At 49.7% G+C, this 243,793-nt stretch overlaps 1 protein-coding gene across 8 annotated transcripts; it reads right to left on the reverse strand.

Moving 5' to 3' along the window:
* Positions 1 to 94,859: 94,859 nt before the first annotated feature.
* Positions 94,860 to 239,674, reverse strand: SEPTIN9 (septin 9). Of its 8 annotated transcripts, XM_074846940.1 has the most exons (12): positions 239,573 to 239,674; positions 213,577 to 213,633; positions 154,410 to 155,069; positions 114,999 to 115,190; positions 111,144 to 111,272; positions 110,645 to 110,726; positions 109,657 to 109,794; positions 103,000 to 103,117; positions 100,457 to 100,552; positions 99,484 to 99,580; positions 97,905 to 97,956; positions 94,860 to 97,083 (listed from the first exon to the last, which is right to left on the reverse strand). In XM_074846940.1, the coding sequence occupies exons 1-12, from the start codon at positions 239,592 to 239,594 to the stop codon at positions 96,948 to 96,950; spliced, it is 1,779 nt and encodes a 592-aa protein (XP_074703041.1). In that variant the 5' UTR covers positions 239,595 to 239,674; the 3' UTR covers positions 94,860 to 96,947. The 8 variants fall into 8 exon arrangements, with proteins under 8 accessions (XP_074703041.1, XP_074703043.1, XP_074703040.1 ...); XM_074846942.1 differs by lacking the exons at positions 213,577 to 213,633; positions 239,573 to 239,674 and adding an exon at positions 199,525 to 200,136; XM_074846939.1 differs by lacking the exons at positions 213,577 to 213,633; positions 239,573 to 239,674 and adding an exon at positions 199,077 to 199,383.
* Positions 239,675 to 243,793: the final 4,119 nt, after the last annotated feature.

Below are 243,793 nucleotides of genomic sequence, written 5' to 3' on the forward strand. Positions count from 1 at the left end.
CCACTTCCGAAAAACTGCCATGCAAATACAGACCACAGCCTTCATCACAGGCTTCAAATCCGGTCTAATTTCACACCCCTTTGTTCCTTCAGCTAAAAAAACAACATCACCAGCTAAACACCAGTGTCCTCCTAGAGAAAGCTTTCAGAGATCCAAATGGTGCAGACTAATTGCCTGGCATCAGGATGCATTAGAGGTAAGAAGCCACAAGTGCGCTGGCTTCCTGAAGATTTATGCTCTATGACATGCTATTCTGCGCAAGACAATGTGTTTGCATAAAATGCTGAAAACACAACAGGTTTCCAATGCCATTTCTCTAAAGATAGCAATAGCTCACTCCAAAGCACATACACACAAACCTAAATGCACACACATACACGTGTGTCAGCTCAGCTGTGTGTCTGTATTAAACACGTGCCAAAAAGCATTTTTTAATATGGAATTTAAACAAAGCTTAAGTGGAGAAAAAAACCCAAACACGCACAACACTTCTTAGAGGAGTTATTACTGTTTCTTAGTGTCATGGTGAGTTTTCTTTTTCATGCAACCAATATCCTGGTATTGCTGTAAGCTCGACCCAAGACACTTACGTTAAGCCTCTGTGCTGAGAATTTGTTGATACCAACAGGAAAAAAGGCATTTTGTTTGCATTTCTTCAAATCTTTGACCTCCCAGCAAATGAAAACACCAAATATTTTTCAAGAATATATTACATGGCTTTGTGAAGTCATTCATTCCTTCCCTCAGCTCAGCTTGGAGCCTCTCTGGTATCACAGTCTTCTCCATACGCAGGGCAGGCTTAATCCCAAAGCTGTTGTGCAGAGGCCCAAGTGCCTTCCACTTGCTTATGCCAAGGCACGCTGGGGAAGGAAATGAGCCTCAAAACCAGCCCCGATGTCTTGCAATCAGGGGAATGCAGAAGGAGCTGGAGTCACCCAGTGTCTCTACTGCCAAAGCGTGGGAGAGAGCAGCTGAGCTGGTGGACGCCCATGCGATGAGTGCTGCCCGGCAGTTCCCTCAGCCGTGGTGCTGCCATCCCATTCCATCCATGTGGGCTACCCCCCGTCCCCAGGCGGTACGATTAGCTGGGACTGTTTAGTTTGAGGAGGAGAAGGCTGAGGGGAGACCTCATCACTCTCTACAACTACCTGAAAGGACATTGTAGAGAGGTTGGTGCTGGTCTCTCCTCACAGGGAATTAGCGATAGAACAAGAGGGAACGGCTTTAAACTGCAACAGGGGAGGTTCAGACTGGACATTAGGAAAAACTTTTTCACAGAAAGAGTGGTCAGAGAGTGGAATAGGCTGCCCAGGGAGGGGGTGGAGTCACCATCCCTGGATGTGTTTAAGGGTTGTTTAGATGAGATGCTGGGGGATGTGGTGTAGGGGAGAACTCTGTAGAGTCGAGCTGATGGTTGGACTCGATGATCCCAAGGGTCTTTTCCAACCTGAATGATTCTGTGATTCAGGCTACCAGGGCAAGGACTGGGCCACAAGGCAAACTGCAAGAGCAAATGCTGATGAGGATGAGGGCGCTGACAGAACTCGTACAAGGATGCAGCTTCCCTAGCACACACCCAGTGGAAATGTCTACTTGTTGCCAAGGGCAAAACTGCCATTTTCATGCAGAGCTAGTACAATTTGACCAAGTCCGAGACATTACAGAAGAGTTTCCTGACCTGTGGTGCATGGACCAATGGTTGACCACAAAATCATGGCAAACAGCCCATACTACCTCCATTTGATAAGAAGGCTGGATGGGGTGTTGCAAGGAATGCCGAGCCCCCAGGCCACGGCGCATTTTAGATTTGTTTGGTCAAGGCACAGGCAGTGAGCGCAGCTGACACGGCTGCCCACGCATCTGCCCGGTTGAGCTGAGGTCAGGAACTGATCTGGGGAGATGCCAAAACTAAAGCCCACACAGCTGGGTTTGTAACAGCTTTGGGTTCAGAGCGTGACCCACAGTGTAACCTCATCTGTGGGATTGCAGCATCCTTTCTGCTAAAAATAAACAGTTCTGGTATGTCAACAAAACTCCATAACCCAACACTAACAAACAACTCTGCAACAACCACCAGCCTCTGAGACACAGGCACTGGAGATCAGCTCTGCTGTACCCCACAAGCTCACTTGCATTGCAGACTACCTCCAGGCTTACAGGATAAGCAAAATTAGGGAGTTTTTGTGAGGAAAACAACCACTGAAAAATATTACTGACAAATTTCCCATGAAAAGATGGCATTTTGTGAAACCTTCTCTTCAAGAACAGCCCAAAACGTCGATGTGACGTGTATTTCATTCTCTTATTTTTTATAATCGTGCATTAGTTTGTCTATTGTGGCTAAGATTAACCTACCAAAATAGTAGGTGAAATGCTAATTTCTATGTACTATTTTTAAAGTAATAGTACCTACTAAATACTGATCAAAACATCTTATTGTCTTCTGTAAAGAATAACGCCGTCTATAACAGACATCTGCCAGTTTGACATGTCATGAAACAAAGTAGAGACACATGCGAGATACATACTAAAAGCATAAGGCAATCAAAATTAATAATCAGAATTCCAAAATTTAAATTTTGAAACAAATTTCTCAGAATTGAAGAATTCCGAGGAATTTTGGAAAAAAAATACTTCAGTGAATAAATAAATGAACGGAGCTACATCTTGGAAATAGCTCCATTTCCAGTGAGATAGAAATTCACAGCTTCAGCAAGAGTAAAGTCAAGTCTTAGAAGTTAGCTGAGTTTTACTTTGTCACCATGAAAGAGAAACTTTTTTCACAGTAGTTCTGAAAGAGCCGACTGTCACTTCTCCTGGCAAAGACCAAGGCTAGCATCACCTAGTTAAAAGTACTTGATTATCACCTGCCAACAAGCGAATTGAAGGCCTGGCAAGGCCCAACTCCTGCCAGGATGGATGCAGTGTTGCTAATTAAGTCCAGAAGCACAGCCGGGATGTGCAAAGAGGCTTGTGCAGAGGAAGTGTCTTTCACACCTAGTCACTGTGCATTATAAATTTGTTCCAACAAAATTATCCCTTAATCATCTGTTTTGTTGAACAAGGTTTCACGTTAGTCATCCCCGAAATAGAAGTCAGTGAATGGTCTTTATCCACTTAACGAGGGCGGTAATCACTTTATTCCAACGGGCACAGTCTGTAGCCCACTTACACGCTTTATAGTACTAAAAGGATCCTTCTCACAGTTCTAACTTCCAGTGTTGGTTTAATGAGCTCCAGGAAAGGCAAATCACTTTTTAGAAAGACTGGACTGTTTCAACCACCTCTGCTTTTCTTATTGCTTATTGCAACTCTCTACAAGTTTAAAATCAAAATCACTTGTACAAACACACTTCCCATCCTTGGTACCTGCTGTTGGTTTACTGGGAAGTATTTCACATGACCTGAGAAGATGCTCTTCAGTGGTCCCAAACTGCAACACCAAAGAGCAGGCAGACCTCAGAAGAAGGCTGAGCTCACCTTCATGTTCCTCTATCACCAATTTCTTCATTAGTAAATCAAATATATTCTGAAAGGTTTTTATTTGACTGTGACACAGCAGTGGGACCTGTTTTAGGACAGGTTTTTTATTTTGCTCACAAGACTACTGATCTTTTAGGGGGTATGAAGGGATGAGAGTATACACAGATTAACTACATGGAATTTGCAAGGAGCTATAACAGAGGAGGGGTATATAGGTCACATTTTTAGGCTTACTAACATTAAAGGTGCCCCTTTAAGGAGTTAGTGCTAATGAGCCAGCAAATTATTGCAATGAAGTCAAAACTAGCCTTCTGGTTCTGCAGATCCGGAGAACCAATCTGGAGGTGCCCAAGTGGAAAATGATGTGGTTTGTGGAGGTCAGTATTTCAGGTCAGTGTTTGTGAGGGCTGCCTGCAACTGCCGGGACTGCCCACAAATATATCACAGCTGAATTCACTCATAGCAAGTGGGTGCGACCTTTGCAAAGATTATGGAGCAGCTGCAATTGCAAGGAAAGAGGCTGAGAAGGGCAGTGAAGTTTGTACAGGGCTCTGTTGGCACAGCAGGGTCCTTCCAGCAAACATTAACCTGCCCAGGTTCAAGGTGAGGTGGACGTTGTCCACCTGGAATGGTTGTTACCCCCGCAGGTAGGCCAGCAAATATACAGGGAAAGAGCAAAAATGAGATCGCATGGGAAGGGGCTTTTTCTCAAGGAGCATCTCTAAGGGGAGAGCTGAGAACTGAGCCTCCTGCTAAAATAAAGGCACTGGAGGCAGTGTTGCTTTGCAAGCTCCAATCTGATTTGCTTCTCATCAGAGCACATACATCTCAGTGTTTTTACTCATTAGTGTTTTACACACCTCTGAAAATCCATATTTGCGCTGGCTGTCTCAGTATTTAGTCTCTTACATTTTCCAGCCTGAGTTTTCTGCTTGTTTCCCGTCTCGTTAATTCTCTTCTCTATTTTCTCATCTGCCCTGGTTTATGAAGCACCTCTGAATCTAGCAAAACCTGCCAGGAGGGTGGCTGGCAGAAGCAAGACAGCCATTAACAGCAAGGCAACTCAGTGAACGGCGTAGGGAAGAAAACAACTTACTTCATCTCAGCTGCAAGATCAATGCCTGCAAATTGAGACCTTCTGCGATGGGGACAGGAGCATTTCTCCAGGGTCTACCACGAGCTCCCCAGCACATACTTCAGAGGTCCCTTAGAAAAAGAGGAGCAAGGAGAAACTCCTTTCCCAAGCACAGGAGGCCACCAAACATTTGCATTATTTCCCATAACAAGACGGGGTGGGGGGAAGTTACAATGGAAACTGAGATACAATTAATTACCTGTTAACTGAAAATGAAAGACCTTCTGCTCCCAATATCTAACCTAGTTTAATTATAGGTGTCTGGAGCCAGGGAGGCTGCGTGTTCACATGTGTGGTAGGAGGTGGTAATAGGCAGCTCGCTCCCCCCACTGTAATCCTGCCTCCAACCTCTCACTGTACCTGTTTCTGATATGTGCAATAAGCATGAAGAAGGGCTTTGGATTACAAAGACAGACCTCCCCCCCACCTTGTAATTACCAAATTAACACATTCTAATGGGTGAAGTACTCCAGCAGCAGACTATGATTAATGCACAAGTCCAATTAGCTGCAGATTCTTTCCCTCTAATTTTAGCCCACTTAAATAGCATGAGACAATCTGTAATGTCTCTGGGGTGAACCTCCCCTCTATGCAAGCTCCCTCCTCTGCCATTTAATGAAATCTCTGGTGCTTAATGTGAGAGGCAGCTCAACTCTGCCACTCTGCTGGAAACCTGGTTCTGGCACAGCAATGGCATCGCTGAGGCACAGGCAGGGGAAAGCTATCTCTGTTAAAGACAAAAAGAATACCTCACTTCAAAAACATCAGCTGATAGCAGTTTATCTGCTGTCACACCAGGTGGAGAGGCGTGGAGAGTTATAGAAAGACCACATTTAAGCTCCCTAAGAATGCTGCTGATGTCCCAAACCTTACACCCACGAGGAGCCTTGCTGGCAGCAACCTGAATATTTCTGAAGATGACTACTCAGTCACAAGGGTTCCCAATCTGGCCCCTATTTAAACACAAGTCCATTACTCTAACAGCACCATAGGTATACCAATTGTTAAAGTACTTATTTCTTTAACAAAAATACTTGGCTTCTTTTCCCTTGAAAGGAAAGCAGGACAAATTCCTTGGAAACACCCTTTGTTGAGCCCCACTTTCAGTGTAAGAGGGGTTTCCGATTGACCTCACAGCAATTTCACTGGTTTAATAGTGAATGAACCCAGGGACTGAGGAAGAGAAGGCAAATCAACAAGATGCTCAAAATACTGAGACTGGCCTGACTCAGCCTAGGAAGGAAAAGGAAAAATGGTCCTTTGTGCAGAAGCTGGAGGAAAGCTCAACCCAACGCTGGATGACAAAACAACCTTTTAATAAGACCCTTTGCCTCACAGGGAAGCCTTAGGAAGGTGGGGCAGTGGTGTACCCCCACAGCTGGCATCTGAATACAGCCCTCCACAAGCGTGCAGCCCTCCGAGGAGCATCCACAGAACCCTGTGCAGAAGGCAGTGCATGTTCCCGGGGGGAACAGTCCAAGTGGCTGCTAGGAAAGGATCCCATGTCTCCCTTGTCCAGCCAGGGAAATGCAAATGTCAGCTGCTGCTAAGAACCTAGAGAACTTCTAAAGGTTCATTCATCTCCAAACTAGATCCCTCACACTGCAGGAAAAAGAAGAGGAAGAAAAGGTCACAAGAAGCCAAGTGGCGCAACTTCCTCTCTAGCAGAGTACCAAGGACCAAGACAGCAAAAGGACAGACTCAGAAAAATCTCTTTCTGGGTACAGACACTCCAGCCAGCACTATTTGCTATTATAGTAATGCCCAGGCACGACACGTCTCCTAAGGTGTACACCTGCCATCTCCTCCTTCCCTTTGGTCTCCCTTTGGATCACCCAGCTTTGGAGTGACACCTCATCCTGCATCAGCAATAAGGCTCTCGGTCCTGGTGCTAGGACAAGAGTCAGGTTTTACAGGTCCCACCTGGGCCAGTTCAGCTGTACTGACCAGCAAAGCTGATGCAGCAACGCCTCACAAAGACTGAGCTGAGTACAACTCCCACAAGCACCTCGACTTCTTGCCTTCCTATCATTACTCATGCTAACTAACGAGACGGAAACCATCACTGTTCAGGCCTTCATAGCTGGCTCACAGCTGTGAAACCACCTTCTCTTGATGTTCAAGCTACCTTGGATCCCGCTGTGAGGACAAAACAGAAGGTGCCTCTCACCACTGGACTTCCCAGCACAACCCAGCCTCTCCCAGCAGAAAGTACCCTACGAGGAGCTGCAGGCACACTGCCAATCCACACGGGCACTCAACACCAGAGTGTCAGCTCACGCAGACAGTACCGTACCCTACAGGGTTTAGGGACAACTGGCTGCTTCTCCTAAGCCATTATCTGACAAAGCAGGTTTCCAATGCCTGGGGAAGACCAGTACCTGTGTAATAAGCAATGGCACAAAGTTTCAGAGCTATTTGTAACATCCTCCCAGCTTCTCATACTCAAGGAATTTCACTCTCCCAACATATATACCTCTCCAGGTTGTGAATGGCAAAACGAACGGGTTTCTAAAAGGGGAATAGCCCTACGAACACAGTCAGGCTGCACGTCGCTTATGCTCCCTGGTTGGTTGGTTTTTTTGCACAAAGTTCTCCAATGGCAAAACCTGAGTGGGAAAAGACAAAAAAAAAATTCCCACTAACTCTGGTGGGCACTCAGACATGTGCAGTGCCTCTGACCTGGGGGATCCGTAACATTTGTAGCTGGTTTATGAACTTCACCCCCACTGTTAGGGAAAGGAGAAGAGCATTTCTGCAGGAGGAAAACACGAGCGCAGGCTGGTGACATGTGACAAGGTCACACAACAAGTCTGTGGCAGAGAGAATAGTTCCCTCAGTTGCACTGCTGATGCCCTCTCCACCCAGCCTAGGACAAAACTGTCTTGCCATCATGAACAGACACATCAGTGTCTCCTGCATCAACCTTTTTTTTTTATTTTTAAACATAACCTCATATTTTTATTAATAAAATTTGCTAAAGTAGCAGCAGCAGGTTCTTTACAGAGCCACTCCCAGCACTGCCCTTTTTTGCCAACACTTGCTTTTTATAAGACATAAAGAAATCTAGTAAAGCTTTCTAAGCAGATGATGTTGTGTACAAAATATTAATGCTGCTTATCCCTAAATTGATATTTCTTTGAAGACTTCTAATAAAGCCCAGTTCCTCCAGAGCCTTAACCATGACAAACGTCAATAAATGTTATGAGTCCCTGAGGCTGAATTTTAAAGGAGCATTAAAGATTAAAGAATGCACAGGTCAATTACTGAAACAAGCAAATGACTTTAGGAGTAATTACATATAATTTTGCCTTGTTTATTTTGCATTAGTTATAAGTGTCCATAATCCTGTGTCCCCCCCCAGGGTCTCTTATGGTTTGGGTTGAAAAATTCCTTCATCTCTCATTTGATTTTAAGTGCAGTTGCTAGGACCAAAAAGTGGCTTTAAAAGCAGTCTTCTGGTTCCATATATATACACACACATATATACACACACACCCCCTCTGATATCTCATCTATCCAGCATGTGTGTGCCTGCCCGTCCAAAGCCCTCTGGAGCTGTGTCCTATGTCCCTGTTGGCACAGTCCATTTAGCTACAGCAAGGCAAACAGTTCTCCATTTCAACATCTGCATAAATGGCTAAAGCTACTACAGGGTGTTTTAAAATCTATGTTATTCATACATGACACACTGGTACCTCCAGGTAAAACCGGGGTGATGAGATGGAGCTAAGAGCCTGAGCTCTCTTCCATCGCTGGGCAGCTCAGCTCCTCCATCACCTCCTGGCTCTGTGCACACACGTCACACCACACTGTTTTATCATTAGCCTAAGTGTGAATGTACCGAGACCCTATGGCTCATGAGGAGAACCTTCTCCTGTCCATGCTAGAGGTTGCCATCATGTCCATTAATACTTGCTCAGGTACTAACCATTGGCCAAACCCAACACCTAGAGCTGGCGGCACGGCAGGACTGGCCCCTCGGAGGCACAGCGGTGCTGGAAGGGGAAGGTGCTGCTGGAAGGGGACCAGCAGGAGAAAAGAAGTGCTTGCACAGGGCTTTCACCCACTTTTCATTTCTTTTGTGTTCTCAGATAGCACTAGATTAGCAGACTATTTACATAGCCCTTATGAAGTACATTTGGTGTTCAGGGCAGACTCAGCATCTCTCGTGGAGGTTCTGCCTCTAATGTCATTTTATAGTATGCTTGCTTATAACACGGTAATAAAATCTATTTGGGGGGGAAAGGTTGAGAAACACATTATGCAGGAACCTGGACCTCTCTGCAGCCAGCAGGAAGAGGAAGCTCAGTAATGGACATGTCATAATCTTTCTGTGCCAGTTAATATACGTCCAGCGTTACCCTGATGTTTTATTGCACTCCACACATTCAGCAGAAGCCCATTTCTTTTAAGTGATTTTGATAAGCTGATTGATGCAGTCCCTGTTTTTCTCATATGTGTGTGTTTGTAAGAACCCGTCTGCCTGATGCCATGGGCTTCTATCTAATAAAGGACCTATAATGTACTTATTTTCCTCGACCATGACTTTCCTCCACTTTCCCCTGCAATTTACTACTTTAGAGAAATTTAATCTGCTGCTGAAATTCACTGTATTATTAATGGAGAGTCAGTGCACAGACTCACTGTAATTAAACTACGCACCAAGAAAAAAAAATCTCAACCCACCCAGTGTTCAAATAGCATCAAGGGTTTCACTGAAACTATTTGGAGCCAAGAAATGTAAAGCCAGGCAGAATAGCTTTCTCAGTTACTGAGCTGCTGACTGGTTATTGCATAGGCGAGATGGCATGCAGATTTCCAACCTTCCTTCACAGCTTCCAGAGGATTAAATAAAACTCCCTCATTGCAGGTGCCACACATGCAAATTCTGGGCTGAAAGAGGGACAGGCTCCCTTCTTTTGATTAACAAAACACTTCAGCCCTTGGCACATAATAAATTTTGGAAAACACTGCCACAGGAGGCTGCAGAGGCCAGAAGAATAATATAAATGGGCAAATTCACACTAGAAATTTGCTGTTGGCTTGGATGATCCTGATGCAACCCCTGCTGTAGGCATCTCTTAAGTGCTGGCAGAGCAGACAAGGACAGGAGCGTGGTGCTTTGCTGGGATCAGCACCCCCAGACACAGGGCACGTACAGATGGCTGCAGTGACCTCCAGAATCACTTTTCCAGGCTTGCTCTTAGCTCAAGGCCAGCAATAACACCCATTGCCTCTGTCCAGAGATGCTGAGGCGCAGGGGTTCAACCCACCATAACACTGAGCACAAAACACCCCTTCAGCAGGCAGACTGTTCCTTAGACTCCAGCCTAACACAGGGAAGGACTTCACCCGCATCTCAGGTTCCCGTGCAGCACACGGCAATACTGAGATAAAGTGATGCCAAACCGCACGAGACCAAGGAACCTCAGAGCAGCTCATCTGAGCTCGTTCAGATCTCAGCACATTAAACACCTGCAGTAAAGATCTCTGGCCGGCTGATCAGATGCCTCGGGGGTGTAACACACGGAGACAGCTAATCTGCGTGACGGTGGGTTTGCTGTGGGTGCACAGTGCCAGGTCACGAATCACAGCCACAGCAGAAGAGGTTCGCTCTTGATCTTGACACGTTAGCTGCTGCTGGGATAAAAAAGGCAGGATATGACATATTTTCACTGGGACTCAAATGCCACAGAAGATCACCAGGCCACTATTTGAAGCCCTCTCACTTTAAAGCAGTCAGAGAAAACTGTGCTCTTTTATTTTTTTTTTTTTTGGGTGTGTGTGTGTGTGTCTCTTTTCATTTGTCAAACCTCCATAGCAGGATTAAGCTATAAAGAGAATATTTGGCACAAGACAGGCAGCAGCAAGAGAGGTAGGGACAGCATTTCTTGGGAAGAATGGGAACAGCGTGGAATGCAAAAGGAAAACAGTGCAATGTTGTCTCTGCTCTTTTCATTGGGACTCTGCTGGTTTTTTTCTTGACTGCACTCCTGTGTAACACACCTGTGAAAACACCAGCTGGGCAGCCAAGAGCACGTATTTGCAATGAATACCCTGGTGAGAAGGGCTGACCAAGAGGGAACAAAAGAAAGGAGAGAAAGAAAAGCCAGTAATTGCTTTTATGCAAGAGATCCAAAGTGCTGACAAATGTGCCAGTGTTGCAAACCTGTAAAACATTTGAAATTCCCAGAAAAAAAAGTTCCTCTCCTGCCTCATTTTATACAACTTGCTAAGCAATTTACATGCAATGTAAATCAAGAGTTGGAAGGGTAAAAATACAGGGTTTTGAATAAAACTAGACTCAATTCACCAGCAATAGAGCCACTGACACATTACTGTCAGGAGCATGTACACACCCATGAACACTCCGAGCACCCCAAAACTAAATTAAAAATATGACACAAAGCTCAAGCATGCTTGGCAAAGACAAAATCTCCACCGATTTCAGTTGTTCAGTGCTAGTATTTCTCTGTTAAGTTTGCAAAATACATTATTTTTAAGCTATAAAAAGTGGCAATTACAAGCGGGTTTCTTAAGGGAGAATGGGTCACCCCTCCCTTGGGCAAGGTTTGGGGCTCTGCTGTATGATGTGGACAGAAGAGTTTTTCAGTGACACTAGACATCACAGTATTCTGCCTTTTTTTTTTTTTTTTTTTGATGGATAGAGCAAAGATTCCCCATTCCCCCCAGGTCTCCTGAAAGGTAGTTGAACCATTTTGCAAACAAACCTGTACATCTGATAAGAGCTGAAGTAGAGCCTGTATGACTGTAGCCCAAGATTTTATACTGAAAATAGGGAGGTATTAGACAACCTTAATAATAGCTTGTTCTTACCAGACCTGCCCACAACACACTGGTGCATGCAGAGTGCAGATACTAAGGACAAGATCTTTTGCAGGTAATTTTTTTAGCAGAAAGCTCACCGATGTGATGTCATTGAACACATGGATCTAGGCAATGGCAGTAGACACGTGGAGAGAAGTAACACAAGAAATAACTCAAAACCTGAAAGAGTCTCTGCATCCCTTCCAGAAAGATTTTCAATTCCCCATCTGGAACTAGGTAAAAGCTGAAAGGGGAAATATTTTCATATATATAAATTTTAAAAATCCTCATTTGTCTCAGCTAGGGTTGAAAAGAGAAGGAGATTTCATGACTGAAAGCAGCCACTCGACTTTGCAGTGCAGCTTCTTATTGGTATTTATTTGCCAGGCTCTAGCCCCTACACTTCCTTCACTCATTGGGAAGATTTTGTACAGTGTATTTGTGAAGAATGATTGACTATAGGGAGTCTTTGTTGTACTACCTGCTGTAATTATTTTAATTCAAACACATTCCCTTATAGGACTGACATCATAAACGCTGTTTTCTATAACAAATAGCTGTCAAGGCTGTCAAGCAGATCTGCTTACTGTTTTATATCATTACGATATTTAATTTCAACTCTGCGTTCTTTGTCAAATGTTCTCAAGATTTCCTTTCCCTGGTAGCAGATCAGACAGACGCCTTCGGTTTCAAACAGATCATTCTTTAGGGTGAGGTCAGAAAAAAAAAACAACAGAGGGAATTTGCAGTAAGATGCTTGCGTCCCAATGGGAACTCATGGCCAGTCTTAACTTTCCTACAGCGCATTACTGTACATATGGGTGTTATTAACTGCCAAGCTGGTTGGGTTTTATGACATGCTCAGACTCAAACCTTCTTAGTAATAAGATCACAGAGAAGCTTTTCTATTATCAGGCTTTAAAGAGGACCAGGAGCTGATAGAAACAGGCAACACTTAATTCCCAGCTTCTTCCTGTATTTCTCATTTATCTGACTTCCAGCCTTCCTTGTTAAATGAAAAGCTGTCGTTCAAAAATAAACACTTCATAGCCCTCAAAGGAGAAAGGCTGTGGCACGGTCCGGAGCCACCACCATGCAACAGAATTACTGGAGCATTTGGAGGCTTTGTGTTAGAACACAGCGTGTTTTGCTTAGAAAAAGGCAAGTTTCCACATCTGTTGCTCTCGTTAGCTGCTCTGCCCTGACCTACAAACTCTCCTGGCCAACACCTGCTCTATTTGAGCCACCTCTGAGATTGTTCCTTCAATTCAAGGAATTCTCCTCTGCTTGCTGCTGACCTCTCAAACAACGCGATGAGAAGTACCACCAAGAGCTCCAAATACCGTGTTTTTATCATGGTTCATTGAAATGCAAATAATTTTGCAACAACAAAGCAGGGAGCTGCTCTGTTTCAGGAGAGTTTTGGAACTGTGTGCCCTCTCCCACATGTAGCTTTTGACAACGACAAGCATTGCTGATCCCTCTCTGTTTATTTGAAAGGGAAAGCACAGGGAGCACTTTACCCTGCCCACCTACGGGTGGACAGGAGAGGCCAAATGGAAATGCAGTGAGTGCAAAGCTAATCCCACCTCTCCACCACTGCAGACAGACATGCTAAATCCATTTTCTGTGAGCTGGCATGTGACATCTGAAACTGGTGTTAGATCTTGTATGTTCTGCCAAGTCGTTTTCATGGGCTCCTGGAAAACACACCCAATAGTAGGTTTCCAAAGCTCATTGGTATCTCATTGCCCTTTACGTGTGCAGGTCCATACAGAGGGAGTCACAAATGTCCATCCATCTGCTCCTATCTTTTCAGAGCAAGAGAAGAATAAAGCAGCAGAGAGTTCCTGGTGTGCAGGACCAGCCCAGAGGGAAGCAAAATGCCTAAAAGAGAGGGTGTTTCAGAGGGGGCTAAGCACAGCCCACCCCGTCCATAGCAGCCTGCAGAGACACCAGAGACCTCAAGACTCTCCCAGCTGCTCTCAGTCCTTCTGGAAAAAGTCCCTACGTGTGCAGAGGGCCACCAGTTCTCCAAGGGAGAAGCCTCCTTCATGCTAAATATTCTTACCACGCCTGGTACAATGCAATCTTAATTCTAGACTATTGACAGAAATCACAATTAATGAGAAGCGAGAGGCAGGCACGGCGCGACCGCTCTTTCCATGGCAGAATATGACTTCCCTCCACAAGCACCAGTGCACACGCAGTCATAAACACAAAACAAACCCCCAGCTGCCTCTGAAGGAATAAGCGTTAGCACAGCAAACATTTCATTTGCTCAACTACTGAGACGTGGGGCTGCAGCCTGTTAGGAGCCCTGCTCATGCTCTGCTATTTGAAGCTTGTCATTTAATTAAAAATAACACACAGGTTTGGGGGACCAAGCCCGCGATATACACTGAGCTGCTCTCCTTTCCTTCTCCTCTCTCTCTCTCCAGTCCTCCCTGCCTGCCATGTGTAGGTATATAGTACTGTAACCTTGCTTTCCGGCACAGAAACGCTATAAACCATCAATAAATTTTACTGACTTTCCAGTGACCTTCATGAGGACTGGAAGAGTCACATCTCGCACCAAAGATGGAGCTGTAAATATTTTATCTGTGCAGTAAACACAGTGCCGACAGCGGCAACTCACTCTTGTCCCGGGGACTGCTCCGTGAGCATTGCCGCTGTGCTGAGATGGAGATTTATCTGCTGCTTCAAGAAGAACCCAGGCACAAAGGCAGAGCAGCTCACAGAAAGCTATCTTATTCCCAGCAATTTCATGTCACCGGCAGCGGCTGCCGCCTCATTACAGAGCAATTCCCTGGCTCTGTGAGAAAGGCAGGGAACAGGACCCAGGTTGGCAGCAAAGCAGAAGTGCTAACTGCTCCTTCAGCAAGGCCCTGAGCCAGCAAAGCACTAAAACATGTTGGAGTTTGACAACATGAGCTGTCCTCTGGCTGCTACGGAGTTTATGGCACCTGGGGTTTGTTCTTTTGCAGACTCCGGGGTTAAGGTTTGGGGGGAGGGTTCTGAGATGATCATTAATTCACGTTTCCCCAGCCATATAGATCTCTCTCAGGAGTATTCATACCCAAGTAGACTTCTCACTGTTGTGGGTAAGCACAAGCTGACCCGTTACCAACAGAAAATAGACTGTCCTTACCCTGCTTTGGAGGGTAACTGCATCTTGGATGTACAATACCTGCAGCCTACGCTACTGCCATCCACCACTCAGACCGGCTGCTCCCAGGCTCGTACAGGTGTGGGTCAGCCACTATCTCAGTACCGTGTCTCCCCAGACACTGTACAGCCACTGTGCCTGGGGTCTGGGTTTCTGGGGATGCTGCTTGATGTAGACCCCCTCTTCAGCACCTGCAATGGAGAAATGTGATCCGATGGCGCTGGTGCACCCTGAGCTCTTACTGCTCGTGGTTGCCTGCCAAGAGAAGGTGACCAAGTTTCATGTAGCTCTGAGGCTCAGAGCAGCTATCGACACTCACCTGCAATGAGCAGCCATTCAAAAGAGACCATCTTGTCCTACCAGGGATTTCCATTAAGGAAACAAAGAAACCTCTTTTCTACTAAGCCCAAGGGCTGTGGAAAGTGAGGAGGAGGAGGGCAGTGAGCCTGTTACCAACCGACTTCCCCTGCAAGGGTGAGGAGCGGCTCACATGGAACACAACCAAGCTCTTGTACCTTACTCAGGGTTTAGATCTGTCCCATGAAATGGTCTGTTCCGTCCAATTTTAAATACTTTATGCACCCAAGCACACGATCCTTTAAGGCACTACCACCTCTCTGGATACCCAAAGGGCAAGTAATTCAGCACCGTGATGCCTGGACCACAGGGCACCATGAAAGGGGGGTCAAAAAGCCCAAAGTCCCTCAATATCTTTGTTTTTCCTCATCACCATGTGCCCTTCTAGCCTCTGCCACACATATCAACCCTCTTGCATGCAATCCAGACTCAGCACGCTTACATCAACTTGGACGTGTTGTTATTCTGTAATATTTCTTAAGGCAAAACCACATCTACAAGACAATCCCCAAGGATATATCCCTTTGTTTTCCAGCACGCACTGCCAGGAGACATGCACGTGAAATGCCTGCTGTTATAATTGCGCCAAGAACAAGCAAGCCTCCGAGGGTTTAGCCGACAGCCTCCACACCGGCTTCCCTGGCTCCATCACTCCTGCTGCTGGCAAGAGCTGGGACTACTGGGAAACCTGCCTGAGGGATATGAAGGTAAGACAGGGTACTGGCCCGGTGCCCATCTCGTATCTGTCCTCAGATGTCTTTCCTTATCCTGCTGGCTGCATCTAGTCCTAAATCTTTAGCTTTCTCCCCAAGTAAAGTAGCCCAGCTTGCCCTGGCATGGCCTGCTGCTTCGGATCATCTTCATATCTTCCCTGTGGAAAGATCCCAAATCTCCCTCCTGCTAAGTACCGTCTCAGTCCAGCTCCTCTGGTAGATTCAGAGGACATGGACAGCCCAAACGTCATGACACCATTTCGTGTCATTTGCCCACACAGAGATCCCCATGAACGCATGCACAAAGCCACGGCATTCACACAAACACAGGCGGTTCAGTTTGTAAAGGGTTAGCTCGTGAGAGTAAAGGGTTAGTTTTGTCTGGCAAAGGCTCCCAACCGCCACCCCCCTCCCGATTTATTTCTGCAATTGTAATTAAGGCCCTGACAAAGTGGTTTAGCTGCCTGAGTCTTTTGTTCAATTTATTGATTAGCTATTTCTCAGAAGTTCATTACCATCCAGAGGCTGGGAATTGGGAATTGGGTCTATGTGGTTTTTCAAGGCTTCATCTCTGCTTCAGATGATTAAATGCAGCCACAACACATCCATCCTGCATTGAACAGCTCTGCCCAAGGTCAAACATTCATGCAAAACAGGAGTGCATATCTGCATGTCTAAATATCATCTGCATGAATTTCCAAGAGGATGTTTTTAAAGCCTTCCCAGCAAGTAGGAAAAAGAATGTATTTATGGAGGTAAGGCAGGTCATACCTTAATGCTCTCAATACAATATCATTTAATTATAAACTAATATATTAAAAAAATAATCACAAGACCAACTCTCTCAAAGTAGGAATAGGGAGGTGTGAAATTGCAATTGGCACAAATTGGCAGCTTCTGCTCAGGAGTGGAGGGCTGAACGACAGGGTGGACAATTCTGCAAGACAGAAACATGGAGGAAATACTGGATATCACCATCCATCTTATACTGGGGGAAACAAAGGACTCCAGTATACAATGCTGTCCATCAGCAATCTTCATTAAGTTCAATATTTATCACAAGGGCAACATGCCATGCCCTGCCCCCATCTCTTTTTAAGAAGCACAACCTGCTGTCTTTCCTTGAAAGATTTTCTAGGCAAATGAGATGCAGCAGGTTTCATCCAGATTTCCATAGAGCATTTGTCATTAGCTAAGCTTGAGAAGACAGGATTTAGTAGAAGCTGTGACGTGGGTGAAAGTCTCAACAGAAACTGAAGGGCATAGCACTGGGAGGAAGGAAATTCTTGATGAAGACACCAAATAACTCATCTTATTCAATGTTTTTGAGGGCACTGACATAAGAAAAACAAACACATACCAAGGAAACATGCAGAGGTGCACCAGGGAAGGTACCAGGGCAGCAGAGAGCTGGAAGCAGCACAGGTCAAGCAAGGAGAGCTCAGGACCAGGGTGAGAACGGGCCGTGTGCCCAGGTGGCCAAGAAAGCCAATGGCATCCTGGCTTGTATCAGAAATGGTGTGGCCATCAGGACTAGGGAAGGGATTATGCCCCTGTACTCATCACTAGTGAGGCCACACCTTGAATACTGTGTTCAGTTTTGGGCCTCTCACTATATAAAAAAAACCCACCAAAACATTGAGGTACTGAAGCACGTCCAGAGAAGACAAATGAGCTGGTGAAGGGTCTAGAGAACAAGTCTTATGAGGAGTGGTCGAGGGAACTGGGGTTGCTTAGTCTGGATAAAAGGAGGCTCAAGGGAGACCTTATCACTCTCTACAACCTGAAAGAGCATTGTAGCAGGGTGGGTTTCAGCCTTTTCTCCCAAGTAACAAAGGATAGCACAAGAGGAAAGCCTCGAGTTGCACCGGGGGAGGTTTAGATCGGATATTAAGACAAATTTCTTCACCAAAAGTCTTGTCAAGGCTGCCCAGGGAAGTGGCTGAGTCACCATCCCTGGGGATATTTAGAAGACACGTAGACACGGTGCTTAGGGACACGGTCTAGTGGTGGACTTGACAGTGTTAGGTTAATGGTTGGACTCAATGATCTTAAAGGTCATTTCCAACCTAAATGAATCTATGGCTTCTCAGCAGAAGAGACAAGCTCCAGTCCTACTACCCAGATTCTGGGCAAGATTTGATGGGCTATAGTTGCGAGCAATGTTCTCCTTGATCTCATTTCACACCCCACGGAAGGTCCCTTCCTTTCACTCCCTGCACCCTTCCCAGCTGAAGACTGCGCTACCCTTTCCTGAGCCTCCTATCTCCAATCTCCCTCTCCTCCTTCCGCTTGTCCTCCCTTCTCCCAGGGCCAAGACCAGACACAGAAATGATGCACTGCACAAGAATTCCTGCTGCCAACTGGGAATTTCACCACTTGGAAGACCAATATGATGCCTGGAGACATCAGGCATGGCATGTCCAGTAGAGGTGGGGATGTCTGGCAACTCTCATCACTTGTGTCTAAGAAAGTCACATCAATCTTCAAGTAGAAGAGACACAGACTACAAAGGTGCCTGAGGGGAGCAGAAGGACCATCCTGCAAGGGGAGGTTAAACTGGTTTATAGCTATGGAGCCAATTAAAGTGAAGGCTGAGGACAGAAGAAACTGCTAATAAATGTACTGAGGGTGTAAAACTTTGGGTGAGGAAGAAGAGCTATTAAAGCTAAGGTACAATGCTGCGTGCCATTAGACGAGCATGAAAATAAACACAGCTCCAGTGCAGAAGGGACCTGAAATAATTATGCTGATGGACTCTACGCAGCTCTCCTGTGCAATTAGAGGAAGCCCGGCAGCCTCCGCCATTTGGAAATATTAACAAGATTTTTTCTGAAACATTAAGAAGTTAGAGTTTGGCACACATCTGGGACAAAGTTTTAAACCATTTTGGATGTGCAGCACCATCCAGCTCTTCAACACCTGGCACAGGCTCCTTTTACTTCATATTAACAAAGACAGGCTCCTGCTTTAGTGTTCCCTTAATATCTGATCTGCCTTTCACAGTCCAGCTCTGCAGCGTGGTGAACGGCACTGAAAAAACCCAATCCCATGGTAAGCAATGCATTCTCAGCAGCCATGTCCATACAAACTAAGAGCGCTCGGCCTCCTGCAGACAATGATATTCAATCATTTGCACTAAAAGAGAAGAAGGAATAGTAAACCCCTTAAAAAAGTCATAGGAATTGCCAAAGAAACAACTTCTCATCTCAGCATGCTGCTCGTTGATGCAACGCTTTCCCTTTTTCAAGTTTGTCCTCATGCAAAAAGCCTTTTAAAGAAATAATAATTTTCAGCTCAAGGACAGGAGATGAGTAGTTTACTCTTTTCAGTTTCTTTTCAAAAAAGATGCATTGTTTTCTTTTCCAATAATTGAATTTTTTTCAAAATAGATACTATTTATATTCAGATAAGACCATTTCCTGCTCCCCTTTTGAGTCAGCACCTGTGTGTGTAGTAGCACAATTATTTCTGAAGTGGCACACTTATGATGTTAGTTGGACTGTGTGTTGGGTTGGATGCCAGCTGGATCACCAAGAAACTAAGCAGACTTATGTAGGGATAAGGTGCTGGTTATTGGTAACAAGTAAGAAGAAAAAAGGGGAGGGGTTACTTTTCCCCTCCACCTCCTGCATCCTTCCTCCTGAAGATTTCGTCTCCAATTTTCTCCCTTTGCCTTGGGGTCCCTTTCAAGGGATGTAATTGATATAGTCACTGAAAATAATGGAATTTATAGCCCAGACTCAACACTATAAATTTAGCTATTATGTTCCTGATGGGAAAATGAAGAACAAAATGAATTGAGACAGAATATTTGTCTTAATAATTGTCTCTTTTCTATGCTGTATGTGTTTAATGCATCTGTGTGTCTATATGCATGAATATATACGTACACATACATGGAACTATATTTAGCAAAGGGAGATTTTTGTTTAATTTTTGGTTTGGGGTTTTTTTTTTGCTTCTTAAATGACCGCATCAGCACAAACCCATGGCCAGGCAAGCACATGTTAAGAAGCCATCTGTAACAGAGCAACAAGGTGAATTTCCCGTACTGGAGCTGTATGATGGGGGAAGAGCCAAACTTTGTATAATCCAGACATGGTAACAACCAATTGCTCCGCATTGCAAAAAGTATGTGGCTTCTTCTTTGGGCTTGTAGCTGTTTTTCAGATTTATTTCATTTTTAGCCAGGGAAGTAAGAGCTGAGCCAGCACATCTCTGCTCAAAGCCATTGCCCTGAGACTCTGATAAGGTTTCCCACTGAAACCTTCCCTCTTCTCCACTCCTCTTTTCCCAACCCTGCTCTGACTTCTGCTGTTTCGGGTCGGGCTAGCCCAAGATCACCTCCATCCCGCTGTGAAAGTACCACCAAAAAAAAAGTGCATGTCCAGGCTGTGATCATTTGTCATTTAGATAGAGTCTATGATATGAACCATGGCAAACACTGTAATGACTAATTTCAAACATTTATTACAACACTTGAGAGACTTGAAAGCTCTCCCTGCTCTTGATTTTAATAAATGCAGTCTTGAAGCAGCCGCTTATCAAAGTGACACAAATTGTGTGGTAAATAGATTATGGCACAGCTGAAATACTGGAAAATGAGATCAGAAATGCTACTATCTTCCATTTAAGGCTTTGTAAGATGCTCCGATCAAGCGGATTCCAGAAAAGTGGCACGGGCAGAACTGGTGGAAGTGGGAAGAAGCCAAAATGCCAGGGGATCAACACAGGGCCAGCCGGCTGCTTATCATCCGCCTATTTGCATATGTACAATTTCTTGCACATTAACGAGTTTGTACACCAAAGGGCTGCAGAAGAGATACCAACAGTCCTTGAAGTCATCGTTTTAGCGCCAAACTGAGATATAAGACCGGCTTCATCTGGAAAGGAGTTATCACACCAGCAGCAAGATTTCCTCATGCTGTCCTCTGCTCCTCAATCTCATTGTCTTCATGGAACAAATATAACTTATAAACTTACCAGCAGTACTTAAAAGGGAAATATTTTGTCTTTTGGTCAAATTGCATATAGATTTCAATATGAGATAAATTAAAACTGAACTAGTATATGTTTTCATTCTAAAAACTGAGACAAGACGTTCATTTTTGGAATATACTTTGACCAAGAAAATTGTTAAAAGATCTGGAAAACAGTTGTATTGTTTTTAAAAAGCATTCCCAAAGGACACATAGAAGAGAAGTATAACAAGCTACATTTTTCAGCCAGCCACACAGGGACTCTGTAGGCCAGCTGGTAAAGAAACTTAAACACAAGAGACAGGAAAATTAGCTTGGAACTGTAAGAACCTTTTCCCCAAAACATGATTAATTTTCAGAATCAGCTGCTGACAATTTTTTTCTCTTTGTACCTTTGAAACAAAGTATCAGGTACTTGGTATTATGGGATTTCTCATTCAATATAGCAAACACCTTGGGTCAGATTATATTTATAGCTCTCTCTTCCTACTGAAGTGACAATCAAATTTGCATGGGAAGGAAACACACCCAGTTTCAGTGAAATGGGAAGTACTAGAATTTGGGGGTTCAGTTCTGCTCAAGAGTAATGGCATGGTTACCTTCGAGGTCACCCACAACAGCCTAGCATTGCACAGACACTCCTGTGGCAGGATATTCACCCCAACTCAAAGCTCCTTTAGGCTAAATTTTTAAGTTCCTTAGGGTCACTGCGCACTGAACTGGGAGCAAGAGATGTCTGTTGAGACACTGCTGGCCACAGCAGGTTCCTGAGCTCCAAATTTAGGTATCTAACTTTGATGATTTAAATTTGAGGGAGAGAATACCCCCAACTGTGCTAATTTTGGAGAATCTTTGCCTAAATCCCCTGGGCAATCCTTCTTTGCCTCTTTATGGTCCATTCCTTTGAAAAGATGCTGCCTAAGAATAAGGCTGCAAGTTTTGAATATGCAAAGCAGGAATATTCTCCATCAGATATTCTTTTGCTTTATTCATATGATTGAAACTCTTGCTATGGTTCTTGCAAATCCAAGGAAATGTGTTTACAGTCTCATCAACTGAAAAGAATTGGATTCCCATGTTGCGGCTCAGGGGATTTTCTGGGGTTTCTATCAAACAGAGCAACTCTGGCAGTAGAAGGCTACTTTAATAAGCACCCATATTGAAGTTTCATATTAGAATACACAATTAAAACCAGAAGAGTTAAAAAATACACATGCTTTCAATCTCCCTTCAGAAGAAACTCCAGAAATCTGTGGAGTGGGGGAAAACAGATTCCTCCCAACTACCCTAAGATCTCTCCTGTATTTCTTTTGCCATTGATGCTGAGGAGCTTTCATCCCCAGCCCTGCAAGACCTCTCTGGCTACACACACCAAAGTATGGGAGAGGCTGGTGGAGGAGATGGGAGCTCTGCAGCAGCACTGCATCTTCACTGCAGCCTCAATCATCACTCATACCGAGAGTGAAGCAGAAAGGGGAGAGGAGCAACCTCTTGCTCTCCAGACCCTGTAGATCAGTGCTACAGACACCTTCCTGAGGGATAAAATTGATGCACAAAGCAGCTGCCTGGAGCGCACAGATTCCTCATCCAGAGCATTTCCCCTCCTGCTGCAGTACTGGCACAAGCAGGAAACACGTTAGAGGTTTGGCAGGTACCAGCCTGTGCAGGGCACAAGCTTTCCCCAGGACCGCGAGCAGTTGTATTACAAACTGTAGGCAGTCGGTGGCATGCAGCACAGATGAGGTACGTGTGGCACAGGACCTGGCAGCTGAGCCCATTTAGCACATTTCACCTTCTGGCAATGCCTCCCCTTCTCCATTGACTGGGAACAATGAGCTCTGGACTCACTGCACTGAAGAGATGCCAGAAGGATCCAGGCATCGTTAAGCTGGATATGCACTAGTGATTGCACACGCCTTACCTACATGAGACAGTTCAAAATGTGGCTTAGTAGGGTTTGACCTGGGACAACCTGATTTTTCCTCTGTGCACAATTCCTTTGGCCAACAAACCTGTTTGTCTCATTCCCAATCAATGACCCCAAGCAAGGTAACACATGTTCAGTGGGCATGGCTGGGAAAAACACAAGCCCTGAAACTAAATAGGGACCAACTTGGCACTATAAATATTCTTCAAGGATGCCGAGTTTTTCTTCCAGTTGCCTTACAGCAGAGAAGAGGGAGCCCCACACCCTCCAGGCCAGCACTGGGGGCTCTTGTTATTCCCTGCCAAGAACTACCTTGGGCTCCTCAGCCCTGACATACATGGTATAGGTTCCATGGCCTTATATAGGATGTTCATGTTCAGTCAGGGAATTTAGGCAGCCCAGTAGTAACATCCTCCTAGACACACACCACTCTTTGGGAGCTTTCCACTCTTTCTGCTTTATACCCTGTAAACAGATCTGCTTTATAGCCTGTAAACAAAAAAAAAAAAAGGCTTTTTTTTGTGATGCAAAACCACAACTATTGTTGTGTGATAGAGGAGCTGCTCTTAGAACAAGCCTAAAACGTAGTTTCAGTGACTTTCATCTATAAATCACAAGCTACCTTTAGGTGGCAGGTAACAGTCACCCCTTCCATGCAGGGGACTGCAGCACGCGAGGATGCTCGAATCACTGTTGTCAGAAAGGGCAGAGCTGGAGCTCAGGTTTCCCAGCCCTCAGTGCAACCAGCTCCCATTTGCTTTTCACTTTCTCCAATCCCAAGTCATAAACAGAGGCAACGTTTCTGACAGGTATATCAAGCTCTTGCTGGGTTCGCTTTTTCCCTTTAAGGAGTCATTGGCGACAATTCACCCATCTCTAATTCAAACAAGCAGCTTGTTTGCTACCCGCTACCCACTGTCTCTGTGCTTGTACGGAGCCCCAGCTCAACACTGCCCGCGACAGGGTGGGCTTCTGAGCACAGGCAGCGACCCTGGCATAAGAAACAGCGTTGGGATAAGGAGAGAGATACTCACACTGAGATGTAGCCATGGCAACATGGTTTTGCAGAGCAGGAGGCATATCTGCCAAGGCTCAGAGATTTGCCATTTGATCGCATGGATTTCCATGCTCTGGATGCGATCACATCACACAAAATCCAGGTCAGGCTTGATGCCTTGAATAATTCTTTACCCTCAGGGGCACAGAACTGATGTAGGGAGCTGCATCTCATGGAGAATATGGTAGGATTAAACAGATTATCTTTTTGGCCAAAAATAAAGGTGAGCTGTGCAAATGAAGAGACACTCAGTTCTGCTTTTATTGCACAGGAGGCAGTGGGGAAGAGGCAGAACCTCAGAGCTGTGTGCGGAAATCTGCATTTACCAAGGAGGAGATAAAGCAAAAGTCTCTAGAGCCAGGGCACAATCCTTCTAACTAAAAATCCCATACCATCTTCCTCTTCTCTGTTATCCAAAGATAGGAGTAACCACATTTTCAAACTCAGAACAGTCACAGCATCAGTTTCTATCTTTTTGCCCAAGGCTGCCTCTGAACAACCCATCTGGGTGGGCAGGCTCCTGGCTGCCGTTTGTCAAACCACCAGTGCAGACTTTACCCTGGCCCCCAGCAATGGCCATCAGCCATGGAGGTGACAGCCCTGGCAGCACAGTGCCCCCCCAGCAGCAATCCTCCTGCTCTGGGGACCCAGCATCCTCACCCTGCATGCAGAGTCCCTCCTGCAGCTCTCTGCAAAACCAGGAACCAGCTAAAGAGCAGAACTCTGAGGTGCCAGAGGAACAGCCTGCACCAGCATGTGTTGGGATGGCAAGGAGAACATGAAGCCCGAAGAGGAAAAGGCAAGGTGAAAGAGAGAGAAAAACCACAAACTCTTGAAGGCTTCAGATTTGCAGCAGAGCCTGGGATGAAAATATTCTCTCTTGGGTTCTGCCACTGAACCAGATCTGCAAACTGGTAAGGACTATATTTACTCTGATATGTGCCTGTGCAAATCATGAAAGCCAGGTCTGAAGCCCAGAAAGAACAGGCATCTTGAGAGCAAACAGCACAGAGCAAGCTAAGAATGTGCCAAGGGTTTTGATTCAAGTAAGTCTGCAAGAGCTGCTGCGAACTCCACGTGCCTCTTTGGGTCAGTGGAGAGAGAAGAGGGGGAAGGAAGAGCCAGAGCTCTGCGTGGCATTGCTCAACCTTCTTTGCTCTACTGTTGTCTCCATCCCCTGATCCCAGGACAGGACAGCGATAGAAGAAACCACAGCTCCGCAGAGTGGCTTTACACTGGCTATGACTGTGTGTGCGCTCAGCTCTCTATAGTGGGGAGGGAGGGTCTAAAGAAAAATATCAAACTCAGGTGGAAATAGGAGTCTCATCTGAGTCAGAACTCAGCTGTGTTGGGAAAAAAAAGAGATCCAAAGGCTTATTTCACATTTTGAAGATATTTTTCTCCCTTTTATGCTAGCAAACCTGAACCCCTTAGAAATCTAGATGTTCTTCACCTGGCACCTTTTAAAGAGTGTACCCTTCCCACAGTAGCTCCAGGGCTTTAACCTTTTGAAAACAACAGGTCCCAAGACATTGAAGGGAAAAGCCAGCAAGTCAGAGATCATCCTCCATTAGAGCAGGAACAGGGAGGGAGCAGGGATTTATCCCAGTGATATGAGTCTTTTGTAGAGCTTTAATTCAGTCCCATGTCAGGTCCTTTCCTTCCTGCCCTCCCCACCCCTAGATCCCTCTGAACCAGTCTTCCCGTCCCTTGCTTTTCACCTCTGTAGGTTTGAGCACAAGATAAACATGGCCTAATTATTTTCCTCTTGCACAGCTGAGCCCTGCAGCCCTTCATTTCCTTACCTGAATGCTTTCACTTCAAGTGGGTTATATACAACAAAGCCTTTCAAGTATATTTGTTGTGCAGCAGAACTCAGGTGTCACACAAGCATCTCAAAACCTTCTTTTCCCCGGCACAGACTGATAAGGGACATGAATTACTCGGACTTCTTACAATCCAGAGGGCCAAAAGACTAAGGGAGGGAAGAAATAGGGTCACAGATCCTCCTGCCTTCAGACAAATAGTACAGATACCTCTCTGGTTGATAGAGATTAAAACTTGCCTTTAGTTTTTTGCTCAGTTTTGCAGAGGGAGATGAAGAGCTTGATTGCATTGCAATTGACTTAACATAACCATAATACCCTCCATCTGAGCAGGCACTTTGTTGGCAGATTCTGCAAAGGGCAGGAAGCAGTGGCAACAGCCACTGCCCATCTGTCCCCTGCAGTGACACTAGGAGAGGGCAGCTTCTGCTCCAAGCCAAGGCAAATCAACTGGGCTGGGCAGTGCAAGGGAAGCTGGTGCTTTTGCTGCACTTGCTACACCATCCTCAGCACATTTTTACAAGTCATGAGATCCGATGTCTTCCATCATGACTGTTGCCTTATCGTACCAAGCGCAGACCACCAGCACAAAGCTCCACCAGGCAGGTGCCATCCCCACTTTCACATACAAATACCAAGTGCAGCATGTAGATAGGAAGAGGCACTGAAGGTCATCAGACGTATAAACCTTGCTTTATGCAGGTACAGTATAGTAGGAAAATCATAACCTAGAATATCCACTTGAATACAGGTCTTTGAACAACTTCTATATCAGTACCAAGCACAGAGCACAAAAAGACAGAACATACTGGTCAACACAGAGTAACCCTCTTTCAAAATTTTCAGACCCTCAGGAGGCCTCAAAAGCAGGTAACTGTCTTGCCTGCTTACACCCCATAAGAACATGCAAACCTTTCACAGTGATTCCCCAAGTCCTCCCTTTCCTTGAAGAGTCCTGTTTCAAGATGACTTCTTCATGAGGTCAAGACAGACAACCTCAAAAAGCATGGAGGCTGCAAGAGTCCTGCATTGATGATGCTAATAATAGTGTTATCAGACCAGAGATGTTACTAACAGATTAATTCTGTGACACAGATCAAGTGATAGAGGCCACCAGGTAGCTCAGCTGTAGCCCCTGGTTTGGGACCATATCAGTACAGAGAGCTGTGCTGGCATGAGGGCTGCGGGGCAGTGCAACTCCACTCCGTGGGAGGGAGCCAGCCAGCAGAGATGGTAGAATTCTACTGGCAGCTGGCCCTACAACCCAGCCAGACATTCCACTGCTCCCCACCCTGTAACACAGCAGCATGGAAACCTGTCACCCCCAATTCTGCTTCCAGAGCTTCCTTCCCATGTCCTGTTTCTCCCAACTCTGTGCTGATTTTGCAAGATTGAAGGGGTTGCAAGATCGAGAAGGTTGGCTGGGCTTTGACCCAGCCCCCGTCTCTGCTTTGAACTTCTAATTATTTTGCTAATTCTGAGCCTAGCAGTAAGATGCTCTGAGCACACCTAAAACCTTCCCCACAAAAATCAAGCTGCAAAATGTCTCCCAGGATCTAATCCCCAGTGAGAAATACTCTAACCTTTCCCAGTAACCAAGAGCAGAGCTTGTCTAGTCATTTGCAATTAAGTTCCTGAGCTAATGAAGCTGCTTTTTTAAAAAAAAGAGAAAGAGAAAAAGAAAAAAACCAACAACCTCAGGTCAGTCTAATTAAGAAATGTTGTACCTTGCAGTCCCAGTGTATCTTGTGGCACACAGCTGTGCATGCTTTCAGCTTTGACAGCAGAAAAGGTGTGATTATTTATTTATTACATGAATGCAGAGAAGCTTCAGGAGCACGAGATGCCTGTGCTGTAAGGGAGCTGGAAGTATAAAGAAAAGAAGTGACATTCATCTGGAACCTGCAATTATAAGAGGGGACATTGACCATATAAAATGTAATTCTGTAATGAACACTTATGCATTAGTTTTTCTTTGAGATTAAAAGTACACAATAGAATCAAGGCCAAAGTGGAGCTTCCCTCAAGGAAAGACAGTTTGGAAGATAAATGCAATTACACCACTGCCATTTGCAACGCTACAGAAAGCGGCCGAGGAAACCTCATGAAAAAAGTCTTAGAGAAAAAACTGTTTGGAAACAATTTTGATCCTGATCTGAGTCTCTCCCTTCCCTTAACAAGGGAAGGGATCTTTGCTGCTAGCTACGGGCTCACGTAAAGAGGAGCTTGGCAGCTAACATCTGCTCCCAATGCGCATTACCTATCTTAGATCAACAAACAACCATCTTCCCTCTGCTTTTCTTATGATTGAATAATGTTTATGCTGCAAGAACTAGATCTGATCTGCAAGAGCAAAATTTTAATTAAGTGCCTCACCAGAAAAAAAACCAAACTAATTTTAAGAACTGGTCCACCGCGTTCTCCTATTTCCTTACATTTTCCCATCCCTCTGCCAGTGTCTCTGCGCTGCATTAACCCACAGCTCTTCAGGACTCTGCCTGCTTGCACAGAGCGCTGCACAATGGGATCCCAAACTTCCCAAGCATCCATCAAGCCACTGGTATGTGTCACCAGTGCCTGAAATGCCAATTCCCTGAGCTTGGTGTGCTCTACTCAGCAAGCAAGGAATGACAAGGTGTTAAGCAACAGAACTTGTATTTGAGCCTATCTTTCTTTTTTAGACAATTAGATCAATTCTACAATCTGCAGAAGACAACAAGGTTAGAGGGTAACTGCCAGCACTGCTCGGACACAGCTCATCTTGGTCGGTTAATAAAATTCTGCTTGTTAGCTGGTGAGAAGAGACGCATCCAAAATGACCTCACGCTGCCTAGAAACCCATCAAATCATCTCCATGGCTGAATGAAGATTTGCACAGAGTCTCACCACCAAAAGAAACAAACCCCAAAACCCCCCAAAATCATAACATCCCAGAAAAAAATCCAAATCTTTTCTGGATTATACTACAGATTATCCATAGCCATAGTTAATGGAGGGGCACTGTTGGGTTCACAGCTACAGCTTTCCAAGAGCAAACACCAGATCCTCTGCAGGAGGCTCAGTTTACAGCGAGCCATCACTGCCTGGCTGAGCAAGGGCTTCACTGCAGCATGCACAGTGCCCTGCTCAAATAATCCTCCCCAAAGCAGCCAGCACACACAACCACCCTGTAACAACAAAACCACGAGTGCAGACTACGCACATCGGATTCATGTACTCAACTGACGCTAATGACAAACCACTGAGCTCAGTTGAACGGTGGGAAAAAGCCCCATACCACATTTCTGACCATCATAACCTTCAGCCCTGAGCTATCCTACAGCCCGAGAGCTCAGCAAAAACCCTAAAGTTACCAGTCAGCGAGGATGCACAAAGGGACTTGAGAAGGAGGGAGGGGAAGAATTGCAGGGAGAAGACAGAGTCCCCAAATCAGCACATAGGGGTTGAGGGATGGAGGAAAAAATAGAATTTAGTTAGAAGAGAAGCAGCCAAATGTAGGAAAAAGGAGGGAAGAGTGGGGGAAAAAAGATCTCAAGAGCATCCACTTAAGCTTTGAATTGCCTGGCTTTGTCTCTGCTTCACACAATGGAAACGTACAGTAGCAACAGACAGATGCTGAGAGCTGGTTTGCTTCTCATCTGCAATTCCAAACACCCTGTCAGGAACAAATATTTGAAAAGACATCTATCCAACCATTAACGTATCTAGTGGGGCAATTTTTTTTCTTTTTTTTAAGAAAGAAAAATAATTCTGCATTCATCACAAAGATGATCACGCAGAGAGATGCCAACAGAACCACCAGAGGGATAAGCAAAGTTTCAGGTCTTTCTTTAGGGCTGAAGACAGCTCACTACCGAGCTGAGAAGGTGCAGCTGGTTAAGTAGTTGCAGTACAGGGAAAGGGGGAAAAAAAAAAAATCAGACAGCTGTATTTTTAACTGATCATGTGCTTGCTTCTGTTTCGTAAGATTTATTCCCTCATTAATCACTGCCCTCCCTTCATTCATGTTAAATATAAAAATGATTAGGAAAGATCCTCATCATGGTTAAAAAAATAATTAGCTGCTACATCATGTTGCACACATTCAGACAGAAAGGAGTGATTAAATTAGGAATATTAAAACCCCATTAATCTGTGCTCAACTTAAGCTCTGCTTGTTCATCTCACTGTGGCACTTATTATTTCTGACACTGAAAGATATTTGAATTACTAGCTGAAACAAGGTCACTATCAGAAAGATGTCAGGTCAGCAATTAGTCAAAGGTGGGAGAAGCTACCAGAACTGAGCTGTGCTTGACATGCCACAAATGTGTCAAGAAGTGTCCCCTTCCCAGCGTCACTCGGATGAGCAGGTCAGTGGTAGGACCCCGACGGGTGCGGATCAGCCCTGCTGTTGCCTACCTGCTTGTACCAGGGATGTGAAATCCCCCAGGCAACATCTTAACTCCTAAGGTTTCCCCAAATCCCTGTGCCCCAGCCTTTGGGAGGAAGCCTAGGGCAAAGAGTACAATTCGAAACCCACATCTGGAGCTGCGCATCTGCCCAGGCTGGCCAGGGCTCAAGGTGGGCGAACGCTGAGCTCCACCGTGGCGGTGGCTTGTGGGGCAGCCCAGCGGCAGCTGCCTTCGGTGTGAGGTCTGGCAGAGCACAGGCTGCAACGGGAAGGACAGAGTCAATGCAAGGAGAACGGAGCTTTAAATCTATGCCAATAGCATTGATTTCAATATAATTAACTAGCTTGTTCACCACTTGCACTAATGCCTGTGGGCAGGAGCACTTATTGTTCACATAACAAAGCACTCTGAGATGTTTTCCCCTTTCAAGAAGCTAATAACCTCACTTCTATTTTGGCTCATGAAGCAAAAGCAGCAAGCCCAGCATGAGAGAAATGGTGACAGATGCAACAGAAAGGCCTAGAAAAAATATTTCCTCTGGGGGAATGCGTGCAAGCACATGAGCATTTGATGGGCAACAAGAGAAGATAGCCACAGATTTCTGTGTTTCATGGACTTCTATTTAAAGAGTGGTTTGGAGGGAAGGCCGCTGCACAGGGTTGGCATTCGCGGTGTTGTGTTCACCATTCGCCTGTCGTCGTTGCTGAGGCAGGAGCATTACATGAGCCAGATCCCACATGGGCAGTTGGCACAGGAACCCAAGGGGAAGGTCTCCAGTGCTTGCAGTTCCCCATTCAAAGAGCGAAGAACTGTGTTTGCTCAGTCCACATCTATCACAGAGCTGCGATAGCAATAATCGCAAATTTTGTCTTCAAATTCAAGAACAAAAAAAGTAGTGATTTTTTAATGGAACTACTGGCTAAACTTTTGGGAGAGCCCCAGCAATGTTGTGTGGGAACCTTTAGACTACAGCAGGAGGTCTCTGTCATTGCTGCAGGCCCTGTTCACCATTTCCACCATGCTGAGCAAAACCCTTTAAGATTTGTTGTTACTAGGAGCCAGATGTTACCTGCCGCCACATACAGATAAGGGAAGATGCAAGCACAGGAGGACAAAAGGAAAGCTGACAAGTCAGTCACATCTCACAGATGAGTTACTAGGCTGCTTTTCCAGCCACAGGTGGACTCAGGTGCTTGGTGGTTGATACCTTTGATATATTTGCTACGCTTGCCCTCATTAAGAGAAAAAAAAAAGCAGCACGCAAACAAAAATTTTCACCCACGGATCTCCCAAAGTCTTTCCTAAGCGCAATGTTCCAGTATACAAACTATTTACTGTACACTTCATTCAGCGCTGACAAAACCACCTCTGAGCCTCTTTAAAAAGGAAACAGATAATAAACCAGCTAACAAGCCTGCGCTCTAATTGACAGCACAGAAAGGAGGGAAAGATGCTGCATCTACTTGCAACTGCAGGAAGAACTTTAGAGAAGCAATATATAATTAATCGAGTTGGGATTTCACTAAGATCCCCTGGTCTTGTGAAAAATGCCATAAGACATTTAATGACCGGAGGTGAGGAGAATCTTGGGTTTACATCTCATTTGAAACTGAGCATGCAGAATATAAAGTGGTCTAACATCACCCCCAAACCCCATACGAATTATTCTTTCCACTTTTCTATTTGCCTTTGGACAACCCCGCAGCGCTCCCTCCATGAGCTCTGGGACCTTTTTTTGAATGGGATGAACAAAACTGCACCTTGTGACCACTCCTGTAACTACTCAGGGGAAAAATTAGCTGAATATGAATCTCTCTGCCATTTTGCTGCTACTTCCTTTTAGAAGAATGCATCTGGGATGGGGAAAAAAAAAAAAACAAACAAAGCAACAAAAATGTCTTTGCTAAAAGATTTATTTACTACCAATACTGCTGGATGTGTTTTGTTTAGGCAACAGCCACAACATACCAGCAAGACATCCTGGCTTTACCTACAACAGGTGGGATTTTCAGCTAGACACAATAGCAGCTTATTGTTACCCTTGAAGGCAAGCAGAGGTTTGCCATTGACTTTACCAAGAAAAGAATTGAGCCAGCAAAGCGCTTTCAAATATCCTCCCTACTAATAATAGCGTAGACACCACGGGGTGGCGAAGTATTTAACAGGCAAGATCTGCTATATCTTTTACTTCATTTGAAATGAATTTGAGGCTCACCTATATGAAAAAGAAATCATACGTGGCTATTACAGACCCATAGCAGTCCTTAATCATTGACATCAGGGAGCTTTATTTAAGAAGGAAAACCAGGAGCAAACCCTGTAAACTCCCACAGAAATACAGTGGCTGGTAAACTGGGTGGCCAGCAGAAGCAGAGACTTGCTTGGTGACTGAACTTATTGTGCCAGCATGGCCCTACCCTTCATCAAGTGCAGTCTTGATGACAGAGGTACAGCTACATTTAAAAGCATATTTTTATTTTAAATGCTGGTTGGAGGTGGGGGAGCTGCACAGAGTGAATCCGTGGCTTTAAGTGTTCATTCACCTGGGACTTCTGTATTTGGTAATTGGGGAACTATGCTGCATGCTCATCATTGCTCCTGTTGCATTATTATTATTTTTTTTAATACAAATATAATACCAATAACTGGGAAGACTAAGAACACGTCCAAATCATGCGAGTTGTTTCAGCCACCAAGAGGCAAAGCAAGCACTCCTCTGCCCCAAGTACTGTGAAATTAAGACACTCATAAATCCTTGCCCAGCAAGCCCTGGAGAAATAAAAGAGGCTTTAAATATAATCTAGCCTACCACTTCATATAGCAAGGGGAGCAGCAGAACTGAGGGTAAGCAGAGATCAGCAGAGGAAAGGACAAACATAATTGCTGGAGTCAAACAGAGAAAATTGCAGGTAAATACCAGCTAGATGTGATTCCAAAAACTTCCCCAAAGCCCAAGGTGCCTCCGTGGTTAACACTCAGCTCGCTGCGGCTGTAGCCGCGTGCGGTGAGGGAAGGGGACTGCTGACACGTGGGTCAAGCAGAGCTGTAAAAGGCATCGCTAAATGCACGATAGCTTGTTAATCGGAGCCGTGCCATTGAGACTCCATTGCTGGATAAGCTTTTATACAGCTTTGACACTTAAAAATGGTGTTAGGAAATGCAGAGCTTGCCAGCTCTTTAGGACTTCAGCCAGCACAATGAATGGCATTTGTAGTACCTCTTCCAACTTGCTGGCACAACATTTTGCCACACGTTCACACATGTGTCCCGTGGCAGAGACGCACAGGCAGAGACCCGGAGGAGAGGAGGCTCAAAATGACAGATCTGGCAGGGAGGAAATTCGGCAGAAATGGACTCATAAAAGGAAAAATAATAAAAAAAAAATCAATCTTCCAACAGCTGCATCAGTGTAACTCGTCCTTTTGCTTCCCAGTCCAGGTCTGTACCAACAGTGGTGGCTCCCGTTGCCTCTGGGCAGCATTTACTGTCTCAGCAGCTCAGAGGAGGTATTTCAGGGCAGGGAAGGGCAATCCAAGAGCAGTCGCATTGCAAGAACTTCGTGTTGCCAGGGAAACAGCTTACTTGGTAATGGAAGCATCATTCTGGGGTTATTTTTCTCTCCTCATTGGTTTTGTATCCCCATAGTATCAGCTAACTTAATCAAGCCCCAGACACAGGATATAAAGCAACATGCAGAAAACCAGCAGAGCCCAGCACAGAGCAAGCAAGAAGGGAAGGGTGCACAGCAGTGCTAGAGGCACCAGGCAGAGATGAGCAAGGTTTGTCTTTGATACATGGAGAACTAGCTAACGTCACTATTAAATGAATCCTCAGTAAGCAATAAATAAAACCAGGCTGTGTCTCCAATGACCAAGACACCAACTCCCAAATCCAGCTCCTACAACCAAGTAAAACCCCATGCCCTCTTCTCTTGCCAATCCATCATCCCTGAAGGGAAAGGCCCTTCAGGACCCTTCCCAGCACCTCCCCACTCCTTTTACCCCATGCTAACAACAACACTGGCACATTCACACTGCTCTGAACACCCTTCTCATGTTTAATCATGATGCTATTAGCTGTTGTGGTTGCAAAGACCACATTGAAAGTGGAGAGCAAGTCTTGCAGTGCTCGAGTGAGGGAGCAAATGGCACCTACCACCTCAGGCAGGATTTAATCAGATGCCTGGGGTGCTGTGCAGTGCAGACAGGAGCCTGCACACTTCTCAGCAACCCAGCGCAAGCTCCCGCAGCTGTGGCCTGGGGCAACATCCGAGAAAGACAGACAGCATTTATTTTCAGCTCAATGAAGATAGCACAAAATCTAAGGAACTCAGCACTAAGCTTCAATAAAGGACAACCCAGTGCAAGAAGTCCTCTGCTGGGAGTTACCTGGGCTGGGAACTGCTCAGTGCTGCATGAGCGTGGGAAGACAAGCAGCATCTTTGTCTCAGTGAGTGGGGCTTGCTTAATTTACTCTGCTAGCAGGGCCTAAAAAAAGTATAATTTCTGCATTTCTCCCTGCTCCCAGTCAAGTTTCCCATCCACTGGGTTGTATGGAGCTCCTTGTAGGGATGATATCCCACAGGGCAGAAAACAGCCAAACCCTTGTGATCCGAGTGCTTCAAACCTTCTTGGGCATGCATGTGATCAAGCAGTGACCTTCAAATAAAAAATTAAATCTGAGAAGACGAGAGAACAGGTAAGATTCACCAATGCTTTCTAATGTCTTCCTTGGTGGATAACATCTCCCAGATAATATGGTGCACACCAAGAGGAAAGCTAATCCCATAGGGGATCCCCCTTCAAAAGCAAACTCCAGACATTATATGTGCTGCTGACTCCCATTCCCAGCCCAGAGACTAACTGGGGAGACTGCTGCAGTCAGAAACTTTCAGTTTTAATGATTCTGAAATTGTCAGTCTGGGGGTTGTTTAAACTGGAGTTATTTTTCATGTAGGTCAAGATCTGGGGGATTTCCAGAGAATTTCAGTTGAGGCTTCTCTAAGCAAACAAGAGACAGAAAATATTACAAGCTCAGCTTGTCACTTGTACATGTAGGCAAACGAGCCATGGCTATAGTGGTACTTGGCCCAATTCGGTCCCAAACTGCCCCAGCCAGCTCCTGTCTGCCCCTCTGCGCCTCCTCAGAGCACCCTGCAGGGAGCTGGTTGCGACCTGACGCAGCAGAGGCGTTGCTGCTCCCCGAAGGTTTGCAGAGCATGGTACAGGGCTGCATTATCCACCAGCCCCCAGCTCTTTTCAGGTCACAAAATGGCTCCAGTTTCCTTGAAGGAAGAAGGACAAGACAGTCAGGGACAGAGGAGAAAGTTTTGAGCTTTCTTGCTACCTTTAAGTTACGTAAAATAATTTCTCATGGCTAACTTCAATGCAGTCATCTCCTCTGATGAAGCGGCTCAAACCACGAGGAGCCACACCAGAGGGGTTATTAGAGCCGTTCATCCAATTTGGGGGCAGCTCAGGAGCTTGCGATTGTCAAAGTAACAAAGCTTTGGTGTTTCCACCCACCAGGGCACACCACAAATATCTCGCTGCAAGGCCCCCCAGGAAGGAGCCGCTTTGCGGGGGTGACCACATCCTGGCGGTGCAGAGCCCGGGCGCCAGCAGCATCACTCAGAGCTGTAACAACAGGAAGGGAACGGGGGCACGGGGCCAAGTCACCCCCAGCACCATGGGAAGGGGCAAGGAGAGGATGGGGAGCAAGAGTTACAAAGCCTCTCCAAGGAAAAGCCATCCTCCTGGGTCCTTTCAACCCCAGCATGGGGCAAATAGCACAAACAGGCTCAGACCACTCCTCACCAACCCCATTCCTCTGTGCAATCAAACATGCAAAATTTACACTCCTGACGTGGCTCAAATCCTCTACCCAGGCTCCTGCAGGCATCCCAGCAAAGCCCAAACAGTGCAAATCTGCCCTAGACATCACAGCAAAGTAATTTCTCCTCCCTGATGTGTTTTATTACCCAACAGAAGGAGACCCATATTTTTGGAAATTGAATTACACTTTCTTGAATATTAAGAGAAAAAGTTATTCCCTTCACTGAGCCGCATTAATAATATCCCTGTTTTACAGCTCGCAGGGAGGGAACAAACTAAATTTTCTCGTTGTGACTTTCAGTTCTCAAGTTGAGACCCAGAGTGTTGATCTGCTACTCACAGTGACAGCAAGCTGCTCAAGGAGGCTACATCAAACACCCAGAGAGGAGACACCCAGGGCACTTGGAAAACGTCAGATTTCTAGAGGCAAGACAGAAACTGGAGAATATTGTTTGAACCCGTGGCATCAGGACACTTGTATGCACAGACCCTGGTCACAGATTCAACTTTTAAAGAAACGAGTAAACAAACAGAAAAAAAACCCACCTTATCTTCCCAATGTAATTTTGATTTTTTTTCAAGGGAAAAGGGTTTTTGTCTTTACTTGTTGCAAGAACTTTTACCAGGCAAATGGGTAGCATAAAAAGGACGCTTCTTGCAACAGGAACAAAAAAAACCCCAGACATACATATATTTGAATAAAGTATCTTAACCCAAATCATCTTCCAGAATTTCAGCTTGATTTCAAAGATCTCATACATCTGCCTTCTGGCAGAGGAGGTGATTCACCACGTCTTATCAAGGAAATTGGGCATTCAGACAGAGGTCTTTATCTTTCTTTTTTTTTTTTCCCCCCTCCTATGGCCTGAATTTCTTACATCACAACTTTTATTAAACCCCAGCATGGTGCGGATCACAGCCATAATTCTTTTTCCCCCACCTTCCCACCACAAATCCATTCAAAGTGAGTGACATTTGCAAAGTGTATTTTCACAGCCCTCCGTAATCCCTTCAGAATATTAAGACTGCATTACTTTGTCTTTGGTTACATTAACTTCAATTTTCCTTATGAGTAAGTATTTGGCTAAAAATTAATATAGTGAAGTTGAAAAGAATCTTATGATAGGAAAAAGACTAATTTCATCTCTGGCTGCTCAGATACCAGAGTACACTGGGGTTAATGTAATTAACTTACAATTTTAGCCTAGGTTGTGTACATACACTGAATCTCCCTGCTGGAAACAAGATTAGATTTTATTACACTATATATCCTGGTTATCTTCACCATGCCTCCAATATTACTTCCCTCAATGACTTCAAGGCTCTCTGCTGCAATGAAAATGCAGAACCATCTGGTATTGAGCCCATGCAGTTTATTTAAGGATTTAATTAAATGCTCTAAATGGAGAGCTTCTTTGAATTAACATTTTAAATGTGACTTATTGCAGGTTTAATATTGTCTTAATGCCAACCTGGGAAACTCCATAGCCAAGTTGTTGACGTTTAAATTGAATTCATTTGGGTGGCTCCAGGGGGACTCATTAATTAATCTAAACAACTAATGGGGATTGGTTCTGACTTTTGATGAAGATTATTTACAGAGACAATTTGCAGTGAATAAAGAGTCACAGTAGGCAAATGTTTAATTGAATTTAAAAAAAAAGGACATCTCATTGTTCCATATCAAGGATGCATCTTGCAAGTAAGCTTTGAAATACCAAGAAAGGGACGATTGCTTGAAGCTTCCTAGCTGCAACACTAATAACAAAGAGAATGAGTAATTACATTTGCCTGTGTAATTTACAGCTTGCAAGAGGACAACAGGTCTGTCTGGCTTACAGTACACGTACAGGAAATATTCGGTATTATGAAGACAAAGTGGCCCCACTCACTTTTAGTCACATACCAGAAAAGGGCATTTTCCAACCAATCGTCAGCTGTAAAAACAGAGCTAACTCCTCTCACTTGCAGTTGTTCCGGGTTTTTGCAAGTGTAACGAGCTCAGCAGAGCTGTTTTAATTTACAACAACTTAACCTATAACATTCAATCTTCTTTTATTCTTTGATTATATCAGCTTTGGAATCAGTTATTTGCACCTCCAAGTGCACCACGAGCCCTGCAAGCACTAACATCTAGTTGTGTGGTTAGTTTTCAGTAAGACGCAGCAGCAAAACAGTACCTGCTTCTCTGTGTATCTGCACTCATTAAAGCAAATCACCCTTTAGCGTTTTCTCACTGTTATTATCATTATCCCATCTCATCTTGAGGTTTCCACTAACACCAGAGGTTGCCACCAAAGCAAGAAAACACAGTGTACTAAACGCTGAGCACACTTGCATTCCCAGGGAAACACAGCTCCCACCCTGCACCCCTGGATCCTGAGGGCACAAACACCTCTAAATATCTGTCATTTCAAGCATGAATTCTTGAAGAGCAGTTGTGTGTTTAACACAAAGCATGCACGTTACTGGCAAGCATCCCAAGAAAGCACAGCGGACCAAGGAGTGAGAAGAGAGGTAGATCATGGGGTAAAGATGTCAGCAGCAGGTTGGGACTCTCTTGCTTGATACACCCTTTCCTATGTGATTTCTGTTCTTGCTTGTTATGCATTGTCCTTAACCTTAAGCCAAGCTGATTTTAGATTTAAAAGCACAGCATTGAAGGGCAAGAGATGTGAAGGACAGAAGAAAAAAGGACACCAAAAAGAAAAAAAACAACATCAAATGCCACAAGTGCTATACTTCTATCATGTGGCCATTAACCATGAAGAGAAGTTTGATGGAGAAATCATCCAGCATCTTAAACAGCCACATAATTGGGAAACACATCAACTACCCAAGATGCCCAGTGGAGACTGGAGCAGCTCACACTGATTCTTCTGTTCATGGCAATGTGGCCGCCTTTCCCTCAACGGGGTTACTCTGGAGACTCACATCTCTAAGTCTGCTTTAATTCAGACACAAAGGACCTCAACCATGGTCAGGTCTCTCGGGGAGCCTCCTTCACAGAGAGCAGGCCATAGCTCACAGCAGGCACTTAAAAGCCGTTAGCAGGCAGTGGCCATCGAATGCTACTGATTTTATCACCCACACAAGTCAATCCAAAAGTTTGACGTTTTGAACTCCACCGTGGCTGTGTCCAGCTCTAACAACCAACTGCTCATCAGTAAGCGCAATCCCTTTCTCCACCACTGGAGTATGACAGGAGTCATGCTCCTTGCTAGCATTGCCCAGCTGGTTAAACCACCTCTGAGGACTGCTATCAGTGGGTGCAAACAGGACAAAACCACCGTGAACATGCTTCACCTCAGGCCAAAGGCAAGGCTGAACCCAGGCTGGGCTCGTGGTGCTGAGTGGGGTTGTACGAGGCAAAGCCATCGCCATCACCTTCCCCACGTGCCGCGGTCTGCATTACACAAGCCCGACCAGAGCCCAAGGCTGAGCCCACACTCTCTTCTGATCTTGCATTTTATTTTCAATAATATCACAACCTATCTTGTCTGAATCGAAGAGGTCCCAAACTTCTTTTCTTTCCAAGGCTGGACACATCCTGCATGCTAATTTAGGAGGCAATTGAGGGGGAGGGTACATTAAGAAAATGCACATAGCCATTAAGCCAGGGAGACTAAAGCATCCTGCCTCAATCAGCACTGCTGGATACTGTCTAGAGCATCGCCAGCTGCTCTCAGATACCTATAGTGGAGCTCTTTTATGCAAACACCTCCAGTAACAGCTTTTGTGGATCTGACAGAGTGGTTAAAAATTAGGCATTCAGTGGGTATCCAGTGGAGAGACATTGTACAGCACATCTGAGAGGGGAGTCACACTTGGAAATTCTGAATTGTCTGAGGGAGAAAGGCTGCTCAGGCAGACAGGACAGATCCTGACAGCAGATCAAGCCGTGCTGTGAGTATTGCCCATATTGTCCCTCCCCATCTTCCCAGGGATCCCAGCTCCAAGAATGCAGACTCACAGACAGAAGACAGTCATATCCCAAAAGAAGCAACCAATGTAGTCACCTCAAATGGGAGCATGGAGGGATTATGGTGTTTTCCCTGTCAACTCTCAAGATTTCCTACAGAACTTCTGCCTTTTTTTTTTTTAATCAACAACTTGCTTAGGACTCTCTCAAGGTAGGGTAGCTGTTTAATGTATTTTATTTTCCCCAGGATTGCTCGCTCTCAGTGTGAAAAGTGTCAGTTATTTTGGGAAACATGAAATCAAGTGGGCAAGCGAAGGAATTATTCATGAGGACACCATCAGGAGGAAGGTTACCTCCTTCACCCTGACAGGAGGCCGATAGCACAGCCATTGTTTCAGGCTCAAAATGAAGAGGCAAAAGTTTTGCCCCTTTGAACCTGGATGAAGCATTAGAAGCTGAAATTATAGGGAAAGACACAGCTGACCCATCACCAGAGCAGCGAGGGGAGCTATGGCAACACTTGAGGCTCCTTCCAGCCCTGTGCATCTAAGTCTTGGTAAAAAAATCAAGCACACATTGCAATATCCATTAGGTTTGAGTACCCACAAAGGCATAAAGATGGTGCTTGCTTAGTCTGAAGGTCTGTGTCCTGCTTTAAATGCCTGCACTCCCTTCCCAGGGCAGGCACCCTCCCATTTCACCCCTGACTGATGAGATGGAGAAGCGTGGCTTAAAGCAATTCTTGTCTTCTAAATCTTTTCTTAGATCTAATGTTATTTTTCTACTTGGAGCAACCAACTTGTCTGCACCTCCCTATGAAAATGGTATGCATTACAGATAATCTTCTCAATAACAGATGCTAAGTTTGACACGTACAGGACAGACGCAAGAGCTTTATTAAACAACTTCTTTTACCAAGGCCTTTAAGAAAACAGTCCTTTAGCAGCACTGACTCGCCTCAGCTCTCTCCATACACAAAAGCTACACTAAGAGCCATTAAACCATCATTTCTGGCTTGCAGCACTGACAAACTAGAGGGTTTGGCTCAATCCGTGATAGCAAGACCAATGAATGGTAGAGAAGTCACCTATCCAGTGGAGACAGCTGGCTGTAGAGGGGTCCCTCAAGTGAACAAAACATTACCTGAGCAAAAATGGTTTGTTTTTTTGTTTTGGTTTGGTTTTTTTAACCAAAATCCTGGAGCTGTTGAGGAAGTCCTTACTTTAGTAATGATTTTTGATGTTCACTGCATTTTCTTTTGAAACCCGTTGTTGCTGTAGGGAATACCAGATGCTCTGGCTATGCTGCTATTGCCTAGGGACAGCCTTTGGATATTTTGTTTGATTTTTCTACTTCATCTATCATCAAATCAAAATATCTTATCCAAACTTCCATGGACTCTTGTGGGCTTTGGTACCAACCACTAAAAGTGACTGCTAAGGGGTAACCACACTGTTTCTACCCAGGGCAGGAGCCAAACAGCTGGGATGGAGAACTGACAGATTTGGGACTGCCATTTAGGTTACTGCACAATATTTATCTAAATAATATACATATATATTTCATATTTTATATGTATAAATATATCGAGAATGTATACACAAACTTCTTAAAAAATAAAATCTCCCCCAGTGATGCTATGAAAAACCCCAGTACGCAGCCTATTTTAATCGAAGGCTGGTCAAACACAAATGCATGTGTAGAAACAAACTTTGACAGCACAGCTAAAAGGCCTTCTAGGGAAGCAGAGCTGATTAAAACCAGCAAACTAAACTTGGAAGCGAGGTGATAGAAACTGGCACATGAAGATGCATTTTCTTTCTTATTCTCATTTACACTCCTCTGTTATAAATAAGGCTGTTCTGAGAAAAAAAAAAAAGTTGTAACGTTGAAATGTTGGATGGCAAAGCCATCACCTTTGTCACTGTTTGGATTAAAATGCATCTTTCCCCATCCCACATGCAAATGGAATATAAACAGTAAAAACTGAACATTTAAACAAATATTTGCAAGGGAGTTTTGTTTGTTTTTAAAATACTTGGCCTGCTCCAGACAGAATCCACAGACTACAAAGAGTGTCATAAAACAGCACTTCTTTGCTCCCTTGCAGAAAAGGCACACGAACACACGTATTACCAAAGGAAATCTGGGTAAGTGCAGAAGAACTTCAGGTGTACAGGCAAGATTTACACTCTCAGATGCAAGCATTGAACCAAGATGCCTCTATCCATTTTCATGTCTTGCATCAAACAGGTACACGAATGCCTGTAACAGCATGATCCTGAACCAGAGTTTCAAGTAAAGGTGAGCCTGGGTTTCACATCTAGGACCAATGTCAAAAACATCACCCCAGTCTGGCTACCTCTGTCATAGTTCATCTCAGCAATGATAAAGACGATTTTTTGCCAACCAGGGTGCACATTTTTCTTTCGCTAAGTAGAAGACATCAACAAAAACAGTGTTAAGAAGCATGATTTTATTTTGGATTAAACAAAGCTAAAAGACTGACCTTCTGTCTGTCACCAAGATCTTGATTGTCTTTGGTATTAAATTCACAGGCAGAATCTTCCATGTCCTGGGGAAAGAAAAAAAAAAAAAAGAATTTGTGTTATTCTCAAATTTTGTACTCGCATTTGTTCCAATGGTATTTATACTACATAGTACAGAGAAAGATAGCTTCAGCTCAAGTGCAGGAAGGACCAGAAATGAAGAAATAAAAGTTTCTAGTTTCTCAGCATTGATATGGATATATGGCAAAGGACAGCCAACCCATTCTTGAGGGACAAAGTGGTTGGAAACACCCAGAAAAAGCCTTAAAAAAATAAAAGAAAAACATTTCTTTCCTGTCTAAAGTTTCTCTTTTAAAAAGGCTGAAAAATTTGAGCTATCTACCACCTCTGTATCAGGTGGGACGATTTTTCTAAAAACTTTTAAAATCTGACATTTCATCAAAACTTGAGCAGCCGACAACAGCTAAGGATACTCTGCAGTTCTGCAGCCTCTATTCCCCCAAAAGTTTCCCTCCCACCCTACCCATTCCCCTGTTGGTGCCAATATCTCTATTTTAGAGAGATGTAGACACATTCAGAAAGAGCCGTTTTGTCCAAAGATCCTGGCAGGAAAAGAGCAGAGCCCAGAGCTGCAGAAAAGCTGCCCCATCTCTGCTAGAAAATCCTTGAAGCTTTGAGGAAAAACCAAAAGTGACAGCAGGAAGGCTCCAGAAAAGGCATGGGGAATTGAGTCCGCTATAGCAACAATATCTCTGTAAATTGTCCTCCCAGTGAAAAGCCAGTATGGTGCTAAAAACCACAGAGTTTTACATTGTTACCTAGAGCATGAAATAACGTCCCCGTTGAGGGCTGCAGGCTCGTAAAGCATAACGGAGAGTCATGAATGGGATTTCCAAAGGTACCCAAATGCTTTTCAATAAGGCTGAACTTCTAAATTATTGAGGCACTTTAGAGAAATCCCACTTCATAGAAGTAAATCCACAAGATATCAGTATCGCTGTCAGTCCTCATGGACTTTGTGGTTACAGAATAAATGCCCTAACAAAACATCAGCTGGTAAATTATTGTGTGATTGCTGATGCCTGAGGATAATGTCAGGAGGGTGGCCAGACTCTCCTCACTTAATTCTTCATTTTGCCTTTGAAAATATCAACAAGCTGATCCATAGTCAGCTTAGCTTCCGCAAAATTTGTGTAATTCTCGTATTTGTTGGACATATTCCTCAGGCAGAGCAAAGAAAGCTAGTAAAGAGAACACGAGGTAGGCTTTCAAAAATAACATATCCGTCAAAAATACTGTTTCTACAGTGTGCACGTTTTCCTTCACTGTGCGTGTGGACGGACGTCTATTTTGTAGGCAGTCGGTACAGAGCGCAGCAGGAGGCACCTGCACACATTCAAGGTTTGTGCAGAGGATTTTCTCTTGATCTCCTGGCAAATAAAATTTAATATGATAGAAGATATCCGTTGGCTGTTTATATTCAGAATATCTAACAGTGACAGAATTACTACATGCCAAGTGAGACACCTTAAGTACCCGATTAACACGCAAGCAACAAAAACTCTGAATTAGATGCCAAGGTGTAAGAGACAGGGCTAGCTCAGCTCTGCCTTGGCCAAAAGCTACGAAATCCAGACCTGAAAGTCCTGTTTCATGCACACGAGAACTGGTAAAATCAGGTCTGTGCTTACGTTGCCTGAAAGCAATTCCCATTTTTTATTAATCTCAGCATTTTAATGGGAATCAAGGACAGGTCCTTGCAAGAGTCAAGAGCAGTCTTTGATAACTTGGGGTTTTTTAACCTGTGACAAAAGGGGTTGTGAATTAATTGGCTCAGTTGCCAGCATGATAGAGATGGAGACAGCCTTTGGGGGACAGAGCTGTTAGTTGTCTGTGGTGGGATGGACCAGGTGCAAGCAGAGGTAACTGCTGACACCAGCATGACTCATGCAGCACTTTCTGAGAGTACCAGCTAGATTTAGACTGTGCCAAGTGATGTAGCAAAGCCTCCCAAATTACTAGCATGCCATTTACTATTTAGTTATTTAAAACATCTCTCCTTTCCCTTAACTAGGAGGTACTGGCTCCTTTGGTTTTAATACATTTTCAGTACAGCTGAAACTATATATGTATTTATATATGAAAAAATTAAATGACTGCCTTCTTGAATATTATCTTCCTGGTTTATTGTGTGCCCTCTCTCCCCTTCTCTTTCCAGAGAGACCAACCATCACATGAAAATGCTTTTCATCATCTGCAAAATTTGATGCCCAAAATAGCCCCACGGTTGCCCTAGCAACTAGCATTTATTCCCCCTCCCCCCAGCATCCCCCCCCTTTGCATATTGCTGCATATTTCTATCATCTCTTTCCAGGCACAGTTCATAAACACGGCTGCATAATAAAGAATGTTATCACCAATGACTTACAGCCCAGCTGCTGCAAATAAGATATGAAGTGGCAGGGAAATACAATTTCATGCAGCTAGGACAACAGATTGATTGGGTGCCCTTCAAATTTGATGCCACTTCTTTAAGTCTGTCCAAATTCAAAAAAAAAAAAGTTAGTTTCCCCACCTCCCCATCTTTCCATGGTAGCAACAGACAATAAAAGTGGGAGATAATTCACTAGGACACTCATTATGTCTGCAGCAACCTTGCCCTGAGAGATTGACAATTTTAAGAGATGTGCTGCTTCTCTCTGCCACCTCCTCCTCTACTTTTTCCCCAGCTGCCCTTCTTCATCAAAAGTCTTATTCCTCCAGTTTGGTTGCCTGTTTAATTTAATTATATTCTCTTTCAAATTATTATTTCTGTTTAGATTACTAGCCAGAAGGTTGTTATAGACAGAGACAAGCAAACCCCTTAATTTCATTACCACCATCTCAAAAATTTTATCCTTATTTTTATTTAGTTTTGGTAGAACAATATGAAAAGCATCCCTCCCCTAGCATGTTTATCAAAGACCACCCCAGCAAGGACAAAAAGAGGTGTGCTTTTAAATTCTTCTTTCCCTCTGTCACTTCTGATGGGTTGATTTTCAAGGATATGGAGGTCTACTTTGGAGGCTGACCTGAACATGCAGAGATCCCCTTGTGATCTCGTGGTACCAAAGGGCAATACAGTACCACAAGGACCAGCTGCTACCAGATGGACTGTGCTGATGCACACAGGGTATTCCTGCTTACAGGAGAGAAAACACCTCTGGGTGCAGGCAGAGACAACCCCAGCACATCGCTGCACCTCTCCTTTCTGTCCCCTTCCTCCCCTCTCCATTGCTAACAGTGGTTTACTGAATTCTTCTTCTATCCCTTGTGTGTTGCCTAGAGCAAGCTTGCTGTGCCTGTCTCTTTGAGGGGCTGTTCCTTCCTTCCTCCCTCCCTCTCGGGTGCAAACTGCCTTCCCCATGGCATCCTACACGGGCTATTCCTTTGCATGGAAAGGATGCACGGAGCACAGAGATGTTTGGGGTCATTCTGTAATGGGGATCTCAGCAATGACCCCAGACACTGCAACTGTCGGGGGAAGAGCAAGACACAAGATATTTAATGGGTGCACAGAGACCTCACTGCTTGGAAATTTGCAGTGAAGGCATATTCCCATTTAACAAAGAGAAGAGAGACCCATCACAAGTGTTGTGCAGCCTCTGGCTCCAAATCATCTCTAGGATTACTTAACACTAATCAATCACAATCAACCAAATCAATCACAGAGGGAGGGAATAACTCCTTGCAGAAGCTGCTGTCTTAGTGCTCAACAGCAGCAACAACCCCAAAATTTCCCAGAGTCCTGAACTAACTCATATGCATCTGGAGACAACACAAAGGTTGTCATCTCTTCAGCATCTCCACTGAGCATTTCTCATAGCCAGAGATTGCAACTGCCAGGCTGACCTGCAGCCAGCAATTCCTGCCCAAGAGCCTGAAGATATGGATGGGTCACTCCTTGATCTGTTTATAGTCAACATGTGACCTGCAAGATCCTCGAGCCTCTCCGTTCCCCCTTGCCCATCGTTACATTGCAATAATGAATCTAAAACAAGGCGTCAAATACAAACAGCTTTGGTTTGTGCAACGAACTGGATCTGAATTCTGGCACTTTGCACTCATTGGTCCTAGGATGTTGTGATGCTTAAACGTGTAGGACATTTGTGAGCTCTTCAGATGGAAAACATGAAAGCAGTTCAGAGTAAAATTATTATTATTATTAAAATGAGAGATGAAGTTTTAAACCTAAAACTGCAGATTGGGAAAAGTTAAAACAATTTTCCATCTTGAAATACGTTCAATGACAGAAAACTGAAGCCAGCATTAAAGCGACATTCATGGGTCACACAGAAGAGTGTGTTTAGTAGTAGAAGTTGGGGGATTTTTCTTTTTTTTTTTGGTGTCACTTCTAGTAGGAAAAAGGTAGAGATGAGGAGAAGCAGACAATGTGTAATATGAGAAGGAAAGAGTTTTACAAACTAATTTTTACCATCTCCTTTGAGGCACGAGCAGTTCTTTAATCTAAGAAGGGTCATTTGTGTGTCATTTTTCTGCCCTAAGTGGAGGCCAAGTTCAAGAGGACTGTGTTTCTTTTAATTTCCTTTGGATACAAGTACTTGGATACAGAATCCTATTTATCTTTCTTGACTCAAGTAAATAAATTAAAAAAACCCCAACTTAGTGTGTCCTATAAATACTCCATATTATACAGGATCCAACATCACTTTTTTTTTTTTGCACCTAAAACCTTAAACCCTACTGACACCATAAAACATCGGCGTTCCCCATCCCATGATTGTTTCCCATAATCTAGGAGAACATTAAAGAGAGAAAAATTGTGCTGAAAAATGACATCTTATCTATTTCCTTCCTTCCTACCACCACTCCACGTTTTTGTCATTGCAGGTCAGACACCTGCTCCCCACGTTATAATCTGTGGAAGTGATAAATGCTCGTAGGCAGTGATTACGAGTGGCCGTATTCACTTGGTGTCAATCTGGAAAGCGGCACATTCACTCAGTTGTCATTCTTTGTCCTGCCAACAAGGCCAAAAAGCAGGAGGGGGGGAGGCAAAAAAAAGGAACTGACAATTTTTCTCTCCCTCCTCCTTGTCCCTGGAGGAGACAGCTACTGCCAGGCCCAGATGCTATGTAAACCCCCGTGTCGGAGAGAGGATGCTGCAGCTTTGAGCACTCTTACAAGCCTTTATGAGGCTGGGGGATAAGGAGGATAATTTACATGAGCTGGGATCTCCTGGATTTGACCATGACCTCCACATGGCTGTGGATATATTTAACATGGCAAGACAGATGGGCAGCGAGCCAAATTGCAACATAACCTGGCAAAGTCCGATTTAATCATCGTTGCACCAGCAACGGGCAGCCCCCTGATTGATCGACCTTTCCTGCTGCCGGGCTGTATCACATCCTCATTTATGCAGACCTTGGGCCACCCTGTCAGAGTTGAACAGGTCAAGTATCTTTTGGCTTTTCCCTGCCCCATCATAGCAGCCTATGGCCATATTCTGCTTCCAAACGAGTGGCTGCAGCAAATGCATTGAGCATTGCCCCTGGAACAGGCACGAGACTGATATTCTGTGCTTTCTGGTCTTACCATAGACCTTCGTCCTTCCTTCTGGGACTCCTTTTGGTGACTGAATCTGTCAGTGGCCACTGAAACCTGTGCTATGCCATGCAGCCTCTGCCCTGGCACATCCTCTGTACTGTTTATGTCTTGCCTTAAAACACAAGGTATTTTACAGGGACCTCTGGAGGTATCTGGTGAGCCTCTCCTCAAGTAGGGGAGCCCTGCAGTCACTGTCTATAAAGCAGATGCCATTTTTTTACCACTCTCCAACATCTTCCCCTACACCCCAGGTACTGCTCTCAAGCAACTATTAAAGCAGTCACACCTGCTCTATTAAATTACATCAGGACAATGATGGGGTCACAGAAAGGCTCAGACCTGGGACAGGAACCAGACTCCCACGTCCAGCTGTAACCCCTGTGTGATGCTGTCCTGGGAATGCATCAACCCCAGCTCAGCAGGCAAAGCCTGTGCAACACCACACTTCCAGAAAACATGGTGCTGGGGCAGATGACAATGCAGGGACAGACAAAGTCAGTACTTTGGGGAGTGGTTACCAACAGGGAATGCTCTCATGCTCTTTGCATTATTTCCAGCCACAATATTCTAAGTGAGAAAGCTGTTATACAGGTGCAGCTGTAGGATCTGCAATCTTGCAGGCCATGGAGGAAACCAAAACAAAAAGCCATGCTCCTGCCCAAGCTAGTGTGATCACAGGCAAGGTGTGTTAGACCCTCCATTTGTAAAGGCACACATAGGAACAGAGAAGAAATAAGAGAAGATTTAGCAATCCTATTCTATGGGATGGGTCCCCAGTTCAGATGAGCTGCAAGCACTAGCTAAAAGGACCACCATTTACCATGAAAAAGTCACAGTGTGCCAGTATACAACCAAAAATTACTCTTTAAGGAGAAGCAACGAGCACACTTAGATTTGTTTAAGGTAGTGCAAATACAAAAAAACAACACATGGGAAAGAAAGCGTAGAGGATGCTTAATAATGTGCAGATAAAATCCTTTGCCTCTCAGAGGTAACATTCCCTCTTCTGTAACACAACAATGGTCCAAAATATTCTGCATTCACATAATGAATGGCTAAATCTGCCCATTTTCCAAGGGTTCAGTTGTACTGCAATTGGATGGACAATAACACAAGAATGTGCATCACAGACCTTGTCCAAAGCACATGGCTTCCTAGACTTTGCCATCTGGTTGCAGGAGATATTGTCGTTCATTGGGCGAGTAGTATTTATCTCGCTACCACACATACTTTTGTTGCAACAGCCTGCCCACACAACAGTTTTAGGTAGGTGGGGAAAACTTACAGACTTTCACTGATGTCAATAAATGGCACCTTTAGGCTGAGGCACAGTTTCTGGAACAAGCCCGGGGTTAATGATAAAGCACAATGGAACAGAAAAATAAAAGCTGTTTATTACATTAGAAATTGTTTTAATTAATTCTCAGTGGAAATAGCTGGAAACAAAAACCATGCCCAGATGGGAGATATGAGGAGGGTAGAAATCCACTATGGAGATGAGGCTTCAACACTACAAGATACAGTAAGCCAGCAGCACTGATGGCCACCCCTATTCATGACCACCCCTCTGCCCTCCAAGCTGGAGATGGGCACTGGTATCTCCACATGGTTTTGCTTTGGAAAGTAGGCAAGTAGGAAACAGCATTGCATCCCTGAGCACAGGGCGAATGGAACCTCCCTGGGGCCAAAAGACCTTTAACATATCCTTTTTACATTTGAACCAGTGAAGTGGGAGTGAAGCCCTTAACACACCATCTGCTGGTTCCCCAAGTCACTCCATCACTTCACAGGTGGTGAGGACACATCCCAGGAACTGGCTTTTGAGTCGTCAATTATGCTGTGGCTCCACAGTGCAATTATTCATAAATATTTATACACACACCCCCCCTTTATTCTGCTTTTGTGTTTTGGCTCTGTTCACTCTCCCTCACCTGGATTTGCTCTGCCCTTTCTGCTGGATACAAGGGATTTGATTGAATTAACTTAATTGGCAAATGTATTGTTCAGACAGCTGTGACAGAAATGACTTCGTGCATTAGTCAGAAGGTTAAGTAGCTCATGGCAGCTCCCACCACCTTTTTTGCTGTCAGACACCTCTGTACCAATTCTGAATCGTTTTGTTCTGAAGCAGGTTTAGAGGTCAGATCTGCTGTGTTGTACATCATGTTTGGGTGTGGAGAGACAGCATGGTCAGAAATGCCTATGTGACTGGCTACTTGCCATGCTCCCAGCCATTTGCCATGTCAGGTGCATTGGAAATTTTATCTACACGGCATTTTTCTTGAATAGACTGTGTGTCTGGAAAACATTTCTGCCTCGCCTTTACCTCACATGCTATGGTTGAACTTGGCCTGTCTTGCAGACCTCAAAGCCTTGCAGAAAGGCTGTGCGTGACCATGCCCTGCTCTGGTGATGTTCTGCAGTGCTGACACCCTTGCCCCATCACCTCACCCTTGCAGCCCGAGTTCCTCCCACTTAACTTGGTATTAGCAGGACCACAGTCACCCAGGGATCCCTCCACAGAAAACAAAGCAAGAAACATGTCTAGGCAGACATCCAGGTCTCCAGAGAGGATGATTTGTCTTTGAGCAGACCTTCCTCTCTCCCTTCTGACTCTCCAGTAGTTAAGCTGATGAGGCTCATAACCTCAGTGCCTCAGCTAAGTGCCTAAAATGGACTAGTTGTCAGCTGTCCTTCCTCCTCTCCCTTGAACTGTTGCCTGTTACTCATTGCATTTTGCACAAACCACATGATTTTACAGTTTGGAAACCCGTTATATGCATGTGACCTTCCATGACAGTGTCAACACTTTGGCCTTCTTTGGATTCCTGCAACTAGAAGAAAAGCCAAGAAGAGATACGTCAGCAGCACAGGGAAGCAGAAGGGGAACTTAATGGCCAGAGATGCTGTGGGACAGGGCAGGACATAAAACGGGAGACACATTTTTCACTCTTCTCATGGAATGCACCACTCAAGGTGAAGCCAGGCCCTGCAGTACGACATCACTGTACATGCACAAAAGCCATTGCTATCCCAGTGGGAAACAGGCTGTCACCTTATGTCACTGAGAGCAGCGATGGCTGCACTACAGAGGCTGATGGACACTTTTAGCAGATGGGTAAGGCAAACAACCCTTTGCGATGTGACTGCTGCCTGTACCACAGCCTGGGGATAAAGTGTCTCCTCTGCTCACAGCCTCCATGGCTCACAGCCTTCGCTGTTCTCCAATATACCCTCCAGCTGCTGGCCACAGACATGGCCAACAGCAGATGATGTAAAACTGGGTGTCTCCAGCTGTGACCTGGGCAGGCTCACATCCCCGCATGACAAATTCAATGACTAAAGCCCCATAGATCTACAGTGACTTTGTGGGTGCAAAGACAGACAGTGTCATTAATCCTGACATCGCCTGAGGAGTGGCTCTGTCCCAGCCATCACCTTCACTGGACACTGCCAGCACTCAGACGAGACCGAATTGCCACCTCATGCATGGAGGGGATCACCTCTAGATGGCCAGCAAGGCAAGGTGTGGGAGAAGCTCACATTTACCACTGCTTTGCACCCTGAGCAACTTCTGGACAGGCAGCGGTCCATCACCCAGGGCTGGCAGGACAATCCTTCCCCAGCACTGCCAGGCACTTGAAAAACACATTTAAAGCTTATTCTCTGCATATACAGTCATAGAGAGAATGGGAAATTTTCATAACCATTTTGATTTCTGCTAACTGAAGCCCATGTAAATCTCTGTTTTTTATGAATCTCACTTACATTTCGTGCCTGACTTGTGCATAAAACTTGCCCGGATTTACACAAGCTAACTCCATAAGTCATCCCCTTCCCAATCTGGCCCTATATCTTGATGACCTTTTAGAAACCAATGACTGCTTTCCTGTTGTTATCCATAATTGGAAAAGCACTGGAGATAAGAAAATTTATAGCAACGAGTGATCTACCTGCAAGAGACAATAAAGAACGCCGGGCGGTGAAAGAATGGGGAAGAAAAATCCCACACACGGAGATGCGCAGGCGCACAGGCAGACACACACGCAGCTCAAGCTGAACTTTCCCTCTCTACTAAATCTCTCTCAACTCTCCCCCCTCCTTGAGCCCTTGACTCCCCTGACCATGCAGCCTCCACTCTGCAGGACAGATGCACCACTGTCAAACATCTGCTCTGACTTCAGTCTTCTTGGAATTCACTTGCGAATCTTTTGGTTTAGTGTGAATGAAGCATCGTATAGGAACCCGCTTTCACTCCCAAAGTGAACAATCCCATCACACAACACAGCTCTCTAGGAAAGCAAACCAGGACTGCACCATATATACTGCTATAGGCATAATGCACATGGAGAAGGGCAGGGTGGACCTCGGTGCTCGTCACATAACACATGCACATCACTTTGGGGTTCATCGCAAAGGCACATTAATCACCTCACCATTGTCCACAGTGATGTCTGCCAGCATGACAGGATCACTGAACTGCTTCCAGACATCAAAAAAAAAGCCATACCCAGAATTAATCTTATTTTGTTTTGAAACAAAGGCAGAAGGTCACATGCTGCCACATCCCTTCTCTGGGACTGAACCAACAGATTGGGATGCAGCACTTCTATTTGCAAGAAATGGGAGTTGCCTGTAAGGCAGCGGTCCTGATCTTGTTGCACCCAAGAAATTCAGGACATGTCAAGACTCAAGATGGGAAACAGTTCCAGTCACATCTACTTTCAAGTCAGAGTAACCCGGATGACATTCTTGTCTATAGGAAGCAAGGAGCTGAAAGGAAAAGGAGCAATTTCCTAGTCCAAGGGTAAGAAAATATACACCAGCAGTATTAATAAGACTGAGCATGGAGAAGATGTCTAAGTTTTGCAAAGCAGAGGGATGAAAATCTGCATGCAAATAATGTGTCCAACCTTACAGTAGGGGTTTCTTTCAACCTTCCTGCAAGAGCAGGAGACTCCTACAAGAAGCAGCCAGGACTCAGGGGCACTGCAGGGGATAAAAGTGAGGACTCCATAATCAGAAATAACACACATGCAAGTAGTCTTCAGGAAATTACCTAGCCCTTTCAGGTCTTTAAGTCTTCTACTGAAAAGTGGCAATAAAGGGGCAACGCTCAGTTCCCATTGTGAGAGCATTTTCAGATAATTGGACAAGGGTAGAAAGGAGATTATCCAAGAGCTTGAGGGTAGAAAGTCTCTACAGAGAGATCTGGACAGGCTGGATTGATGGGATGAGGCCAATTATATGAGGTTCAACAAGGCTCAGTGCCAGTTCCTGCACTCAGGTCACAACAACCCCATGCAACACTACAGGCTTGGGGAAGAGTAGTTGGAAAGCTGCCTGGCAGAAAAGAACCTGGGGTTGTTGGTCACAGCCAGCTGTCTATGAGCCAGCAGTGTGTCCAGGTGGCCAAGAAGGCCAACAGCATTCTGTCTTGTATCAGAAATAGTGTGGCCAGCAGGACTAGGGAAGGACTAGGGATCGTGCCCCTATACTCAGCACTGGTGAGGCCACACCTCGAATACTGTGTTCAGTTTTGGACCCCTCACTACAAAGAAGGACATTGAGGTGCTGAAGCATGTCCAGAAAAGGTTAATGAAGCTGGTGATGGGTCTGGAGAACAAGTTTTATGAGGAGCAGCTGAGGGAACTGGGGGTGTTTAGTCTGGAGAAAAGGAGCCTCAGGGGAGACCTTATAACTCTCTACAACTACCTGAAAGGACATTGTAGCAGAGTGGGTCTCAGTCTCTTCTCCCAAGTAAGAAGAGATAGGACTAGAAGAAATGGCCTCAAGTTGTGCCAGGGGAGATCTAGATTGGATATTAGCAAAAATTTCTTCACTGAAAGTGTTGCCAAGCCCTGGAACAGGCTGCCCAGGGAAATGGCTGAGTCACCATCCCTGGAGGTATTTAAAAGACATGTAGACATGGTGCTTAGGGACACGGTCTAGTGGTGGACTCGACAGTGTTAGGTTAATGGTTGGACTTAATGATCTTAAAGGTCTTTTCCAACCTAAACGATGCTATGATTCTAGAAGTGACTTTCAAAACCGCTGCTCTTGCTCAGGACACACAGATATAAGCAATCTGCACCCGCTCTGGTCACTGGACAAGCGTTTTTACACACTCCTGAAGCCTGCCCTGGCTTAAAATGGATCCCAGCCACGGGTCCATACCTTGGCTCAGCTTTCTTATTTGCAGTCAGAAAGATTACGCAGAACTATCTGTAATAATTAACTCCCAAGGGAGAAGTTAAAGTAAAACCAGTAAGAGCAAGCTGCTCAGAACCAGAAAAAAAAAACAGACGACAAATTCCTGGCAGGATCTGGGAAAAGGAAAGCAAACAGAAAGGAGCAGCTGTCATTGAGGAAACCCTGGCAGCTCTCCGCTACCAGCACTCAGCCCTCACAAATAAAAATCTCTGCAGCTTCAGCAAAGGTCGCCGGGTTTTATGTGCAGTGGAAGGCTGCTCCAGATGTACCCAATTTGCAGCTTTTGAACTGGCTCTTGGTAAGCTCTGCCCAAGACTTTAGGCAAACAAGGTGGTGGCATCTCAGCTCAGGGCTGAGCGCCCCCACCTTGCTGGGATCTCCTCCGGCTGTTCTCCAGTTCTGCTGAATTCAGTCTGTGCTGAAGACATCTCCCTCAGACATCTGTATTTTCAGATTATTAATTATGAATTGATTAGTTCATCCCACAGTCACCCTGATCATATTCTTCCTATGTACTAACATCTCAATGAATGAGCAGTCAAGTAGAAAATGAATGCATTAGCGCCTGATTGTATTACTAAGCTCTTGTATATGCTAACGAATGCAGCAGTGTTTAATTCAGCCAAATAACAAACAGGTAGCTACAGAGTTAAACAGCACAAGTATCCAAAGAAGAGTGAAACATCAAAAAAACCTCTTAATACCTTCTGGATTTAGCATTCAAATTAACTTTGGACATGAGTGTTTGTTTGAGGAGAATTCTTTTGTCTGGGTATAGAGACATTTTCCTGCTAGTATTTTTACAATTATGACACTGAACTAGCCACTTTCATCCCTGCCAGGGTAGAATTGATTACAAACCACCTAGTTAATTAAAACAACAACTTGCATTCAGACCTGCTTTTTAGCAGAAACTAAGCTCAGAAAATTATTTTTTGTAACTCCATTGGAATTGCTATTTGCAATTCAATATGCAAGATAAATTTCTCTGCTGGGAACAGAGAAATGCAACTCTCTTTTTTCTTCCTTTTTTTTTAAAAGAAGTCATACACTATATGAGATAATTTCCTATTTCCATCCACAAGCAACTACAATTGTATATATGAAAAAGAAGAGATCAGAGAAAGCACACTAATCTCAAAAGAAATGGGTACATTTTCTAAGCAGGTTGGCCAGTCAGGAACTTTGTTCTTGTTACATTGACTTACTGCGTGATACAGAGAATAGCAACTCTCTGGATCACAATGTATATTCATCAAAACTTTATGAGCAATAGATGAAAAAGCCTGAAAAATTTCCACATAGCCCAAGCCTCAAGTTTGACTCCCTTGTTTACAACAGACCAGTACTTCTGCAGACATGTAAAGCCATGTAGTCTGAGCACACCCACTGCTATTGCACTCAGTGGGCACCGAGCACACAGACCTACCCGTGCTCCTCAAATTTACAAGGATATTTACTGAAGTGAGTTTTTCATAAGGATTGTCAGACAGGCTCAGGTTGTGCAGGCAGCCAGCATCCAAACAGGTCCATGTTATATCTCGTATCAGCTGCTTACCATTAAAATGTAACAAGGGCAGTACTAAAAAGAAAAAAATGTTCTTCCTTCTTAGCAAGAGAAGGATCAGCTACAACGTGAAAGAGACTGAAATAGCTGTTAGTACAAGGCCTGGGCCGTGTTCCCCTCCACAAAACTGTAGGCACTGACCCCTCTAGAGCCCATTGGGGTGACAATTCAGAAGAGCAGTGGCTGTGTCCAACATGACCTGAATACAGCAACATGACTCAGCTGTGAGGTTGCATTTCTTAGGCAGCCTTGCTGGCTTATTGACTTGCACAAAAATCCGTAAGAAATCCCTCCTGGATTTTACTCTTGACATTTTCCACTAAAGGGAAAAGCAATATGCAGCCACATTGCAGAGAGGCCCTGGGCAGGGCCAGCTACCCCATTAGAATGGTTTTGGCTCACTGCACTGCAGAGGCCCCAGATGCCTGCAAAAACCAAACCCACCTGTGATATTACATGGCTGAGCCATGGTACCACAAGCCATAGCTGGGCCAGAAAACAGCCCTGCAGAACTGACCTCGTGCAGCCTCATCCCCCATGCTCCTTGCACAAAGAGCCAAGCGTGACACAAGCCACACGTGCATGACGTTCCTCTGTAACTGACCCAATGCCAAATGCCTTTTGAGAGCAAAGGCCTCTAACAGGGAATTTGGCTGCTCCTTCGACTCAAAGATAGGCAGTTCTAGCAGAGGTCGCCTGAGGGAGATTTTAGCTTCCCATCTCTGCTAAGCCTCTAATGGACTGGACTTGCCTTGACTGTGTGAAGGTGGCCAGTCCCCTATGGCCAAAGACCCATCCTTTCATGAGCAGTTGGACACTGGGGAACTGAGAGCTCAAATCCGCTAAGCAGAGTCTAAATTGGAGCCTGGAAGAGGTGCCTGTAACAACCTGAGTGAAGAAGACTGACTCATCCCCTTGTTTTCCCCAAGCACAGACTGTATCTGTTTGGCAATAGACCAGAGAAAATGACAGTATAAACTGCCAGATCCCAGCAAATCTCTTCTTTTGCTGCCTCTGATTTTCATTTCCAAGAGACAGAGTTGGCTTTGTTGCTATCCCATAGAGCAAGACTCATTCTCAGGTCTAAATTTGGCTCCCCCATCTTCTTAATAGGCAAAGTGACAGAGGAATTGGTCTTGTACAACATTATAAAAACTCTCACCAAGAGTGAGTTGGTCCTCTACACCCATTTGGAGTCTCCTCAAACACTAGAAGGGGAAATAGGCTTTGCATCATGCTGCTGTCGTCTCCCCCACCCCATGGGAGTCCAGCTGGCTGCACCCAGTTTGCAGGGAAGGTTTAGCACTTGAAGTACTCTGCAGGTGCGAGAGTCCTAACAGAGGCACAGGAGACAAAAGACTGTCAGAAATGCTGTATTCGTCAGCCTTTCTGTATTCATGAAAGAGATGGGCAGGTTTGAGAAAATATATAGTAATAGTCTGACTTAAGTGCAGATGAAAGCTGCTGGGCGCTGACTCCCAGGAGAGCTCTGTGGGAGCAGCAAGAGCAGCCACACTGCAGACTCCCCTGAGGATCTTCAGAACTAAAATTGGAAGAATTGCCCCAGGAAAGGACTCCAGAGCTGCTGCCTCCTTGCTGCCTGGGACAGAACCAGTCCTGAAAACTGAGTGTTAGCACGGGCCAGCAGAAGTCAGAAACTCACCCTTGTTCCTGCAACATCTGTTAGTCCTGATGTAAGGCCAGCAGAAATCTTGGTTTTGCAATTTGGGCATGTTTCCACTAAGAACCGCAGTGAGACCATTCACTCTTTTTATACAGCCCACCAAAGAGCCATTTAGTGATAATGACCAAACTTGGTTTCATCTTGAAAACCTTTAATAGGCTGCTGTATATTATTGAGGTTTTAATAGAGCTAGTAGAAAAACAGAAAAACACATACAATATGAAGCTGGTTTTTGTTTTCAGAATAAACCACTATTTTGAATTTTTCTTAGATATTTTCTATACTTCACATACTTTCCCACTCAGAAAAGTTTATATTTATTATTTCTGATTTTCCATAATATCTCTTCTCTTTTCCTTATTTTATTCCCTTCTTTCTACAGCCACAGAAGAAAAAATACAAGAAAAAGGAAAAACAAGTGGTGATCTCGTTAGCCATTGTCCCAGAACTGACTGCTCCCCCCCGAGTCTGCCCTCTTGCTCTTTCACTTACAAGGGCAAAGAGCTTGAAGATGCAGCATGCAGGAGCCCCAGGCAGATCACAGGACACAGTTCATGAGCTGTGAGACAATTAAGTGATGGCATTTGATATGACATGATTGGGAGAATCGTCTGGTGTTTCCAAAGTAAGAATTAGAAGCTAGACTTGTATAACTAGAAATGGGTGAGCAAACCATTTCATTTGGTTTCCTTTCAGAGGTGCCATTCTCCCTTTCTAGCTGAGGAGGGCAACAATACAGAGGGATCTCTAGGCCTCTATGAACACTAATGGACCCAAGGAAAGGAGAGGATGGGGCACTCCAAGTGCCCCTCAGCATAAGCAGATGAGGACAGCAGCAATGGTTTAGCCATCTTAGAAATATTTTGCTTGCATGGAGACAAACAGTACCTACCTGGTAACCCTATAGTCCCAAGACCTGTTCTGTACAAACAGGGTAAGCCTCTCCATAGGAATTATCTTCTTGATGTTAGATAGCTGTTCCCGAGCCAGAGGAAGAAACTCCCTTGAGAACAGTGATAAGGCCTCTCCAATAGCTGGGAATGGCTAGGTTATCAAATGTTTATGGTAATCAAAAGAGAAGGTGATTATATTCAACCCCAATGGGTTAGCATGGGTATCAGGCAACATGGGCACAAGTACTTGTGATTATGAGCTCCTGGATTAATAAAGCCAATTGGATGTAAACACAGGCATCAGTACCAAGTGAAACTAGGACTTCTGTTCCCAAACACAAATCTACCAGTTGAGTGAATTTGATCTAAACACTGGAAGAAGCAAGTATCAAAGCAAAACTGCTTTAGATAGAGAAACAAATTTGACAAACACATTTGACAAACACATGGTTTGCTCAACACATGCAACTGAGTAGATCTCTAGTTTCACCCCATTCCTCCTACAGAAAGGAGAAGCTATGAGGTTTTATCTCTTGCACGTATGGCGCTAAGTTTTGGAGGCAAAATGCCTTGGAGGAAACCCTTATAGCAATTAGAAGTTAGGTTTTATATGACGAAGTAATAGTGAGATGGACTGTTTATAGCATAAGGAAAGCCTTGTCTTGCTTCGCTAGGAAACTAGGTACATGAGCAAAATACCTTGTAAAATTTACAAGAATTGTCCAAGCAGTTCAGAAAAGGAACACCTGGTTGGTCAAAGTCATCAGCCTAACAGGCCTGCAGACAAATGCTTTGTATTAACAGACTAAGAAAAAAAAAAGAAACAGTATGACCTGAGAAACAAAAGATTCCCCAACACTATTTGGTTTAACCTGTAAAAAACATCTCTGCTAGTGTCCACGCACATGTGCATCCAGCTCTGAAGGGATTAATAGGAGTAACGGATCCCATTATAGAGCTCTCCACCCTACTTTCTAAGATTCCTAGTCCCTACATGTTCAGTTGTATCTGGAAGAAGTCATCCTAGTGACCCATCCTATGGATCCAAAAAATACTCCTGCCTTGTACTTGCATTGCTCAAAGTAAGGCGGCCACAAGCATTACTCAAAGTAGCTGTATATTGTTCAAAACAGGTAAATGGCTTTAATTGATTTAATTTTTCTGTTATCAGTCATGTTTAGTCTCCAGAGTTACTTTTTGCAACCTGTAGGAGCTCCTATCACAAAACTGGAGAGATAGTAGGAACTATCACAAAGCTGGAAAGAAATACAGGGTGGACAATGCCTTCTCTGAATTTTGTACCAGCACTCTTGGAGTAAAATAACTTGCAGCAAGAGCTGGAAAGAAGTAGAGAGACAAAGTGGGAAGATAATCTGCTATTTTGTCCAACAAAATCAACTCATTGTCTCCAAAAGAAAGAGTTGAGACCTACTGTTGTGTGCAGCAAGCAGGGTTAATTTCACAAAAACCACAGGTGGACCACTAACACATATACCCATCTCATACAAGAGAGGTGCTTCTAATCATGCCACCACAAAACAAGATCATATAATTCCATGAAACACACAGTCAGCATGCTCTCCATCAGTGAAGCAGCCTTCAGCTGAAGCCCTTTCATGAGAAGGTCTCAGGACCATTGAAGGCAGCACAAAGGCCCCATAAGGATGGCCATGATGACAGGAGAGTGGGAAGCCCTTAAATGTGATGGACACTTATGCTGTATTTATGGCAGTGGGAGAACATTGGTGCTGTGTTATCAGTGCCAAAAATCAGGATCTGAGGCAGTTCAGGTGGCTTCAATATCTTTGTTCCATGGTGCTTCCAACACGCACCAGTTGGCCAGGGTGGAAACATGGAGGAACCTGCCCCAATACAGCCAGGGCCATGCTCCCAGCTCACACAGAAGCCATTTTCCAGCTTTCCAGCCCTCCAGCATCTGCCTGAACTGACTGGCAGTCTTCAAAGTACAGTGCTTTTTGCTCTTCCCTGTGTAAGGGCATGCCCAGACAGCCTGCAAAAACGCAGGGTGTGAGCTGGGAGAAGGGGCCAATAATTTTGGGTGGGGGAAAGGAAAAGGCAGGTTGTCAGAGGGCTTTTTGGGGGTTTGGTTTGTTTGGGGTTTTTTTGAGACGCTGCAGTGTCATCTTGTTTTATTTTCTGACATTGCAGGCTGCTGGCAGGATGACTTGGTTGCCAGGGAAACTGCTGGGAAGGTGCACAGGGCTGCTGCCCGCATCCAGGCACCAGAGACGCCTGCCATCAGCAAGGCTCTGCTCCCCATGGCAAGGTTGCCCACCATTGCTGGCCTTGCCATGCCCACACCAGCACCATGCCAGGCCATGGTGGCAGGGGCAGAACCAGCAGCAAGCCAAGCATCTGCTCCCACACTGCCCAGATTAGGGGCTAATCCGAGCTCCGAGCCACAGAGCGCCCGTGCAAGGGCCATGACGTACAGTCAGCCCTCGCCTGCCAGCAAGGACAGGTTAGCACGGTGCCTAATGGAGGCTCTATTTTTGTTATTTTTTATTTTTAAATCACTGCCATTAGGAGAATTGTTATGGTTGGCAATTTGCAATAATCAATTTGAAATCACAGTCTGATTAGTTAATGCACTTTCTGCTGCTCTCTCCTCCTAATTTGATTGGGAAGAGCGAGGGGGGATTTTCTGTTCTGTGACGGTGTCACAGCTCTCTCAGTACATGTGTGCAGCAAACACATCCCTGCCCCTCACCGATCCCCGCAGGGCTGTGCCAGGCCACAGCAGCACCGTGTGCCCTGCGGCACGTCCCAGCCAGGTACAGGCTGGGTGTCCCCTGCCCTCTCTGGGCAACCAAAGGGCCACGGTCCTCCCCTGCACACCCCGAGCGATCGGCCAGCGCTTTCCGCCTCTTCAGCTTTACACAAAAGGTTGTGGGCAGGTGAGTGGTCAGGTGAGCTCTGGAGCACAAAGAGAAGCTGAGCATCAGCTTCAGAAATATCTGTAATACACAGTAACATCTGAAATAAACTCTGGGCAGGCACTGATCTTCACTCTCGCGTGTAATATATGACCATCCTGCAGGTTCTCACTTCAGTGCCTACATGTTATTCCCAGCAGCCACCAACAGCAGATAGAGCAATGAAGCTGGAGAAACACTTACAGGAAGAAAAAGAGGAAATGCATCTTTTTCTCTCTCTTTTATGATATATTCAGGCTTCAAATCTCTTTATAATCCATATGTTTTCATGAAAACATGCCCAACCTGCTAAAGCAATGAAGGAATCACCGATCAGCTCTGTTAGAAGAGCGATTGCTCAGCCCAGGCAGACCGTTAATGCAGACACTGATGTGCCCGTGCTAACCTACATCTATCCCATGGCCTTGCTGGGATTCCACATCAAGTTGTGGCTTAGGTTGACTCCACAGCTCAGGTCCCTCCACAAGCCCCAGGTCCCAGCAGGATGATACTAACACTGAATATCTAACAGCCAACAGTCAGCCTCAGGAAAGGTCAAATCTGGAGCTGCAAAGCACCCAACAGCTGTGACTCCAAGGCAGAAAGCAGATCCCAGAGCCAAGAGGAAATCTGGAAGAGCTATGGGTGACAAGGACCTGGGCAGTTGCAATCCTCCCAGCTTCAGAAAGAGCTGCAAGGACCTCTTTGAAAACACCTTTCCACCTTAAAAATGACACCGTCCTGACACAACGTATCTTTCCCACCCCCTCCAAAACAAATCACCTCTGAAAAGAAGAGTAATTCCTGTTTTAGAAGAAAGAAACAAAGTGCAAACCAACCTCCTTCAGATTTACATGCCCCAAATTGGAGAAGGGGGACCCCAGAACATGCAGGGAAACTGCTGGTGCTATTAACATGTAAGAGATGCTGAGCTGCTTCTGTGGTTGGCAGGGTTATAAGCACCAAATCAGACTGACGGAGTGGTTAGCAGAGAACCAGGGTGGGAATATTTCTATCCATTACCCTTTACTATACCACCACCAAGATGAGTTGGGCATTGCCAGAGCCTGGAGGATCCCAAATCTCTAGGAATCCACAGGAAACACTTTAACTTCTTAGAAGTCAGCTGGGGCCACCCTGCTTGATGCTATTTTCTCTCCCCATCACTCACACTGTCTCTTGTAGCTCTTAATTTCTGCTCCTTCCTTTCCCTTCCTGATCACGCTATTCCCGTACTAGGCAGCTTCCTCCACCCACCTCTCCCCATCCCCAAATCTCTGCATTTAATGCTCTGTTCCCATCTCCTTGGTTATTCTCAGCACCATGTACCAAAGATACACCAGGCAGAAAGACTGTGACACTCTCCTCTGCTGCCCTAAGTGAGCAAGCTTATATATGTTGCATTAAAGGGGGAGGAATAAAACCAACAAATCGATCTTTTAAAAGACTTTATACATCCCACCTGCTTGCAGAGCATCTTTGGGAGAAATCTGGATTGTTGCAGTTGACATTACCTGGCGCAGTAATTAGAAGCTGTATTTACAGCCTTGCTACCATTTTAATGGTGTTTTGCATCTGTTGTACTTTCACTTAGAGAGTAAATGTAGTGGGGAACATCTGTTTTCTACTGCTAGCTCATGCGATGTTCCCCGGCCAGCAATTTCCCCTCTGTTACAGTGGGCTGTAATTATTTCAATTACCCTTGCAGGGACATCTCCCTGCAGCAACAGGTACCAGTCCTGGCCCAGTTTTTGAGCAGATTGGAGGCTTGAGGTGACCTCACTGACAGGCTGGCTTAAAACACCCTCACCATTCCTCTCACACCAGGATTCTGTGCTTGCTTTCTCTCCAAACCCCATCCATTGGTACATTGCTTGGGGGGCTTCATCACCTCACAAATAGGGAAGAAGACAAAGCAGAGACATTTAACTCCTTCTTCACCTCTACCTTTAACACCAAGATGCACCCTAGAATGCCTGGAGCCCCAGGTTGGAGAACCATGACTGGGAGAATGGTAAGTTCCCAGCTGACTTTGAACTTGTACAGGATTTGCTGCTGCGACTGAAGGCACAAAGATGATGGGGCCTGATGAGATTAATCCCAGAGTACTGAAAGAGTTGGCTGATGTTATTGTGAGACCTCTCAGTTTTCTATCAATAGTCCTGAGAACCTGGGGAGGTCACAGTCAACAGGAAGGTAGCAAATGTTACTCCAATTTTCAAGAAGGGTAAGAAAGAAGACTCTGGTAATTACAGGCCTGTCAGTCTCACTTCAGTGCCTGGTGAAGTTACGGAGAAGATTATTCCAGGAGTTATTGAAAAACATTTGAAAGACAATGCAGTTATTGGACAAAGCCAACATCTGTTCATGAAGGGACAGTCATGCCTTGCACTGCCTTAATATCCTTTTATAACAAAATTGCCCACCTAGTGGACAAAGGGAAGGCTGTGGGTGTGGGCTTTTTGGATTTTACCAAAGCTTTTGGTACTGTCTCTCACAGTAACCTTCTGGACAAAATGTCCAGCATACAGCTGTAGACATGTACACAATACAGCTGGCTGAAGGGCCAGGCTCAAAGAGCTGTAGTAAAGGGGGTAACATCTGGCTAGTGGCCAGTCAATTGTGTTCTTCTCCAAAGCTCAATTTTAAAGCCCATGCTCTTCAGTGTTTTTATCAATAACCTGGACACAGAAGTTGAACACACACTAAGTAAGCTTGCCAACTATACTAAATTAGGAGAAGCAGTTGATTGTCTCGAGAATAGAGAGGCCTTACAGAGAGATCTTGATACATTAGAGCTCTGAGCAATCACCGACTATATGAAATTTAATGAGTGCCAGATTCTGCACCTGGGACCATGTAAACCTGGATGTACATACAGATTGAGGGACAAGAGGCTGGAGTGCAGCCCTGTAGAAAGGGGCCTGGGGGTTTCAGTTGATGGGAAGCTCAATGAGTCAACAATGTGCCCTGGCAGCCAAAAGGGCCAACTATATCCTGGGGTGCATTAAGCACAGTATAGTTAACCAGCCAAAAGAAGTGATTGTCCCACTACACTCAGCATTGGTGAGGCCTCACCTACTGTGTACAGTTTTGGGCTCCACAACATAAGAAGGATATAAAAATATTAGAATGTGTCCAAAGGAGAACAACAGAGATGGTGAAAGGACCAGAGGGCATGACTTATGAGGAGCAGCTGAGGATACTTGGCTTGCTCAGCTTAAAGAGTAAACTGTGCGGTGACCTCATTGCTGTCTACAACTTCTTCATGGGAGAGAGTGGAGAGGAAGATGCTGATCTTTAGCTCTGGTGTCTGCATAGAATGCAAGGCAATGGCTTAAAGCTGCATCAGAAGTTCATAATGGCTATGATGAAAAAGCTCTTCAACTGAGAGGGTGGTCAAGCACTGGAACAAGTTCCCCAGGGAAGTGACCATGGCCCCAAGCCTGTCAGCATTCAAGAACAACTTGTACAACACTCTTAGATATATGTTTAACTTTTAGGTTGCCCCTGTGAGCCAGGAATTGGACTCGGTGATCCTCGTGGGTCCCTTCAAACGCTGGATACTCTATGATTCTCTTCTCCCACCTAGCTTAGAAGTACATTGGCAATTCTTCAACAGTGTGTGACTCCCTGTCCCCCCCAAAAAGCAATCTCACTTGCTGTTATTGCATCACACTGAAGGAGGGCTTTTGAAGCAGGAAACCACTGTTCAATTGGTTATTCCTGGACACACATCTATCTCTATAGATTTTTTTAAATCAGTTTATCCGACTCTACACCCAGGCCAACGTTACCAACATCTGCGGCATATTCAGCATTTGCCACGAGAGGGCTCCCACGGTCAGAGCCACAGGCAACAGCCTGGGAGCTGCCCCCTCCCACCCCGTGTTCTTGCAAATTATCTAAAGATTAGAGGTTTTGCTGAAAACAAACACGTTTCTGAAACGTCATACCCAAACACGTCTGTATTTTGGATCTAAATCCGTGATTTCATTTTACTGTCTGATTCTGAGTCCCCCCGCCTGCCGCCCCTCGAGTATATCACCTGAAGAATGTGTAAAATAGGGAAATTTCATTCACAAAGCTGCAATAGCTTTCACAAAGGAAACAGGCTATCATCAAAACTATTTTACAAGAGGAAAACTGCAGCACCGAGAAGGGAAGTGTCTGACCAAGTTCATATGATGTTTTCCAGCAGACTCAGAGGTGAAACCAAGGTCTCCCATCCCTGTCTGGTGCCCCGAGCCCAGCTCCACAGCTGATGCTTTTTGAGGAGCTGAGCTGGAGGCTAATGCTGTGCCCTTTATCTTCGCATCCTCTTCTCTACAGATCCCAGAAGAGCATCCTTCAGCCTAGCCCAGCGACTTGTCCAGATTAGAAAAATGGCATGAATGCAGCCAAAAAGCATTTTAAATCACTGTACTGGTACAGGTATGGACAGTCATCCTCATTCTGGTTTCAAGCTATTTCAAGTAGTACTGAATCAAACTAAACTAGCACAAGAGCATCTGCTTGCCCAGGGTAGAGTTGTGTAGTCATACCAGGATTGATTTTCTCCAAGCAGAGCTCAGACAGCATGCTGGTGAGACAGAGTGGGAGAGCTGGGTGGTAGTTGTGGCTGGGGAGAGCAGAGGAGGTGGCAGTCTGAGGTTGCACTCCCAGCAGGGAGATGCTATCACAGATCAGAAAGGTTTTCACAGATCTTAAAGGTCAGGCTTAGGCTTCATTTGCAAAACTAGATGCTTTTCCAACACCTGGCCCAGCTAGCAATGGGTCTCCTCCACATGAGGCATCCCTCACTTCTGTGACAGCCTGGATTGAAACTGCCTTTGTCCATCCTGCAACCCCACACTTGAGTGAGGAAATCTGACTGCAAAGGGCTCTGTAGCCAACCTGAGCATCAAAGCAGATGTGAAGAGGCCTTCCTGCAGCTCTAGGGTTTGCTTTCTTTACAGCCCAGGGAGCCTGCAGCCAGACCCTTTCCCAATTTTGATTCACCACCCCAGTCCATCTTTCCTAGTCAAACTGAGCTGCTCCAGGTTGGGGCTGCCTCCCCATCTCTGCACATCAGCACAGACCACAACAGCTTTCTGACTGTGGGGCTCTCTAGACAATACTATGCCACAAATAACTGTTAGTAAACAGCAGCAGCTTGAAAATGCACCAGGAAAACTATTTTGCTCTGTAGTATATTTAAGGAGGAGAGATAGGGTTATGCAGTTTTTACCATAAAGCCAACAGAAGGCTCTTAGTTTATTTAGGTCAATTAACTTCAGCTTTCAAATTAAGTTCTCATCTCATTTTACAGACAAGCTGTAAGCAAAGCATAAAAAGGGTCAGCTGAGGAGAGCATGGCCCAGGATTTCTAGACTGCTAAGTAATTTAAACCCAAAGGTAGAAACAAAATTGAGACCAGAGAAGAGCACACAGACCACCTAACAACACCTGCTGCTTCGCACACTTGTTTTTCCTTTGCTCTGTGCACCAAACTTCCAGACCAGAAAAAGGTAGAAAAAAGAGCCAATATAAAGAGCTGCACAGAGGAAGCCATTTGTGGTACACAACAACACATTTTATTGGTCTCACACACCCGGGAATGATGCTCCATATTCTTGAGTGCCATCTACTGGCATTTTTATCTCTTTGCTATATATTAAAGCCAACCCCAGTGTTAAAAGAGCAGTCAGGTTGCAGTCAAGCACTTGAAAAATGCCAGAATCCAGACTGCGCAGATAACCCAGGCCCAGTCCCCTTGCATAGACACATCGCAGCACATGTTTTAATAATATGATCATGGACCCCTTTTTCTGCAGGAAAAAGCCCCCTTTCGTACACCAGATGGATAGTGCTCTCTTAATGAGCAGCTTTTCAATATTTTTCTTTATCCTCATCATTCAATATGTAGCCCTGTGTATGGCATGTTATTGAAGTCCTGGTCTAAATAATGAGCTATTAATTTTCTCCTGGGCTTTCACAGCATTTATTATCATAGTATCTGAGTGGTTTGCAAACATTAATTTGCCTTACAGCAGCCCTGCGCGGAAGGGCGGAATTATTCTTGTACAGATGGGGAACTGAGGCACAGCTGAATTAAAGTTAGAAGGGTACCATGCGGTTGGGTGCTTGATTTGAGAGGCAAAAAGCACCTACTTCTCAGAGCTTTGCAAGTCAAAGCTTTCAGTGTTTAGGGCACTGCTCCGACAGCCTCCACATTCAGCTACAAGCCCACAAGCTGCCATAGCAGCTGGGAACCCAGCAGCACTGGGGTTCATTTGAGATGAAGTTTCTCCGCATCTTATCTAGTGAATCTGCTGCAGTCATCCAGGCTGCCTTACTAGGTACAAAGAGACACAGCTCCCTGGGGCAGTGCTTCCCTCCGATACAGTCATCTCTCACCACAGAGATAGCCTGAATAACTGCTTCAATTTGGGGCACAGTTACATACTTATTATGGATCATCCCAAAGACCATCTCTTCCTCGTAACACAACTCATCACAAAACACTTCCCCATACACCTCCAGCAAGCTGAGGACTTGCATCAGAAGACCAGAAATCATGGCAAAAACATGCCAAAGGAGGAGAGAGCAAGACCATCAGAGTGTTGTGCTGCCACCAGTGAATGGTAGTCCCTGGTGATTCAGAAGAGCCCATAAATAAAGCACTATGGAAGACAGCAAAAGCCTCATCCATATTCCCTACCCAGCTGGTGCAGAGAAAAAGCGCTCTCCCACCTCCAAATCCAGTGGGCAGCCCATGTAAGCAGTTACACCAACCCCAGCCCAAGGGAGCAGTGCCAGGACACGCACCAGTGCAGTCCATCTGTCACAGCAGCTCTCCCTGAAGCTTCAGAAGAAGTGAAAGAGACCCAAAACACAATGAGCAAGTCATGCACGAGGACAGCGGAAAAGATAAATCCTTTCTTGAAACCCATTTTCCCCATGACATCAGGCTGTAGTCTCCACAGCCACCCAGGAAAGGAAGAGCTCACAGTCAGCGACCGCCCCTGAGTGTGGAGTTCAGAGCGAGCTGCTTCACATCACCACAGCCTTTTCTGTAGAAGCAGGGCTTCAGTTCCCCTGCTCTGGGGCTGGTGCATCATGTCAGCCCGGTGCTCTGCAAAACCAGCCATTCATTCTGCTCTGACAGGGGGTTTCCCAGCCCCCAGTCACTATTTTTGCTCTGCTCTGCACACTTGACAGAACTGCAAGACCATTTTGGAGAGCAGAAATCATTATTTTGTGTTGTATTCAGAGAAGGAAGCACTACTCGTTTGCATCAGGACAATATTATATTTCCTTATTACTTTCCATCCTTTCCATTCCCTTATTCCTCTTAAGACCTTATTTGCATTTTTGATCAGACCCATACACCAAGGAAATGCCTTCAGGGAGCTGGCTGTAACAGTGCCGAGGTCTTTTTCCTGGGCTGAATCAATTAATTTACACCTCTGGGAATAAAATGAATTTTTTCCTGCAATGTGTACAGTTACTCCCAGTTTTCATTGGTAAGAGAGAGGCAGAATGAGGCTTTGAAATGCAAAGTCATATGTGCAAATCATCATCTCCAGCAACTAAAGCTTCAACCACACTCTGCAATCCCAGGTGAAGGACTGCTGCCCCTTCTGCACCAACCTGCCCACACCGAGCCATCCAGGCTCATCCTCACCCCAGGTCCCTGGCGATCAGTGATGGCCCTGCCAGAGGAGATGCACAGGATGGTTCAATAAGAGACCAGATTACCCCGTGCCTTCCCAAAGCACGGCAGCATCCCATAACCCCAGTCGCGTGACTCGTGTTCCCCCCCCACAAGGCACTCTCCGATTAGCCCGTTAGCCCCACTGCCCAAGCCCATTTCTATTTTTAAACTTCCATCTCACAGCTCGAGTCTGCAGGGCTCTTAACCACATCCCCAACATGAAGCACAGCAGCAGTAAAACCTAGCATGGGTACTGTCTGTGGGTTTTCAGTCTAATTTGCTGATTTGAGGTTCTTCAGCCCAAGTTCCTCTGGGATCATTACATTTAGGCTTGTTTTTTTTTTCTTGAGTGTTTAAACATGGACAAAAATCTTTCCCTCGCTGGCAGCTCTGAATATGTCTTCTTTCTCACATAACACTGGAAATACTGTCTCTCAATAGGAGAGAGGAGGAAAAGTCTGCTGTGGTCTAGTACCTTCTTCTAGATGACCACCAGTGCTGGATCTAACAAGCTCCTTGTAGGCGCTTTAGATAAAATGCTTTTCCAGGCCTGGCCAGCAATCAAGTCATGCCTTGCATGAGAGTTGAACCACCACCTCTCCCTACAGCCCATGCACAGGGAAGGCAACAGTGCTTTTAGAAATGGCCAAACTAGGAGTATTACACAACAGACTTGATAATCTTCAAAAGTGAATGCTGCCAATTAACCACACATACTGTCCCTTCCTGCCACCCCCTTGCCATTTCAGTTCCTCTCATTCCCTCATCCCTGTGCTCTCTATCATTTCTGTCTCACACCACTTTCCCCATTTTCCTGACTTTTTCCCCAGCAGAGTCACAGAGGGTTTTGAAGGCTCCTTCCTAACTTCTGCCTGTGCTTCCCATCCTTCCCACCGGAACAGCTCATCTCCCAACACTGTCCCTTCTCAGACACACTGACACCTTTCTCCCACGCTTTCCTGGGCACAGGAAGCTTTCACCACCACGCACAGCCAGCTGAAGCGTGTCTACCAAGCAGTAGGGAAGAGCTGCTAAAGGCAAGGGCAAGTTGGTTAGCTTTATTTATTATAATTACTAACATGCTCACACTCACTAGGTTTGGCCAGTGGCAAAGAGACCTCAAGAAATCCTGTCCTGCAAAAGCATTGACTAGGGAGCGCAGATAACTCTGGCTGATAAACTTTAGGGTTTTCCAATGCAGCCAAAGCTGAGCAAATATCCAAGAACTTCCCTCCTATCCTGCTTCAAGGAGTTTTTCAGAAGTTTTCAGGATTCCTGCGATTCACTGCAGAGGTGGAGGAACTTTTCTGCACCACTGGCACTGTCCTCCAAAGGCAGCACTCACTGACTTGTGCCTCAGTTTCCCTCTCAAGACGTACAAACAGTCACAGCCACCCCTTCAAGGGTCTGTGATGCCTCCACATGAGGCTCCAACCTCAAGTGGAACAACTTAAAAATCAAGTTCTCCCAACAAACTTCCTGCATAACTTCTAGGTTGAACTCTGTAGAAAATAGTTAATTAATCTCTCTTGCTATGGCCTAATTCTCTTTTCAACATGTGGCTGTCACTTCCCTGTCATCACAGCTGATTTACAATGGGGTTTAATTAAATCCTCTGTACATTATTCAGCATTCTCTGAAGACAACACCAAAGCAGCCAAGGGTATTTAAAATGTCACCTGCTGAGATGTATCATCTCCTCCTAAATAAATATGACAGTGATCAAACTTTGGCTAATTACAGTGACTTCGTTATTTGTTTGTATGTTTTAATATTTAATTGCTTTCGTGTTCATCCAATTACAAAGCAACAGCAAATAGAAATTAACTTTTTATCAGCGTGTTCCCAGCCCAGCTAATCAGCACTTCAAAGGCCAGACACAATAGGAGGCCATCCAACCTGAGAGAGCTTTACAATATATTCTCTGCTGAATGGACCATTCTATTAAATTAAGGGAGAATTGTGTTTGTCAGTGTATTCCCAGCTCCCACCCAGATTCCCTTTATGTGGCCGTTTATGGGCCTTGTTGTAGCATTCCTGCAGCAGGATAGTAAATTGTTTGCGTTGCTCCTGCCCTCATTCCGATGGTGCTGCTATCTGCTCTGCAACTGCCGAGGTCACAGGGGGTTGCTCTGTGTCAGCACAAAATACTGGGAAATGGCTCCCCTTGGTAGCTCAGGTCTTGCTGTTGAGCAGAGGGGAGGTCTCGCTCCCTTGCACGCGGGGGGCAAAGGCAGCATCGTGCTGAGCGTCCTGTCCAAAGTTGCCTGTTTAGGCTAGCGGGCACAAAAGTTAAACCTGACTTTTCCCCCCAAATCTGAAATTCCCAGTGCTGTTAGCACCAGTGCAGTTGCAGCAGATGCTGGAGTGCTCACAAGCCATGGATCTGCAGTAACATTATTTTCATCCTCACACACATGTGCCTGTTGCAATGAGGCTCAGCTTTGCAATGGGAGCAGTTGCACCAACTCCTGTCCTTGTTAATTCTGGGACATCTGCACCCATTTTAGTAACTACCAGGTGAAAACAGCAAGAAAAGCCTGGGGATACACGATTGATATGAACAGAATTATTTCTGCCAATGCAACAATCTTGCCAGTGAACAGCAAACTACTTATGTTGTCAGATGTCCGATGTAGAAAACAAAAGGTTAAGTGTAGCTGCTTTCCCTCCACAAATCTCCTAGCAGAAGCAGAAGCCTGCTGCAGACAAAGTGATTTAGGGTCAAAGAAAACAGATAAATAGCACATATGCCAAACATCAGAGGAGAAATACCACCAGCCAAGCACATGCATAAACGACCCACATTAAAGAGAACTGATTCACATGGTGTCTGTCCTGCATTTCATTGCATTGCCCCATTATTATCACGCCAAAAAGCCAAGCCTTTTAGTTGCCACAGTGAAAGTCTAGACAAGAGATCCGGAATTGTGCCACAAATGAACGTGGTTTTAGGAAGCAGTCTACATAATAATGGTAATAAAGCACAGCCTCCTTGTTGTAAATATTCATGAAAATAAAGCTATGCATATATAAACCCAGGCCAGGCAGTAGAGCTTTCCCTTGGAAGCACACACAAATTGTAATGTTATGGCCCAACCTTGCCTTGTTGTGTTTTGGAGTTCATAAGAAGTCTCTCTTTCTATGTACACACAAAGAGAATAAAGAAAAATACTTGCTCAATTGAAGGTCAGACAAATTGGGAGGTTTCCTGCCACACATGCCACTGTTCAAGTGAGTTGTACTCAACTCTCCAAGCAGTAAGTGAAAGGCTCAAAGAGCCAAGTACAACCACAGGTCCTTCACACAGATGCTAGGATATGCCCCAGTAACTATCATACCTCAGTTTTACCTATCTACCCAGCTCTATTACAGCAAGAACATACAAAAAAAAGATAATATAAGACAACCTATTTCTCCAAACTACATGGCAGCAGCAAGAGCTCATCTTTGTCCCTGGAGCATCAGGAGATCCAGTACCCAGAGAGGCATCATCTTTCTGAAAAGGCTGCTGTGGCACAACATTAGACAGAAATGCTTACAGAGTGAGGAAAAATTCATTGGGGGGGGGGGGGTGTGTGTGTGAAGAAAAGTACTTTTATTAGATGGATTTAATTTTTCTTAAAAAAACACAAAAACAACCTCTGTTTTTTCCCTACTGAGAAACAACTTCATGTTTAATTTTAGACTTACCTCATAAAATATTAAATGAACAAAGAAATGTTTGAAATACTTTGATTTTATTGAAATTAAATATTTAATTTGACCCAAAACATTTTTGAGATTTTTTTTAAATCTTTGAGACTGGTTTAATTTGAGAAATCAAGAGCTGCAGAGTTTTTCATGCAAACAGGAGATACGATTTCCACCTAGCTTCAGTAAGGACTCATTCACCATACTGACTTGCTACAGGTGTTGTTTTCTTAATTTTTCTCCTTCAGAGTTATGTGGTTCATTAAAAAGATACAGAAATAGCAGGCTCACACCAAGAATTAAGCCGAAATAACTTTGATGGGGTTTGAAGCAGAGTGATCAGTGCAGCAGGGCTGAGGGAGAGGTTTGGGGTTGGGAAGAAGAGAACTGAGAAGAAATGCAGAAATATGCATATGAAGAAAAACAGATACTTTCCACTTTGATGAAAAATCTGAGCATTTTGAAGTCTATGCACAAAGACTTCAGCAAACTTGGCTGCCAGTGACATGAGAAGGGCAGCAAATAAAAAAACCCCAAACTTCAAGTTAGAAAGATATGTTTGGCATGACAGTCACTTGTCAAAACCAAGGGGAGAGGAAAAATTGGTCAGAGGGCTTAAAAATATTTAATTCCAGAAATTCCTGAGATATAGACTTTTCAATAAGGCAACTAAAAAGAAGAAAATATCCTGGTTTTCCTGGCCAGTACCAACAATGCCCAAAGCACTGTTCTCATCCTGCAAGAGCGATGGGTCCAGAGGCTTCAAAGTACTACAGTGGCCCTACCTGGTATCAGTGTGGGGTTTTCCATTGGGAGAAGATACATCAGTTCATTCCTAGTGAAATCCTGTTTTGAATCACTGCAATATCCTTTAACTTAAGAAAAAAAGTTGGATAAACTCCTGAAGTCATGATTATATCACCTTCCAACATGCAGTTTATTTCCCTCCCCCAGCTTGGAGTGAATTAGTATCCTCAAGCTTAAGCTAATTGCATTTGTCCAACTCCAACCGAAACACAAAACCCCAGGCTCAGCTACCAAAACCAGCTTGGACCAAATCAAAGGTTTCAGCTGGCACAGCCTGTTCGCTCTGTAACTCACTGGAATTTGGAATTATGATTTACCATCCTCATCTGGGCCAAGAACAGTACTGATATTATTATTACTGTATCTAAATCTTGAATGTTTTCCAGGGTGCCAAAGATATCTCCCACTCAGTTTTACTGCTTAGTTTCTGCATTTTTCAGCTCTGTGATATATTGGGTGACTGAGCCCAGGGCACAGATCCAGACTTCTGAAGCTGTCATGTCATCAAAACTCAAGAAATAACTCCATGCTGGGGACAGCATGAAAAATCAGGCCTCCTCCCAGCTTCCCATTTCTCTGGTCCTGGGCTCTTATTACTGAGTTGTTAAGTTTTAAATTGGGTATTTCATATAAAAGTCCCAGATCCCAGAGTTGGAAAAGTTACAGAAGGCTCTAAACTCTCATTCACAAAGAATCAAGTTTCTAACCTTCATGGCTGCAGAGGAGTATTTCAAAAGGCAACACAGAAGGCTGTATATTCAGGGGGAAAATAAAGGACTTATGGTGGTGAAAAAAATGGGAAACTCTACAAATAAAGTGCCAGTAGTTGTTCTAACCAGCATCACTGGAATGTTTAGTATGGATGTTCCTGAGTGATTATTCCAGGATGAGCACCATGGTTGGGTAACTCCTGGCCACACAGCAGGAGGGAGCCAGATGGCACGGGACAAGCTGAGAACGGGGCTGCGGAGCCAAGCTGCCCGACGGTGTCCTTCCATCTCCCACACAGTGGTGGAAACATATCAGCTAAACTCTTCCTTGCTACTCCTGCATTTCCATCCCCTTTTTTAATCCTGTTCTTGGTTCGACCAAGAAAGCTGAAAGTGAGGAAACTTGCTTTGCCCAGTTGCAAAAGCCTAGGAAAGTTTTTCAGGTCCTTTCAGCCTTACAAGTGTGTACATATTTCTGCTATATACACCTTTGACTGCCCAGAAATTGCTGCCCTAGCCTAGTCCTTGATTTATCTTCCTCAGAAGAGGGGACCTCTGCTTCACTCCACCTCTTGACAGACTCAAAGCTGCCCAAGTGCCTCCATGGGCAGATCCATCATGTCTTCTAGAACAAGCCGAGCTTCTGGATGAAGACAAGGGTATGGTGGATCACTGCAAAAACCTATCAAGATGCACATTGTCTGCAAGATGTGGCACAAAGGCCAGATCCTGGGAGATGGTAAGCAACCTCAGCAGCAGCTGCACACACGCTAAAGCTCAAAGGACACCCGAGAGCATTAGGGAACCTCCAGGTAGCCGCCACCACCACCCTCCAGCACCAGGCTCTAAGGGTGCCCTGTGCCACACCAAAGCTTTTCCAGAAGCAAATGCTCACAGAAAACTACAGACCAAAACACAGAAAGGAACAGATCAACTTCCAACACACACAAAGTGTAAGAATAAAAATAATCAGAGCAAGCAGTTTGCACACATGCACTGCATTTGCAATTCTGATTCTCTAATAGGAAATGGCTCCCAGCTGGGGGAGGGGTAGACAGGAAATATTACAGCAATGTTATTTTGTTACACTAATTACCAATAATGGTACATACTAGGCTACCAACCACAGTCAATTCATTTTGAAAGCTATATAATAATGTTTAGGATAAGGAATTAATTTTTATAGCCACTGAAGCAGATTTACTTGTACTGTAATGCAGATTTATTACAAATTAAATTTTCTGACTCCAGAGGTTGACTTGGAGAGGCTCAGCAAGACTCGAGGGGAGACACACCCTGTTGCAAAGAGGGAATTTCAGCAGCATCAAGGCTCATGTCTTCAGGTCAGAGAGCGCCCAGACCATTATTAGATCTTTAGCCTGCACACGTTTGGGTACACCTACCTTCTAGGGCAAATTCAGCCCCACAGTGTGAACATGAGCAGGACCCAGAGGGTGACTTTCATTGAGTCCACTGATTGTGAAAGGTTGGTTTTCTTGTCTTTTATTGTATGGTTTTTAAAAGGTAAAATTTCAGTACTACAGTTTTTTTCCAGTGTAAAGAGAACTCCATAAAAGATTCATAATGTGAAAACTTTGAAGTATAGTCAAGAAGATGCACTCACTAATTTACAGAAACGTCTCTGGTATCAGTCATTGAATATGAAGCAATTCAGATTGTCTCTTGCACTTCCACGCAGGAGCAGTGTTGCTGGGCTGGGACTGATGTACAGAGCTGAAGTTAATACTGGGCCTGAACCAAAGACCTGAACAGGGTGAGTCCATCCTTAGCAGGACTTCAGATGCAGGGACTGAACTTCACCATTTCTAATTAAGGACAGGAAATCTCTGAGAACTTTTCCTGCAAGTACCTAAGCTGGGCTGAGCTTGAAAGGGTTTCACCCAGAACCTCAGGCCCTGGAGGTCTGGCTGGCTGCAGGTAGGCAGATGAGGACAGGAACCAAAGGGACAGCTGGGCTGAGGTCTGCATCCTCCAGAGGGACAGGATGCATCCGTTCTTCTCTGCACCCAGGGAACAAACAGCCACTCTGTACCTGAGCACTTGGGGACCCTCAGAGCAAACATGGGGTGTGTACAGCAGATGGTGGGAGCAGAGACTTGGCTTTTGGGATCCATGCCTTTCTGCTGCACAGGGAATTTTTTTGGTTTCTCAGGTTTCAGCAGAAGGTCTCGGAGCCAGCACAGGGAGCCCAGGCTGGGGCAGACTGAGCACACATAGCCAGATAAGAAGCTACACACATCTATATGCACCACACCAAGGGACTTCTGATGGGACCTTCATCCCTAATGAAACCCAATGGGAAGCATTTGCAATACCTAGCCAGCCCTGAGGTACGTACAAATACCCACAGATAGGCACCAGGATGCCTTTCAGGGCACAGGACAAGGACTAGACTGTGTGCAGTTTCTCCTAATCTGCATCTTGGAAGAGGGGCCCCAGCCTGCCAATCCAGCACTTGACATTGCTACCCTCTTAAAAAACCAACACACTTATTCAGCTTAAGTTTTCCAATAGCTTCAGTAACAACTGGCAGTCCAGTATAGCAGCCAAGGCAGGCAGGAGGGGCTTGCAGTGGTTTTTAAACATCGTCTCTGCACCATCTGATTTGTGTAGGCACCAAACAAAAACCTACTCAAATTCCTTAGGAGAAAGAACAACTGAGCTGGAGTTGCTCCAAATCCTCTCCTGGCTCAAAGCAGCTCCTGGCCATGTCCCCACAGGCCTTGCGCACATACGCGCTCCGGCAAAGAGAATTTGACTAATACTGTTTTCACGTTGCTTTTTAATGACACTTCTAGAGATCCCACTGCATTAAGTTTCATCCTGGGAGGGAGATGCAGAGGGAGGAGAGTCATTAGCTTATCCCTAATGCCTGGCGAGGAGGAGGAGAGAGGAGGAGGGGTTTCCTATGCTAATTCTGCACAGGCTGATCTCCCACCGATGCTTTCCTGTGCTCCAGGATAAATGAGACTTCCCTAATTCTTTCCCCACTGCAAATAAACAGACAGGGAGCCTGCACCATGCAGCTTGCACTGCCCTATTCATCACAGCATCCCAACTACAGGTAGTAGTGATTACAGCTAATTATTGGCAATTACCACCACTGAGTTGGTAGGTGTGTTTCCCCAATAACTTTCAGCAGCTCTAAAGCTTTGGGGGGTTGTCCATAAAGAAAGGCTGAAGCAAATCATTTCTCCTCTGCCCAGCAGTCAGATCCTCCTCCCAAAAGCTGTAGCCATCAGGCATCACCATGCAATCACTAAAAGTAACCAGGAAAATTATCCCAAGCCCTGTGAGCCCATAGCATCAGCAACACACCACGTCCGCCCTCATAGTATGGCTGGTTGACAGGGAATATCTCTGCTTGAAGTGACTCTTTCTCCCTTTTGCTCCTCAAAAAGCTTATCTTGCGATCAAGCCTGCATTCCCCCGCCCCTCCTCCAAACACATAATTCAATTCATACAAAACCCCCCCCACACAACAGAAAAGCGCATGTACAGTCGGTGCTTTTCCCGCATATAAAGTAACACGGCAGCGGGCTGAAGGATGGACCCTTTGAGAAATTCGTATGCCAGCCTTCCCACTATAGTAATTTCATTCTGTCTTTGTAATTGTCTGATATTACATTGTTCTCTGCCAGAAGATTAATTAGCTAGTCTTACCCTCCAACATACCATCCCTCTGCAACCCTCAAGGAAGCTGGAGTGGTGCCAAGTCGCACGGATTTGCTATTCTGGCTGGCAGCTGCTACTGTCGCTGCAAAAAAAAAAATCCTCCTTTTGTCCCCGAACAGCAGTTGCTGTGCCAACTGACCCCCACGTCCCTCGCCCTCCCGAAGCCACCGCCAAGGAGGTGGCCAAGTTTCAATGCCGTGGGCTGGGCAGGGGGGGAAAGGGGTGGGGGAAGTGAAGAGAAATGGAAATTAAAGAAAAAAAAATCAAGGAAAAACAACTCACACGCCCAACCCCGACCGCCCCCCACACCCCAACCCTCCGGCTGGCATAATTACTCACACTCGTTAAGCATGGCTGCATTGCGTATGCGAGTCACACGGGACAGGCGCGCGTCGGGCTGCCGGAGTGCCAACGACACGGTCCTGTCTAGCGGTGGGAAGGGCGCAGGCGAGGCGACATCCCGCATCCCAGCCGAGAGCCGCCTTCACGCCCTGGCCTGCCGGCAGCCTGCGCCGGGGAGGAGAGAGAAGGAGCGGGAGGGAGCATCGCCGGCCATATCGGCTGTGGGGGGAAACCGTCACCCCGACCAGGGCTGCGTGCCGCAGCCACTCTTGGCAAGGAGCCCGGCCCGGCACCGCGGCGGATCTGCTGCTTTTGTTCCCCCTCCATCTTCCCTTCCCTCCTCACACGCACGCTCTGGGTGTCTCCATCTTACCTTAAACATGGTGCCCAGGCAGATGGGAGCACACGTACCCATGGTCACCACCCCACCGAGAAATGAGCTGTGGGGGCACATGGGATTTCCTTGGGGGTTTTGTAGAGAGGAGAAGAGTTCAAAAATAAAAACCTTAAAGAATAAAGGCATCCATCTAAACACCAATGCACACCACAAAACGGATGCTGACAAGTGCATCAGCTTTCTTTCCAGACAGTCATCAAGAAGTTGTATTCTCCTCCTAAAGCACCACAGCACTTAACGTTTGCTGGTTTATTTGCTGTTTTGCCCCAGCAGTGCTGCAGGGCCATCCCGGTTGGCTCCCCAGCCACGGTCCCAATCAGGGCTGAGGCACAGGGTAGCACAGAGGTTTACAGCAGAGGCAGCACACAAGTGCCAAGAGGTTGTGTTTAATTTAAAAAACTGAAAGAAAAGGAGACCAGGATCCCTGCAACACTTCTAATGACAGCTACAAGCAGAGGGGTGTACTGGACCCTTTACAGCCCAATTCAGTTTAGTCCCAGTCTCCAGCCTGCCCATCCCCAGCACTGAGACCCCAGGACAGACCAAACCCAACTGCTTTGCCACCTGTCCCTCAACAAACTCAAGAAAAGGTCAATTTGTGATTATTTTCTTTTTTAAATTTGGGCAGCTGTTGCAGCAGATCACCTTTCCCCACAAGCACACACAACTCAGTTGCACAGGGACCAGCACGGGGACACAGGGCTGCGTTTGCCGGGCATGAGAAGCCAGTTTGAAACCACCATTACAGGGCTGCAGGAAACAATCCCATATTGTCACGGGGACTAATTAAGCTCCTCCACTAAGACAGCAAATCTAGACCATCTCAGCACCCGCCTTTGCCAGTAGCCCCCCTCCTCGGGTGCTACGGAAACGGGAATTAAGCAGTGATGAATGCAGTATTAATTAATTAAGACAGTATGCACACGAAGGGGGTGGGAGGCAGGGGGTCTTTGCACTGTGGAAATTACCCGAGGAGGGGCCGCTGTAAATTTGTTTCTTATTGTTTTTGCTCACCAGAAGGCACCGGGAGGGACCTGCACACCCAGGCGGTGAGACCGACCCGCTGGCACCCCCGGCAGTACAGCCACCCATCCTCCATCACTGAGACGCACAGGGGGAGAGGATATCTCAAAAAAATTATGATGGAGCAGAAGAGGCACCCACAGCTCCACGCCGCCATCTTCTTCCACTGCGGAGGCCGAATACAAAATCAATTTTGCACACTCCGAAATGGCTGTTCAAGAAGGTTTTTTTGCTCTGGAGAGGTTAATGGGGAAGCTCAAGGCAGCTGACATCAGGGGGGATGCTACTTTTCGGTTTGCATATTGAGATTGTTTACACAGATGATTAGCTAATATTAAGCTTCTTAAGAAAAGATGGGAAAGCACATTGTTTAGCTTTGATTTGCATTCCTCACCCACTGTCTCCTTCACTATATGCCACCTGGAGAAGAGGAAGGACTTGGCCATCATTACAGACAGCTGGGTTTTGGAGAAGGGAAACAAATGGTTAAAAACCCATGAATGACTGTGGTCCCCAGTGGTGTTTGGCATATCCAGCCTCCCCACAGGGCTGGCACATCAGCTAAAAGCTAGTCCCCATCATGCAAACCCCTGGGGCAGCTCAGCCTGCTCTGAGATGAATTTTGCATGGGTACTCAGCAGTCCAGGTTGGCCAGACCCTGACCCAGGACAAGACCTCCATGGGAAATCCATTTTGCCAAGCCTGGCTCAGCCAGGGGCAGCAGGGCTGAGGGGAGGGGGTGAGCTGTGGGCTGCAGAGCCCACATGACATGGCAAGCCCTCATCACTGCAGCTTTTTCCCACTGCATGACCCCCTTTCCTGTGGGCTGGCCATGATTTCCAGAGTCTGTTTTCTGTCTTGAGTCTGGAGACAGTCGCCCCTGAGGTAACCATGGCTTTGTTTCACCAACAGCAAGGTCAGAGAAGTTAAACTGCAGACCACATTGGGACTTCCCTTGGTTAACAGGACAGGTACTGTAATTCCCTGCTCCAGAGGTGTTCTGGATATCTCCAGGGCACCCTTGACAGACACCTCAGATCCAGGATCTGACTATTTTCTACCTCCTCCCATCACACACATACCCCTGAGATCATGACCCAAAGGTATGGCTGTGCTTCCAGACCCTCCATAGATTCATCCCTGGGTTTGGCCCTTGGGCTCCAAGCATCCCTGCCTCCCAGGTTATACTGTGCCAGGGTTTAAAGTAGCCACCAAACAGGCTTCACTCAGAGCTTCTCCTCCACACAAACTTCCTCCTGGATGAACTCAGCAGGACCATGGGCTGGGAGGTGTTTTACAGGATCCCCGTTAAACACTGGCTGTTCACTCAGGACCTTGCACTACTTCTCCAACCCAAAGTCTACATTGCAGACTCAAGTCCTACATGACTGCCTTTTGGACCAGCTTTTTGGGATTCTCTGAAGGCACAACTTCCCTGTGCATTTCCAAATATGCTGACAAAGCTCTCCCAACTTGCTGGCCTTCTCCTCTGCCATGATTTTAAAACCACACTTCTCCTTTACTCATTTTTTCCCTGCTACAGGGATAATCCATCCCTAGCTGAGCATCACACCAGCCACTGCACCAGCAATCTGGCTGTTATTCTCTCCCTCAACTTCCTCTCTAACTCTCACCACCCAGGGTGTGTTATTTATATAACATCTCTTAACACTGACTTTCTCAACACAACTTTTTCTTTAATTACTTGCATTTAAAATAAAAATGCCAACCTATGTGAGTGACTGCCCTCATTACAGTTCCAGTCCTCTAATTAATATCTGTTAGCTTTGGCTTATACACCAGGATGCCTAAATCCAAATTACATGAGACTGTCAAGTTACTTTGCAAACAGAAATGCTTGCCTTGAAGAAAGAACCAAGTTATTCAGCTTGCTTCTATGCTACCTAACCCTTACGTTCATGGTCTTGGACTTCAGAGAAGGAAAGCTCATTCAGCTCAAAAGAGATCGCTAAAAAATCAAAGAGGAAACCCAGAAAAAAAGCAAAGAGAAAGAGAAGAGAAATAGAGATCTCCAAAAAGAGAAACACCATCAAGTGCAAGGCTCACTTTGTACCCACTTTCTTACACTCACACAGGCCACATGGCAAAGATTGAGTCTGTTTAAGAAAAATTCTTCCAGCAGCTCCCAAGCAAGGCTCTTCCAGAGCACACACACACACACTTCTCCATCCCAGAGAGAAGGAAAGTGAGCTGACCACAACATATCTCAATCACACCAGTAATCACCTTCCTTTATGGTGTTATGTTACTGTAGTGCATGTCAGAGAAGCCTGTGCAGGTGAGAATAAAGCCAGAAGTAACAGGAGTGCTTATTTAGCATGGTGACAAATAAAGGAGCTATACCACAGCGTACAAAAGAACTGGCAAGGTAGAAAGGTGGGTACAGTACTCCTGTAAGTCCCCTGATAGAGCCTGAGTGCCAGTGCATTCACATCTGAAGGCAGCAGGTTTAGAACTGATTAAAAAAGGAAAAGCCTTATGCAAACTTAATGCATAATTAACCTGAGAAATGCACTTACAGAAGACATTGAGGTCATGGGAGCATTAGAGCCACAAAAACAACTCCATCGGTATATGAAGGATAAGAGCATCCACAGTTAAATTATTTGAATACTCATCTACTGCAAAGGATAAAACCTTCTGTATCCTAACCAGGACAAGCTTCCCTTCCAGGCAGATTATAGCAGGTTTCTTACATCTTACTCCAAAGCATTTGATGCCAATGGCCAGAAAGAAGGACCTGGGCTGGACAAGTCCCTCTCTGAGGCTTTGTGTCCACATCAGGTCTCTAGCAGAGTTTATAAGAGGGACATTCCTGCCCTACTGTGTGCATCTATGAGTGGGACACAGAGGTTTGCATGAGTTACCCTTGGCTGTCTTTGCACTCAGTCAAGAAAACCAGCCCTTACAGGAATGATTAATCTCACCCCAAGTGCAATCAGGTGAGTTGTCCTCGTGAGGTGCCAGTCCCAGGGTGACCCTGACCCAGCTCCACAAGTTGCCCTGGGCAGCACACACAGATGGGAGATGTCTTAGGGCACTCACCAAGCTGTGCTTGTGACAGACCCCCCAAAACCAGTGGGCTGTAGGGGCTTCAGGTATTTTTAAGCCTTTACAAGTCTGCGCAAGGACACATAGAAGTCTCACCCTCTCCATTTTCACCAACCCCTCCTACATACCTCTCAAAGCCCTGCACTTCCCTTTGCCCCTTCCCTAACATCACTGTCAAGGTTTCACAGTGCAGAGGCACCTTTCAGACCCACCCAGCTCTCCTGACTGGTGTTTGGGATTCCAAGGTCCCAAAGATCTTCCTGATGCCAATTAAAATAAAAAAAAGGAAAGCCTCCTGTTTGCCAACACCCACAGGCCTTGCCCTTCTCTCCATTCCTGGCTTGCTTACAACCATAGCAGCTGTTTCACATTTCCCACTTTTAAGAAACTCATGTTAAATCAGGGCCTCTCTTGCCAAAATCCAGCAAGACAGACTTCATGAAACACTTCAGAGAGACTGAGAGCTGCCTTTCCCCAGGCTGCCCCTCTCTCAGCAGATCATGATCTAAATTCTTGAGGCTCCCTTTGGAGAAAGCTAATGACAGTACCAGCAGCACGTGTCCAGCCGGCTGAGCGTGGCTCTCACATCCAGTTTTGCTGTCATTGCTCTGCACCCAAACATCCCACATGCACAGCGCCTGCTTGGGATCACTACAGCATCCCGGAGCGATCTGTTGCCATGGACTCACCCGGAACAAGCTCTCACATCCCCACATGCCCTCAGGCAACAACTTTGATGCTTCCAGCACCCACAAACTAGGGGCACTGCCAGCAGCACTGAAGGGTCTCTGCAGGGCAATGCCAGGCTCTGTCTTCCTGTTCCAAGCAAGCCAAAATAAAAAACCCTGGATATTCAAATAGTTATTTTTACAGCTAATTTCATGATATTTTGATAAAATAAGCTTGAGTTCCTTGTATTTGCAGAAAGCAAGTATTTTAGGGCCCCGGGCTTCACTTGAAGTGCCTCTCCACCTCTTCAAGGGCTAGAAAGGCTCCTTGGGAAGGAGGGATGCTATCAGACCACCAGCCTCTAGGAGAAATGAAAACACCAGGTGTCATAAGGCTCCTGATAGATAGAGCAGCAGCAATGACAATGCAGAGTATGTTCAGGGCCAGGTGAAATCAAGCCTGACCCAAGCTCAGCTTTATGTTGCATTTATCCCACTGCACAGCACAGACCCATCTGCTGCAACAGGACAAGGCAGGGACTCCCCTACTTTCCCCAAAGGCCTCAAGGACTGGATTATGCCAGCTATTCAGTACGTTTAAACCCTCAGCTCCATGAGTAAGGCAGGGTACAGACAAGGTGCTGGACCTCAGTGTGGTAAGGCGGCAGCCTTGCAGCTGCAGAACCCAGCATGAACGGAGGACTTGGGCAGTGAAAGCCCAGGGAGCCCCTGGCTTACGGTCCTGCAGTGATTATGGCAGTTGGAGCATATCCTTAAAAGCCTCCAGGAAAGCCAGGTTTCCATCTGTTGCCATTAACACTTAGAATCTGTACTTTCCCTGCAGAAAGTGAAAGCCTGGAGCAACCTGGTCCTTCAAACTGGCAAATGTGCAGAACCTGCACAAGTAGGCACTCATCACTCATTTCAGCCTTGTTTCCTTCACCCTCTTACACAGGGCCTCCTGTTACATTTAAGGAGGGTTTATGGAATAACTGTCATCCCCATGTCCATTGCAAGTACCATGGAAGAGCACTGACAAGCACAACATCCGATGTCTCTCCATTTTACTGAAAGGGAAAAGCTGTCTGCTGGTAGTAGCCCAGAGCCCAAGATGCAGGTCCCCCACCTATCAAATAACAAGAAAACACAACCCTTCCTCAGCTCACAGAGGTGCTATAACTTATACCTGACACTTGGAACATTCCTTGGCAACCCCTGGTAAAACCATTAGCACTGGAGGGGATGCAAGGTCACACTCTGCCACCTCACTCTGCCCATATGCAGCAAGTTACTGCCACCAGCTCACTCAACATGCAAGACAAAATAAAATTTAACTTTCATCTGCTTTGTGTTACTTTTGAAATGAAATCTTACATGCTCACTAGACAGGGAGGCTACACTCATCAGGTCACCATGAAGACCTGATTCCTTAGAGGGACATTTACTCCTTTTTTTTTTAAAAAGTAACATTGCAGAGACACTTGGAGACATCTTTCCTTGTTCACACGGAGAAAAACTTGCAATGTCAGGTTTATTGAATGACACTCTGACACCCTCCTCTCACAGACCTTTTGATCTACCTGCACAACATTCCTGGCACAACTACTGATGGCCCCAAGCACCTCACTAGGAAAAGGCCAGTCCCCTCCAGGGCTCCAGCCCTGCAAGCACCCAGGTTGTCCAGCTCATCTCCACAGGGATGTGCAATTGCCAAAGCAGACTGACATCCTAACTTTGGAGAGCTTCCAGTAATCAACTGCTCCTGGCTTGAACAAACAAACACCCATTTTCCTGTCTCAGTATCAGCACTCCAGGCTGCTCCCCAGGTTTAGACCAGCTTCCTCTAAACATCTCTGCCCTTCTCCTCTTTCTTTTTAAGCGCATGGAGCTTACCCTTCTTTTGCAGATAATTTCCCTTGGACCTGTTAATTCCTCGTCCATCAAACTTATATTTATCTTGTCCAGGTTGCAGCCAAGACTTGATGCCAGTGATTGTCCATGCTGATGACAGATCATTTGTTTCAGTAACCCCATGTACCAGCCCTGCAGTGAATTTCCATCCAGTGAGAGTTCAGTACAGAAGAAAAAACTCAATGTCCCACGTTCAAAACAGGGTTTGGTTGGTGACCCATGCACGTGAGAAGTCCTGCAGGGTGTCAAAGAACTGATAGCACTGGCTGGATACTGGGCTTGGCATGAGTGGCACTGCCCAGGAGGTGAAGATGTTTTATGTTCACCCATGCCTGGAGATGACCATTCTCATTTACGTCTCAAAACACAGCATTTTTTCTCCCTAGTATCCTACGGCCTTTGCAAATCAAGGATCAGGTTGTTCCAGCTTGGGGCCATGCTGCTGCTATTCTTTCAGAGGCATTTTACACCCAGAGCTTTGGCAAAACCCTCTGCTCAGTGCATCATCTCCGGGCTGTACCTGTCAGCCAGTCACACAGCAGAGCTCCCAGCAGGGAACAGGAGGGAGGGCTTGGGCCAGGGTCTCCCCTCCGTGTCAAATCGGAGCACTGCTGAAGCAGCCTCCCATCAAATGGGAACCTGCCAATCCACTGGGTCCTCATTCCTTCATCAGAGAGTCTTAAGCTTGCCGAGATCAAGGGCCCTTTCATTGCTCGTTCCTGAAAGCCAGGAGGAAGCTGCAGATATACTATGAGCACTTAGGAGGAAAAACATTACAGCATCTAAAGGCACTTTAAATGATTTAGATACAAACTTGCCTGTAATAAGACATCTATTTTGGTTAATCTCTTAGTTGCAAATCTTGAAACTCTTGAACCTGCCTCGGGCTACTGTCAGCAGCACTTCATTTAACACTGCTTATTGGGAATAACTGCTATTTCCCACTGTAACCTCCAAACCTCTTAAAGTCTCTCTTATTGCTTTGCCCAAATATACTTGCCTTGAGGATACAGAGGGTTTTTTCTTGCTAAGAACTGTTAAAATGATTTGAACAAGCTGAATCAGAAGAGACCGTTTCCCAGGCAAAGCGGCCAAGACTCAAAATATCATCCCCGCGATATTTAGGGAGTGATTTTTTTTTTTTTTGAGCGTTTACTTGGGTTATGAAATTGAATGGCTGCGCTTTGATCACTCCTCATGAGCAAAGGAGTCCAAAGGATGGGGGTGTCATCCTACAGGAAAGCCACTTGGGGCCAACCACCCCTGCCTGCACCTGGGGGAAGAGACCACCTCCTCTACCTGCACCAGGGACACAGAGACCATCAGCACTCCACCATGCCCGTGTTCAAAGCTCTCTGCAGAGACTGGTGGGGGGTTTAGTACCACTTGTGTTAAGCTCAAACATATTCTTATTTCAAGAGGATGCAGAGCCCTAGCACTGACCCCATCCCAGCTTGGCTCTGCTCAGCACTGCAGGCAGCTGGCCCTTAGACATACTCTACTGATGAGCTCCAACCCCTATAACTGATGGGAAATGCACTAACTCTCACATAGGCAGCAGCATTAAGCAACAACCCATTTTGTTCCCAAGCAGCAACCACATGTGTCCCGGGTAAGAGCAACAAACAGAGGTATTTTTAACTATAGTACAGGATTTTCCAGCCCAGTCCTGTGTCTGAAACAACAAGTCACCTCTGCAGGTTTGCAGACGCCATCAATAGTGCAACTCCAGTTACCATCTCTGCTCTGTGGGAAAAGGTCTGGCCACTAAGTACCATAGAACACCAGATCCTCAAGGATCATCTGATCCAACCTTTCTCAGCAAAAGCACAGTCTAGACAAGAGAGCCCAACACCCTGTCCAGCTGAACCTTAAAAGTGTCTGATGTTGGGGAAAAGTAGTTTTGACCCAAATGGTGCAAGACACAGAGACATGGGGGACCACAACCCTAAAGGAAAGGGCTTACACCATGCTGGCTCAGAGCATGCACAGACCTGACTTGGGATCAGCTTCTGGTCCCACCAACAGCACTAAGGGATCACAGCTCACAAGGGCTTAGAGACACACTCTCCAATTCATCTGCACCAGGTTGCACCAGAAATTTTGATGGAAAAAAAAAAAAGTATGAAATATGTATATATAAGCTGTGCTTAAATAAAAACATAGCTGTGTAGGCTCTGGCTGCTAAAGGACCCGGTCTACCATATACATACACCCTGGTTTCAATCCAGGAGGAATGAAAACCACCAGTTAATCCAGTCTCTGCCAAACTATAACCAGCACAGCAAGAATCGGCATGCTGACTGCAAAGCTAAACTGGTATCAGGGGGTATGGAAGCACTCAGCTTTGGCACACCACAGTCCCTGGAAAGCTGCAAACATTCAAACTGTGTGTTTCCAGCCAGTGCTCAAAGCCTCTTCTTCCCTGTGTCTCCCTCTTCCCTACTGGTCTGGAGCTAACCCTTAGTCTGAACTCAGGTTGCAGATAAGAAACATTCCACTAGGTTTAAAACAAACACTTATTTCCCCTTCCCCTAAATATTCTACTTTGCATAATCAAAACCAAACACTCTAAAACCGCTTCTTCCCTACTTGAGGCAAAACACATGCAGCAAAGTACCTGCACAGCCCTGGGCTTTTAGAGATAGCTGGCCTACAGTACAAAAAGTTACAATTTGAAGTTATAATATTAAAGTTATTACATTTAAAGTTATATTTAAAGCAGAATAAAAACTCATTGAACTTACTTCTTTGCACATAGCAGCACCCAATTGCAGCTCCAGCTCTCACAGAAGTTACCAGCAGACCAGAGCCATCTCAGGAGCTCTGGATCAGTCCAGACCTGTGTCCTGGCTCAAAGCAACGCTTCCCACTCAACGTGCTCCCAGCCTCATCATTTCCAATAGCAAACAGCTGCTGCTTTTAAGCCCTCCAGAGAGTTGAGGAGTGGAGCACCTGCACCAGCAGCTGATAGCACTTATTGCTCTTCAATTAAGCTAATTTTGCACCAGGAGAGGAGACAACTGTGCAACCTCTCCTCAGACTACCTTCAGTTCTTGGGTCCTTGTGCTATGACAATAAGATGAGGGCAGGTCCTGGTGCTTGCTGCAGCACCTGGAGGTGCCTCAGTGCCCAGCCAAGCCTGCCTGAGGTGGCAGCAGGAGCAGGGAAGCATCACGGTGGCCCTGCAAGCACAGGAGGTTTGCAGGAAGAGTCCCTGGGCTCCTTACCATAGCACAACTGCTATTTCTGTGCTCTGTCCCTCCAGCAAACCTTGCACAGCCCAGCGTGCTTTATGGCAATGCAGCAGCACTCACTTTGTTGTACTACAAAAGCCCACGTTGCACGTACTCCAAAGTTGACATTTATGATTTAGCACACTGGCCTGACTGACAATAGCAAAAAGACCTGTTCAAATCAGTTTTCTTCTTTAGCAAGAAGCACTAAGAATGTGGTGTACTTTACTAAAACAAAGATGCCAGATTGAGATAGGGTAGGTGGCAAGACCAGAGCCTCCAAACCAGTGGGAAGTGTCCCAGCTATGGCTGCCTGCATGACCTCAAATCTGCCCATTCCTCCTCCACGCCAGACTGCAGAAGTGCTCAGAAAAGGAATCATCAAGCATCTGCTGCACCTCTTTTCCTCCATAGGGCTGAAAATGGGTTTGGTGCTTCCTTCTGCACATGCCGGTGGGAACAAGCCATTGCAGCCAGCCCTGGGGAAAGGAGAGAGGGACACAGGGGGTGCCAGCAGGACAGAGGTTTCTTTTTGGGCGTAGAAGGCACCTCCAAGGTGCAACCCCTGGTCTCACCTTCAACCAGAGATGGGTCCCTCAGAGGCAGCTATGCTCAACATCCATAAATCTTTATAGCAAGACAGATGGCCATTAGAGATGCTCCTTCAACTTCCTTCCAAATGCTTTGTATCTTCATCCATCAGTCAGCTTTCTTCATTGCTAGATAAGTTCCCTTCCATTTTGGAGAGTTTCAGAAGTAATTTGCAGACATCCTAGCTTGCTCAATAATTTTGTTCCTTATTAAATATCATTAATGATAGGGTTTTAGACTCTCAGCCATACATTCACTTTCTGCTCTAGTATAAATTTTAATCTATTTTCCCTCTTCCATCTATTCAAGTCTTTTAAAAAAAATTACTGGAATAAAAAGGAAAGCACCAAATAATTGAAAGGAGCAGCTAAAAACAGGCAAGGAAAGCTGAAGAAAGTTATGATGATTGAAAAGTTCAATAAAATTGGAGGAAAGAAGGAAAAATTCCAATTTTTAATGAAACAGATGATGAAAAAGGCCTTTTTCAGCTAAGTATTTTTAATATGAAAAATGTCAACAGGCTGTAATTATGATGCAGGCCTATTGCACTACCCTGTGCCGTTCCTCATTTGTGCAGATGTATTGGGCCCGCAGTTCCGCCTAGCTAAGTACTTAGCAAGAATAAACCCATTCAAAATTCCCCCAGTGTGCCCGGGCTGTGCTATCACACCACGCTGAATGTCTGCGGAAGTCATCACTGGTACATGGCAGCAGATCCCTTTGGCATGAGTTGCTTTCCAACCCCAGATCCAGCTCCCACCTCCGCGGGCCATCCCAGAAATATCATCCCACTTCACTTTCCTTGTTTTAACTGGCTAGAGGTGCATTTTCTCCTGTCCATTTATCCTCATGCTAAATCTTTTCAGCTGATGCTTTCAAAGCCTAACCAATAAAATATCAAAACCAATAAAATTTTTTGTGGGAAAAAGTTTCTCAAAGAGAGAAAGCGTAAAGGATGATGGTTTACAGAAAGCTATGAGCAGAAAATGGAAGGTTGGAGTTGAAATGCTCATGCAGATGAAGCTTGAACGGTCTATTCTCACCATAATAATGAGCACATACATGATTAATGAAAATATTTATCCTCGTAACCCACTGCAGCAAGTTAATATTTAATCCAAAGTCCACGTGAAAACCCAACCTCTCCTGGTTCCTCACCTACCTCCTTGTTTCCTTGGAAATCTCTGAACTCTGCAAACTGACCCAAGATTTGGCTCTTTGGGGCTGATCTAAGAACCACGCTGTCTTTTTCTGGCTTTCTGCATAAGTACCACACCTTTTGATCCCGTAACGGCCGTCACTTGGGACCTACAAGGTTTCTTAGATAATCCCAGAGAGTCGGTGCTTTGTAACTCGTCTCACTTTGATATTCAAGGCAAAGCTGGACAGCCCACACATGAAAAGACAGCCTTCCCTTTCTTCCCAGGCTTAATTTCATCTGCAAATTAAACATATTGAGACAGATATTTATAGAGGAATGCCCTGATCCTCCCGGGAGGGCCATGGAGCCTCCAATGTGTAATTTTGCTTTAGGAATACGATTTTAATCTTGACTTTCTTCTGAGGCTGGTGGCAGAAGAGAAGAAGGGCAGGGAAGGGGGATCACTGGCGACAGTGCTCTCCAAGAGCTCCTTTGCTCCCCCACAATTTAAGCCTAGGACTCATGCAGTATAAAATGGTGTGGATGTATGCAAGGGGACTTTCTGCTTCCCTGCCGTTGTCCCCTGCAAAGCTATTTTAGGACATCGTTCTTAAAAGTCTACAATTTTTACTTTCAGAAAAATGAGGTCTGTACATTTTGCTAGCAAGTGCTCTCAGCTATGACTTAAAAAAAAAAGCCAACAAGCCACCTTTAAAAATGGTGTACAGATTAAAATAACTGCTAAGCCCTGGGTCTTGATTCTTTGTGACAAGGAGCTTACACACAGCCATCCATCTCCCTGTATCCCAGCCCCTCCATCCCACACTCTCACTGTGGGTAGTCCCCAGCACTAAAAAAACTACAAAAAAAGAAACATTTTGGCTTATGTGGTTTTCATAGAAGCCCCAGAGGGGAGGATAAAGCACAAAAGGTATCAGTGTTCCTATGGCCTGTCTGCTTCTCCTGAAATCATGTCTTACTGCTATCACTCAGAGCTACAGCAGAGCAGTGATTCCTGCCTGCTATTGACACTGCAAAAGCTCCCCAAAAGGTTGGTCTGCCATTCCACATTGCCATTCTGCTGTTGCTCCATTGTCTTTCTGCTGTTTTCCAGCTAAATATTTTCTTCTTTTCACCTTCTTGATAAAGAATGACTTAATGCTACTCTTCTCTTGCCCAGTATCACTGGTTTAAACCTCCATTGCATTGCATGCATATGTCTACAAAAATTTTTGGTGCTGGGAACCCCACTAAAAGGTTCTGGCCTGGAGTATCAGTTCATTATTGCAGGGTTGGTTCTAACAACCAAGATGTTGTGTCATTCGGATGTGTGTAAGGGCTTGGCTGGGATGCCCAGGCCCATCACCACCAGCCCCCAGGCAGGGCTGGGCATGTGGTGCCATCCTCGCAGGGTTATTCATGATGAGAACAGTTCAGGGGAGGGAAACTTGGTGAAAATATGGTTTCAGTAGTAATAAGAAGAGGGACTTTGGTATATTACTACATGCTATGAGGTATGTCTTTAAGCTTCGGTAAACTTTTGGAGTCCCTGGGAAGCTAGTAATGCACTTTTGAAGGAAGCATGACTTAAGAAATTGCAGTTTTTAGCTTAGCTGGGTAATGTTAACGAGAAAATATTGTGAGCTGCGGGTGAAAGTCTCCTGAATCCCGTAAGCTAGGAATAAATTATTCTGTTTTCTTAATTGAAGCAACGCAGTCCAATACTGCTGCTAAATCAGGCTGCTGATGAGAATTATTTATTAATTTGTATAGAACCAGACACAAGCTCAGCCAAATAAATGCAAACTAAACTGTAGCAAAGAGTTACAAAGTTTGACTTGCTGTGGGCATGGAAGAAAAGTTTTTGAGAAGGAGCAGGCAGGCTGGGGCCAGCAACCTGTGCGATGGAGGTGGCATAAGGAGGTGGCACAGGGGTGGAGATGGAGGGACAAATCCTCCTTTCTGCTGGAGCCGTGGCGAAGATGATCAAAAAACCCCAGGCTTTCAACTGCAGTGCAGCAGCTTCGCAGTAATTAAAGCTTGAGATTGCCAGCTCTGCCTATGCCTGCTGCAGCCCGGCTTGCACATCAAAAGGAGATGTTTCCCATGAGGACACGTCCCACGTCACCATATTCAGGTTTTGATGCACACTATGGGCCAGCGTGTAAGAGTGATGATCCAGAAAAGTCTCTTAGCAGCAGCTCATATTGAGCAGGTGATGACGCATCCCCCTCGGGTACCCCAGGCTCACAGTGACACGGTGGTACCCTGGTTTTTGGGTAGCACAGGCTCATCCAAAGGGCCTGTCCCCGGAGCAGGACAGTGGCCCTCCGGGGCAGAGCGGGCTCCCAGCTCCAAGGGCTAAGCCTCTGCACGTACCACGCAGCCGCAGCTTCCTCTCCTGCTGGCACCTGGCCTCCTACCCAGAGAGGATTTATTCCTCCCTGAACAGGTCTCCAATGACGTTATTAATCAGGGAGATGGACGAGTACAACACAGTTTATTGTGCGCTGCGGATGAGTGATAAGTCTGGGCGCCGATGCCTGGGATAGCAATCAGGAGAGGGTGAGCGAAAGGAAGAGGAGGGAAGAGCAGCATTGTGGGTAAATATATGCGCTTCTGGTGGTGATTACCTTCCAAGTAATTAGTTTTTAAATCAGGCAGACGTTTCAGGAACTACTGACTATGAGCTGCTTTAATTATTTATACTCCCTTTTATTCTTATTATTTATAGTCATCCTCTTTGGATGGTGATGTTCTCTAGGTCGGGCTGGTCAGGTGGAACTGGGACCCACCTCCAGCCCAGCCCGGCCGAGCAGCCATCTCCTCCAAGGCTGCCAGGCACCCCGAGAGCCTGGCTGTGCTGGGGGGCCCTCCTCTCCCTCCCGCAGCCAGTCAAAGGGGAGTGAGCGCCCATCATCGCTGCGGAAAGCCCTGCTCCGATCGGTAATTAAACTCTCACTCATCTTCATTTCCCTCATTTGTTAAAGTGAGGCCACTCAATAAGCCATTAGTGCAAGGCCCTTTCTGTCAGCTACAGCATCGTTAAGCAAATTTCCCTCCGAGACAGCTCAGGAGGGTGCAGGCAGGGGAAGCAGCCCCTTGCCTGCCTCCTGCTCTGCCCAAACCCTCCCCATCCGCCCCCTCCCAGGTCACTCCTGCCCTACAGAACAAAGCTTGGGGCAGGGTGGGGGGGAGGATTTTGCAATGGCAAACCCTTCCCCCAGCTGGGATTTTTTCCTACAGCACCGCGCAACCCCCTGCTCCATCAGAGCATCTGGTGGTGCTGCTCTCCCATCACTAACCCCACCTCTCCAGAGCTTGGCAACATCTGGAAGCCATTCCCTGCGCCATTCCCATGAACGGACCTCCGACCCGCCAAGCTCCTCCTCTGGGCGAAACAAAAGCTGCCCTTATTGCTGAGCTGGGGAATTTTGCCTGCCTTCCCCTTGCCCCAACCACAAACCATTTCTCAATCTGTCACCAGGAGAGCATCTGCCTGGAGAGTCCCGGAGCATCCTCTGCCCCATCTCCCTCTGTGGGCATGGTCAGATGCCGGCACTGAGGAAAGCTGCAAAAAACCCAAACACCAGTGCAAGAAGCCACCATATGGGGAAAAGCTGCTGCAGATTTGTCCAAAAGCAAAGCCCATAGGCCATATTTGTAATTACTACAGCTACATGTTGATATTTTCCCCCTGCTAAGAGCTTTTGCTCTGGGTCTTGCTCTGGTTACAACAGCGAGAACATCTTGATCTCACTGCTTCTCCCCAGTAGACTCATTTGGTAGAGAAGAGCTGTGGGGGTGAGGAGTGTCTGATCTAAAGCAACCATGAAACTGCAGTATAGCACAAAAAAAAAGGGTATTTCTGGGGATGAGTTTAGCATTGGGGCAAAGGGGGGGCCCATCAACAAACTTTACTGCACACCTCACTGGACGCTACACATGATGAGCTGATTCACCACTCTGAAACCCAGGTGTCAGCAGAAAAGCAGAAGAAAAATATACATAAGCTTGTCCTGCACTCTACACACCCATAGGAACCCTACCGAACCCAACTTCTGTCCTGTTGGGTTTGTTTTCATACAGTTCCAGAACCACAGAATCCCAGAGAGGTTGAGGTTGGAAAGGAAGGACCACTGGAGATCATCTGGTCCCAACCCCCTGCTCGAGCAGGATCACCTAGAGCTGCTCGCCCACGACCATGTCCAGATGGCTTTTAAATTCAGCTGATTTTGGGGGGGAAAAAGTATGATAGACAGGTAAGATACAGATTAAAACACCAGACTGGATGGTGTCTTGTCTGCAACACCAGCGAGAAATGTGGTTTTCAGGAAGGCAAGTCCTCACAGTGAAGTCACCTTCCAAGGGCATCCCATGGGCAACACTGCAGTCATGAAAGGTTTTGAAGACCATCTGCCTGCGGAGCTAAAGCCACATTTGTGTGAAAGGCAAGCTGCTGCTTGCCCTTGAACTAGGTGCAACCCACTTCTTAATAAAAATGCCAGCAACTGCAGGGGAAACAGCTTCACCATGAAAGCAGATGAAGGGGACCCACCTCCCTCCCTTGGGATTTGCAAGGACACAGAGGCCACGCTGGCTCGGTCCCCAGGACACTCAGCACCAGCAGCTCCAGCATTTTGTAGAGCACCTGGGGCAGATATCCAAGGCAGGAAGAGTTAAGGGGATTAGGAATAAATAAAACATTCACTCCAAAGTGAACAGAGCACAGTAGCTCAGGAGCTGGACTCTCCCACCACCATAGCCCCGCAGGGTCCATGCAGCAACGATCACACCTGGCTGGGAACAGACATTTCCAAACAAGCCTCCTTCTATTTGCATTTGAAACATTTATTTTGGGAAATACATATTAAACACTATTATTTATACAAAAATGGACTAAATTTGTCATAATGCTTATAACCCCCAAAAGGCCATTTTAATAGATCTGGATGAAGGTTTTTTTTTATTGTATTATTTTTTTTTTTCTTCCAAAAAAATAATCAGGTTACAAAGGAGAAAGCGGCGTGTCTTGCTTGGCCCAGCTTGAGATATCGACTAGAGGAAAAAAAGATTTTAAGATGACATTTGCAGAAGCGCCTCACACAAGAGATTTTCTCCCCTTTCATAGGTTTTTAACACTTGAAATATATATATATATTTTCAGTTAACACACATTTTTTGGTTTTGTTTTTGCTAAAATATAGCAAGTCAGCAAGTAGATAGCTGTTCTTCCCCAACAGCTCCGTTGTGCTGTTGCGGGGGGAACATGAATTAAAGGGGAGAGTGGATTCTCCTTGTGATGCACCCCCGCACACACCCCTTTGGCTATCGGGGCGGGGCACACGTGTGGGGAGCCCCTGCAAACCCTCCACTGAGCAACGTCATCTGGGCATCCCCACCAAGATGACAGCAACCTCCTCCTTCCTCCTGGTCACCTGTGTTGAAGAAGGTGGCTCTGTCCCCCGTGGAGACCATTGGGTGGGCTCTGCAGGCACCTTCCAGTGCTAGAGGATGGGACACGCTGCCATTTTAGTATGTTCCCCCCCTCCCCAAGAGTGATTTGCAGAAAGTTTTATCCCTTAGAGAGGATACGGAGACTGACAGAGCAGACAAGAGAAAGGCAAGCAGAGTCAGGGTGGGGGGGCAGGACTACAGAGCTCTGCTCCAGGACCACCTGCTCCTGTGCCATGGCATGATTTAACCAACCCCCTTGCAGGGTTTTATTTACTGGCGACTCATTGAAAGAGGGGGCACGGAGGGGCAGAGCAGGGAGGGCTGTGGGGTGCAGCACCTACAAATGCTGCCCCAGCCCTCCCCACGGCTGCAGGGCTTGGTCCGCACATGCACAGTCCCCTTGCACAAGAACTAGCAAAACAGAGGAGCGTGTTACATGTACACATGTCACACAGGGGATCCAAAAAATAAAAAATATGATTAAAAAAATACCCAACAGCCTCCTCTGACATAGGGAAAAGCCCCAGAATCACAAGGGTCAGACAGGACAACCCTTCACCTTCCACCATCGCTTTGCAGAGACGTTCCACTCTCAGCCCCCTTTGGACATACTCCGAGCAGAAAAAAACCACCCAACTGAATGAAAAATAAATACACAAGCATTCCCAGGACATCAGCCACATCTACGGTCCAAGGGAGAGGGAAAAGGAGTCTCTACAAAGTGTCGCAGGCCTTCTGCAGGCTGCAAAGACAGACAAGGCAAGCCCTCCCTCCCCTCTCCCACACTATTGCAAGGTAACAGTCTGAAAAGGCACTTCTCCCAAAGCAGGTCGCTCTGCCTGGCCGGGGGTCGGTGACAGGCGAGGTGACACCTAAACACTCCCAGTTTATTGCATGTAGGCAGGGTAGAGGGGTTGGGGGCTGGCAGGTCCCAGAGGGCTGCAGAGGGCTCGGAGGAGGCAGCAGGAGATAAGGATGGCACCGTCTTGCTCTCTTCATACCACCGTACCTTGCTTCCAAAGGCTACATTCACCTGGAGGAACCCTTGCCTTCAATGGACGGAGAAGAGCCTCTGCACCGAGAGGCAGGCAGGGCTCCCAGAGGCACCCTAACCCCGCTGGCCCCACAGCTCTGCTCCCCCAAGCCAGGCTGTCGGGCCAGTGCTGGGGGCCAGAGAGAGCCCAACCTCCTCAGGGGGACGGTCCCCAGCCCAGGGATGCTGGACTGGGGGCTGAGAAGAAAACTCATGCCACAAAGCGGGGGGGAGGGGGGTTGATGAGCGGTCGCCCCGCTCCGCACGACAGAGATGGCATCTGGTTATTTGGTCAGTTAACATTGGCAGGGGGCTTGGGGGGGCGTGGGAAAAGGGACAGTGGCAGAGGATTTATATAAAAATAAAGGGGGAAGAGGGGAGAAATAGCGAGCGTGAGCGAGCAAGGTCCTGGCTACGGAGCGAGACGGTTACATTTCGTTAGCCACCAGCTCTTTGTCGGCCACGCCGTTGGAGAGCGAGCTCTGGCCCTCGTTCAGCCTCTTGACCCTGTAGGCTTCGAAGTGGATGTTGCTGGTAATATCCTTTATGTTCTGCATGTGTGTCCTGCGGGAAAGGGAGACAGGGGCAATCACAGCCTGCTGGGAGCAGGTTCAGCCAGCCCAGCCTCTGCCACCCCAACCCCTCTGCTTTCAAACACCTCCTCCAGCCCACACTTCCCCTCCTGCTTTACTCGTTAACAGTATCTTTAGGGCACAGGAGGACAGCAAAGGCAATTATGGGCAGCCAAGACCAGAAGCCTTCACTGTACCAACACCCTGTGCCTGGGTACACGGAGCCCTGGCTGCATATCACTCATCTGGGCAGACCCCGGTCCTGCAAGTCCCTGGGATCAGGTTTTGTAGCCTCACACAACCATCTGCCAGCAACAGCTCACGTGTGCAGAGTTTATCTTGCAGCCAAATTTAGAAAGAGCCAACGCTCCCTCCAGCATGCCAAGGGGGCTCAGCCTCCCACTCCCCTGCAGCAGGGACACCTCTTTCCAGAGGGACCAGTGATCACCCAGACGCCCCAGTGGAACAACCCTGGGACACAGAAGGGTGATGTCTTGGGACTGTGGGCAGGACCTGGGGCTGATGAGGGGTCACTAAGGCCAAAAGGCTTCCCAGCTGCTTGCAGGTGAGCTGGAGCCACACTGCACACACACTGCCAGCAATCTTGGGAGTCTGTCCTGACCCATCCACTGCTCTTCTCCTCCCTTAACTCAGCAGCGTAGGTGAGAGGGGATGGAGGGATGGATGGGTGGGTGGGTGGGTGGATGGAGCAGAGTGAAGCAGCAGCTGCTTCAAGCTGGGCTGGGCTCTTCCCTTTCTTTGGATGCCACCTGGTGACTGAAGGCTACAGGGACAAGGCACAGCGCTACCGACCTGATGAGGAGGTCCCGCAGGTAGGCGAACTCACAGTGTGTCGTGTTCTCCACTGGTAGGAAGAGAGAGAAACCCATCAGCGCGCACCCATGGCATGAGTGTGGCAACCACTCTGGGTAAGGAGGACCCTTTGGGGCTTCACTAGTGTGTGGAGGGCTGAGATGGGGACCTACCCGCAGGGCCTATAGGGTGCAGGACTCATGAGTCCTCTTTGCTGCTGTAAGGCCAGTGATTTTCCCAGGTACCTGCCTCAGCTCAGCATGACCAAGTGGCTGGTGAGGTGTGACTGAGCATTCCCAGTCGCTTCCCACCATGTTCCACCAAGGGAGGGAGCTCCCAGCAGCATCTCCCACTGTGACCCCTGCTTTGGACCAACGCAAGCTTAAGTGGGCCCCAAACAAGGCAGGGAAAGGGACAGGGTGAGCTTTTCACAGCTCCACAGAAGTGTTTCATCTATAGCTTCACCACGAGCATCCTGCAACATCCCAGGCATACCTGTGCCTGGGCTGCCCAAGCTGCTGCTGTGGAAGGACTCGACCTCTTGCTGACAAAGGCTACTGCTGCCTGACAGGGCTTGGAGCAAGCAAGAGTGTTTGCAAGAGGGGAAAATCAAGGGATGTTGGTCTACCACAGTTAGTCTGATGGCTCGCAGTTTACCCAGCATTTTAATTTAAAGGATTAACTCCGGGGTTTTTTTGATTTTTTCCACTCAAACAGGCTTGAACATAATGCAGAAATGGCAAAACAACAAATAACACTGTTCTACAAAGGCTGCCCGTGGCCACGGCTGGGTCCTGGTGCCTCCCCATGCTGAAGGCAGATGCCACATGAGTGGTTTAACGAGTCCCATTAAACTCAGCGCTTCCAAGGACAGAGCACGAGAGGGCAGCAGAGCTTTAAAATACACTGATTTTCCTGGCATCTTCGTTAAGCCATCCCTCAACACGGGATTCTTATTAAAAAGACTCATAAATGAGAGAAACCTATGAAATGAAGGGGAGGAAGATAAGACAGGTGGCACTGGAGATGTGCCAGTTGGCTGTCAGGGACAGGGAAACGTGTAGATGCACTGGAGCCATGCATTTCACTGAGCCTTTAAACCATGATTTAAAATGGGGACAAAAAAGGAAGATGCTGATGGGATGAAGATGGAAGAAGGAAGAGATCCCACAAGGGCACCAGCCAAATGCATGGTGGAAGGTGCAGAGACCAACAGATGCCAGAGGAAAGGCTCTAATCTGGGCTCCAGACACAGAGATGTCAGCACTGCACTTGTGTGTCCTCAACTCCAGCTATCAGGCATTTCACTGTGCAACCAGCAGAAGCCAGGCCACAAGAAACCCAGAAGTGTCCTCTTCAGCACTCAGCAGCCCCCTGAGCCACACGAAGGCCCAGGAACACGGCACAGGAGCATTGGCCAAGGTGTTTTCAGCCCCCAAACACCAGGGAGGTGATTTTCTTTGGAAGGGCAGGGAAGCACTATTATACACCTCAACCTCTACTGCTGGTTTTGGACCTCATCACCTTCTGTCAGGGCAGGGAGCTGGGCTCAAGAGGTATGGAAACAAAGACAAGGTACCTTCAATGGTGCCCCATTTGGTCTTCCTTCCAAGGATTCTTCTTCCATTAACCTGGTACTCCTGGTCACTGCCCACCACTGCAAACGGTATCATTTCCTGAGGAAATAAAAAAAAAAAAGGTTACATTTTCCTCCTGAAAACCAGTCAGGAAACCAAGCTGGTGAACAAAGTCCTACGTCAAAGCTGTTTTCAGGAGAGAGTTTCAGGGGATGAGCTGGTCTGTCCCTGATGCTCCTGAGCAGCATTGCCTGCCGGGGACCGCAGGCAGCAGCACCTCTTGCACATGTGCCCAGTCCAAAACTAGTCTAAAACCAGCCCCAAACCAGTCTAGCCCAGCACCTCATTGGCAGGCACCAGCGTACAGCCAGGGCAAAGGTATCATGATGCTTCCCTGGGAATCTCCCCCAGCATCTGGCAACCTGTGGCTCAGTCATTTCCTAATCCAAAGTGGTGTCTGTACTTCAAGTCCCTAGAAGACTTTTTTCTTCCTTGAATTTGTCCAATCCATTTTATTGAGCCAAAAAAATTGTTAGCTACTTCCTGTAGCAAGGAATTGACAGCCACGAAAACAGGGCAGCCTACAGACAAATTCCCTGCCGGTGCCAGGAAGGCTGCTGCCCTGGTCAGGGATGGGCAGACACCAGCACTCCCTGTGCCTGGGCCAGGGCAAGGGGACATGGGACCTCCCTGCTCGCTGGTTGCTGAGGGCACCTTTGAGGAATGGAGCTGGGGGAAGGAGCAGTGACACGGACAGCAGAGGACACCTTCCCCAGGCGCCTTCCACACCCTCTTTCTGGCCCTGCTCTGAGCTCTGGCAGGATCCTGCATCCTGCGCAGACCCCATAGACAAGGGGCACAGCAGCTTTGGAAAGAAAATAGAAGCCCTTTGCAAGAGACCCCCCAGGTCATCAGCAGCCCCCAGAGCTGCAGGGCCCACCCAAGCACACCCAACCCACAACCCCACGCACTAACCCTGAATTTCTCATTCACTAGCCGATCTTCAGAGTCTTCATCAAACTCCTTCTGAGGATACACATCGATCCCATTGGCGAGAAGATCAGCCATTATCTAGGAGGGAAGAGCAGAGGAATATGTGAAGGAGACACAGGCAGCGGAGCTGCGCCCCCACTACAGCGGCTGCTCCCAGCTGACCCAAGAGGCTCTTGTGAGCAATGTCCACAGGTCACAGCAATGCCAGCAGCAGCATCTTCCCTCTCCATCCTAAACACTGCCCAGCTGGGGGTGAGAGACCTGTGTTTAACTGCTACACACCTACCAAGCGCTTGCCCTGGAATCTCTGCAAGAACCTGGTGCCAAGACATGGTTCAAGCTGAGAGTAAGATGAAGTCACATGAGCTGGGTGTTGCTTTGGGACTGAAAGAGACAGTAAGACAATACAAGCTGCACCAAGCAATAGGGAACGTAGCTGCCAGGCATGTAATTCAAAGTTAAGAAGTTGCCTTCTGGTGTTTGCTTACACTCCTTGGAAAAGGAGTCACGGCAGCACTTGGTCAGAGGGGACAGGGACACAGAGAGCTTGGAAGTGTGGCCTCTAAGGACACTGCCTCTGTGCAAGGCAAAGAGATTCTGAAATCCAATTCCTGGGTGGAGGCTCAGCTCATGGGGAGCACGGACGATCAGCCTTCTCCAACAAAGCTGCAAACCCAAACCCAGCCTGCACACCTGCTCCCATTGCTTCCTATGGCAACAAACTCCTCCACATCAGCCCTACGCTGCAGGCTGGCAAAGGATCCAGGCCAGAGAAACCCCCCAGCCAGCCTCCTACCCTCTAGCCAAATCCACACACTATTTTTAGGAGAACAACCCATCAAAGCCAACTCCACAAGGCATCAGAGCCCATTCCTCTAACTCAGTGCCGCGCTGGCATCAACCTAGGTAGCCTGCAGCCAGGCTGGTGCTTCGCCATCACCTGCCCAGCCCAATCCAAACCCAAAAACCTACTGCCTCTCTGAACTAGTTACATCCCCCAATGCAGATGAGGCTCTGCTTTTTGGAAGTATGCATGCAGGCATGATGGAGCAAAGGGAAAACATCCCAGCCTGTGCTCACCTGGACTGATTACCTACCCTCTCATCTGCACCAGTGGATCTGGAGCTGTGAATGTAAAGAAGACAAGCCCCTTGCAGAAGGAGCACTGCAAACACGCCACGTGGCTACATGTTTCTCCCTCCATCTGGAAGGATTTTGGGGGTCTGGTTACAATCAGGAATGTAATTAGAAATAGGCCGAGCTCATCCTGCGCCAAGAGGGTGCAGAGCAGGCAATCCAGGTGGTCTCCCTATGGTCTTTCGTTACACAAGGATGGTAACAGCAGCCCAGAGTGCCCAGGTGACATTTTAGGCCACAGATTGACTTTGTAGTCCCGGAGCCAGCCAGCCACCTGCAGACGCAGGGACACATGCACTCACAACCTCTGAACGGAGCCAGCAGTCTGCAAAAGCCACTGCAGAGAGCAGATGTGACTCCGTGGACTCCCACCCCCATCCTCCCGCACCAGCTCCTCGCAGATCTCTGTGCAAACAGGCTGACACGCCCATCAAGCCCAGTCAGGATTATCCTTTGGCTCCACTTCCAGCCGTCCTCTAGCTTGCTGCAGAGGGAACTGCTTGCAGAGTTTGGATTCAGCCCCCAAAACCAGACTGCATATTTCAGTGCCTGATCCTCCTCGTCAAGAACTGGGAAGACCCTGGTGTGGCTCATCCTTTTCTGCACGGAGGCATCGAATAACCCCTGGCTAACGTGCCATCCTCTCCATAACCAGTAGAGGTGGCCCCTAAAACTGCCCTTTTGGCAAGACACTCTTTCTCTTTGCTTCATTCAGACTCACAGACCAACGAGCTTGGTGGCTTGCTGAGGGAATTCTGAGGCCATCATGCCTGCAGCCACATCCATCAGCTACATGAACGGGTTTATAGTCCCTTACCTAACCCCAAAGTGGGGCATCTCCACTTCTCAGCAGCACCAGACGTGCATGCATGGAGGAAAGCCCATGCCTTGCTGTGGATTCAGACAGCCCCTCCTGGGATCCCCACCCCCAGCTCCCGACTAAGGGAATTTCATGCCTTGCTTCCCCCCATAAATCTTGCCCAGCTGAGCTCAGGAAACCCACACTTTTTTTTTTTTTGCCTGGTTCCTGTATCAGCGCATGATGCTGCACAGGAAGAGTTTTCCGGCTTCTATGTGCAGCACCATCTACCTCCCAAACTAACAGAAAGCAGCCTGCATATAACAACAACCAATAACAAAGGAGGCAGGAGAAACAGGCCCCGAGACTTAGAGCTCGAAACTTATCCTGCACTGACAAAGATCCAAGAGAAACACAAGGAACTGCTTGGAGCGTAGGCCTTTCCTCCAGCCACGTGGGATCGCTCAGAGCTGCAGCCGGAGGAATGCGCTGGGCTCCGGGCCAGGCGCTGCCTTCCCAGCCCTGCTGGGGGAGGCAGGGGGAGCCAGGGTGGGGGAAAGGGGCAGGAGGGGATGGGGCAGCCCCTTACCCTTTGTTTGAAGTAGTCCCTCTCCTCCAGCGTTAACGTGTCGGCTTTTGCAATCACGGGAACGATGTTGACCACTTTGCTCAGGCGTTTCATGAACTCGATGTCTAGCGGTCGGAGTCTGAAAAATACAGCAGAAAAAAAAGGTGATTCATGCACTCATAGTGAGGTGGGGGCTGCTGCAACTCCCCCCCCAGCAGAGAGGGGGCTTTCAAAGACTAGACACAGAGGAGAAATTGCTTTCTTTCAGACAGGACAAATAAAGACATTTTCTTAAAAGCACGACAGCACGCGCCCGTCTCAGAGGCGTTTTGCAGACAAACACTTAAAACGTTTCCCTTTCAAAGCACCCTGCTATCGCCCGCAGACCCTTGCAAAGCCTCATGAAGTGGGAAAGAGCTTTTATCTCTGCATGGATGCTCGGGCCACAGAGGACTGCAGGAACTTGCCCAAAGCTACGTGCGTCCTTGGCAAAGCCGGGATGAGAGCACGGGCGATGCTGGCTGTGGGGCCAGCCTGCCTGCGATGTACAGATCAAACTGGGGAGAGACCATGGTGCAGAAACTCCTCCAACCCTGCCCAAGCTGTCACCCACTGTCACCCACCATCCAGGGATAGCACAACATGGAAATGGCCATGGGTGACTATTCCTGCTCCCACTCCCTCCTGCGCTGAGCACCCAGCCCACTGTCGTGCATGAGCCAGGATTGCATCTCACATCCACTGGCTGGGATTAAAAAAGGCTCTGCTAATTCTCCAGGGGTTCACACAGCACAGAAGAGATGCTGCTTGTTCCAGAGGGCAAAAATGTCAGAAAATCTCTACAACAAAAGTCTCAGCAGAGAAAAGCTGCAGAGATTGCATAACCCAAATGATCAGCCCCTCGGGAAATCCCTCCCTGCTAAATGCTCCGGCTGACAGCACGGACACGACCTCGGGTGCCACGCTGCTCCACGCCCAAGGGTGCCTGGCCATGACCCTTCCTCACTCCTCAGTCGTCCCTGAGGGTGTTTTTACTGCTGGAGTTTCCCAAGCCAGCAAGAGGAAAGCCCTCCTTGGGACACCTCCACTCGCTGCAGGTCCCCCTCGGTGGCTCTGGAGGTGCTGGGGACACACGCCCATGCAGGACAGTTGAGCAGATGTTGCCTTGAAATAGCAAACCTAGAGGTCCCAGGGGAGACCAGGGTACGGAAACACCTTTGGGGTGCTCGTGCATTAAGCAGCCTGTTTGAAATGAGCCCTTTCTGAAAGCACACAGAGGCAGGAAGGTCAACGCCAGAGCCCCAGAAGCAAAGGGACACCTCTGCTGCTTGTACACCCGCATGGCCTCTGGTGGTGGCATGTGCAAGCAGGACAAGACCCAACCCATCTTTGGTGAAACGGGGGCAGAGAAAGGTGAAACCACCTTTCAGAGGAGCTGTAGGCTTCAGTGGCAGAGCTGGGGCCAAAAATAAGACCTCCCCAAGGGCACACCAGCCCTCTGCCACAAACCAGAGGCCCATGGCAATAGGGTAGAAACCAGAATAAATGGGACAGTGACTTAAAATGCCCAGGTGCAAGCAAGCACCCAGCAGGAGCCCTGCATGGGGGAACACGGAGCAGAGCAGAGCGCTCAGGGAGAACATGGCCAAGAGAGCACCTACTGCCAACATGCTCAAGCCAAACCCCACCATGGTCTTCTTGGGCCCTATGAAGGGCTGAGAGACCCCTGCGGACCCAGCACAGCTCCTGCAAACCCAGCAAGAGTCACACAAGTGCAAAGGGGAAGGCGCTGATCCTGCTCCTGAGCACTCACTAGGCAGCGTCCTCATCCCACAAGGCCACCCCTGCCCGGCTCCAGCACCAAGGGAGGGACCCACTCAGCTCCGGCTCATCTGAAAACGGCAGCTCAAGGCTCCTCTGGCGCAGCCAACACTGGTGACCCAGCTGAGCCCTTCCCCGGCCAAACCCACTCCCAGGCATCAGGCTGGACTGTGCCAGGTGGACCTTCTGCCACCATGCTAATGGCACACACAGCCCAGAGCATGTTGTTAGCAGGCGGACAAACGAGTTCCTAACACAAACTCAGGAGTCACAGATCACTCTGGGCCCCAGGAAAGAAAGAGTTTGGCTATTTAAAAACAAAAAAAAAAAAAAGAAAAAAACACACGGAAACCCCCATGGACACATCTAAGCAGACTTGCTGCTGGCAAGCATTGTTTGGAGCTCTGTATAATGTATTTCCCAGACCTCCAAGGAAGTAATGCAGTTATGCTCCTTTCCCAGCAGACTTCTTTCCCCTCCTCTCTCTTTGCTATTTTTCAAACCATTTTTCCCCTCTAAAAGCCTCTTCCCTACTGAGACTGTGTTACTGCCTCTTTCATCAGCTTTTCTTTCAGAGTGAAGACCAGGATGCATATGTAGCCGATGCAGATGAATTCACAGTCAGCCAGACATATGAGTTTCAGCTCGACTGACACATAAGAGCCCCATTACGGCACCCTCACCGATACCCAGAGGATGCTGGCAGTGAGCCTGAGGGCAGGAGGCAGAGCCAGAGCCAGCCCACACCCCTGCCCATGGCCACCAGCAGCCATGCAGGCGCAGTGACCGTGTCCCACACTGGTCTGCACCCAAAGCCAGAAGAGCTCAAGGCACCTTTGACACAACCTACTGCTCTGATGGGCTTCTGCAAATGCCTCGTCCATGGAGGTCACCTTCCATGGGCACCTTCCTGGAGAACAGGAAGGGTACCAAGGAACAATTCAGAAGAGCAAACTGTGTTTTTAGGGTATTTTGTACATTTCTAGACATTCTACCAATTCCTGCCGGGTAGCCCCAAAAAACCTGATGTAAAAGAAAGTGATTCTTTTCACTAAGAACAAGACCTGTCGCTAGACATCATGTTCACGTGAAGATACCGAAAGAGAATAAATGGCTTAAGGTGATCACAAATGCAAAGAGCTCGATCTGCACTAATAGCCCGGTACAGACCCAGGCAGACATGGCCAAGGTCACAACAGGGCAAGCCCAGACCTAATTCCTCTTAGACTTCTGCTGCAAGGCACAGCCCAGGACAGCAGGGACTTCTGCTGGTATCTGCAAGGACCAGTTCTGGTGTTTAACCACCACCATCCTGTGACAAGCCACAGGCTCAGCACTGCTGGCTTCCACCAGGTATCTGAACTTGGTTCCCCTGCACAAAACATCGATGCCAGCACCTGGCGAGGATTAGCAGCAAAATCCTTACATCTACAAATATGCAAAACAGCAAGAGAAAGCGAGTTATTTCATTTCAGGTGCACACAACCTACTCCAAGCAGATCACGAAAGAGAAGGTAGAGCTCAAGAAGAAAAAGCATCGGTTTTCTTCCCCAAAAGGTCCCTGATAATTAACTTGCAACTAGACACACACTTTGGGCTTTGTTGGGAGGGGTTGAGGAGCTCTAAGGGGAGTCGATGGGCTGGAGCAGGAGCTGCAGGAAAGGCTCCAGCCTACCCCAGCCAGTGCTGGTTGCTCCCCCATCCCCTCTTGCTATGGGCTGGGGAAAGCAGTGCAGCTTTACGTTATCATGGCTGGGCTCAGGTCATCGTGGCTGGGCACACATTATTTCTGCATTGCCCACAGCCACCATGCACGGACAGGATCTAAGCAGAGGCTCATTTCTGTTGGTTCCCTTGAAATGTCATTACAAGAACCAAAATTCACGGTGAGCTGCGAAGTCATTTCCTTTTCATAGTGCTCCAGATCAAACTAGCAGCAAGAGTTCGAGCTGTGCAAACACCAGCGAGCACCCAGCAGCCGCCCAGCACCACCACCAGGACCGTCAGCCTGCTCGAGGGACCAGGCGGGCACCCGAGAGGGGCAGCTAGCAGGGGAAGTGCCAGTGGGTGGCAGTCCGTCAGCCAACAGCTCTGGTACAGGCAGAAAAGGGGCTGCCGAGGCCGGGGTGGTGGTTCAGAGCCGAGCGGTGTTTCACAGGGGTCAGAGCTGAGATATTTATTGGGTGGCAAAGAGCCGGGCTTGCGTGGCTGCAGCCAAAAGCCCCTGCCAACACGTTACTTAGACTTTGCAAACATGGTTTTACGGGAGTGTTACAAGAAGGACAGGGTGTGTGCAAACTAGATGGGTTGCAGCAAAGCCTGCTCTGAACTCCCTGCAAAGTGAAACAGCAGCGGAAACTTCTCCACTGATTAACCCTTGAGCTGCCCAGATGGGAGAGCCAGACTGAATCAGAGGCAAGCAGTCCTCCACTCCAGCCTCTGAATCTGTGCACCTGGACACCTTTGCTTCCACCCCCCACCCCCCCAGCCGCCATCTCCTTTTTATTTAAGAAAAAAGCAAGCTCTCACCCAGTGACCTGGCAAGCTTAACCCTGGCTGCCTTGCAGTGTCCATGTGCCAGGGAAGGGATGCTGAGTCCTGGGCCGTGCCCAGCCATGTGAGCAGGGAGGGACAGATGGACACGAGTCACCGCTGCTTTGGCTGTCACACGGTGAAGGCAGCAGCTCCCCAGAGGCAACACAAACAAGCCCCGTGCAAGCACTATCTCAGGACGGATGGCACCAAGCATCCCGGGATGGCAAGCGGCGTGGGGAGCACACAGATGGTGCCAGTGGGCATGGTGGGGTTCTCAGCAGCTGGGTGCGGGATGTCCCTAGTGCAGCTCCCTGCGGCACCATGAGCTGTGCTCCCCATCACCGCCCGGAGACGTCAGAGGCACTGCATCAAGGACCTCAATGCCCTTCCCACACCCTTCTGCAAGGGACCACAGACCTCCTGCCTCACCAGGGGCACAAACCTGCACTCGGCCTTGTGCGACAACCCCATGACACGGGCTCCCAAACCCTTGTCCTCCCAAAGGAGCATGATCCTCTGCTACCAGCACTGCTGCAGGAGAGGTGGACACACCATCCATTTGTGTCCATGGAAGCACTGGGGAAAGCCTGTCTGTGGTGATGAGAAATGTAACTTGGGCTTCACAAGGGAGCAGAAAGGAAACCCAACACCCGCTCGAGCTCTCAGAGAATCAAAATTTCCCACCAACTTCTCCCTCCCGATGGGTTTTGTCCCCCTTCACTCATTCCTTGGCTTATCTCCGTCCCGCAGCAGGGGGGACGCGTGAGCCAGAGGCCAGCTCTGACACCAGGGCAGGAAAGTGCAGCCCCCGAGCCACGGCCGGGGAGCGAGTGCTGGTCCCAGCAGGGCTATCAGACTACGGGGAAGGAGGATCAGCACAGGGCTCAGCAACAACGGCCTCCAACCACCGGGCTTGCTCGGATATTGGAAACACATGTTTGTTGGAGAGAAAGAAAAAAAGCAGCTGAATATCCACACAATTGCTGTTAGCCGGCGGGTGAGAGAAACCAGAGCGCATGGCTGGAGAGGCTCCGGCGGGGGACACGTGGACAAGGCTCCACACCACCGCCTGCACGGCCCAGGAAGGGCAGCTGCTGCCACCCAGAACGTGCAGCCTCTGTGCAGGTCAAATATCTGCAGGCTCTAAGCATCGGATGCGCTTTTAAGAGTTAAACACCCACAGTGATGAGAAAAGCTTGAGCGTAGCTAATGCTGCAACACTCCGACCTGCCCAGGCAGGGTCTGCAGATCGGGGCTGAGATAAGCGGGACCAAGATGCTAGACTGGCCTAAAAATGTCATCTCCCTTTGAAATGTTTTCTGCTTTATCATATTAAACCATAAACATTTCATTGGCCCCTCTGCTCCCAATCGACAGCCAGTTACAAAAGAGCAGCATAACTGGCCCATGCAGTCATTTTATTCCAGTGAAGGATGCATTTTTGGTCTACCCACTGACAGAAGCAAAACAAAGTCTTTTCTACTGGAATAAATTTCTACATGGGGAAGAGGAAAAGGCTGACATTAATACAGTGCTGGCGGCTTAAGTTTACTTTTGAAAACAGACCCAAAAACCTCCCCGCACAGACAGAGCCAGAAGTGGAAGGAATTGACACAAATCAAAAGGAAACTTAAGTCTCGTTTTATGTTGTGATACTTTAAGTCACATTTTTCAAGACACTTTAAGCGCCCCAGATTTTCAGTGCAGGCTACGTGCCTAGGAAAGAAAAAAAAAAAAAAAAGAAAAAAAGTGGAGTGAGATCTGGGCTTTTGATACTGTCGCTTGAGAAGTGCCAGAGCCAGGAGAGCTCTGTGCTGAATAAACTGCATCCCACTTGCAGACTAGTCAAACAACCTACGAAATACCCTTAAAGGGTGAGGGTGTTCACTCCCTCAGTAGCATGAGGAAAACCAGCTTCTCCCCTTACAAAGGCAGGAGCACAGCAGAAAAAATTAATGTTCTGTTCACAAAGGCAGCCTCTCCATCCAATCTGAGAGCTCACCGACTGGTGTCTATCCTTGGTCGAGCAAGCAAGGTGACCAAAGCAAAGCAAGCAGCTAACCAGAGCTCAGGGAGGCTTTGATGGCCCCTTGGAGAAGAAACACCACGTTTCTCTGAGGTACAGCAGCTCTGCTGTGTTATTGCGAGGGCTCCAGATGCTACAGCCCTAGGAAGGACAGCTTCACACTGTCCTCAAGCTCCTCAAGTCCCCAGGAAACACGAGGGGGGATCCCAAACATGACCCTGACGGCGGAGCTGCCCGAGACCGAACGCAGGAGAGGGAAGCCCCGAGGGTCTGAGCAAGGACAGCAGGGTACGTACGAGTGGCCAGTAGCTGGGATGAAGTATATACAGCAGTGCACCCGCGTGTCAGGGATCCGCTTCTTCCGGTTAATGTTGATTTCCTCCTGCAGGTACTTCTCGTACTGGTCGTTGATGAACTTCATGATGGGCTGCCAGCTGCAGAGAGAGAGGAACATGGACGATGGGTTTGTGTGAGGGATCTGGACCACCCTGAACCTCCCACCTGGCCTGACTGTGTGAAGCAGAGCCTGCTGAGCTAGGGATGCTCAGCATCTTACAGAATGCCATAGAACAAACAAACAAACCAAAACACACTCACACAGAGAACATTTTAGTTCCTGTCAGCTCCCATTCACACAGCAACTGTGGGTGGCAGGGAAATCACAAACCTCACATGTTCACTGCTTGGTAAGTCCACGCACCGCAGCAGGAGGGGATTTACTGGCTGGGTGCCTAAGAAGTCCTCCCTTCTCTCCTCTTGGACCTGGCTGCTGAGCAGGGCAGGGTGGGGAGCGTCCCTTGGCTCCTTGCACAGTGTCACAGGACAGGAGCAAGAGCAGCATCAAACCCCACAAGCCCAGCCCAGGTTGTGGTGAGGAGAAGGCACCTGCCATCAGCCAGCCACGCCAGCCCTGCCCGGCCCAGGGGGGCCATCCTGCACAGCCAGCCACTGTCCCAGGGACTCCTGGCAGAGTTCAGCCTCCAGAGCCACATGAGCGAGGTCCAGGGACAGGCCACGCCGGCACACAGCTGCTCCCAGCCGCAAACAAAGGTTGTCTCATGCCCGGAACAGCAGGATGTTTGTGGGCTCTCACAAGGTCCAGGATCAGCCCTGGGGAGCATGGCACTGCACTGCCACCCACAACAACCCTCTCCCCTGCTCCCCACAGAGCAAGGGTGGCACAGGACCAGGCTACAGCCCTTGGCACCAGCTCCAGGTCAGGATGCCCCAGGGCTTGGCCGCCTTCCCTCTGCACCGGTCCCCACATCAGTGCAGCCAGCTCACCAGTTCTCATTGTTGATGTGGTCTCCAAAGCCCGGGGTGTCGATGACTGTCAGCTTCATGCGAACTCCCTTCTCTTCAATCTCTGAAACGGAGAGGAAAGCAGGTGCATGAGGCAAGCATCGATGCGCATTCTGGCCAAGTGCACCCTCCAAGAATCAGCTGGAGGGCTGGAACTTGCTCCCAGGGGAGAAACACACCTTCACAGCTTCTAACAGGCACAAATCAGCCCTCCAAAGGGATGCAGCACCACATTTGCCCTGAAATGCCACACCCACGGTCACCTCACTAGTTGCCTTCCATCACAATTAAGTCAGTGCTGGTGGATAAATTAAAAATACATGTTTTCTCAGCCCTGCAAGTGTCTCTGGATGGCAAAAGCCCCTTCGGAGAGATGGCCATGGAGGTTTAGTGGTGGTCCACAACCCCCATGAGCTCCCAGAGACACAAGGCAGAGCAGGACCAAACGCCAAAGCACCAGGTGGGATCTGCAGAGCCTCACCATGAGTGATGGATTTGATTTCAATGGTCTTGGGGATCCGCTCTTCAGAAGTCGGCTGTACAGATTTCCGGCTGATTTTGGATTTGAAGAGGGTGTTGATTAACGTGGATTTCCCCAAACCGCTCTGACCTGGAAAAGAGCAGGATAAACCACAGTCAGCACTCACTCATTTCCGGGCTATTTTTTCAGGGGCCAGGGGATGGGGATGCTGACAGACTCAGCCTGCACTAGATCTGCAGGAGGGAGGTAAGAGGGGCATCTGCTTCCCTGAAGCCTCCCCAGCTCAAGGTGCTCGAGTCCATCTCGGGCAGGAGGATGCTGAGGGCAGCAAGCACCTTCCCTGGCTCCAAAGCAGCCAGCTTGCTGGGAGTGAGCAGCTCAAGAGCTGGTTCCTTGAATCCAGCTGAAATCACAGCAACCCCAAGGGCAGGCAGACGCTGCTGGGGATGTTTTAAGGGCTGTGCTGACATTCAGCAGCCCTGAAGAAGGGCACAGGGACCACGGAACCCCAGGAAGGAGCATCCCAACACATCTGTGCCTTTACCCCTGTGCAGCCTCCCCTGTCCAGCTCCACAGGAAAGGCTTAGGAGCAGCTTGGCAAGCCCTTAGCTGGACAGGATTAACAGCAGCAACAGTCTCCCAAACCTCAGCCCTGAAGCATCCGCTGCTGCTTCCCTGCTGGACTTGCTTTTGCAATCGCACTGGCTGGCTGCACAGACCCTTTTAAGCAGGTCCCAGGAAGCACATCAGATTCCACAACTTCAGAAAAAAACAGCTTTTAGAGAGAAGCATTTTCATGCTTTATATCCCAGAGCTGAGGCCGATCTGTGTGGAAAGGACACCAGCAGCTCTCAACTCTCCAAACCAGTTGTCTCATGAGCTCGAAGAACAATTTTGCCAGAGCAAACAAAACAGAGCAACTCCTCAAAACCCAGGGAGCAAACGCTTGGCTTCAGAGCAGATGTTCTGTGCCCCCTGCAGTCACTGCAGAGCTTCTGCACACGCCATGGGGGCCCCTTCAGCCCCGTTCTGCCGAGCCACGTTGCAGGCAACTACTGTGGCACCGCCGCCAGCATGTCCCTCGCATCACAGAGTATCTCTAAGCACAGAGGCAGCAAGGGTGTCACCTACGACCTCCGGTCCCTGACCCATCCAGGCTGCCAAAGGCACCCAACACTAAAGCAATGGTGTGGTCAACCAGCCCATCAGCACTGGGCATCACCTCCTGGCCAGCCCGCTCCCTGATCAAACAGCAACTTAGAGTGGAGTTTGCAACTGATGGCACGCTGCAACCCAGCACAGGAAAACTCTGTTTGCCAGCCACTATCACAGCTGGGTTGTAGAAGGAACACGTGAACCAGGCTGGGGTCAGGTGCTCCTGGTCCTCTGCTGCCTGAAAACACGTGGGGCCAAGCGCAAACAGGTCTGGAGCTGTGAATGCAGAGCCAAAGCACAGCTCTCGTTGCACTGCCCACTAAACGGAGCACGTGGGGAGAGGGGGAAAGCGGGGTGACACAACACTAGAGCTCCTGGCAGTCGGTCTCTGCATTCGTGCCTGGCCAAGCTGTCGGAGCTGCACTGCCTGGACAGGGACCAGAGCCGAGAGCCGCCGGCAGCCACGGATGCGACATCCCTCTCTGAACCGTGGCCGTGGGCTGACCTCGCCGAGCGACGGATGCGGCTGCACCCCGGGGACCCGACGGCCCCGGCACGGGCGGCCAAGCGAGGGCAGACCCGCTCCCAACTCCCCTGTTTGCAGCCCAATGTGTTTTCCTGAGCTGAAATCAGGTGAGGAAAGCACAGCTGAGCCTCACTGTGCCCAGCCAGCTCTCCTCTCCTTCCAGCTGCTTTGCACCAAAAACTGAACACAAAAGATGTGCTTGGGGTTTTGGTTTTTTAAGCTTAACACCTTTTTTCTCATCTCCACAGCCTTAAGAGGACACGGGGCTAAGCCGACCTCAGCCTGAAGCCCCCTTCAGTTAGGCTGGAGAAACCTTCTTGAACAGGGACCGTGGTACACAGGGCAGAGGATTTTCAAGAAGGCCCATCGCAAGGACACGGTGCGGGCAGTGACCCCCCGCCAGCAGCGGTGCTCAGTTCCCACCTCCCACGCAGGAGAAGTCGTCTTCCCCCTCCCTCCCCTCATCTCCCGCCTGCAAACCAGGGATTGTAATGATTTCAATGTAAGGACTCACAGCTTAGACTGGACAGGAATAAAGGAGCTAAACTAATCCCTAGAAGCCCACCATCCCCTACAGAAACGCAGCAGGACGAGGGCTGGCTGCTGCCTCCCAGCCTCCGCAGAGCACCCCCTCCCTGAGGGCACCCCACGAGGTGCTGCTCCTCCCGCATCCCTCCCGTCTTCTGGGAGGGCCAGTGCTCGACTTGTTTATGCTGCCACGAATTCCCCAGCCGGTAAACAGTCAGCCCAGAGCCTGCCAAGCAAAGAACAATGTTTTCCAGCCGCGCTGCAGCACAGGCTTTCATACCACACACAGCGCTGCCAAGGCAAAGCCGGGCCCTTTCCTGAACATCCCTCCACATCTGCAAAGCAGAAAGCCGAGGCGCTGCTGCGGCACAGCCTGCTTGTGGAGGGATGGGTGCCTCTTCTGGCAGAGAAATGGGGGCTCAGCTCATGCAATCTCACTTGCGGATTCTCAGGATCAGTGCTGAGATCCCTCTGCCCTGGGAGTGCTGCTCCACTGGCAGCAAGGAGCAGGGTTTGTTAAAAAACTTTGCAAGAGCTGATTCTGCAGTGACTGGGTTTGCAGCAATCGCCGAGCCTGGGGAGCCCTTCCCATAGATCAATTTGTGTATGAAAATATCAAAATGAGAAAGGCAGAGTTTGCTGGGGAGCTACAGCACACTTGTATCTTTTACAGAATTATCAAACTCTGGATCAGGCCCTCCCGTAACTCCAGGAAGCCCCCTTTTCCCTTTCCCCCCTCACCCAGTGTCCCGCAGTGCCCACCCAGCTCTCTGGCTATTCAGCATTTTGCTGGTGAGTGAGTGGTGCAATCCCTGGCACTGGGAGCCCAGAGGCTGCAGCCGGAGCAGCAGCGATGCAGCCAGTGGCCTCTAGCTGAAATAAAGCTCCTTCGTCCCATGCACCGTGTAACCTCAGAAAGCCAATGAGTTGCAGTTGGCAGAATTCGGACACACAACCTTCCAGCATGCAGACACCCTCCGGGACACTCTCATTCCCCGCTGTGCCACACTGCAGGTCCTCAAAGGGGCCACCAGTAGCAGAAGCTGTTCAAGCCAAATGACCCAGCTATGCAAACCCCTCTTGCTGCTCTTTATTCCCAACAGTAAATCACACGCAGCATTCCTTCCCTGGTACTTGTAGCGTAGTTGCCTGAGCTGAACAGAACAATACAAGAAAACTCATAGGCAGGAATTTTACCCAAACTGCTGGAAATACTAGCAAAGATTAGGCCTCTGCTATACCAGCAGCAGTGCAACCCCTTGAGCCTTAACGTGCTCTCAGACTGCTCAAACCAGTGCAAGGCTCCCAGGAGAGCAGGCAAGGGAGCTCTCTGCAAGGCTTCGGTGAGTCCCAACACCCCTTGAGGTGTTCCCCTCCGGGCCGTGCCTGTGGCATTACCCAATGCACCCCGAGACACAGGAAGATGTGCAGGACCATGGGTCACGTCGCATCCACAGCTTTAACGACAGCTGAATCCAAGCCAGCTCCTCGGGAGCAGGGTTTGCTGACTCCTAAGGCAGAGACCCCAACGCTGAGCCCACGCTGCCGCTCCCAAGGAGACTCCAGAGAGGACAAACATCGTCCCAGAAGAACAAAAACAATTTGCTGAGCACGTTGCGGGCAGCTGGCGCGGGGGGAAAACTCACCCACGACCATGATGTTGAACTCGAACCCCTGCTTCATGGCTTTCCGTCTCATCTGCTCCAAGATGGCGTCTATCCCCACATAGCCGAAGTCCGCAGCCGGTTTCTCCGGCCGCGTCGGCATCGCCTGCTTGGGGCCGGCGTCCCGCGGAGCGTCCGTCATGACGGGTGCGTGGCTGGGAACTGCCTCTGGACCTGCGGAGGCAAAGAGAGGCTGGTCAGGGGTGGCAGGCAGTGCCCAGCACACCGGGATGCTGCTCCTGGCAGGGAAAGGAGCTGCCTGTTGCATGAGAAGCAGGAATAAAGCACGTGCGGGGACTCAGGGCACCAGGCGGCTAAGAGGGAGAAGGCACGTGGGATCTTCCTTCACCTGTAATTACATTAAATTTGGGATTCCCCTTCTTAACTGACGGATTCGCCTTGATCCCTGCCCACATCACCAAGCTTGCCTTAGCAAAAGGATGCTGCTACGGGGACAGCAGGCACACCGGGTTCCATGATCTGCCGCTGTGGAGCAGGACCCAGCACTGAGAAAGTCCTTGGCACAAGCCTGGGAGTTTATTTAGTGAGTGATGGAGGCTTTTAGCAACACAGCCCTGTGCCCAGATGCTGCCATTAAAGGCTTGCAGACCTACATTGCCTGCCCGCTCCTCCGTACCACTGTAATTACAGCACTATGCTGATTGCTGGTGCGAATGCCTCGCGACCACGTTTCGGAGAACTGGATTGGCTTTGCAGACACAGAGGAGTCCTCAGCATCTACTGACACGTGCCCTCCTTGAGCTCCAGCTGACGCAGCACAGAAGCTGCTGGCCCCAGCCTGCAGAAAATCCCAAACCAAACTCATCTGCATCAAAACAGGTCACACCAGACAACACCCATGCAGCCATGAAGCTTTCATGATCCTGCTCTAATTCTGCCGATATCCACCTGAAGAACCCAAACCCTTCAGCTTCCCGCAGACAGGGTGCTTGTCTCCCCTGCAAGAGGGCTCCAGGTTAGCAAAGCGTTTCAGGAGAAGCAAACATAAACCTACTTCCTCATTTAACACCTTTGTAACAAAAATCGGGGAACCACCCACTCCCCTGGGCACCAGGCAGGAGCATCTGCCGCTGGGAAGGACAAAGTGTCCCTGAGGCGTTAGGGGCGATGCAGTGCATCCCATCCAGCCCCAGCTGCTCCCTGTCACCCGCAGGGATATCGCAAACATCCTGAAGGCAGAGCATGCACTAGGTCCTTGCAAGCTCCTGGAGCTGTCAGCCGCGCAGGGCAAGCTCCTCTAACAGACACGGAGCTGGAGGTTTTAGGAAAACACACTTCTGAGAGCCCTTCGCACCCCAGGCTGCTGCTGATTGATGCCTCAGTCCCTGCAACCACCAGCCTAAGCAAGCATTTTATTTTTGTTAAGCTTTTCACAACACCTATTTATTATTTATTATTATTAATAAAAATATTATTATTTGCAAAGGACTTCTTGCAAAGTCCTCATCCTCATTCCTTCAAACAGAAATATGGCTCTCAGCCCATCTCCTCACCCCACTGTTATTTCTGGCCTTTGATGAGGTGCTGCCTGGTTTTCTCCCCCTCCCTCTGAATGGATTAGTCTGTAGGAACGTGCCTGGCCCAAAGGGGCTCCTCCAAACACAAGCCCACCATCCCTTCTCCTCCGGTGAGGGGCAGGAGCCGCGGGAGCAGCGTCAGACCCGACCTGCCGGGGCTCTGCAAGGCAGAAGCACTCATCTCCTGGGAGCACAGCACGCTTCCACGCGCTTAAATACAGGCCAAGCAGAAAAAATATATAAAAATAATAAAAAGCAAACCCAGAACTGATCCCAAAGACTGTCTGGTCACTTTGAACAATTTTTTTCCAACCCTCAACCCTAGGCTGTGCTGACCAGCGTTACTCACAGGGCTGCTAGAGCGCAAACACGCTGTAGCTGACACACGGCAGCAGCACGCTGCTCCCAGGGCACGCACGGATTCAGGCTCTTGCACGGCCGGCAACGCGCTGCCACGCCGCCCCCTGCACAGCCCCGTGGCCTGGAGTGCCCGAGGTCTCACCGCAGATCCCAAATCAGCCCCGTTCCAAAATGGCAAGGCTGAAAGCGGAAAAAATCCCTACATACCACTAGGAAAAAAAAAAATACTATATCACGTGGAAAATATGCTGCCACCGGCAGCAGTGCTGGGTTATGCAACGGTTTTAACTCCTGCAGGCACTGCCGGCACACATGGGAGCGAGCCTGAAGCGTGCTGGCCCTGTGGGACGGGATGGCAGCCTAGGAAATTGGTGCAGATAAGGCCCAACAGCGTGCCTGGTGAAAGTAAGAAATTAAACAAATGGAGCAGAAAGCCACCCTCCGCTGGCGATAAAGGCCAGGAGCATCTCCAGCACATCCTGGCTGCTGCTCGTCTATCAAGCTCTGCTGACGAGCAGCCGGCAGAAGGGGCTGACCCCCTCCCTGGGCAGGGGGACGTGCAGGCAAACCTGTCCCCAGCACAGGGAGCAGACGCTACGTGCTGCCTCGCCACGTTGCCTTCAGCACGAGAAGGAGGGCTCGGGACGCCCCAGTCCCCAGCAAGACAAAAGCCACAGGAAGCAGGGGGCGATGGCAGGCGGCGGGTTTGTCACCGCGGTCCCACAGGCGTGCTGCCACCCGGGATGCGCTCCAGCAGCACAGCCGGCAGCGCGGCCCACGCGGCTTCGGCTCGCCTGTGGGGAAAAGGTGATCTAAAGGACGTTTTCTTCTACCACCTGGCTAGTGTTTGGGAAAAAATAAAATAAAAATGGATATATTACAACTAGGAGTATCTTCAAGACAGCAGGGATGCAAAGACACAAATGCTTCAGCGGCACCAGCAGACTCCCAAGGGAAACGCTGCAACCCAGACCTTCACTTTTTTTTTTTAGCTTCCCAGCGTTGCGCTAGTCTTTTCTTAGCAAGGACTCATGCATGCCTCTTGGCTCCAAGGGGCAGAGGCAGGATGCGGCCAAGCCACAGGACCACTCCGCGGCGCAGGCACATGGGGATGCTGTGCTGGGTGGCAGGGAGTACTCCCTGCAGATACTTGCTAAAACAGAAAGATCCTAGAAATAAATTGGAGCAGAAGCGGTGGCTGCCCGGGACAAGCCACAGGCAGATCCTGTACTTGTCTGACCCGTTGTGCTCTCTGTGGGGACAGCACCAAACCTGCAGCACTCTTGGTGCCAGCATCGCCGAGCTGGCCCTTCCAGAATGCTCCAAGGAGGGATGGATTAATAAACACCCAATACTGTCAGAAATTTCCGATTGCCACCGAGTCCCTGGCAAGAGCAGGATCAAACCTCACGCACCATTGCTTCACCAGTGCCACCGTAAGACAGCTGCTTGTCCCTCCTGCAGGGAGGGAGGGTGGGGAAGCGCGCAGGCTGCTCGCTGTGCTGATGGGGGCAGAGAGCCCGGAGCCTGCAGCTCCCCCTGGCTCGTGTGTTCCTGGATAAACATGAAGCACGCGGGAACACATGCTCACACCGTATTTAGACCCCCTCTGCCAGGAAAACCCTCTCCACGTGGGCACGGGAGATGTTGAGACCTTCAGGGCAGCACTGCACCAAATGGGAACAGACCCACAGCTCCAGCCCGGGCACCAGGCTGACTCAGGACAGCTGCTCCAGAGTTGATTTTGCCAAAGACTCTGGGCTGTTGCGCTGTAATTGATGCACGTTAGACACAAGCCAAACCCAACATCTGTGAAGCAGCAGATGAAAGGCACCCCGCAGAGAGGGGAGCCCCTGGGAGCCCCCCAGGGAGCCCCCCGCTCCTCCAGCCAGCTGGACGCCGTGCGCGGGCGGCCGTGGGATGGGCTTTGAGAAACGCTGCTGGCGAGGGGCTGCGAGCAAACCCAGGGCTTAGAAATGCTGCACCGATGCCACGCGGCTGCAACAACTTGGGTCGGCTGCGGACAGGGGACACAAACACAGGCCATGGGCTCACCCAAAACCTTGAACCCCGGGGCTGGCAATCCTCATCGAGGATTTGGGAAAGGGATCTGTAGGAGGCTGGTGTTTCCACTGCAGATACACAAAGGTTAAATAACCCTTGCAGAGGCTGAACCAGGAACATCTTGCATACCCCAGCTCCCGGTTAGACCCAGCAGCTCTATGCTCTGCTCCAGCCACGCACAGGGAGCAGGATGCTGGTGATCCGGAGGGCAGAGCTGATCCCAGAGTAGGGCTGGTCATGGACCTGGTGCTCAGCAGCTGCATGGAGCCACCGGAGAGAGGCCAGGAGGCTGCACCTCTGCCACAGCCACCCACCACCAGATTCAAACCATTCGCCCGCTCTACCGATGCACATGCAATCAATCAATGGAGAAATGCTAACACTTGCTGGGTAAACCAAAGAAACGTCCCTCAGATGCAGGGAGCACCAAGCATTCCCCACCTTTTGGTGATTCTGCAGCTGGTTCTGCAGAGCAACAAGCACTGAGAAGCCCAGGACGCTGCGGTGGGGATAACTCCCCTTCCCTCCACACAGCGGAGACTGGAAACGCCGCGGGCTTCCAGATTTGTTGGATGGGTTGATGCAAACACAGAGGGAAGATTCACAGCAGCGAACAGCAGTATATCAGGGCGTGAAAACACAACCGCTGCCCAGGCAGCTGAGCATCCACAGATGTTTTCAAGGGAGCAGTGTGGACCAACTAACCTTTCAATTTTTGGGAGCTGCAGTCTTACAAAATTGTGCCTGTAGGGTGTAACAGGCATTTTTAGAACCAAAGAGTGAATTTATAGTTCCTAGTTAACTACAGCTGGCCAGCGGGACGGCAGCACGCACAGCCTCCAGGCCCTTTCCCCTTTGCACACCGAGCCGGTGACCATGAGCTATGGAAACAGATCCAAGGCGTGGAGGCGGTGGCAAAGCCACAGCTTTCCCTTCTGAGGGGACAGGAGGAGTCGGGAGGGAGGGAAGCAGCAAAGCCGGGGCTGGATGCAAACCCAGCATGGCACAGGCATCGCTGCTTTCTTCAGCTGCCCAGTCCAAGCCACCACGGGATCCCCCGGTGCTGAACGCAGCAGGTCTGTGCGGGTACCAGGGAATGTGAGGCACAGCTCAGTCCGAAAGTGGGGGGCAGCGTGCTCCCCAGAGGAGGACTCAGCATGGCATGCAGAGCCACTGCCAGAGACCCTGCAGCACCAAACTCTAACTAGGGATGTTTTTATTCATCTGTGGCTGGCTGGCACAGCCAGGCCCAAGCTGGAGCCCGTCCCTTGCATCCCTGGGCACAAAGCTATGGTTTCAGGCTGGCTGCCAGCCCAGGCCCACCTACCAACCAGTTACATTTCCTTCTTGGCTTGCACTTCCACCTGATGCCCGCAGAGACAACCTAGAAATAGCAGACGATGCTTAACTATGCTTCGTTAGACCAAATCCACCCCAAAGCTGTCAGAGAGGTGGCCAGGTACCTCCTGAGCATGCAAGATGCTCCAGGCTTGAAACCTTTTACTCACACAGGGGGATAAATTCATTTTCAGAGATCAAAAAAGGAGCCAGCGATTCCTGCTCTGGAGTGAGTGCTTTGGTAGACGACTAGGCAGGGCCACAGCGCTGAGCCACAGACAGGAGCCACGGGCACCGCGCACAGCTGTGCAGGTCGAGTCATCCCTGCTCACCACGTGCACTTCCGTCCTCACTCACTGCGCGCTTCCCCCTCCCTGCTCCGGAAACAGTCCTCCGCAGCTCACCCCTCCGCAGCTCACCCCTCTCACCCCTCCGCAGCTCACCCCTTCTTTCATTTACCAGAGATGGATGCTCCAGGGCTCCTCTTCCTTGCTTAACTCTCTGGCTGCTGCAGGCTCTGCTCAAGGGCTTTTCTGAGCTGGGATGCAGTGAGCTTGCCCTAGAGGTTAAATCGCGGTGCCAGCTCTGCCTGGACGCAACCTCGAGTGCTCACAAGCTCAGGCACAAGCTCCCGCGTCGCCTCGGCACACCTCAGGCACGGCGCGAGGCCGACCACCGCCCTTGCCCGGCTCAGACACGTGCCAGCCCGCGCAGCCGGCAGTTGTACATCCTCATTTCTCCAACCACGTGAGGCAGCAGCTCTAAACCACTTACAGAGACCTGCAAGCAGTTGTTACGCTGTTATCCTGTTTACCCCGAGAAGTTTGAAAGGAAGGAGATGATCATGAATAACCCCAAGTCTTGCCTGCTCCAGTCTTGCAAACTGAGCCTCGGGCACGCGGAGGTCTCTGGCCACGCAGCCCCAGCGGTCTCCCTCCGTAAGCAGCTTCCCCCGGAGATGGAGCGAGAGCTGACCCCAAGGCCAGCCCTGCCTTGCTGGGGACAACCCCGTCGCAGGGGAACTCTCCTGCCCACCAACACCAGCCAAAGCTACTCCATCAACTGGCCCCACGCAGTGAAACGCCAGCGGCCAGCACAACCCTTGCTCCCCGCGGACAGGCTCGGGGTGCCGAGGACCCACACAAAGCTGATGGCCTGGGGGGTCTGGGGAGGGGACCCCCTCCAGCCCCCTGACCGCCCTGGGCGATGGTGTTCAGCACGGGAGGGACGTGGAGACCCTTCCCAGCCCCTGGGCAAGAGAAAGCTCCTCTCGCCGCTGTCACCGCTTCCCTGCAGAGCTCTATGCTTTGAAAACAAAGAGGCAGGCAGCGCTCCGAAAACTCAGCTTGCCCAAGAAGCGTTGCGGGAGGAAGGCGTCCCGCCTCAGGCCCCGCACCAGCACCTGGCACGGCTGGTGTGCCCGGGGCTACCGGCTCCAGGCCCGGGGCTGACCTTCCCCACCCAGCCGAGCCACCCACCTCTGCAACTACGGCATTAAAAAATAAAAACCAAGCCAGTGGCACCAGGGCTGCCAGCACCCCGACGTACGGGAGTACCCAGCGCTCAAGGAGGGATTTACATCCTGATGTTTTTAGTTTAGCTTAATTTTTTTTGTTTGGGTGATTTGGGGTTTTTGTTTTGTTTTTTGAGGGGTCGGGGTTCTTTTTTGGTTCTTTTTTGTTTGTTTTTGGTTTTGGTTTTTTTTTTTTTACAAAAGGCAACTGCGTCCCAGACGCCCCCAGAGCCCGTTCCTGGGGGGCGGCGGCAGCAGCGCGGGCGGGGCGCCGGGACCCCGCGGGAGGTGCCCCCCGGACACAGCCGCTATTCATCCCCGGACAATGCCGGCAGCGCGGCCAGGCGGCCGCCGAACAACGGCCCCTCTTGTGGGGCGCAGGGGCGAGAGGGGCCGGGCGGGGGCTGCGGGACGAGCCCCCCCGGCCGCACCCGGGTACCCCTGCCCCGGTTCCCCCCCCCCCCCCCCCCCGCGCTCGGGTGCCCGGGGCCCTTCGTGGGAACCGGCGGAACACCCCCCGCCCCAGCGCTCTCAGGCCCTCCCCCCGAATAATTCACCCCAAAAAAGCACTTCCCCCCCACCCTCCCGTCAGCCCCCCCTTCCGCTGCCCCCCGCCTCCGCGGAGCCCCCGCCCCCGGGCACCGGCGACTCACCCGCGGCGGCAGCGGCGGCTCCGGCAGCCGGCGGGTCCCCGCCTCCTCCCGCGCTGCCCTCCGCCTCCTCCCCCATCGCCCTTCTTCCTCCTCCTCCTCCTCCTCCCCCATCACCCTGCCTCCTCCTCCTCCTCCTCCCCCACCGCCCTCCTCCCCCTCCAGCCCGGCCCGGGGGCTTGGAGCCTCTTCTCGGGAAGTTTATTTCGCCCCAGGGCGGTTTCCACCCCCCAGCCGCTACGAGCCTGTCCCGGGCCGGGGCCGGGGGCGTGTTGGGGGTATCCTAGAGGTTAAGAGCGGGAGGGGTTTGGGGGGGGTGCGTCCCACCCCGTCCCTCCACCCGCAGTCACTCCCGGGCCCACGCAGGAGGTGCGGGGCTGGTCGGTGCTCGGGACTTCCCCGGGGAAAGAGCGAGATGGGACAAACCCCCATCCCCAGCAGAGCCGCGGTCCGTCCCCCACCCCAAGGGGCGAAGGGACAAGGGCCCGTCCCCAGCGCCGAGCACAGCCCGTTCGGCACTCGGGGCTCCGGGCTGAAACCTGCCTTTTGCTTTCAAGCATCCTGAAATTCTCCCGGCGGAGACCGAAACCGGCCGCCGGCGGGTGTTAACGCCGCTGACCGTGGGCTCACTTTGCTCTGCAGCTGTTTGAAGACCCCTGGGCCACATCTCGCATCCGCCGGGGACCAGACGGCAGCCTACACCCACCAGCCTGGCTGCTTTTTAAAATCATGTCGATGAAGCTGAATAAAGATTTTATCTGTCTCCACAAGCCCTTCCTGCCTTGTATCTTGACCTCCAGAGCTTCACCACCACCTCTCTCCCACCAGCGGGAAGCAGGGCCCCACCCGCGCGAGGCCAGTAGCCGTGTGCCCGGGGCCAGGCCGGTGGGTTGAGCCCCCCAGCCCCGCTCCCACGGCAGCCCTGGTGTGGGTCCAAGTCCCCTCGGTGGTGCTCGGCCGTGACGGTGGGAAGCCCTGGACAGCAGGAGCGGAAAGTCCAGCAACGCCGGGAGCAGAAAGGGCTCTCCCTCCCTTCGCAGCCACGACACGAAGCCAACCTGCCTCTTTTAGACCCCTGCTTCTGACATGTTACTTTGACCTATCCGATGATCTCGGGGTATTTCTCCCCTCAGCTCAGAGGATCTGCACTCCCAGAGAAAGGCCTGCAGGCGACAAAAGGGTTAAGATGGATTTGCACATTCCCAGCTCTCAATACCCAAAGGACTCCATTTCCCCTGCACAGCCTCTACACAGCCCAAAAACCAGGGGCTAGTACTTGCCCATCCTTTTTGAGCTGTTACCAGCATCCCTGGCCGCTGTCAGCCTCTCACTCCTGAGGCAAGCGGCACCACAGCCCGCCCGTGGCTCTCACTTTCCTTCTCACCTTCCACAACAGCGGCGGCTCTTCCTCCACCCAGCGCAGCCGCCATGCGCTGGGCTGGCAGCACCCCCTCCCCACCAAGCCCAGCAAGGCTGGTGTGGGCTGCCCTGGAAAGGATGGGTGCTCAGGGGGTGCCAGACTTGCGTCTCCCCACTTCAGCAAGTGCCACAAACACCAATTTCTGAGAAATCTCCACCCCAGCACCCAGTCAGGAAACCCAGTCTCAATCTGCTTACGCTGCAGCTGTGCGTAGCTTTCTGCTGGATTACACCACTTTTTATGACTTAATAAAGCTTTAACCCCTATCAGTGGGCATTAGTGTTTTAATCTCCCTAATCTCCAGGAAAATCCAACCCTAGATGCCAAACTGGGCTTGCCCAAGTGGCAGCTGGGTCTGTTTGCAAGTCCCTCCAGCCTTGCGTTAGCTGGGAAAAGGCAGGAGCAGAGCCGGGAAGCAGCGCAGCCCAGCTCTGCAAAGCTCCGCCGTGCTCGCTCAGATATTGCACGGGCTAAGGGGGGATCTCAGGTGCACGTGGGCTTTGCAGACACAATCCACTCGTCACGTCCCTGCCGTTAAACTAACCACATCCGTACCACTGCGCAGGTGTTAGGGCTTCACTTGCCCAAACCAAGACCAGCAGCAGAGGGGTGAACACAGGGTGCTTGGCCACATGAACCCACACCTCACTCCTTGGTGGGATTTTTTCACATTGAAACCATGTTTTAGTCTTGCCTATGAGGGGGGGGGGAAGAAAGCCAAGCCTATAGAAAAGTTCCTCCCTTGGTCATTGAAGCGCTGCAAAGACACTTGGAGCAGGATGGGAGCTTAGACCATACAAGTTGTTTTTCAGATTAACTCGTAGAAAATACTTTGTTTCAAATTATATCTCATCCTTCCCACAAACAACCCAAGATGGGGGAGTGAGCACCTCAGAAGGACAATAGAGTGGCATCCTTGGCCTGGAAGCAAGTAAGTACATCAGGCTTTGGTAACCGTGCTTGTCTTCATGAAGGCTCTTGGGTGACTTTGGGGCTGTTTGCACAGAGGAGGAACTCGCAAAGTGACAAATAGCCACCTCTGGGATTTGCTATTAGAGGAGCATCTCTCTATTCCTGCAAGGAGAGTAGGGCCCTGCTGTACTTGTTCTCCCACTGCTCGTTTCTGGCTGCAAGAGCTCGCTCTGCAAACAGGCAGGAGGCAGAGGAAGGAAGCAGCCTTACCCCTACAGTGCAGATGAACAGAAGGATTAAGTGACTCGCCCAGGGTCACACAGAAAACTTACAAGAGAGCCAGGAACTGGATCCAGATCCCCTACTCAGAGTTTTAAAATCACAAAGTCATTGTTTTTATCTTTAAAATACAATAATCAGAGTTAGGAGCAATTGTAGTAAAACCCTCTTGCTGTTGTGAGTCGTACCAAGGGATCTGAATTAACTACAGATCCAGTTCTTAGTCTTGCAACTAATCTAAAATAATAAGGAAGGTTCCTGCCTGCCTTATGCAGTCCCAGGTGTACTACCTTATCTGACACCTGCGAAGGTGAAAGCAGGTCCCCATGTCACAGCCACACTGCACAGGGCCACGGGGACGAGCCCCCGCATTAGCACAGGGCTGGAAGGGCTCAGTGGAGGAGGTGGCCCAGCACTGATGCTCAGGAAAGGTTGGGAGGCAGCAGGAGGAGCAGATCACCAGTGATGGTTTCCACAGTACCTGAGTTTTCACCTTGCACCAGAAAACTGCCTGACAGTGGGGCTGTGCCCCGGCCACCCCAGCAGCGCCGCAGCTCTGCCCTATGCCAGGCAACGCTCTGCCCTTGGTCAGCACGTACTCCAACTCCAACCACAGATCTCCAGCTTTGAGGAATAACGGAGATCTGCAAACAAAGACAGCTTCACCAGGACTAACCAGCCTGTGGGGAAGACCTGCAGGGCTGCCCACAAACATGTTTCACCCCAAGCTGCCCAATGTTAAGAAAACATCAAATCCCTTGAGCACAGGGAGCATGAGCAGGACATCTTCTCTCGCAGGAATGCTGAAGGGACGTTTCCAATGCACCGCACCGACCCCCAGTTAAAAGTGCACCGTTAGGGCTTAGTACATCATTTTTATTGTTTTAATAGTGCAGCGATGCTGACCACCTGCAAGTCCTCAATGACTTTGATGGATAGCTTGAAATCCTGCCATATATATTTATAATCTCAGATCAATAGCAGAATGAAAAGCACGTCCAGAGACCTTGGTAAAGCACCAGCAAGCTCAGTGGAAGGCAGCATGACCGAGAAAAGGATGCGGGCTTGCAGACTGCAAGAACAAAATTTAATTTTTTTAAACACCGAAAGAGACACCAACACTTCTAGCCGGAGCAGAAAGGATCCCCATTACCAGGAACATCTAAAACCAATGCCAACACTTTTCTAAGAGCCCGGCTGCAGGTCTGCAGGTGTAACCACATGGGAAGGGCTCTGGCAGGTAGCCACCATGGTCCCTTCCAGGGACCAGAAGGTCTGTAATGTCAAGACCTGCAGAATTTCCTCCCTTCTGGCCGTTCTGGACTCCCAAGTCCAGATGATGTTGGGTTTTTTTCTTTCAAGCTACCTGGGTTTTGGCATTGAGCAGTTTCTCTGAGCAGCCCATTTCAGAGACATCTCTGCAAGTATCACACTGGTTCCTTCATAAAAGGCATTATTTGGTGGCTTAAACCTCCCTAGACAGAGCCAGCAGTGGAGCAGCAGGTACCACAGGGTGCAGGCGCTGCCAGGAGCATCTCAGGGCTCTGCAGGCTCCATCATCCAGAGCAGGGACATCCTGAGCCAGCACAGGGAGCAACCACCATCAACCCCTCCAGGCCTTGGCCAGGAGCTGGCAGCAGAGCCTGCCAGCATCACTGAACCATGGCCATTTTGTTGAAATCATGTTACACAGGACACCAGGACCGCTCCTGCTCCCAGGGCAGCAAAAACTGGGGGCTCCTCCAGCCAGACACCTCCAGCCCACTCCCATTCTCTAGGAGGGAAAGATGGAAGAAATTATTTCACATGCTGCCATCAGCCAGCACGCACAGCTGCCACCATGTCCTCGGCGTGAGTCACCCACTCCCCAGGGAGGCCGTGCCTTTTTTCCCAGCATCGTGTCCCACTCCCTGGGGAGGCCATGCCTTGCTTCCCAGCATCATGTCCCATCCCTGGGGAGGCCATGCCTTGCTTCCCAGCATCGTGTCCCACTCCCCGGGGAAGCCGTGCCTCGCTTCCCGGTGTCACATCCCAGCAGTGCCCCTGCAGCAGCCTCCTTTCCTCTGACACACAGAGGATCTGTGGTGCCTGCTCACTTGGGCAGGGAAGGCAGGAGGCTCCTCAGCATGCTTAAGCAATCCATCCTTTTCCAGAAGGGAATGGGCTTTGCTAGGAAGCCACTCTGGGGCCACAAATATTTGGAAAAAGCAAGAAAAAACCCATTCCTCCCAACATCCTTCCTCCTTGCAGGGGGCACCAGTTTGGCTACGGACGTGCTGATTCGGACAGACGCAAAGCACACTCAGCAACTTTCAGGCAACTCCCCCCCCCACCGCCGCAGCTCTGAGCACAGGTTTTGCTCAGCAGGGACTGGTCTGCCTTGGCACTGCAACGCTGCAGCTCAAGAGTCCCCAGGACAGCTTGTCAGATGGCACAGCTCAGCCCTGCCAGAGGAAACGCACCTTGCTCCTTCAGCTGCTGCCAATGCTTAAAAACTCTATTTCGCCCCAAAGTGGCATCTCTCCTCTAGATGGGGAGATGCTCAGGCAGTGGCAAGGGGATGCTCGGGCACCGTGACATCGCCGGGGGTCACAGCATCCACCCAGTATGGAGTGAGCTGCAAAGTGGGTGCTGGGGTGTCCTAAGGGTCCCTGGAGACCTTCTGCACATCCACACTCCTCGCCAGCAGTGCGATGGAGACGCGTCTGTGCAAGCGGCACATAAAGGGCCTTTCTCCGTCCTTTGTGTGCTTCCCCTTTTAAACCTATAAATTCCCTCTGGAGGTAAAGAAGAAAGAATTTAGGGCACCCTAACCTTGAAAAGAAGGAAAACTCCATTCAAGCTGCCAAGCTGCCGGGCTGTCTCCTGCAGCTTAATTAATAGCAACCCATCCCCAGCAAGCTGCTTGCAGCGCCAGCTGTCTCCTCTGATGGAGGTGCTTTTCTACGAATAATAGTGCTTTGTATTTTGATGGGGAAAGGTCAGGAGGATGGGGGGAGGGAAATGCATTGCTTCCCCACAGCTCCCAGTACTGTGAGCAAGTCCCACTCAGTCCCCATCTGCTTCTGGGGTCAGATCTGGGAGCTGGCGGCACCTCTCCAGCAGCCTTGGGGCGACCACGTCCTAACACTCAGTGGAGGGGCACGGGAAGAATTCAGACCTGTGGTCTGCAGGCCCGCTGCTGCCAAATCCTGGTGCCACTGTGACATGGTCCAGGACCTCCCGCGGGGAAATCCCTGCTCTGCTCTTATCAGGAGCCGCCCTGATAACAGCACAGGATCCGCTCTGCAGGGAGCCGGCGCTGGGCGCCCCTGCCAGCTCTGCCTGGACACCAGAAAGGGCTGGTCCCTGCTGCCATTTGGCTTTTGCATAAATAAATAAGCCAAGCCGTGGCTGAGAGCAATGTGGATGAATCCAAGGTGATGCAGCAATGTGGTACAGTGGAGGAAAAAGGTGAAACAAACTCAAGCCCTGGGTGTGCAGCACGAGATGCTGACAGTCCTCAGGGCACAGCTATGAGATCACCTCCATTTCTGCTTGGCCACAGCAGATTAGAGCCAAGCACCGAGTACCAAACCAAGCTGGCTCCTTGGACCCTGGACAAGGGAGCCGCGGGCTTCCCTGCAGCCATACGGGTGCTTTCTGCCTGCAGTCACCCTGCTGCTGGCTGGTAATTAAGTCCTCCAGCTCACCTGACCAAAGGATGCTCCTGCCCGCAGCCCAGTGCCAGCGCCTGGCAGGGCACCGCTGACACGGTGGGAGCACAACAAGCAGCTCTCCTGTCCTCGCCAGCTGGCCCAGCCTCTGCGCTGTGACTTTTGTTCCCTCCCTGTCTCACCCACGACCCTCTGTGCCATCCAGGTGGCCTGGGGCTGCCCCAGCACAGAGAGGGCTCTGGTCCCAGTGCAAGACTGGGGCACATCTCCCCTTCTACCAGTTTATCTGGGGGAATAGAGACAAAAAATGCCAAAGAAAGGCAGTAGAAAGCAGCGTGAGGACAGGTCCCTGTCCCACATACATGCCAACGCGGTCCCCAGGCATCAAGGCTTTGTCACTTCAGCCCCTGGCTGCACAGGGGGACGACACAGCCCACAGTGCCCCCGCTTCCACCCACGGCTGCCCGAGGAAAAGGACCCTGTTGCTTAGCAAAGGGCCATTCATCACCAGGATTGTGTGGGATAAGAAAGGGTTAACCCGCTGCAGCTGGGCCAGAAATACCGTCCAGGACAAAGAGAGATTTCATGTCACCCGCATCCGCCCAGCACAGAAGAAGAGGCCTTAATCTGATTCCCAAAGAAAATGTGGCTTTTACAGCCCCGCTTGACCAGGCCCCTCCGGCAAGTTTTGCATCCGCAGCAAGTGTTAACCCAGTTTGGGAGAGGGCCAGAAAATGGGAAGAGAAATCACTTTTCCACAAGTTTGTGAGAAGGAAGAGTCGGGTGGAGGCAGCTGGATCCAGTCAGCATCCCTGCAGCAGGATACAGGGGGATGCAGACATCTTAGCCTGGCAAGGTCTGATGGCCCCAGAAGCACTCCCAGAGTATCCAGACCTTGGCATCGGTTCTCCTGTGCTTTATCAGGGACTGGAGAAAGCAGTGGAGAAGTGCCTGGATGGCATGCTGGGCTCACTCCCGCTGCTTTCCAGGGATTTCCAAATTCCCACGGGGTGATGCTTGGCCGCACCCTGCCATACTGATCACCGATGGCGATGAGGGCACACAGGGAGGGACCTGAGAGCATCCCAACACTGCCCAGCATTTTGGGGACCACGTCTCGGGATGACAAGGATGAGCCAGCATGAGCTGGAGAGCTTCAGGGTGTTAGCAGCAGAGTTCTCCCTCTTCTCCATAAGGATGAGGTCCTCCAGGGAACAAAGCCAGGGATGCTGCTGGGAAGCAGACGGTGCTCACACCCACTGTGGATGTGGACGAACAGTCTTTGCCTTCGTCTCCCAGCTGACACTCGGGCACACGTCCCACGGTGCTGTGTCCCTCCCCGCGTTACAGCGTGGCCCCGGCAGCTACTACTGCAGCAAAGGGGGTTGGCCAGCCTGGCCTCTCTGCCACGGCTCCTTCCCACCACCCCAGCCCCACACCTCCTGTTACCTTGAAATGCCACTGGATTTTTGGACAGGCACTCCTAGGATGGTACTGAGCTGTGTCTGCAAGATTAGCTCTTTCAGTTCAGTTTTTGTTATTATTTTTTAACAAATGAGCTAGCTTTACCATACACTTCTCCACAAAGCGTCTACCAAAGTTTAGAGATACCTGAAATAAAGTATAGTTGTATTCAGACATAAAGTCACAGTACCCAGTAGGCGTAACCCCAGGAGAGCTGTCTTTCCCTTTCCCAGCCCAGCTCTTCCCACGTACTGGAGCGAAGCTCAGACACGTTACCCAAGGATCAACCTCTCCAGCACGGGTTTCGCCCAGCCCCAGTACAACTTCGACAGGGCTCAATGCAGCATCACAGCCATACGGAAATCACAGCATTTAAAACCACAGGCTATAAAAATTCCACTGTGCTCAGAGAGGGGAAGTCTGGATTCCCCATGGAGAGGTGTCCAGGAACTGCTGCTGCAGGGTTATTAGCCACTAAGCCATTAGAGCCCACCACATCTGCATACCTAGAGCTATGGCTAGTGTATACTAGCAAAAATACATGTGCTTAATGGCTGTGAGGTCAAACACATTCAATACACCACCATCGAGCTACCCACGAGCCCCACAGCCACACAAGTATTTTGCTCTCAACATGGAAAATCATGGACTGCAACTACAAAAGTATTGGAAGGGCTCACAGGTCCCAGGGCTATCGCAGTCCTCCATGGGCTCTCCAAATATTTTTTTTCTATCCTGACATGTCTTTATCTGCACTCAGGATGCCCTTATAGAAGGGCTGTAAGCAGGGCATACACCCTGGATGGCTGTTCTCCTCCTGGATGCTGCATCCTACAATCTGGAATCACACATGGATGGGGCAATGGCACTTAGGGGTTCACACGGAATTGCAATTCTTGCCTTTTTTTTTTACAGTGCGGTGCCTGAGCCGCCACTCATCTCAAAACCAAAGCTCAATCGAGCGCTGCCTGCACATGCAAATCTCCCATCCCCCAGCCCAGGCCCACCTATCTCACAGGGGAATTCAGTCAAACCAACCAACGGTGGTTAGCACCAGGGAACCCAGGACCCTCAGCCAGCGCATCTCCAACAGCAGCGTAAAATCTCTTCCCACCCTAGAGCTGCACCACCGGTCTGCTCCATCTGCCGCACCCACCTTCTGCGGCAGCAGGAATTCAATAAAGTTAAGCAACTTGCTTAACACAAGGGACATTTAATCCAGAACTTGCCTGGTGCTAGAGTAGGATGTCCGTGCGCTCCTCTGGTCTGGGCGTTCACCCCTGAAAGCAGCGGGAGCGAGCCCAGCACACCGTGCAGGGCACACGGCTGCTCAGCTCACGGAGGGCTGGACGTCTGTGGCTCTGAAGAGGGGTTTGGGGGCAAGATGGAGTGACCTGCGATTTATGGAAGGGCAGACACAACATTCTGTCAGTGCCCTCTGGCCCTAAACTATGAAATCTCTGAGAAACCCTATATAACAGCTCCGTGTATGCCAAAAGCCACAGCACAGGGCAGCAGCATCAGCCCCATCGGAGCCCAGCTGCTCCCCCGGCCCCAATCAGCCCCCGCAGAGCTGGAGATAGTCTTGGCCCAGAATACATCAGCCCAGATCCATCCCGGATGCTTTTTCCCCTGAATGAGGTGTCGTCGCACCAGGGATGGATATAAAAAGCCTGGTTTGCAATCCTCTGGCGTGAAGCCTTTCCTGCTCAGAGGCTGCCTGCGGGCAGCACCAGCGGGGTCACAGAACAGGAGCAGAAACCCCCCCGGCTGCCTCCGGGGGGTGTGAAGGTGCTGGGTGACAGCGGGTCCTTTGGGGTTCAAGGGGAAACAAGCGATTCCTGCGGGCACACGCCGCACACAGCCCGGGCTGCCCCTGCCCAGCACCCCCAGCCTCTGCCAGACAAAACCCGGGCTCTTAGCAAGTCCAAACGGTTCCCACCGTGTCACTTAAACATACACGTTCCCAATCTTCCACGATCACTGTGCAAACAGCGAGAGAAGAATGAGCCAAAAAAAAAAAAAAAAAAAGATAAAAAAAGGAGAGGAAAAAAAAAAAGAGAAAAAAAAAAAGAAAGCAAGCTCTGAAACTGGGCCGGTTTGCACACCTAGAACGCTGCGACACAGCACGGAACAAACTCCGGGCGGGCACGGCGGGGACCGCACCAGCAAACCCACGCGAGACCGGAGCGCGGCGTGACCCGGCCCCGGCCCCGGCCCGCCCGGCCGCCGCTTCTCCTCCTCCCGCCGCGGAGCCGGCCCCTGCCCCCCTCCCTCCCTCCCGGACCCCCAGCCCCAGGGACCCCCCGCCCGGGGACCCCCATCCCGGGGACCCCCCGCCCCGTCCCCGCACACTCACCCGGGCGGCCGCAGCTCCCGCGCGGGGCCGGGGCCGGAGGCGGCGGGGGGAGGGCGGGAGGGGGTTGGACGGGGCTGGTTCAAAAGAGCCAATTAAAGAGAAAAGCCGGGGGAGACGCTCTCGGGGCGGGGGGAGGCCAGTCCCGCTCCTCGTGGGCTGACCCACGCGTGGGCACCCGCGGCGCTGTTGGGCACAGCGAGAGGCCGGCACCCCCCACACCCCGCTGCGGGGCCGGGGGGCCCGGGGGCAAGAGCCTGAACATTCCCCCCCGCCCTCCGAAAGGGATCAGACCTGCCCTAGCAGGCAGCTGGGCATCCTCATCCCCTGCTTTTTTTTTTCTTTTTTTTTTTTTGGGGGGGGGGGGGTGTCCCCAGGCCCTGGGTGCCTCCAGCACACCCCGCAGTGCACCCCCCCCCCGCGCAGGCAGGGACGTGTGCCCTGGGCACAGGCTGCAGCTCAGTTTGGGGGTTGCTGTGTGGGGCTGGGGCAGGATGGGTGGGAGAGGGGGAAAGCAGGAGGCTGCTTTTGGGGGGGCACTTCCCACATGGGCACTGAGAGCTACAGAAAAGGGCCGGGGAGAGGCGGATTCCCTGCCGCCTCCTTGGCCTGGTGCCCTGCACCACCCACCAGCGCTCACAAGGATGCTCAGGAGATGGGTTTTCCCCAGTGCTCATCAGGACAAGGGGCCATCAAACACCAGGAGGTTCCTTCCCCATCAATTCACAACCAACTTTCAGAGCAGAAACCGAAGAGAGAGGCGACCACGGGCCGCCAGCCCTCTCTTACGTGACCAGACACGCTCCCCACGATGCTACAGAAACGTGTTTCCCAGGGGAAGTAATGCAAGAGCATCTCCCTGAAGCCAGCAAAGCTGATAGAGCCACACGTTTGCCAGGCAGGCGAAGCTGCAGCAGCCCCTTCCCACCATCTAGGCAGATGCAGACACCCACACTTGGTCCCCCTGGCTGGGGCAGGGCTCCCAAATTCAGTACAGACCCCTTCACAAGCAGCACGCACCCTTGCCTGGCATCACCAGCAACCAAGGGCCCTTTTCACTGCAGGGCTGTGGGAGCTGGGTGAGGGCAGCCTGCCTGCAGTGGGGGTCCCAGCCTGCCCACAGTGGGGTCCCAGCCTGCCCGCAGCGGGGTCCCGGCCTGCCCGCAGTGGGGTCCCAGTCCACTGGGAACTGACACCCCAGGGAGCCCCCATCACCTGGATCACGTTGCTGCCGCCCCATTTCACCCCCCGGACCCAGCACTGGCCACTGTGACTCCGCTCTCCCGCTCCCTCCCTGCTTCAGCCCCGGCCTTGAGACACAGCCCAGCACATCCCCATCCCACAGCGAACCCGAGTGGGCGGCACAGCCAGCTCTGCCTCCTCCCTTAGCACAGGCCCTGACAAAGTGCTCCCAGGCACCGATGCCTGCATCACACCCCTGGTATTTTCCCCTTGCTAAGCTACTGCTCTATTTTTCCCCTCCTTACCCTTCAATCTCCCTTGCATTCATTTCACAGCCAGGTCTCCAGCTTGCCTGTTCCACAACTCCCCTCTGGCACGGCTGCGGAGAGCCCAGCACAGCCCTTGACACGACTTTTTATTCCCCGAGGGTGGGGAGAGCTCAGGCAGAGAGACTTACTCAGCCAAGGATTACGAGGAGGACAACCCACGCTGCCCGGCGTCTGAGAGAGCCAAGGATGCTTCAGCACCTATTTCAGCTGCCGCCCCAGTGGGTCTCCCCCCAGCTTCTGAAAAGTTTTGCTCAATTCCCTTCGGAACGGTCTCGCAAAGCAAATCCCTCCTGGCTCTCTGCCTCCCTCAACACCAGACATGAAAAGCACTCGAGTCTCTCCCCGGGTAACGCGGGTAAAAGCCTCCAACATCAAAGGCACAACACCAGAGTTATCCCCCCTCCCCGTCCCTCCCATGCCGCAGCGCTGGGGCTGCCTCCCTTGAAAGCGTGGCAGCCTCGGTGGTTAAGGCGCCAACTGCACTCGAGACATAGTTTTGATTCTTTTCTGTCTTTTGTTTTTTTGTTTTTTTGTTTTGTTTTGTTTTTTAACTCGGCCACAAACTGGGGAACTTGGGGCAAATCTGAGCCAGGCTCTCCTTTGGGGGCAACGTGAATAGCATGGTGCTGATGGGGGTCTGCCCGCTGTCTGGCGTGCGGTCACCCAAGGAAAAGGGGAATAAAAATATTCCCTGTGCCAGTCCTGTCTGCTCATTGCCCAGCATTAAAGGAAGCCACTAAGTGTCCTGGAGCAAAAACACAAGCACCCTCCGAACGGGCAGATTCACACGCGTTTCTCAGCAGCCTCTGCAACTCCGTTCCTCCATCTGCAAAACAGAAACAACATCTCTCCCCCCTCGCGAGGCACTTTGATATCTCTACAGCAAAGCAGGGCGAGGGAGGGCTGTTTACCTTCCCGGAAACAGGGAGCAGCATTTACACCCAAAACAACAACTGCCTCAGCACAAAATACCGGGGGAGAGGGAGCAGTTGCAGACACAGCAGGAACGGCTGTGGATTCAAAAGACGAGGAGGACTAGAAAATAGCTTCAAACACCGCAGGGATTTCAAAAAGTCATAGGACCACATGGTTTCTTGGCCCATGTAAGAGAGTTCTTCATCCCTTCATCCCACACAGCAGTTGTTCCTGCCAGATCACCGCCTGCCCGGGCTGCTAGGTTAATTTTATTGCTGGAACATTGAAACAACCTTCATTTGCAGGGGGGAGGTGGGAGGGCTCTGCCGTTTAACACTTGGCCGCATTCATGCTGTGATTAATATCACCCGATGCACAGATACCAGATGTTCTTAGGGCAGGCTGGAGCGTATCCTAAATTGCACCAAGATGGAATTTTTGGGCAATTTTCAGGGAGTGCTGAGGGCAGGCCTAATAGGAGAGCAGAGATTTACATAGATACGCCAAAAAAAAAAGGCCATGGGGTTATGGCACCGGTCATAACCCCTGGGCTGGTTGCAATGCCATGGGCTGCACTTCTTATAATCAACAGCTTGTCATTTTGGGGGCAATTACTCCAATTCCTGTTCTTCAGTGGGTCACAAGCCTCCGATTTCCACATGTTCACAGCAAAAAAGACTTCAATTTTGCCTCTGCCTCTGCTGCTCCCCTGGAGCTTCAGCCCCAGGAGGGAATTGCTGGTACAGGAACAGCAAACACTTGTAAGGTTCGACCTCTCCACGCTGCTTCCCCAGGGTCCCTCTGCAAGCCCACTCCAAAGCAAACCCCTGCAACCAAGCACCTCACTCCATCAGCAGCTTCTCCCCACCCCTATGGGGCTTCCCGCTGGGACGAGCGCCCCGGGATCACCTACACGGGCGTCCATTTAATTAGAACCAAATCCTATCGTGTTGGAGACGGAGTCATTCCAGCTTTTTGGAGGCCACGCACTGCCCTGCCATACAGCTGACCTCGATCAGGGCGACTTCTCCTGGCTCACTGCTGGGTACAAGGTGGTGGGGCCCATCTGCTCACAGCGAATGGAGCCAAGACCCGTGGCCTGTCCATCTTCCAGCATCACACAACTCAACGCTTGCTCTAGGCGGGGGGGAGCACCTCTCTGTGCAGAGTGGCCACAGAGCAGCATTGGTGGCGAAGTCTCTCTGCAGCTCACTGCGGCTCTGCGAGCATGGAGGGGCTCAATGGCAAATACTGAGGTCCAAGTCAGGAGGGGATTTGCTGGAGCATTCAGCATGGTAAAACTACGTGATGCCCCAAAACCTCACCAGGGGATTTCAGAGACCTCTTTCTCTTTCTTCCTGCTCTGCACCCTTCCTGCTGATGTCCCCAGAAAATGAATTCAGGCAGTGCCAGGAGCTGCTAGTTTTCTCTTTTCTTCTTGACCGGGTTTGGGAGCTTGGAGCTGAGGGGGTCATTCTCAGGTTCCCCAAATCAGGTCATTCACATACTTAATACTTAACCACACAGAGGTGGCCAGGCTGTGCTTCACACACCACTCTGACAGCACTGGGTGCTGCTGACTATGTGACTGGTGGCAATCGCTAGCACCGGTGTCACCAGGGCTCATTCCACAGAAGACAAACCAGAGAATAAAAAGAGGGTCCAGGGAAGAAAAAAATAGTGCTGGCTGTACCTTCTGCTGTAGGCATGAAAAGAAGCAATGAACAAGTGCATTTCCCCTCCCTGAAACTCCATTGCTCCCCGCTGCTGCAGTCGGACACGCTTCTTGCCATCAGGGAAAGCACAGGAGCGTGTGTGTGTCCGTCTGTCCGGGCAGGACCTGCAGCCACCGCGGGCGTGAGAAATCCCACATCCTACAGGGCTGCCTTTTTGTTTCTACTGAAACAGTAAGGTCTGGCTGACACCTAAAGCCTGATTTGGGGGGTTTGTTAGAGCAGGAAGGAAGGGTAACCTCTTTGCAGGCTCCCAGTCCCTGCTATAAAGGACTTCACCCAAGTGAAGTCTCTCTCTGTCTCTCCTCCAACTTTTCCCACCACAGAATCGTGCTGTGCATACAAAGCCATCGCTGAATCGTGAATTTACACCCAGAAACCAAAAGTAAAAGATCTCTGTTATTCACTTCTTTGAGCAAAGGTTAAATCCAACCAAATACATCAGCTTTCGTGGATAGGACAAGCGTTTGGCAGCCAGCAGGAAGGAATGGGAACGTGGGAATTCCTCCTACGACTTGGCAACAGGCTCTTCCCCCAGCACGGGAGCTCTCTGGGGTCTGCTCAGCCTCTGTCAAGCTAAGAAAGCCCCTCATTCAAGAGCTCAGTAATCTCACAGGACATCCTGCAGCTCAAGGAGGAGTTTGGATGAGGGGCAGGATGGATTCAAGCTGCCTAATTGCTGGAGAGAGAAATAAGAAAGGCAGTGTGGCAGGCCTGGAGCTGAGATGTCCTAACCTGCTGTTTGGAGAAACACCTCTCTTCCTACTGAATAAAGAAGGTGTCTACAGCAAATTAGCTACCAAATCAGCCATGCTAAGCTGTAACATGAGGTCTCCCTGCAGCGGGCTCCATCACCACATGAAGGAAGCCACACTAATATTTTCCAAGTCTCTCCTTTTGGATCTACAGGCGTTAAAAAGCAGCAGGCCAGAGGAACAAGCACGTGATGGCCCACAGTCTGTGGATGGTCCTCTCCTGGAAAAGGCTCTCCCCAGCGGGTGTTTCTGCCCCTGCCCACATGCACATGGCAAAGGGATGTGCCTGGCCCGGCCCCTGCGAGCTCCCAGCAGCAGCAGAACTTGGGCAAGCTGTGGCAAGCCAAGCTCTGCTGAAGAACAGCTGGGTTTTGGGGCAGTCACTGATGGTGTTGGACATGCAATGCAAGCTTCTACCTGACGTTCAAAACACTCAGGCTGGGCATCTTCATCCAGCACCACCCCAACACCAAGACAGGCCCTGAGGCTCTCTAAAGACTAACAACACTGTTTAGCTCCACCAGAGCTCCCAAGCCTCCAGCATGACACCCAGCCCCTTCTTCCCTCTCCCCAGCTACCCCTGTCATCCCACTCCTCATGACAAGGCACATCCTGGCTTTTGTTGCTCATCCCACATCAGGGTGATGGGGCAGTGCTGTGTTCAGAGACACAGAAGAGCCAAGACATACATCCTAAAAGGTATTTAGGCACCTAATTCCAACTAGGCTGTAATGGTCCCCAAGAGATTCCAGTATATATATATAAGCACCAATATTTGAGAGATGTTTAGAGGGGCAGACCTGCACCACAATCATACCAAGCAGGGAACAAAGCACCCAGCACCTGCACCCAGGTCTCACCATCACCACTCCACCCTACGCAGCATTACGTATACGTAGACTGAGAACAGCACTCAGGACCGAGAGCACGGTATCCACATACACGTGACAGAGGCCAGGAAGGCAGATGGTTGCATTTACTGGGGAAGTGGAGACACCCCGATTGGTAGCTGCTACTCAATAAGCTCTCAATGGATCATCAGGAACCATCACAGGAGCTGCTGGGGAGACAGTCACCTCTAAGAAAGCAGAGCTTGGCTTTAGGTGTGAATAAAAGAAACATTTCTTCAGACCTACCATGCATGTTTGGTGCATGTTTGGATTTTGGGGTTCATTTGCACCTGCTTGGCTGTGTTACACCTAATCCCTAGCTTTACAACACCCACTGACCTAACATCATAAGAGCAGATCATACTTTCTGGTCCAGTGGAAGAAGATCCTTTCATGGGATGTATTCAGAGCAACTCTCCTGGACACAAACCTGCATGACACGAAGGGTCCCCCCTCAGCCTTGTCTCCATTTCCTACAAGAACTGGAGAGCTAGGGATGCTCCAGCCTGTAAGTCCCACTGGGTGCCCCACGACTACCTGAGGAGGGGACGCAGCACCCGTAGCAACATGTGTCCCTGGCTCCGATGCACCAGGCACTGCGCTCCCCACTAGCTTCCCAAACCCTTGTCTCAACACAGCCAGCACAAAGTGGCTGCCGAGCTGAGCCCCATCACCCCACAAAACCAGCACAGCCCCGTAGAGAGCCAAGCGCTGCTCAGTGCAGCCTTCCTCCCCAGGCTGCGATCTGCAGATAAAGGCAGCAGCTTCGCTCTGTGACACTCACAGCCTCTTAAAGGTCACAGGCCCCGTTAGGTTTGAGGTTTGTGGTTCTGCAGGATAGAGCTCTCATTTCTGAAACCCTCCTGCAGCTGAGAGCAGAGAGAGCTGCTGACTTCAGCATGACCCTGCGGGCCCAGGTGCCCCCACACCTCTGCAGCACTGGGAGCACTCTTGGGCCACCCACCATCAGTCATGTTTTTGATCCTGAATGAAAATCATCACTGAGGGCTCCAAGAACAGAGCCCCAGATCCAGAGTTTGGGATCGTTTGTGCAAGGGCTGGGGCGCAAACTTATTTTTCAGATGAAGAGGAATGGGGAAACCAGCTGTCTCCAACTTCACCGAGGGAAAGCCACATCCCGCCAGGACACTGGACAACTCAAGCTCCTTCAACCCCATTATAAATCAGCTCCACCATGCGAGGGAAGGAAAGCTTAAGAAACAACCCTTCTGAAGAGAAGGGCTTGGAGAAGCAGCCACCGCAATGCTCCTGTGGTCTTTTATGGCCCTGGTAACTCATTTGCTGGCAAGACCTCCACCCAAACAATGCACGAAGCACCTCGGCTCCAGCAAGGGGCCCCTGAGAGTAGGAGAGAGATCACATACCAGGTATTGCTGTGTCTACCAGAAGAGTCAAAACCCCCACAGCTCAGCACCTCTCCTTCACCCTGTGCACTGGTGAACAGGGACCAGCAGCCATGTTCCACCAGACTCTTCCTAGAGTCCCAGCACACAGACCCCAGAGCTTCTGGAAAGTGTCCTTAAAATAATCACTTTAACAGCCCTCCAGGTTGCCAGGAGTAGGAAATAGGTAAAGCCTAAGGCATGAGAAACAGGAATTCAAATTCAAGGCATGAAAATATCTGTTTCTTCTCTTTTCATCTCACAGGTTTTGTGTTTGAGGACTGAGAAGCACCAATTTCTGACAGCTTGGCCAGGACAAGCTCTCTTGGTCTTTGCCCTTTCGAGAGGCAAAGGCTGGGGGCTGGGTTTAGCCCTCAGGGACCGCAGGCAGGTCCAGCATAGCCCCACTCTACCCAATGTGGGATGGATGTCCTATCCCGCTCCCCCCATGGGGCAGTGCACACAATGTCTGGGCAAGGCAGGATTCCAGGGTCTCACAGAGACTTGCTAAAACTCACTCCTTGGGCCCCAAATTGTCCATTCATTTCAGATTTGAGACAAGCTGAGTGCTCAACTTTGGCCTCCCTACGGACCCGTGGCCCGGCGAGACGAGCTGCCCTCTGTCCCGCATGAAGCCTTTCAATGAGCCGTTTCCAAACCTCTTCCCAAACCTTTCCGTGCCTCTCCCCCTGCTGCAGCCCCGGGGTTCCACGTCCCTCTGCGGGAGCCGTGGGAAGGAGGGCACGTCCCGCGTGGGGACACGCTGGCCTGCAGTCACACAAAGGGATGGGCTGGGAAGGGGATCCTGGGGGTCAGCCAACAAGAAGAAGAAAAATAAATCAACCACACAGCAATTTACACAGTGGCATTCGCTCCTTCCTGCATACTCACATTTTCACCACAGCTGCTCAGCAGAAACTGAAGATGCTGAATTGCCTGAAGGGCTCCAGGACACTTCTGTGGAAGGATGTTTCCTCTTCCCATGAATTCCTCCCCATCCACACTCCCCGAGGACACCTGGAGCCCCACGGACCCAAGGATGCTGTGTGGGTATCTGCTTCACCGGATCCATCCAGGATGGGGCGCACAGAGCAGCAGCAGGCTTTGACCTGGCACCATTTGGGACTGCAAAGCCTTTGCATCCCCTCCCTGTCCTGTGTGTCCATCCTCCTGGTCCCTGCACAGTGCTGAAGTCATGTAGGCAAATGGGGGAGGCTCTGAGGCAAATAACTGCACTTCTGCCCCAAAACAGCCACACTACCTGCCCCTTTGGTCCTGCAGCCCCAACACAGCCCATCCAGCCCACTCCTGCCCACATGAAGCCATGGCAGGACCAGGGCTGGCTCACACCCCCCAAAGCTTTAACCAGCCCCAGCACATTGTGCAAGAGCAGTGGGCACCACTGATGTATTACTGGGCTGCACACACAGCTTTCAGCCAGCTGTAACTACTTTGGGGATTTAAATCAGCCTCAGCTTCCCCTCCCCCAAGTTTGCTGGCCAAAGCTTTCCCGGGGAAAAGCGCCCCATGGAAAAACCTGGGAAAACAAACAGGGTGTGCCTAGCCAAAACTCTAGCTCCAAGGGCTGCGCTGCTGGGGGTTTAGTGGGGTTATCTGCCATGGTGAAAGGTGAGCATCAGCAATCTGCACTACCAACCTCCCCAGGCACAGAGCTGCTTGCTGAGGGTGGCACTTACCCCCTCCTGATCCTCGCTCCTGCAAGCAGCCAGGGCTCCCACCGCCCCATGTGAAATGGTGCAGGAAAAGAAGGGGTCAAGGAGGAAAGCCAGGGAGGAGGACATTGAGAGCACAGCATAATGCTCCATTCATGGGAAACCCGCCCAAGAGGGCACCCACATGCTCTGCTTCTGCTCCTGGAGCTGGAAAGACACCTCCCAAAGTGACTCAGTCCCAGCACGGGACTAAGAGGTCTGATTTTTTTTCCATTATGAGCAATTTTATGATTCTCAGTGACTGTTAGGGGGAAGACAGTGTGAGTGAGCTCTGACCAGCCCAAGGTGCTGCAGAAAAAAGCTCTGAACCATACCCCGCTTGCTCTGCCTGCAGCCCTGCAGCTCCCACCTCATTCCTCCACTGCAGCTGTGGGGCTCCCAGCCATATGGCATAAGCACTTTTTAGCCAACTGATAACATTTTGAGTAAAATTACCTAAATCTCCATGCTCCAGCCAACAAACTGGGGTTTGGAGAAGCTTTCTGTAACAGGGCAGTAATCCCCAGCGAGCTGAAGTACATCTGAAGATGCGACACCCATTAGAGCTGCAGTGAGGACCACCCTGCTCCGCAGAGCCGCTGCCCTCCCTCCTCGCTGCCTGCCCTTCCCCACGCCGCCTGCACACAGATACTCTCATTTCTCTTCTACCCTTGTGCACCTCTGTCCCGGACAGACAGACAGACAGCTGCTATTCCCTGCCTGGCCAGGTAGATGGTGCTCAGCCAGCATGAAGTGGGAAATCATCCGGGCTGGAAGAATTAAGTTGCCTCTGATTAAGCCAATAACTCAACGTGGTTTCCGCTGACACATGCGGAAGGTCCCACTCCAGCCCCAAACAAATGGGACCCACTCAGATCCTGATCATCTATTTTAAACTTCTGCCTTTCACTTTGGGCTGGAAACGGCAGATAAACTGGTAAAAAACATTTCATCAAAACCAGAGCTTTCCCAACTCTCATTTTCTACTGGAAATTCACACCGCTGACGCTTTGCCCCCCACCTTTGACCAGCTCTCCCCACACATTTCCCACAAAACCAAAACACAGCAAAGCCCAGTGGAGCAGGAAACAATTTGCCCATCTTTCCCCCTACAAAGTCAGGGGTGTGGGGGGCCGGGGGGGCACCAGCAGGGCCCCTCGTCCTGCCGGAAGCCGCCAGGCGCAGGCAGCGGGGGGGTACAGGCTTTCCATCACATCACCCCAGGGTCGCTCTCCTCTGCTGTGCCGGATGTAGGATGTCTAATATTTCTCCAGTTCTGTTTTAACACTCACACCATCTTGGGAGCAGGAAGTTTAAGCCATTTCCTGCAAGGCATTGCTCTGCCCTTCAAATATTTTCAGCCTCTGTGAAAGCTGTTTTAAAACCAAGCCCGGCAGCTGGAAGTGCGAAATCAGAGGAGGGGCTTGTTGAGGGAAAACTCAGTTTGCGAAACCTATCCAGTCCCCACTGCCGTAGAGCAGTAAAATAAATATTGCCGCAGGCAATGCAGAGAAAAATTAATTTTGCATGTCTAAAACCAAGGAGGAAAAGCAGAAACTCAAAACAATGTTCTCCGTGTCCCTCCCAAGGGACGCAGCGCTGTTCCCCAGCAGAAAGGCACAGCCATGTCCCCCTTGTCTCTGCTGCCCGTGATTTGAGGTTTTCCCAGCTTTGCTCTTCCAGTGGAGCCGAAATGATGGCTTTGGTTTGCTCGCTCTTCAAACGACCAACCCACAAATGGGTTGAAATAAGTCCAAAGAGACCCTTCCCTCCACTCTGCAGAGCAATTTTGGGCTCTGCCAGGGCAGAGCTGGAAAGCCCTCAGACCCAGGTCAGCAGAGCTCAGCCCCATCCCCACGTCACCCTCTCAGCAAGGAGCAGCCACAGCTCAGCCCCATCCTTTCTCCCCCTGCCCGAGGCTGTGCTGTGCAGCATCCTGGAAAGCCCCTCTGCCACAGAGAAGGACCCTGGCCACCCTGCCCAGGGGTTTTTGGACAGAGCAGGACTGAGATTGAAGACGTCTGGACAGAGCCTGTGCCAAGCAGGAGCAGTCAGGAGGAGGAGGGAGGTAACACTCTCCTTTCTGCTTGTTCTGCAGCAAAGGACAGACACAGCCGACAGCACAAGCCCCGGGGATCCCCTCTGCTACCACAGTGGCTTCACAGAGGAGATGCATCATGAACCGGGTTGGTAGCCACAGGGCCAGGAGGGCAGCAGAGCCAGGCCTTCCTCTCACTTCTTCCTCCTCTGCTCCTCTCCTTCATAACCCATGCTCCTTACTGCTTTCCTTTCTAACCTAATGGGGATTTAAATAAGAAGCTGGTTTTACTGCACTGTCTGAGCTTCAGAGATGTGCCCAGGCGTTGCTGGGGAGAGGGGACAGCATGGAGGTACCAGATGGTGATGGAGAGCCCTGGGGCAGGACGAGCAAGGGCACACCACTGCTGGTGACACCAGGGCTAGCTTCAGCCCCAGGAGGAGGAAAGAAAACAAATCCCCCGGGGTCCAACACAAACATGGGCTCTGGGGAGATGCTGGATGATGGTGGCCAAGTAGGGAGCCAGACGGATGGCAGCCCATCACCTGCTGCTGTCCCTGGCTGCTCCAACCCACATGTCACACGTGAACACTGGTTATCTCCTCCCAGCTCTTCTTCTCCAGGTGACATGCACAGACACGTGGCCTTGCTACAGGGAAACAAAGCCAAGCCCCAGGGCCCATGCAAAGGCTTCTGCTTCACCAAGCTCCCACCCACAAAGCTGCTCCTTTGCAAGATTTTTCTGCCCAGGAACCAAAGCCACGAAGCAGAGAGGAAGCCCCAGAACTCCTTCAGGGTCCCGCAGGAACCCTTCACCTCCCAACCTCAGGGTGTGCATTCCTGGGTTGTAAGTAAACTTTTATTTACTACACAAAGTAGGGCAAGGAGCACCGTTTCCCAGAGGGATGGTGGGAGGAACATCAGTGTTACGGCATGATCTCAGATTTCATCTGACTCCACAACGCAACTCCTGGAGACCTCAGAAGGAGCCACGCAGGGCATGACAACATCTCTCCTGTGGCCACATCCCACCCAAGTCCTGCTTGTCTCATTATTTCCAGTCCAAATAGGAATTTTTCTAGGGCACAGCTCTGCCCAGTCACCCTACGTCCACGACCACCAGGTTTGGAGAGAGCATGGCTGGAGAAAATTCACATCCCATAGAGCAACACACAACTGAGGTCTGTCCTCTGCTGATGAATCACGATGGATCTAATGTTGCCCTCCAGGACCACCAGTGTCTCCCTGCTCCCAGCACTGATGTGTTGCATTATCAAGGTCTCTGTCACATTTCAGAGCACTGAACTACTTCAGGCATCATCCTCAGCACTCAACTGCATCCTCCTGTCTTCTCCAAGGCCACCAAAATGGGTGGACAGGGGACCTCAGGGGTGGCGTGACCCTAGGGAAGGCCTCAGCAGCCTGTGAACTTGGCCTCCCACTTCCACCCTCTTTATCTGCGCATTGGGCTGCAGGAGGAAGCGAGTTCAGCCAGAGTTTGTCTAAACAATTATGTTTTATCAGAAAAGCTGCTCCTTCTTCCCAGGACAAATCTGGACAACTCCAAGGTAATCTCCATTCTCCTTCCAATCTGCACAAGATGGAAGCAGGGGAGGAAGACATGAGGCAAAGAGCATCCCAACAGCTCGCCAGTGTCTGCTCCACCTCCCTCAGTGTCAGCAGTCTTCATCGCTCATAAATCAGAGGTAGCATCCACCCCCACATCTGCTCCCCACATACCCAAAGTTCGCCTTCCAAATCCTTTTTTCCCCTCCAAACAACAGATTTTTCAAATTTAGGAGAAAGCAGACTGAAGAGCAGAGTAGACTGGAGAAGGTTCTGATCCAGAAATCATTTGATACCCTCCCTCTCCTCCTGGACAGCTGAGCACCTCTCTCTTTGTAGAGCCACTCCAGTAAGCTGGGCAGAGCAGCTTCTCCCACCCTGCACGACCCCACGGCACCTCTGCGACCAGGACCAGCAATTTCCTTACCACCAGCTGAACCTCGAAGAAGAGAGGACCCAATCTAGGGTCCAAAGCTGAGGCCTGTTGCCACGTTCACCAGCTTCTTGTTACAAAAGGAGAAACTGGAGCAGGTAAAGGGATTCACCCAGGACAATGAGCAAGTGAACAGCAAAAGCAGGATCCTGACTAGGCTCTCCTGTCATCCAACCTTTTGTCATCTTCCCAGTGTTTTTCTGGCTTTAAGTCCCTGAACTTATTTCCACTACAGATGGGAGTGAGTTGTCAGTGAACACCCCAAGTACCTCACACATGCGATGGCGGACAGCAACCTCTACACCGCAACAGCACGAGCCTGCGTATTCGTAGCTGCAGAGACTGTAACCAGAGACTCATCCTGTATTTCCATGTACCAGAGCGGCAGAGAAGGGTTCAGAGGACACAACCACTTTGGTGCATTAATAGAAAGTAGCACAGCCTCCCAGATCAGAGCAAGTAACAAGCGGAGTAAACAAAAATTCCCATCCAGAGTCATAACATGCAGGGGAAGTAAACACAGGCAGGGGCTCCAGCCCAAGCTGGGTAGGGCAATACCTGTGAAGTCCCTCCAGATCTACCCATCACACATGAAATGTGCCCCAGGTGCATTCATGCTGGAGTTGAAAGCAATGCCCTACAATTTCAGACTTGTGAGCTACCATACAGTTGTAACTGAGAAAGCTCCTTTCAAGAGCTTATGCATCATTAACTTTTATCACTGCCCTCTCCTCCTAGGCACCATACCCTTTTGGATTCCCATCTAATCTTCTTTCCCCAAGATCTCCCCCAATTGAGCTTTTCTTTGAGAGAGGGAAGGAATGTGTGTCTCACTCCATGCACAGCGAGAGGAGAAGGGAGAAGACAGTCATCATAAAAAGTTAAAAGTACTATCGATAAGCATCAAAGACAGTCTGACAGTCTGCACTTAAGTAAATGATTGTCCATGGCGACCTGTTTGCAGAACAACCTGACACAAGGGGACCAGGCTTGCTGGGGGACTGTCAAGCACTACTAATAACAAGGGATTAGCGGCTTTGCACAGTTCTGTCCTGCTGCAACATCCCTTTTCACCTCCATCTCTGACTCTGGAAATAATATAGAAGAGTAGAATTTGTCTCACCCAAATGGAGACACCTCCAGCTGAACTGATTGCACAGGCTCTCTTTACATTCAGCAGAGAAAAATAAACCCTTTGAGGACACAATTCACACCAGCCTAAGGGAGACATGCAGACGATTAGCTCAAGCGCAGACACCTCACGTGAGACAGGGTGAACGCCATCCAGTGCATACGGATGAAGCTGTGTGCAAGGGATTCATTGGGAGCATTCCCTGCAAAGGTCTTGCTCATAGATGGACAACGGTTGAATTCACAAAGAGGCAAAAGGAGGCCAAAAAGGTAGGTGCTCAGGTCCCACTAAATATTTTTGGACTCCTTGGAAACACCACCCAGGGAGCAAGCTAGAGCTGCATCACGGAAAGGGTCTGCAGATCCAGAATTCAGAGAACACCCAGAGGCTGGTAAGACCACCCAACTCAGACACAACCTGGACACCGCTCTTGGGTTGAAAAGCTAAACGTAAATCCAAGGTTATGCTGGTATTTGCTAGTGCATCCACAATCTCTGAACTTCAAGGTGTTGAAGAATGCTTCGTTTCAGTCATTTGTCATCCCTGTTGTACAAATTGCCTTTGCTATGCAAAAACCAATGCACTTCTTTCACACAGAAGAAACTGCAGACAATACAAGCCAAGGAGGAGCCAAGCAACTGAAAATCCCCACACTGTCACTCCTGAGCTGGCACAGCAACCTTAGATGGCTTGTTAAAATTATTTGCTTTTCATAAATGCACAAACATCTGCAAAGTTTTGTTGTTTGTAAAATGTTTTGGACCAGACCCTTTGGTCTAGCTTTGTTTCTCAATATGTCCGGTACTATCTTCATGCCAAGATAAAACAAAACAATTCAAGAGAGTGAAATATTTATGCATGTGACCCTTCAGAAATGCAGGAACTTCTACGCAGAGACCCATTCAGAAGACCAACAAAATGAATGGCCCAAATTCAACTAACACAAAGGAAAGCAGCCTTCTCCCCAAGTCCCTCCTTTAAAACCTGTAACAGATGTAAGAAAAATTGGGCCCAAAGAAGTCTGAGCACAGGCTGCAGTCCAAGACCAGCTGCTTCTTCCATTTATAGCCACATTCACTTCAGCTTCGTCACAACATCTTGGACAACACAAAAGTGTCTGTGGGCCTGTTTGTTTGCTGGAGGAGTAAAGAACACAACTGGCTTGCTGTCAAATTATGTTTTTTGCTCACAACGATGTTTGATCTTCTCAAAACAAAGTTATCTCTCTATAATCTCAATTTGGTTCCTCAAGTCCTCTTACACAGTTTATAGAGTTGGCACCGTACCCAGCCTATGGTGTCCCTTCAACTACTGGCCAACAGAAACATCTCAGGCAGGGACAGAGGTCTAGAAATAGTTTAGAAGAAAATTATTTCTTAACTACAGAAGGTTCATCACCATTGCCATCGCTTCCCTCCCCCAGCAGACAGCAGAGAAGTCACAAAACGAGCGGCCAGGCCTTACTGCAGGAGATCAAAGCAAACTCTTCATTTATCTTGGTCAAGATAACGGATTTTATTTGCCTTATCAGCCTGAAGGATGATTAACCTAAATGTGAGAAAGCTTGAAGATGCCAAGGGAGTTGATGGGCGGGGAACATGTTCCCCAGCACGACTGCCATGGGCTCCAGACACGCAGATACCAAAAGATAAACAGAGAAAGTCTTGGGTCTGGTTTGTACATGCCACCCTCAGCCAGGGCTGCATCTCCCCACCGCTGCCAGCGTCACTTGTACACCTGCAAACCCAACGTCAGGCAGGAGTGCTCACCCACGTTTCTCAGCGCAGCAAAGGCACCTCTCTGCCCAGGGGCTGTCTGGAAGGCAGCGGCTGCCCCGGTTTGCGTTCACAGAGGTGAAGAACCAGGAGGGTCCTGCAGCTGCACAGGGCTCACACCCCACTGATGAGCACAGACCCCACGAGCCTGGAGAGAGCCAGCACTGCAGGTGTCGTGCAGTTGGTCACCTTCTGCCTGGAACAGGAGGCTTTGACGTCTCCAGAGACACATTCAGCCTTAGATGCTTCCTGCAAGGTTCAGGAAGCAATGACATTGATACACAACTCAGCCCACAGACCAACTTAGCAATGGAAGAGACCCGCCAGGTCCCTCAGCCCAGCACCAGGAGGACTCTGCAGCTCAGCATCCACAAGTTCGCCCTCTCCTGGTCTGAAATGATGCGAGGCAGGGAAGGGAAGTGGGAACCATACGGTTTCCTATGGGAAACTATTCCTTCGCATAACGAACCTCCACTGGGGAGATCTCTGCTTTTCCTATGGGCCCCCAGGGACTTCCAACAGGGCAAATGAATTCTCTGTGATTGCACCTGGGTCTGGCTGTCTGCACTGGAGAGCGGGGACAGGCAGACCCGCTGCCCAGGGCGCACCCTGCGTGGCTGGAGCACCCACACGGGACCAGGATGGCATCCACATAAACTGTGTCCACACAGACACAAAGAAGGGGACACGTGAATGCCAACGTGACCAGAGCTGAACACGATGTAATGAGTTTGGGAACAGCATTCCTGGGGGGCAGAGACGTGCAGCAGAAGTACCATCACACCTACATCACCTGGCCTCCTTGCTGCCATCCTCTGTGCCCAAAATACACCCCAAAAGGAACTGAGGTGCACGAGACAGCCAGGGACAGAGCACACGGTGGGAAGGGGAAAGCAGAAAGCACCCGGCCCCCCTGCTGCCCTCCCCATGTGGGCAGGAGGCCGGGCACGTGGCCTCCCGGATCAAGCAGCGTCTCCGCCATGGGACGCAATCATCTCCCCCGCACAAGCTCCTTCGCTCCAAGTCACTGGCGCTGCAGGTCTCCATTTTTCCAGATTATCTCATTTTTGGCACCTGAGTTCACAAACTGGGACTCTGCGTTTCCCACTCAGTCCCTCCATTTGGTATCTTGAGCTGTAGGCACTTCGCCGTTAAAAATAATAACAACAACAAAAAAAGACTACCCGTAATCTAGCCCAAATGTGTCAGCTGGTTTTAAGGAAATGTTTCCCTACAGCTTTAATCTCTCTGTACAGTTAAATTGCTGTGCTGCTCGGGGAGCTGGAAATGATTACTCACTGCATCTCCACTCAGCCCTGGCCCCTTCATTGCGGGGAGGGTTGCTGTGTTAACAGTCATCCAAATCCCTCTAACCCCCAGCTCCAGCAAGGCAGCCCAGCCCCGCGCTCGGCATCACCCTTGCGGGACAGCACAGAAGAACAGTCACCCCAAGGCTCGGGTGGCTTGCTTCTCCATCCCCGCGTGTCCACGGCAGGATGGAGGCTTTGGGGGGGCACAGGGCTGCAGCCCCCACCACAGCTTCCCCAGCACACAGCCTTTGCAAGGAGCTCAGTTGATCTGAAAGTTTTTCTTCTTTATTTTTGTAATTTTTTAATTTTAGCTCAACTCTAAGGGAGCCTCTAAAATAGCAAGTTCTAAAGGAAAGGCTTTCCATAGGAGTCCAAGGCTGGAAAAAAGAGTGAAAAAGTTGAATTGCTTCACTCTCCTGATGTCATCCTGCTTGTTCTGCAGCAAAATAGAAGGGGGGACCCAGCTGTTTCTTAAGAGGCTGTCCCAAAGGGGAGCATCAGGCAGCGATGGGACAAAGACTCCAAAAAAGCTGAAAGCTCAGAGATGGTTCAGAATGTTGTGCACATCACCATGGTGGGACACGGCTATTACAGAGGAAGGTTAAGTCCATGTTTTAGGTGAATGTTCCCGTTATTCATAGTATCTGCCTTGATTTATCTAAATAAGCTCCAGAGCATCCTTGCAAGAAAGGGCCATGGGGGAGGAGAACTGTGGCCCTACCAGTTGCCAAGAGCAGGAAAATGGTGCGAGGGCAGGAGCAGGCGGCAGAGCCGTGGTGGAGAGCTGCTTTGCTGGCAGCACACTGTGCCCAGGGCCCTGAGCAACGTGACCACAGCAGCTTGTGTGGAGGCAAAAAGGATCATCAGATCAAACCAGCTTTCACTTCTCATCTGGGATTGCTTCTAATCCATCACCTGAGATCCCAGAACTGAGCCTTCACCCCAGACACAAACAGGTTCAGATTTGGGGGGGAGCAGAGACAGAGTATTAAACCGAAGTAGAAAACATTAACTTTTCTGGGACCAACGTCTTCCCCCCTCCAAATCCGACCACCACCACATTGCAAGGTGTGAAGAACAACAGAAGAACAAGATGTTCAACCATGCATGCAAAACGCCAGCAACGGGGGATACTGAGGCAGGAGGACGTGGCAGGATTAGCCAAGATGGACTTGATGTGGCTCTTCCTGAGGATTCATGTGTCCCACATCCAGCTCTGCAGGAGCCATCAAGATCTCTCCTTTTTGAAGGGCTGGCAGAGGTCTCTGAACGAAGTTCTGCTGCTCCCATAATGATTCCACTTTCCTTTCCTGGGCAGCCTCACTCAGCTGCAGGGGTAAGGATGCCAGTGTGGCAGGGCCGTGGGGGACATCCCAGCAAAGCCGCTGCTCCAGAATAAGCCAGGGAGGAAGAAGAGGGTCAGAAGCAGGAGGTGACGGGGGCTGAGCAAGCCAGCACCCCACTGGCTGCAACACTAGCAAGGGTCACCGAAGCAGGACCCAGGTGCCAGGCAAAGGCAGCGGGAGGGCAGCCGGGGACACAGCCCCTGCCTCAGCCCCTCTGTCACGCCGGCTCTGCAGCGCGGTGCTGCGGGGAGGAACCAGCTCCAGCCACGCTGGTGCCGGCACCACGCACCCCGCTCGGACCTGCCCCACGGCACAAGAGAGGAACGGGCTTGGCCACCAGCACCAGCCTGGGCCAGCACCCAGGGCTGGGGGTGAACCACTGCCACAGCAGGAGCTCAGGAGAGGTTATCACCACCCACGAGCACTCATATTTGGATACGAAGATTTGGTAAATCCTACGCAGTGAAGACAGATTCCCGCAGTGTCTGAGGCTGAAGGTTCAGAAACAGCACTTCCCCTCACCTTTTTTTTTTCCTGCTTATTTTTACTTGCTTGTGCCTCTTTCTGTCCTTTGCATATTCTCCCCTTGCCTACACCCACTGCACAACCCTGCTCAGATTTCTCTGGATGACTCTGACTACAGCAATCCACATCGCCCGGTCATCCCATCACGTTTCCATGTCCCAGCTGGGGAGCACCAGCCACCCTGGGGACACGAAGTCCAGCTTTGCCCAGGATGCCGGTGCAGTGGTACATCGCACCCATGACGCGCACCCATGTCCCATCTCCCTACTACTGATGGCCCGACTCAACGTTAAACCCACAGAAGTGCAGCCAGTGCTCCCCAGAGAGTGCAGGAAAGTGTGAGGCCTTGGAAAGGAAGAACAGGGATGAGGAGGAATGTTTCTTGCTCTTCTGCCCCACAAAGACACCTCCAGCCCTCCTCCCACCTTGAGAACCACGGCTCCAGAGCAGGCTCAGCCCACACCACCAGCCACACCGCCCTAACAAAGTTCAGCGCTGTAATTACTCCTTTCCTTTGTGGTTTGCTCTGAACTGCCGAGCTCTCAGCGATTGCCTTTCTCCTCTGACTGGCCTCTTCCTGCACAACACGCTCTCCTGCATACCTTCTGCAGCAGGACGAGGGGTTAAGGGCAAGGCAGCTGAGCCCCGGCAGCTGGGGGAAGGCAAGTCCCAGCACAGGGCTGAGGGCAGCTGGAGGCAGCTGCCTGCATCCCCTGCTCAGCTGTTTACACCAGAGAGTCACCAAGCAACGGGATTGAGGGGCGTCCAGTGCCACAGGAGCATCTCTTGGGGTGCCCCAAACTCTGGGAGCAGCAAGAGGGAACAGGACTTCACGCCACGTGTGGTCTCTGCTGCAGACATCAGGGAGACAACAGTTTCACTGGGGGGTTGTGGTGGGGCCAGAGCTGCAGTGGAGCTGGAGAGCATTGGCAACGTGCCTGCACCCATCCACAGGGCTCCCTGAGGGCGCAGCCTCCCCAGAACTCCTCCATGTGCTTACACCAGCGACAAGGAGAGAGGCCATCACCCACACAGCATCACCCCAGGGTGGGTGTTGTGGACCAAGGGGAGGAGTGCCCTGAAACAGGGTCTTGCGTGAGACCAACCCCGGGGCAACCCTGAGTCACAGCGATGGAGGAGGTTGGGGACGAGCAGGAAGGGGACACAGGCTCTGACAGCAACTCTGGGCTGTACGTCTGTGCTGACATGGAGGGAGAAGGAGCCAGAGCCCTCCCTACCCCTACAACTTTGTCTCCTGGCTCTTCCTGGAGGACTGAAAGCCCCTTTTGTACCAGGAGCAAGGGCTGGCTCACTCTGCAAGGCAGACCCCAGACAGCTGGGCTCTTTGGTAAAACTCAGCCCCAGCAGCTGTCCTGGGCTTCTGGAGTCCTTTTCAATGCAAAGAGCTCTCCCCCTCCCCCGTGCCAGGCAGCTGGGGGATTCAGCAGCTGAGATGGTCTTCTGCTCTTAAAGTGTCCAACCATCTGCGGTTCAGAGCTTGGGAAGCTCAGAGCAGCCCCAACAGCAGGACAAGGCTGAGCACCCACCCACAGGAGAAGATGGGCCTCCTGGGCACCCTACACATGGCGGCTGGGGGCAGAGCCCATAAGGGAGGCCCAGGCTGAACCCCACCATTGGGCTGGGTCTTAGGAGTTCAGCTGTGCTCAGCTGGAGATGGACCAACCTGCTACCTGCCAGAGGTGTTTGTCCACTCTTTAAAACCCAGCTCAGAAAACCCACACCTAAGCCATACACATGCACAGTGAGAGGAACCCACTCGTCTTATGGGTTTGATATCAGCTCCACCACTGACTCGATCTTAGACCATGCACACACACAACAAAACCTGGCCTCTCCACACACCCCGTTACTGCCCTGTAACCGCAGGGCTGCGCCTGGGGAGAGGAGATGGAGCAGGAGCAAGGGACCATCCCACAGTGGGGAGAGACAAGGGCACATGGTCCGTCCCCAGGGCCAGGCACGGATCTCCCAGGTCCTGGCTTGGCCACCACACATCATTTCACAACCCCCAGAGAGAGGCACAGGGTGGGGTGCGGAGGGGGTGCCCTCCAACCAGCTGCTGCATCCCTTGCAGGAGAGAGCTCGTGGGTGATGTGGAATGGAAAAATAATTAACAGGCCAGAAGAGGAAAAAAAAAAATCTCAAAAACATAAAGGAGAATAAATGATGGCTAGCGGGGGAGGGAAGCTGGCTTTAATACGGGATTAATCAAAAACAAGATAGAGCTAATATAAGCCAGGGCTCCAGTTTAATAGCAGCTCTGGTCCACGATGTTATTAAATTTTGGCTCCAAGGCCAAAAAAAATCCTGACTCCTGCTAATGAAGAGGCGGTTTCTGCTCCACAACCATAAGCAACAACACTAAACAACAAGTCATCACAACAACATGTCCACAACCACCGCCTCTCCAACACTTCAGAGGCTTTTCTAGATGCTGCACAGGTGGGTGGGTCCACACACGGGGCCCAAGCTGGCAGAACTGTCACTTTCTGCAAGCACCCAGGCTTTTCACATTTTTTTTTACTTCCTTATAGGCTTGACAGCATTTTTTATTCAAACTGACAGCTCTTTCAGCCAGGATAAATCCAGGGAGAACAGCCATGTATGTAAACACATCTGAGCACGGATCCAAGACCAGCCTCAAAAGGCATCACCACCGGAGCCGAAAGAGCAGCACACACACCCAGCACCCCTGTGTGGGCCCTGAGCCCGCAGCAAGGGACGAAGGCAGGTATCAGCCAGCATCTCAGCCAAGCAGCTGCCTGGAGCTGTACTCACCTTCTTCTCTCTTTGGTGGGCTCTCCATCAGCGCCGGCTGCGGCTTTGGCTCTGCCTGGGGAGGCTGGCTGGCCAGGGGAGGCTCCGAGCTCTCCACTTGCCGCACCGGTGGGGCTGGGACCTCGGCAGCCTTCGCTACCTGAATTTCCACGCGCTTGGTGGCCGTGTCGGGCACAGGAGCATTGGCTGTCTCAGCTCTTCGCTGGGGCATCTCAGGGATCTTTGATGCCGGCGCCTCCACCCTCCGGAGAGCCGGCTCCTGGGGCTTGCCGAGGGTGATCTCAGTCCTCCTTGGGGTGGGCTCGGGGGGTTTGTGCCCCAGCACATCTGCTCTTTTGAGGCCAAACCTTGACAACCCTGAGGTGGAGTTCTCCACCTGCTTGGATGAGATGTCAATGGAGATTTCTGTTCTTCTGGACACCGGCTCGGGCAGTTTGGGTCCAGAGAGCTCCACTCTCCTTAGAGGGGGCTTGGGTGATCTTTGGCCCGTGGGGTCCGCATGTCGGGTGGATGGCTCCGAATTCCTGGCGCCAAGTTCCTGAAACTTCTGCGTGGAGCTAGACACGGTGGACCTGAGCAGGGGGTTTGGGGTCCGTCTTTGTGGGGTGGAGGAATTTGAAGACTGATCTACCTCCTCGACCTCAAAAGATCTTTTCAGAGCTGAAAAACATGAAAAGGAGTTCAGAATTTAGTTACCATCCACCTGAGCATGTCAAGAGACTCTTACAGGCACCACCTGGTCATAACCCTATTTCTGCTCCTCCACCTGAGGGTTCATAATCCCATTTAAAGCAGGTGGGGACTGAGGGCCAGGACCTGCCTCTTCAGACAAGTTACAAACCCAGTAACAAAACTGGAACCAGAGCCAGGAAATTCAACTCCAGAGCAGAAACCATCCCCGCACTGCCCTCCATCCCACCCGCACCCCACACGTGCCCAGAGGGGAGCAGAGGGTCCCATCATGGCACGGCAGAGAGGAGCACGGCACAGGACTCGGAGGCAGCCAGAGATCCAACTCCCAACACCTCCTTTTCCCTCTTGCATCTGAAGGATGTGCACATAAACACCGGCTTCCCGGTGAGCACTGCCAGCCAAATCCAAGCTGGGAACGGGAAAAAAAATCCCAGGAGAGCATCAAATCCATATAAATGCAGCAAGAAAACCAAAGGTGTCAGCCACAGAAGCTCATATCCTTAAAAACAAAGCTAGAGATCACCTGAGTCAAAGACTGAAGTGCTTTGAAAACACTGACATGAGAACCTGATACAAGGAAGGGACTGACTGGGAGGCCTTAGGGACATCCTAAAATCTAAATATTGTCATCCCCATTTTACCAACTGAGAAGTTAGGAGGCAAAGAGAGACAGATGCAACATCAAACTGAATGTTCTGATTTATGCTTGCAGAGGCAGCAATCCTGCCTTCACCGAGCCCCAGCACCGCGCAGGATCTGCCCTTGCTCTCAGCTGCAGCACAGCAGACACACAGGTACCCCCACGCAGCGGAGCAGCACTCGGACAAGTGCCCAGGGTTCACCTCTGCCCGTCACACGGGTCCCCCTCAGCACACACAGCTCCCTGGCTGGGCAGGCTACATCAGAGTGAAACCCCCAAACCCCCCTGAGCCGGGAGGGTGTCTAAGGAAACCTGATGGACGCTGGTGTCAGACCCCCAGCTTGGGGTCACAAAGCATGAAGTGATGCTTCCATCCCACACGCAGTCGAGGGCCAGGAGCTGCGTGACCATGTCCTGGCTTATGCCTGGACATCTATGTGTCACCCAGACAGCCTTTCCCACCCCACTCCAGCCAGTCCTCTTTAAGGAAGTAGATGCCCTTAAGCCCACCAGACTCTCTGCTCCACACAGGAGCCAACCAGGTGGAAACAAAAGGTAGAAATTAAAGGTTGAACTTCATAGGAAGGGGGTAAACGCAGAGAATGGCTGCTGGATCCCATCCAAATGCCACGAGCTGCCCATACGCAGCACCCAGGGCAGGATGAAGCAAAGCCCTGGGCTCCCAAAGGAGCGTCCACGAGGTGAGGCTGAGCCAGTGTGGTGACAACCTCAGCGTGATGACAGCCACGCTGCTAATGACCAGCACAAGTATCAGGAATGAGTCCACCCATCCTCTATCAACGGGATAACATCAGTGAGATTTAGCCTTTAAAAACCTGGGCTTCAGATCGCACAGGACGCCAGGAGCCGGGGGAGAGACTGGAGCACAGCCTTCCCTCGTCCCAGCATGTCCCGGAGCTGGAGAAGAGCCACCGTGCAGGAAGCACCTCCTCTGCTCCACGGGGCTGCTCTGACCCCCCGGACAGGGCCAGAGGGCCTGGGGAGCTGGGGACCCTCCATCCCTCGGACACATCCGTTCGCCGGAGAGGAGCCATCTGGCGCGGCTGGGCCCAGCCGGCGGGACGGGGGGGCCGTCCACGTGGCAGCCGCCCCAGCTCTGCTCCGCCAGCAGATTGCAAAGGTGGCTGCTGACACCCACCACCCCCCTGCTCCAGGCAGGGCAGGCAGCAGATGTGGTGCCTCCATCCCGGGCAGCAGGGCTGGGGACAGCGATGGCCCCGTCCCCTGGCAGCAGCTCCGGGGGGTCCCAAAGGAGGTGGTGAGCGAAGCGAGACCCTCGGAGCTGGAGCTCACATGTTGGACAAGCCACGTGATGAGGAGGCACACAGGAGTTACAGTGTTAGGATAAAGGCTTTGGGCTGCTTTCCCTTTTTGGGGGGGAATACCCGAAAACTGCTGAATATGAATGCAAGGCTGCAAAACCAGCCAGAACAGGCACAGCAGAGGCTGCAAAGAGGAGCCTCCCCAGGATGCTCCATATTAGTGACCTGGCAAAAACCCCTCCCAGGAGCCCCTCCATGCTCAGGGACAGACAGACAGACCTGGGCATGGACATACACCCCTGTCCCCAGGTGTGGTTCATGCATGGGAACTGCTGGGAAGCAACGGGTGCCTGGGACGGGCTCCCGGCTGGCATGGGCAGGGAGGGGTGCACAGGGCAATTCACCCCAGTATTAATATCACCAGTTAATATCATTGATATCACCAGTTTCCTGATGGAAACAGCAGCACGGCCACTTTACAGCTCCAAACAGAGGAAAGCACCGAAGCACAACATGTCACATCCACCATGTAAAACCCAGGAGGGGCCCCATGAAGGGCACTTAGTGACAAAACAGTCTGTCCTGCATCTCAAAAATATTCAGACATTGGTAGAAGGAGGGAGGGAGGCGGTAAAGAAAAATAAAGACCTTGTCCCTCCATTTTATCTGCTCTGTTTTCTGAAACCCGTGGAGACTTTCCCAGCTGTGTCGCCATTCTCTCACAGAGGTGAGATGCTCTCTGCAGCAATCCTTGCCCTGTGGGCTGTGCTTGGCACACCTCGTGCACTGCATGTCTGTGTCTACGTCTCAGTTCTCAGCACCTCCTGAACAATTAATGAAAAAAAAAAAAGTCCCACACTTGAGAGCTGTTCTGACATGTCCATAACTCTCAGGTCTCCAAAACTGAGCTGGAGCTCAGGTTCTCCAGCACGGTCTTTTGTTTTCTTTCTCCATCTCACCCTTAATCCAGAAAACAACATTTTAGCTATTTTTTTCCCCAAAATCCCAAGTTTAAAACAATGCACCAGTCAAGCCCAGTTTGCATTTTGCAGGAAAACAAAGGGAGCGGAAGGGACGACCCGACGGGGAGCCTTTCCCCAGCCTTGAGCAAAGCCAGGCGGGCAGGAGCAGCGGAGGACACAGCCCGGCCAGGCACTGCCAGCTCTGTGATGGATGGGACCTCAGTTTTGTCCACATCAGGCTTTTAAAACCTGCTCATCACTCCTCCAGCCAGCCAGCTCAGTCTCCATTTATTCCCTTCAACAAAAGCAGCCTAATAACCTCATGACAGATGTGTCTGGAGGAACAGTTTGAAAGCAAATGCTCTCAAGGAACCTGATAGCAAAGGAAACACTGGCAAGCATCTTTCCTTAATGAACATCCCCCTGGAAATTTCTCAATACCAAGTGTTGTGGGGATTTTTTTTTCCACCCAATAACAAGCTTTGGATACAGAGACAGCCCTGCTGACCTCCAGGGTTCACTGCATGAACCATCTCCATTATCTCAGCTCCTTTGAGCCTCCCTGCCGCTTGCCACTGCCAAAGAAATGGTGGCACCTGTGACTGGGTGGTGGGTCACTCAATGGCAATGCTGGAGCTGCTGCACATGGCTTCAAACCTCTCAAAGTGCCCCAAGCCCAGGGCAAACCTGCCCAACGTCACCAGCGCGGTCTTTCTGGAGCACAGCCATCCCTTGCCCTTATCAAAGAGCTGGACTGAATACAACACCCAAAAATGGCTTTTCTCCAGGTCTTTTTGGGCCCTGCTGCAGAAAGGAGAAAAAGGTCAGAGCCCAGACACAAAGGGGTTCAAAAAGCCTAAGGAAGAGCTGCAAAACCACGATTACAGCTGCAGGAGACTCGAGCCATCCAAATAATGCCTCCCATGCCAGTGCTGCAGTCCCAACGGGCAGTAAGGGGGTACTGAGGGGCTGGGCAAGGAACCGTCACCCCAAGAGAGGGTTAGAAATGGTTCAGCACAGTTTCTGACAGCAAAATCACGAGGACCCCCAGGTCCCAGTGGCATTCCCTCCCCAACAGTGTCATTGATCTGCTGGGGAACAGCCTGAGCGCTTTCCCACCCATGGCTCTCTGCAGTCCACCTCGTGCCTCTGGCCGCACAGGGATTTCAGTACCCAGCTTGTCCTGCCGGTGCATTTGGCCACTGCCCTGAGTCCAGCATGGTCTGGAGAAGGTCAAACATCCCAGGCACAAGAAAGGAGGTGTTTCCACCTCTCAGACTGAGACCCACTGCCATGAACATGATCGTCAGGGATGCCACCTTCAGCAGTGGTGGTCCTCAGTGGGTCCCAGCACGGCTGCAGCTCCCCTGCTCCGCATCGCCTCTCTCCTGCTCCTTGCACAGTGAAGAGACAAGGAAGCAAAACAACTCTCAAAAAAAGAGAAGAAGCTTAAAAATAGCCTGTCCTGCTCAGAGCCAAGAAAGGAAAGTAAACAGCCTCTGCTCCAGATGACCCTCCTCCCGGCTTCCTGGGGGGAAGCTGGCGTGTTCATTACAACAACAGGAGCCGAAGGCAGGGCAGCGCTGCAGGGCCCCGCACCCCACTCCCACCTGCACGGTGCCGGGGTCCCACGCTGGCAGTCGGGGCTAATGCTCCGAGTCCCTGCCCGGCTCCACATCCACATGGCCCTGACACCCTGGGCCACAGTGTCCCTGCCCCGAGCAGGGTCCGGGATGGCCATGCTGCAGGGTTATCCCCACTATGATCATTTCCAGGGGATTTTCAGCGCTAGCGGGGCTTCCCCAGCCCCACCAGCAGCATCCGATCTGCTGGCAAGGGAAGAGGTGGAGGTGCCGAGCATCGCCCTTCCTTCTCTTCCTCTGGAGGTGTGTGCGCCGTGGGGTGTGAGCACAAAGCAGTGTTAGCATTGATAGGCACTTCCTTTTAACTGATTCCAAACCAATTCAGGCAGCTCTGGCTCAATCCACCATTGCTGAAGGCAGCGACTCCCCTCCCACAGCAGGGAAAGCCCAAAATCCACTAAAATGAGATTTCCAAGCACTTCCTTTCAGATGCAGCCTTTGCCCTGCCAGCCTCTGCCCACAGCCATCGTGCCTGGGGTGGAATCTGCTCACTGCGGTGCCCCTTTGGGGCCCAGACATTTGCAAACCTCTCGACAATAAGGACATTGAATGACTTGAGCGTGTCCAGAGAAGGGCAACAGAGCTGGTGCAGGGTCTGGAGCACAGGTCTGATGGGGAGCGGCTGAGGGAACTGGGGGGGTTTAGTCTGGAGAAGAGGAGGCTGAGGGGAGACCTCATGGCCCTCTACAACTCCCTGAAAGGAGGGTGCAGAGAGGGGGGATGAGTCTCTTGAGCCAAGGAACCAGCGCCAGGACAAGAGGGAAAGGCCTCAAGCTGCGCCAGGGCAGGGTCAGACTGGCTCTTAGGAAGTATTTCTTTGCAGAAGGGGTTGTTGGGCGTTGGAATGGGCTGCCCAGGGCAGGGGGGGAGTCCCCATCCCTGGAGGGGTTGAAGAGTCGGGTTGACCCAGCGCTGAGGGATCTGGTGGAGTTGGGAATGGTCAGTGTGAGGTTCATGGTTGGACTGGAGGAGCTTCAAAGTCTTTTCCCACCGAGATGATTCTGTGATTCTGAGGTAGTGGCATTTTGCTCAGCATCAGGTAGCCATGGTCCTGCTCTGCAGAGCCAGCTTTAAAAAATACCAATCTTAAGCCTGGCAGACGAGGGAGGCATGGGCTTTCTGAGATGGAACCCGCTGCAGGCAGCTCTGCTGGCTGTGCACAGCGGCAGCAGCTCCTGCAAACCCACAGTCTTGACACAAATGGGGTCCCTGCCAGCCAGGCTCTTTGGGGCAAGAAATGCATGCCTTGATCCCTAGCCCAAACGCTCCCCAGGCAAGTACAGGGCCTGAGAAGTAGCAAAGTATTTATGCATCTTTATTTTGTGCTGCAGCACCAGGGATGTCTGCACAGCGCGGCCACTGCGTCCTCCCAGTCACCCCACGGCCAGGCACCAGCAGGACACACACACCAGTTAAAGCCGCTTTTTAGGAATCCTGCAAATTGGGAAGAGAGGGCAGAGGTCTGGTTCAAATCCCAGTAGCTCATACAACAGCCAAGATTTTTCCAGAGAAGTCACAAGCCAGGGGCACAGTTGAGGCCTCCTATCTACACTCTCCTCTCCCAGAAGGCAAGTCGCTCCTTGGGGGTCCCAGACAAGCCAAGGGTGCCCAGATGCCATGAAGGGCTCTGGCTCCTGCCCAAGGGCTCCACATCTCCCAGTGGGAAGCACCAGGGTTACCTGGCACACTGTCCACCATGGCTGTGGTGGGTTGACCCTGGCTGGATGCCAGGTGCCCACCAAAGCTGCTCTATCACTCCCCTCCTCAGCTGAATAGGGGACAGAAAATATAACAAAAGGCCATGAGTCCAGAGAAGGACAGGGAGAGATCACTCAGCAATTACTATCGCAGACAAAACAGACTTGACTTGGGGAAATCAGTTTATTACCAATCAAATCAGAATAGGATAATGAAAAATAAAACCCCAAATCTTAAAAACACTCTCCCCCCAACCCTCCCTTCTTCCTGGGCTTAACTTTAATCCCAATTTCTCTACCTTCTCCACCTCAGCAGCACAGGGGGGCAGGGAATGGGGGTTGTGGTCAGGTCATCACCCACAGTCTCTGCTGCTCCTCCCTCCTCAGGGGAGGACTCCTCACACTCCCCCTGCTCCAGCGTGGGGTCCCTCCCACAGAAGACAGTCCCATCAACTTCTCCAACGTGAGTCCTTCCCACGGGCTGCAGCTCTTCACGAACGGCCCCAGCGTGGGTCCCCCACAGGGTCACAAGTCCTGTGAACAAACCCGCTCCAGCGTGGGCTCCTCTCTCCACGGGGCCGCAGGTGCTGCCAGGAGCCTGCTCCAGCACGGGCTTCCCACGGGGTCACAGCCTCCTTGGGGCATCCCCCTGCTCTGCTGTGGGTTCTCCATGGGCTGCAGGTGGAGATCTGCTCCACCACTGACCTCTCTGCTCCGGTGCCTGGATCACCTCCTCCCCCTCCCTTCACTGCCCTTGGTGTCTGCAGAGTGGTTTCTCTCACGTAGTCTCACTCCTCTCTCCAGCTGCGATTGCTGTCGTGCAGCAACTTTTCCCCTTCTTAAACACATTATCCCAGAGGCACTACCACCATCGCTGATGGGCTCGGCCTTGGCAAGGCGGTGGCTCCGTCTTGGAGCTGGCTGGCATCAGCTCCATCGGACACAGGGGAAGCTTCTAGCAGCTTCTCACAGAAGCCACCCCTGTAGCCCCCCGCTTCCAAAACCTTGGTGCATCTGCTCCTTTTTTCTTCTCTTTCTAAACAGAATACCCAAGTAACAGTCGAGGGGATGCTTTATACAAGGAAACCTCTATGCACAGAGCTCGGGAGGAGACCAAAATAAACAGCGAGGGATGCTGGCTCCTCCGGGACCCGCTTCGCAATCGGAGCCTCGGACTTTGTTGCAGCCACAGCGCCCAACTGCTTCCCATTAAACATCCTCTGCCCCTCATGTGGTCTCTGTAACCCAGGGGTTAGGTTTGCTTGCTTGCTTAAGCACGGAAATCTTTTCTTGGGTTTTTTTGACACATAAGAGCCTTATGGGACTAGGGCAGCCAGGCGCCCCGTTATTTCACACGATACAATGGTACCGTTTGAGAGCGCTGACTTTCTCTAAACTGCTACCAGATGGTCACCTCCTGTTCCCGGGGAGGAAAGAGGGGGAGGCTGCAGGTCTCATCTTTCAATGAGCCCTTGGAAACCCAACACAGCATTAACTGCTCACGGCCCTTAAAGCTTCCCAGACCCCTGTCACCTGGCAGCAGGATGCTCAGGGCAGTTTTCTGGCCCAACTTGAGTGCAAAGAGTGTGTTTGCCCACGTTACCATGGGGCCATCTGGGTTTGGCCGTGATGCTGTTGAATAGCTGCCACCATCCGTAACAGAGGTGGGTGCATTTTAGTGAAATAAATGCTCCGTTACAGGGACAAGTAGGATGTTGTTCATGCATCTACAGGGTGCATATACACTGCATAGTAAACCTAAAGGTCCCACAAGCGAAGGGAAAGGGAGCTGCACGCCTGCTGCAGGGCCAGAGCAGGGTATCTCTATTCCATCCTCAACAACAAGGTGCTCCCAACTGCATCAGGCCCCTCAGTGGGGTCAAAAACATGGAGCTGAGATGGGAAATGCACTGGCAGCGTGAGCAGCAAACGATGCTACACACACTGGTGGGACTTTGCAAGTACTAACAGCTTCAAAACAGCCTGAGAAATTTGGGTCCCCTCTTACATCTGAAGAAATGAAGGCAGGAAACTTTAAAACCACCTCTCCCAAAGCTGCTGGTCATCCAACGTAAGAGAGAAGTCAAGTCAGGGTTGCTGGCTCCCCTCCCTGCACTTGCACCAGGAGGTTTCACACCCTTCTTTTACCAATAAACCAACCTCGTCACAATACATACATACAATCTCATATATATAAATATATATATAACAACAATCTGCTGTTGTAGCACGACTCTCACACTATTCTGGGTCAGGTTATGAATGGTTTATGCACAAAGAAATCCTTTTTCTGACTTTACAAACAGCATTCAAATGAAGTTGCAATAGATTGCACGGTCTGTCACAAATAGCCTGTAGAAGGTAATGCCGGCAACGTGCTGTCAATACGCAGTGCCTCCCTGGGCTGTGCAAACGGTACCAAGAGCTGAGTTATGGAGGAAATCTGAGGATAAATGCAAGTTCAGGGCTCTGACGCTGACCATGGCTTTTCAAGCAGCATTTCACTCACACGCAGTAAGCTACAAAACAGCCTGAGACCGATGCAGCAAACCCCTCGTTTACCAGAAATGAACATGCAAAAGCAAAATTGGGACTAGGAATAGAAAAAAATAAAATCCACACTCAGATTAATTCAAAATCCCAGCCTTCCAGTCCCTATAATGCAGTTCTAGAAAGGTTTTAGCTCTGATTCTCCATGACACTTTGGTTTATATAACCATTAACCCTCAGCAAAATTCTTCCAGATCAGACCAGTATATTTTACATCCCTTATATTCATTTCATACTTGTACAGAAAATTACATAAAATACAGGGTATTCAGCCCAGCAGATTGTATTACTGGCTCTGCCACAGGCTCTCTGCAGCTTTTGCTTCTGGTCTGTGCTCCAGTTTCCTTTCATAAGGGGAGGAGGAAGGAGAGAAATAAATCTTCTCTGCACCTCCCAGGGGACTGCAGATTTGGTTTGGTTCACTAATATTTCTAAAACACCTAAAAATTATTACCCAGAAGGCAAAAGTATGATGCAGGTGGTCTTGCAGACCCCAGACTGCCCTGTGCTACCAGCTTCAGTGCTGGTACCACACTGGGTGTAGGAAGCACCCAGACACCACCCCCATGAGTCACCACTCCCAGCACCCATGCAGGGGACACCGAGAGTGACCCAGGTGGGCGACCAGTCTGGGTGGCTGGGACTGGGTGATTAAATCATTAAGTGATTAAGTTTCCATTTGAGAAGACAGACTGATGGGTGGTGTTGCAACACGCTGGTTAAAAAGCTACAGGAAAAGGTAAAAGTGGCTAAAGGAGGGACCCAGGAGCCATTCAGGCTCACTAGCCCTGCCTGTGCTGCCTGCTAGCCCTGCCTGTGCTGCCTGCTGATTGCTGGTGCTGCTGCAGCCAGCTCTGGTGTCTCTGTTGGAGGGGACACCCAGCACTGCAATGCAAACAGTTGTCCAAATGTCCTAAAGGCTGGCAGAGAGCAGAACCCTCCTTTCTCCTTCCTGGTAAACTAAACACGCTTTAAAAACAAAAAAAACAACAAATCCATCCTTTTCACTTTTCTCCATATTTGCACTTCCAACGACCAGATGAAAGAAACACTGAAGTCCCAACCCCAGTCTTCACCATGCTCCTTTCTCCCAAACCAGTCCAGCGGATTAGTGCCAGTATGATGCTGTCTGCCCTCACCACTAAGCCCTGTCACAACTCCAGGGCTGGGACAAGCCAGAGAGCACCCAACTCACCAGGAGCAAGGGGCTGTACAGTTTTGTGATGCTTACTCAAACCGCCACCTCTACTGCTGGGAGGATGGCAGCACAGACCAATGCAGTCATGGTGTCCCCTGCCCTGCAATCCACAGGAGGCTGCCCAACGTCGGTGGTGCCTACACCAGGCAACAGGTTGGTACCCCACCCCAACTTTCCGGGTGTCTCACCTTTCGGCACGCAAACCAGCCAAGAGCCAGCTTGGACAGACCCTGTGTCTGGGTCACCGCTCGGAAGGTGTTCTCAGCAGACCCAAGTGCTGAGCTCTGTCCAGCAACCTCACAAAAGCAATCACAGTAAAAGCCTGAGTCACGGCCATCAGAAGATAAGAGCTCTCATTAATCTGGGGGCAGCTTTTCAGAATAAGTTGAAGGTAATAATAAATCCCTTGGTTGCCCAAGGGCGGCTACTCAGCAGCACCATTTGTGCAGCAGGGAAGGGAGCGAGGCCGGCACTCCTGCACCAGCATCTGCACAGCAGGGGAGTGCAAACTGCTGATGCCTCCATGAGTAAAGCAGATGGTGCCAGGACCAAATGATACCCTGCAGGTATGAAATGAGAGGTGGCCAGGACACAACCCCAGCCCCATGCTGAAGGGCATGACAGCCCACCCCTGTCCCACCCCTGATGGACTCTGACCCCCACCAAACAGGCACATCCTCTTCAGGAACTGAACTCAGACCCATCGACTCATTTTACAGGCTTCAAACAAGCTTAATCAGGATTTAGGGTCGCTTGGCTTGTTGCCTCCAAGTCCCACCTCTAAAGACCAAGAAGGTGCCAGAGCTCACTGCAGCAGGAGGAGGAGGGAGGGAGGCTGGGAAAGAGCCTGCGTAATAGTCCTGCTGAAAGACATTGCCTTAAATATCAAATATTAGAGTCAGAAACATGAATATCTGGAGTGATTACGGGCTCTGAAGTCTCCATTATTGTCTTTGGATTTATGACAAGTCCCAGTCCAGGCTTTTGCGGCTGCTGTCTGGGTCCTGGCTCCTGGGAAAACAGGCTGAGCAGCTCCCTGCAAGGAAGGACTGCAAAACAGAAATTAAACCAGCACCCAGACAGTGAGACCACAGGACACCTGGAGGTGCCAGGACTCCCACCTGGCAGCAGGTTTGCTGGCACGTACTGGCCAAGAGATGTAGACACGGTCACTCAAATCTATTAGGCATGACCCAGCATGTTGCAGAGGTGCTTCCTACTCACTCCACTGCCACAAACCAGCAACACACAATCAACAAAGAGTAAAGCAGGAGAATGATTACACTTTAGGTGAGCCTCTTACTAAGGGGAAGATGCTACAAAGATCCCAGAGGCTGGTGAGTACTTGGAAGAGCCAGCGTGGTGTACATGCTCCAAACCTTCGCTTACCTCCAGGCAGCAGCAGTAACTGCCCCAGCCCCGGTGTAAAGATTCATCATCTCTCTGTCCCTTCTCACCCAGACACTTTTGAAAGGTTGCTTTATGACTAGCACAACACCATGCTCACTTTGCCCAAGACGGATCTCAAATGGACAGCAAGAGCTCACCCATACCAGCCAACACTGGAAACCCTCGATGCTGACACAGAGCCAAGGACACTCTGCTCCATGCTGCAGTGGTGGCCCATCCCCAAGGACATGCAACCCAGCCCTCCTTGCATAAGATGACTATAAACAACGACCTTTGGATGATCCTACATCCTAACCAGGGCCAGAGGCTATCCCCAGAGCCCAGCTCACGTGGACGAAGAGATCCACGTCCTGTTCTTCATTTTCCCACTCCCTCACAACCTTTTTATTCCCAAGGAACTAAATATACATAGGGAAAAAAAATCAACCCACAACAGCAGGTCTCCGCTGCTGTAACAAGGCAGATGCAATTCTTCCACTCTGCACATGAAAGGCCAGTTCTGCAGGGGTAGATACAAATTCTGGGAAGACACAACTTCTGCCTTCCCACAGGCACCTTCCCCCAGAGCTTCTGCCTCTCCCACCACACGCCGATTTGGCAGAAAACGCCCATCCACCCCATCCTTTTGTCTCAGATTCAGAAATGTAGATAGGAAGAGTGGAAAAAGAGAGAAAACTCTCTGAAGTGCCTGTAAAGCTTGTCTTTGAGGATATCATAGGTGACTTGCTGTCTCGGAGCAGCACGCTACATCAATCAGCTGGGAGAGCAGCACTGGCTCTACCCACACTGGGCTGCTGATAAAGAGTATCTGAAGAGACGTTGCAGTATAATTTTTGGGGACAGCCCAGGAAATCCAACAATTGACATTCAGGAGCTTTGCTTCACTCCTAGTGTTGAGATGACCCGAGATACAATCTGAAAGATCTTTCCGCATTTCCTTTTCCAGGCATTGAACCTCTGCACACATGGGACCATTAGTCACGCGCCCAGACTCCCAGCCCACTCCCATGCATGTAAGCCCCAGCGAGCGCTCATCCTGCAAACCCTTAGGCAGGGCTTACGGGAGAGACCCTGAACCCAAGTGAGATGCTTACACAAACACAAAGCACATCCCCTCTCTGGGGCTTTTCACCGTATTGAATTCAAGCCACATCACCCACATAACATTGTGAACATCCCTCTGGCACGTTCCTGCTAATATTAGCAGCAGGGTTGAGTCCCAGCATCCGCAGCACGCGGGCAGCAGCTGCTCCCCACAGCAGCAGGCATGCCAGCCCCGAGCAGCCCAGGGGATGGTGTGTCCACGTGTCCCAAAGACATCCTGGGCATTTGCTCAAGTAAGTTTTAAGGACGAGCCCATGAGATTCATACATGTAGAAAAGCCTATTTCTAATATGGCCCCCTCCTGAAAACAACCTGCCTGATGGTTTTTTTGTCTTTAATGACCCTTAAAACCAGGATGTAAATTAGCACAAGTCAATACCTCATTGAGACAAAGTCTGTGGCCAAAATACTAGAAATGTCCTGCATCCAACGGTGCAAGAAGTATGTGTCTGTAGGGAAAGTGCCTAATAGTGGGGACGAAAAAAAAAAAAAAAAAACAAAAAACCCCCCCAAAACCCCAGAGAAGCCTTCCTATCAGCACTGACTCGTCCTGGCAGGGCTGGAGCTCCCTGCCCTCAGCACCCAGCTCCACGCAGCACGCGACCGCTCAGACCACAGCGCTGCCAAGGCTCGCCCACCAGCGAGCACGCGCTCCCCAAGGGAGCCAGGACAGGGGGAATGGGTAAACTGGGGATTGAGAACCACCAACGAAGGCTGGCTCGTGGCTTCTGCCAGAGCGAAGCTGCAAGCCTGTGTCCTCCCCCAGGCTCTAGCTCCAGACATCACACTGAACCCCCTCACACCACCCTGACGCTCCACGCACTTACAGCCCCACTTGGCATTTACCATCACTCACAGCTTGCACCCACTATGACATTTTGTGTTTCAACATTACGAGGAAACGAATGTGGTATTGACTGACAGCACTGGCAACAGCAAAGAGCGCTCAGCATCACTGCTGCCAAGTCACCATCAGCGACTGCCAGCAAAAATGCGCCTTGGTTACCCCTGGGACTCTGCTCAGCAGCAGCCACATCCCACCAGGATGAGGGGCTGGAGCAGATCCCTTCTATCTTACTACCAGACAGCAGATCATGAGCGCACAGTGCTTTAATCCTTAGCAGGAAGATAAGTACCACATTGTAGAGTTATCTTTGAGTGTCATCACAACCAACGAAAGCTGCGAGCAGGAACACCTGCCCCTCTCTGCTGTGGAACATCGCAGACACCGACACTCCCGTATCACCCAACCTAAACAGGATCAGGAGTTTGGGGTTTACACAGAGTTAATACGCCACACAAGCATCCCACCACCTGGACTGATTTACTGCTACAGGTTCCCTTCCCTGTGGCTCAGAGTCTGTGTCTGAGACCCTGGGAGCTGAGCGACCCACAGACCCCCCCAAAGCAGAGGTGAGCTTGGGAAGTGCTGCTGTAACCACGGTTAACAGAGCCACACTTCTGAAAATCTGCCAAAATCTATAAACCCAGGGGCAGAACTATTATGCTCTGTAAATCCTGTCAAACCACAGACCTAATAATGCCCTCCCTCATTAGAGATAAGGAAGCTCTTGCCAGTCAAATAAGCAGGATTAGTGCCCTCCCCACAGGACCTGCTGGCCAGGTGGACACACGTACGACCATCCATCACCGGTCACAAGGAAGAACGCACTCTGCTGTGCAGTGTTTCCCTCTCACATGATGCTTTGATTTGGAAACTATACTGGAATTGAGTATCTCATACTCCTTCCCCCTCCCAAAGGGCCCTTGCATCCTCCTCGGGCACCCAGAGGCCGGCAGCTCCCACACCAGCAGCCCACAGCCGAGCCTGCAACTCCCGGCCTCCTGCAACCCAGCAGGTACAAGAAACCTGTCAGTCCTATGCTGGGGAGGGATGCGGAGAGGAGAGCAGGCAGGAACAACCAGGATGATCCGGGAGGGCAGGCAGCGTGTGACTGGCAAGAACAAAGAGGGCTCTGGCTGCTGGGTGATCTGGTGTTTCTGCTCCGTGGTATTTTTGGCTGTTCTTCCCTGCTTGGCCACGGGCTGCCTGGGGCTGAGATACCCACCCAGCAGAGATGAACACTGCATCTCCTGCCCTACAGGCTAGAAATTAATTGCCTTGTTCTTGGGAAGCTGCTATGCAACCCAGAAAACTAATTAAATTGTGAAACAGTAGCCCGGATCCCTGCTCAAGGGCAAGGCCAGACCTTTTGGCTGCAGATACACAGAGCTTTCCCCAGCCTCTCCCTCTGCACAGGCTCCATGGTCACCCTGCGGAGCGGCTGGGTGCCACCGAGGAGCACACACAGCCCGAAGCAGCAGCCCCGAGGCTCACAGCAGAGCCTTTATCATACCCAAGCAGGGAATTACTCATTCTTCAGAGATTTAAATGCAATTGAGGCAGGCGAGAGGAAAAGCTGTAATTACATCAGCACTCGGAGCCCTGCGGTGGGGAAGCTCACGAGTCCCCAAGGACAGTTACAAAGGCGCCGTTGAACCCCGAGTGCCAAACTGATGGTGTATTTGGGTCGCTCTCTGTGTCCCAACACTTGTTAGTCCCGATCTTCATGAGGGACACGATTTCCCTCAGCCTCCTGCTAGGCCCTCCACTCCCAACTTTAGCTGAAGAAAGCCCAGGGCCTGGAAGAAGAGGCCACGAATGTGGCTACACCTTGGGACGAAAGGCTGCAGAGACCGCAGCTCTGCCACCGGTTTCCTGCCTGACCTGGAAGAGGATCCCTTGTGCTCTCAGCTTCCCAGCAGGAAAACCACCACGGCGTTCCTTCCCGAAGGCAAGGCTGGTTCACCAGGAGGCGGTGAAGCCGTCTCAGCCTATAGCTAGACACGCACAGCCCCTGGATAAGCTTTCACCACGGCCCCCAGATCTCCACTATTTCTTAGTTTGGTTTTGTTTTTTTTTTTTTCTAGAAACCGCTGCACGAAGCTCAGTTTGGGTTGCTGCCAGGATGTGAGTGTAGGGACGGAGCTGCTCTTCCAAAACTCCGCTCTGGAAGATGAGCTCCCCCAAGCCGATCTCTCAACGCCTGCTTCAGCAGAACCCCCCCACCCCTCTTCTGCCTGTCTTTTAACTCTCATACCCATCTGGCAGCAGCACGCTTCTCTGCTAGCTTATTTTCTTGCCTAAAAAAGCCAGCGTCCCGGGCAAGAGCCACAGGCCCCCGGGAGAAGGCATCCCTGTCCGCACGCCAAGGGGGTTGCAAGGAGATCCTCCAGCGGAGAGCCAGGCCACGCTATGGGGCAGCTGGAGCTCTGCCACCGGACAACTGCGAAGCTTTCCAGGGCGGGCAGCTCCCGCTATGGACATATTTGAAACTTGGGTTCGTTACCCACCTCCCAGCTACTCTAGGGTTGTGGTTGTATCCGAAATCTGGGAGTCGACAGAAGGGCCGGTGCCCTTCGCAGGCTTTTAGTCGTGTCAGGCGCTTGCTTTTAGCGAAAAATCTACATAAACCAACTTGGGAAAGGCAGGAAAGGAAAAACATCCCGTAAGATCCTGCCTTGGCAGATAACACCAGGGCGCAACCGCTCCGAACAAAAGACACCGCAGCCCGGCGGCGGCTCCGACAACCACCGGCCCCCGGCTCCGGTCGCCCCCGGGCACCCCGTTCCTTCCAGCCCTACCCCCCCCCCGGGCGGGTGCGATACGCGGCAGAGCCCCAGCAACGGCCAGGGCCGCCCCCCGCCCCGGACACGGCCGGGGCGGCAGCAACGGGGAGAGACAAGGGGGCAGCCGGACCCCGGAGGGGGGGGCACCCGGACCTGGGGGGGGAGGGAGAGCGGCAGCCGGACTCGGGGGAAGAGGGGGGCACCCGGGGCGGGGGGTGGGAGGGGGGCAGCCGGCCCCGGGGGGGCTCAGCCCGGCTCGCCGCGGCCCCCCCAGCCCTGCGCGGTGCCTGCGAGGGGCGCGGGCAACTCCGCGCTGCCACAGCCCGGCCCGGCGGCAACTTCTCCCGCTTTTTCCCCCCGGTTTAGCCCAAAAAGCAGCACCCCCCCGCCCCCGTATGTGGGGCCACCCACCTTCGAAGTCGGAGATGATGCCCTCCAGGTGGGCGTTGACGGCCGGGTCGGCCATGGCGGGGCGCGGGGCGCTGCCCCCCGGCTCTGCGGGGCGCGGGCGGGCGGGTGCGCGCAGCCGCCGCCGCCTCCGGCCGAATGAATGGCGGAGGGCGAGCGGCTGCGGCCGCCCCCCGCGCCGGCGGGCAGCCTGCCATGCCGCCCGGCCCGGCCCAGCCCGGCCCAGCCCAGCCCGGCCCGGCCCGGCCCGGCCCCCTCGCCGCGCACTGGCTGCTCCCCACGCCCGTCACGCCGCCCCCCCCCAGCGGAGCGGCGGGCGGGGACCCCCGCACGGCCCCGGGGGGGGTGGAAGGAGCCGGGTACTGCTCGCCCCGGGACAAACAGCATCTCGCTGACTCAAGTTTGTCCCGCACCCCTCCGGGAACGAGCAGGGTAGAAAGTGGGGGGTGAAACCCACGCAAGGGAGGGCACCAGCCTGGGCGGGTGGGTCACACCACTGATGTTCTCGGGCACCGATAAACCCATTCGCTTTTCAATTTGCCCTTGTTTGGAGAGGATCAACTGGGCCACCCTCCTCTAGTTTTATAATTTCTCAGAACCAAACAAGAGCGCCAGCGAGCAGCGCTAACCCACCGCTACCCCATCCAAGCCACTCTGGAAACCACCACGGATGCAGCAGAAGAGGCTGCAAAACCTGCTCCAAAGCCGAGGGCGCAGCCGGGCACAGCTCGCTCCTCTCCAGCCAGAGCCAGCGAGGCAAACGCCAGCGCTGGGCATCAGCCCCGGCCCCTTCCAGGGCACTGCCGCCTTCCCTCCGCCTCACGCCCTCGCCCTTCGTGTCACTCTCTGCTCCTTATCTGATGTTTCTCCCTTCCCATGTTGATTCAGATCCTGCCCTCCTGACCCTCTTTTTATCCTCCCCACCCTGTGTTTTAGTACCATCATTTAAAAGTGATGATACCCACTGAAATGTGTCCAGGCACATCAACAGGAAAAGAAAAATTAATGGGCTGGGGTTCTAGTCCACTTTGGGTGAACCATAAAGAAAAATTATGCAAAACAGCAGTACTGTTACCGTCTGTTACTGCAGAAAGTACATGCTTCATCACTTATGTCACACTTTTAATTTTACACTTCCAAAGTCTGCAAACACCACAGACTCCCCAAGAGTGTACGTGAACCAGAAAATTAAACCAACAGCACCAATTTCCCAGACTCAAGAAGTCTCAGGTTTTCCACACCGTTAATAGCTTGAGGTTTTAATCCAAGGAAAGGCATTACTTTAAAACATGAGAACTGCTTAAATAGTCTTGAGAATGTACCTTTAAAATAGAAATATGGTATTTTAAGGTAGGTAGAGTGGTTTTCCTCCCCTTTCACAGACAGCAGCGCACAGCTATTTCATTTCTTGCACTCCTAGCGAGGTCAGAAACCAACAACCACAACAGTGCAGAGAGGAACAGGCTCTACATCTCTGCAGTTGCAATATGGAAATGCAGATCCTCCCCATGCGACACGCCGTCCGTAAAGCCACCGGAGCACGGCTCCCCGGCAGCCCCACGCCTGAACGCCACTACCTGGTCCCGGTGCCTTAGAGGAGAGCAGGGACGTGTGGGCCCACGGTTCTCGTGCTGTTGGGCTCAGTCCCTGCTGTCCCCACAGCCCCCCACGCTCTGCAGGGAGCGATGGCCACTGTCACACCGCAGGGCATCCCGTGCTGCCCAACCCACACCCCGGCATTGATTTTTTGAAAGAAAGTTACTTTATTTCTCTCTTCTCACCTCACATCCAGGTCACACATGCAGATCACATCCGCAATCCATTTCAAGCAGGTAAAAATGTAGCTGTCAATAATTAAGCTTAGTTACTGAGCAAGAAAAAAAGCTACTTTGATAAAACTGTCAATGACTCCCTTGCTGGAGGAGCAAAACCTAGATTAGCCTTTTACAACAGCTGTCAAGCATCAGAACTCCTCGGCACGCTCTCACTGCAAGGTTGTAGAATGGGTTTAAACGGAGAAAAAAAATGAACTAGGCAAGACAAACTAAAAATCAATGTTGTTAAAAAGCTTAACAAAAAGTGACAGGGACAATCTGAGGAAGGACCGAGCACATTTTTTGATGTTCAGAGTCTCCCCCCTTGCAAACCCCGTAAGATTCAGTGTCAGACCCACTGCCTGGAGTTTGGTGGCACTCTCTGAACTAGCTCACATGGGGATCAGTGTGGCACTGTGATGGGGACTCTGTTTTTAAGGTCAAACAGAGGCAAGAAGAAGTAAACCACTAAAAAACCCCTATTGTTTGATGAGCAGTGAGTGTCATGATGACATATCCACCAGTCTCATGAAGCTGGTGAGGAAGCTCAAAGTTCTTCAGTAGAAGAGTTTGAGGCAGTTTGGTTTAGTCCCAATTCCCTGGGTCACTCTGCATTTCCTAAGCAAAGATGATGTTATCATCCTGGATCTAATAAAGGTTTAGCAAATCAACAGGCCTAGTGGAGAGCCCCAAGACGTGTGAAATAAAATATCCGGACTATAAGTAGGAGTTCATTTTCATTAAAACCAGCTGGTTAATATTGCACCCATGTGCACCTAAGGCACGAGAGGGGAAGAGGAAGATGGAAAACTACAGCAACTAAAGAATAACAAGAATATCCAGAGCTCTAATAGTAAATATTTAAAGCAGGAAGGTATGTAAACAACTCACCGCACAGCACATAACCCAAACGCCTGCGAGTTGAGGAGGAGCAAGCTTTCCTCCAGGGAGACAAGCCCACCCTTCTCTCCCCTGGAGACTCTCTTGCACCTCTATCTGATTTAGTCACAGTCAGAGGCATGGCTTTAAAAGAGCATAAGACTGGAAAAAAATCATTCATTCACTTGTCCAGTCCACACATAACAACTAAACACCCTGTCGTCAGGTTTTCTACCTGTGTCCTGAACCCAAAAGCTTGTGTTTAGCTAAACACTTCTAGAAAGGCAGGCTGGGAAGCTGAGCACCCATCCCAGAGGGACGGACAATCCACCACCTCCCCTGGAATTTGTTTCTGGGGCTCCCCGCCAGCATAGCACAAGCGTGTGTTGTACTGCTCATCCAAATGCAGTTTCGGCACAGGCCCTACTTTGCCCTTGTCTGGTAGATTGAGGAGATTAAGGACCCTGAACCTTCTCCCAGTGAAAGATCTCCCACACTGATCATGTCACCTACATTCCCTTTGATAAACTAATCAGGTTCTGCTCCTTCTGTCCTTCGTGTCACGTATTGTCTTTGGTCTCTTAGTCACTAATCTGGCTTTCCTGCTCCTTTCTCCCAACACTTCACAAGTGTTTGTCATTGGATTTTTATTTTTATTTTAATAAAGAGAGAGAACTCACTTTTCAAAAGAAAGACAGCAAATCACATCTCTTCTGTTGCTTGCTGCTCCCCTTGCTTAACCAACCAAGGGTCTCACTACCTGTTTTTATTGTATCAGAGGACTAACCTCAAGCTCCTGGTCAGCTGAGACCTTCAGGATACTTAACACAGGAACTGCTGTCCAAGACAATCCCTGTTCTGCAAACCACTGGCTGCAGGAGGGTTTTAAGTAAATTACTTTCCTTGCTGTATTACATTACAATGAAAATATTTCTTGTTTCCCTACTAACCCAGGCCACTGAGGGCACTGACTGCCCAGCCTTTTTTTCCTTCATCATCACTCTGCTCTTCAGATGAGCAATAAACTTCCTGCAAAGTTGTTTCGTTGGCCTAGAAGTGATTTCCTGCCCCCAAAAAGGCAGTCTGTAAAATCTGCTGATCACTTAGATACCAGGCTAAAACTAGCTTGATGGCATGATAGCCGGCTGATACAAGAAACCTTGACTCTTGTCCCCTGGGTACCTTATCCCTGGGCTCTCCTGCCCTCCAGGCAGTGATGTACCTCGGGGGCTTCTCCAGATCACAGCACAACCTCCTCCAGAAGCAGCCAGTGCTGGTCACTGCCTCTGCCCTGACATAGTTGTGGGGTGACCACGATGCAGACCAGACCTAGAAAGTCACTTCAAAGAGAAAAAAACCTTAAGAGAGAAAAAAACCCACGGAGATGGCAGGTATCAGCGTTAGAAGATGCCTTATCAAGACAGGCTAAGGCAGAAAAGGGACTTTCCTATCCACATGCATTTTAAAGAGCACCATACAGTTTCCTTGCAAGCTGCTAAGAATGCAGTTTTTCAGGCAGATTTTCTTCCTCCCACAAGTCAAGGTTTTTCTGAACCTGTGCAGCTCTTATCGGTCTCATGATCTGCTGCAGTCATGAGCGTCAGGCTCGGTTAGACTGGGTGGCATGAGTCATTGTGGCTACCTGAATCTTAAATGATCTCGTACACAAAAGCAGGTAATTCATCCACAGCATCTTCCCTTTCCTCCTCCTATTTTAATTAGAAAACAAAACTCTTTATTGATTCCTTCCTCTTTTATAAAATGCTTTGAGACTTACTGACCAAAAGTACTACGTAGGAGCAGCTAAATATTATTATTAACGACTAATGTTTCTATTGAGAGTCTAAATATCTTTTCTTGATGCTGATCACAGATGAAACATCCTTTCCAGCCTTTCTGGGGAGGTGCAGCGTGTGGGTGGAGGCTCTTGCACCACACGATGCCAACCCCCAACATCCGCGGCGGTCCAGGATCCCCACAGCATCGCTTCAAGCCAAAGCACAGGGCAGCACTGGCTGCACCATCCCCTCGACTGTTGTCAGACAGGCAGCACCAATGCAGGGTAACAGGTAGAAACAGATGTATAACAGCTCAGACAAGGCAGATTTTGAAGGTGAAGGAATGGCGAGTCACATCTCTTCTTTGTAAGCCAAAAAAAAAGGCTGTTGCAATCACCTTCCCTTCTGCTCCCTGCACCTTCTGAGTTCTTGTGCTTCTGCCCAAAAAACATTTCTGCTTCCAAATCCACTGGGAAGAGGTGCAATGATCTCCACATTACAGGTTGGGAAACTGAGGCATGTGACAGCCATCACTCAGAAGTGGGGAGCTGGCAAGTAAGAAGATCAGGGCTGGCTGCGGTGGTGAGCAGTGCCAAATCCAGCCCCCAGCTCCTCGGGAAGTGCCAGTGTTACCGGCTGAGGACGGGGGGGACTCTGGAAGGAAAACCAGAGATGCAGTTCCCATCACCTCTGCCCATGCTTTCATGTAGATGACGGTATGAATCCAGCCCTGCCCATTATGCAGGAATTGTCACAAAAAAAGACTCTTTCCCAAGACTTCATGCTCTTCCTGCTTCCAAAGGAGTAGGAAATACAGTGAGGATGGCCACACTTCAGTACTAGTCACACTTCCCTTCCTTTGCAAGGAAACTAAGATCATGGAAAAAGTTTAAAAAATTCAAAATAGGTTTGCTGAGTTGAGATTTCTGGATAATTAACTGATTTTCTTGATAAAGGAAATGTGGTCAGATCTCATCCCTTAGTGCCCCAGAGCTATGCAGCCCCTGTTACAAACATAAAGCCAGGGTACTGCACAGCAGGAGTCGGGTAACTTTGAAGGCTGGATAATAGAAATAGGATGAAATCTGAAAGAATGACAGAAGGTCAGTACCTGAAGGGCTTTTAATGAAGTCTTTGCTCATGAAAAGTGCATCAGAGCGAAGGACCTTGCTGCACCTGTGGATCTCAGCATGACTGCGAGTCACCAATGCCATGCAGTTAAAGTGAGTGCATTCCTAAAATGTGGTAAATAAGATATTTTCAGCAGCAAAGCAGAAATCACTAGTGCTTCGTCTTGAGTCATCCTGGCTACCCAACATCAGTAAAAGTGAGCAGAAACGAAGGTGGAGAGGGGATGGGACTGCTAGAAGCATCACACACAGATGTGCCACAGGGGAGAGCTGCTGCGGGCAAAGATCACTGTTGCCAAGGGAACAAAAAACACCCACAATCCAAATCCCAACATGGTTATGGTATAAACAGGTCAATAAGAGCTGGAAATAAGAAGATTTTAACAGCTAGTTAAATCAAGGGGGCAAAAAGCCAAACATGTTTCAAGGTGGAGCATGGCTGCTAGTAGGAAATACAATGTGACATGGGAAAGGAGACAGTCCCCAAGCCTACAGCTTCTCAGATATTCACTGCACAAACAGGGGAAACAGCAAACTTAATGTTCTGGGACAACCCGGGAGCTGAAAGGCCCCATGGAAGCTGGGCAGGTGGAGCAACAACCACAGACACAATGTTCCTGCAGCCTCTTCTCCCTCATCTCCAGCAGGGAGACAGCTGTGAAGAAGATCAAAGCTTAACTTCGTCAGGTTTAACTCCGTTAAGTCAGCGTGCAGAGTAGGTACCAGCTTGTTCTTGAACAGGACAAGGGAAGGCATCGCATGTGGTTACACCGAGCAGGGCAAGCGGAGGACTGACATCCACCCTCTCACCCTGCTAATCTGAAAACAGAGCCGAGTCTTTCCTGCACCCCACATGGGCAAATTCTTGATGGTCCATGGGGACCGATGAAGTCGCCCTGGGTTTCTGCCAGTGCTAAGGTGGGATTCAAACCAGGCACCCGGTCCTGCTGCCTGGCAGCAGGAAGGATGCTGCAGGTTAGCACCCCCCATGCTCGGATCCAGCAGCGCATGGTTGGGCTGGGAGGGCACAGCTCTGCCCTCCACAAACACCCTCCTATGCACTCCGAGCCTCGCCAACTCCAACAGTCTGCCCATTTACCTGGTGATCTGTATGCACAGGACGAGCTCACTGCAGGCCCCACCAACCTCATGTTGGTGCCAGGGCCCAGCTTGAAGCATTTCACGCCGAGCCGGCGATTCCGGCTATTGTAAGCGCTGAGAGAGTGGAAAGGGAAACACTGTCCCGAGCTCGGACCAGACACGTTGCCTCAGCCCCAGCCCGGTGCACATCCAGCCGCCCCGGTGCTCCCAGGAGGGCAGGGGGGCTGGGGGGGTCGCCACCGCACCGGCGGAGCGGGCTGACAGCCCCCGTGCCTGGGAAGGGAAGGGAAGCACAACTCCCTGGTGTTGATTAAACGGCAGGGGATGCTTGCAGGGGAAGGAAATGGAAAGAGGATCAGGAACTGCATCTGCCTGAACCTCACGCAGTTAAAACAAACTCAGTCTCACGCCCTTGTTCTTCTCATTTAGTTTCAGGTCAGACTTTCCTAAGAAACTGGGAGGTGCGGTTTAGGATCCAAGCAGAAAACCAACTTAATTATTTTAATTATAATATTAATTATTAATTCCTGTATTTTAATATTAAGACCAAACATGCAAAAAAACCAGCATTACGTGATGGCACATATGTTTTAATGGAAACAAGAGGTTTCAGAAACCTTGCTCATCCTCTAATGAGTTTAACACACACATGGCACAGCACGTTTCCATTGCAAAGCCTTCCCGTGTGGCTGAGGGTGCATGTGACTCCAGAAGAAACAGCAGTGCCTGGACCTCGAGGTAGGAAAAACCTCCCCTCCATTTTCACCATGTGCATGCTTATGGTAGTTGCAGGGAGAAAAAAGGGAGGCAAGGGTCAGTCAGAACGTTGAACCCCTCGGAAAGAGGCCATTTCCATTACTGCAAACTGCCCAGAAGTCCCTAATTAGGGAGAATTTGCAGGAATAAACAAACTGGCAGTGCTAAGCGCATGCACTCTGCTTCCAGATGTGCATGTCTCATTTTCACGTGGTGTCCAAGGCAGGGCTGGAAACTCCATCCCTGCACAAGGGGAGGAGGCAGGCCCAGCGTGGGCTCCCCACGCCGAGTCCAGCCCCACGGGGGCAAATCCCTCTCTGTCCTGCCTCCCCACGCACATCCCAGCTGCCTTGGGCACTGTCCTTCATCCCTCTCCCATCACACAGGGCCACTGGACCCCCACGGGACCCTCCTGTCCCCAGTGCAGAGCGGGTGTGAGCCGGGAAAGCGGCTCTTACAGCCTCTGCTGCACTCTCAGCTGTCTGCTCACGACCTTTTCAACCCAAAACTTTCCAGTCATAAATATACCAGCTCATGGCAGGAAACTTGCTTTTCTTATACTTCTCCCCTGCTTTGCAGAGAGCCATTTCCAGCAGCTCGCATTCCCTGCGCCAGCCCCCAGTTGTTTCTCCCTGCTCCTCTGAGATATTTCAGGCATGTAACAAAATCTGCTGCAGCAAAGACCCTAAAACTCCCTGTAAAGGCTCAGGAAGCACCCTGAGCTGCAGGTCAGGCCTCGGGAGCAGCCATACCTCCTGATCTCCCTGTTTATCATCAAAGTTTTTATTATTATTATTCCTTTTTGACATTAACCAGTTTAATAGGAACAATTCCCAGATGGAGCCGCAGCCCCACACCCACTCAGCTTCCTCCGGTCAGCATGGACACAGCGCGGGAGTTCACCGCACGGCGGGAGGACACAAGGGCAGGAGGAAAGGAAGGAGAGGAAGAATGAACACAATTTTCCTTTCCTTTTAAAGGCTTTGGCAAATGCCAGTGAAATCACCAGCGGGGGATGCTGAGGTGCGGCGGTCAGCATCTGCACAGCATCACTGGCAGCTTCCTCTTTGCTCCAGCTCCACCACGCAGGGATGGGAAGGGTGCACAAGTGGACAAGCAACGCTGCCAAAACCCATGGGCTGTGCACTCCTGTCTCCTTGCGGATGGGAATTTGGGTGCTCTGCAATGGTCTGGCCAGGAGAACCATGCCCTCAGCTCCACTGCCGGTACCGCTGCTGCCAGTGAGAGCTTGGCAGGTCCAATGCAGGCACATACGTAAAATTAGGCAAGATCGGTGCTGTTAAACTCCTGGGCTCGGGGAGTGCAAATGGGAAAGACATGGGCCAGCCTGGACCCAAGGAGGGACCAGCTGCCTTCAGTGAAGACAGGGTCTGACTTGGCTTTTACATCTCATTAAACTGTCCTCTCGAAAAGTTTATGACAACTCTTTCAGGCTTACACAAAAGACACAACCAAGGTAATCCCCCACTAACCAGATCCCAGTATCATCAGGCAGGCTCCAGGGTCCCAGCTGGCCGAGCTGTGCTGGGCAGCACTAAAGCAGCAACCCCGAGCTGTGTGTTCAAGGGATCTACCCCAAATACAGGAGGCAGCCCAGGCACTCAGGCTCCAGTCTCCTCTCTTGCTGGAAAAACAGGGCAGGGCAAAGGGGACCACAAAGCCCCCTCTAAGCAGATGCCCCCATCAGCACACCGCATCTCTCAGATGTCCAGTGCTGCTAACACAGACTCAGCCTCTTCTACAGGTGCAGAAGTTCCATTTAAAAATCTGGATTTAAATAAACCCCCTGATTCAGCATGCAAGTTATTAAGGGAATTTCCTTCAAGTTCCTCTCTCTTGCACACACTTAGCCACTTCTGCCTGCCCCAGCTCTCGCCTGTGTCCAGCCCCGTGACTGTGGGCTCCCCGCTGCAGGGCACTTGTTTCTGCAGAGATTAAATCATTACTGCAGGAGGGACCTCATGCTGTCACCACCACGCTCAGGCTCACCCTGTCTGCTAGAAGAGACTGTCAACACCAAGCCTCATCCAGAGCAGGATAACACTCGGGCTTCCCCCCATCCACGCCTGCCCCAGCGCTGCTTTCCAAGAGCCATCTCTCAGCATGAGCCACAGCCAGCACACACGACTGGGGGATGTTGGGGATTTCAGCCTCCAGAAACAAAAGAGGATTAAAAAGAAAAAAAAAAAAAATCAGTTGGGAGATGTTCTGCAAGTAGGCCAAAAGCAGGGGCCATCCAGCATTTGCCCTAAATGGGAAAGGGGCCCGCGAGCGTGGTGGGGGCAGAGCATGAGCCACGGAGAGAGACGGCACCAAGCCAGGCAGGAGAGGAGGAGATTTCCAGCGAGCAGTACGAGGGGGAGAGAAACTCCATGCTGGCAATCCTCCCAACAAACAGGACAGTAAAACCTTGGAGACGGGCTGAGTTTGGGGGTCCCAGAATAGGGTGAAACTCAGACACTTCAGCAGCATCTGCGTTGCCATCAGCTGTGGGACGCAGCCCTTCCCCGGGCAGTTGTACAAAGCATTGCGCTGCAGGCTGTTGGGCAATTAGCTCTGCTGCTTTGATTTCTAAATGAGGTCTGCAGAGTCCCCGTGTCCTGAATGAGCAGAGCTGGCTCTGCTCCCTCTCAGGGACAGGCAGGACTGGGTTATCTCCACTCACGCGCAGCCTGTGCTCTGTTTGCGCCCATCACCCCTGCAGTGAAGCCCAGCAAGGAAAAGGGGAACAGGGCAAATTCCCCTTCTGACAAGACATGGCCTCTGCCATTGCACCAAGCCATGCCGCAATGAGAACTTCATATGGTGCTCACTTGCCATTATAGTTTCTGCCATCTCCAGACTCCAGGCAGGCTGTCTCTCTCACCACCCCACCTTGCACGCTCTCTAGTGAGCTCAGCCTCGCCATGCTGACTTTTTGCTAATACTGCATCTTAATTCCCAGTGTTAGTGCCTATAACCACCACCCCAGGTCAGGGAGTGCTGGACTAGATGTTCCATCAACAGAATTAAACTGTCCTTGTTTAGAAGAAGTTAAAATAAGGTAGAAACAAAATCTGAAATGTTTTTCCTTATAAAGGAATGACAGGAGGAAAGCGTTGCGTGCATTAAGAATCAGCCTTTCTTGTTCAGCAGGGACTGGCAGTGTCTATATGCTCAAGCTATATTGTTATTCCCAGACAAGTAATCACAAGGCAGACCAACACAGCCGTGTTTATGTTAACACAAGGGAATAAACTGCCAGACCTGAGCTCTGTCTTTACATACTTTCCTTCTGTCCGCCACCTCTGGAAAAATCCCCCTGCACCACAACACCCCCAGTCTGGTTGGTTTAATGACCAGATGACATTCCCGAGAGCCAAATAAAACTGCCCTGCTGCCTCGACCCAGTGCCTGGGTTCCTGGGGAGCACCGCTCTGCACAGACAGGCACCTTGATGTATCAGCAACACCCTCCTACAAGAAGGACCCTTAATCACTCTGCAGACGCACACCACTGCCACCAGCTCTGGCCCTCCAGCCGCAGGTCTGCACATCCCCTGCCAGGGGCATCTCATCCGCAGCTCCAGCTCCACTTCTGTAGATGGTTTCCAAACAATTCTTCTCCTGTAACTTGCCTGTAACTTGGGAGAGCGTTGCCTGCCAGCTGGAGGACGGACAGCTAGTTCATACGCTGCAGAGAAGCGTTAACGGCCCAGAGCAGCTCTGGGTGCTTGCTCATGGCCAAGGGTGGTGACCCGATGCAGAAGCAGGGCTGGGCTGTCCCTGTCCTCACCGTCCCCTGCACAGCCCTGGCACTCAGGGAGGTTTGCAGATGTGATGGTAGAAGCATGCTCTTGCGTGAATCTGGTGAGCCAGGCACCGTGGAAGCAGCTAGAGGCTGATTTGCACATACGCAGTCAATTACTTGGAGAAAGAGGTGCCCACTTGGTCGCTTGCCAGTCTGCGGACAGATTTAAGACACACGGGAATTGAACCTCCGGTCCAGATATTACTGTGGCCAAACAGGCCACCTCCTTTACTGGCCTCTGGGAGAGCCCCTGGCAGCACAATAAAAGGAGTATTTAGTAAAGCTACAGACTCGCTTGAAAAAACTGGAGGACGATGAGCCATTTTGCAGCCAAGCTTCATATAAACACATTGATAATGATGTTAGCATCAGAGCTGGAGATGAATACGGCTGCACGGCAACAGCAAGCCTCTCTGTCTGCCTCAAGAAAGCCCCTTTCTTGCAATGCACATGTTTAATCCATGATCTGTGTCTGCTGCCAGCCACATTCATACCAAAATCTGCTCACCTCATCTATCTTCCATATATCCACAGATTTAGGTGAGGCAGGAGTGCAGGCAGAATTGCAGGGCTCGCTCACAAATTCCACTCTGTTCTGTGCTGTCCTGCTCTTCGGTGAAACCTCCATCCTGTCTTCACTAAACACCTTCATCAGAGTTTAATACGCAGATGGAGGCCAGCAGTGTTGTGCAGCTACAGCACCCTCACACCAGATTTGGCTAAAAGCTGCAGTGTTTCGCAGCTTTGACAAGGCTGATCTGAAACAAACTCTTGGACACAAGGCCCCATTTTCTCACTCTATTCAGGGGACACACCTGCACCGCGCTGTCTCTCAGGACAGAGAGGCTGAGGGACATCCTAGCACCGAAAGCCAATGTCACCTCTTGCTCACAGACACCCTCCTGCACCACGTCCCCTCTGCACCTTTCAGAGAGGGGCTGTCCCAGCTCTGCTCTGTGGACAAGGAACAGCCTCACCCACCATACCAAGATGCTCATTAGCTGAGATATGAACACACCAGCGACAGCATCAGATCATCCTTGGTCTGCTGAGGATAACATTAGGTTTGGGACACTTGAACTCACTTTTAGTCACGTTGGTGAGTTCCAGAATAAAGCCTGCATGCTCACCTCCAACAGATCTGTCTTGATTTGGCTGTCACTTTGATTTGCATCGCTCAGCAGCTTTGCTGATTGCTTGAGAAAAGGCAGGTTTGTGTAGCTCCTGGTCTCTGAGCTCAGTCAGCCATGCGTTGACTAGTCACCCCACAACTGCACAAGAACATAGACACCAAACACTTGTCCTGGCAGAGGAGGAGACAACGGCAGCAGAAGTCAAACTCCTGTAAGGACACTTGTGAAGGCACTTCACTGAGTTCAAAGAAACAACCCTTCCTCCTCAGTTATTACTACCACCCTGCATCATTTAACACATGCTGACCAGTTACAACCTGCCATGATTGTCATGGTCCTTCCTGTGTAATAATAAGCATTTTATTAAAGCTATGGAGCAAGCACTTCACAGCATAATGAATATTCATGCTGTCTTCCGCAGCAATGAACTGGGATCCCAGCACAGTACAAGCTTTGCAAAGTCTTCCCTACCCGCTTGCAAGGCACAAAAGCGTGGGAGTTGAACAAGGATCAGTATTATCCACTAAACCACAGGATGAGCTTCGCAGGAGCTGGTAGGCTGGATTGCTTCCAGTCACTAAAGAAGGCAAATAGTCCAGCCCCGTTCCCTCATGCCAGATATGTTGAGCATCTGTGGACTTGAGAATGTAAAGACAACCCACCCCCATCCTGAGAATCAGGCAGTCTCCCTCTACACACCCCTAGTCTCCCTCTGTGTGTTACTCAGAGGCAGAGTGGTACTATCAAACAATTCTCTTTATTTTGCTGAATTAGGCATTAAAAAAGCATTTTGAACACAGTGCTTTCCATCTATGCCTAGCAAACTTCTAGCTGATAGAGAGAAGAGCTGGTAAAACTCAAGGAAGGCTGACAAAGGAATAAAGCAAAATAAACGCCTCATCTTATAACGAAACAGCCACAGCTTCTCCACACCGAGGCACAGTCCGGGTTTGCCCAGGAAGGTCTGACTGGAGTTTACATGACGCAGCAGAAGGATGGTTAGTGGGGGATGAACCAGGCATCTTCCAGGGAGAAACAGTCCAAGCCAGACAGTTCCAGATGTCCCACACTGTCTGGGGCTTCCTGAAAAGTTTCCCATCCCAAGGATGGGACCTCATTGCATCTCATTACCACTCCTGACTTTTACATGATGATAACTCTATCTTTCAGCCACATCCAAAGAGAGACTGGATGTCTGTCTGTCTTCTATCGCAAGGGCTCCCCAAGCCCACACCAGTCACCTGAGGATGAATTTCCAGTCCCAGCAGTTAGACCTGTTAGACATTTACAGGATGCACTCGGTCTGCATTTCCCTTGGGTGCTTCTCCTGAGGGAGCTGTGCAGCTCTCCTGGAGCTGCAGCACTGGAAGGTCCCATAAGAGCAGCCACAGCATCACCCACCAAGTGTCCCAGAGCTCAATTTTGAGGACAACAAATCTCCCAGCCTGAAATGAAAGAGCCCTACAATGTGTTATCTGTGCTTTTGCTTCCTTTCCCCTCTGACCTTCACACCCAGAGCTGGGAGCTCCTTGCAGCCAAGCCTGCTTGGACCAAGCACTTTCTCAGCTTGCAAGCCAAGAAAAACCCCCGTGGATTACAGCCTGTTGCTGCACTTGTTGTCAAAAAAGCACAGCATGTCAGAAATCACTAGAAGGGCAAGGGCCTGTGATTTATGACCCAGATTTATTGCTACTCTCCTTCCCCAGGGCCCCTGGAAATCTCAAAGTGTCCTGGGTTCAAGGCAAGCCCATGGAACACAGCTCCTCAAAGCCCGTGTCTTGCTTCTCCACTTTCCCACTCCACCCAGCCCCCAGAAGCTCTCAGAGGTGTGGCATCCTCCTTTGCCTGCCAGCACGGAGATAAACCTCAACTCCTACGCCTTCCTAGAGAGAAAAACCTGATCGTGGTGAAGTGCATGTGCAGGTCCAGCTCCTGCAGCATCCTGAACCAATGGAAAGTCACATCTGCAAGAGGGGATTAGGAAGGCACAGGGAGGTCAGAGTCTTCAGGTGGAGCCACCAAGCAAGACAAAACTCCTGAGATGTCCTTTGTTGTGCAGGTACCCCAGCCCTGCTGGCTTGAGCCTCTTATGTCTGAATCAGCTCCCAACAACTTCAGCAGCGGCAGGCGCTGGGCTGACCCGAAGCCACAGCACACACCCTGCAGCGAGATCCCAAGGGCTTTGCTCTGCCCGAGGTGGCTCCCATCCCTCCTCAACATCATGGGGCTGCCGAAGCTTCTGGTGCAGCTCTGCATCTCGCAAGGGACTGTCAGCAATTTGCAGATCGCATGTCCTGGCCCCATCTATAAAACAGGGATGTTTATATAACCCCAGGAAAACGCCAAGCGCAGCAGGATTGCGAGGGAATACACTTTCAGCTGCTGGAGTTGGTGGAGCTCTGACAGTCCACGTCAGTCGAGAATCTGCCCTTAACTCTTAATACTAAAAGGGCAACTTCCTATTTAATGGAAAACAGCAAACTCCTTGCAGTGTAAGATGTTCCTGTTCACAACAGATACAGCTGATGAGCGAGGCATTAAATCCAAATGGCCACTTCCAGCGCTTCCTGAGAGAGAGCAGCTCCCCACAGAGCAAATTCTGCATCTCTGCTGGAAAACACCAGGTTTGTTGTTGTTTGGTTTTTTTAAAAGCAGTTTCTTTTCCAAGCCAGGAAAAGGACTGAAAACCACCCTGGCTTTATTATTTAAGTCCATGCAATACGAATGAGAAGGCTATGAAGAGGCTATTTTTGATGGGCTATTTTGATGATGGCTCTGACATCTGCTTTAAAAAATCTGATTTGTGAGCAGCAGTCTGCCTTTCTGAAGCAGCTTTACAGATACTGGCAGCCCTTGACACAAATTCACTTTCCTAAAGACAAGAAAAATACTTAAACCATCCAAAAGGCAATGAAGAGGCAAGTCAGGGACCTGGGAGCCAAGATCTAAAGCAATCAGAGGAAAACAGGTGACAGCCACCGGGAGCTGAGGATCTCGGCCAGGCAGAGGTACATGGGCTTCCGATGGAGGTGATGCCCAAGCCTCATGCACCATCTTAGTCATCCTCACACATATTACCACATTATACATCCCACAGACACTGCTGGCCTACATGGTTTAATGCAATTCCTATTTACTGTTTAAGCAGAGAAGGAAGCATGAGAGACAGTTCAATTAACTCAAGCAGCTTCTCCCAGATGGCCAGAGGCAATTAGGGAACAGTCCTGCTTCTGCCTGCCTTTCCCAGCCATGTGGGACGGTGCACAGGCTCCTGAAGGGACACAGGTATCGTAGCTGGGAGAAGCAGCAACATGAATTTCAACTCAAAACACAACGTGAACTTCTGCTAAAGTTCAGACAACTTCTGCCCCCTAAAGTTATCCTTGGTTTTACACCGCCCTGCCCTCCGGACTTTAAGCCAGCAGCAGTTAAATTTGACGGTCAGAGCTTACACTTCAGATGCATTTGTATGTCAACAGCTAGCACTTTTTATTTCATGGGAAAATCTGTCAGCAGAACGTCCTGAGCGCAACCAAGGTGCCTTTGAACAGTGCGTCCGACAGAACCGGATTTCCCATGATTTATGTTGTGCAAGGCTCGCTGCTGCCAGGGCACAGAGGGGCTCCCACCAGAAACAGGGCGCTGGCGGTCACCGAGAAAACACACGGCCTTGTACAAGAGGGAGTTTATCAAAGAAAAGGAGTAAGCTGTTCAGTTTTGGTGGCTACTTCAACCCTTTCAAGGCAGAAAACTAGGGGCCATGCTGTCTGCCCGTTGTTTAGATTCACAGAGGGACCTACATCACTCTGCGGGTAACCAGTAGCAAAACAAACCTCTTCTTGCTATGCACAGGGTCTGGCAGATGAGCAAAGCTTGGGCGAGCAGGCAAGCCTGAGCTTTATCAGAGGTGGAGCGGGGTCTGGATCTCTGCTGGCCTGAGGAAACGCCATACACAGTGAGAGGAGGGGGAGGAAGGCATCAAGCCAAGAAGGAAGAGCTCAGACTGAGTCCCCGCCCTTGCTGCTGCAAAGCCCTCCCAATACCCCTCCTCCTGCCTCTCTGGTCCTTTTCTCCAACATACTCCATCTTTTCTTCCCCCAGGTCTGCAGCACTCCCATCCATGCAGTTGCCTCACAGCCCTTCAGCCCCTACGACTAAGCCACCTCTGCATTGCCCGCTATTGTACATCCCCTTCCTCTGCCCCTCAGTCCCCTGTGCCACTGCCTGTCACCTTCTCGCCTTTGTACAGGGCAAGATGAAGTTTCCTCTCCAGCTGCAGACAAAGGGCCCACTCTCTCAGTAGCCTCGAGATGGCCAGGGGGCTGTGGAGCAGCAACAGAAGTGAGCAGAGGACACCAGAGGTGAGCCTTAACCAATGTGGGGATCAACTATGAGATAAAAGGCCAATTTTAGCACCCCAGCTTCTGTACAGCCCTGGGTGCACATGTGTATCTCTGTCAAGTGAGGACCAATGCCATGACATACGTCCCGCCGTGTCATTTTGGAGTAAGGCTGGGAGCAGGCATCCAAACCACGTACCTCAGCCCACGCCAAGGGCATTACTCGAGATCCAGAAACATTCCCCATGTTCTCACAGCACAAACAGCGAGTAGCCCGAGTACAGAGACCAGCACCACCAGTAACACCAGTCTGCTGGAAAAAACTGATGAGCAAAGGAGAGAACCCCAGAGCACAACCTGCACTTAAACAGGCCACTCCAGTGGGTGTCCCAAGCAGTGAAGAGGTATGAGAAGAGGAACCAGGAACTGCCCTTCTGGATGGAAACGCTGCCTACAGCCCTTAGCTCTTGCTGCACAGGGGAGCGGGGAGGGAAAGGTTTCCTGGTTCATGGCCAATACTGCTGTTCCTCTTATGGAGGATATGCCTTCCCCAGGGTGTGTTTCAACCGAGAGCACGAGACACACAATTTCCACAGTTCACTTTCCCTCTCCACCCACTGGGAATTTTTCATATTTTCTGGGAAAAAACCACCCCAAAACACAACCAACTGCTCACCAACCATGGCAGTTTCCAACAGGGCCCCCTTCACCAGAGAGCAGCTCTCAATACAGATGTCAACCAGCCCTTTTTTAGGCAGCTGAAGTTGGGTTTGATCAGTTCTCCACTTGAATGGAATGAAGAATGTGAGAGGAAAGAAATGGTTAATATTTTAGGTGCTGAAGACCACCCCTTCCTGTCTCAACGGTTCACCTGCTCTAAAGGTTGTCTGCTTTGCCTCTATCCTGATAAATCAGTGAACATTTATTTAAACACAAGCCCTCCTATTGAGCATTTCTGGAGTGGCAGTTCCAGCCTTGTCACTCCAAGTCCCATTGACCTCATGGAAACAAGAGAAGCCACAGGGGAGACGGAAAGCAATAAAGCAAAATCGCTAAATGCTTCAGGGTTGGGCAGGGGGAATCGGGGACAAACTGGGGGAAATGGCAGGCCCATACCAGAAGATCATCATCTCCAGGGGGAGGGGGCAATGTTCACCAACAGAAGACAGCAGGGAAGGACAAGTGGGTTTACATGTCCTTCCATCTCCCCAGGAATGGAGGAGAGTCAGATGGTTCTTGATGGAGAGTGGAGCAGAGAAGAGACACATAAGCCGGTGTTTGGTGGTGCTCTAGCTGTGAACATGGCACTGGCAGGTGATTTTGTACCGCTCAGCACCAGAGTCCCTCCCGACAAAGCTCTGCCTGCACTTTCCATGCCTGTGGTGACTGAGGGATAGATGTCACGGCCCAGGAATAAATCCCATATTATTCTTCTTTGGCCCATGCTCCCTGGCAGAAATGGAACCAGTGAGAACAATTTGTGTCTCCAGCCTGATGTTCAGTTACTCCCCAGCCCCACACCTCAGATTAGCAGCAGCCATCGCCTCCACCCCGTAGGGAGCCTCATCCCAGCCCTGCACTGGGGTGCCAGCATCTCAAAGGGGTCAAATTCCCAGCTTTATCATGACAAATCCCTCACAGCTGTCTAGCAGAGGATTCTGAATCGCCTCTGAAAAGCGGAAAGTATCTACCTCATTTTCCATATAGGAAGTTAGAGCACACGTGTTAAATGATTTACGCAAGGATACAAAGCAATTTAGTGGAAGAGCAGGAAAAGGACTCCAACAGTCCAGCTTCTAATTGCCACGAGATCATCCCCTCCCGGTGCAGCTTAAATCCCAACTCACTGATAAATAAAAGCTGTGCCAAGAAGTGCATCTGTTCAGGAGAGGGGCACCCAGATGCTTTTGGAAATGTAGTGAGAAATATCTATTTTCGCTGAATAAAATCCCTCCATATATGCATATAACAAAACTCACTATCCTCTGCTGCAATCCTCAGCAGTATTTGCCTTTTTACAGCCCAACAGAACTGCAGACCCGTGCGTGCTTCTGGAGGTGCGGGTCAGGCTGGTGGGTGCAGGGAGCTCCCGGGGGACCCCCAACCGCCGGGGCTGGGATCAGCGACGCGACCGCAATGGAAGTTTGGGGCAGGGGGAGGCCAGCAGCCCCGCAGCCCCCCCCAGCCCCGGCAGCTGGCTGGGAAGAGACAGCTACACCGACACCACCACCTAACGGCACTGGCAGCCCCCCTGGGCCGGGCTTTGGGGGGGAAAGAAGCAGCATCCAGCACGGTCGATGCCAGGGGTCAGCCCCCCTCCTCAACTCCGCAGCAGCCTTTGGCGTGCAGGAGCACAGTGCACGGCCCAGCATGGCCACTTCCCATGGCTGCGCATCCCAGCCCCCTCCTCAGGACTGGGGGTCCCACAGCTGCTGGCAGCAGGTCAGCCCCACGGGCACCCCATTCCCAGCCCTGAAGCAGGCCTGGGGATGGTGCTGAGTCACTGGGAGTGAAAGACTCAGAGATGTAAGACTGAAGCCTCTGGGGATGATGATATCCACCCTTAGCCCACTGGAAACCAGTGACCAAGGCTGCTGGGATACAGCTGCTGCTAACCTCACTTGAAATGCAGGACGACTCCCTCTGGGATCTTACAAGGTCAGTTCAGGGACCTCAGCCACCTGGCCCAGGAAGGTACATATTTCTTGGAGGCATTCAGGTGGTTAGTGAAGCCAGCTAAGATGCTTCTTACACAGGGATCCCCTCCACACATGGGCTAAAAAAGCAGCAAGGAGTTTACAGGGTATAGGTTTGCAAAGGTCAGTTAAAGCAGTTTTAAAAGCCTCTTCTCTCTCTCCTTTGCAGGTGGTGTAGTCAAGGAAACAGGTCTCTGGACGGGGAAGTGGGACATCTGATGCTGATCACTTGCACAGCCCCAGGCAATTCACTCTGTCTCTGTACAAGTCATCAGCACCTTGTCTTCATGTACACTCACAGCAGTCATTACCCAAAAACTCTGACCAGAGCTGGGGTCCCTACAGCACTGTCACAGCAACATCAGTAACAGAGCAGTCCACACAAAACACTCCTGGGTGGGAGGAAGCACCACCATGGTCTGGGACAAACCTCCCAAGCCAGGATTCCCACCAGGCCAGATACTAGCAGTACAATGCTCTGTGTGTCCAGCCCTGCTTAGATCAGAAGCTCTTGAAAGTTCTTTGCTTATAGACTGGGTAGAGCCAGGGACCAGCTGGTACATCAGCTCACGGACTGGTCAGCACTAGGTGCTTCTGTGGAAGGTGCAGAGATACAGACCCTCACACAGGACCAGGCTGTTCCCCTGATCTCAAATAGAGACCTGCCCAAGCCTCAAAGTCCAAGCAAACATCTCAGAGACAGCAAAATGGAGGGAGCCCATGACTTGCTGTAGCTCACGTTCTACCCAACGCGGCTGCTCTGACCAGTCTGATGGTAAAGCAGAAATGGGCCCTGGGATCAAAGCCTGGCTCCAAGTCCTGACCAAGGCTTCCCAACCTGTAATTTCACATCACTCGACTTCCCAGGAGCTGCCTTCCAGCTTCCTAGGTGTCCCTCAAAGCAAGCACCCCTGCCAAGCATTCAGGATTTTAACTCTTTTCATCTGTCTCCCTAAACCACCCAGATGGACTCAAAGCACACACTGCCCTTGACAAAGGCTCTGGCTTTGTGCTCAGCCACTGAGTCCCTCCATCCCGTGTACACTGGGCAGGGCTGGTGCTCCCTGTATGGCAAGGGATCAGGTGCTCAGAAAACGTCCAGCAGCCACCAAGCACGTGCCCTCAGCTCCAAAACCTGCAATGTCAACCTCCCTCCTCATCAGCAAAGTCTTTCCTACATCACCAAAGCCCCTGTTCCAGCACCATGACCAAGAACTTGAAGCACATAGCCCTGAAAAGAAAAAGCATCTGAAATTAATAAAAAAAACCCATGTTCTGCACTCATGGGGAAGGAAAGGAGAGAGCGTTACATGCAGGGAAGCAGCGCCAGCTGGCAGAGGGTGGGCTGCCAGGACAGGGGTGCCACAGGCACGTACAGATGCTGCCCCATGCTGGGAAGCCACAGAGGGAGAGCCCAGCATGGGGGGAGTCAGGGAGAGAGTAATTTCTGAATATATGGACCAATACCTTTATTAGCAGTCACATCAGAGGGTGCCCACATTTCTGTGCCTTGCCCCCACTTCTCCAAACCCAATGACATTCTGAAGAATCAACATTTCAGACAACAAAAGAACCAAAATACAGGTATTCCTCTGCTCCAGCGTGCCAGAGATCAAACTTGGTTGTCTTGATGATACAGTTTAATTTTCCAAATCTGCCAGCCAGGAGTGAAATGCAAACAAACCTTTATTTCCAGAGCCTCAAGCTACAACCTTCCTGCCAGTTCGTGGTTAAAACTGCAACCTGGAGATGTTGTAGAGCTAATGCAGGCTCCCCCACAGATCCTGCAACCAAGCAATCATGCTTATCAGTTTCCAAATTGGTTTCACCCAGAAACCAGAATGTGCTCCAAGAATGACTGCTTTAGTTTATAAGGTATCTGTTAATGATGTAATCACAAAATTAATACCTGTTTATGTAGCAACAACTTCACATGGACGTGGACCAGGCCAAGGAAAAAAATTAAAAATCGCCATTTTAATACAAGACAGACATTTTTTACAGTGAAAACAATCAATCACTGGAACAACCTCTCCAGGGACAGAGTAGAGTTCCCATTGCTGGAGGTTTTCAAGATGTAATTGGACGTGGTGCTAGACAATCTCATCTAGGCTCCCTTTCCCACGAAAGGCTGGCCCAAGTGATCTTCTGAAGTCCCTTCCAACCTGGGCTGTTCTATGATTCTATGAAAAAATGCACTTTCAGGTTTATTGCGTGATTATTGCTTGTAAAACTAATCCATTTTATTCACCTGTAAAATCATACCCATTCTCCCCAAGCCACAAAACAGAGCTGTTTATAAGTCTCTAACAACACTCTTGGCATCAGCATCCCATTGCTCTTTTGAACATTACACTGAAGGGCTATTTCACTTCAACTGCCACTCAAACAGCAGCTCCATCCAGCAGCAAGGGCTCACGGTCTGCCTGTGCCGGGGATGCGGTGCCCGGGTGCTAGCACAGGACAAATAAATAGAACAGCAGCAGCCTGAAGTGCTAGAGGAGAGGCAGAGACTGTGCTGTATCCCACTCAGAGATGACCACGGGGAAATTAATTTTCAGTGTTGGTGCTTAGGAAGGAAGCTGCCCTTGCAAACAGAGCTGTTGGGAAGCAGCAGTGGGCTGAAGAAACTCAGTGTAAAGGGGTCACTGTCCATGGACATTGGTTAAGCGTGTATGTGAGGGATGCTGTCTCCATCAGCTGCTCAGAGTAGCCATCAAGCGCTAGTAGTCGGGGTGGAACAGCTTCAGATCCCATGCACACATCTGTTTTAGAGCCTCACGACTCCCTTTGCTGCAGTGTCAGAACAGCTTCGAGTTTCCAACTGCACTTCTGAGCTCCCCCACGCAGGCAGGCACTGCTGCGATCCCTCCTTCACCTACGGAGAGCTTCAGCACAGAGACCCAAACACCAGATTCTTACCCAAAAAATCAAAGGTAATGGGGGCACAAATGCCTTTTCCCAAAGACTTACAGAAAATTTGGGGCAGAGCAAGAAATTTCACCTAAATGTTCTCAGGTATAAGACTGCTCCTAAAATGGGACTCACTGACCCTCCCTACTGCCCGCAGGATGCCAGGGGCCGGCTCAGAGCCCTGAGCCCAACCACAGCGCTCACGGCATGAGGCATCGCTGCTCTCTAACAAATTACTCTGTCCATTAGTTACAGCTGCAAGTACCGCATGGAGAAGCCAACAGGACATAGATATTGTGCTTCTGAGATCATTAAGGCAACAGAAGACATGTGTTGACCCAGACATACTTCCCTAACTACGTACTTGCTCCTACTCAGCATTATGGTATGCTGGACCTTGGAAGCGCCCTGACTTGCATGAGAAACGTCCTCCCTCACCCCAGCAGCATGGGAATCGCTCTGCTGGGAGGCTCCGAGTCATCCAGCAAAGCACAAGGCAGGAGGGCAGGCAGCAAAGGAGCTCCTGCCCCGGGGTTAGCCAAGTTCAACAGAGCGGTGTCGAGAAGAGTTACCTGTGCTGTCAGGTGAGAGACAAGTTGTGCCCCACAACGGGATTGTATTTAATGGAGATGAGTAGAAACTCCAGCAGATTTAAGAGCAAACATCAGGAAATGGATTATGCTTCATACCTTGACATGCCTCAGACAACTGCGGGAATGCATCCGCTGGCCAGGCAGGAGCAGGCAGCCAAGAGCAGGCTGGGAGCAGCACAGAGCACGCTGCAAACACAAACCTCTGCAGAGGCAGCTTCACAGCCTTGTGAAACCCAAACCCTTCCCTGAGAGAGGGCCTGCATGGACCTACTATTAAATGAGCCAAAACCCGCAGTCACAACAGGTTACTACAGAACAACTAGGATGAAGGTAAATGCTTGAACAAGAAACGCGGGTGAAAAAAGCTGCAGGTAGTTTTTACAGTGCATTGCACGCAAGCCCACTGCCTCAGGGGACAGGGCATGGCACGCTGCAGCAAGCCACAGGGGTCAGCACCAGGCAGGGACACGAGCCGTGGGACACTGACAGCAGAAGGGAGGGCTAAGGACTGACCAACAGCCACCAGCAAAGGCAGGACAGACAGGAAGGTCTCCCTGGGTGCCAGAGCTTGATGAATGCAGTGGGATCTAACAGGAGGTAGAACCATCCAGACTGTAAATGCATGATCCAGTGTCCCATGTGTGTGACATGCTGCAAGCCAGATGAAAAAGAAAAATGTCTGGTAAAAGAAGGTGTATAGCTGTGAGAAGACCACTAAAAAGAAATATGTCAGGCTTTTATCTGCCATTTCCTAGGAACAGCAGGGACACCAAGACACCCGAGACAGAAAAGACAGAGTGATCAGAAGCAACCCCAACCCCTCTGCCCTGCTACATGGATTTTAAAGATTAACTTCTATTAAAAAAATGAAGAAACAAGCACATTCCCTCCCAAAAACCCTTCACACCTCCAGCATTCACATACAGGGTTGCTACTTTCCTTTCCTGCTGCTCAGTCCAGGCACGTGGTGCTTCCCAGGTGGCTCTGAGGACCACTGAAGATGCTCTGTCTTGCTGCATTTAGTCTGAGCACTGATGCCTGCAGAACCTCTGCAAGCCGCACGCTGCAAACAGGACCTGTCTCCTTGCTGCTCGAAACATTTAGGTACGTAGTATGATGTATAAAACCATGTTAAACTCTGTACGAGTATGCACACACAAGCATATCCATAGTGGATATGTAACTGAAAGATTACGAATGATCACCAATGGGTTAATAAACAGCTCATCCTTCTTTCTGGAGCTCAGCATATTGCAGGCACCTACAGCACTCCCAGCTGCCTGCCTAACACATGCCACTCATTGCAGTCAGGTGTTACAATCACCTACTCATCATCATTTGTTAACTCTTAAAATGAGTTTTCACAGTGCAATTTCAGAAGTGACATGAATAATTTACCTGGGAGATCAGATCTCCTTTCCCATCACAGTTGCACCCATCCTGTCACCCCATCATCACAGGAATGAAAACCCCGTTGCTCAGGGTGCTGCAGGCCCTTCCTTTTCTTTTAAGAAGAGGTAAGAGGCCCCACCGCGGTAACAATTAAGGCTTTGTACAAGGATCTGGACTAGTCAAAAGAGCCATCTGCTAGGGAAAGACAGGAGAGCCATCTCCAGGCCGCTGCCACCAAAGCAATCTGGCAAGGCAGAGAGAAGGGGGCAGATGTGAGGAACACAGCAGCCCCAGACCACAGCTCCTAGGCGCCAAAACCATTGGAGAAGGATGCCTGGAAACAAATTAGTTTAGAGGTAAGCCTTTTCATGCAGTATTAGCTTGCAGAAATGTGTGAGAGATGGTTTAGCCAGATTAAAAGGGACTAGCAGGTTATATGAGATTGTGTTTCTTACACCAGCACCCACAGGCACCACCTGAAACCGGTACCTTGTTACGGAGACTGGGGAAGACCCTCACTGCCCCGGAGCTGGCATGCAGACCTACAGCATCACCTCGCACCTTCGATGCCTTCCCCTGAAGCATGAGGTGCCTGTCATCCTCAGAGACGGCATCCTGGATCTGGGACACCGCTCTGTGCAAAGCCTGAGCTCTGCCTGGGCAGAGGAGACCCCATGGGACATGCTGAGCTCCAGCAGCTCTGGGAAAACAGCCCTCAAAGAATAGGCCAGGCCTAATTCCCACCCACCCTGGGGTGCCCTCGCCCCATCCGGCAGCCCCACGCTCAGCTTAGGAGTCAGCTATTCCCACCCACAGCAGAGTATTAATGAAAAGCATGTTTAGGGCCAGAACAGTGACGGGGACGTGGCCCCCAGCACTGCACAGATCTTCTTTCATCTGAGTCATCTTTCGGTTAGTCACTAAAACCAGAGCCCTGTCTGTCCCGCTGCCCGTGTCGGGAGCGCTGCCTGCACGGCCGCAGCAGGAGAGCCCGGGGCAGGCTGAGCTCTGCCCCCAGCTCCTCTCCTACCCCAGCGCAGCAGTGCCGGAGCCTGCAGCCCCGCGAGACCCTCGGAGCACATCGGCCAGCGCAGCCGCAGCAGCAGGACCAGTGAGAGCCGAGCAGCTGGCCCTGAGAATCCACGCTGCGCCACGGACCTGGGAGCCAACAGCGTGACCTGGTCATATCGTCATTTTTGTGCCCAGAATCTTCTTGAGCACGGTTTTCCTCTGTCCCCACACAAGGATTTAGCGTTTCCTCCAGCACTGCCCCAGTGGAGCAGCTTTCCCTGCCTGCGCTGACCCCTCCAAGCAGGGACCCACGGAGAAGACCCGAGATCAGGTCTTTGGCCCATCTATTCCCCCATCCCATATTTCATGCTGGAGTCACATATCAGAAACACTACGGAGATGGCCCACACGGCTCTGGGGTCCCACACAGCACCCAACCCACTCGTGCTTGAGTGAGTGCAGAGCAGCCGTGGGTTCATCATCCCACACCAAGCCCCTGGGCACAACCACCTTAGGGGAAGGCACACACCACGCTTACTGCTGCCTGGCCCAGGCCACCGAGCACACCCACGTGCCCTGCCTGCTGCCTGCAGCTCAGCCCCAGCTGAACCACCCCCAGAAAAGCTGGTTCCAGCAGAGGTCAGTGAAACACGTACACACTCGGACATCAGCACTTTCCAAACGTGCTCCTGGGTTAGCAAGAGCTCTTCCACCTCTGCACAAAGACACTAGCCTGGGGTCTTCCTGTTCACGGGGTCCCCGGGTGCTGCACGCCTGGGGAGCGGGTGACAGCCAGCCCGGGCACAACGGCTCTGCTCCTCACAGCAGCTGAACACAATGCGCAGCTCAAGGCTGAGAGAAACCCACCTTGGATGCTTTTCTGGAACAAAGAGCCATGGATCACGATCACATCACTAGGGAGTCCTCTTTCTCACCAGCGACCCGTTGCAGAGCCCCCCACCACCTCTGTGTGGAGGGAAGGGGCCCAGCGCTGCACTGAGGATGTAACAGGAGATGTGAAAGGCCAAACCACAGTGGGACCAAACCATCCCTGCCTAGCAGAGGCCTGCACACAGCAGCAGAGGCTATCCAGCCCACAGCCCCGGGCCGCTGAAACACCCACCAGGCTCTGAGTTATGAGCAGCTCTCAGGAATGCTTTGAAGTGGCTCAAACCAGAGGAGAAAGCACAAGCAAGAGAGATGGAGAGGGACAAGACGGTGCCATCCGCACTCTCCACAGGCAGTGGGGAACGGAGGGTGCTCCTGCAGGTAAGTCCTCATCCAGGGGCACTGGGTGCTCTCGGCACGTCCCCGGACGGGGCCCAGTGGCTCTGGTATGGGCCAGCCATGGGAGCAGCTTTCTCTGGCCACAGTTTCGCTCCACCCTGGCTTGAGCGTTTCCTCTCATCCCTGTGGTTTCCCTCCCAGCACCGATGCCCAGCAGCCGGCTGGGAACGCCCAGGAGAAAAGGCCTCCCTGGGCCTCGTGCCTCCCTGGGGCTGCCATGCTGGAGGAGGGTGAGCTGCACCGTGCCATGGGGGGCAGGAGGAGGGAGACCCACCACTGGGCTGCAGCACACTGGCTCTGCCAACTTTGGCACAGACACCCTCCCTCGCTTTCCCCTCTTTGATCCTGGCCATCCTGCTCACGCATGCAGGGAGTGAGCCTCATAGGTGACACCAAGCTGCCTGTCCCTTCTCCCTGCTGCTAGAAGCAAATGGTCACAGTCGTGGCCATCCCACAGCAGCTCGCTGCAACACTGCTCCCCAACAGCTCAACGTACCCAGGAGCAGTTTTGGAACCACTCAGACATGCACCATTAGGCGGGATTTGCAGGGAAGCTGGGGAATTAAATGGAGTTATTCATTTCTCCGCTCACCCCCCTCCATCCCCCCCACGCATGGCCAGCAAGGTGTAGCACACACCGGGTCACCGGCCACCAACTCCGGCACTGCGCAGGCAACAGCCACGGACACACAGGCAGACCCTACCCGGCCAGGCAGGCAGGATGGGAGGGCAAAAGCCGGGGGAAGATACTTTGGCAAGCACAGAAAGCTGAACCACAACACACACACACGCACACACACAAACTCAGGAGCCAACCTTCAGAGCAGAAACGCGTCTCCATGCCAAGAGCTCGGCTATTTTCCTCCCTCTTCCCGGCTCGCAGCTCTGAGCTAACAGGCTCAGCATTCATCCCCCCGCGCCGTGCGGCACATGGGAGCAGAGGGGGGGGAGAGAGAGACTCAAATGAAATCCAGACCTAGAAAGCAGTTTCTTTTTTCCCCCTTCACTTCCCCCCTCACCCCCCACCCCCCCCTACGGCTTCTGCTGGAACCACCTTCTGTCTGGAGGGCTCAGGAGGATGGGAAAAAAAAAAAAAAAAAAAAAAAGAAATGCAGAAAGGAAGCATTGCAAAAAAAGAAATAAATAAAGGAATGGGCTGAAATCCACCCAGAGAGTGGCGGTTTCTCTTCTTAAAGCGCAGAAGCTGCTGGAAAGGTAGGAGGGCAGAGGCAGAATATAACATATTAAAAGATCAATAACCTACCTGAAATCCGGTCCCTCTCCATTACTACAGGATATATTTAGCATCCGCGTGTCACGGCCGTCCCTTTTTTCGGTGGCGTCCCCTTCTTTCCCCCACTCTCCCTCCCTCCTTGCCTTGCCTCCTCCTCCTCCTCTTCCAAAAAAAGCTCTTTGTCTGGTCTAATTTCTTCAATCTGTTGCAATCATGAATGCATCCAAATTACCACATTTCCATGTGCTGATCATATGTTTGTGCTCCAAACTGAAGTAGCTTTGTCTCTTTGAAATGAAAAGGAAGAGTAAGAGAGGAAGAGAAAGGAAGAAGAAAAAAGAAAAAAGGGGTGCATGACCCAAAAAATCCCGTAACTCCCTGAAATACTCCACCAGGCGCAGGAAAACTGGAAATCCCGAGTCCTCTGTAAAACAGTCTTAAAGCTACAGCATGTGAGTGTCCAGGGGAACGCTCCAGCCTCCACAGCTCCCTCTTAATATCCACCAGGAGATGCTTAAGGAACTTGGCTCCTTGCAATAACAGAGCGAAAAACTCATCCAGCTTCTCAAATCTCTCCTCGCTTCCCCAGTCTTATTTTCCTGCTATTTCCTCTATCCCCTCCTCCTTCTTTGGCTCTAGCATTTTAAAAGAGCGCAGATCCTGCGCGTTCCCCACCCTGCCAGGTCTGAAGTTTCGATTCATGCATAAACTATTCAGCTGATGAAGGCTGACTTCATTCCAAGCACAGCATCATGGGCTGCTGCTGCTGCTACCAGGCAGGACCCGAGCGCTGCACATGTTTACTCGCCCTGTGCAACCCGCCGGAGAGCTTCGCCGCCGGCCCTGGCACCGAGCCCCCACTTTGCCTTCCTTCCCACTGCAGAGCGGCAACAAGGGGAGGATTTCTGCAGCCAGCCCAAAAGCGATAGTGAAAGTCTCTACCCTGGGCAGAAGTTCTTGGTCTTCTCCTTGGTCCCACGGGGGAGCAGAGGTGGGATTTAAGAGCAGTTTTCCTGGCCCATGATGCCTGGGCAGAGCACAGGGGTGCAGAGGGAGCAGAGCAGCCCTGTGGAGCCCGTGACCAGATCCTCCTCCCCCAGCCAGGATGGAGGGATGGGTGGCTGCAGCGATGGGCTGGCCCACTCAGAAACTTCCACTTGGCCATCGGCCAGGGCAGGCAGCAAGGACGCGGCACAACCACCTCCGCTGAGATGGTGCCTGCGCTGCCTGCGGGCACAGCGCTGCCCAAACTGCCCCACATGACCCTCCCGTGTCATCCGCCACCAATTCCTATTGATAACGTGGAGCCTGAGTCACCCAGCCAGATGTGAAGGCACAGGCTCTGTCCCCAGAGTTGGCAAACCACCCAGACAGGCCCCACAGCCCGGAGGAAGGGTGGCAGATGCCAGCAGAGAAGGCCAGGTGTCCTGGCAGGACCCTTGTATGCTCAGCACCATACACACAACATTTTTCGCCCCCAAATGGTCACAGTTCACATGGAAAAATCACAAGGGCGATAGCTCTGACAGAGCCTGGCACCTTCCCCCCATAACACGAGCAGAAGGACAAATTGTTTCCTGGCTGGATGAACAAACTTCAGAGGAAAGACTCCAGGCGTTACACGCACCGCTGGGGCCTTTGGACAACCTGGACCTCCAGCTTTTCGAGACTGTGTGCTTCCCCACAGTGCAGCTGACGGAGTATCGCTGTCACCAAACCAGAGGGAGGAACACAGCCAACGCCAAGTGGTGGGGTCAGTCCAGCACCCCCAGACAGCACAACAGACAGCAGAATGCTGGTGGGAGGCAGCCCCAGGACGGGCCATTCCTTAGGGAAGTTTCTCTCTAATCCCCAGCAGGTTATTCCCTGGGCAGGGAGGTTTATATTCCTTCCTAAATTCCTGTTCATTCACTATTTGCTATTAAAGCTCTGCATGTTCCTGCTGCCAGTGCCTTAGAGAGGGGACAATAAGCAATGTTTTCCCATGAACAGTCTGAAACCATGTTTCCTGCCCAAGACCTCGAAGGTGCTGAACACAAAGCAAGGACACGGGGGAGCTGCACAGCCCCATGCAGCACGAAATCCACTCTGCCTCCACAGAGCAGCTTTTATTGCCAAGCTCCTTACACTGGAGAGGAAGGGAAAAGCTCAGGGGAAGTACCAAGAAAGGAAGAAGGTGAATGGAAAGGAAGAAGGGATGGGGGCAGCTCACATATTTCAGCCTGTAGACTTTAACCCATCAAGACCCAGGCGATTAGGAGGGACAAAGCAAAGACATCATTTCTCACAGGGCAGATCACCATGAGGCACTCAGGAAGTGAATCTAAATGATGATTAATGCAACTGAACTTTAAATTCTTAAAACCTCCAGGTAGATGCTCTCATTCAAACTTCCAAGTCCTCAAGCAAATTTTAGTGGATTCACTTTAAAGGTGCCATTGTGTGTCTCCATTTGAAGCAGTGCTCACCCTGCCGCAGGTAGCAGTGGCACTGGGGTGTCTGTGTTTGAGAGGGGGGGTGCTTGGCCATGCCATGCCCATGATGCCAGCACAGGGGTTTGCTCCTTTCAAAGGCAGGTTCCAGCAACCTGCATGTTACAGTGCTGGGGGTCCTCCACCCTCCTTGGTTTTTGAGACACTCGCTGCATGCCTGTTTAAATGGACATTTGCTTGTCTGTGCATTGTACAAGTCTATCTAGAGAAAGATAATATATATTGCATTTTCTAATGCTACTTCTGAAAGGGTTGGGTGGGAAGTCAAGCACATCCAGGGTTTGGGAAAGGGACAGAGAAGACTCTCCCCTGGCTGGGGCTCTCTTCTCAGGGTTCAAGGCCTCCCAAGGGCTGTCTTTTGGCAAAGCCATGAGGAGAGGGAAGAGGCAAGAGCAACTTTTTGGAAACTACCACCCTCTGCCATAAAGATAAACCCCATTTCCATTTGCAAACAAGAAGCTGAAACAAAGCAAGAGCCCTGCTGCGCCAGCACCCCATGCTTGCCGAGGCTGGCACAGGGGTGCACACGCTTTCCCTCGCCCCACCTCACAGGTTTAAACATTACCACGGGTGGCAGCCAGCAGGAAGCACTGCCAGGTGCAGAGAAAGCAAGGAAGGAAATCACAAGAGAGTAAACCAAACCCTGCTCCAGGCTCAGTTTGAATTTTCTCCCTCTCTCACCCTTCCTAGGCTAGCACAGCAATGCCCAAGTCCTTTGCTAAGCAGTAAAGTGCTTGTTGTGCACGAACTTGTAGATAAGCAGGGAAGGTGTTGTGAAGACAGCACAAGCTCACCCCCAACTGTGGACATGCCACAGAGCCCAGGATATCAGTGGGCAGCCAGGAGGGGATTTAAGACTATTGACACTGTCACCAACCACAGCAGCGGCCACCGTGGTACAGACACCTGCAAGTATTCAGGTAGATGCTATTTGCAATTCCTTGTCTTTATGTTTATGCTGCGATTATCTTCCTGTGGCATTTCATCCAACAGAAGAGTTACTTGCTTTTCTACCTAGTTCTCACTTGCAGTCCCACAGTCACAGACAGCCACTTCTACCAGGCTTTTAGCAAACCAGCCAGGTATCACCTTGCAACCCCAGCCCTGCTGCTGAGCGAGCTGGAAAGGATGAACACTGCAAGTCCGTGCAGGGATCAGAGGTTCAAACTGCGTTGACAAAGGTGCCGGGAAGCAGCCAGAGCAGCCAAAGACCTCCAGGGCCTGGAGAGGCAGGAAAAATGGGGATTCAACTAGTTCTTTCACAAGCTCAGCTATCTGCAGTGCTGGTGAGCTGGGAGGAGAGTACAGAGGGGGAGGACAACGCAGCAGAGCGGAGCATACCTAAATCAAATTCTGTTCAGTGAAGCATTTTCACATGAGGAAATACAGGTCCAAACTCCAACAGTGCAATCAAGTGTTACTCCATTATATTCCCTCTATGCCATTTACCCCCAGGCTGGACCCAGCCAGCAGATGACAGTATCTTGAGCCTCTGCTGACTGCTCCAAGAACCTTTCATTTACATTTATATGAGCTTTGAGGACAGGGTAGAAAGAAAATGCTGGCTAACATTCTCCTTTTCATTAAAAAAAAAACCAACCCATCAAATCAAGAAGATCCCCCTCTTTCCAAGGGAGGCACTTACCCTCTGAATGCTGCTGCCCTGCTGTTTGCCAGTTATTTTTAATTTGCCTCCCCCCTCCTCCACCCCCCTTCTCCCAGCTGGGCAGACATGGAGCTGCCCTGCCCTGGACCGCAGCTCTTAGCTGCTCCACATTTGCTGCCAAGCACTATTTTGACCCTCCCTGGTTATTTCTTATGAAAACCTCTATTTGTTCAACACAGAGGAACATAGATCCTCCCAAGTTATTACTTTTCCCAAGCCAAAGATCATGCCCAGGACAGAGTACATCACCACCCAGAAGCATGTATGACCGTTGCAGCAGGGGATTGCTAAAATAGCAGCAGAGCATCACCCCTCCTGCCCAAGCCCACGCAGCCCCTTGAGATGATGGCTACACAAGTCTCCCTGGGTTCGGCCCCATCCCGTGGAGGGATGTATCTTTAAGGAGAGCCCCTGTTAGAGCTCTCCTTCTTGCTGGCTCTCAACTTCTCTGCCTGAAAGCCTCAAACTGCCGGAAATCCCTTGCATATCCTCCCCGGGCTTTCTGCTCACGCTTTAACACTCATGTGCTGAAGTATTAATAGCAGCTGGCAGTGCAGAGTGAAAGGCGAGGCAGGAGGACTGGAGCTCACCCTCCCGGGAGAGCACAGAGAGTCTCAGATAAATATTAACTCTTCCACGATCCTCCCTTTATGTTTTCCTTCCCAGACTCTTCCCTACCATCGGCCTTGCCCTCTCAATGCTCTATCTTCCACAACTCACTGCCTGAATCCCCAAAACGTGTGTGTGGGGGTGTTACTCCATACCTGAAGGTCTGTGGTCATAGCCCACCAAGCAGTTGCTGCAGGAAGGCAGGGTTCCCAATAGTGTTGCTGTATTTGCTCTTCTTTTGAACACTACCCATTTGCTCTACAGCCTTCTGCTTCCTGGGTAGGTCACTGCAACAGCTCCTCCCTGGCAGAAAGAGCTATCAAGGAGCAAAGTCTTCAAGAGAGTTACCACTTGGGTCTTGCAAGAAGGCAGAGTAAAGGAGGAAAGATTGCACCAAGCCCTGCAAACACCTTTGGGTTCTTTTTTCTGGGTTTATTTAATAAGGTAGGACACAGGTTGCATTACACACTGCTCCCCTCCACCATCCTCAGAACAGCGTGCCCCAAGGAGTCCCAGAGCTACCCCAGCCACAGCACAGTGAGCCCAGCTCCCTGCACATCACTGGCACAACAGCAGCAACCGGCTTGGTTGAAAAGCTGCACAAATTCTAGGCACTTTACACACAGGCAGGACAGGCTTCTGGGAAGCAACACTCTGCTCCTGGGTGTTGAAGCAGCCCCTCTGGCATGGAGGGGAGACCTCAGCTGAGGACAGACCTGCTGAGATATTTGTTTCACCTTCTTTAGGTGAATCTCTAAACACAGGGATTTTCAAAATATTTCTATTGGGGCAGCTACGGGCAAGGGGCTCTGTCTGCATGGATTTCACTGTGTTACTGTACTGCAACACAACAGAGAGATGCTGCTTTGGTGTGGTGCAGCAAGAGGACACCCCCGTTGGCTTACCTTGTCTTAAGTCCCCATTGCTGAAGAAGGGCCTATCCACTGAAGGGGAGAAAATGCTCCAGAATTGGGCAGCAGACACTATTTTCATTCAGCAACAGAATTATCCAGGCCTGGACACTTCACTGAGCACCATAACATGCTTTTGACCAGAAATTAAACTACAAAAAACTGAAACCAAGTCAGTCAGTCAGGAAAGCCTCTTGCTACTAGTTCTTTTCTTGGACCTCACTCATTGCTTTCACAGCCACCAAAATTTCAGCAGAGAGACTTTACGCCTTGCAGGGCAGCCCTGAACATCTACAGCGCTTTATCCACTAACCCAACTGCAGAGTTGCCTTACAAACAAGTCATCTCTCTGCAACAGAGGGCATGAAAGGCTGTGCTCCTGTCTCTTTTGCAGTCCTAGACACAAGATAAATATAGCAAGGAGTAAATCGGTGCTCTCTGCCTAAGGTACAATTAGGGGTTTTGGTAAACGCTAGCCACCGCCGGATGCGCCGGCCTTGGAGGCTCTGAGGATGCCTGTGGTGGGCAGCCAGGGCTCGGGAATTTGTCTCTACCCACGTGATGAGGGACACCAGACTTTGAGGGGAAGAGGGAAAGTTAGGCAGCCACGAGCTGGTCTGCCAACAAGCCCAAGAGCAATTTGCAAACTGACATTTCAGCAACAAAAAGACAAAAAAAAAATAAACACCACAGAGAGATGCATGTATTCAACCGAGAGAAATGTGACCACACACAGCTGCTTAGGTGACCAGCACTGCATGAGCTAGCACATACAGACCAGGTCCAGACCCACCAGCCCTCCTTCCTCCTCTGGTTCATTTTTCCCCTGTTTCTAAGGGAAAGGGCATCAGACACTGCACCCCACACACACACTTCCATAGCTACCCCACTCCTCCAGTGCCTGTTGACACTTTGGCTGGAAGTGTGTCCCTCCACTCCCCAGCCCCAGGAGGGCTCCTCCCTGCCTGCTCCACCAGCTCCTGCACAGGCACCTTGGGTCAGCCACGTCCCAGCGTGGCCATGCCCCTCACAGGACATGGGCTGGGGCTGACAGAGGTGATAACAAACATATTTCTCTCTCCCTAGACACTGTGCTCTCCTCTAGAGCTCTGGGTTTTTTTTGACTCCATCCTTCACAATGCAATGAGACAAATGAGAGAAAATCATGTGCCACTGTCACTCCCCTCCCCTGCTCTCCCACCCCCTCTCTGCTGCAGCTGATGTGTGGTTCTTGTGAAGGGGCATTAGAAGCTTACTCCAGAGAGGCCTGGTCCCGAGGCAACAAATAACCTCGTTCAGTGACTACTGCTCCTGGCACTCTGCACTTCTACATCCCCTTTCCTTGGGAGAACCCTGTGGACCTTGTCAGGACTCATCAACAAACCCCTCTCAGATTCCAGTGAGGAATATCATGATCTTAAAACAGTCAGCAGCTAAAGCCTCCAAACATTACAGAGCATTATATCACCGGTCATTCCTGAACTACTGATTTATATTTCATTGTCTCTGGTTTCCTCACACCAGAGCCCATAGTGTCAGGTGCTGTATGAAGAAAGCATCAAGAGATCTACCTACTCACCTGCACTGTCCGGTAGCCTTTTGGGACTAAAAGAGACTATACATAAGACTGGAGATGAATCACAGGTTTTGTAAAGGAACAGGACAACAAACCAGTGCTCAGAGCATCCCTTCAATAGCAAACAGGCCCAGGGCACCCATCACTATCCCTTAATTCCGTAGCTGTGCACACAAGCGCCTACGCTCCTTCACTCACTGTAAGTAATGCACATCTCTGCTTGAAGCACGTGGGAGCCCCACAGGACTCTCCCAGGCAGAGTGGAGTCCACGTGTCTGTGTTATGCAAGCACAGTCCTCGTGTGTCCATGCAGGAAACCAAGCACCTGAATCGAGAGCAGCCTTTTTGCTTTAACTTCTTGTTGCCTGCAACTGGGATTTCCTCCAGAGGAACTGTGGAGCCGTGCTGCTGCAGAAGGGGCTCTCCAGGCTGGCTGGTGACCAAGCTTCACCCTTTGCTGCTTCACCCTCATGATGAGAAAGACCAAGAGGACACATGTCAAATGAGGGCTTGTCACTAGGGAGCCCGAGGGGAGCAAGAGGTGCATGTGCGTGGGGACGCTCTTTGGCACGGAGATCCGTGCAGCTGGGGTGACCAGTGTGGTGCTAAAAACAAAGGGGAATAGAGGCTGCCCAAAGAAATTCATATGACCTCATCTAGGGACACATCCAAAGCAATGAGGCTGCAACCACAATTCTCTGGTTAACCCCTCTGCTGCTCTGACAAGGTGAAAGGCACAGTCTATGTTAAAAAGATTATACTGCAAAGAGATGTGCATCCCCATGGCTTCCAGCTGGACCAGAAGTGCCACACTCACAGCCTGGATCCCAGTATGGCAATGGGAAACTAAAAAGGATGGAATAAGTGTCAGGATAATCTGGACTGAGGTTTACAGGAGGGGCTCCCAAACTCAGTTTGCCCAGATACCACGATTACATGTAGAGGGCTACGCTGTGTAGTGGGGGTACCCATGTCTGAGCTGCAGATGTGTGACAGCTCTGGCAGCATTTCCCTGGGGGGGAAAAAAACAAAAACAACAAACAAAACTCAAAAACCTAATGGTTTTTATAGCACTCTGAATTAGCTTACATAACAGTAATCATGTACACTCGACTAGGGAGCCCCTGGCTTTTGACATTTCTTTTATGTCCGCTATTGTGGTTAACCTGCAACCTCACATCAACCAATTTCTAAAGGTGTTCTCTTACAGACTCCAGGTGTAAAGAGGAATGATGATCCTCAGGGTGAGGTGCTAAATCAAGAGATGGAAACAGCAAGATCTATTGCCATATCAACTCTTAACACACTGCATGAATTTGGAGCATCCCAAATTAGCGAATTCTGCTGAAATCCTGTGGATCCTGTTGAAGTGATGATGCCAATTTAAGCTATGCCCACAGCTATATATGTTTAGCTCTTTCACCCACCCAGCCACACATCTTTTCATTTCAGTGCCCATGGGGAAGGATCCCCAGACTCACAGGCAATGCCAAAGGCACAGCTTTCAGCTTCTCTGCTGCTCTATTTCCCCCAATTATGAAATGGGAACATCAATATAACTATTAAAGGAAAAATGCAAGGCTTAACCGGGGAAAAGTAAAATAAGACAAGAACTATCTGGGCAAGACAAGTAAGACAAGAACTCTCTTGTTGAAATTTTCATTTAAGACTATATTCTCTCCACTTTTATTAATGCCAGCTACCAGCTCCTGCAGAGACCTCCTGGGCACCCTGGGCAGCGTGGCAGTGCAGTGCCATCATGATCAACGGGATCTGTCATGGTGTAACCCCAGCCAGCAGCTCAGCCCCACACAGCCGTTTGCTCACTCCCCCCAGGTGGGATGGGGGAGAGAATCGGAAAAGTAAAGGTGAGAAAACACATGGGTTGAGGTAAAGACAGTTTAACAGGTAAAGCAAAAGCCGCGCACACAAGCAAAGCAAAACAAGGGATTCACTCCCCACTTCCCATGGTCAGGCAGGTGCTCAGCCATCGCCAGGACAGCCGGGCTCCATCACACGTAACGCTGACTTGGGAAGACAAACACCGTCACTCCGAACATCCCCCCCTTCCCTCTTCTTCCCCCAGGTTTATCTGCTGAGCATGACACCGTATGGTGTGGGATATCCCTGGGGTCAGCTGGGGTCAGCCGTCACGGCTGTGTCCCCTCCCAGCAACTTGTGCCCCCCCAGCTGGTGGGGTGGGGTGAGAGGCAGACAAGGCCTTGGCTCTGTGTAAGCCCTGCTCAGCAGTAACGAAAACATCCCTGGGTTATCAACACTCTTTTCAGCACAAATCCAAAACACAGCCCCTCACTAGCTGCTATGAAAAAACTAGCTACTATGAAGAAACTCTATCCAGCCAAAACCAGCACAGGGTCCTCGAGCTTATGCCCCAAGCAAAAGCTCCCAGGCTCACACCATGCCCAGCACCTCTGAGCCATCTCACTTGTCCTACTTGTCCACCCGCTGTGGCTTCTGGCCGCTCTGTCTACCACCATCAAACCTAAAGGGTGGACAAGGTGCTGAAGCTGGCGCAAACACCAAACAGCCTGGCATGGGACTCACTCTGCTTTATACCCAAGAGACAAACTGCCCCAATGAAGGTTTCATGACATCAGTGAGTGCCCCTTTCTAATGCAACCCAGATAGCTGGCCTTGAGCTTCATGCCTCTCTAAATTATGCCCTGTGCTTCCAAAAAGCACCGAGACAAGTTGTGGTTGATCCTCAGCCAACTGCTGATGATGCAGAAGTGGGGCTGCTAGCGCCCTGTCTTTTTTGGATGGAAAAGCTGTGCCTGCCCTGGACTTGCAGCTGGCCCTGGCAGCCTGCCGCTGCTCCGTTCAGGCCAGCTCCAGGCAGCCTTGCAGCCAGACAAAGGCTGAAACAGGAAAGATGAGGCACCTGCTCCCCTCCCACCCCTTTGGGACCTCTCACCAACAAAGCACCTGACCCACAAATAGCACTGGTCTAGGAGCAGTTCTGCTGCAACACAACTGGAAGGCATCCTCCTCCCTGTGGTCACCTACACAGAAAAAACATGCTGGTTTAGCTAAATCGGTAAACTCTATCTTTTTCTGGACCCTCCTGCATTACCCCCGCCAGGGAAGTTCCTTCCTCTTAGCAAAATCTGAACTGTAGGCTGGAAACAAATCAAAGGACAAAGCACAGCTGGCTGCCCAAGAGGAATACGATGCCGATTTCTTCCACTCCAATTGCTCTGGGGCTGGTTTCTGGCCAGCTGGGGAACACATCGCTGCTCTGGATGGCAAATGTCAGCAAATATTTCTCACTTTCAAATTTATCAGATATAGTTGTAGGAAAACAAAGTGGGAGTAACTTCCCTGACACACCGTTCTTAACTCTGCAAAAATACTGCCCTAAGCTACCCACATCAGGTGACGGTGGCGTTTTAGAGGCTGCGATTCTGAACTCTGATGGAGCCTTTTATAAAGGGCTTCTTCCCACTCCTCTCCTCTTTCTCTGCCTGTGTCTAATTGCATGTTGAACAGAGCCTCCAAACCACTCACAGAACTCAACCCTACAGGCATGGTCCCACATACTAATCAAGGGGGGACAGTGTCAAGACCCAGATATCTTCCTTGTCCTTCCAGTCCTTGAGCTGAGGTCCTTCCAGCTCCCGTTATCAGGCTGCACCCCAGGATGGTGCTTCCATCCGTGGTGAGCCACAGCCCGAGCCAGCCCATCCTGAGATGCAGGGGGTGAGGACTGACACGACTAGCAATGCTGTGGAAAAGAGGGACCAAGTGGTGAGCTCAGCTCCACGTGTCTTCCACTGAATGGGCCCTGGCTAGGTTTAGCTCAGCACCTCCAGGGTGCTGGACATCAGCAGTTTTTTCTACACCAATAACTGTGACATCTCTTCATATAGCCAGAGCCCTGGTAACAACTGTGTGACAACTGAACACCGTCTTAACCCAGCATCTCCCTCTTCCCAGGGCATTCCTCAGGTATGCATGATACGAACTCCACTTTTGCAGCCAAAGAAAAACAGACTGAGACACAGCATAGGATTCACATATCCCTAAATGTAACTACCTAAAGAAATTACGGTCCCCTATAATCCTACGGGGATATGGGTTCCTCCAAAAATCTTGTTCTTCCCATTCTAAAGTAAGTGTTCTCAGACACTTTCTGATAGTCTTCAGCTCTCAACATTGACCAGCTTAGACAAGTCCCACCTCACTGTCTTAACTGGGACTGTGCAGCAGGCCTGTACAAAACAAAAACCGCATCTCCAAAGCCCTGGAATTGCTGCTCACTAAGCAGTGCTGAATGTCAGTGCCATACAACCACTTTCAAAGGGACAATAAAAATCAAGAGGAGTCACAGAATAAGGTTTCCAAGAGAGGTCAACATCAGATCCCCAGGTTCCTACCATCACTGCATGCCCCAAGGCAATACGGGGCGTGTGGATGACTGTGTAGCTGTCTAGATCCCAAGAGCTGGTGGCTATGGAAATGCATGTCACTTCTTTCTTTGGGGTGGAAAAGAGCCCCAACGCAACCCCCTTCTGCAGTGCTTCACTTGCAACCACTGCTCAGTCATCCCAACCCCAATTTATCTTTTACAGGAATAAAAGCTTCTGGGTGCAAGGCCAGATGTGCAGAGAGGAAAATTTGGACCCAAAACAAGGGGAAATTGAGCTGCAGTTATACGGAGTCATAAATATTTACTGCAATGTAAACTGAAGCACTCAGCTGCTCATTTGATTTTAACTTGAAAAAAAAATATTAAAATTTAAAAGGTCTCTCACCAAAAAAGTGGAAAAGTATATAATTAGAGTCTAAAGAAAACAAGCTTGAACAAATGCGCTGTGTCTTTCAATTTAGATTCTCTACACTCCAGTTACCTTTGGAGCTGTACCAATTCCCCTTTCTGTCCTTGAACATACATATACGAAAACATGCGGTGCCAGGGCTGAGACTGCAACTTTGTTTTTGCACATGCAGAAGATAAACATGCACTTCAGTTCAAAACTACCAGCTCCTGTGCTGGTGGCCGAGTTTTGTAGCATCAGCTTTAAAATGCAGCTCGGTTCTTCTGGACTGAACCAGCTCTGACGGGAAGCTTTAGCACACAGACCAATACCACGACCTCACGCTAAATTATCACTCAATGCATTTTTCCTGCCATTTGACATTAGTTTGGGGTGCAGTGGCCAAGTCTGACCATATTTACATTCTCTCACTGATACATCACAACATTAGGGTTGGAGATGGTGACAGCGCATGGCTGTGAAGCTCCAGATGCAAAGCAGCAAGTGTCCCAGCAGCAGGACAGCGTCACGGTGTGCCGTGTCACCCTTGTCTAAGCCATAACATGAATTCCTGTCCCTGTGCTTATCCCTAGCGTTTGATGGGGGCCAGGCAGGCAGTGTCACAGCTCCCAGGGCGGTTAAGCACACGCTTACTGGACGTCTGTGACTAAACCTCATTCCAGATGTGCTGATGCCTTGATACAGCAAAGCGCTGAAGTCACTGCTCCAGGAAGGCATCCTGAGGGTGGCTTTCCCTTCCCACCCACACAGAGGGAAAAGCTGAAAACAACTGTTTTGATAAGTACATCTGGGAGCTGAGACAGGATATGGGGGCTGAGAAGATGAATTGAAATAGCAAATTGAGCCCGGAGGGAGCAACTGTGAGTGACAGAGAATCCAAGGGGATGGGAGCGGATGGAAGCCCTGAACCAACCGTGTCCCAATCAGGGTGTTGAGGACACGAGTGGGGTTCTTGGGGGGACAGGCTGATTGCAGCAAGCAGCAGAGACAACTGTCAGCATCCCAGAGAAAATCAGGGGGCAATGCCAAGGGGAGGTCACATATCTCAGAAGGCAATGTGAAGGAAGGCTTCAACTGCAGCAGAGCACCTGCTAAGAAAGATGAATGTCTGTGATATACAAGGGACCCCGATTCTGGAGACAGACGCTTCCCACAGGCGTTTGAACTGTGGAGCAGCAACAGGTCCATCGGAGCGGCTAGCACAGCCAGCAAAGGGGCCATTAAAAGGAAAAGCCCAGAAACGGGTTGTCTCAGCTTCCTTTTGAGTATTTCAGAGGAGAACAGTGAAATTTTCTATTCGCAAGGGATAATTTGGGACAGGTCAATGCAGGTGAGCACCAGGGATGTGTCTCTGTCCCTAGGCAATCCCAACCTGTGGCACACACATGCAAGCGAAGCACGTGGACTCGGGTCCTCACAAGCACCAAGACTTCTGCTGCTGCTTTCCTGAGGCTGGAAAACACCTTTTTCCAAGAAAGAAACCCTCCCACATACTTCCTTATGAATCAGAAACAGTTTCAGAAACATTAAGCTGCAATTAGGAGTGTAAATTTAGTCACAAGCACATATAATCCATAAATCTCCACATCCAATAAAAAATAATAGCTAAGGAGAGTATGAAAGAGCTGCTAATTACTAGAGCTGTATTTCAACCTCAGGCCATTCTTACTTTCTGTTGCCCTGTGTTAGACCCCTTGAATTGAGATGGGGCTCTCTAATTATTCTCTCTGGATCCATTATTCAGTAAGTAATGAATCTTTTATTTTATACTGCTCTCTCTTTTCATATTTTGGGTTTTTAAAAAATATCTATACACACTGCTCTTTTTTTATATATACTGCTCACTCTCTATAACGTAGAGAGCTCTGCATTTATTAGCAGCCAGCTTTGCCTTTCAAACCATGGCCAGCGGACAGGAGGCAGGCGATGTGATTTCTGAGAGTTACCTCTTGCATTCTGTCAATTTTACTTTTTTTTTTTTTTTTTTTTGGATGAGGAAGTTTCAAAGAGAGAAATTCATGCAACTTACTTGGACTCGTCTGGTCACTGAGTCTCCGAAGTCTCCCGCTGGAGGTCCGGCTGATTCCTAAAGCAAGAAGAAGGACTGAATGGGCCAAAGGAGTTCATGTGAATACAGTACGTGGAGCAATCTCCCTGCTATGACTCTACTTCTGGTGAGGCACATTTTCTGTTGGCAATCTACTATGCACAATCATCTCTGCGATCAAAGGATGACCGAATCACGTGAGGAGAGACCTCCACCTTTCCCTGAAGATGTCAAACGTTATTATTCAAACATATCAAACCCACAAATGTATTTAGGGTTTCCAGAAACACCAGAGAGAACTTCTGAAACCATTAAGTGGGACCTCTCAGTCCAGGATATTTTATCCTAGAGACAAGTGCAGCACTTCCAGAGACAGGTTTCCTTGCTGAGAGAGGAAAGCACAGGAATTTAAGGACCAGCATATGTCCTGCACTGGCAGAGCTCTCAGCAAACAGGCTCCTGCAAAGAGACCACTTCCCAGAGGTGCCTGGCCTCTCCAGCCAGCTCGGCTGCAAGGACAGCAGCGGCTCCTGTGTTCAACATGGCAGGAAAGCAAGGGGTGACTACTTTCTGGCTAGATTGCACCCAGCATCCTGTATGAGAACCCTGTTGTGGAGTTAGACCAGCTGAAACATGGGATGCATTGCATATTCCAGGCAGATGCTAAACCAGAAGACAGCGATCCAGATTGTGCTCCATCTTTTTTAATGAAAAAGTATTCATCATACTCTTTGGGGTAGCACGTGGTTAATGTAGCACATGCACTGTGCTGGAGAAAGACAGGACATCTTAACCTACCCTGCGTCATACATTACTTTGAAAGATAAAACCCAGACACACCTGTTTCCTCCATTCCCATGCCCACTGCAGAAAGTAATCAGGAACTCTCAGACACCTGCCTGCCTCCCGAACTCCAGGCAAGCCAGCAGGACCTGCTGGCTACAGCAGCATTTCTAATCCATCAGCAACTCATTTAATTTCTCCGCCATCCCAGCTGCCTATTTGTAAAGTGGTGATTGCCACAACACTTGTTTCCCAGGTATGCCAAAAACTCAGCAAAAGCCAGAATTCACCTTAACAAGCCTTTGGTTAAAACCTAGCCATATGCAGAAACCATAAGTTGATTAGTGCCTCAGTTTCTCTTTCCTTAGCAGACACAATAAATGCAGCAAACCACCTCACGTGGGATGCTATTCTCTGAAACTGCCCCAAACACTGGCATGTCCTGACATGAGGATTCCCAGAAGGTCTGGCAGCTCCTCAGTCTCTGGTGGGTCCTGCTGGATGAACAACAGCTCTAGGGTGGTGTCCATCATCTCAGACACCAGATGCTGGAGCTGTCGAGCTTTCGAACAGAGACATGGAGGCTCCTCAGGTCAATACACACCCCATCTGAGCACACCTATATTTTGAATCAGGATTTCTACCCTGCAAACAGGTAAGAAACTCCCAGATTTTTAGGGTGATGTTGTTCAGTTGTATTATTTAAACTATCTTCTCACCATCTACCAGATCTGTTGGACAATAAGCAAAGGGATTAAATCAGCACCAATTTAAGATGCAGAACACCCCTAAACTGTGAAACCATGATTTGTAACATAGCCACAAGCTTACAAACCTTGTCAGCTGGAAGAGTGCATCATACAAAAAAAAAAAAAAAAAAAAAGAAAGAGAAAATATATAAAAGGCAGGAAAACTTTCATACCAATGAGCCCTGGGATGAAAGGAGGGAAGGGAAAAGAGCTGCCTGGCAACTCAACATGGAAAAAGTGTCTCATGCTCAGAACCCTCTGCTTATATATATATACACACACACATATGTCTGTGCATTTTCTCTCTCCCTTTCCTCTTCTAATATAAAAAGTCTCTGTGCCTACAACGTCACCTGGCTGAACCACAGGGCCGATCCCAGGGAAATGGTGGTGCTGCCCGGCCGCGGCGGCACAGGGAGAACGCCCAGCCAGCACCACCCGGAGCCAGCCCCCGCCTCAGCTCTGCCCCCCAAAGAGCACCACCAGACAAAGGGCCAAAAATAGGGCCGGGACTGTCCACCTGCAGGCAAGAACACCCAGTCTGTCTTCAAGAGCTTCATCTGCATTGCAACGGGGCAGACTGCTGCTACACACGTCACTCAGCATGCAGTTTCCATTACTGACAGTGAGAGAAGGGCTGAAGTTTCTATGAGCTTGGGCACTATAACCAGCATTATAAATTTTAAACATACTATTTTTTCTATTAAACCCAGTCCCTGTTTTGGTGTTTTTTGTTTTTTGTTTTTTTAACTATTTTCTCCCCTCTAAGTGTCTACTGCTTCTCTGGACACTAGCAAGAATGAAAACACGTATTTCCTCTGCTCACCAGAGTTTTAAATAGCACTTCTTCAGACAAGCTGCAAGAGCACTCGAGTGCTGGCTCAGCTCCTTGCAGAGAACGAACACCTCTGCTTTGTCTGCGTGCGGGCAAGGTGCGGTGTTGAAATCTGGCTTTTATAATTGCTCAAAAATGAGAGAAAAAGTCCCTTATGGGTGGCATGCTGAAGAAGCAGATATGCAGCCATGCTGAGCTAGTTAAATACATCCTTTTATGTTCAAAGACTTCATTCAGTCTGCGGCAAAGCAGGACGGAAGCAGAGCGAGGAGCTTACAAGCTTGGACAGGATCACACATAGGAAATAGGCTTTATTCCCTTTAGCAACGACTCCAGTGGAAAAACACACATAGGACTTGGAGCATCCAATGCAGCACAGCCATCAGAGCATCTATACCCCGGCTGAGCCTGTACCTTTTATGCAAACATTTCTGAGAATTTGCTTATCTGCCCTGTCTCACAGGTTTTCTCTGGGGATCTCTAATTACTGTTCACACCCTTTTAAAATAGGTAAACCCAGAGGTGGACAAGCTGAATTGATCTGCTCTGTATTGGAGACAGCATTAGAAGGAAGTTCTTCTGACAGCTGTTGCTTCAATCCCTGTTAACAACATTAATAATATATAGTAATGCTGTTAATCCCCTTTCAACAAAAGGGAAAATAAGGCACAAACAAGAAATTCATAGAGGCTGTCCCATGCCTTAACAGCAAATCTGGAAAGAGGAAGGAGCACTGTGGAGTTCAAGCCAAGCCTGCTATCTGTGATGTCCCACCGCCCCTCCACTGAGGGAGGATCCAGACACAATCCTGGAAAGCAGATAAACAGCAGGGAAAGCTGGCAGCCTGGCAAGACAAGAGGAGAAGATCTGTCAAAAACAAAACAAAAAAAAAAAAAAAAGAGAAAGCAACAGCTAAAAATATGCTGCTCTGAACACACTGCCAGGAAGCCGGCAGTGTGGGCAGGACCGGAGAGCATCGGCGTGCCGAGCGTGTTCTGGGGTTACCTCTATTTATAGTGTGGAAGCAGCAGGCTGAGCCCCGAGTTTGGGCCGTGGGGCTGTGAAATGAAAATCAAAGGTTTCCACCCCAGACACAGTGTCTATGAGTCTTCCCTCTTAACGGAGTTCAAATGCCCTCAAGCCATGCTATAAATTCATTGTAGCGCACTGGACTAAGAAACATAATGAAATATGCTTTATTTAGCTGAAATTAGGAATGCTTCCCCACATCCCTGGCAGAATGACTTCAAAATGGAAGAGTCCAACAGTTAAAATCAGTCAATCCAAGAACAGTTCATTCAACCCAGCGGATATGCCGCAGCAGGACAAAGTTATAACATTTGCAGAGCTTAACCTCACCTTGGCTCACTGACTGAGCAATATTTTTTCACTTTTTATAATCAACGACTAATTCCCTCCAGATCCACAGGCTGGAACCACATGGCACAGCAGAAAGGCAGCAGCACCGAAGGACACGGGGCTTCACTGGGGTCTCCTTCACAACTGCTGAAGCCAAGAATCACTCCAACTGGGTTGTGTCAGCACAAGCGATATCCCAGCCAGGCTCACGTTTAAATCACTCCCTCCAGAAACTATTGGACCAAATGTTCTACTATTTTATCCTTCTTGCAGCTGCTGATATAACACACCATAGATGTAAAGCATTCCAGTATTGAAACGGAAGCATCTTATAGATACTTGCCCTGATGCAGACATGGTGCAGGGCAGCACCAAGACTGAATCCAGCCTGTCTGGAGAAACTGTCCTTGCTACAGTGGGACTTTTCTAGCTGACTCTGCTGAACCTGGACCTCGAGGTAACAAGGGAACAGCCAGAGATGTTCACCTCCAATACGGTCAACATGTACATTCTCCAAAACACGTCAGAGTTTTTGCATGATACACCCCAAACTTTATATGGATGTATGTAATAGTAATAAGACAGGCCACTTGAGATTTATTTTCCCCTCACGGTAAGTGTTCCACACCACTGCACTCATACGATGTAAAAATCAAAAGAAAAAATGACCGATTTCCATTTTCAATAGAAACCACAGAGTGAAGACAAACAATGGAGGATGTAACCCAGGAACTTGCTCTCTCTACACAGTCCAGTAAAAACAAAAAACAAACAAACAAAAGAACCCAAACCAAACAAAGGTCGTGTAGGAAAGGGATGGGCCAAAACTAGCAGGAGACATCCCACACTGTGCTGCAGTCAGCAAAGCGGCACCAGCTGATCTGAGCAGCCAGCATGACCCTTGCTTCTGTTAAATCTATTTACCAGTGGGCCTGAGATCAGATAATTCAGCTTCCTTCTTCACCCAGCACAAATGCAGCAGGGTGTCCAGACAGCACTGGAGATGTCTCCATCCAAGACCAGACCAAGACCAGATTCCTCCTATGGACACTTCCATACTCCCGGCTCCCCAGAGCTCTCTCCTGGGGTGTACAGGTCTGGGCCAAGTCAGGGATCCATCCCAGGGACCCATCCCTAGACTTCACCAACTTTGGCAGTGGGGTGGTGGGAGACCCCTCAGCAGAACAACACTTCGGAGGTGTCTACAGCACCTACACAACACCAGCAGTTTTTAAAAGGCCGACATTTAGAGTTGGCTCCCTCCAGGGCAGGATCTGCACCAGCCGGTGCACTGCAGAGGTGCCCAGCCCCACCTCCTCTAATCCATCCTGCCCTTTGTTGTCTCCTGAAGCCACCCCGCTGTCAGCCAGGGAGGATGTAAGATGACAGCAAGGACGTCACTTTGCTCTGCAGCAGATGCAGAGCTGGCACAGGTACCAGTGCAGACTGCTGGGTTCTTTGCTCCCTTTTAGGATGTGCGTATCCATCACAACACTCTTAGGACCATACAGGGTGTGAAATCTATCTCGTTTTACCTCCTTCACAGGCACTATACAGGCAGCAGGCAAGAGAACCGCCTTCACCGGCAACTGTATTTCATCCTGCTTCACATAAACAAGCTCTAAAAGCTCCTTATCTAAAGTGGCTGGAGAAGACTTCACCAGTAACGAGACCTGGAGCTGTTAACAGGATAACTCATACGTGCTTTGATCCACACTGCACAACCACCAACTCAGTGGCTTCTCCAACATACCAGACCAGCTGCTGAAGATTGAGCTGCAGTTTTAACGATGACACAGGACATCATCACCTTCAGAGGTAGAGCCCTGCACATGGATCTGTGGGTGTCACTGGAGACAGCTGGGGACAGAGGGGCTCTGGGGGAGCTGGGGACTGTAAGGGAGAGACATCTGTTTGCAGAGTAGCAGAGGAAGAAGAATCTCTGTTGCTTCAAGCCTGAGTCCAATGAACCACACAATTACAGCTTCGCTTCCATTAACTTGAAATCCACTTGCAACATTAACCTCAAAAGGAATATGTTAAAAAAAAAAAAAAAGGAAAAAATCCATGTTCATTTCCAGCACTAATCAGAAACATGCCCCAACGAATAAAAGACACTTTTCCAGATTCTGTGTAATAGAGACTCTGTACAAAGAAGCTGAGCACAGCTAGAAAGAAAACCTTCAACCCATGTACATGGTTTCATTCTGGATCAAATATCTCTGGCACCAAACTGAGCTTTCATTGGGATGGAGGGATGCTGGTGGAATGGAGGGATGCTGTTCCCAAGAGGCACTGATTACAGACTCAGGAGCAGACCACTACCTTCTCCAACACAGCTACCACCACATGGGTGCATCAACAAGCTGTACGTGTCTAGGTCGATACCCTAGTGTAGACCATATAGCCTAAAACACCACCAACCATTTCACTTATGTGGGAGCTGGGTATCATCAGGCTGGGGCCAGACAACACTGCTAATCAGCACAGCATTATTAACACAAGTGGAGCCATAAGTTCACACATCGAAAGAACCCAGCTTGAGGCTGGATTACAGATAACCCTCAAGGAAACCACAGGGAAATTGGCATTAGCAAGATGCATATATTCCTACCACATCGTTATACTGCTGGCAGGTGCCAAACATTCTAACCCTAAAAAAACACTCCAAAAGCTTGTGCTAATGATAAGAGGCAGCAAGAATTAAGCCTCAATTTTTCCAGCGCTAGGAAAGCTTCCCCCAAGCCCAGCAGTGGCCTGTCCAGAGCTCCTGGCCACATCAAAGGGCTAAGTTAGGTAGAAGGACCAGTCTTGCACATGGTGGTAGAAAATGACAGGGGACCCAGAACTTTAACCTTGGCTGAAGTTCAGGCTTTGATTCAAAATTTTAACTCAAATTAAACTGCAGTATTCTCAGGAAATCAGTTGATGCATCCATAGAGCTCAAGACCAGAAAATTGCCTCGACTGACCTGCAAAACCCACACCACACATTTTTATCCAGTTATCATGAATTCAAGCTCATGCTTGAATTAAGTCTTGGCTTTTCAGTGACATTCAATCTCAATGTCAAGATTAAAATGTCAGAGTTACCCCTAGTGCTTTGGCAAGTTGCTCAATAGTTAAAATGGCCTTCAAACAGCACAGAGACTCTTCCCCACACGTTCATTCTGAGGTGAGCAAACTCAATCCTCAGATATTCACTTGATAGAACTAACAAGATCATTTCACCGCTCTTTGTGATCATCGGTTCTTTACTGCCCACAAATTCCTCACAGCTGATAGTCATTCAGAGATATGCTGGACAATCATGAAAGCACAAAAAAAAATTAGCACAAGCAGTTTTTCATATGAAAAAGTATGTTAGTCATCATCTGTGATCCTTCTGGTTAGAGTGTTTCGGTAATCTGGCCGGGCAGCAGAAGGGATGCCACGTCACCACACTGACACATCAGATGACTTGTACAAATGCGTGTTTATAATGAAAGTATCCACACAAATTGGAAGAGACTGGAAAAATGGGTCTTTTGTATGTATTGTCAGTTTTGCTGGTTTATGCGATTCTTTTACTTAGCAGCAGGAGGGAAGGGAAAAGGATTTATAAAGGAACAAAAAACTGTTTTTGTGAAGCTATACTGACTGGGAATGGACCTGGTAACTACTGTCAAGTCTAAAATCGCTTCCAGTTCACTGTTGAAGCTATCCAGATTTCCAAAGAGATCTTGTCCCCCTAAATTTATCCTGTCTTCACCACGCTCCTCATTTGCTCACACTCCTTAGCTTCTGAAATCCAAGCGAGAGAAGCAGGACCCAAGAACTATAACAAACAGTGTTCTTGTGACATTTTTGCTAAACGAGGGCGTTTTGCAAGAAAACGTCACAGAGCTAGCAAAGCCACTGCGATAGCAGCATGGATCTGGTCCCATTTGTTTCTGCAGAACCCGGAGCATCCTGGCAGAGATGGGAAGGACGGAAGACATCTGAACTCATCCAAGCTGCAGCCTTGCTCAAAGAAGGAAATAATCAAATTCTTACATTAATCAGCTGCCACAAGAGCTTCATCAAGCTAGAAATGTGTTAGTTAATGATTAACATTAATAGCACAAGAGTCCCCAGGAGCCTGAATAGACAAGGAATATGGCTTAGCACACAGAGCACTATGCAAACAAAGAACAAAACAAATGATCACTGCTCATCCTTTGCTTTCCAAAAACCCCTAAACATTTACAGCATCCAGATGCATGAGTGCACCTAACTTTCTCAGGTTCATCCGGCAATGGCCATGGATTAGTTGGAGAAAACCACTGTCAGATTTGAAGGAGGGGAAAGGAATTTTAAAACTGCAATGTGGTGTTTCCATATGGATCAAATACTCCCAAGCTACCCCGCGGCTCTCCTCCCCACTCCCCGCAGGCCCGTAACGCTCTGGCTCTGACCACACAGAACTCCTGGTGCAAACTTCCCAGCCCAGCATCTGGCTCTCTGCTGCAGGCTGACACTACGCACAACTTTATCACACTAAGCAGCAATGTTACTTCAGATTAAAAGAAATAAAACAAACCTTATTTAGATTTTAAATCAATTTCTTGCTGCCTTTCTTGTAACCTCAATGCAATCCAAATTTTATTGTTCAGCCACAGCATTTGCTCAGTGACTGCTCACTGCTTCCCTGCTCTTGTTTCAGACACACAGAACTCCCAACCTTGAGTTTCAGAGGGTCCCCCCGCAACAAACATTGCTGGATTTATCATCGGGGCCCTGCAAGCCTGGGGCTGCCATCAGGATGTAATACAGACCCCTTCTGTTTGCCAGGCTCTGAAAGGCAAATGTTGATTTTTCCCAGAGAGGGATGGGGGTGTATAAAGGGAGAAAAGCTGAGAACAAAGAGGCAGCAGCTCACTAGCCAAAGGGCTGCAGACGACAAAGGGCAGAGGTTAAGGGTTCTCCTGAGCCTGGGTGACCCAAGAAGATGACCCACCAGGCTGTTTGGCTGAGGCGTGCCAGTGCCTGTAGCTAACAGGACACCCAGGGCAGACCTGGCTGCCTTGGACTTCCCAGCCTTAGTGAGCAACTCCTCATGCACAGCTGGAGAAGACAAGGGGCAGCCTTTGGTTTTGAGATCAGCGACTGACTCTGAAGACACTGCAAAGGGAATAACTCAGCCAAGGATTTTACTTAGATGCTAACATGCAAGTCCAAGTCTCACTGCAGACTTGTGACAAAGTGCCCTTTTCCTCCATGCAGTACGAGAGATGCTCCACTGCAGCCACGTAACATCCAAAGGAACCAGCCACAGGTAAAGCAGCAGCCAAGGGACCATGGTCACTAAATCCCATTCCCTCCCTAGCCAGAAACTCAGACGATTACACAAGGTCAAGATTCACAAACTGTCTGGCCACTTGATTGAGAACAGGTAATCTTGGAAAAGCATTAAGGCCAAACGGCCAATGGTCACTTTTCTCTCTGTGTCGCACATCCACACAAATACTCTCTGGGCTACAAACGCTACTGGAGCCCTTTCACCCAAGCATCCCTAGGGTAGCAGCAGCCTGAACACACACACACACTTTGCGGTCATGTGTCACACAACGATAAATCTGGATTGCTTTGGTAGGAGCCCTGTGATACTACGATATTACACAGAATTGCCTGAAAGTCAGAAAGCCCAAGATCCAAGCCGTGCTTCAGACACCGGCTCCCCGGGTAGCCCTACTCAAGACATTTAAGCTCACAATTGCAGCTGTTCCCTTGGGACATCAGACATCCACATTCTAACATTTACCTTTAACCCCAGCTCCAGTCGCAGCTTGATTCTCTGCTCATTCCAGGCTAACCTGCCCCAGGAAGATGCTGAAGTGGGTGGCCAGGGAGGACCAGCTCGACTGCAGGGCAAAGCTGTTTGCAGACAGAGGAGTCAGGAACCACTCAGCTGCCATCACAGCTCTACCACAACCCACTGCACATAAATTTCCTCCTCCATATATCCTTTTCTCTGCCTGTGAAATGAGGTGTCAAACACTTGCCCTACTTATAGGAGCAGGAGGGATATATTATTTAATGTTTTTACATTTTAGCTGTATTTTAAAGAATGAATCTATAGATTACTGAAATAATGTCTGTTGTCCTTAAACATCAGGGAAGAAGGGAAGTTACAATTTGAGACTACAATGAAGTCCTGGACCCAGACAATTGAGGGCTTTCTCCTATCAAGTCTGCCCCAAAAGTATCCAAGGCAATCCAGTTTCATAAGCTGGGAACATTCTTTGAATGTTTTTCCTTGTATCTTACAATTATATTTAATAGAAACTGCAGCAGGGAAATTGGAATAGAACTTCAGACAATTTTTAGGACATATCTGAGAGCCTAATGTTGCAAATCAGCTTACTCTAGAGTTTGCATAAGTGCCTTTACAAACTGTAGTATAACTCCATCTCTTCAGAGATGCTGCACTTACAGTTCTCTCTTCTACCTCCAAATCAGATGCCCACAGTCCCAAAGTCAGCTACACGATCAGCTTAAGGCTGTATCTCTGAGTGGTCTGCAGTCAATGCTGAGATTAATTTTCCTGTGAGCTCGCCCTCTCCCTCATATGAAGCATTTAGAGGCATTTAATGGAGGACTAGGTTCTCAGAAGTACCCATTGCCCATGCTGAGCCCCAGAATACATCTGTTGTGTCCTACTACACATCAGAGCAGTAAGGTACCCAGCACAAAAGCACTAAATTAATTTAAAAACAAGATGTAGAATCAATACATAAGTGCCAATATCTTATCAACTTATCCTTTTAAATCTTTGTATGGGACAAAACAATTCTAGGCTCGACACCTACCTTTCTGCCAAGCCATGCTCTCCAACAGTCAGCTCTACAGAGGGACAGCAGGAAAATTAAGAATAAGTTCACTTAAACAAACCCCAGCTGTAGGAACCACCTCTACGTGATCCTACTCCATGATTACACACTCTTCTCCCCAGGTACCAAGCAGTCCCAATGCAACTCATCCCTCTAATGGGTTTCTCCAGCTGCCAGAAAGGGAAAGGTGAAGCACCTGGCACCACCAAACAGCTCATCCCTGGCAAAAGGCAGAGTGAAATCACTCCTGGCACAGGTGAAAACCATTTCAAGTCGTGGAGCACTGCCTGCAGCCTCTAAGGAAGCTTTTCTCTCTTAAAAGAGGGCTCACACAAGGAGACACAGAGCCTATTCTGTAGGAGTGGCTGAAAGGCAGCATTGTACGTGGAACATGGCACGCTCAGGGTAACGGAGCCAGGCAGCAGAGGTCAGGGCCCAATCCAGAACCCCTCCCTCGAGTCACTCACCCCAACAATACAAATGTTCAGCCTCCACTATGAAAATCCTCACAACAAAAAAGGCGATTTCTGCTATTCCTGTAACAAATACACACATATGCAGAGGACTGAGATCTGCTTTGTGCTGGCATGGCTTCTCCCTGGGAAGCTTAGCCTGCAACTACTGAGTAACCCAAGCCTCCATGCACCAACCCCGGCACCACTGAGACCTTGTGCTGTGCTAAAGCAGCAGCGTGAGAGAGGATTCCCAACGTGGTGAAGCTTAGGGACTCGCACCTTGTGCGATAAGTAAGGAACCACGCTGTGTGCAACCTGCCACGGTGCATGCCCAGGCCGCTGCCAGCCAAACCTGAAAGGTTTTTCTCTGTCTGGAGGCTTGGGTCGCTTCTGATGACATCTACACCACTGTCAAGAGTTTATTACACAAGTTGACCTCTCACAAATGGCATCTTTTGCAGTCAGAGGGCTCCAACACCTCTTGTCTAGAGGGATCCATGGCGCTGCCATGTCCTTCTAGCCCAAACCTGCCCCGATCCTTTGTATCCCTGCGGAAGCATTGCCCAGGCAGGAACCTCCCTCCTCTGTCCAGAGCTGTGGGATCGACAAGGGGCCAAGGGAGGATGCTCTGGGGGGTGTCAAAATTCCAGCCTTATCTCCAGAGGCTGAGATCACTGGTAGAAAATGTTTCTGTGTTGTCTCAGCAAGCTTCCTGCTGGCACTCCTCTTCCTCTCCACGAAAGCACCTCTTTGTGGAGCAGTTTTGGAGCCAGAGGAGAATGTTCACTGGTACAGACTAAATGTATTTACCATTTCTGAGACATCGGATTTGTACTGGTCCCTATCCTTAGCATGACCCAGCTGTTCCTCAACCAGCTGTGTCCTCAGCAGGCCAGGGAGAAGAGCCCCAGCTGCACAGCGGGATGCTGGCCTTTCTTTAACTGCTGGTACATCAAGCAGTGACTCGCTGCACTGCTGCAAGCTGGTGGCCATGTGCTTTAGTGTCTGTGAAGGAAGGATGCCCACTACTTAGGCTCATAACCATCCAAAGCCCTGGGTTTGACTTCCTGCTCTGCCACAGACACCTGGGAGCCTCAGGGCAGCACTGGCCTGAGCGTTTGCATATTAATCATCTGCCCAGGAGCCCCAGACACCCTCCATAGTCAGAGGAGACAGGCTCTGCAGCTGGTGAGTCACCCCCATCCTGAGATGAAGGTAGAAGATAGAGTGATTCATCTGACAGCCCCTGGCTGGAGAGAGGCTGCAGGGACCAGCTCTGATGCTTTTAGATGGCTCAATTTAGGCAAAATTAAATTTCACCTTGTTTTTTCCCAGGCCTCAGTCCCCTGTAATACAGGATATTAGCTCTCTCCTCGTTTTAAGTTCAATGTCTGTAAGACTGAAGACACTTACAGGAATAGGAAGCACTTTGGTTATCTGCACAGTCATTAGACAAGGAGCAGGAGTCAGGATATCTGATTATGCCCCAACCTGGCCACACAAACTGAAGCAGCTTGTTTATCTGCAGCTCAGTTTCCTCAGCAATGAAGTGGCATAAGCATATGTCTTTCACAGAGAATTTCCCATGGACACTTGGGAAGGCTTTGGGGACACAGGAGGAAAGGCCACGTTTATTCACAAAGCGCATCACTTGGAGGAGCCTGAAGCCCCTCTGTAGGGTTCTGCCCTGGAGATACAAGCACAGAGCGAGGTCACTGCCAGGTAGACCCATGCTCCAGGAGAAGTGAGAAACAGCCATGTCCCTCTCCAGAGGGAACTGTCACCCCTTGTTTCCTGTGTGTAAAGAAAGCACTGACCTCCAGGGCTTTTGGACATCTGTCACCATTGAGTTATTCTGTAAGAAAGTGAAATTCAAAAAAAAAAAACCAACCCACAGCTGAAACTGTTTAATCTTGAAAAGATTATGATTACATGGTTTGAAAAGCAGAGGAGGCTGTTAAATCCCCAAAGCAGAGGTCTCTACTTGGTTTATAGTCTTATTTTGCCCATAATCTACAGACAACAGGGCTTGGATGCTTCCAGGGCGTTCTGAGGGACTACTCCAAAGAAGTTTTTAATACAAAGCCTGATCTCCCAGCTGTGTTTTGACCTAAGGATACATCATTCATTAACCATCAGAAATGGAAAATAGAGAGGTTATGAAAGATGAAGATGATCCCAAGGGGGATGAAGCTAGTATGCTGGAGAATATTAGAATTCAAATTAATCCTGATACACTGGAAATGGACAATGAACAAAAACCCAAGTAAGATGCAATGTGAGGCAGCAAGGACCAGTGCAAAGGTCTAATCTATACACTAGACTCTCTCAAGTGAGTGGCTGCAGGAGGTTCCTATGAAAGATTCATATCCTACGTGGGCTGAATCGCCAGATTTTATCAACTACAGAAATAGCTCAGGGTGACAAGTACTCCAGGCAGGTGCTTGCAGGAAGGTGGGATGGAGCTGACTGCAAATGGAGGTGTGGAGGGCAGACTGTCAGAGCTGCGTAAATGAGAGGGCCAGCAGCATCCAGGCTCAGCCCCAGGGGAAGTTCACCTCATAGTAGATGAGAATTCGAGCCTTTAACGCTGTGCACTGGATCCTCAATGTGAAAAGCCACCAGGTGCCAGGTAGAGCAGCCCTGGTTCAAGAGTTTGCACTTAACCATCTTGTCTGTCTGGGGTTCTACCCTGCCCTTAAGTTTTCCTCCCGTGTAAGACATCAGGACAGATCGGCTACATGAAAAAAGCCAGAAAACCTGGCCATGCATGGCCAGCCTTGTGACCACACATGGCCAGCCTTGCAGCTAGCAGACTGCTCCCATCAGATCTGCACAGCTGACTGCTTCAGCCTGCCCCAGCCCCACAGCCCTGGGAGTGCCGAGGGAGCAACACAGCCTCGTGGAAACACGCAGGCATCCTCCACTCAACAGGGTTAACAGGAGGTCCTCCAGGCTGTGTTAATAAGCCACGATTTTGCCTTGAAACTGTGAGTACCTTGGAATAGGACAAGGTGCTTGCACACCACCTGCTCCAGCTCCACGTGACAACCAGGTATTTGCTTAAAGAGAAATGCAAACAAATCCACCCTGGCAAGCTTCGTGATCTCTTAGAAATTCAAACAAGGTCATCTCCAGACAGAAAGCAGGAGAGCATGGAACAGTCCTGGGTAAAGCAGCTGCCTTGGTGCTCACTTGGGCAGCCCTGACAGCCCACAGTCAGCAGAGAGGAGGTGGTGAGGAGGAAGGAGAAAAGTCACAACTCATCAGCAGGGTATCTGAGCAGCCTACTCTCCATATGCAGTCAGAGTTTATAGCCATACCGAGCACAAGATGAGTGTTTTTAACACCATGTCTTCTCCTTTTCTGACCCACTGTTCTCCATCCAGTGACACCGTTTGCAACAAACGATGTAGATTTAAAAAGGATATGCAACTTCTGGTCCTGAATGCTCCTGACCTAAGAAACAAGTGTGGTTTTTTTCCCCTGTGGTTGTCATTTCTGCTATCCAGCTGAGAAGTTATAACTCCACATATACTAAGGTGTGCTAAAGAAGGCACAGTTCCCACACATAGGGGCCTGGGGTCTGTCTGACAAGTTCAAAGAGAGCCCTGTGCCCTCTACCTGTGCTGTGATTATACAAGGGAAGCTCTGAAGACAAGGCTACAAACTGTTTATGGCTCCCGTGCTATTCATGGGAAAGGTAAATTCCAACACAGATGTTCAACCTCGCTGTGAAGTGTTCACAGAGTGGAAATAATCAATACAATTTCTTCCTGTAGCCATGAGAATTCATACCACCTCATCAGACTATTTATAACAATATTTATAACAAAAAAATGCAATTGTAAAATAATTCAAGGGTTACTTGTATGGCTTTTACCTTCTCAGAGGCTATCGCAGCTCTCTTTCAGCATCCCTCCCAGTATGCCCCAGTACGACTTGTGGCTATTCCAATTCCTCCTAGCATATACCTCTCTGAAGAAACTGTTTCCTGTCTTGATGTTTTCTCTTGCATCCTGACAAGATTTAACACTTTCTACTCTTCCTACCCCAGAGCATTGGCCCAGAAGCACGTGGAACCTGGTTCGCCTCCCGTCCCCATCTTCCCCACCTTCAGTGCACGTTGGAAGAGAGCTGCAGAAATGCTCAAAATATCTCCTGGGGTATATGAGGAGGAAACATGCTCAGTTCATCAGTGAAGCCGCTTCCTTCATTGCATCTCTGCTCCCTCCCCAGGCCCAGAGGCACTGCGGGCTGGGCTGTGCGCTGGGTCTGCATCCTCCCCTCCCGCCCTTCCACGCCCAGCCCTTGCTCCTGCATCTCCACATTCCTGTACTGGTCTTCCCCCATCAGTCTCCACTGGTGTAGGTGCTCTGCCAGCACAGCTTCTGTTTTCCCATCCACTGACCCACACTCCTGTGTACACCTGACCTGCAGGAAACACCTCTCACCCCTGCTATGCCTCTCAGTAGCAATCTGTCCATCAGATGCAGGGGCTCTGGACACAGAAGTATCTCCACAGGGCTAGGAATGAGGACACTGTTTAATTTTACCCAGGACTAAGGTCAAGTTTTGCTCCTAGCTCGCCAGGGGCTGTGTGACTATGCCCTGGACCAACCTTCCAGCTCTTGCTTCCAGTGTCCGGAGCCACTAACCCTTCTTCTGTGCCACAAACTCTGCCAAGAGCAGCCCACAACCTGTTTGCCATGGAACAGCAGCAGTCTATAAAAGGGTTAATGCAGATGCCTGCAATAATAGGCACCCAGTACATTGACATGGGAGGCTTTTCTGGCTTATATCCATTCCCAGGGGCTCCCATACTTATATTCACAGCCCAAAGGACATAAAAGGCTCAGTAAGATCTGAACATTAATCCAGACACATATTATGAAACAACTTTCTACTATTCCCTCTCCACCATGGCTCAAGCACAGGGCTTTTACTTTTCCCACGATGATCTCAAAAAAACACACACAAAAAAACCCCTGCAGCCACAGACATCCTCCTCCTCTCTCCCCACCACATACACTGTCCGAAAAGCCTGACATGTATTTTAAAACACTGATGGCCTGATGCTGATTTCCTAGAGAGCGGCTGGTCCGTGAAGGAGCACATGGAGCAGAGCAGCTCTGCCACGGAGGCAGGTTTGAAACCTCCACAGATGGATCAATCTTGCAAGGGCTGAGCTCATCCTTCCCAACATTAACTCATCACTCCCAACATTAACTGCAGGAATCAGCTGTCAGATTATTTCACATCACTGTTGGGAGGTTTATCTGACAAAAACCCACTCCAGGAAATAAATCACAGCCTTGCACTGCAGCTGCCAAGCAGGACGGGAGGGACCACCCAAGCCACGACATCCCCTGACAACCCGCAGCACCAACAGCCTTTCCGTGCTCAGATGTGGGACTCCCAACTGAAGCATCTCACTTGTCAGTACAGCAATTTGGGAAAGCATTTACAGATGCAGATGTAGCTGAATGACAATTAACCTCAAAGGGCAATTAGCTATAGTAATGTTAGTCCTTCAGGCTGTCTGAGTCTGAACTGTTCAGTAAATACTCAACAGCTCTGAGAGTCATATCCTATCTGCTAAAAAAAAAATATTAAAAAAAGAGGCATTTGAAATCCCATGGTAGGATGTGGTGGTTTTGGTACAGCTTGGGCACAATTCAAACTCACATTTCTCAGTATTATGCCCAATTCGATAAAACATGCTCTCAAACACGCGAAGGCAGGACACCAAAGGAAGGAAAAACCCTTCGTGTGGCAGACAAGGCTGCAAGAGCACGTAAAGGTCTGAATTTAAGGATTTCCCGGTGCTTCTAGCAACTGACCTTAGATAAAAGCAATACAGCACACATGATTCTTTTTATCACTAGAATACTGAAAATGAGCGAGGTTGGAAACCTACCCCAAAGCAAAGCAGAGGACAAGGAGGATTACAGCATTTCAGGACTGGATGGGCAACATCATCAACTTTCAGTGCTTCAAATTAAATTCTGTGCAGGCAATGAATTATGTTTCATCCTCATTCCTACTGATAGATACACATTGCTTTTAATTTAAAAATTAATTGAAAGTCACATTGAATGCAAGACGGAAATTGAATATTAGGAGAGCAAAGCAGTTGTAGAGTGCTGGTGGCCGACGCTGCCCAGTCACAGACGTGGGCAGGCTGGGAGCTCCCCACCAGCCGAGTCGGTGGGCAACGCTTGCTCTTCTGCAGCCCAGAGCTGTACCTTTCCTGCCAGTGAAACTAAGCCTCCAGCCTCCTTAACTCACAGCTTTTCATCAACTTTAAACTCACTCGAACAAACCCCTGCCACCTCCCATGGTCTATCATGTGCAAGTCCTTTGTCCTGACTCGTAACACGCCAAGATCTGTTATTCTTCTCAGCAACTTTTATTTGTACGTGTCCAGGCACTTACAACTCAGCCACTGAGTCATTCAACAACAGCTCTCAGCAGTAATTGCTGAGGGCATCTTGTCCTTGTTTCCTTTGTTTATTCTGTCCATTATATAAAGCTATAGGCAATCCCCATTTCCCTTGATAACATCAAAAACAAAGCAAACTTGCACCCAGGGGCTGCTCTTGAGGATCAGGACTCCAACTTGCTCCCCAAGTATGTGAGCTCAGAGTTTCCCTGGCGTCACCACCACAGCCTGCAACGGGACGTGACTGCGGAGGAGCTGAGGGAACGTCTGAGTGTCAGGGACCCTCTGTGTTCCCAGCAGCTGCTTTGGGATTAGCTCCACAAGTCCCTGGGGACAGCTGTTGGGTGCTGAGCTCTTCCCAAAAGGAGCTGGTTCCTCGGCAAGCCCTCTGTCCCCTGGGAAACAGAGCCCAAGCTCCATTATTCCCTCAGTCCCCAGAATAGCAATACTCCCACACCAGGAAATTATGGACTTTCTTGAACATTACCATGACCTTTTTAATTTCCATTATGCCTTTAGCTGTCTCCTCCCACTACACTCCTTCTCTAAACAAATCTCAGAGCTGCACAAAGTGTTTCCTGTAAATAATACTCATCTGGCATGGACAAAGGAAAAAAAAAAATTAAAAAACCCTTTTGCTGCTAGTTCCAGCTTGCAATCGTCCCTCCAGTTCAACTTCCATCTGCTCGACTTGGGAGCCTCAAAGGCAGCACAGTGTTTGAGGGAAATGGAGGGACAGTTACATGTTCTGAGCATCAGATTTGAGCCTGCCCTACCTGAAATTAAAAGTTCAGGTCATGAAGATAACTTGTATTGTGCTTCAGACTGCTGTAGGGCAATGATCACTGTAAAGCTTGCGCAAGAACTTCACAATGAGTCCCCTTCTGCCCAGCACAGCCAGCTGTTTTCACAAATGTAGCAGCACTGACAAAAATTTTCCTCTCCCATCCTCCTGGTGCCATCCCACACTGATGCTGTCCTCTGCTCTAGAGATGTCTGAATCCCACTGAGCCCTGCGAGAGGCTATTTTGTGCACATGGCAGTGAAAGCTGCTTTACAAGCACAAAGCCAGGCTTCTCTTTCGGGCTTCTGCAGCGATGGACCGACTGCCCCATCTGATAGCAGCTGCAAGAAAGGCCTTTGCAAGCCTGTGCTATCACCTGAACAATGAGTTACACAGAGGAACCAGCTTCCCAGGCAGCTGTGAACCCACCATCTCAAACATAAACCCTTTAAAGGGTGCTTTGAGCTGTCTCTGTCACTGGTAAGCCACTGCAGGCCAGTGTGGGAACAGGCTGACTCACCAGTGACTGTGCTGCCTCTCTCCCACCGCACCACTGCTTGCAGCATGCGATTTCCATGGGGAACGAGGGCTGCACAGCCAGGGCTGCTCTTCCTGAGGACACCGGGCAGGAAGAGAAACTCCGTGGTGTGTTGTTAAACACACTGGCATGGCCAGATAGCATCACCCCTAGGGACAGGTGGATCCCACCCTCTCCTGTGTGGCACCAGGGAGCTTACAAAAAGCAAGCAGAGACTTTGCACATCTATCCAACAGGTTAAATCTTCACAAATCACTGTGATACAAAGTGCTCTCCTCTTCCACAGACTTTGCCTTGGATTTGGTACCACCTTATGCTGCAAAACCCAAGACATCTCTTGTCTAAGAGGGGACAGGTTAGCCCCACTCGCTATCTGGCAAGCAGCAGCACTGCTTTTGGGAGGGATTGCCCTGCAAGCAGTGAGCAGGCAGGGAGTTATTCTCTGCAGCAACATTCCCCTGTTCCACATGGCACCACTTCTTGCTCACCCCAGGTGGGCACGGGAAGATGATTGGTGTTTTGGGGAAGCAGATAATCACCCTGTTGGGTCCCACATGGCTTTTTGTTATTTTCTGCACATGTCTACATGTTGCGGTTTCTTATTTGGCTTTCTCCACAGGCCGAATTCCCTTGCTTCTTCAAACTATTTCCTAACAGATGTTGGGATGTTTTGCTACCTGAAGCTGAGCTCTACCACTGCCTGCACACGTCAGCCAAATCTGGCAACTGAGGAGCACCCAACCAAACCCATCACGCTGATCCTGCCACCCCAGCACAGCGTGACACTGTTATAGGAGAATTTTTTCATAACAAGATTACATCAATCATCACAAACCATCAGAAACATGTGACAGCAGATTGTGTTGACGTTTATGGCAATATATTCTGTCAGCATGCGAGTCAAATATAACAATTGTTCTTTTTGATTGGAGATCTCACGGTCCCACCTCATTTTTTGCAGCAAGGAAGCGCAGAGGTAAGTTTGCCAGGACTGATGCCAGCTGCCATCAACAACTCATGATATCTGCTAAGCCACAGAAGGAGACGGTGAGGCCCTGAAGGCAGCTGAGAACGGTCTGTCCGAGGATCAGGGTGCTTTTGTCCAACTTAGACTCCAATTTGTAGCACTCTAAGAAAATTACAGGTTTTACTACTACAAGAGAGGACAGACACATGAGAAATCTAATTCTCTAAAGCATACAACTTTTTCATTTTAAAAGTAATAAAAAGAACTGTTAAAGGTTTTAAGCTGTTAACCACACTGTGCAGACCTGGGCAACGCTGCCTCTCAGCCATGGCGTTGGCTTGGGAGCACGGTCTGCAACACTGCCCTGCTCACACTGCCTTTGCCTCTGCCACCCATCATACACCAGTCATCAAGAAATTTGGAGGTTTGGAGAGGGAAGAACACTCATATTTTCACCCTGCATCCCCCAGAGCGCTCAGGGAAATGATGCTCAAACAACAAACCAGGGGCAGCAGCCAGCAGGAACATTAAAGGCCACGTCCAACTGTGCATGCAGCGATGGGGAAGTGACTCAGGCAGGGATGGAGCAGGGAACAGTGTGATGTGATAGATGGGAGTGGTAAAAAACATAAACGAACAGCGTTGGGGAAGAAAACCCACCGGGCAGAATGTGCAATTGTGAGCAGGCACCACAGCTGCTGACCACTGTTTGGAAAGTGTGAGCGTGAGTCATGGACTAGTCAGAGATGTGGTTCTCTGGAACAGTGAGCAAATGTTTGCCATGCAGGGACTGCATCGTGTCTGTTCTCTCTGTTCTTCAAGGGTTTAAAGCAAGGACGGGGGCCATGGTATTTGGTATCAACCAGCTTTCACATGGATCCAAATAACGCAGCTCATCCATGCAGCTGGCCAAGACAACCTGCAGAGCTTTCAGCATCCTGAAAATAAGACGCAAGCCCTTTGTCTGTACACCAGCCTCTTGTTATTCTTGGATTATCAAGAAACAAGTTCATTTGTAGTCTTTGTTATTTTCCTTCCCACTACTTCAGTAACACAAGGTATCACAATGTCAACGCAAAACCACTTCGTGCAAAACTTCCACTGCCTCAGGCTAGGGGCCAGTGTTCCTGGGGCAGTTCACCCCATGAGGGCACTGCCAGCACCACCATTCCTCCTCACCCCCCGACTCCTGGGCTCCAAACCTCTCTCTGAACACTTTTCCTTCCCCTTCACATCCTCCACACTCGCACTGGCTTTACAAATGCTTCCGCTCTGCTCTGCCCCTGAAAGGAAAGGAAAGAAGCCCAGGCCAGGCTTCACGGCTCGGCTCAAGTGCAGAGTCCTGGAAGAGGAAGAAGTCAGGGATGTGGCAGCAGAAGAGCAGAAATGGCATCCTGCGAGCAAGGCGAGAGATAGGAGTCATTGTAAGCCAGACGACAACCCAGCACAGAAACTTTTGCCTTTATTAAAAGCAGAGAGACACAAACACCAGCTCAATAACCAGCATGCTGGGATTTGCGGGCCGCTGCTCCACCACCTGTGGCTCCAGGGGTAGCTCTGTCCCACCAAGCGGTGAGGACACAGGATGAAGCAGAAACCCTGGCAGTTTTTCTGCTCCTGCTATTCTGCAGAAGCCTTCCTGAAGGCTGATGCATTTACTTACTACACCATCTATTCGCACAAGCACTAGGCAGCAGTGTCAGTGACTGCTGTGCCTCTTCATCAACGAGTTCGTTACTGCAAAACTGCAAAGTGTTTTGCTCTTGATCCACAGCGGCTAAACACTTACGTGCAACAGAGACACCACAGACATGCTTCAGCGCATCAAGCACAGGCAGGGCTGTTTCACATAGAGATAACAGGTGGAAATGGGGCAATGGGTGGTTCATCCCTCTGAGCTGGTGGAGGCATTCCTTGCACTGAATTCAGGTTCTGAGCAATAGGTTTCAACAGCTATAGACTGAGGATCCAGCTTCTTGTGGTTGATTGTAAATCCTCAATACAATCATTTTTTTAAATGATAGTTTGTTGGCCCTGCAATACGGGTTTTGGGAAGTAAGAGCTAGCTGTGGGTTTGAGCTGAAAAAAATGGCTTTTTTAATTTTTATATATTTCAAAACAAACTATTTTGAATTTCTGTTCAAAATGACAATCTAAAATTAAATGAATGTTTTTGTTGGATCCCAGCAATATTTTTTCCTTGACACTGTAGTTTGGCCAGTGAACTAAATTTAAAAAAAAAAAAAAAAAAATCAGTCTGAACAACTCTGTTCATTTTTCCATGGCTTAGACAAACACAATGCCAGTTAGCTGACAGGAGATGGGGTCCGGTTCAGGAGAGAACAATGGGGCTCTGCAAACACTGGGTCATCTCTGCCCCACCCAGCAACTTTTATGACAGTGAAGTTAAAAGCCATTTCAGGAATTGTACTGGGCCTCTCGTGCCATATCAGCCTGAAAAAGAGTCAGTCTCAGTTTTTCCAGACTGTCTCAGAAGAGCGGCTGCAGCCAGAGAGGTACCAAGGCCCCCACAACAGGCAGCGCCCGTCCAGCTGCAGCCATTGATGCGTTTTTAGGGGTGGGCCAAGTCTACCCATCGCTTCTTTACTGCACTTGGACAAACTCCTTCATTTACCTACCCGATGAGCTCTTGCTGCAGTGCACGTTCCTGTGCTATCACAACTGCACAATGCAGCTCTTGCTCAACCCCAGCAAGAGCTCACTTGCCTTTCTTCTTCACTGGTTGCACATACCGGAGCTCGAACCGGAGCCCTTTGGCAGGGTACAAGCCCAACTTGCCCCCAACACCTGTAACTGCTGCTGCCTTGGACCAGAGCTGCAAGTGTTCAGCATCTGCAGGACACCGCGTGGTGTCGGCACCAAGGACAGGAGGGGATCATGGGACACTATAAACAAACCCATCAGAGGACAGAGCCCTTTCCCCAAAGCCTCCCAGTCTAGATAACACCAACAACACTCCAATTGGACTTATATTCTATTGTCTGTGTTTTATAGGGAATCATTTTGTGAGTCGCAATATGGGAGGAAAATTGTTCCCAAATCCTAATGTGAGGATCAATCACAGCTCTGTTACTCCCGCAGTTTTTCCTATAGCCTTAGCTCATACATGAGGAGTTATTTCTCCCCAAGGTGCCCAAGCAATAAATTAGGAGTCCACAGTTTAGGTAAGGGTGGGTCACACATAACCACCATGGAGGTACTGTAATTAGGACAACTCTTATTTCAGTGCACAGCAACATCTTACATAAACCTGAAACTGCAAACAGTCCTTGGCCAAAACAATTTGCACCATCCTTGAACCTAAAAATCATCATGTCATTTATCACAAATCCTGTCTATTGCTTCTCTGGCGATGCAATTGGGCTTGAGTAACGGAAAATGAGAATCAAAAAATCCTTAAAAAAATAGTATTCCAGGACAAGTAAAACATCTCAGAAAAAACTCTCCCTGCCTTAAGCATCTGAAAAAATAGACTTCCCTAAAGCAAACATGTAAGAGCTGGCTTCAATAGCAGTTATTGCTCATTTTTAACTCACCACGTAAAATCCCCTTTTCACCCTCTCCCCTCGTCCTATCACTGCTGCCAGGAAGTTCCAAAAAAAAAAAAACCAACCACTACCAGGCTGAGCCACACGTGCCCACGGCTACGGCACAAAGGTCTGAGCCTCTCTCTGCTGGTAAGAGGTAAAGCATCCAAAGGCAAACTCTTTATCCCAACCACACCTACATGGCATGTGCTCAGAAGTCATAGCAGACGGGGAATGATTTGCCCTGAAGTACTTCAGAAAAGGTAAATCTTGCCTGCGGTGGGGAGCAGCCTGCTGACAGGAGAGCACTACAGCAGCATTGCTGTGTTCACAGAGGAGGACAGAGCTGGAGCTTCAGCTCTGTGAAGTCAAGCAAGATCCTCCAGTGGGACCCGGTCCACAGAACAGATCCAGAATATACCAGAGAGGGGCAAACAAAGCCAGCAAGGGATGCTCCCTAACCTCAAAAAGTGTTTAGAAGATGCTTATTGTTTCCTTTTGTCATCATTTGCAGGAGTTTCTCAGCCAAGAACTGCGTTTTCAGTCTGTCAGGGGCTGTCAGCAACATGCTTGGGAAGTGCAGTCTTTGCGGCTGAGAAGTCCCTTTGTCACCTCACCAGTTTCTCTGGCAGTAGAAAGCTCAGCAGCTCTGCAGCACTCTCCACACCTTACTCGTGTCTTGGAGAGCAATCTGGATTCCCAGTGAAATTCCCGAGAGCAATTTACCATCCCTGTTCCCCCATTTGTAAACCCACCAGATTTATGGGACAAGGAGGGCTGGCTCTGCCCTGCACAGAGGTGGCAGCTCTCCAAAGGCAGCCTCCCCAGCGCGGTGAGTGATTCATCGAGAGCCTTTCTGCCCGATGAATCAGCAAGAGGCAAGGCCCCAGCACAGCACAGCACGGCCAGGAGCTGCAAGGCTGAAAGCGAAGCCTTTGCAACATGCAAACAAGAGCTGCTCAGAAGAGCTGCCTGTGCTCTTTGTAAGATTAGTGGTGGTCATAGTGCAGTTATGCTGTTGCTTCAATGTAGTATATCCTGGCTATAGTTTAATTCTTCCGTTCTTTTCCCTTAAATAGCTGCACCATATCAAGCGAAATCTCAAAGCAAACAGTGTTTCCAAAATACAACTGCAGTCCTTGAATTAAAGGTACTGACCAGATGTCAACTAACCTCAGGTGCAACACCAAGTGAAAAGGTGGATTTGGACACTGACCACCAGAGACACATCAGTCGCATCAGGGGCTTTGCAGTGCCACAGCTCCACTCCAGCACAATCAACCCAAAGCAAGCAAAGCAATTAAGGACCACTTGGCCTTATATGCAAGAAGTCATAATATCAGGTCACACAGTACTGTCAGCTTTTTCTTATGACAGCCAGTTATCCCCAGACCTGTTCATGCACTGCTCCTGCCTGCTCCAGGGCTGCTTTAGCCACCGTCTGCACCTCAGGAGGCCTGTACAAATAACAGGTTTCCCTACACACAATGCACAACCATTAATATCCACTTTAATTCATTACAACATGCTAATAATCATGCTTAGGCTTTCTCAGGTTCCCAGCATACAAGCCCTAATAAAACCTTCCTGTCAGTCCATTTAGTGACACTAATGAGAGAAGAGAAATGTGCAAGAGAGAAACGTTACTAATTAATTTTAACAACAAACAGGCAGCAGCATCACACGGAATTTTCTGAGTGAAGACAAACCCCAGCTCCTGTAACTTATGAGTTCAGGCAGAGTCCAGCTGGCAGTGACGTGGCTCAGCTCGAGTGACTCGCAGCGTGGCAGCTGCCCCCAACACCCCTGCAGTGCAGCCAGACCCGTGACTCAGGACATTTGGAAGAGGCCAGCACGATGACACTGTGTCCCTGCAGCGGCCAGGGCGAAGCCAGGGCAGAACTGGGCTTACAGAGCACAGGGTCATGGGCTGGTAGCTGGAGCTGAGCAGAAATCAGCTGCAGAGCAAAGTCCGGCACCTGGAGGAGCTGTCAGAGGCATCCGAGTTTTACAGGGTGAGCAGTGGACTTCTTGTAGGAGATGTGTCCTACCAGGAGATGCACCAGACACTTCTTGGGACCGCTGGCAGGATTTCACAGAAAGCTCAGAGAAATTTCATCAGTCATGGTTGCTGGTTCCCGTGTTAGCTGGGGAGGAAGGAGCCGGTGTGAGCAGAGGGCACAAAGCCCTCGCCCCACGGGGCATGACCAGAAAAGCCAAGATGTGACACAGGGAGAGTCCCACAGCCTTAGGGGATCCTGGCTCTTCCACCCCTAATTTGGGAACCCCTCCAGCCCCAAAGGCAGCTGGTGTCCCACACAATGCCACTGTCCTGTTTCAATCTCAAGCTGCCTCTCAGCACTGGAGCTCACCCCGTGCTGGCACAGGTGCCTTCTGAATAACAAGCTCCATGCCACCAACGCTGAGTTTTGCCTGGAACAAGCTGCCTCCCCGGATTTGTTTTGCTTTTTAAGCCTTTTCCACTGATCAACGGGGCTTGTTTATACACAGTGAAACAGCTGCTCGCTCCATTAGAGCGTCTTGGAGGGAGAAGGGTTTGTACCAGTTGTACTTTTGGGGGTTTTATCACCTTTTTCATTTCCCAGTGCAGACACGAAGGAAGAGAGGCGAGAGGAGAGAGGCAGCGGGGCAGCCGCTTGCTCACCTGAATATGAGGATTTCTTCATGCCGTCGCGTCGAGCTGTGACATAGGAGCGGGGCGAGGCGCCGGGGCGAGCGGTGCCGGGGCGAGCGGTGCCGGGGTGCCGCGGGGAGGGGACGCGCTCTCCGCCACCGCATCCACGCGGGCGGCTCCAGCCGAGGGGCAGCCCAGCGCTCCAATTAATTAGCACACACCTTTCCTAATCTCACACCCAGTGATGGGCTGTTCCAACTCTCCTGGCACTGGCAGGGGTAGGGCAGGGCTCAGCCTCCCCGACGGCTGCACCTTATCCCCTCGGAAAACAAACAGTGCCTGGGGATGACTCCTGCCGGCTCCCAGCCCTGGAAATCCCAGTGTATTTAGCCGGTGCAGCAAAGGGAAGGGAGGGAATTTCATGCCTCCAGCCCGGCACACCCCACGGCTTTGATTCAGCCCTTTGCTGCCGGACCGGCTCAGGTCAGCGCTGCTCTCAGGCAGTTTCTAGTTCAAAGTGCGTTACTGGCCCCTCAGCACCCTGCGGTGTAAACACCTCTTTCCTTTTCAAACCCACACGTAAAGGGCTCATTCAGGGCTGTAAATTGAGCAAAATGTGTATGCAAGCTTATGACACGGGGAGAGCTATGTGCAAGCAGCTACTTAGCTTGGGGGGGGACGCAGAGAGCCACGTACCCCATACCCAGCTCCCCAAAGCACACAGAATCACAGAATCGTCTAGGTTGGAAAGGACCTTAAAGATCATCTAGTCCAACCGTTAACCTAGCACTGACAGATCCCAACTACACCAGATCCCTCAGCGCTATGTCGACCCTACTCTTCAATCCCTCCAGGGATGGGGACTCCACCACCTCCCCGGGCAGCCCATTCCAACGCCCAACAACCCCTTCTGGAAAGAAATGCTTCCTAATATCCAGTCTAAAGGCACTGGGATCTGGAATCTCCCCCAGGTTACTGGGGAAGAGGCGGCTCCATTTCACTGTTCCTTATGTGCCTCAGCACATGGGTCTGCCAGGGGAGCAAAGATGATCCTGATCACTCCCTTGTGAAACACACCTCGGACAATTAGTTACGCAAATGCAATAAGCTGGGGGCATTACGAACGCAGACAGGAAGAAAGAGCAAATTAAGACTAGCTGTGAGTAAAGGCACAGTGAAGTGCAGGAGCCTGAACTGCTGGAGGAAGGACTGGGCTGATCACTGGAAAGATTTCCACAGTCTGCTCGGGTGAGTCACCCACACGAAGGTGCAAAGCACAAGTCCCATCCACATGTGAAAATTCCACCAGCTCAAAGGCATGATTTCAGTAGGAAAGGCTTTCTGTTGGTTTTAGACTTTTCCACAGTAGAAGAAAAACTGTTCTGCCCCCCAGCCCTAACCTTGGCATTGCACGGGGACAGAGGAAGAGAGTAGATGAACTGGATTAAAATGTCCCATCAGTATTTGTTACCATTTGTCAGCCATAGGTTATCGCCTCTGTAACAGGCATGGGAAAAAAAGGACTGTGAGCCTCTCTCAGGCTTTAGTGCAAAACTTGAAGAGCTAGTTGAAGTCGCTGGGGGATTCGGTGCTAAGCAGTCAGACTTTGCACTGGAACAGCTCAGGAGCACTCACACCTTCCCAGGTTTGTAGCAGCAACAACTCTACCCACTGCCACCCAACTACGCTTACTGCTACGCTGTGGTCTCCAACAGGGAGATGTTAGCAAAAGTCTGTCATCAAGAAAATTTTTGAACCAGCAAAGCTTTGTTGCTTAAGTAAACATACATCTAAGCCCATAGTAACAATATATTACTCTTTCCACAGGTGCTTTTGAAATCATTAGTCACCATTTACAGAGAAGAAACAATAGCACAATGACTTGCCCCACCTTGTACACCAAGTAAGGGCAAAGTCAGGAGCAGAACCCATTCCCAAAGGCTAATCCCCCCGCTCTGCTCTTGCCTGCATCTCTCTGATGGGCACGACTACTTTCAATACTCAGCACTCACAGGGATACACTTTACAGAAGATCAAAAGACAACTTTCTGGTCTTCTCACATATGGGTATATGTCCATGTGTGCCTGATTAAGTGTGTGATTACATGTGCACATGTGTGCGATTAAGTGTGTGGTTCCACATGTGTGCATGATTATGTGTGCAGTGTGCCTGCGCCTTTGCGGGGCTGCTGGTGAGCAGCGTTTTTGGAGCCGTGGCTGGGGTACAGCCATCTGATCAGCTTGACTGCACAAATACAAACAGCAAATTGTGGAGCAGGCTTTCTACCGCAGGGCCAAACAAACAAGATGAGACAGAAAATGGCTGAAGGGATTTTTTCTGAAATACTGTCTGACAAAGAATCCTTTTCTTCAGCTGCCCAGCCTCAGAATTACCCAGAGAATCAGTCGCTTGGCTCAGAAGGGCAGGTTAATGTTTAATACAATGCAGAGCCCACAGGCTTCAAATAGGTAAGTCATTTATAGCTTTTTTTCCCCCCTCTTTCGTAAGATTAGTGAGGGAATTTATTGTTCCTGAAAGCGAGGGATTCGGACTGCTGGCTTGGCCCAGCCACAGCACAGGCAGGCATCTTGTGAGCCTCATGCATCCAGCCCTGCCAAAACAGCCCAGATCCGACCTGCTGTACGCACCCATCCCATGCCAGCCCTGGACATCCCCTCTGCCAAACGCATCCCACCCTGGCACTCCTATGCCAGCACGGTGCTGGCACAGGCACAGAGCTGGTGTCTTTTCAGAGAGGCTGTGTCAGCCTCACTTGTCTCCATCTCATGATGCCCAACTCCATGCACAGCAGTGATCTTTCTTGAGGGATGAGCACGGGCAGGCTCTTCTGAGCCCAACAGCACCTGCACCCACTGAGGCTGCACCTCCTGCAGCTGCTGCTAAGCCTGACCCAGCTGTGATGCCCTCAGCAGCTGGTTCTTCATGAACACATGTGTTACAGTTTCATGGCAGGCATGAAAGGCATTTTCTGCAAGTGGTATGTGCTGTCTCTCCCCCAGCTGCATCCTCCAGGAAAGCACGTTCCCCAGCATGTGGGGGCCCTGCACAGAGATACGCAATCTCCCAAACTAAACATAATACAGCAATCAGAGGAGCAAGAGAGACAAGCACCACCAGCTACATAGGGTGGGCTGGGGCAGGGAGCCAGAGGCCCAGGAAAGGATCAAGGTGTGGGAGAGACTGGTAGAGGCAACAGCACCAAGTAATGAGTGAGGAAAATATAGAAATAAGTAAAGGGTGAGACCCTGGGGAAAAAAATACAATCTAGAATGAAGCTTAGGGTAAGCTGAGCTGTGTAATTGCATCTCTCCAACTGACTCATTCAACCTCTCAGACCAAGTTTAGTTTCTTGTCTTGCAAAAGGGGAGGAAGGTTGAGTTTTCCCAGGGACAGATGTGGGGAGTCTGTGCATTACTCAGTGATGCCGTGGGGCTCAAAGACATTGCCTGGTAGGAAAAAGTTGCTGTTATGGGACAGAGCAGAGCTCCCCAGGTGACCAGCAACAAGGATAAGCAGGAATTTACACTGCAAAGACCTGCCAGTGAGCAGCAGAGCAGGCCTGAGCCTCCTCTTTGGGGAACAGTATCTCTGACTGATTTAGAGGTGGAAACTCAGGTGTCAGGACTATAAACCACCCACATCTCCCTCTCCAGCTCTTTGTTTTACATATTATCCTCCAAACTCCTTTTTTCCTGACCAATTGATCTTTTGTGGCTGGGAGGCGAGAGAGAGGATGCCAAGTTTTCCACCCTGCTCTGCACCAGCAACCCATCCTGCCCAGCACAGGGAGGCAGCTGCACCCCGGCCAGAGAGATTGCTGCGAGATTGCTGCAAAAGCCCTGCAAAACTCAGCTCAGAGAGTCCCTGGATCCAAGGGAAAGGAAGCAGGAGGGGAAGGAGACTACACAGAAGATGAGACTTCATGGCTTTTGGCTGAGAAAGGGCTACCCTCACTGCCCAGAGCCTGCAATTGCCCTGGCAGGCACAGAGGGTGGCTTTTGGTGCTGTTGAATGAGCAACGGGGCCTGATTCACCCTGCGTACTTGATGGCTTGGATGCACTAAGTCAGCAGGAAGGGCCCAGAGTTCAGTCAGCCCACGGAACCCACTCGCTGCAGCTGGAGAGCTCTGTGCCAGTGGGCTGGCTGCTGGCAGCCCAGCTCAGGGCAAAGTTCAGTCCATGCTCTGTGCCCTTTGCAGTGCACAATCCCTGTTGTTGGTGCCCAGGAC

This window comes from Strix aluco, chromosome 21 (genome assembly GCF_031877795.1).
Source record: "Strix aluco isolate bStrAlu1 chromosome 21, bStrAlu1.hap1, whole genome shotgun sequence".
Taxonomy (NCBI): domain Eukaryota; kingdom Metazoa; phylum Chordata; class Aves; order Strigiformes; family Strigidae; genus Strix; species Strix aluco.

Excerpts from the sequence above, each read along its gene's own strand:
- SEPTIN9 (XM_074846939.1), bottom strand. The coding sequence starts at position 199,170 with ATGAATGCTGAGCCTGTTAGCTCAGAGCTGCGAGCCGGGAAGAGGGAG. Across the intron at positions 155,070-199,076 it reads GACGCGTTTCTGCTCTGAAG|CTCTGAAAAGATCTTTTGAG; the intron begins GTTGGCTCCTGA and ends CATGTTTTTCAG. Across the intron at positions 110,727-111,143 it reads AATCAAATCCATCACTCATG|AGATTGAAGAGAAGGGAGTT; the intron begins GTGAGGCTCTGC and ends TCTCCGTTTCAG.